Source organism: Phalacrocorax carbo, chromosome 1, assembly GCF_963921805.1.
Source record: "Phalacrocorax carbo chromosome 1, bPhaCar2.1, whole genome shotgun sequence".
Lineage (NCBI taxonomy): Eukaryota > Metazoa > Chordata > Aves > Suliformes > Phalacrocoracidae > Phalacrocorax > Phalacrocorax carbo.
In genome coordinates this window covers 160178031-160441508 of record NC_087513.1, presented here as the reverse complement: position 1 = coordinate 160441508, position 263478 = coordinate 160178031, and the positions used below count along the sequence as shown (strand labels likewise).

Below are 263478 nucleotides of genomic sequence, written 5' to 3'. Positions count from 1 at the left end.
TTAATGTTTTTGCATTTCTGGGTCCTGCACTCTGGTGAAGGCAGTTATGAAGCAGGGGCAGCAAAATGGTAAATGAAATAAACGTCTATATTTCTGATAAATGCTACTAATGAGAAATGGATTTTGCCACCAGAAGACAGATAATTTTTTTCCACATACATCGTTACCTTTTAAGAAATTAATCAGAAAATTGTACTGTAATGTGCAGTTTATGCCACAGTTAAAAGCAAGAGTGAGGCTCTGCATTGCCGTACTGTATTACGTCCAGCTGGAGAAAGGCTTTGATTTTTAAGATTTCATTCACATTTATTTCTATTTTACCTACAGAGGTTATACAAGATGTAACACCTTTCAGCATTTCCTAAGAAATTTGTGAGCATGCCCCTAAAATTCTGAATATGAGCAAGTGAGATTAGACAATACAGAGGTAAGTCAATGACTTATAAATCTTACTGTCCTGTAAAAGCACTGAGTGCTGAAAACATGTAATGGGGAGAATAAATAAGGGCTGCCCTACTCAGACAGGGGAACTACTGTGGGACTTTGTCCACTGGGTAAGCAGCTCACCAATTCTCTGTGAAACATACTGACTGAGACTCCTTCCACATAAGTAGAGGTCAGCTGGCAGCCAACATCCTCGCGCAACCGCTGGAGACCTACATACGAGGGATGGAGGCAAATGAACTTTCAGGGCATGAGCATCTGACCTGCTTTAGGCATTTACAATGGAGTAAGAAGAATCTCATCCCCAAAATGGCTCCTTCCCCACTTTGTTCATAAATAGGGGGAAACAATCCCCCAAATGTATTTTAGAGGTGGTAGAGCCTTAGGTGTGCCAGAGGACAAGGGGGCTGCACTTCACTTTTGGAAAGACTGCGCTTGAAATCCAAGTAAGGCTTCCAGGTGGATAGGTCTTGAGACATCTGAAGGTGTGACAAAGATCAGGGAAGAGAATTAAGGACCAAGAAAGTTTATCTGGGAACCCTCTGTACAAAGATGATGATTGAAAACACTGTAATGAGTAAGGTAGCAAAGAATTAGGAGAGTAGTGGGGAGGCACGCAAGCATCAGAGAGCCAAAGAGACACCCACTGCAAAAGACAAGCGTGGATGTGAAGATCCCCTGAAAAATCTGCTTAGCTATGCAAACTTCAAGGAAAAAAATTGCAGTCAATTTTGGTGGATTTCTGTCTTAGAAACCTTTATACTGAGTATTTAATATATCCTCAGGCCCAGCATCTTGAGGCAGGGTCTACAGCATCATACTGAACTGCCTGTGCTCTGCCAAAAGCAAGCAAGGTCACCGAGCAGTCCCTCTGGGGACTTCCATGGTGCACAGCTCCAGGTATGGTCCTGAAGAGTGGTGGGGTTAATATGCATGTGTGTACGCTTGTGTCTGCATGCCCACATGTGCACACACGTGGTACCTGTCAAAATGCCGCAGCTGGCCACTTGCGTACAGTTTAGATTGATTCCTACATGCTAGACCCATATGCTTTGGATTCGCAGACAGAGAGATACCAGCCATGCATCTGCCTTTGTTTTGGGGCATATTTTTAGGTAAGGACCAGATACAGAGAAATGGTCATCCATCCAGCACAAACTGCTGAGAGCAGGAGCTTTTCCTCACCTGCATTATTGCCAAAAGCTCAGCAATGGCTTGCTAGCTTGAGAGCGTCCATCCATGAGACGGAGCCTCGTAAGCTTTCTGTTCTGTCTCTACCCTTCTTAAATGCTTGTTGGTGGTAGCAAATGGTTATGCAGAACATTTCTAAGACAGTGCTCATTTCAGAGATGAAGGTAGAATAAGAAATATTAAAACCCTTCCCCAGTCCCCCACCATTCTTGGACGTGCAGTAGGCTTCGTGTCAATGCCCTCTCAGGGACTAATGCCTCTTCCAGCAAATCCTTTCCTCTGCATCAAGCTCCTTTATGAACCGTGGAGCAAATCCCTATCTCAAGTTAGCTTCTTTGGACCTTAGCTGGTCTTGCAGCTTTCCTTGCTTTCTTTCCCTCACTTTGTGATTCCCTTTGACTTCTGATATGTTCACACTAGCACTTAGTTCCTGTGGCTATCCATGAACGGGGAGCTCTTCTCAGGTTCTGGCTCCCAGCTCAATACTGGGAGGGCATAGGGATACCCTTGCCACCTCCAAGCACCCTGCTCTCCACAGAAAGAAAACAAGAACAGGTGGGTTAAATGGGAGCTACAGCCTCCCCAGATGTTGTGGGTCATGTGGTGACCAAGAATTTGAGATATGGCCTCAGCACAGACCATCTACATTGCACAACCATAGGTTTACTCAGCTGTATGTTTGTGAGAATTAAATGGCAAATAAATGAGTTGCAGTTTATGAAAGGTTTAGATAAACAATCATAGCATGTTTCATCTTCTATTTGGATCAACTAGCTCAGCAGATCATGGGATGAAATTAAACTTCTCCTGGGTCTGAGCCAGGCTTGTCTTTGCCAGATTTTGTTTAAAAGCAGCAGCTTTATTTATAAACTCCAAGCAGAATTTGTCAGTCAACATTGTTTATGCCACATTTAAACCTATTTAAATAAATCACAAAATGGAATAAGTATCTGAAGGAATAAATATGTAGGAAACATGTATTTCTGGTACTCCTGGGCAAAATATGCACTCTTGTTGAGTCATAATGGTCCCAGGCTTGGGAAATGTAGGCGCTAGTAGAGGGTGATCCATCTACTGAAACACCTACCTAAACCAAGACATACTAATCTGCCTTTTAATTTTTGTGTACTACAAAGGGAGGTAAACTGAAGAAATATGATTAATTTTATCTGTAGACTCTAATTTATCTGCTTTGATGCCATGCCTACTGGATGAACCCAAGCTTACAGTGACCTCTTTAACATAACTGAGAAATCTCCCTGGCTCATCTCCCTCTGCCAACACATCCTGTGAACAAAACTATAAAGATTTACATTAAAAATAGTTTTTGGAAGAGTTGAACTAGGGCCAACTAGACCTGCATCCTCTCTCTGATAGTGGCCCAAGTGGCTTTCTGTAAGAGCACGGAAGCATATATATATATATATACATATATATATATGTGTGTGTGTGTGATCAATTATCTCCTAGCTGCCAATCATTTCCAGGTCAAGGACTCCTTGACCAAATTTAGCATCTCTGAATGTAACAGGGCTTTTTGTGGGCTTTTTTTCTTCTTTGAATTTACCCAGTTGCTCCTTGAACTTAAGTACCTTTTAGCTTAACAGTGATGAAAGTTTCATGAACACAACGGGAAACTACCTCTTTTTGCTTGTTTCAAGTTGGACACCTAGTTTCATTTAAGCGTGCCTAGTTCTTACATTGGAAAAGATACTGAATAACAAGTCCCTACTCATCTTCATGCACTTCCTGATTTCATGGCTCTCTATCATTTGTATCTCTCTCCTCTGTGTGTGTACCAGGCAGAAGAGCATAAGACTGTTCAGTAAGCATCTGTGTCGTTGACTATCCTGGTTGAGCTTGCCTGCAGCATTTCTCATTCTGCTACATCTTTCTTTGGAGATGGGAGGACGCGGGCTGCCCGCAGTACTCAATACACAAGGGCACCAAGGATTTGTATGGCAAATATGAGTGATGTTTTCCATGTTGTTTACTGTTCCTTTCATAATATTTCCTAGAATTCAGTTTTGGATTTTCTGACCAATTCTGAGCACAAATCTGACATTTCCATAAAATTATCTGTTCTAGTGTCAAGATCTCATTTCCAAGTAGCAATAGTCAACTCAGAACTCAGCACAGTGTATGTAAAGTTAAAGGTGGGTTTTCTTCCCCCCGCACGTCTCACTTTAAATTTATCTGAGCTGAATTTCATCTGTCATTTTATTGCTGTCATCAGGGTCTTCTGCATTTCGCACTCAGCCCTTGTCTTTAGTACCCTGAATAATTTAGCAGCTATTCTCCAGCACAGATTAGTGTCCCCAGAGCTCATTCTGCAACCTGCCTAGGCAGCGGGGGAGCAGAACTTGAGGCAAGCTGACATAACATCCCAGTAGCAGATATAAAGGCTTCATTTGCCTTCCCAACCATTTTGATGAAAGTGCTGAGATGTATGCTGCCATTCTGAAGCTCTCGCCATGGAGCTGAAAAATCAGTTTTTATTAGTGTTAAAATTGCATTCCACACAGGTTGCCATTAACAGAAAGGTATTGCTTTTTGGTTGGTTCTTTTAGCAGAAAGTCATACTGAAAGGGTGTTTAATCCCCTTTCTCATTTGTATTCTCAGAGTCTTTAAAAACTTTTGAAATTATATTGCTGCTTCCCTCTTTCACACGCAGATTTTGGCAGACGGAAATTTCTGTCTTTCCAGCACATAAGCAGCTCCCATCTTTGCTTGGCCTCTCTGTTGTAAGGCTATAAACAAGGCATATTGAGTGAGCTGGTAGTGAAATTACAGAAAACTGAAAAGGTCAGAATCTTAAATCATAGATCAGATAAGACAAAGAATTTCAGATATCTCACAGCAAATAAGGTACAGAGAATGTGATGAGCACTGTGTATAACACACTATGAAAGCATATATAGAAAAATGTGAAGTGCTATAAACTTTCTTTTCTGATTTAATTTGCTCCAACTGCATTTAGCAATTGTAGGAAAAATGCATTGATAGCCACACGCAATAAGAAGGAAGGCTGAGCTACATGCAGAGATTGTCAAGAAGAGATGGGGGTGCTTTTAGTTCTGCAAAAATCTCATTAATTGTGTTTTGGTTTAGAAGCTCAAAAATCAAACTTGCCACCCTAGCAGCTGCCTGAAAGGTATAATTATAACGATTTAATGCTTATATTTCAATAGCATGCAGGAATTCAGTCTCATTTACTTCTCTGGATGTCTGCAGTAGGGAGACATCAGTGAGGAGGCACCCATTCTAGGAAGCCATTAAAAGTGGGATCAGACAAGATACAGACTGGGCTGTACCAAGGTATCTGTGGTGTTTTTTCTCCAGGAGCACACAGATGACCCAGGGTTGGTGCTCAAGGATATCAATGCCATTTTGAGGAAAATAACCCCGATTCCTCACTTGTTGGAAGCAAGACAGCCTTCATCATGAGCAAAAGCCAGTTTCATAAACCTGTCCCCCAGAAATCCCAGATTAGGAGGAGCAAAGTAGAAGCTGAAAGTTAGGTGGATGCCTTTCTCCTTGCAGTCAATTACTGGACAGTGGCAGGAAATGGAGGTGAGCAAAAGATGGCTGGAGAAAGCAGCCGTTGCAGCGGGGGTAAGGCAATTCACTGGGTGAACCCATCCCTCTTACTTTGGCCTTCTCATTGCAGAGACAGCAGCTGCCTGGTTCCCCTCTGCTCTCAGGACATCCCTGGAATCAGGCTGGTTTACAGCAGAGGAAAGCTGGAGAAGAATCAGGTTAATAGATGTTGGCAGTATTGTGGAGTGTATTTTCTTCAGATTTTCCCTGTAAGGCTCAAGGACAAGAACTTTAATGTTTCTACTTAAAATATACGACTTAACTTCTTATTTATGAGCTGCTTCTGAAACTGAAAATATCTCGTAGCCTTACTTCAATATCCCGGTGTTTGGACTAGCCTATAAATAATACAGCAGTATGAGGAGATGCATTTCCACACCAAGGATGTAAATACATAGTGAATATTGATACACACTGTCTCTTAAAGCAGGCAGGAAAAGCTGCCTGCCCACGGGTATGGGGTGACTCTGGAGTGGGGTTGGAGGGTCAAGGCAGGTCCTTCTGCCCAGTGGGAATTTTAGCTTCTGATTGCTTTAAACATCTAGTGCACTGCTTTGGCTCTTACCAAAACCCCAGGTAAGGAACCTCCAGCTGACAGGTATTTTAAGGTCTGCAACAATTTAGCTGACTTTGCTTCTCAGTGGAGAGTTCATTCAAGATTGTTAATTAGCAGTCAGCAAGACAACCTGCCTGAAAGCCCGAATACCTGCTCACCCCTTGTTGGGGAGATCTTGGTACAGTGGGTGAGAGAAGCAGCATGGAAAAAAACCAAACGCATTGTGCCTGTGCACCACCCATCAAAGGATTCCCTTGGACTTTTCTGAAGTATACCCCAAAATATCACCCAAAACTCAGAATTAGAATAAAATCTCCTGTGACAGCATCTGCCGCCATGCAGCTTCACTGATGGGAAGAAAGGCAGGGATGTTTTTCCATGTTCTTCTCTGCACAGTAAAAACTTCTTTAGACCATGTGTCATTCGCATGCACAAAATTACAATGGACCTTCCCTGCAAGCCACCCACTTTCTGGTTTGACTTTAGAGTTCATCACAGTGAAACAGTCCCAGAGGAGGGAACAGAAGGGGTCTGGACCTGGATTTGGGGAGGAAGTTCCAGTGACACAAGTCAGGGAGGAGGGAAGCCAAGAAGGGCTTGTGGGACACGGGGTCAAACGTGTAGGAGGCACGCAAAATCGGACTCTTCATGAAGAAAGCATTCACAGTAAGCAAAAGCTAACCATACTCAGTACTTTCAACCACATGGAGAAAAAAAGCCAGGCAGACAGCAGGAATTGTTGGAGGCCTGGTGGTATCAATTATTGACTTCCTAATTCCACTGGAAAAATGTTTTCAGAGAGGTCTGTAGAGCCAGCAACGCAGTCTTGAAGTGCAGTAATCAAAACACAGTAATCTCAGGGACCAGGAATGGTATTTTCTAGGCTGTAATTAGCCAGTAAGCTCTCTGCTGATTCTCTCTTCTCAGTGCCCTCCCTGTTCTAGCAAAAATTGTTAAAACCCAAAAAATCTTTGTTCAAATACTTAAACCTGTGAAGACCACCACTGTTATCAGAAATAGTGTAATTAGAGCGCATGGTCATGTAGCTTTCACCTTGCCTTTTAGATATTAGTAAGATGGCTGAATCTCTGATTAAAAAAATAAAATCCAAGGGACCAAAGCTGCTCTCTGTCGATGCAGAGAGCATCCCATGGAGCAATTACTATTTAAACTCTGTGGTAACTCTCATGCCAGGAGGCCAGAAGAAAATCTTTAGTCCCTGAGAAACTTATCAGGGACTTAGAAAAGGCAAGAGAGACACTGTCTCTTTCTCTCTGCTCATCAAAGATGTGAGATAAATCCCAAGCAGCTGTGTGCATTAACCCCATCGTTGCTGCAGCTATATGGTAGGCAGGAATAGTTGCACAACTTTCTCCCTCAGATTTGCTCTCTCTGCCCTGCCTACCTGTGAGAGCTGTAACCTTTTCTCTGGACAAGGATTTGTCAACTGTTGCTTTTAATCTGCATCATTAGTGGGAAGACCATTAACAAATTATACGCTGCAACATGTCAGTAAGTTTACATTGGAAGTCATCTGCTTGTGGGAGTTGCAGGAGTCCCATGGAGCGCTTCAGAGGACTACAAACAAGCAGAAAAACCTTCCAGCAAATCCATGTGAGAGCAAATGACAGGAAAGAACCCAATGTCTGCATCCTAACACACTGCTTTAGCTCGTCCCCATTCTTCCCCGCATTAATTTACTGTATCCGTGCCTGGCTAAAGCCCAGCCCTAATCCTCCCCTGTGTAGGTGGCTGCGTGACCTGGCCCTGGCACTGTGCAGGGTTGCTCATGTATGTCAGGTGGAACAGGACTGGGGCATCAGGGTGTATTTTTATATTATGCTTGATCTCCTCTAACGGGAGAGGTCAGGTTTGCTCTCCCCTGCCTGCATGCCCTGACCCATGACCTCCCCCACACCAGAGCCAGCGGTTGTGTGGCCACCAGGTAGATGGCAAATGCTGGAAGACCTGGAGAAGGGGCTCAAGCTGACCACCATTCCCTCTGTGTGTGCTCTAGTGCCTGATGCCAGGGAATGGGGAGGGAGGGAAGATCAGGGGTATCTCTTCCAGCAGTATCTTGCAGTGAGACTGCAGCAAGCACAAACCCTGCTAGTCTCCAAGGGTATATTTGCATTGACTGTAGCACGATGGTGCTGAGTGTCACTGAAGCCTAAGTTTGCTGAAGACAACTGGTGTATAAGGACACAGATTAAAACAGAAAATCATCCAAGAGAGGGCTAATAGCTTCTGTTCAGGCAAGCTTGAATTTTTGGTTATTCCCCTGTCTGGTTTAGCCCCAGTTAGCAACCAAGCCCCCACACAGCCACTTGCTCACTCCCCTGCTGGTGGGATGAGGGAGAGAATCGGAAGAGTAAAAGTGAGAAAACTCATGGGTTGAGACAGTTTAATAGGCAAAGCAAAAGCTGTGCACACAAGCAAACCAAACAATGAATTCATTCACTCCTTCCCGTGGGCAGGCAGGTGCTCAGCCATCTCCAGGAAAGCAGGGCTCCATCACGTGTAAGGGTTACTTGGGAAGACAAACGCCATCACTCCAAACGTCTCCCCTCCCATCTTCTTCCCCCAGCTTTATGTGCTGAGCATGATGTCATGGGGTGTGGGATATCCTGTGGCCAGTTGGGGTCAGCTGTCCCCGCTGTGTCCCCTCCCAGCTTCTTGTGCACCCCCAGCCTGCTCGCTGGTGGGGTGGGGTGAGCAGCAGAACAGGCCTTGACTGTGTGCAAGCCCTGCTCAGCAGTAATGAAAACATCCCTGTGTTGTCAGCACTGTTTCCAGCACAAATCCAAAACACAGCCCCACACTAGCTACTGTGAAGAAAATTAACTCTATCCCAGTGAAAGCCAGCACATCCCTTTTTTGAATTCAGAGTATGGAAATATATGAACTTCCAGTGTCTAGGTTTGATTAGATAAATACCTGAGCTCTGCCTTTTCCTTAGGATAGATCACTAAAATTGTATTTTCTTTTTAATTTACTCTACACATGACACTTTGTCTGCTTGCTAAACTTGCAAGATATTTTCCCAAGCTGTCAGGGTCACTACTTACCTGTTGAAACATTTACCTTGATGGTCCAGCATGGACAGCTACTCTTAGAAGCTTTCCTTTCAGACCCAGTGGGCCAGACTTTGGACTTTTTTAGCTTGAAAAGGTCAGGCCATTACAGAAACTGACAATTTTTAATTTGGTGACTTCTGTGGGGAGCTGAGTAGTACTCATTGAACAAATAAATCAGTGTGAGACTGACTGCTTTAACCAAGCTGCAGCTTTCATTTGGGGGAAGAAGTAAATTAATTCCAGTAAACAAAGAGAAATCCTGGATGCCTTTCTGACAACACTGGGATCTCAGTGAGGAGGGAAAGAAATTTATCTTATCAATTGTTTAAGTCTTCAGCAAACTCCAGAAGTTTATCTTTTCTGTTTGGGTAACACTAATGTTTTGCAGTTGTTTAGACAGAGGAGAATCTTAGCCATCAACAGCCCCTTAGCCAGGCAGCAGGCTGGTGGGACACCCACCCCTCGGGAACAGTTACAGCAGTTTGTGTAGCTCATGGCCACAATATCTCACGCAGGATGCAAATTAACCTGACTGATAGAAAGCTGCCTGGGTGTCATCATGGCCACAGCAACACAGGCTTATGAGAGAAGTCATACCAGAAGCCTGTTGCTTCTGGTAAGGTAGACAAACCCTACAGTTTGGGGGTTTTGGGTTGTTGGTTTCGTTTTTTGGGGTGTTTTGTGGTGGGGTTTTTGTTTTGGCTTATTTTTTTTTTTCTTGAGGATCTGGTAGAGCCTGTCATAATTGAATGTCTTGGGTTTTATCTCTAGTTTGTGAACACTGTACCTCTGCTGCTGAACTACACAGGCCAGGACATGCCCATGGTGCATCCTTGCTGGCATGATGCCTGCCGTGCCCATGCCACTCAGCACCCTCCTACATGGTGCCCAGGCACAGGGCGAGGCATAGCAGAGGCCAGGGACTACCCCCAAAAGCAGCTCAGCAAGGCTATTGTCTTTCACTGCTTCATGTTGTCTTTCAGCCCTGTTGCAAGCAGCAGGAGAGGTTGGCTGTGGTCACCAACATATTCTGAGGCCACCTGGGGAGGGGCATCTTGCTTTTGTAGACGGGAAGAGCAGAGGGAGGGCCAGGAGAGCTGCTGCAAACCCGGGGAAGATCCCTCCTACTGCTGCTGCTGCTGACCGACCGGGTGCCAGCTGTGCAGGTGACAGCAGCACCAGCTGTGAGCAGCTGCAGGCAGGGAAAGAGGCTCGCTGCTCAGTTTCTCTAAGCCCTCCAGACTTCTTACCAACAACAGGCTCAAGAGAAACTGCCCTGGTTATTCCTTCTCCTGCCTTTGAGGTGGATACATCCCTCTTAGGGGCAACAAGTCTTGTCCCTTGTTGATTGTCACAGACAAGTGAAACAAGGTAAAGCATCTGTAAAATGCCTTCAGTTGCAATAAGCTTCACAGGCATTCTTTAGACAGATGCTGTCACAGAATTTCTTTTACTGTTTTTTTTTTTTAATGAAATCTCATCTGTAAGGGAAATGGAAATCAGTATTTCTGTTGTACGATTTTTAATGGCTATGGTTGTGTGACTGAGATGTGTCACTGGTGTTTCTGTAGACTTTTGTACCCTAATCACAGAGGAGTAGACCTCTGTTGGAAAGGTCAATGCCAAGGCCAGGTCAAATGCAGAATATTTCCATAACTACCAGCCACTGATACAACAGGTTTTGCGGAATCACACTGAAATGCCTAAAAGTTGGCACTCAGCTCCCGGAGTGGCACTTACAACGCTGAGTTAGGGGTTGTTGGGGAGCACAGAGTGCTCTAGTGAGATCCATCACATTGATCCCTGAAACAACCAGTCTGAAATGCCAGAGAGGGCAGTGCCCAGAGCCTCCTCCCTTCCCCCCACCTCAGCGTCTTAGCCAAAATGGGGCATCTCTGCCAAACTGGGGCTTGTCATTCCCTGTGCTCTGGTACACGTGGGTCTGGATGACCTGCTCCTTTCTTCTTTGCAGACATGATGGGAGAAGGAAGAGAGATTAAAATGTATAAACATAGGTTGTAAACCCTTCTGGCCCAAGGTGGTTTGAACCTACTGGTCTTTCTTCCCAAGAGGCTGGCACAGCCATACTGATAGAGCGAGCACTGTTGGGCTGAAGGGGAAGGAGGAGGGTGAATAGCAGGTAAACAACCGCCTCCTCTCTGTTCTCAGCTGAGCTGGGGAACTGTGAAGGAGTTGATTGCCTCTCAGCTGCCTTCTTCAATGCATTTCCATGTGGAAGGGTTTTTTGGTCCTGACCTCACGTTCTTTTTGCCACAGAGATCTTACTTTTAGTCATGGTTTGCTTTCGGGTTGAAATAAATTATCCAGCACAGAGAGACATATTCTATTACACACAAGCTGCTGTTTCAAGGTTGATGTTTGGGATGTGGCTCTCGCACTTCAGCGTTGTTTCAGAGATCTCACTCCATCTCCAAGGATGTGCCTTAAGCTCTAACAAACACAAGATCCAGGCCTGTGGGTAGGTCAGTCTAACATGAGATAGACCTCAAAAATGGCAGGGAAAACATTACCGTTCTTTTCCATGGGGATCAGCTTGAACATGAAGAGGCTTGATTCCCCCTTTGCTACCAAACATTAAGATCGGAATCGTCTTTACTTATGTTTGCAAACAGTACCCTAGGTGCCGATTTACTATGTGGAGCCATCTGCTGCTGTCACCATCTCTGGGTCCCTGTTGAGACACAGAAAACACATGAGACCATAGCTCTGTAACCTGCTGCTGACTGAACCTAAGCCACCAGCTAAATAATGGTTTTGAAAGAGGACATGAATCCATTATTGGTACTGAGAAAAGTCAAGAGCTGGTCTTGGCCAGGCAGGTCCAGTGCAATGGCACAGCACCTCCTGCTTGGAAAGGTTCATCATCTAACTACTCTGCTGACAGGGTGCTTGGGAGGAGGACTGTGGGGGAGGAAAACCTTGGGATTTGGAGAAGTTCAACGGTTGGAAATAGAGAAGGTTGTGGAGGTGAGAGAAGATGGTAAAGCAAGATGTGTGTTTTGTTGGTTTTTTTTTTTAAATCTACATAGCTTACTTCAGTTTCTGTTTTGTTAAAAGTGGAAGCCACATTGGGTTTAGGACCTCCCAAACCTATACTTGGGTTAATACAGAAGGTGTTATTTAGCATAACATGGCCCTTATCAGAATTGTAGTAATAAAACAGCGCATTTAATGTTTCCTTTCAATAAAACTGGAAATGAGACCCTGTGTCCCTTTCTCCAACTGGCTAGATATATCACATCACACTGGTTTTAAGCGCTCTTCTGTAAATCAGTGTTAAAGTCATGCAATCTGCCAAGCAGGTAATGAATATCAAGAAGGGTTCAGGGAAAACTATGGCAAAATGAATTCTTTAGCTGCTGTAATTGATATGGCCTGTCTTAAGAAATAATAAACACCATGTTTTTAGGGAACGGAAGTCTGAAGACAGAAAAGCCCTTTGGAGGAGAACCATGCAGGGGACAGCAACAGAATAGCAAGTTAAAACATAGGATGTTCTGCCTTTCAGGTCATTAGATGGTCAACACGCTCAGAAGCCATATTGTTGCACATACATTACCCAAGAGCTAAAAAGGTCTTTCCTAGTGCCAGAGCCCTGCATGTGGTGGTGCCTGGCCTAGCTGTTCAGCTTGTTCAGCCCACTGCTGAAATAATTGATAGTAAGTGACTGTTGTGGCATTTTCTGCTGATGATTTTTGACAAGGTGAGAGAGAAATTGCTCTCCCTTCCCATGAATACCGCTTCTTATCTGAGCTTCAAACTCAGGGCTTAAGGCTTGGTGAACAGCTCATCTGATGAAAGAGTTTGGCCTAAGTTTACGAGGTCTGAGGTATAGAAATGGGCTATGACTGTTTTCATTTGCACAGTAGTTACCTACTCGTTGTTGCTCATAGATCTTTCTCTGCAGCCACATCCTGAATGTGCCTCACATGCATAGCTTTAGAGGCTCTCCAGCATGTTATAGTAAAATGTAATTTGGGGGGTGATTCAATTCCTGGGTCTGCAGCAACTGTTTTGTGGGAGCACGTTAAAACAGTCCTGCAAAGTTCTGCTAGATGTCTGAATTTATACTGTGCGCAGGAATTGCTACAATCATTAAACATAGGTAATGACAGGTGTAGTTTTGTAAGGGAAGGTCCCAGCTCAGCGCATTGAAGCTCTGTTGCAGCAGGACATGAGATGGTGTCACAAGAGAAGGATGGGCGGGCAGGGGCTGCACAAATAACGCCTGTGCTGTGGCTTGCCTTTTTGCCCCAGGGGAGACTGGGTTGCCCAGCTCATGTCTGCAAGGTCAGATGCTGTTCCTTCCTCCCAAGCCAGGCTGACTTTGCCTATTCAATTGTTTAGGAACTGCCCCGGACTGTGCCAGCCCCTAATCTAATCCCAGGCAGTGTCTGGGAGAAAGCCAGGTCAGACCTCTGCTGGGGAGCACGTTAACAAGGCAACCACACCTGGGTTTGGTCCTGGCCCCCTTTAGACCACTAGTGTAGATGTAGCCAGCTGACTCCTCCATTTCTCTACAGAAAATAGCTCGTAAGCTTGCCCAGTCTAAGCTGATGGAGGCTGGCAGACAGCAGGCTGGGAGACACCGGAGGTGTTTGCCCAAGACCTTGAATAGCTGGGGGAGCAGTAAGTAACTTGGGAAAAAAAGCCCCAAAAGATATGTAGGTTCATTACACTGAGCAGGTGCCTGTTCTGAAAAGGACAGCATTTGAGGGCAAAGGTTTCCACTCCTCCCTGGAGTTTCTGCAGTTACAGATTAGCAACACGTACAAAGAGCAGCAGTGGTGGAGGAGTCTAGGTCACAACCTCATAAAAGAGTTTGATAAGGAAAGATAGAGCAAAGCCGGCTTCCTTCAGCTGCCAGGCATCTCTGTGACTAGCAGGAAATTGAGTTTGACTAGAACATAGCAGGAATGCTGCATTTCAGGTGTTCAGATTCCCTTAAAGCAGGTGATAAAGCAGAAAAGCTGAAAAGTGTCTGTGGTCACAAGTCCCTCAGCATAGCTGCTCTTCTCTTGTCAGGCATACTTTCCATTTGCTCCTCTGCTCCCCAGGGAGTCACCCTGCCATCTGCACCCCGTCTGAGACCCAGGACCTCCCTGCTGAGAACCATCACCCCGTCCCCTCTCTGGAGAGACTGGAGGTGTGGCAGAGAGCCATTGGCAGGCTGTCAATTTTTAGTGTCACAGACTGTCTAAACATTGTGATCTGTGCTCCTAGCAATGAACTCGAAAATGTAACATGCTTTATCTTCCCTGCCTTTACAGGCATTATCTTCTGCTGACTAAAACAGATCTTTAAATAATGAATGCATTGTCACGCCTCGTGCATTTTTAGCTATGAAGTGTGAGACTGTGACAACACAAAACTCAGAAACGTGGCTAATAAGTTTTTGCTGTCATTTGATATCACTTGTATTGGCCATGGCTTTCCCAATCTGAACAGGGGCACATGTGCTAAATGCCGCAAGGTGTAGGAGTCAAGGGGTGTTGGGATGTCCTTCCCATTTGTCCTTTGCAGGGGAAAACATAGGGAGAGGCTCTGTGTTATGGAGGTTTGTAGCAAGCAGTGAATGGGGGTACAGAGGTGATGTGAGCTCTGCATAACCTGCATATGTCCATTTAATTGAGTGATGTAATGGCCATTTTACTCACTGGCAATTTTGTATTAAATATGCACAAGTAGCATAAGTGCTACTAATGGAGAAGCCTTTTTGGTGAAGGGTTACTGCTTTTTGAAAAAGTTCATAGAATCATAGAATGTCCTGAGCTGGGAGGGACCCACAAGGATCATCAAGTCCAACTCCTGTCCCTGCACAGGACAACCCCAAATTTACACCATGTCTCTGAGGGCATCGTCCAAGTGCTTCCTGAATAGCGTCAGGCTTGGTGCCGTGACTGCCTCTCTGGGGAGCCTGTTCCAGTGCTCCACCACCCTCTGGGTGAAAAACCTTTTCCTAATATTCAACCTAAACCTCCCCTGGCACATCTTCATGCCATTCCCTTGGGTCCTGTCATTGGTCACCAGAGAGAAGAGATCAGCTCCTGCCCCCCTCCTCCCCTTGTGAGGAAGCTGTAGACAGCGATGAGGTCTCCCCTTAGGCTCCTCTTCTCCAGGCTGAACAAACCAAGTGACTTTAGCCACTCGTACAGTTTCTCCTCTAACTTTGTGGCCCTTCTCTGGACACTCTCTGGTAGCTTTATATCCTTAATGTACTGTGGCACCCAAAACCGCACACAGCACTCGAGGTGAGGCTGCATCAGCGCAGAGCAGAGCGGGACAATCCCCTCCCTCGCCCAGCTGCAGTGCAGTGCCTGATGCACCCCAGGACATGGTTGGCCCTTTTGGCTGCCAGGGCACACTGTTGGCTCATGTTCAACTTGCCATTGACCAGAACCCCCAGGTCCCTCTCTGCAGAGCTGCTCTCCAGCCTCTTGTTCCCCAGTCTGTATGTACATCCAGGGTTGCCGTGCCCCAGGTGCAAAACCCAGCACTTGCCCTTGTTAAACTTCATACGGTTGGTGATTGCCCAGCTCTCCAATCTGTCCTGATCTTTCTGCAGGGCCTCTCTGCCCTCGAGAGTGTCAGCAGCTCCTCCCAATTTTGTGTCATCAGCAAACTTAATTAGTATTCCTTCAAGGCCTGCATCCAAGTCATTTATGAAGAGATTAAAAAGTACTGGCCCCAAGATGGATCCCTGCGGAACCCCGCTAGTGACTGGCCCCCAGCCTGATGTAGCCCCATTTACTGTGACCCTTTGAGCCCGACCCATCAGCCAATTGCTCACCCACTGCATTACATGTTTCTCCATCTGTGTGCTGGGCGTTTTGTCCAGGAGGATACTGTGAGAGACAGTATTGAAAGCATTACTTGAAATCCAAAAAGATCACATCGACTGGCTTTCCTTGGTCAGCTAGGTGGGTGACCTTGTCATAGAAGGAAATCAAATTTATTAGGCAGGACTTTCACATCTTGAACGTGTGCTGGCTAGGACCAATGACTGCCTTGTATTTCAGGTGTTTTTCAGTAACTCCCAGAATAATCTTCTCTGTAATTTTGCCAGGCACAGAAGTGAGACTGATGGGCCTATAGTTACTAGGGTCATCCCTGTTGCCCTTCTTGAAGACTGGGACAACTTCTGCCAGCTTTCAGTCAATTGGGACCTCTCTAGATTCCCAAGAGCATTGAAAAATCATTGAGAGAGCTCTTGCTATTACATCAGCCAGCTCTCTAAGTATCCTTGGATGAATCCCATCAGGCCCCATCAACTTATAGGGATCTAGCTGGAGCAGCAAGTCCTGCACAAGTTCAGGGTTTATTAGGAGTTTATCATTCCCACAGTCATGGTTCACTCGCCCAGGGCTCTGGGGTTCCCTAAGCCCACCATCGGTGTTGAAGACCAAGGCAAAGAAAGCATTAAACATCTCTGTACGTTGCATTGCACTCAGCCAAGGCTAATGTACTTAGGCTGAACTACTCCTTCAAAATGTATCTAATTGTAAGTTTTTATGCTGTGTGCAAATTGTAAAAAAAAAAAAAACAACAAAGAAAAATGCCTACAAACCTCAGTACAGCTTCGTACAAGAGAAGACAGGGACGTGCCCCTTCAGGCAAGTGGTGCAGGGATCCAATGGCAGCTGCTCAGCACCAGCAGCCAGCAGCTGGCAGGGCATTTTGTCAAAGGGAGAAGAGGTAGGTGGGTACTTAAGTCACACATATGTAAGCTGCTGACTCAGGAAGATACCTCTGGAGGTGTAGCTCTGGTAAATTGTCACTGAAATATATTTTTTGTGCTATTTTACATTAAAATAAAACCAAACCACAGTTTGGTCCCACCCAGCCAAGCTGTGCAGTAGCTCTCGGGAATGGTGCGCATCTGTCCATGGCTCCCACTCACCGTTGAGGTGAGGAGGAAAGGCTGAGCTGAAGTGATCCTGGATGAGGTTTTGGGACAAGAGGAGGACTGAGGATGCACAGCAGCCATGGTGCTGTGCGGAAACCCTCCTCACCCTGGGGCTGGCTCTAGCTGTGGTGACAGGTTTCCCACTGTACTACACCTCATGCACCAAATGGAGCATGAGAGAGGTAATGGCATCCTCTGACAGACACATGGTGACCATGGTGGGGTTTCCCCTCGACCAAGCCCCGAGCCTCTGCAACTGCCTCTGGACATCCCTCCCAGCAGGGTGACTCAGGGTCTGCAGAGCCCCAGGAGTGCCCAGGGCACCAGTCTGACCACCGCCATCAATGGGGCTCATGACCAGGAAAAGGGTGAGGAAAAGAGGAGTAAAAGACACATGTATGGCAGCTGAAGGGGCAAACAGGTGACTGCGGGTTTGCAAAGCAATCGAGCACCAGCCCAGCTTGCCCTGCTGGGGCACTCTGTGTCCTAAACCTGACGTGGGCTCACGCTGTCTGCCACGCTCGGTCCCTACACTTGTGTGCACTCACAAGGCTGTCGCCATTCCTGTACACATCCATCTGCTTCTCAGGCAGCTCGCTGCTCCCTGGCATCCACCCCATGCCCCTGCTGAGGGCCTGGGGCATGCCACCCCCTCAAAGCAGGCACGGGCAACCAGAGCACGTCTTTCAAAACTGGATCAAACTTTTCTTCTTGATGAAGAAGAAAAGGTACTTTTTCTGCCTTTCCATCTTGTGCTTGCCATTTCAGGGGGACACCCAGTTGCTCATTTCCTCCCCCAACTGCAGCTACACAGAGGTGAACTTGCATTCTCCATTTTCAGTACGACTTGTGGGGCGATTCATCTTTTTTTTCTTTTTTTGTGCAGTTTACATGTGATAATCACATTGGGAGCTCACAGTTACTGCAGACTTAAAGACACTGAGATATGAAATGCTGTCTCTGATGGCTGTAACACAGGAAATCCTTAAAAACAGGCCTACTCATTTAAAGCTGTATCTATGGCTGTAAGTTGTGATAGGTAAACTGTGGAAAATATATACTGTGGAAATGTTTATGAGCAGAGCTGTGGTTTGATCATGCTCCTGCCACTTCTTTAAATTTATATTTGGCTACTGCAAATTCTTGCTATAAATTCTGGCTACAGTAATCTACATTCTTATTAACAGCTTGGTTTAAGAAAAGAGGGAAGTGTGGGAGGTAAAGGATTAAAGAGCAGTATATGCATGCCTCAGATACCCCTTCTTAGCAAAATCTTGCTTAAATGAAAAAACAACAAGCACTTATATCCTCAGGGGGGGCTGGCTAGAAGCTGGAAAGGGAAAAATCACATGCAGCTGGTGTGTGAAGGGCTGAGACATCAGGTGAAGCTGTTTGCAGTGAGCCAGGAAGGATTTAGAAAACAGTCTATGCTTTTGATAAACAGACACGTCATCATAGGGGAAGATAATATTCCAGAAGAAAATTAGCTTAGCAGATATATTCTAAGGACAAATGCGGCCTGTTTGTGGAGGGAATGCTGTTGCCTGTGGTGAGGGGATCCAGAGGTCCCTGCTCCCCTGCCTACCCCAGCACTATGCTGCTGCTGCCAGGCCCTGCCACACTCTTAGGGTTTCACCTAGTGGTTTTTTTCCCTAGAAAAATGGAACTGTGGGCCTTCCTTCTTCCCACTCCCCATCCTGGAAGTCAGGCTTGTGCTAGCACCCCACAAATGTGCAACCAGCTGGATGCTGAGGGGACCGATCCCCAAAACATTCCCTTGTTCAAGGTGACATTTTAAGTATCATAATGTACTTTCTCTACCGTGGCTTTTTCCCCCAAGTTCCTCTAGCAGTTCTCCTGACACTGATTTTTTAAAAATTATTTCAAAAGTGACCCAACCATTAAAGTTATCAGCTTTTAATTTCAGCTCAAATGCAGGTCTCCTCAGATTTGGAGGACTACCAGGCACTCTCATCTGGGCAAATGTTATCCATTACCAAGAGAGATTTGATGGAAATAAAGTGTATAAAATTTAACCTGATGTTTTCAACGGCAAATGTCTTTTTTCACTGTAAATGCCAGAAACACAGCTATAGCTCTATCTACATTGCACATTGGGGCTGGGATCTGGCCCAGCAGAGCTCTCAGACTCTAATTGCTGTATCCAAATTAACAGACAGCCAGACCCCGCATCTCAGCTGGGAGGCAGCCACTAATGGCAAAGAGACACTAAAGCACTTAAACCTACTCTGAGCTGTGCCTAATTGTGAAAAGACTCCTCTCCTGGCCTCACTTGCGGACTTTAAATGAACATGTTTTGTTGTTGTTGTGCTGAAACAGAAGGTGAGTGTTTACACTGACAGGAGGAAGGAGGAACTTCACACCTGAACAGGGACAGCTTCTTACACCCTTTGGCTTTCTGTGGTAGCCATCCAGTGTTTGATGCCAGGCTTTCTCCATGCAATTTCTGAGACGTTAGCATAAATCACCCTTAACGTTTGACTTTGCAGTGCAATGGACTAAAAACGCCCACAGTCAGACATAGGTGAGAGGCAGTTTAAGAAGCTCTTCCTCACCTCCTCTTATTAAACAAGGGATTAGAGGCTGACAGCCTTGCAATTGCTGATTAAAATTGGGCAGCAGAATCTGTACCCAACCCCCTGCTGTTCACCTTGCCCTCTGGCTTATCAGAGGCGGCTCCCACTGAGGCAGAGGCATCCAAGCTGCTCAGGAAGCAGCACTGTCGCCTGCAGCCTGATGCACCAGGCTGAAGGAAAACCAGAACAAAAAGAACAGATGCAGAAGTAAGCCAGTGGTTACACAGGTGCTCTGCCCTCCGCTGGGGCCCAGCAGCCCCTCCTGCCAGGACCCTGTCCATTTGAATGGGGATCTGGTGCCAAACATGTCCTGGCAGCCACCCCCTCCTGGAGGAGAAGGCTGCTTTGGGCTCTTGGAATGAGCAGCGTTCTGCTTCTGTGGGACATGTGGAGGGTCTCACCCTCTCCAAAACACCCCGGGACCAAGGAGACAGGACACCTCCTGGCTGTCAGCATTTTAAAAACTGAGAGAGCCCAGCTTCCCCTGCCCTCCTCTTGGGAAAGCAGTAACTGCCTAACTGTCCATGTTATCTGTCATTTAAAGAAGGTGGCCCTGTTGCATTAGATGCTTCTGCTTAAGAATGCATAGGCAAACCGGGTCGTAAGAGGACAGAGATGCCTAAGTAGTTCCTTTTACTTGGACTGAATCACCCTCTGGATGTCTTTACAGCAGCCCAATTCTTCCTCCTCTGGAAATGGAGATGCTTAGGGCACCTCATCTTTCCCTCCAGGCCTGTGTGCAAGGTGGGCACTCCCAAAAGCCACCCAACCTTTCCACCTAAGTTTCACCATTGCTCCATATCATTGCTTTTACGGTGTCGATGGGAGGCAGCTTTTTCTTGCCAAGTATCCTTTGCTCTCAGGGACCCTGAGGATTTCAAGCTGTGTGCCAAGGGTTAGCACAGCCTGGAGGTGGTGGGTTAATCACACAGACAGCAGTGAGATTAAAGAAAAGCGGTAGCATGGGCTCAGTGATGTACCATATAGACATGTGATATATGAATATTCAGAAGTGATAACTTCGAAGCACTGTCCTTGTAGCGTAGAGGAACTGTAGCTGTGTGCCAAAACTAAAGACTTCTATTTAAATGAAAGCTTTATCTTTGGTTATTTTTCAAGTACCTTGTAAAATTACATTGTTCTTCAGTATCTGTCTTTTAATGAAAAACACCTAAAATACAAAGACCATGCACTAAGGCTGATGACTGCAGAATTATTATTTCTGTTCCAGGAAGAGGCTTTTGAAGTCGTCATCATCCTCGAGCAGCTGAGAAAGTCAGGTCTCCTCAGTGGCAGGTCCTTACTGCGATGTTCGATGGGGAGCAGCTGCCTTGTTGCTCCTACTCCATTTTCTACCAATTTGTTGTAAACCTTAGCAATCAGTTCTTACTGTGCTTTTCAGGAAGGCTCCCTGGCAAGAGAACTCATGAAGGGAGAAAAAGGCAATTTGGGCTAAAAGACTTAAAATCAGCTGCAAGCCAAGCTCCTGACATGAGTGGGAGTGGAGTGAATTCAGCACTCAAGAAAGCAACCGCCACCTCGCAGGCTCTGAAAGAACAGTTCATCTGCAAAACAGTGAGTAATAATTCTGGTTATATCACTGTCTATCCTTGGAGAAAATTAAATATAGGCTGATCCTGATATCATTGCTCCTAAGTTTGCTCTTTAATTGCTTTTCTTGCATTTATACTTAATAAAGCCCTGATGCCTTCCCCAGAATTAGCCATGGAAATCAATGAGGCCGGTCACTCCTGTTTCTCCATTAAGATGCTGCACTGGGTCCTGCTCACTGACGCTGCTACGCCCTGTTAGCACCCTGCTCCCTGTGTCTCTGTGCTTCCACTGGAGCTGGACAGAGAGAGAAAAGAGGGAAACATTGCAAAGTCCATTTATTCACAGGGCATGAGTCTACTTCTGTTGGTGCTCTCGGGTAGTGCCTCCATCTCCCGAGGTATGATTAGCAGATAGCTGTTATGCGTTATTGCCTTGCTGGCTAAATATGTTTATGAACAAATAGTTTTTGGAATGCAATGAGGTCTGCTTGCATGGAGTATGGTGTTATTGCTGGGAGGCAACCATGCACTCGCCTTTCTCCAGCACAGAGGAGGACTTGATCACCCCTCCACCTTTTTGGGGCCTTAAATTGGAGACAGGGATCTTGGAAAGAAGAGGTGATTTACCTGAATAACCACTGGATGTCATAATATCCCACAGTGGTCTGTCAGGCAGGAGGAACAAACATGATTTTAAAAGGGCATAGTGCTGCCGGAGCTTATCATGGCTCTGTTAAAGCTGAAAGGGTAAGCTGAGCTCTTTGGGTCTTAAAATAGGATGGGGCTAAGTACAGAGAAGTGTGACTAGCGGTCTGGGAAAAAAAAAAACAATCAACTTGGACGGATGGGGAGGGTGAGGAGTGTAGGGTGGCTTCTAGGCTGGGGAGTGCCTGCTGCTGGACGCCACTTTGATGCAGTAAGGAAGAAGGGTGTGTGGAATGGGGGTCCCTATCATGGTCTGACACCCACTCTTCAAGGCTGCTCCATCTCTCCTGTGTCCCTTTTGGCAGGTGGGGACTGCTGGCCAGCAATTTGTACCAAGAGGTCCCTTACACCTTGTAGCAGGTAGCAGTCCTGCCAACCACATCTGCTTGCTCGAACACCTCAAATATAAAGTAATATTTAACATTGAAAAGAGTAGGTCAAACCTGACATGTGCCAACTGGAGAGATCCAAGAGACTACAAATCACTGAAGGACAGTGACTTTCCTGGCTGGAGTACGGAAAGTATTTGCATAAGCGGGGAAACAGAGAGGCTTGTTGTTCCTGCTGGTGATGCTCACGGTGTGCACCCTGGGAGAAGGGCTGGGCAGCATGCTTTCCATATCCTATCCCTTGTGCTTTGGCAACACTGGCCTTTTCTGTATCCTCTCTTTCCCCACCCCCCCCCAATGTCTGACAGACACACAGAGTCCCAGCTGCATGTTGCATATGGGTCAGTGGTGTGTGCTTCACAGGGCAAACCTCAGCAGTTCAGGCTCTGAGAAGTGATTTCTTCCACAGCTGAAAACCAAAAAGGCCCTAAGTGAAGACAGCAAAACCAACAAGAGGCAAGAACGTTGGGAAGAGGGCGGCTGATATGGGGGCACACAATGCCTGCTGAGACCAGGGCAGCCAGGTCTGGCCCTGGCTGTGCTTGTGTTACCCATTGCAACAGCGGCACCAGTGTGCAGGGTTGTTCAGGCAGCCCCTTAGAACTACCAGTTCAGAATATGTAATTCTCTCACCCCGCTGGGCAGCAGAGCTGGGCACACACTGGTGCAAGTGCAGCTTGGCTTGTAGCAGCCCAGCACACTGCAGGCGATAAACCAGTGCAACAGGACCCGCATTTTGTTGTTGATTTTCGTCCTCCAGTGATTCTAAAGGCAAGAAGGGGCTGTGTATCACACACCATAAAACCATATCAAGAGATTGCTGCATCAAGCCTGTAACTTCTTGTCGAGCTATGACATGGCCTTTAAAAAAGGCATCCAGCCTTGATTTAAACACCTCGCATACCGGGGAATCAACCACATCTGTGCACCTCATTTTGAAGCTCAGTTAATTGAGTTTCTGTTTCTTGCCCAGAGGCTGTGCTTGTTATGCATTTTTTTTGTTGGATTAAAGAATTTTCTATAGACCTTTCAAATAGGTTGAACATCAGGGGTTTCTCAGTCTGTTCTCTCCTGTGACTGTGTTTTGAGACCTGTGTTTAATGTCCATTTGAAGTGCAGGCACCCAAAGTGGACACAGTGGCCTGGTACCAGTCCCAATGATGCTGCTTGCAGGAATGACACTGCTTTCTTGTGTATAGAAGAAATCCCCATCCCTTTCCTGGTGACCGTCTGAGCTTACTCATATCCCTTTCCACAGACAGATGGGCCAAATTCATGGCTTCTCATTGCTTTTTGATGCTGATGAGGGGAGGCTTTAGCCCTTTCCCTTCTTCACTGCTTGTCTCCACTCCTCTACCTATACTCTCTACCAGCCTGTGCAGGCTCGGCTCTCATTCAAACTCCTGGGTGAGCTCCTTCAGTTGACTCCAACAGCAGGAAACTATGCAGGTTGAGGTTTTTTCTGAGGTAGTTTTCTGCAATTACGTGAGGGAAAGTGGCTCAAAGAGGTTCTGCCACTCACAGGCACAAGACAGGTGGCAGGAGCAAAGGACTGGGAGCAGAGAGACAGCAGAGAGAGGCAGGAGAGGACATGTCACCTCTCAGTGCCTGTGCATGGGTCGAGGTGGTCCTTGTGAGGGAAGCCTGCCCCTTCCCAAGCCCTTAGATGCTGGAGATACGAGCTTGGGAGCAGCGACGCTAGGCCTTAAATGATACTATTTTTCCATTGTGATGTGGTCCTGAAGGTAGGTCTTAACTAATGATCCATGTGAAACAGCTGTGTGAGCATTTCCAGAAAAGAAAAGGAGCGGGTCTTTTTGTTAACAAGCCTTTTAAATGGGTTGTGCATCCTTGTTTTGCAAAAGCCTGGTCCCCATGGCAACTATGGGGTGAATGGTTCCATCCCCATAGCCAGATGAGAAAAAATAGTGACAGCACATCCCACTTACACAGTGTGTGTCTACAGTGACTTGCTCAGAGGTTTTTGCAAAGATGAGCCTGTCCTCTTTTATACATATGCAAAGAAGTTAATATGACTTGCTCGATGCTCATGGTGGCTCGGCAGTAGAGACAGAACAGCGTCCAGCTGACATTGTGTAAGAACTTATCTTTACCAGCTCATTTTTCCACCATAAGCTGCCGAAACCTATGGTGAGATGCTTTTAATCAGCCAGGATTTTGTACTGACCCAGGTACAATCTTGGGCAGCTGCAACGAAACCAGCTCCTTTTCTAGCTTATAAATGCTGAGAAACTTCTTGGGCATCCTCTTGCGAGAGAGGATAATACAGTGGATGCATTGTCATCGTCAGCTATTCAGAAGGCATTGCACCTGGATCCCATCTTTACAGAGCTCTCAGTGCTTTAGATAAGACGGTGATAAAAAGATGAGGATGTGGGTTTGTGTGTAAAAGCCTAGCTTTCAGGGCATTAAATCTGCCTCCTTGTGAAGAATTTCTTAAGAACTGTATGTCAGTTTATTATTCTTCGCTTCAATTCTGGATACTCGGTGACTGACTACTTCCACCTATTTGTTCCAGAATGATGGCAGCTCTATTTAGGCGATAATAGGAGCACTGCACTGTTTTATGAGGCTGTAATCCAGTTCCCAAGTGGATGAATACTCTCCAAGGCTGTGCAGTTTATCCTGACAATCCAAGGAACTGAATTACTGACCAGAAAAATATCAGTGTTCCTGCTTATGTTGTTATGCTCCAATTCTTCAGTATTTGGGCTAAATAAATGTTCAAAGTACTTGTGACATGAGAAGGAAGAGCACAGGGAGAGGATGGGAATGACAGTGAGGAGCAGACTGGCAGAAGGAGCAGGAGCTGGGGATATTTTGGTTTTTGCTTCTTAACTTTTTCAGTAATTTCTTGAGGGTATTCCCCATCTTTCAGACAAGGACGGTGCCTTAAGCTAAAATCCCCTGGCTTTGGGTTAGATACCACCTAAATAATTTCCTCAGGCCCGAAGAGCTGAGAGGTAAAGGCTATTCACAATTGGCAGATTCCAATCTGTAGCTGAACATCCCAAGGGATAAAAATGCTCCAGCTCATGCACTGTGCAAGTTCAGGGCTCCTTGCACACATTGTGGCACAGGGTGGCTTTGGTTTTTTTCTCTGCTTTGCTTTGTTATCCTGCTTGCTTTTGAAAATTAAAATTAATTTTTAAAAAATAGATAAATATTACCTCTTCCAGTATATTTAGATATTTATTCCTGTTTTGAGCATGCAGACTTGATTCTGGCTTCCTTTTTCCTTTGGGCTACTTAAATGTTCAGGCCCCCTCAGCCCTGACAACTCTTAGGTCCTGTTGGGGTTGATACAAAAAAGCATTCAATAAACGTACTGTGTTTACTGTTTAGTCATTATTTAGTAGCCTTTATCAGAATTATCAATATGAAAACCATTACTGGCTGAAACAGCTCCATGTTAAAATTCTTACCTATGTAATATACATGGAGGTATTTACCTAAATCCCAATTCTGTAAAGCAGTTAAATAAATCTCAGACAGTGGTACTAAAACCAGGTTTAAATATGAGCTGTGTTCCATATTTATACCAGCATATTTGTAGCCTCTGTTTAGACCACAGGTTTTCTTTTTGGGCAGTATTGTGCTGCTCACTCATACTTACCTGAGTGTTTGAGGCCATACCAGTGAACCCAGTAATAGTTTGTCCTAATGTATTTATTGTGACCCTTTTGGTCAACCCCCAAGTTCAGTTTCTTACCAAAAGAAGAACCATCTGATCTCCCTGTTGCCATAAGGGTAAGCGAGCCTGGCCGTGGCACTCCAGTGTTGAGCTGGAGGGAGGCTGCGTGCCCAGGCACCGGATCTGCTGTTGACTTTATCTTCTCTTGGTGGCTCATTAGTACCTTTCAGACAAGCAGTAGTCTCCCAAATGCTTGGCTAGGCATGCTTTAGAGGATTATTTTTTTTTTTAAATAAAATTAAGCAATTAGTCCAGGAGCTAATTAAACTTAGCATTTGGTTTTCTAGGATAGCACATGAATCATGAATTTGAAGATAGGATTCATATATCTCTTGCTGACAAATCTATGTAACTGACATGCAATTTTGGGGGCAGATGCAGGTGCTTATTCAAATAATAGTCACGGATAGAAGATATGTACATTGATTATCCTATGACAGCTGCAGCCAGATTTAACAAAACATTTCTCTGCATAGAACAAGGCAAACAAACTCTCTTGCTCCCAAGGGGTGCTTTGGGCACGGTACTTTCCACACACCTGAGAAGCATGTTTTCTGATAACCAGTGCTGCTGGTGATTGCAAAACATGTGTGAGGAACAAGTCCTGGTGAAGCTGTTTCAAGGGATGAAAGAAGATTTTGGCACTAGCTGAGAGCTGTCCTGGATTGGTATTCATCACTGCTCCAGTCCTTTTTCCATTGACCTTGCCACCAAGTCAGTCATTATACGCAAATATGCTGTCTCCATGGTGAGGCAAGAGGTGGCAGTGGTGGCCCTAGTCAGCCCCAGTGTCATTAGTCTGTGTCAGAAAACCCTCTACCAGACAAGTGAGGGTGACAACCATGTGGTAATATTTATAGAGATACATACTTTGTGACAAATGGCCACTGCCTCAGAAATGAAAGCTGAATAACAAGTAAACCTTCATCTTAAAATAGAAGTAAAAGGGATGATGTGGGTATGCAAGCAAATGATGAAGGTAAACCTGAAAATAAGGGGCTCCAAGGGAAAAAGAAGAGGTTCCCGGTACATGACTTTTGTGGGGAAGGGAGAGGTGGAGAAGCTGGTAGGGAGCTGGCTGTGGCTGTCACAGCAGCTGGGAATGGCAGGGTGTCCCCCTGTATGGACTGTGAGCTATGCCTGTTTGCAAGAGATACTGAGGCTGAAATACCCTTGGTCTCACCAGACTGAGCCCAAGGTCTGGGCTTTTCAGCAAGTTTTGAGGGTGATGTAGTCACCTCCAGCTTAGCTTCGCTGTATGTATAATACACTGGAACAGGTTGCCCAGAGAAGTTGTGGATGCCTCATCCCTGGAGGTGTTCAGGGTCAGGTTGTACAGGGCTTTGAGCAACCTGGTCTAGTGAAACATGCAGGACTAGATGATCTTTGAAGATCCATTCCAACCCAAACCATTCTATGATTCCCTGGTGTTGTCTGTGTGCAGATGTGTAACCTGCGGGTGTCCAGGTGCCTGGAAATGAGACTCCATGGGTGTTTCATGCCAGCTGGCTTAGAGGGAAACAAATTCCTTTGGGCATGCATGCCTCCTTCCACTGACTGGAGGCAGGACCAAGTGGATGAGCTCAGACCATGGGTCAGAGCTGCGGATCAGAGCTGTGGATGAATAAAGAGAGGGCCCTTCCTCCCTCAGCCTTCAAGGGTACCTGCCTTTCTCCTCCGGCGGATGGAGGGACTTAATGTTTTGGCCACTGATTTTCCACCCTCTGAGCTGTAGGCACACATTAGGTCCCAACCTGAGCAGATGGATTTCCGTGTGTGGTTGCAATGAACCCCATGATTTGCTGGGCTGGATTTCAGAGGGTCTTTCCAGCTTATGATCTTGCAGGAGTCTCCAGGGTGGAAGAAAAGCACAATTCTTTTAGGAAAACAGCACTGGAAGCAAGATGGGAAAATTTATCAGAGTGACCTGTATTTATGAGCCCTTTTGGGTGTCTGAATAAATTTAGATTACGAAGAACTAGGGCAAATTATTTGAAAACAGATCCAGTGAGTAGATAAGGGGCTCTCATCTTCTATATTGTTGCTGCAGTTGGTAGGTATGTCTCTGTGAATTTTGAAGGACAAAGGTAATGTTGAACAGACAGTATGAAAACAGCTGGATCAACAAGACAGAGCGAAGGCTTCATGACATGAGGAATAAGTCACATACGTCCCTCCATAGCTCTTCCTCCGTGTTCATCTCGCAACATTTGTTTAAGCCATTATGTTGCATTATCCTTGTGTAAATGGAGGATATTTTTGTATTGTATCCTTTGATGTGGGCATTGCTGGGGTGCAACTGAGACAAATTTTCAGCTGTGCCAGTTTTTAACTACACATGTAGCTTAGTGATTACTAAGTATTAGGAATGAGCATTAATGCTTGTCAGTTCGGGAGCAGGTTGTGCAGGTGGTAGAGATATCTCTCCAGCAGCTGTCATCCTGCGGGCTGCCACTCACTTTAATCTCCCCACCACCCATACTTCTTAGGCACTTGGCAGTCCCTCAATTTCGCTGCCAAAAATTATGTGCTTCAGAAGTTTCATGAAGAAATTTAATAGTTTTGTTACATTACAGGGAGGAATCTCAAATAAATTGTACTTCTGAATTTCCTTAATATTTTTTTAATACCCCATTTAGGGCATCAGTCGCAGCGTATCCCATCTCAGAGCTATGGCAAATTAAAGGGTTCTAATAAGAAATCCTTTCGGGACAAGCTCGTGTAAGGGCCATTCGGAAAAGTCCTCCAGCAAACTCAGAAAGTTTGCAGAGGTAGGGAGCAGTGATACCACAAATGTGCACCAGCAGGACTCTGGCATGAGCCACTCCTCTGAACAGCTTCTCCAGCTCTTAACCTTGTGTGTGTGTGTGTACTTGCACCTATGCTGACACACATAGTGTCTTTTTCTTCTTCCCTTTGTGATGGCTCCCTGCCTATTTTATTTATTTTTTGCTCATAACTTCTCATACTTTTTTCAAATCCTGTAAGCTCAATTTTTTTTCCTTTTTTCTTGTAACTCACCAGGCTCTTTCTTTTTAGTGCTAGAAAGGGCTCCTGTCATCCTTTGCAGTTCTCTTCTTGCTACTCTCTGATGCCCAAAGCCAAATCCTAGCAGAAACCTGCACAGTGGCCAGCCCCCTCCCTTGGCCATGCTCTGCACTCCCCCCACACAGTGGGGTCCCATCAGCACCCGGCTCACACAAGTGAATCGACCCCTTAAATGGGGTGTATTCCCCCGTGGGTGTGTCCAGGGAGGGTGGGGTGCTCCCTGAGGACTGGGGATGGGGTCAGAGCCTGGGTACCCCAACTCTCATCTACCACATATTTGAGCTGGGTCTTGTCCTTAAAGGTTTTTACACTTATTTCTATTTCTTCACAATTCCATGTGTTCTCAGAATCACAGAATGGCAGGGGTTGGAAGGGACCTCTGGAGATCATCTTGTCCAACCCCCCTGCTTGAGCAGGCACACCCAGCACAGGGGGCACAGGAACACATCCAAGCAGGTTTTGAATATTTCCAGAGAAAGAGACCCCACAGCCTCCCTGGGCAGCCTGTGCCACCACTCTGGCACCCTCACAGGAAAGGAGTTTTTTCTCATGTTTAGCTGGAACTTCCTGTGTTCCAGCTTGTGCCCATTGCCCCTTGTCCTCTCATTGGGCACCACTGAAAAGAGTCTGGTCCCATCATCCTGACACCCTCCCTTTAGATATTTATAAGCATTGATGAGATCCCCCCTCAGTCTTCTCTTCTCCAGGCTGAACAAACGCAGGTGTCTCAGCCTTTCCTCATAAGGGAGATGCTCCAGTCCCCTGATCATCTTGGTAGCTTTCTGCTGGACTTGCTCAAGCAGTTCCACGTCCTTCTTAAACCGGGGGGCCCAAAACTGGACACAGGACTCCAAATGTGGTCTCACGAGGGCAGAGTAGAGGGGGAGGATAACCTCCCTTGACCTGCTGGCCACACTCCTTTTCATGTGCCCCAGGATATTGTTGGCCTTCTTGGCCACAAGGGCACATTGCTGGCTCAGGGTCAGCTTGCTGCCCACCAGCATGCTCAATATATAGAATACCTATAGAGGAGACATGTAGGATATTCTATGTTCTTCTTTTCTGCATAACTGTAGCAAGGCACATGAATATAATCCAGGCTTCTTAAACTAGGTTACCTGAAGATAATGATGATCCAGAGGACATTGTAGAAATTCACTGAAGTGCCCTGCAGATATACTTTTAAAAATTACCATAAAATCAAAGCCTACACGTCTTTTTTGCAAAACTTTTCATATAGAAATAGCAATCAACTTACAGATGAGACACAGTGGACCAGGCCCGTCATGCCAAAGCCTGGGTGTTGAAGTCAGAAGTGTGGCCACCATTGACTCCCTGTGGAGGAAATTCTAAGGCGCAGTTCATCTGGCCCATTTTTGGGGGAAATAATTGGACCCTCCAAGCTCCCTTTTCTCCCTGCTGACTATAAAAACACACTAGACAGCTATCTCAGAGCTAGCCTATATGTTATCTGAAGTTAGCTGAGGAAGTTTTATCCAGAATGACTGCTAAGAAAAAAAGAAAATTTAAAATAAAACTAAAAAGGATGACAGAGAGACACTTTTTCTTTTTTTCCAGGGGAAAAAAAAAAACCAGTTCCTTTATAGTAAGTGGGGCAAAAATAGTCACCTTAAGAGGGTGATACAGCTCAATGTAATGTAAGATATATATTTAAAACAGGTCAGATGAGAATGTTCTTTTTATTCTAAGTATGTGAATAAGGCTAAACTGCTTGGACAGTGAGCCACACTCAATTCTGCAGTGCAGAAATGAGCCACGCAATCATCTTGAAATATCAACATCTTAGCAGCAAAATTTACATCAAAGTTTACACAAGCAAATACCCCAGACTTGAATAGTCTATCCTTGAATACACATCCAAATCCATTTCAGTATAGAACATTATCATTTCTCACTCAGGCAAATAGAGCTTGTTTCCACGGCACAAAAAAAGAAGCTAAATAGCCAGGTGCTACCGATATTAAATATAAATAAAACAGCATACTTAGAGACTGGTCTTTGAATCAGTAGTAAAACCTTATTAATTTGTATATAGCAGAAAATTCTATCTGAAGAAATATGTTTATTTAACAGAGTATGTCACCGCAAACTTTTAAAAACTGCTTCAGAAGATTTTGTGTATTGCTGCAATTACTTTTATATCAGTTGCTTTTTGTCCTGAAAAGTGATTTCTGTTCAGCCAACTGCTGTCCGTGCTGTCATGCTCTTTTTATTCTACAGACGAGAAAAGGAACAAAATATATATTCATATCCAAAGGAAGGGGCTTAACCACTACATAGCACTGTTATTTTAAAAGAGTTATATTTTTGCATTAGGCGCTGCTTCCCCCGCGCATGCATATCTGCATATGTGTGTTTATATGTCTCTATACGCACAAATGATAAGTAGCTACATCATTTACATTTTTATGGCTGAAGCCCTTAATTGAATTTTCATAATGCCAGGAGGGCCCATTCAGGATTCAGATCCTGCTGTGTAAATACTCACCAAGACATCTGCCCCAAAGAGCTTGCAACTCTAAGAGGATAAAATGTGGCAGGAGAAATAATTAGGGGGAGATAAAGTTACTCCCTCTGGTTAGATGGGAGGGTCAGTCAGCTCCAGGACCAGAACAAGGTTTTGTACTTGCCTGGCACTGATTTACTGGTGAATCAGCAGCACTGACCCAGCTTTATGCTGGGCTCATGGCCAGATTGTCCCTCCCGCTTGTGCTGGTGGGTGACAAGATGTCACCGACCTTGGCTGAGGTGCACAGTGACATCGTCCTCTCCCAGAGAAGACCCCCATGGCATAAATCAGCCCTGGTTTTCTGCATGCACACTTGCTAGGAAACATGCCCAAGACTCATGTAAGAAAAAGATTTTGCTGTTGTTGGACTTCTTTTTGAGGCAGGAGAGGGAAAGAAAATGTTTACCTGCTACGGGCTTCTTTCTCCGTCACACATAAAAGGAAGGGCAGGTACGAGGAAGACCTCAAATCCCTACGTCTGTCCCTAAGGGCACGTCACTCATAGCTGGGAACCCCCAAGGAGTGGTGAGCTCTGGCACATCCCCACGTGCTGCCTTTCCTGGCTCTGTGTGTCAGCCTTCCGCAACAGTCTCCCAAAAAGCCAGCATCTCCATGCCTAAAGGCCAGGCCCTCATCTCCAACATGCAGCCATAGCCAGGCAAGGAAGGAGGGAGGTGGCCTTGAGTGCTAGATGGAAGTGACATGAAAAGCAAGGCACAGGGACACCCCTGAACCCCCAGGCCTCTCTGGAGCCAAGGAGCCAGAGCCAGCTTGAAAGTCAGGTTCCTTCATTTGCTCAGGATGAGGAGGTTTGGTTTGCACTGGTGGCTCTTGCAGAAGTTTTCTACCTCTGCATTTGTATAATTTGTCAGCTCTGCTGGTTTTGAAACAAGCCAGAGCATGGCTGCTGATATACTCAGTTCAGCCCCACTATGAGTAGTAGAGGAGAAACATGGTGGTGTAAATGCAGCTGTCTGGCTTTGCTGCTGCTCCCATGCTGTGGTGAGAAATTGCCCAAGTGACCAGCAGAGCAAGTTAAATGGACTGCTTTCTTAAGCCTGCTTAAGTCACTTTTGAAGAGCAGTAGGAACTATACCTTCTGTCATGGCTGTGGCATGCAGTAATGAGAATAAAAGCTGCAAACTGGTGTGATTGTCCACTGTACCTCCACTGGCAGATTTGCATAAAATTCAGAAACCCCTAGCACCCTAATTTCCTTCTGCTATACAAAACCACGGTTTATTTTGGTGTTGCCACCATCCCTGTGATGCTGGCCCAAGATGTCACAAGATTTTGGGAAGGCTTTAGATAACGGATTCAAAATGTCAACATCATTTGTAGCTAATGCCTGAACCCCTGTTTCATGCTCTCAGCCTACTGCATGTGCTCTCTTGCAAGTTAAGTCATCCTTGTCTCTGTTCCTCTGGGTTTGCATATGCAAACCCATGAGCAGCCACTGAGGTTAACGTTTGGGTAGGTGGCTTTATAAAGTGGAAATCTGCCAACAGATCTGTGGGGATATTCTAGTTGGCTATTTGCATTGGATTTGTACATATACAGAAAGAAAGGTTACTGGCAGTCATAGTTTTTAAATACAGTGCTTAAATAATGATATGTTTAACTGAGGCTCAGGTTTACTCCTTGGCAACGGACACAACTGATAAACTTTCAGAAGCTTCTTCTCCACTGCTGCTGCAAGACCAAAGAGCATTTTGTATGTCCATCCTTGTGTGGTTACACTTCTAAACCAAATGTAACCAGCTGACTTGGTCTTGTGGGTCGCTCTACAAAGTGTTTGTGTGCAGTGCCTTCCTTCCCCACAGCTGTACTGGGCATGTGGACCCATATTTCCTGCTCCTGTGGGCTCTGCAGAGGTATCCCAGAGCACAGGCTGCAGAGAAAAAAAAAAGAAAGCAATATTAAAGAAGGAAAAGGAAGGGGTGTGTGTATCATGTTCTTTCAGAGAAGGTGAAAGCCCATCAAAGTTGAGATGGGTTTTCCTTCCCTCCCATTTCACTGTCCTTCATGCACTCCCATGCATGACACACATGTGGGCCTGTAGTAAATCCAGGCTACTTGCTTGGGTAGGCTTAGACTATCTGCTAGGCTCTTTAAACATCCTAAAAATATGTCTACTTAGAGGTGGGGATAAAATGAGGTGCTAATGTTGTACACCTGATGAAATTAGCCTTGTCCGCTGCTTCACTGGCACAGTCATGAAGTCCCTGAGCCACTGTCCTGCTGCTGGCACCAGCCTGGTTTCTCTTTGGATGGGTTTCGCCTGTGTTTGTGTAAAAAGGTGTCTCACTGTTTTTCCTGGCCATTGGGTGGTGACTTGGTATAGACAGGTGGAGAACAGTGTTTTGCTCTCTGACATTTTGTCGAGCCTACAACCTCCTCCTAGTCCTGCTTTCTGATAGCTAAGCCTTTTGTGGGGATGAAGCTGGTGGATCTGCCCAAGGGGTTAAAATGTTACCTCCTACACTTCCAGAGGTGGATATGTTGCCTTAAACGGACCAGTGAGAAACCCCCAGGGGAGCAAAGCCCTTGCTCTTCAGGCAAAGATCCCAAAGATCAGCCTGAAGAGGAGAGCGGAACACGAGGTGGTACACACAGTGATACTCCTAAGCCTTACCGTTTGCTTTACAAGAGCGATTGCTATTAGCTACCTTATGGAAGGAATGATTTTAGGAACTGTCATTTTTATTTTGATTATTGCTGGGAATCAGACACCAGAGAAACTCTGTTCTTGCTGAGAAAAAGTCATTCTTGTCCTCCTCCAGTACATTTTTTCCTCCTGCACATCTGCGCAGGCAGGTGCTGAGGTTAGAGGTATGGATCTGGGCCTTTGCTGAGAACCATAAAATACAAATTTTGACTTTTTGGCTCTGTGGCTTGTATGTGGATGTAACAATGCTCTAGTCTTGCAAGAACATTACAAACATAAGCAGTAAATGATCATAGTGTAATACTTATTTAAGGATTGGTGCCCTACCCATAGCAGATTGAGTACATAGGCCTGTCTTTTACTCCTTGAACATGGTTAGTTTCTTCCTCCTTAGGGCAAACATATTAGAGGTTGTTGGAAGGAATATCAAGCCTTTGCATCGTAACAGTTCTGAAAAACCTACAAGAACATTTAAAATTAAAGCTGAAAAGCAAATATAACTCTTAGAGATGTCAAATAAAAAATTAGTAGAATATGAACATGACTGAACTGTTCTCCCTGTCTGTGGTTACGTAAATCTTAAAATAGAAGGATCATGTTCTGCTGTTGGACCTGACTGCCATGTCAGCTGGTAGCAGTTTCCCGACAACATTTTGACAGTCTTTCCCTTTTTTTTTCCCTAGCTCAGAATTATAGTGCGGTGAAAGGAGAGTTGAATGGATGCTGGCAACTGCATAGCAACTGTGATTACTGTCTTTGGCTGGCTGATGTCACTCCATATGATACCAGGTTAGGGATGAACCTGCCAACAGTTATGGCCCTATAGTGATCAGCATGACAGACATGCAGAGGAGCAGCGGGAGCTGAGGGCAGGAGAAAAACGCAAGTACACAATGCAAGTACACAAGAAAAATGCAAGTGCACAGAGGACATGCAAAAAGGGTAGGTATTGCAGCATGGAGCAATATGAAACTGGGAGGCCAATATTGACTGGGAGAGGGGCATGGGAACAGGCACGACTCTTGTATAGATCTCTTTTTCTCTTTCTTGTGACTTCTATTGAAATTGTAAAAGTACTGTTTATAATAGAGTAGCTTATATGTTTGTTCTTCACGGTTTGTAGAAAAATCTGAGAAACCAAGATCTGGTTCATCCCCTTGCCAACTCAGGATGACATCTGCCCAGAACATTCCAGGTGGTGATGCTAGTACTGAAGGTGTTCCAGGCATCTTGCATTTAAAAAGAGTACATAGCCTCAGTGTAAGAACAGATGAGTGTGCTGAGTAATCTATCCAGAAAATATCAAGTAGAGCTGAAAGGGGGATAATGCAGAGCTTCATTTGACGTTGAAAGCAAAAACTGCTCCTGTGCTGCTGCAAAAACAGGCAGTTCCTTTTCTATCTCAGACACCAGACCAGAAGAACCAGACTCCATGATGTAGATGTTAAGGTAAGACTCAATTCAAGTTAATTAAATTGTTGTGTCTATATGCAGTAGAGGCTTAAAAAATAATGTATCAGCCTGGTTCTGCTCAAAATAACTTGGTGGTTGGTTGATAGAATACTGAAAACTAAAAAAACAGCTAAGATGCCATGTCCAGTATTGCCTTCTGATGATGGTTCAGCTGCCTCTGGTGTCTCAGGAGCAAGCAGTTGTTAGCAGCACTCTAAGTGTGGTGGAGGAGGTGGTGCTGCCCCTTGGAGACTAGCAAAACCAATGCAGCATGTGGGGTGGGATGCATTTTCTTTAAATTTTTTTGATGTTTGCTTCATGTAACATCTCTCCAGGTCTGCACTAGGTGAGCTTCCCTCTTCACCTAAAGAGCTCATCCACAATTTGAGGATGGGTAATGATCACAGGGGAGATCATGCTGCACTGTGCAGAATTTTTAAAACTTGCCTTGACTAATATCCAGAGGTGGATTAAAATCAAATGGGGTATTTCTGCAGGAAAATGGCTTCCTCATCTGCTTTCTGCCAGAACTTTTCCTTCATTGCCCATCTTCTACCCTATCCCAGACAAACACTCTTCTTCCTTTTCCCATCCTGCTCTTCCTATGTCAGGGATGGTTCTTATCTCCCCTCATTCCCTTGACAAGTCTGTAGCTTTCTGTTGCCTGCTGTTCCCCCCTAGCTGGCCCTGAGAGAAGCAGTGAATGGGGTCCCCGTGCCACAGAGGAGTCACAGGCCATCTGCCAGTCACTCAGGCGTGTGCTTAATGGTCTGGTGGTCACTTGAAGACCAGGCCACACATAGAGGGATTGGATAAGGAGAAGGGTTGCATGAGAGCCTTGCGGCAACATGCACTACCATTGATTAATAAACATTTCAGAGTGGAGAGCAAAAGTAATGAAACATGAAATAAGGCTGTTATAAAAATTTATTGGAGGATTCACACTGTGGTCATACTTCTGGGCTCTGACTATTACGTTGCTAATAGTTCTGTATTGCTGTTGCCTGGGGTGCCTCAGCTGGTCCTGGGACCTCTAGGTGGTGTCTGCAAGTATTGGACCCACACTTCCCTGCGAGTTTAGATTTTTTTTTCCTGTGAGACAGCCCTTATTGCCCATCATATATGTTATTACCCAAAGCTGTTCCTCACCTGGTGTGACCAAGCAGAGCTTCACTGAGTAAAGAAATGGGCAAAAATGACTTTGTATTGTCTATGGATTGTGGAGAAGGGCTTGGTGGTACTGGTGGATGAAAAACTGGACATCAGCTGGCAATATGCGCTCACAGACCAGAATGCCAGTTGTCTCCTGGGCTGCATCAAAAGCAGCGTGGCCATCAGGTCGAGGGAGGTGATTCTGCCCCTCTACTCCTCTCTGGTGAGACCCCACCTGGAGTCCTGCATCCAGCTCTGGGGTCCTCAGCACAGGAAAGACATGGGACTGTTGGAGCGGGTCCAGAGGAGGCCACAAAGATGGTCAGAGGGCTGGAACACCTCTCCCATGAGGAAAGGCTGAGAGCATTGGGGTGGTTTAGCCTGAAGAAGAAGAGTCTCCAGGGAGACCTGATTGTGGCCTTTCGATACTTAAAGGGGGCTTATAAGAAAGATACTTTTTTAGTAGGGCCTGTTGAGATAGGACAAGGGGTAATGGTTTTAAACTAAAAGAGTAGATTTAGACTAGCTATAAGGAAAATATTTTATTTTTTATGATGAGGGTGGTGAAACACTGGAACAGGTCACCCAGAGAAGTGGTAGATGCCCCGTCCCTGGAAACATTCAAGGTGAGGTTGGCCAGGGCTCTGAGCAACCTGATCTAGTTAAAGATGTTCCTGCTCACTGCAGGAGGGTTGGACTAGATGACCTCTAAAGGTCCCTTCCAACCCAAGCCATTCTATGACGCTATGATTCTACGGATCTGGCACATTTATGCATCCTTTCACTTTTCACCTCTGGACTAACGTTAATCCAGAAATCACAGTTGGTAGTATGGAAAACCCTTATAGGAGTGGTTTGTATTATGGCACCATTAATCTTCAGGTGATCACTGAAGGCACTGAACAGGGTCTTATTGTGTAAACCCCACCTTTAGCCACCTCTGGAGAGTGATCCATCCTAATCTATGCTAGAGCTGGCCCTCAGCTATGTAAAGGCAGGCATGAACATTTGGGTCTGTGTTTGATCTACTTACCTTTTATGGTCAATGCAAAGAAACAGGCACTTCTGGGTCATGATTCATCTTGTCCAAAGATAGGCATCAAGAATAATTAGGTGAATCACACTCTAAAACTACTTTTTTCTCTCCACTATAGTGGGAAATTATAAAGGGAGGACCAGGTGATTAGCTTATATGCATACACCCATCCTGTCAGTGTCTCCAGGGAGGTGAGATGATCCTCCTACAGATCTGACAGGTATGATGAATTGCCCTCTGGAGAGTCTTACCCCTTTCCATAGCTTAGGAAACAAGTCAGAGGCAGGCACCTATCTTACACTAGACGCCTAACTTCTAAGCTACTAAAATGAAATTAAATTACTCCCATCCTGAATCTGTATCTGCCAATAATAAGCAACTATTTTCTTCTGGAACTGTTGGCCGTTCTCCAAAAGAAGTATCAAGGATTCAGGAAGCAAATGCAGAGAAATTTCTAGAAGTTTCACATTTCATTTTTGAAAATGTATTTAAAGATTTTTATTTCAAATTATAAGGTTTCTCTTTTGATGATCAATTTGTAACTCCAAAACACGGAACAGATTAACCCTCCTTTGGATTTGGAAGGGTTAACCTGAGTACTCTGATGGCAGGGGGGTTGTGCCTGGCTGGTTGAGGGCAGGTTTGAACCCTTCCTACATAACTCTTTTGTGGCATCAATCTCTTCTACTTCAAGTTCTTGTTTGTCCGAAACTTGAGGAACGAGAGGATCGCCTGCTGGAAGTTGTCTCCTGTCACTACATAGAGCAGTAAGTTTCCAAAAGTATTTAATGCTGCTAAAGGTTTAGCTATAAGAGACATAAAAAGGAACATGTTCTTCAAGTGGCAGCTAACTGGTCGTACTCGAAGCTCCAGACGAATCCCTCGAAACACATGGAAGGGGAGGAAGCACACATAGAAGACCACCAAAAGGAGGACGGCAAGTCGGCGAGCCTTTTGTTTGTAGCAAGCCTGCGTGTGGGGCCCAGTAGCCAAGGTGTAAATAATTAGTACATAGCACAGAGTCACTGTCAGCAAGGGCAAGAAGAAGGCGAACATGGTCAGCAGCCAGTTATACCACCGACTAGTGTCAATGTCCTCAGCAGCAGCCAGGTCCGGGCAGATCGTCCTGTTCTGTGTATGCTTCGTAGCAATCAAGATGCCCAAGGGGCTGATGGCTGCCAGGGAAATAATCCAAACTACTAAGCTGGTCACCACTGCCCATCTCCGTTTTTGAACAAAAAAGCATTTAACTGGGTGGACAACTACAAAAAAGCGGAAGATGCTGAAGCAGCTGAGGAAGATAATGCCACTGTACATGTTGAAGTAGAAACAAAAGTGAATAAACTTGCACATGAAGTCTCCAAAAATCCAGTTATTTCCATTAGCAGAGTAGTGTATAAAGAAAGGAAGTGTGGCTACATACAATAGGTCAGTGATAGCCAGGTTTAACATAATGATGGTGCTGCTTTTCCAGGGCTTCATCTTGACCAAGTAAATAAAAATTGTCACAATGTTCCCTGGGAAGCAGACCAGGAAGATTAGGCTGTAAAGGATGGAGAGATAGGATTTCAGCTGTAAGAAATCTTCATCCTTGCAGCTTGTCAATGGGTCCCCGCAGCCTGACAAAGCAGTGAAATTGCCGGTGCGATCAGATGCCATGTTTGCAGAAATCTTAAAGCTTTAATAAAAAATCAGATTTTTAGTTTTAATTGATTTGTTGGGACAAATACATTCAGTTAAACCTTTGTCACTGGAGCAAATGTCATATGTTTGACAATGCACAGTAGAGGGTGGGAACGGAGATTTGCTAACATACCCAGCTCTGACCTAGATAACCCCACTCAAATGCTTAATTTCACCCTTCCTTCTCTTTCATGTTTAATTTTGATAATGATTAATTTTACTCTTGCTTTATTTAACCTCCTACATTGAAGAAGACAATTACTGCTTACCCGCAAACCTTCAGGAGTAGGAAGCACACATTTAGAGAGCTGGAGTGAGTTTGGGCTTAGATTTTGCAAGTGTGGATTAGTCTTAGCCTTTCAGAAACTAGAACTGTATCCATATCTTATCTCCATTAATCTGAGCTAATCAGTGTTTTGTGCTCATGAAACCAGAGATGACATTCAGGTTTTGTGAAAACCAAAAGATGTTAGATTCAGATACAAACCGCAGGACCTGATGCTCCCATAACCTGACAATCATAGCTAGTTCCCTGACTATGATGTTATTCTCTTGGAGTTATCAGAGTATAAAACTTGTATAAATGCTTAATTTTTAAAAAAATCAAGCTTCATAGTGACATAAAATGGATTTAAATGATTAAAGACTGTTTCTCAAAGCACAGAGGGAAGGTGGAAAGCATAGATCTTGAGTGAAGGCACTGATCTTGCTTCTCATTTTGTGCTAATTGGAACTAGTCAGACTTGTCTCTGAAAAGGCTTCTTGTGTGCCATGGCCAATTTTGATCTCTCCACAGTGAGTTCATGACATAACCTTTCTTGGTAGTGTTTTAACCTCAAAGAATGGGAGCCAGGGATGAAAATCATCTCCTCTAACTTCAGATATCAAAAAGTTAGATGCTTAAAGTGGAGCCAGTCATCCTAAGCCCCCCTTTATCATCAAGGGAGAGATGTAGGTTCCTCCAGGATATAACATATCTTCCTAGAACAGAGGTTTCCAAGATAAATGATTTACTGTTTTGGCATACCTATTTCTTTCCGTTGATGACAAAGGCAGCCCAAGGTGACTAGTTCAGACCTGCATGTCTAACCTTTAGATGTCTCAAGTGAAGCAAGAGACGTGCCACTGTGAGTCTTCAGGACCTTGGGTGAGCACCATCCTCCAGATCCTAACCTAGTCCATCTGAGAAAGCATTTTAAAGTGACTTCATAAAGAGCTAGGCAGGGTACTATCAAGCCCGAATTCCTCTCTCCTGGCCCAGAAACACAATCTTTAAAGTAAACATGCAGGATGAAGTCATTGCATTAAAAAAAAAAAAAAAAGGAAGAAAGAAGACAGAAGTGTAACTTACTGTAGTCCTGGAAATCCTGCATGTAGAATCAGTTTTTGATGTGACTCAGTTAACAGCATTTAACATGTTACCTGTATGGATGTTTCTGCATTATCCCAATGACTGGTAGAACATGACAAATTTTCTCTGACAAAGCCAGTCATTAAATCTGGAACACTACAGGAATTATTTGATCATAACCAGCCAGAAAGATAGGTATCACTTTGTTACTCAAGAGCACTTCAGAGAGAATTTTGAAGCATCTCCCCATAATTTAGTTAAAATGCTAATGCTTTTCAACATGAATGTTAGCTCTGGTATAGCAGCTTTGCAGTCAAAGATGCATTAAGCAAAGGCCATGAAGCTTGCTTTAAACAAATCCAGATTTATGTTCAGACAAAAGCTACGGGTATACACGTTTTGTTCCCTTTCTGTTGCACAGTGATACTGCTGTCACCCACATTTATGCCTCTCACTGGTATATTTCAAGTAAAGTTAGACAAAATTTTCTAGAATATTTTATTCATTCCCAGTTTAGTTTTCCTGCACTGCTGATCAGTTCTTCACTGCAATCTTGAACCCTCCAAATTGAAAACGGAGAAATATTTCTTACCTGAAAACTTGCGATTCTGCTTCTCCCTTTGATATTGCTTTGACCAAAAGCACTACAAATGAGATGTATTTATGTCTTCCTTACAGTGAAGCAGGTTTTAGTATGGCTCTGCAACCATATACATTCACTCCCTGGCAGACTGAGACTCCATGTGGCCGTAAATAAGGAGCCTGGTAGAAAAACTCAGTTACTGGCTCAGGTATCAGCTCTTAGACCTGAGCGGCTGTATAAGATCTTTTTTGCCCTCTGTCATTCATACTGTCTTGACTTCAGTGGGCAGATCATGCTTTGCTGGCAGCAGTTCTGTGCGCTGAGGTAGACCTGTGGTATTCAAATAGCAGCAGATCACATTTAAATATGTGTGTATGTGTGCCTGCATGTGTTTAGAAAAGAGAAAATTGAACTTGTTCTCCATTTCCTGTGAAGTGAAACCTGATTACCAAAGTGAATAAGGTGTGTTGCCATTTCAAGGTCAGGTGAAAAATGTTATGACATACTGTCTTCATTAAAAACAAATTTCTAACAAAGTACAATTTTCATCTCCTGTAAGAAATGAAAGTTTCTTTTGGCATGATGTGCTTTTCAGGAACTGTGTTGATCTTTCTGCTTATTTTTGGTGAATAAAATATCTGCAGTTAGCATTGGTTGATTATTACTGGGGTAGCTGAAGCTACAAACTTGTTTTCTTTTGAGTCTTTGCTTTTGGGTTTCATGATTCACAAGAGCTGCAATTTCCCATGCTTCTTGAACCAAAAGACTGTTCTTGAATAAAAATGTCATGATCATCCTTAGCTTGAGGAACAAGATCAAAAGATATTATTATTTAAAAAGAAAAGAAATCACAGTATCTTGAATTTTGAAACTTCAGGCTTCAATCCCTGAGCTTGCAACCTAGTCCATGCAAAGAGGCCCCAGCTGCCCAGTGTGGCTTGGTACATTTTTATAGGACCTACTTGCTGATGAGGCTTATGATCCAGCATTAACAAGCAGGCTTTCGTTTCTGCACATTATGTATGTCAGTGTAGTTACTGAGAATCACATGGATAAGAATATTTTTAGGAAGACTGTCTTGACTCTCCTTGAGGGCCTGTACCATAGGCATGAGCTGGAAGAAGGCTATCTGTTTTGCTAATCATACTGCAGGGAAAAAGTGGTAACAGGGACAATCAAAACTGAGGCAGCAGTAACATCTGACAACTAGAACATTATCTATCTGTTACCATTAGGGGAAGGGCATCATCTCTGTTCTCACCTGACCAAGCTTTTCTCTAGGTCAATGCCCAGAGCACTTTTAAAAAACGTCCTAAGTTTCTCAATAATTGTAAAATACACTGCCGTGTAGCAGCTCAGGGATCAGCAACTGTTTAAATAGCTATTACCCTGTTCCTAGACACTGCATGTGTCATTAGAAACCATTTGTATGAGGCTGTAGTGTTATAAGCACAGGGGGAGCTAATTATAGTTAGGGATCATTTAATGCATCCACGACTTAATACATTATACCCCTGAGCAATAGAAAACCTGTGCAGCAGCGGCTGGTATTTATCCTTCCTTAGCAGTGGCAGTGCCTTATCTGAAGGAGAAATGGGCTGTCCTGGCACTATGACCCAGAACTGCATGGGATTTGAGGCACTGGGGTCTCGAGCAGGCACTGGGGTCACCTTTGAGTATATGACTCTAAGCAGGAAAAGAAAATAAATCCCCCATTTTCAGATCAATTTCAAGAAAGGAGAACTAACAGAAGGTCATTCATGCAAATCTGCTTTGCATAGAGACCAAGCTGTGCTCCTTAGCTTACTCAAATCTAGTCTTATTGTCAGCTGTAGAGACCGTATGGCTCCTGCCTCCCCCCAGCCTCCCTGACCCTTCACCAGGGTTTCAGAAACTCCTCATTCCACATGGACTTTCAGAAACATTGGCTTCAGTTCCAGCCATGCAACTGGCCCAGGGGCTCATGGAGGCACTTGGGAAATTATGGATAAACTAACAATGGCCATTTGTGAATATCTGATTGAAATTGCTTGCCTGGCATTGTGTAGGATCTCTATGAATAAAAGCTGATCCTGCAGTGTGACTTTCAACTCCTGAGTTTGTGGGCCTTTTTTCTTTACCAGTAGTTTCTCCACCTCATATCAATGGACCTTTTAAGTCTGCCCGTATGCAGACCAGTCCTTACCAAAAATGTGGCCCTTTTTGTGCTTTACAGCTATCCTCACCCTGCTCCCCTCTACCAGCATTGGAGGGAAATCAAAATACCCTGTAGTTTCACAGTTGGCTTAAGTGACACTAATTGCAGGCTGCTGTCAAGAGAGTTGGCAGCACCGCCTCCCTCCTCTCATCCTAAACCTCATGTTTTCAACCATGTGTCCTGGCTGTGGAGTGGTGTTTCTCTCACCGTTACCAGCAACTAGCCACCCTCAGTTGAAGCTACTCTCCAGCATCTCTCCCCTGCTGAACACAGCACTCATCTCTTCTTTCAGCAGTCTTCCAGGCAGGCTGGATTGATTTGTCAGATGGGCTGTAATTTTCCCTAATATGATGAGTATTGATAAGAATTGCAAAGACCAGTAATCCAACAGCAAAAAGCTAGTTATTTGCACCTTTCCTGAAACAACCATTATAAAATCCTACAGAAGTCATGTGTGTATATAACGTTGCTCTTAGTCACTGTATAGAAAGGAAACTGGAATGATTTGGTGGCAGGATTATTAATTAAATCTTCTTAAAGCTTTACACTATAGGCTGGGTCAGCTATCCCAGAGTGCATGATGGAAATGGGATGGTTTTTTTCATATTGTATTTTTCCTTCTCTGAATGCAGGGTGAACAGGATGCATAGGATGGCAGATGCATTTGCACTCTTGGAGCACACAATCTGTCTAAAATACAGAAGTGGAGAACAAAGTCCAATGCTTTTGTTTTGCTTTGGTCTGTTAAATCACATGTGGCTGGTTGCAAACAATGTCTCTTTCCTCCAAATGGGCTAGCCGTTAGCTTCTGTGAGCATTGGGGCTGAAGAGGTCGTAGCAAAGCTTTTTGTGGTGTCTCAGCATCACTGCTGAACTTGACTGTAATTAGGACTCGTAGGTGTGAGGGTCCACAAGTTGCTCCTCCAGCGCAGGGCCCGTTCTCATCTCATAAAACCTGTTCTAAAATCCACAGGCATGAGTGGAAGACTCCATTCACAATCAGACATTTGGACATGACAGCACCCACTGTGGCACAGGATGGCAAGGATAGCTCTGACTAATAACTATGTAGGAAAATAGGCAGTTTGTTGGGCAAGGGCTAGGCTCCAAGCATTAGAAGTTTTCATTATACGTTTTACTTTTGATTCAGCAAACATATAATCTTTCCATGGGCTATTTCCCTTAACAGACATTCATTTGTTTGGCTGGTCTTACTCTGTGTGTGATTGAATACCTAATTACAGTCAGACCACCGTCGGGAGGTGCTCAGTTCTGTTGAGAATGATACCGTGCGTCTTCATCACATAGGGAAATCAGCTCCAGCTTTCCCTTCGTATTTCTCCCCTGAGACAGACTGGTAAGGGCAGCAGTTTTTTTAATCCTTAAATGCACAGTAACTCTAAATTAATCACAGTTAAATGCTGCCATCCAATTATGTAGGTAATAGAGACTGTTAATGAAAACTTCTGGAAAGGAATAGTTTACCTTAGGAAAATTGCAAATATAATCTGGAATATAAGCAGTGCTGCTGCCACATCAGCTGAGCAGTAGTAGTTCAATACAGTTCCAAAAATAGCCTGTATGGACATGAGGCGCTATTTTATGGCTAGTGTTAGTCCTTGAAGTGAATTGGTGCTCGTTGACTACAGGGCATAGAAGATAAAATCTACTGCAGCCCTTAGATGAGCACTGAACTTTCAGAAGGTGAGTTGCTCCATGGGGAGTGGGGAGAGGAAGGACAATGGGACAATTTGCCTGCTCAAAGCCAGTATGTGCTCAGGTATCTTGGTACAGCACAGGCAAGACCAGAAACCAGTGAATAAAAAACGCCACAGGGGCACCCAGCTACGAAGTGGCCTTAAACACAGCAGCTGCACCAGTTAAAGTTTTCCCAGCAGACACTAAAAGCCAAACTAAACTCATCAGAGATGTGACAATTGTTTGGGTAATGGGGCATTTCCTGAAAAAGACCCAGCTTAGTCAATATGAAAACAGAGAGGACCAATTTGCTGCCTTGTTATTTTGTGGGTTGTTTTTTTTTTATTTTTCAATTCCAAGACAAAGCAGCCTCTAAACCCTTGTGAGATGAGATGTACATCTTTGGCTTCCAGTAATGTGTCAGTACAGGATTCAGCAAAGGGTGCTGTTAATGGGGCCTCCAGCATACAAGCAAGTTTTCAATCATTGAAGATATATTCTGTTGTGGCGCCGTTGCTCTTGTAATTTGTTTGCAGGGTGCTATGGCACGTGAAGGAAAGTCTGCCCTTTGCCTTAGGCCACTCTAATAAAGCTTTGTCTTCAGAAAGTGACTTGTGCTGTCACAGCCCTCTACACACGAATTTAATCTACATAGCCAAAGATGAGCCTTTCTGTTAGGCAGATGCCATTCCTGCCGCTAACATTAGCCTTAGCTAACGCCTGGCTTTTGGCAGAAGGACCCTGGGTCACTTAATTTTTGAGCTGGTCTCCCTCTGGGCCCAGCTCCCACCTGCTGAAATTCCTCCCACCCTTTGGAAATGAGCCTTTCCTAGTGGGACTGGTGCCAAGAGGAGCACAAGGAGGACGGGGAAGGGAGCTCAGCTATGTAGGATACACTTCATATTTTAAAAGCATAATTTCCCTTCCAGGCTTATCTCTTTTAATTCTTTTCTCCACACAATCACCAAAGGTATAAACTGGTAAATTAGTTGTTTGCTTTACTAGTGCTTGTTTATGATAAGGTAAGGTAATTATCAGGTAGAATTTTACTATCATAAAGCAATAAGCAGAAATAATTATCAGTCAAAGTGAAATTAGGAGGGTGCTTGACCACATCAGCAAAATAGGCAGAACTAGGAACCCACAAGGCAATGCCCTGCAAATCACCACTTGAGTGTGGAGTCAAAGGTCTCATTTTTCAGAGCAACCTCCCTTGCTTTCCAGAAAAGAGCTGTGCAAACAGGAAAGGCATTCAGGCTCCTCATCCCAAACCCTTCCCCTTGCATCCCTTCTGGCAGAGAAACTTCTCCACCAGCATGGGAGCATGAAGGCAGTTCCCTCTGCTCCCCCGCTTGCCCAGGCTGCTCTGTTGGCTTCACTCCGAGACATGCAGCTTCCCTAGTTTGAAAGAGTCTTGTGCTCTTTAAATGATGCGTAAATGCTACATATTAGTATCCTCAGGCAATTAAATGGCTCTCCAACAATTCAGATTGGGTGGAAGCATGGGCTTTTGAGATAGCCTTCAAAGAGATAATTCATGCAAGGTGAGCCTGTGGAATTCATACTTTCTATTTTTTTTTTTTAATACAACCTTTTTCCTCACAAAATAGCCATTGTGTGCTTGTCTAACTCAAATATAGGAAAGAGAGATGCCCTTCTCTGCAGAGGCTTTCTCTTGCTTTGCCTTTCTATGCCACCTTTCACCAAGAGCCTCAGGGCCACTCCTGGGCTTTGGTCAGACCTTCTCCCTCTGAGCTTTGCAGGATTTGAACTAACACAGCGCTTACCCATCCTTACTTGCCACACTTGGGTCAGCTGGGGCTCTCTGCTGTGAATGTCATTCTGTCATTCTGAAGACAGAACAGTGGACTGACTGCATTGGTTTATATAGGCCAAACCGAAAAAAATGTGGAGCACTGGAAAATCAGAGTCACATAATTCAGACAGTAACATTTTGTTCCCATCTGCAGTGGAACTGGCTCCTTCTCTCTTCAAAGACAAATACCTAGTAAAGCAAGAGATGAGGACATCCATTTCACTCTCTCTACCCAAGCAGAGAGTTAGCAGAAAGCAGTTAACCTGGCTACTTTCACAAGCAAATGCTCTGTAAGCCCAGTGGTACAGAATAATGATGCAGTGTATTTTTGTCATTGCTCTCAGAGCTGGCACTGCCTATTATAAACACTCTGACAGTACCTATTAAAGTTTGCCATAGTAGGGAGATGGAAGAAATCACATCACCATGGGACAGAAGATTACATTTCTCAAGAAAAGTGAGAAAAAGGAAGACAATTAGAAGAAGCTCTGTGCACTTGAACATGACTTTTTGGTTTTTCAAAAGGGACTGTTTAATAGTTTGTGATAAACTGAAATGGTGCAATGTATTGATGGATATAAAAAATGCAATGCCCAATATGGTTAGGTTCTTTGGGGTCAGGGCAGGTATTTTAGCCATTACTTTGCATTTTGCCAACATACAAACCTCCTGCTGCATATTGGCATGATTGATAGCCTGATGGAGCCTGAGGAGGGAGTTGTTAACCAGGCTTTTGCATCAGATTTTGCACATCATATTCAAAGGAAGTGTAAACTGGTGCATTACCATTGGCTTTGGAGCCAAATTAATTCACCCCAGCAGCAAAGATGGTCCATTGGCTTTCCAGACACAGTCATTGTAAGGAGCTGAGCGCAGACATCTCCCTTCTCTGAGGGGTTATCTTGGTGTGCGCAGTGAGAAGCCTGCCTCTCCTGAAATCCTCTGTCCTGATGGAGTTTTGCCCATGGCATTGCAGGAGATGGGGTAGAAGAAAACTCCTCAGGACATGCTATCCATCAGCTGCCCAGACAGGGTCATATCCTTGGCAGTGCCAGCAGATGCTTTTCCAACCTCTTCTAAAACCTTCTCTCTACCAAACTACTCTGCTGCTCTGTACTCACAGAACATGTTGCCTCATGTCCAACATCTTCCCCATCTAGTCCTAGCCAGGGGAATTCTGCTTTCTGGATACAGGTCACTGTCATCTCTCCTTCAGTGGTGCTTCTCCTAGACTGAACAACTCTCAGTCCCACAAACTTTCGGTTTTTGGCTTTGTTTTCTTGATCCTCTGTTCTGCTCCCTCTCTAGCAGGTCCCTGTCTTTCTTGAAGTGCACTGTCAGACCAGACATGCCACCCCAGGAGACATGTTACCAAAGCAGAAGGGTTACTCACCCTCCCAGGCAGCCTGTGCTCTTATTTCTATGTCCTGCTTTGCCGTTTGCCTTTTTCACAACAGCACAACATATTTGACTAATGTTCAGCTTGTGACCTGTGTAGGCTTTCGATTCTTTACTGCAGTACTGCTGCCTAAGCAGATAGTCCAGATTTGCACAGTTTTGATTATTGTCCTACAAACATAAGTTTTGCATTTGTCCTCACTGTATTGCATCCTGATTTTTTCAGACCATTTCTCCAGTTTCTGTAAATTGCTTTGAATCTAATGCTGGCTGCCAGCATGCCGGCAGTCCCCTCACTTGTCATCTGCATGCTTAAAGGGTATACTTTCTACTCCATTGCCCAAATCACTAGTGAATGTAATAAGGGTGAGCTCACTGCATAATCTGGACTTGGATGGAGAATTTTGTCATGCTTAACATCCTAGAGCTGGGTCTTGCACTTCTCTCCTAGAGACTCCCATAAGTATTATCTGTGCCTGGAGTAGCAGCTCAGCCACAGCTCCCAGCAGCACCAGCTTTTGTGCAAAATCCTAGAAAAGAAGCAAAATATCAAGTTTTGTCTCTTGTGTCCCACTCCTAGATCATTTCAGAGACAAATCTGCTCCATCCCAAGAAAGGAGCTGGATGATGCTGGACCACCCTGATGGACGATGCAGCAGCACTCTCCATCCCACCATCACTGGCTCCACCATTCCATGTCTGGGACTGTTTTCCTAGCTGGGTAGCTAGCCTGGATGCTGCCTACTTAGTTTCTGTCAATATTTTTGACAGAGTCAAGACAGTCACACGAAGCATTTTGATTCTGTTGATTCAGCAGTCTGCAGGGGAAAAACATTCAATCAGAATTTTTTTGATTACCTGAAATCAGCATGTCTGATTTCTTCCCAAATAAACTATGTACAAAGAAGTCAGCCCTAATTCAGGGAGTGAATGGATCTCTCTTATCTCAGGCTAGGCAATTTTTCCTAATTTTCTCCATCAACAGTTGGCATACACAGGTAAACCTCAGCACTAAGATGGCAGAAGCTGGATTGAGCTGAGGTCACTGGGACAGCAAGGGTAAATTCCTGATCTCATTGCTAAGTGGCAGTAAAGTATTGTGTTACCTCTGTGTGCCAGGGTGGAGAATAATCATAGAATCATTTAAGTTGGAAAAGACTCTTAAGATCACTTAGTCCAACTGTAAACCTAACACTGCAAAGTCCACCACTAAAGCAGGCCCCTAAGTGCCACATCTGTATGTCTTTTAAATACCTCCAGGGACTGTGATTCTACCACTTCCCTGGGCAGCCTGTTCCAACCCTTGATAACCCTTTTGGTGAAGAAATTTCCCCTAATATCCAATCTAAACCTCCCCTGGCACCACTTGAGGCAGTTTCCTCTTGTCCTATCACTTGTTACTTGGGAGAAGAGACCAACACTCACCTCACTACAACCTCCTTTCAGGTAATTGTACAGAGCGATAAGGTCTCCCCTCAGCCTCCTCTTCTCCAGACTAAACAGCCCCAGCTCCCTCAACCTCTCCTCATAAGACTTGTTCTCTAGACCCTTCACCAGCTTTGTTGCCCTTCTCTGGACACGCTCAAGCACCTCAATGTCCTTATCTTGAGGGGCCCAAAACTGAACACAGTACTCGAGGTGCGGCCTCACCAGTGCCGAGTACAGGGGCACCATCACTGCCCTGCTCCTGCTGGCCACACTATTCCTGATACAAGCCAGGATGCCATTGGCCTTCTTGGCCACCTGGGCACACTGCTGGCTCATGTTCAGATGGCTGACAACCAACACCCCCAGGTCCTTTTTTGCCATGCAGCTCTCCAGCCGCTCTTCCCCAAGCCTGTAGCGTTGCATGGGGTTGTTGTGACCCAAGTGCAGGACCCAGCATTTGGCCTTGTTGAAATTTATGCAGTTGGCCTTGGCCCTTTGGTCCAGCCTGTTCAGATTCCTCTTGGTGTCACCTGCAAACTTATTGAGTGTCCACTCAATCGCCTCATCCAGTTCATTGATAAAGATATTAAACAAGACTGGCCCCAACACTGACCCCTGGGGAACACTGCTTGTGACTGGCTGCCAACAGGACTTAACTGCATTTACCACAGGTTTTGGGGCCTGGCCATCCACAGGTGAAGAATACACCCATCCAAGCCATGAGCAGCCAGTTTCTCCAGTAGAATGCTGTGGGAAACAGTGTCAAAGGCTTTACTAAAGTCCAGGAAAACAACATCCACAGCCTTTCCCTCATCCACTAAGCGGATCACCTTGCCATAGAAGGAGATCAGGTTAGCCAAGCAGGACCTGCCTCTCATAAACCCATGGTGACTGGGCCTGATCACCTGGTTGTCCTGAACGTGTGAATGTGCCGTGTGATGGCACTCAAGATGTATCGCTCCATAACCTTCCCTGGCACTGAGGTCAGGCTGACCGGTTCCCCAGATCCTCTTTCCGGTCCTTCCTGTAGGTGGTTGTAGATGGTTGTCACACTGGCAAGCCTCCAGTCATCTGGCACCTCCTTGGTTAGCCAGGACTGCTGATAAATGATGGAGAGTGGCTTGGTGAGCACTTCCACCAGCTCCCCAGTACCCTTGGGTGGATCCCATCCGGCCTGATAGACTTGTGTGTGTCTAAGTGGTGTAGCAGGTCGCTAACCATTTTCCCTTGGATTATGGGGGCTTCATTCTGTCTTCCAGCTCAGGGGGCTGGGTACCCTATGAACAACTGGTCTTGCTATTAAAGACCGAGGCAAAGAAAACATTAAGTACCTCAGCCTTTTCTTCTTCCTATGTCACTATGTTTCTCCCCATATCCAATAAAGGATGGAGATTGTCCTTAGCTCTCCTTTTGTTGCTAAAGTATTTATAGAAATATTTTAAAATTTTTTTTACAGCAGTAGCCAGGTCTAGTTATAGTTGAGCTTTGGCCCTGCTAATTTTCTCCCTGTATAACCTCACGACATCCTTGTAGTCTTCCTGAGCTGCCTGCCTCTTCTTCCAAAGATCATAAAGTCTCCTTTTTATCCTGAGTTCCAGCGAAAGCTCTCTGTTCAGCCAGGCTGGTCTTCTTCCCCACTGGCTTGTCTTTCATCACATGGGGACAGCCTGCTTCTGTGGCTTTAAGATTTCCTCCTTGAAGAATGTTCAGCCTTTCTGGACTGCTTTGGCCGTCAGGACTGGCTCCCAAGGGACTCTCCCAACCAGTCCCCTAAACAGGCCAAAGTCTGCCCTATGGACGTTTAAGGTAGCAGTTCTGCTGACCCCCCTCCTTACTTCTCCAAGAACTGAAAATGCTATCAATAAACTGGCTACCAGAGAGGGCTGTGCAAGCAATAGAAAGAAGGGTTCAGCAGTAATATAGTTTATTCTTTCTTTGCAGAACTGGTTCAGAAGCTGCTTAGTGTGGCAGTTCACCCTCTAGTATCTCTAGCTTGTCCGCCTGGGAGCAGAAAGGTTTAGGGTGGAAACTTGTGTTGATGAGATGATGCATTTCATGGACCCCAGAAAGACAGCAACAAGGAGGACTTACTGTACAGCTGAAGCCAGGTGTGTGGTTTAAGCTTTGTTAAACCAATGGAACAGCCTTCAATTTCTCCAAAGGCCTCAAAAGTGAATAGGCAAGAGGGTCCCAGAGTAAAGGTTATGTCCCTATATTTCAATACCTTTAATTCATGCAAGAAAAGGAAATTTTGTACAAAATTTAACATCAGCTGCCCCCCTGAGGCAGCTACTTGGTGAAAGAGCACAGCTGCCAAGATCCATCTGTTCCTTACCAAATCCAGCTTTTCGATTCCCTGCAAGAGATGTTTTCTACTTTTCACCTGCTGTCACAGCCTTTTGTATAACAATAACTCTTGGCAAGGACAGGTGGTAGAGGTCTTGATAACCATAGGGTAGAGAAATGTGACCTCTTGAAATAGTCTAGTAGACACCAAATGCAGTCCTGCGCCAAATTCCAGATACATCTCCTTAGCCCATGCCAGCATCCAGCAGAGCTATCATTCACACCTTACAGTACAAGTCAGATAGAGAATATATAATTTAACCTCATTTGCCATGGCTGTATTTCAGGATTAATGCTTCTTCCTTTGCTCCCAATATTGTGCTGTGAAAATCCCTTTGCAATGGATTCACATGCCTTAATGCAGTGAAAACACATGCTGTTGCCTGAAGGGCTCCTCTCTGTCTCATTAGGGCCACAAATGTAATCCTTCTCTGGGCATACCTCCTATTTAGCCTTTGATATGTCAACTGTGGAGACTACTGCCTGTAGTGCCGCATCTCATCCAGTTTCTTCAACTCACTTTGGAGAAAGCATCGTTGTCACCCACAAGACTACGTGGGACCGGCAGATGAACAGAACAGAGGGGCAATGTTTCCTTTCAAAAACCCACATCTGTTTAGGGTGGAGATGAGATAGTGCAGTGCTTTTGGTAGCAAACATTGCCATGCATGTCTTCCAAAGTACAGGTAATTCAGCCTTTAATTATCTTAGCTGTCAGAGGTGTCCCAGCTGCAGGAATGACTCTCAGACCTCCAGTTCTTTGATGGGCCTTTTTTAGTTCTTACCTCTGTCAGTATGAACAAGCTACATTTAAGAAGATCAAATCAAATCCTTGCTTAGCATTCAAAAATGGCATTTAGCTGTCATAGGTGGTGCTTCTGGGTCTTAGGCCACCTTTGTAGATCTGGGACTAAATTAGAAAATAAACTCTGAATTGTGTTGTCTTCCCTAGCATTGGGCTTGTTGGATCAGTGTGAAATCCTGCCTTGGAGAAGTAGGATGTGTGGTGAGAAAAATCTTTTCCCAGTGCCCTTGTCTGCAATGCAGGGAGCTTCCTGAGACAGTCAGGCTCACCTGGAGAAGGATCAGCACTTCTAGGGATAAGATGTGTTGATGTCTACAGCCATATTTTCCACTCCTGCAGCAAGGTTCAGAGAAACCTGTCTGCCTTTCAGCAGTGGAGAAATGTGTGAGGAGAAAACGCAAGCCATTATTTCCTGCAATAGTGGAGTGGTCAATAATAAGAGAGAGGTATAAATCCACAGTTTGATGTTTCTGGCCAGGCAGTCAGGAGGGGGTGAATTCACTGTTGCCCTGAAGTGGATAAACTCTAATTCCCTATATTTATCCTTTCTAACTGTTTTATATACTTAATTGGCTCCTATCACTGTTTGAAAGGTAACATCCATAGGGGAAAGATCAGCTGTATTTGATTTATGATTTACATGTTTATAACCGCATAGCCACTCTAGCTGTATTTGATTTAAAAGTATAAATGAGAGATTGTTCCTTTAGAGAAAGTTGAAACAATGCTCCCACCTTGCTCTCACAGATAGTATGAATGTCATTTTGTTCTTCCTTCCTACTTTGCTGCTTCTCCAGCCCAGACCTCCTTTACCAAATCACACACTATTTTTCCGCATGCTTACGCTTTTCTAGAGTGATCCTTTTAATGGAAGAGTTTTGTCTACCCTCTAGTGGGAATTTGAATTATAGCATCTGCAGAGCCCAGATATGGGAGTACGGGGAGGCTGGAGCCCCTTGGGGACTGCCTGGAATTACTGCAGGACCGATCTTCATCGTGTTTCCAGCAGACACGATGCCCCATTGCTGTCCTTCCCTTCCCTCAGTGAGATTCGGGTTTGCATTTTGGGAAAAAAAGATGAGGTCTATGTTTGCTAGGATTTTTTCCTGGTAGAGGGACAGATTTTGATTTTCAGTGGTGTTTGTCAGGTGAATATATAGCCCTGATAAGTAAGTATGGCTGTATTAATCATGTTGAATAGAAGTGAGGATGGAAATTTAGAATATGTATGAAAAATCTGCATCTTAACTCCATTTTCCCTTCTGTCAGTCAAAGAAAAGTGCAGACACCATATCTGAAGGCAGAACATGGGCCGCTGGATCTGAACTAGGGTGTTCTGGGAAGGGGCTGGCCCCAGCTCTGATGCACGTTAGTTGAAGCCATGTGCTCTCCCAGTATCATCACAGGTACATGATGAGCAGCTCCCTAGTCATAGAACTTATTTCTGACCTTCGCACCCCACAGAGAACAGCTTCCTGACCTGTGGTGTAGTGCACACATTTCAGCCTGCAAGGTTTCCCTATATGCTGCTACTATTTCATGTTAACCGGCAAATTAACAAATACTTGATACACACCTGTAAATGGGATGAATACAGCTAATTACTGGCTCTTGGCTGAGATCACACACAACGTAGCCAAATAACTTTGGTGATAAAGAGCTGGTCCCCAAAAACCTTCTCTGAAGGAATACAGAAGTGCTCCTTCCACAGATGCAGAGTATGTTGTTGGGATGAACCAGGGCCTGGTAGCACAGGCACTGCTCTAACTCAACTTTTATTACTGAAGTGGCACAACTGAGCAATCAAGACTCCCCTGAAAATCTTACCCTAAGCCTAAAATGCACTTTGTAAAAGCTCTGGGCTGGGAACTGATCTCTTCCCTGCTTGGCTGCTAATTTGCTTTGTGACCAGAGGCAAATCACTTAACTCCACTGTGCCTCAGTTTCATCACCTGTAAAATAGGGGTGATATATAAATACCTCAGAGCTGCTTACTAGCAGAAAGGTAAATGTGAGGAAACTCCTGTAGGCAGGTGCTGCTGCCCTGTCTGTTGAGATAACTTCCCGTTGATAAAAAGCATCATGAAGTGAAGGGAAAAGGGAATTTTCAAAAAGATTTATTGCTTCAAATTGTTGCACAGTGCATTTGTATGCCACTGTCTGCTAGGTCTTCTTCATTATTGCTGAGGCCACAAGCGATTGGGCCAGCCTGGCTCACTCAGTGGAAAATTGCCCCTTTGGGAACATTTGGGGTTGGAAATAAATCCACCCATAATACTTCCCTGCTTTGTGCTAAGTCACCTCCTTTTTGCCCAGCTTAACAGATCTGTAACAAGGACAGAGCAAAAGGCTTTACCTTGGATGCCCTTTGAGTAATACCCAGAGAAGGTGCTTTCTAGCCCTGTCAGCTGCAAGTCCAGGGCATCACTTTGCAGAGTGGCTGGCACCATGAAAGTCCTTGAAAGCTGGAGGAGAGATGTGACAATATCTCAGGGCACTCTTGCAGTAAAACCAAAATACCTTGTCGCAGATCCACTCACAAAATACAGATTCTGCCAGATGCACGGGAATTGTCTTGAAAGTGCCCTGGGATGCAGCCAACTAACTCATGCCGATCAGGGGCAAATGAAAACCACAAAGATTTTAGCAGAACTGTTATAATGGACAGAATTAATTTCCTAATAATTTTTCCAAAAGCTGATAGGTCTTGAGCAACAGGCTGGATGTGGTGAAGGGAGAAAAAAAGGACTGAGTAACCTGGTATCACGTTTGCTAGCTTGGGTAGCAGGGAGCATGCTGTAAATACAACTGTATTTAATGAAAACATGTGAAGGAAGCTGTTTCCAGGAACTATACCTTCTACCTTGCTTTATTAGGATTCAGTATGGCATTGTCTGTCTGTGCACAAAGTTGTATTTCTTTCTTTTTTTGCCTTCTTTCACTACTTTACAAAGTAAAAGGAAATCCATAAAGTAATTTGGAAAAACACATCTTTCCCTTTTTCTCAAAAAAATCCAGAAGCACAGAACTTTGTTTCGCTTGTAACAGCGGAGAACATCACCAGTACTGTAACTTCCAGGCCACTGCCTCTCTTTTGGTTTAGAAATCAGTGATATCAACATTTTAGGTGATACAAGAAACCAAGAAACCAAGAAGAGAATTAGAAGATAAAACACCTTTTAATTCAAATGCCTTTTAAGGTTCTAGCAATGATGAATTGAACATACTCTGCATTATACTTGCCTGCAGCAGCCCTGAAAAATCATGTTCCCTCTTTTAAGAAATTAGCACTTGAGCTTTAAATTTTACTTTAGAAAGAGACTCAGCCCAGTGTTTACCATCTTCACTTTTTCTCCTTCTTGGCCCCAAAGTCCAGCTCTGACTAAAAGCAGGAATATATTTTTTTCTCCTGCTTTAGAAGGCACCTGACTCACTCTGCTCTCCACTGCAGCAACCAGTAGGCTCAGCACCGAGTCAGCAAGACACCTTAGTCAAAAGTACTGCTCTTTTTTAGTAGCTATTCAGAAAACAGGCCACTTTCTTTAGGGTAAACTTTTTTCCCCCTCCTAGACTTGATTGTGTGGCCCTTACATTGAAGTGGCATCAGCTGGCACTGCTGAATGCCTCTACTTTCACAAAATGCAAGGGAGCTGTGAGGGAACACAGAAAGTATTTTGCTTTACATCTCCTTTTCTGCTGGCAGGGAAAGGCAAATACAGTTTGGGGCTGGTAGGAGTTGAATAGCCATGTGTTCATTTGTTTTCTGCTGCTTTAAAGTTTAGGTTCACTCAACCTGCATTTTCAGAGTACAAAATAACGACAGATGGAAGCAGTCATTCAACATTTATTCTGCTCATTTAGCCTTATCAGCAAGATGACAACATCTATCTGAGGTCTAAAGGACTCAGTGGTGAGGCTGGCACTACTCTCTGCGGTTACACTGTACAGCTAATGCAGCAGCATCCCGAAGGCGCATGCCGTAACATCAGGATAGAGTTGCAGCCTTGTCTCACACCAGTATCCAACACAGACCTTGTAAGAGTAGACTGTTCTCAAGGTATTTTAGCCTTTCTCTCTACTAGCTGTTTACCAAGCTATTCATTTTGATGCTACACGCAGTCTGCATCACACTGCCTTCTTAGGTGTTCGGTACGACACAGAACTGCTTGAAGGGTAGCTAGATGCAGCCAGATTAGGACAGATTCTGTGAAATTTTTTTATGCAGAACATTACAGTCAGCATTTTTGCTCTCTGGGAAGTTTGAGTACGAGGAGGGCCTTTTGCTTTCACTTCTTATGGGAGGGTATGATTTGGGGAGAAAAAGAAAAAAATTGCTGATTGCCTTTCCTGACAATTAAGGGTAGAAAACAGCTCTGCTGCAATCTGTGACAGTATGTGAGTCCCTGTGAAGAATGAGGTTCAATATGACTACAAAAGCAGTCGGCAATTCCAGAATTTCATCTTTAGTATCATCAGGCTTGGCATTCCCCTGAGAGACATGAACCCCGTTTACCTTGCAAAGTTATTCTCTTGGCTCCTCCGTGGTCCCAGGGAGGGCGCAGCTCGCTGGTAGGTACCTGAGTTGACATGACTGTCTCTGCAAGCAAACCTAGTGGAGACTTTTGTCAGAAGCCTGGTTACTGGAGCATAACTATGCTGTGAATTAGCCTTCAATAGTGTAGTAATTTATGTAGCTGTGTTGTCACACTGTATATACAGAGCTTGGAAAGTGTCTCCTGTTTGCTGCAATTGAAGCACTTATCCTTGTTTCAGCAGTAAACTTAACAGCCACTAAAAATAGAAGCTATCGAGATGTCACCATAAGCAAAAGGAATGAGTCACATGAGATAATGATCTCTCAGTCCTGCAGAGCACCTGAGCAGTCCTCGAATGCTTTAAAAATGCCTGCACTATGATTGAGCTTTTTTCCTTTTCCAGATCCAGCCATGATACTGGAAGACGTTACTGCCCTTCTTACGGAGGTTCTTGCCCCACCAGCAAACTATAGCTCCTAGGAGCATTCCCTAATTTACTTCAGCACTTTAAGTCAGCTAGTTTAGCCCAAACTAAATGAAGACAGGTGGTGGATAAGCAGATGAGATAGGAGGAAGGCAACCAAACATCAGCTATGTAAGGAAAGAGAGGAGTAGGCAAAAAGATAGCCCCTCTCCAAGTCACTGAAACTGTGGGACTGTCACTCTTGCTGTCAGAGATGGGAAGCCATGAACACTTCCATTTCACACTTTTTACCTTCAGCTGCTCCATTTTATATTTTATGTGTAGTCGTATTTTAAGAGCTTCTGTTCGTGTGTGATAAGCTCAGCTTGGGCTTGAGAAGGAAGAGCTTCTGAGAACAAGAATTAAAAATGCTCTGAGAGAGGAAAAAAAGATAATTTTTAATCCACTTTTTCAGATGTGTATGTATAAGTGGTAGACACATCTGCTTTCACTTATGTGGAAGAGGGAAAGAATTCATGCAGTTTGTTTGTACTTTTTGCCCATTTTGGAGAGCTGGGATGTTATGAATCTAGGTCAGAAAATATGTATTTCATGTGAATTGTCTTGTGTATTGTGCAACTTGTAGATTTGAATCAAACATATATGTGAAAACAGGTAGATTGACCAGGAATGATCACCATCTAGCGGCAACCTGTAAAATTTAGACTTTGACAACAACATAGAAAAGGACAATCAAACAGAAAACAGGTCAAAAGGCTGGCGGTACTGCTTTGAAAAGATGTATCTGATGGCTGAGCCTTTACCAAATAACATATTTAAAATAGTCACGGGCATGTTAAAACAGTATGGTGTCATCGTTTGTCCTATGTAGGTGCAGTACCCATGCAGCGCTGACTGTGTGCGGGCTGCCCACGGGGTGCAGTGCTAACCCATGGCGGGCGCCTGGGCTTTGCCAGCAGCATGCTGGCTGTCACCAGCCAGCCACCTGCCAGAGGCCTCCCAGAGCCACAGCAGCACCACTGGATAAGCTCTGGTGCCAGGGATGCTCCCAGGCACCACTTGTTTCACTAGCACCAATCTTGCTAGCAATGTATGCATAATTGCAGAGCATCACGGCCAAAAAGGACCTCCTGAGGTCAGGCAGGCTTATGTCTCTCTTGCTAAGCACCTGGCTAGCCTGCTCCTAGGGACACCCAGCAGTGGAGACTCCTCCTGTCCTTTCCAGTGCTTCATCACCCGTTCTGAGAGAAGGTCTGTCCTGATATCCACCCTTGAGGGGCTGTAAGACCATTTGGTTTTCTGTCCAGTTCCTTCCCCTTTGGTTGTTTCTCTGAGTGCTCTTGCCATGTTCCTCTCATCTATGTCTTCCCTGAAGGGCAGCATGGTGCTCCAGCTGAGAGGGTAACAAGGCAGCAAAGGGTGTAAGGGCTGCTACACAACTCTCACACATGATATTCTTATTCATACATCCCAGCATGGCCTCTGCCCTTCTTGCCACAGCAAACACTGTCAGCCCACTGAAACTGTCGGCTCCTGTCCAGCTTATGACTCAGAGCAACCACAGATCTTTCTCTGCCAAACTGCTACCTAAATATTTTTCTCTCCTTTTGTGTTTGCACAGTTCATTATTTCTACTTAAACATAGTACTTTGCACCTGTCATGCCTAATAGCACCCTGTGCGTTTTCCGACCCTAGGTGCAATTTGTCAACATAATTTTGTCCTCTCAGCTTCATGTCATCTGCAAATATAATAACCAGACTTTACGTCATCATTCAATTTGTTAATGAAAACACTAAATATCCCTAAACCCAGGACAGACTGGTCAAATGCCCACTTAGTGGCTTCCCCTACTCTGATAGTAAATCACTAATATCTCCACTCTGAGCACAGATCTGTAATCAGCATAAATAGTTTCCTCCAGACTGTTTCCTTAGCTTACACACTTCTTCTGGGGTCAAGATATATTACATCATCTTCTTTTCCTTCAAGTACAAGCCTGTTCATTTGTTGTAGTAGGAAATAAGAATGATCTGGGATTATATGTAGCTGATAGATCCATACTGGCTGGTAGTCACCTGTATTCCTCTTCTGTAGATTCATCATCTGATTGTTTGTTTCAGTATTTTTATGAGATGGATATTAATGTGACTGCTAATTCCTTGTTCCTCCATTTTTTTCCGTATATATATATCCTTAGATCGATCTATCTATCTATCTATCTATCTATCTATCTATCTATCTATCTATCTATCTATCTATCTATCTATCTATCTATCTCCTTGTGTTTGTGTATCTATATATCTATATCTATATCTCCTTGCATTCACCATGTATGCCCTCTGGTACTCCTCCCATTCTTCCCTAGGCCAGCTCTGAGATTTCACCATTCAGTTCCTTAGTACCCTATGCTGAAGTTTATTGGGTCCATCTCATTTGAAAACATCAGATTTATCTAGATGCTTTCCAAGTACGTAATTCGGCACTTTCGGCAGCCATGACAATATCTGCTGCATTTTGCTCAGGCTGTAATAAACTAAGCACTACATCAGTGACAACACTGAAATCAATGGAAGTTGTTCTCATGTCCAAACATCTTTCTGTGATTCTGTAATCAACTGCAAAGCCTGAAGTGAGAGAACTCTGTGAGTCTCAAATGTCTTTGGAAAAGTCTGGTCAGATGGTTTTAAATTCCACCTTTGAGGTGGCTTACAATCTTTTCTTTTCACTCCCTGTTCTTTGGTTGCTAAGAGAGGTATACATAAACCTGCTCCTGAGACAGCTTTTTGACAAGTGCTCTACTGCAGGGAGAGGGAGAAGCCAGCTGCAATTCTTGCTACCATATCAACACACCTGTCTTCGCGCGAGCTTACAGCACCAAAGCCATCCCAGGTTTGCTGGGATTCCTCCATAACTTTAATTCAGTTTCTGACTTGGTCAGGTAATTATTCCTCCCAGGCTGCTGGACGTATTTGCTCCACTTACACCTTGAAAGAGAGAGGATGGCCTGCTGGAAGTTACCTGCGATCACAACATAGAGTAGTGGGTTGCCGTGTGTTGAGTGCAGCCAGTGGCTGAGAGATGATATAGGCAGAGTGGATTTGCTTCTCCATGTGACAGCTGACTAGACACAACTGTAGTTCAACCTGAGCCACCCAGAAGACATGGAAGGGGAGGAAGCACATACAGAAGACCACCAAGAGGACAACAGCGAGTCTGTGAGCCTTTTGTCTGTAGCAAGCCCATGTATGGGGCCTGGTAGCCAAGGTGTAAATAGTGAGCACGTAGCACAGAGTCACCGTCAGCAAGGGCAAGAAGGTGGCCAGGCTGGCCAGCAGACAGTTATACCACCTGATTGTGCCCAGGTTTTCAGTGCTTGTAAGGTTGAGGCATAAGGATCTGGTTTGTGCCTCTTTTGAGAAGATCAAGAAGTTGACGGGGCTGATAGCTGCCAGTGAGATCACCCAAATGGCTGTGCAAGCCACCACTGTCCACTGCTTCCTCTGGATGTGGAAGAACTTCAGAAGATGGACAACCACCTTGTAGTGGAAGGTGCTGAGGCAGGTGAGGAAGAGGATGCTGCTGTATAAGTTGAAGTGGAAGCTGAAACAGATGAACATGAACATGAATTTGCCAAAGATCCAGTGCTCCCTGCTGTCATAGTAGTATATCAGGAAGGGAAGGCTGGTGAGGTAGAGCAGGTCTACATGATGGTGGTGCTGCTCTTCCAAAGCCTCATCTTGAAGCTGTAAACGCAAATTGCAATGATGTTTCCCGGGAAGCCCACCAGGAAGATGATGCTGTATGACATGGGGAGGTACAAAGTCTTCAGACTGACTTGCACATTGGTGCAGTTGGGAAAATCACCTTCAGTGTCTTGCCAGGTGGTGGGGTTGACTAAGTCATCATTTGTTGTGTTCATGTTTCTTCCTTAGTGCTTAAGGAAGAGAGAAATGCTTAGTGTTCACTGACAGATAAGACCAGGTTTTTTCTTTCAACTTCCCATCAGTGCCACTGCTTAAGTGCCATTAGTGAATAAGGAAAGGTCTTGTTGCTTTGATGAGGACTGATCCTGAGCTAGAGGCCCTTTATCGTATCTATATGGAGATACATACAATTCTATTTTAAAATATGTATTTTCAGGGAAGGGTCTGCACAGGCACAATGAAGCTGTAATAGAAAGGATTGCCAGCCCCACAGTGTGTGATGTGTGTCCCCTGGTGTATAAAGTTCACCTTCATCCCTCATCAGGAGTCAAGTGGAGGAGGACAGACTAGTTGTGTTGCACTGCTGACCAAAAGTATGGAGAGGAATGTCCAGAACCAAACTGCTCCGTAAATGGCATTTGCTTCCTTGTTAATTAAGTGGAAAACAGGGCAGATGTTGAAATGTTTTAATATACTTTTTGATGCTGGAGTTGGTTAACATTTTTCCCCCCAACCCTTGGAAAAAACTGATACAGGAATATTTCATTCTTTTAGTCCATTAACAAGATCGATGCTGCAAAGAAATAGGTTATTTTTAGACTTTTCATTAGCTACAAATTTCTATCCCTGTAAAATTTTTAAACGGTCTTTTGCTTAGACAGTAGTCATAGATAGTAGTTTTCTGAAATATCAGAATAAATTCCTCCAACTTTGCAAAGCAGCCATTTGCAAGATACAATACAGGAGCTGAGCAGGAGTCAACAGAAGTAAAGGTAGCCCAGTACATAGTCTCTACAAGAGAAAACATGGGCCCACTGAAGCACATGGCAAATAACTGCTAATGTTGCATCCAGTAAGTGCATTTGTGTGAATGCCTTTCTTTTAAAATAAATGTTTTGGTGGAAAAAAAGAAAAGAAATCTCTAGCATATTTTTTCTGGAGGAATGCAGCTTCTTACAGGATGATGCCTGTCCTCAAATTACTGTGGCCTGGATCGGTTAAAATGGATCCTACTGAATCTTCACTTCAATTCCTTGTTCCATTCTGAATTTTCTTTATGTAGCTTCTACCTTCACTCACCTGTGAGATCTTGCAGAGACAGGCTGCAGGATTTGAATTCAAATTTGTGTAGAACATTTGGTTCAAACATTTTTAAAACACTTTGAAAACTGAAGCTAGAGCTTGAGAAAATGCATGCTAAACACTGGCATTTATTTTTAAAGAGCAAACCAGCTTCAAACCTCTTCTCATGGTTGGGGATGGTGCAGGGGATGTTTTAGATAAATCCAGTGGCTCTAATTCAGTTAAGTAATGCAGCAATCCCGTTTTCCCCAAACAAATTTGAAGCCTCTGGCATGGCTAAGGGTTAACCAGGTTAATAGCAAAGGCCCCATCCTGCAGCAGCAGGTCACAGCATGCTGTCTGCTGCTGGAAGCACCTGGGCTGTACACACCATGGTGTTTACAGTGCACAGCTATCAAGCGAGCTGAAGGGCACGGCTGGGTGCTGTTCCCCGCACCACTTTGTGGTTTTGTAGGACTATAATTTTGTCAGCAGCCTTTTCCCCACCAACCAGCATGCTGCTGCAGCAAACCTACAGGGGCTGAGAGCAAATACCTAAGATCACCGAAGAGCGTGGCAGTGGCACTCAGCCACAGCAGTCCCTACTGATGGCTACACACTCTCAGGTGCTTTCGGCACCATCCCCTTTGCTATCGGTGGGGTATCTGATAGGGCTGGGTTTGGGTCGGGGAACATGGGACTCCCTCACAGGCCAGGCCACCCTCAAGCCCAGTGCTGGTTAAGGAAACCCGAGGTGGGGACAAGTTTTGCAAGAAAAGCACATGGGTGTGCAGGTCTTGGTCCTGAACTCCCCTAAGCTTACGTCCAACCTAACAGGTTACTACACGGACCAAAGAAAGGAGACAGCGAGCCTTTGCTGTCGGCCTTATTATTTTGCTGTCTGAATTACAAATAGAATTTAGACAAAACTTAAATCTAATTAAAGAACAGTTTGTACTGTGGCAGATTTTATCACACTAAGTAATTGGCCATAATAGGACTTCTGCAGCCCAAGCTGAGGGCAAATGATATATGCTGTAGACACATAATGAACTTTAAATAAATTACCCAAGAGCAGAACTCATAATAAAAGGGAACTAGATTATTGAAATAGAAACCCTCTTTAAGTCTTAACAGTGGAGTCACTGCTCTATTACATGGTATTCTTTACTGTAACCAATTGATTGGAGCCACTTTAAAAAATGTTGTGATTGCATGTCTTTAATTGCAGTCACGTATAAGGGAAACTTGTCTGCTCCTGCATTGTGATAATTTAATTAAAGCCTGCTGGAAATAAAAGCCAAATGGCTGCAGCCATGGCAAAGTAACCTAATGCCTGTAATTGGACTATATTTCACACAGATGTGTTGCTGAATAAATTAAATAAGATTTGGCTTGCAGTGTTTGACTCTTCCACTGGCTCAGATGTAAGAGATGCAAATGATATATTTAGGGACGAAGATGTGAGTCCTCCTTCCCTTACTCTTTGTAATTCAGGGAGGTATCTCCATGCAGAAACAGTATGTGTATTTAGTGTGAGTATTAGACACATCCCAGATAAGTTTAATTTGTTCCATTCTTCCATTGTCCTTTAACCCTTTGCTTATTTCTCTCTGCTTCACCCTGCCTCTATATTCACACCTTTAAATCAAAATATGCATTTTACCTGTAAACATTGGTGCTGTCTTCTCTCCTCTTCATAGCTGGTTCCTTAAATACCCTTACTCCAGAGTTTGCTTTTAAATTCCACAGGCTTGTGCAGTGAGACTGTCTGGGAAAGCTGTAACAGCCCCCCATGGGGCTACTGGGCAGGTTGCAGGAATGCTCTGCCTCTGTTTCCCGGTCTCTGCCGGAAAAAGGCAGCGTGGGCTCCATGATGCTGAGCAAAAGCTGCTCTGACCCCTCTTGCCTTCTTGTGGACTGGCTGTCATATCCCCAGTGGCAGGGCTGTGCTGGTGTCGGCTGTCCTCCTGTCTAGCTTCTACCGCCTGTGTGGGACGTGGGGACCTGCCCTGTATGGCTCGCAAAATCAGCTGGGACTGCCTGTAACCTGTCCAGTTTGGCTGAAGCGGTTTGTTACGGACACCTCCAGCCCTCGGCGAGGGAGGCAGGCCAGCGGCACCGTAGTGCCTGCCTGAAGGAATATCTGCTCCCCAGGTCCCAGAGCACAGAATAGGAGAGGTGGAAGGTGCAAGGAGAGCAGGGTTTCAAACTGTCAGGAGCTGCCCTGCAGAGGGTTTGGTGGGTGCTGGGGACTGAGATCAAACCCTTGCCTCTCAAGGAGGGCAAAGGTACCCATGCTCTCCAAACCAGGAGCTTGATGGGGCCACCTGCCCCTCCTGCAGGGTGGGACTGGGCTCTCAGGAGAGCAGGGATTGGGCAACTGGGGCACAAGCAGGGTCTTGTGGCTGGGAGGGGTATCTAAGACCATGTGCTTGTGAGGGCAACCTGGCTGGAGGATGGCTTTGCTGGAGAAGGGGATGGCATGACTGCCAGACAACTATCCTGACCATACATTACGGGTAATATGCTTTTCTGCTGGTATGACTTGTCCAAAGGTCAGAGGAATGAAGAAGCCTAAGGAAGGAAGTCAAACTATGTGCTCTTTCTGCATATGATTTGAAAAAATACCCAGTCTGCTGTGTGGTCTGAGTCATTTTACAGTTCCCAGATATCCAGGCAGTAAAGCAGAAGACAGACCAGCACTTCTTTGAATGTGATGGCCGACCCTCAAGAGGGGCTAACAGAAATCTCTCTGGAGAGGGAAGAAAGGCACAGGCACCTTCTGGGGTGCCCCACAACAGGGGTTTTACTTTCTTTGCACAGTGAACTGTGAGGATCATGGGCCCACCCAGAGGTGCCAGGGTAATTATAGAATCATAGAATTATTAAGGTTGGAAAAGACCTCTAGGATCATCAAGTCCGACCGTCAACCCAACACCACCATGCCTCCTAAACCGTGTCTATATGTTTTTTGAACACCTCCAGGCATGGTGACCCCACCACCTCTCTGGGCAGCCTGTTCCAATGCCTGACCACTCTTTCAGTCAAGAAATTTTTCATAATGTCCAATCTAAACCTCCCCTGATGCAGCTTGAGGCCATTTTCTCTTGTTCTGTCACTGGTAACTAGGGAGAAGAGACCAACCCCCACCTCACTACAACCTCCTTTCAGGTAGTTGTAGAGACCGATAAGGTCTCCCTTCAGCCTCCTCTTCTCCAGACCTGCTCTCCAGACCCTTCACCAGCTTCCTTGCCCTTCTGCAGACATGCTGCAGCAACTCCTTGTCCTTCTTGTCCTGACAGGCCCAAAATTGAACACAATATTCAAGGTGTGGCCTCACCAGTGCCGAGTACAGGGGCATAATCACACATTATGGTGTGGAAGTTAAAGATTGTATGGGGTGACCTAGCTTTCCAGCGTATGGTGCTAGCTGAGACAGTCCTACAAAGCCAGTATTTACATGTTTTGCTTGATCTTCTCTTCCCCCTTCCTTTTCAACAGGTTTTGACTCTTGTGATAACAGTGCTCCATTGACTTTCACTATGTTTCAAAGCTGTGATCCTTATACTAGTTTCAGGCTGCCTTTTTTTTTTTTCTTCCTTTCATGAAGAAAACACTTTCCAAAGCATAAGCATTCCAGATTTGATTTTGAATTAAATATTTGCAAACTTTTGTGAACAGGTAGGAAAGTTATTATCTTGAGAGGGAAATGTTTAGATGAGGCTGAAAAGAAGTTGAATGTTTTCCAACACTGAACTTAATTTCAGATCTTGTTTGAAGGTATTATTTATTTTCTCATGGTGATAAGAGATGTGAACCTGGAAACATGAGCAATTATGTAGTGCATAATATAATGGCGAATCAGGCTCAAATTATTTAGTACATATAACTTTGAAAATGATTGCATAATCGCCCTGTTTCTTTACCTGATGCTTTCAGTATTTGCCATCTTCACATGAATGACTTTCAGCTTACTGGTTGTACATACTCTGTTCTCCTTAGCTCTCTCTGGTATAAGTATGGCCTCATCAACTATGAATGTGAACATTAATTTTGAACTCCTAAATACAAACATTCAGAAATAAAATGACAGTTGTCAACATATTCCTGAGTAACAGTTGATGTGAGCCACCACTGTTTTCAGGAAGAGTTGAAACCACTTTATAATGTGTGACTAGCTACCATTAGTAGTGGTTTCATTATTCTACATCATGGAAACTGTACATTCTGCAAAGTGCAAAAACACCCTTTGCAAAGGGCATATGGGGAGCCATGGAGAGACCAGGAGCATGAAGCTGTGTGTCTCAGGAGTTCCAGTTTATCCCTACACACACGGAAGAAGCGCTTTCGCATTTTATTTATAAATTCCTGTCAATGTATAAAGAATGTCAAGTTCATTGCTAATTTTTTTTTTTTAATTCATCATTTTATGTTTTGCCTGCTCTGGTATGGTATTTTTCAGTAAGAATGGATATTGCTCTGACTTTATGACTTAAGTGATATCAAAAGTGGATCATTACTTGAATACTTCAGTGTTTGTACTTTAGGAGAAGAGTTTGAAAAATTGTAAGGCGATGGAAAAGAGCTTCAGGAATTAATGGAGTACTGAGAAATGTTATGACATGCCTTGAGAGACCTTTGAGATTTAGAGATTTGCTCTGGTTAGTTTATTCAGGAGCAGATTTAAACAGGAATGGACAATCACATCCACGGGAAGAGACTCCTGGCATCAGAGTAGTTGGAGCTATACCGGTCCAGGCTGGCAGTGCAGCACAAGTATTTCCCCTCAGTAATACAGTAGATTCTTCAACTTTTGGAATTTTTAAACCAACATTGAGTGTCTTTTGCATAAATATTGGTATAGTCGCAGAGCAGCATGAGATGATACTGTCATGCAACTTTGACGAGATAGTCATAGGTTTTAAAGGCTAGAAGGACCTCTAGAAGACCCAGTCTAAAGGGTTGTATGCCCAAGGCAATAGGATTTAGGTCAGAATTCCCAGTATCTTGTATTTGGCACTTTTGTTTAACAAGACAACGATCTTGATTTGAAGATACAGGCACAATCCTCTTATTCCTTTGATAGCTTGTTCTAAAGATGAATCACGCCCACAGCTGAAATCACAGGCTTCAATTTTGACTCTCTAGTTTGTGCTTCCAGACTTTTGCCTTCTTCATGCCTGTCTCTGCTATAAGGAGAAACCTATTTACCAATGGCTGATTTGTTTCTGTGGAAGTATTTAAACATTATAATCCAATTGCCTTTCATACTTCTTCCTGATTAGCTTGGTAGTTCAGGGCATCCTACCATAACACCTGCACTTCTCCAGCCTATTCTCTTCTTCCTAGCATCAGCTTCATCAGGTAGAACATGAGGTCCTCCAGCCTCCATCCAAGGTTTCTGCATCTCAGGCAATGTGGCTGGAGCCATGGCTCCGCCTGAATCACCAGACTTGCAGAAATCCCAGGCATCCCTGGTGTGCATGCACCAGTCAGCTCTGCCTAAGCTACCCCGTAGGATACTGCTAAGGCATGTCAAAGGTGGCCTATACTGCACACACGACTCTCCTGAGCCCTAATATGTTTCTACAGCAATCAGGGAATCCTTTCTGCTTTGGGGGGGTCTCTGTCCCTTCATCCACTGATCGCATAGGTAATCCTTCTTACCATGGTTGGAGCAACAAGTGATGATTGTGGGCACTCTCTGCCCTGCCAGGGGGAGGGAAGAAAGAAGGGAAGATCACTGTATCCCTGCCCTCTTGAAAAACCTAGAAATAGAGTAAAATCTTCTTTACTACCATGGTGGAAAGCCAGGAATGTAAATAGATGTCCTGTGCTAGGAAACCATCACCCAGGGTGAGAAAGACAGAGGGAAGAGGGATTGCCATGAACGGAGTAAAAGAATCACAAAAAAATCATTCTGCTGCTGCACCAGCAACAGTGAGGAATGAATTATTCTGCCCAGTTCTATCATATAGAGCAATGAAGTCATGCAGCAGAGCAACCTCTGTCATGCAATGTCAGCAAGGAAAGCCTCTGTAGCATAGGCCTCATCAGAGTGTCTCTTTTCAGGTCTGACTATGCTGTGCTATGTTGTCTTCAGCTTGCTTCTGAAATATGTGTCATGGTAAAATACCTTACGGTGATCCAGTTGTCAGAGACTGCTGCCTTCTGTCAGAAAACACATGGGATTCCCATGCTGTCTCTCCCAGCAAAACACAATTGTTCTTTCTCCTTGGAAAGAGTTTTTCTTAGATAATTCAGTTAGCTTGGATCTTTCCTCAAATGTAGACATTCTTTAGCATGTGTTTTTACACAAATTCCATGTGATCAATTGTGTCATCTCCCTATATACAGTTCTGAACCACTTTCATCCTGTGCAAAGAATGTTTGTCTCAAAATTGCTCTGACTTTGCCATAATGTTTTGGGTCCTTTATAACTGAAGACTTCAAAGATGTTATCTATCTTTGCCAGGTTTCATGTTGACTGGTAGGAGGTTTTCAAAGGTGTTATGGGCGTCAACAAGGGTTGGATACTAATTGCCCTTGATTACTCTAATAAATCTCTTCACTGGCTGCATGCTGCTTTCCTCCTGTGTTGCTCCCCTCTTTTTCCATCAGAGTTTTTATACTTGCATTGGAGGCATTTAAAGGCCTGGCCATTTAAATGAATTCACCGACTGCCATCAATGAGATTTAAAAACATCAACACAATATTTTCATTCACACTCACAGTTTGTCCATCCTTTGGGACAAACTTTCCTTTGACTCTGCATAAAATTCACAGGGTGCAGCTGTCCTGTGAGAGCTGGCAGCTTGGGAATTTTTGCCTCCGAAGTGCATACACCATGTGTTCTTCCGTGCATTCATTGCCCCTTCCTGCACTCAGTACATCCTTCCTGTGCTCAGCGGGAAACTCAGACTGCTAAAATGAGATGCTAATACCTCTGTTTCTGCTCTTGGTATAACATCTTTGCCCTCAGGGGAGTACTGGTGTGTCTGCAGGACCTAGGAGGGTAGATGGGCAGACGCTGGGTGGATGCATACCCTCCCTGTGCATGGCAGCTCTGCAAGTCAGATGTGTATATTCCAAAGACATACGTTTGTTCCCAACTTATTTTCCCACACATTTTGTCACTGTTTATTGGAGTGAAGCAAAAAAATACTGAAGCATGCCGAAAATACCCATGGGCCCTTGTACAACAGGATGTGTAATTGGTATATTAGTCTTTGGTATGTTTTATTTGTAGCACTTCTTTCTTTAACTTCACTGGGATTGTAGTGCTATGGTAAATTAGGCAACTACTGCAGAACATATATTTCAGTGATGGGTTAACTTATATCACACTTGGGAGCCCACAGTCTGTGTCTTAACTAGAAGTTCATGCTGCTTAGTTTTATTCTCTGCTTTCACTTCAGCTTTCAAGATTTTGACATTTTTTTTCAATCTGTCTCTGATATGGCATTGAGAAATCCCTTCGCCTCCCTTGTTTGTACTACACCCTGCTGAGGATTTATGATATCTTTCAGGGTGTGTGTTCTGCCAAATGTGGGTGTTATTAATGGACTTTCTGCAGCTCAGCTGAGTCCTCCAAAGTAATTTCTTCATTGCCCTTGCCTTCTCTAAGTTTGCAGTGTTACTTATATGCCCAGTTCGTAGTAGTTAAGGATGAACCCTGCTGCTTTTCTTTAGCTGCAGAGGTGCTCTCTAGGCAAAGCAAGACCAGCATGAATGTGGAAAGGCAAAAAGGAGAGAGTAGTGGCCAACAGAGAGTCAGGGAAGCAAAGCGTGGAGCTGCCAGTTACCAAACACTGAGCATGCACTGTGGAAGAGCAGGTGATGGACAGATATAGGTGTGATGGCCATCTCTTGTCAAATATTTCTTAGTCCTAAGCAGCGCCTGAGCCAGTGTGCTTGTGTCTGCATATTCTTCCCCTTGCATGCTCAGCTGGCCCGTGAGCCAGCTGGTGTTCGCAAAGCCCTGTGATTTTCCTTATTCCCTCTGTTGCTACCTTTTTGCTGTTAAAAACTGAAAATGTCATCCAGTCAAATTTTTTGGGAAGAAGAATTTGGAGAGCATGGTAAGAGAATACTATGAGAAGCCTTTTCTCCATGAAGACAGTCGGGTGGGAGAACAAGCTATCTGGAGAGGCTGCGCAGGTGCCATCCCTGGAGATTTTCAAGTCCCAGCTGGACACAGCCCTGAGAAACGTGGTCTGAAATTAGTGACGACCCTGGTCTTAGCAGGCAATTCCACTAGAGACATCCTGATGTCTCTTCCAACCTGTTTGATTCCAAGGTCTTCTTACAATCCTCTGAAGTCTGCAAGCTTGTAAAAGTCAAGGGTAAAATCAAAGACCCATCATTTCAAGAGCAAGAAGTATCCTACTGCTTTAGGAAAGACAAATTGTGGTATAGCAAAACTACCTAGACCTTGGCCAATGCCTTTCCACAGATAGAGTCCTGTTTACCAGCCAGGCTTGTCTGTCTGTTCCCATTACCCAGGTGTCTTAAAGGCTGCAAAACAGAAGTTATTAGCTGAAATAGCTAAATTCTCCTGTTATCTATTTTATTAGTCCTCAAGATATTGGAGCCCTTTATATTGCTTTTTCATACTTAGGATTTGGATTGTATGGCTGCGTGCATATGTGCATGCTTGGTTATCCCTGGCATTCATATGCAGAAAGCTGCCTGGATTTTAAAACCATGAATTTTTATCCTGAAATTAGTCATTTGACTTGATTTGTGGCCTGAAAAATATCCCTATTTTTAAATCTATTTTCTGATAAACACATTGTCAAGCTTCTGTTTAGCAGGAATGCTTTCTTGAAGTCTTGCATTGTCATATTTCACTGTGGAACAAGGCTAGGTGTGCACACAAGTCCTGGCGGGGAAGCGTTGAGATCTGCACTCACAGATTATGTTGTAATCTGTTTTCAATATACAAATGCTTCAGCGTTCAAATGGTGTGTTTGATTTGAGTTTGATTTCACAGCCCGGATTCTCATTCCCTATAGACTGCTCTTCAAAATGAAAAAGGATTGGGCTCTCTGGTTCCATACCCCCCCCAATTCTTGAGAGCGCCCACCTTCTTGATTCATTGGTTTTGAGTTGCTAGCAGTACTGCTGTCTTCATACATATCCTAGGTTTGGTACTAATTCCAAATTTCGTTTTTGTTCATCAACCAGTAGTCTGGGTGATCTACTAATATTTACTAAAATACTGACTCTCATTCATTTTAACTGACAATATGGACTGAAGACCTGAGGGCAGAAATGTGCAGTCTGCCTCCACCCGGGGAGGCTGGGGGGCAGCCAGTAGGACAGCCGTGCGTCAGCTCTGCGGCTGCTGGTGGTGACGGACAGTAGATGTCACTCTTGGCTAACGTATAGAGAGCAGTTTCTCCACTGAAAGGCTGGAGCCTTTATAAACTATAGGCCCTGGTAAAAAGTCTTTCATCATCTGTCTTATAAGCCCTCTTTAAGTAGTGAAGGCTGCAATAAGGTATCCTTGGAGCCTTCTCTTTCCTAGGCAAGATGTTGTACCCACACCTCATTCTGAATCCCTAGAGAAAGGTATATTGAATCTTTAATGAAAGATATATTTCCGGGGGTTTTCTGGTACAGCTTCTTTTTTTCCTTAGCTCAGTCTTTGAAATGTGTGATGGGGGCCTGCTAAGTTATGCAGAACTGCCCATTTCATAAAAAACTTGCCATTTTGATACATAAACCAGTGGAAGCTTAAGAGTAAATTTGGGTACTGAGGGGCTGAAAGAGAATTTCTTGGCCATCAGTGTTAAGTAGGAGGAACAAACAAAACTCACTCCAATATCTGTGATAGTGTAATGTCTGGTAACAAAAGGCTGCCAGCCTGGGCCATGCAGGCAAATCCTGCATTCCTCTCTGCTCAACAGCTCCCTGGCAGGTGTGCAACTACCTCATTGCCATTATCGCCCAAGCACCGAGGGCTGGAGCCTTCAGAAGGTTGCAGAGAAATTCACACCATAGCTGTGAGTGTCGCTATGCCTCACTTATGTTTGAATAACCTGTTCAGAGTCCCCTTGAGCATCTTGAGAGACCAGACCTGTGCCCAGACAGGGGTGAAAGGATTGCAAAGTTGCAACTTCTGTGAGCATCCGTGCTATGAGTTCTGTTCTTTTTTTCTTGGTAAGAACAAACCAAATTCCCTGGACAGAAACATTAGATACTCTCACAGGGGTGACAATTCTCAGTGTACCTCACAGTAAACTTCATGTTTTCAGATGCATGGAAATCACAGTAATTTCTGATTTCTGCTGGAGTTCTGGCTGGTGATCTCTTATAGAAATCAGGGTCTCTTTCAGACAGTGACCATTTTAAAGACTTTCCATATAAGATAATTTTCATACCCCCAAAAAATTCCACTGTTTTGATATATCCAGTTGTCTCTGGATCCCTAGGAGCTCAGTTTCACTGTCCAGGATAAGAAGGTTTATGAAAACAGACACCAATTGTCTTTATTATTAATGTTAATATTAATTATGTTATGTTAATAATTATTATCTGCTGAGGATATACAATTTCAAGAGCGAGACAGAATGGAGGAATTACACAACAGGGACATCATTTGGGGGAGAGAGATACTGAAGGCAGATATTTCACTAATACACATCTGCCACAGACTCCCTTCTTTCTGAATCCCTTCCCTACACCCACTCCGAAAGAGATCTCAGCCAAGCATCAAATGCTCGTTTTTAGAAGAATATTTGAAAAATCTAAGATTTATCAAATTAGCAGTGTTAATAACCCTAGTGAAGACAGTGACAGGGATGTATGTCAGTCTGGCAGTTCTTGAATATCTCCAGAGGAAGTCAATGTATGGTTTATTTCATAAAGCGAGTCGCATCCACCTCGGAGATTATGCAAGAGGATAGTAGTGTGTCAGGAGGAGATAAATAGTTGGCAGCTGTGCAAGTCTAATTAAGCCAAGGGGTTTAGGTAACATCAAGGGAAACCTCATGAATCCAGTCATTTACATTATTTGGAAATTTTATTTGGCTGAAAAGGATCATTTGGAAATAGGATGCTGTCATGGGTGAGACACAGTGAACAACAGCCTGCAGTTGTTCTCAGGTTTCTTAAAACTCAGGTTTCTTAAAACAGGGAGACAAGAGTTTTACCTTAATTTGAGACACACAATCCCTTGCTGCCCCCAGTACTATGGCCACAAGGTCTTACCATCCATCTCAGCAGGGAGGTTGCTGCTGGCCCAGGAGAGTCAAGCAGAAAGTCAGGTTAGTTCATGCCATGCTACTGCTCTCTATTACCAGTCTCAGGCATTATAGGCCACAAGCTGTCTGGTCTTCTGCATCTTTCCCCAGTGCCAGGTTATTCCTTCAGGCAAGATCTTTGCTCATTTTTTTCCAGACTCCCTTCTTCTTTCTGTGACTGCTACTTCATTTTGGAAACCCCTCTTATATGGCACCAGCTCTTCTTTCCAGCACCCTGAGCCTAATTTTCATGGTCTAAACGGTCTGTGTGCAGAAGCACAATATATGATCAGCCTCCTAACTGCAGGGTTTGTCTCATGTCTATTTATTAATTGAAAGATTCAGGCTGTGTCATGTTTGTTCAGTTCAGGTGGGATGAAAGTTTACAACCAGCACATACCAGTTGCAGCTGGCAAGCAGCAGGCTTCAGCTTGAGAGTGTCAGAAATTCACCCGCCACCGCATATACACCCAGTTTTATGCTGCCTGTTTGCATTTACAATTACAATTATTTTTTGCCTTGTTCTTGTTTTTTCATTATGCCTGCCTTGTCAAGCATAGAAACTCAGAATACCTGATTTTCAATCCAAGATTTGACGCCGGGTTTGCTGTTCTGAAGCCTTGCCACTAGGTGGTAATATCTTCGTCCTTAGAAAAACCAAAACACCCACAACCTTCCTTTGGAGGCATAGGCTCAAACATGAATTATTTCTGAAAGGTTTATATGTTTTTATGGAGGGATCAGAAAAATTATGGCTGCTCATAGTAAAGCCTTTGATTATCACCTCACTGCACAGCCACATGCCTGTCAGGCAAACAAAAGATGTGGAAGACTTATGCTGACCTCATACTTCTCGTCACTATGAGCAGAAATTTGGTAGGACAGGAAAATTGGGCTTTGTGGACGTATTTTGAATCGAATCAAATCAAATACGTGATTATAAAACATCATGCAAGGGTGTTCTTTTTTTATATTTCTTGAAACAGAACTATTATACTGGACCATAATGTCTCTATAAATACCATGCAGTAGCTATACACACATTTACCATGCTGAAGGGCAGTATTCTTCAGTCTTGTGGGCTCTCTTTTAGGATATTAATACAGAGCATAAAGCAGCTCCTCAGCAGCAAAGACTATTGCAAACAGCTCAGCCGTGCCATCTCCTGCTTACAATGTCTTTCCACTCAACAGCAGTTCATGGTGACAGGGTCTGTCCTTACCTTCAGGATGCTTCAGTGAAGCCCATCCCCAAATGAAGTGCTAAGGTAAGGGTCATGACCTGTCCTGCGAGGAGATGGTACACTGCGAGACCTCCATGGTGAAGGTAAACCTCACCCCCGAAGGAGGGTTCCTGCAGGCTGTGAAAAGGCCCTAGGATTCCCTTGCTGAAGACTCACTTTGCCCTGGATATCAGCAATGCCAGTACCAACAGCTCCATCCCAGCAGAGGTACTCTGCTCCTCACTTTGACTTCAGCACCAAATACATGGAACTGATCAAACATCACAAAAAAAAACCACCAACCCTAATAAAATGCAGTTTAGAAACTTCCTGACAAGGTAATTCCCTTGGACAGAAAAAGGCAGACAAATTGTATGTAGCAAATGGCCTCCAGGCCACTCACTGCCCTTTGGGCAGTGTTCAGGCACCGTATTGGTGTCTGTGGTGCTGTATAAACACTTGGGCTGTACTCTTGGCAATAATTACAGGGATTTTCCTTCCACTCTCACACTGTGTTTTTGTTTTTAAAAAAAGTAAAACTATAAGATCCTGAAACACACCTTAATCCTCTTTCACTTTTCACAGAGTGTACACTCAACGAGTAAATATAAAAACTAAGGTATGTTGTAATATAAAACAATAAGCTAAGTTTTTGATCATCAGGACAAGCAAAAGAAATAAAATGCTACACTATGTTACCGAAAGCCTCCCAAAAGCTGACCAGCTCCTGCTAGCTTTTACCCAACAGCTCAGGGAGAGCACAGTTGCCTGTCCTAAGGAAGAGTTCTATTTGCCAGCCTCTGCTACCCAAGCAGTATGTCTAAGGCTGGCTGGTGGCCAGCCTCTCCTGCAGCACAACTCCATGTTGTTACAAAGTCTTTGGGAAATGAAAGAATAAGGAGTGTCGTTGCTTGCTGGGGACAGCTGGCTGCTCACCTAGGGTTGGGGTGATCGCCTCTCCTCCTTGCTCCACTGGATGCTCGAGTCACTCAAGGTGCCATTGACAAGAGAGTTGTTTCTCCTGCTCCATCCTCCTTATCTTATAACAAGGAGGGGATGGCATGCCCCTGAGAAGCAGGATATTTGGGGTTAAAACCCTGGTGGCAGTACCAGAGGTTAAACTTGGTTTCCCCACTTCCCAAGTGAGTGATGTAGCTTGCTGGCCACCCAGTCAGGGCAGCAGGAACTTGTCTGCAAGGCTTATGACCATAGCTTCCCATTCCACCCCAGCCCCAACTCCAGATAAAAAAAAAAAAAAAAAAAAAACAGGAGAAAATTGGTATTGGTTTGGAGAGAAACAAACCCACCATTTTTGCCATGTTAACTGTTCTCTCAAAAAAATGTTACCCAAATCTAACAATAATAATTCCCACAATATCATTCATTGCTAGGAGCTCAGAGGGAAAACTGCCAAAACAGTAAATACGGACACTAAAATAATTTCTGGAAAGGGCGCTTTTTCCCCCTCTCTCTTTGCAACTGTTTGTGCTCCTACTGATAGGAATGCGAGAGCTTACTCTCATGTTTGCAATCAGCTTTACCTTACCTGCTGTCATCTACAAAAGCCTGCTCCATACCTTGCTGAGTGCGTGACAGCTGAAGGAGAAGTAAGCTATACAGTGAGCCTCATGTGCTGGGGCCTTAGGGTCAATGCACAGCTAGTCCATACAAAGCAGTATTTGTATTGTATTTAAAAAAAAACCCACACTTTTTTTTTAAAGGATCATCATTATGAAGTAAGACAATATACAGCAGAGTGCCAAAATGCCCTCTTTTTGGCTATTTTCTGGCCAAATTTAAGTATCTTTCCCCAGCTGCTTTGCCAAAATAGTTGTTTAGAAAAAACAATAAGGTATGTATATACAAATATATATGTATATATTTAGGTCAGAAGAGGTATTTTTTCCAGTATTCTTCCTGCTCAAAGCTCATCTAACATTCCTGCTTAAACTTCAGAAACAGGTTGCCTTTCAGCAGGGACCAAGACCGGAATGGAATAGAATAGAATAGAATAGAATAGAATAGAATAGAATAGAATAGAATAGAATAGAATAGAATAGAAATTTCAGCTGGAAAGGACCTACAATGTTCATCTAGTCCAACAGCCAGATTTTCAAGGAAAGTCAAGAAAATGTTACAAAAGTCAAAAAGATGGTGCAAATGTGCAGCTAGAATGGAATGAATATAGCTGGAACACTCTTTGGTCATTTGCTGTCTTTTAAGGAGTATATAATCTTTCAGTACTTTCAAATTTCTGATTAAATTGTTGATCAGCTCCATAGCCTTCAATGGCAACTGACGTTTGTGATGTTACAGTTTAATGTGTGATAATATTTTGTGTGAACTTTGTGTATGATGGTTGAAAATGCTCTTCGGTGGGCTGATTATACTGTGATATTTTCAAGGCAAAGGAGTTTTTTCCCAAAAGATATTCCCAGCTGTAATTAATCACTAACCTTGTTCACCAAACCCTAGCCTCCACAGAAAGCACTGGAAGTTTTTCACCAGCGTGGTTCTGCTGGAAAACTGTCCTGGTGCAGCCTAGATTTTTTTGCTTCTGTTAAAAGGAAATTCTAAAAAAGTAACTTAGAGGTGCTTTTATTACATCAATAATTTATATGTTTAGTCTGGAGTTTCACAGAGGAAAATCAAAAGATAGAGTTAGTGCTATGCTAAAGACTTCCAGAAGTGAGATAAGCACTGAAATGAGTGTTAAGACTGGGAAGAGAACTGCAAAAGAGCTACAAAACCGGAGTGGGGAAAGAAAAGCTTGTTGTATCAGATACTAGGCCTAGCATGTGATTAAATACTGTAGCACAGCAAAAGCCACACGGCTGCCAAGGGCACGCATTTGTTTCCCCCTGCAGTCACGAGCAGTGACTTGGCAGGAGCTAAAAGGCAGATCCTATGCAGTTTATAGGATATTCTGACCTTCATAGCCTGACTTGTCAGTAGGCACTGCGGAGGCATGGGTGGCTAAGGCCAGCTCGACACCAGAAATATTTGCCAGCGTCACGCTGCTATGGGGAACAGTATTTTTAAACAACATCTCTGTTCTAACCCAGCCAGATGCAAGTGCAGAGCAAAAGACTGTGGTGCTGCCGATGTCCATCTCTCTGTACAGAAAACTGGAATAATGAACACTGGTCTAATTTTGGACATCTCCAAGGATCCATCACCTTTCTGGGCAAACAGCTTCAATGCTTCACCACCTCCATGGGGAAGATTTTGTTTCCTTACGTACCGCTGCCATTTTCCTTGCTGCTGCCAGTGACTGTGCCACCCCTTGCCCTTTGCTGGGCACCTGGGAGAAAGGTTGGGTTTCCTCCCTCTCTTGCCAGCCAGACTCTGCCTCCCCTCCCTGCAGCACAGCCCAGCTGCCCCCCATCGCCCTGACCATCCCTCCCATGAGGCCTGGATCCTTTGTACAGTGGGGAAGCCCTAAGCCCTTGTTCCTTGTCCTGTGGGGAGGAGACAATGGAGACCCCGGGGAGGCCATCACCACAGGAAAGGCAGGAAGGGGCTCTTCCCTGGCCTTTAAAAAATTAGTGCTCTGACAGCCTGCTCAGGCAGCATTTTTCTGTCATTTTGTTTTCATTTACAGATTAAATACTAAAAGCTTAATTATGATGCCATTCATTATTTGTATCTCAATCTAATAAAATTCCTATTCTTCCAGCTTGACATTTATTTGCTGTTAATGCATGAGCCAGAATCATTGTAGTTTATTTGGCCCCGGAGAAGGATATTTGCCCATGAGCAAGAAGCAGACATAAGTTACCATTGTGATATTTGCAGGAGTTGTAGTTGAACTTGCTTTACAACTCTGCATCACCTAATTGCAAACAAAACCAGCACTGCTATGTGTTATTTCCATGTTCTGTGCACAGTGCTCAACTTGTGTACAATTAAATAATGAAAAAAAAGGCCATTTAGGCGTCACTTTCTACCTCTTCCTAATGGAGAGATGGAGAAAACGGAGAAATATTACACAAATCCCCATAATAGCAATAAAAGAAGTATAAAAATAAAGATGACAGTTTAATGGAGATTTGTTTGAACAGCACGTTTTTCTTTTAACCAGTTATTGTGGTGCATTACTAATGGTTTTCAATAGCCTGAAATGTAGCTGCTGAAAACATTATGAGGTTTGCAAACGTCATACATTTTGGGCCACAGGTTAGGCACGTAAACAGTCCGTCTAAACTTTCAGAGCTGCAATAAATGCATTAAACCTTGGAAAGCAGGTCATCTTGCACATATCAACCGTCATGCTTCAGTTGTCAGCCTGAATTTTTTATATACAAATTAGATGTTCCAAACAAAGAAGAACTTGCCTATTACCACAGGATAATGTTGTCACTTGATAAGACTTAATTTTATGGTCGTTATAAATAATGTTGTTGTAATCAGTCTTCACCCTTGTTTCGGCCTCCTTTCTTGGCAAAGTCTTTGGCTTACAGTAAAGGCTGTGCAAAGGAACGCACTGGAAAGTAATCACACAAGTGACCTAATACAACAGTCTCTCACCACAGAGCTGATCAGAAGACTGGGATTTCCTTAAAAAAAGCTTCTATGAATGTATAGTTTTCATAGTAAGTACTTCCAGAATAATACTATAACACTGAAATTAAAAAGTCGTGTCATACACAAGCCCAAAGCAAGGTGCCTGAAGAAACCTAACGAAAAAATATTTAAAATACATATCTACATATTTATAAAGTGGTCATAGAAGTCTCTGTTCTCTTACTCTTTCTTCTGCTTCTATTGCTTTTGTTATACACTACCAAAAGAAATTCAAGGATCTTGCCAACCTGACTGGGGCATCACAATAACTCACGCAGCACCTCTCTTGTGAGCTGCTCTCTTCTCTTAAGCCATGCTGGGCTTTCCTCGGTGGCTGTCAGAGCGCAGAGCCAGCTGTTCAGCTGTGTAACAGGAACAGCACAAAAATAGACATTCTGCTCAGCACTTCCAGCCGCATCAATCTCCATAACAGGCATTGGGATCTGTGTGTGACACCCCTCCATAAAATTGCTGCATGATGTGATGATTGGCACCCAAAATAGTGTTTGAGCCCTGGCTGCCAGGGATAAACTGCATTAGTCATTAGTCATGCAGGACAGCAGGGGTTTTGGTGTGACAAGGACAGAGCTGTTGTTGCTCTCTGCTGGTTCCTGGTGGAGAGAAGGTCAGTGGTGGAAGCTGGCTTGTTCATCCTTCCTTCTCCAACCTTCTATAGCTGTCACTACATTTTTTCACCTAAACCCTGGAGCAAGGACATTAACCTTTCCCGGCAGCCTGCAGGACAGCCTGGTTCCTAGGCACACCTCCCTCCCCACTGCCCTCTTCTCCACAGCCATACACAAGTGGAAATGCTCCCAGCCCAAGTGCTTCCATGCCTTTCCACTACCCCCCATGAAGGGGAAACCTGGCTTCCTCCAGAAGCTTTCATTTCCTACCAACAGGAGTGAGAAGGGGCAATGTATTAGGAGAAGATCACTTTACTGAGGTGTATTTGTGTCTCCTGCTGCATTGTGCTTCTTCTTTCTCCTCCCCACCATCATCTTTCCTCTGTTTCAGGCCCTACAGAAACCAGCACCCCTCCTTTGTGCTATGTTGAACATCCAACAAAGGGAATATCTGCACCCCCAGAAAGCCTAATGAAACCCCTTATATTTTTCAGGCATGGATAGACTAAACTCATTAAGAACAGCCTGTAAATGGCCCATATTTTCTCTTAGTCTCACGCTAGTGAGACATTGGCAGACCTTCATGTGTAGCCTCACAAAGTAATGGTTCAACTGATACAATTTGTCTTTTCAAATGCGACATTATTTTGCACTTGAGTCAGCCTGATTAAAGTGAGCAAGGATGTAAGTGCTACCCAAGGTCTCCACACTGCACTGACAACAACCCTGCCAGAGCTGGGGGACAACAGGAGGCAGGCAAAGCACCCTGCAAGCAGGTTAGCTGTGGCGTGCTTAGCAGTGCTCCTCTGCCCAGATGATGAAAACGGCTTCTACTTTTGCATATATTCTTATCTGTGCTATGCCAAGTTCATATGCCAGCATTTCTGAAACACACAAGAGATATAAATCCCTTAGACTAAACTATTGGTATGAAGTTGCAGGCAAACACAAAGCAACCCACATGTGTTGTAGCACGGGGCATCCTGAGCTGGGCATCCAGGTACTGAAACATGATGAGTTTCAGTGACATTCAGTGTGGCTGATAGCAAAAACCTTCTCTGCAACATGGGGAAGGAACAGCTCTGTGGTTTTTGTTCTTCTGGACCTGGCTTGCCATACAGCCCCGTAAGAGCTGTTGTCAGTAGCTTAGCTAGCTTTGCTAGTTCTTCCACTTCCTTGGTTTTTCATATATGCAATAAATGTAGAGCTCTCTTTTTTCTCCTCAAGATTTCACCATACTGATCCAGTGTAAAAAAAACTGCATAACTATACACGATACAAGGTGGCTTGCCAGTCTGCCACAGAATCACAGAATGGTAGGGGTTGGAAGGGACCTCTGGAGATCATCTTGTCCAACCCCCCTGCTTGAGCAGGCACACCCAGAGCAGGGGGCACAGGAACGCATCCAGGTGGGTTTTGAATGTCTCCAGGGAAGGAGACTCCACAACCTCCCTGGGCAGCCCGTGCCACTGCTCTGGCACCCTCACAGGAAAGATGTTTTTTCTCCTGTTTAGCTGGAACTTCCTGTGTTCCGGTCTGTGCCCATTGCCCCTTGTCCTCTCATTGGGCACCACTGAAAAGAGTCCAGTCCCATCGTCCTGACACCCACCCTTATATATCTATAGGTATTTATGAAATCCCCCCTCAGTCTTCTCTTCTCCAGGCTGAACAAACCCAAGTCTCTCAGCCTTTCCTCATAAGGGAGATGCTCCAGTCCCCTGATCATCTTGGTAGCTCTCTGCTGGACTTGCTCAAGTAGTTCCACATCCTTCTTGAACTGGGGGGCCCAAAACTGGACACAGCACTCCAAATGTGCTGAAGTCAGAGGTGGCTTCACCTCACTACAGCTGAACAATTAATCCAGGTTGCCTTCATGGGGGATGGAAAGCTGGACAATGCATTCAGTAGTGTATAGGCTGCAGTCACCTTATCCTATAGTGAGCAATTCCACTTCAAATTATAACACCACAGATGAGGCCACTTTTGGATACAATGGGAGATGAGATGCCCAGCTCAGGTGCCCCCACCACCACAGGCACTTAAACTGAGGCCAAATGAATTTGGAGGGAGGGTCACAGCTTGGTTTTAGTAGCTGACCTTGGAGTGCTCCTGCAAAGTGAATGCAGGCACATGAACAGCTTTTTTTTCCCCATTCTTTGACACCAATAATGCAAATTCATGTGGTTTGGCTGATGGTCAGCTTAAAGAACAGCTTCACCCTGTCAGGCAAATGGTGCTGAGGACAGGTGTTTCTTCAGTGGATTTTACATCAAGTAGATTAGAAAAGCTTCTGAAGTTTGCATTCTGTATTTTATACTGTAAAATCTAAGCCATAGTAAATAACGTGCAAGAATGCCGTGAGAGCTGATAAGGACAGGAAGAAGCAGGATTTCTAAACAGATAATCTGAAAAATGCATAACCACATGTGTGCACAAGACAAGCAAAACTGATACTTATTAAACATTATCACAGAGCTGAAGGATCCCAACTGAGTATTAGCCTTGCATCTCTCTGGGATTTGCACAAATATACAACAGAGACATTTGACATCTTATAGAATTAAAATGTTCATAATGGCTGGATGAACTGCAACAGAGGCATGGAAAAATGTAGATTACATCTGAAATACACTTTACAGGATTCTCGTAACATTTTAACTGATTAAAATGAATGTGTATTTATATATACACATTTAAATGTGTGTGTATATTTGTGTATATAGAAATGTACATGCAGGTGAACATGATGGAAGACTGTATCTGTACTTTATGCAAAGACACAGGCCTGTCGCCTCCGTGCACATGTTCTCGTCACTGGGCTGTAAGGTCTGTTCTTTCTGCTTTCTTTTTTGCATTTATTTCTTGACCTCAATCTGGACGTCCTCCCTCTCCTATTAGTTCTCTGACAATTTGATGAGAAAGCTGTCATATGGAAAAAAGACAAAATCTTCTCCCATTTTTTAAAAGAAAGCAGTAGTGGGATTTCAATAGCCCTTCAAGGCATCATCATGCAGGAGGGAATAGTCTGAGGCTCCCTTACAGTGTCAGGGCCCAGAGGGAAAGCAAGCCATTACTTCTTGCATCTCTTTTGGGCAAAGGCATGCCATAGGTACCAAGTGGTTTAGACAGAAACTCTTCATGTGCTCGGAAGCACAAACCTAATCATTTGGGGAACTTAAACCAAAAGAGCAAAGCAGCTGTAGACAGCAGGCATCCCCAGGGTGACACAGCAGTTCAGCAGCAGGGTGCGGGACCTTTCATGTTGGACTAAATTCTAACCAGGTCTTTACAGGTTGTGTCTGGGCCTTAGAAATTCCAATCTACAGTTGTTCCAGGACCCATTCATAAAACAGACTAATGCCCTGTAAAATTTCAGTTTAAAATGCCTTTGGAGGGTTATAGTAAACATTTTAAAATGTAACTGAAGATACATTTCCATTCTGTTTTTACTCTTACAACCCATAAAGTAGAAAGCATTTCATATTAAAAGACTCTAAACCAAATCCCTTCCTCTCATTTTAATTTTATTGATATAATCTATAAACAACTTTCTATAAAAACACTGTAAAATGCATGGCTTTCTGCTTCTTCAGTATTGAATTTTAGAGTGGTATGAATTTCTAAGTCTAAGCTTCTGGAGAGAAGGGCTTATAAGAAAATGTTGATGCTCTCTTAACTATTGTGCTCTGACCAACGCTGCAGTAACAGAGAACATCAATAAAGTACTGCAGTGCTGTATAATTGTCTTATTAATTGGAACATTATTTACAGAGAGGGCTGCCTTCACAGCATGCACCTACTTTCTGAAACGCTCGCAGCACTCAGGACACAGCAGGTAGCCAGCATAAAAGTTCAGTTAAAGAAACAGTAAAATAGCCATCCATATAAGTGCAAGTTAATGAATTGAGTCCTCCTGGCAGGAAAACTTGAATGTGAGCAAGCATTTTCAAATTTAAGAGAGGGGTGACCTTAAAAGCCTGCCAAACCTCAAAGGTAAAGCAGCATTCATGATGATGGTGGTGGGGCCCTTTAGTTTTTAGACGAAAAACAGCCCGTCCAGCTATTCTATTAAAATATGTTGTATGATATGTTATAAACTATATTTGGACAAAGATCCTTTTCGGAAACCAGAGGGTAAAAAAGAACTTTTTGAATGTGTAGGGCCCTACCTCACATTTAAATTAACTACTTAAATAGCATTCTACCTACTAAAGACTCTACATGGCAGTTGTTTATGGAGTCCCTCTTTGATGAAAGTTCTCCAGACACCATGAAAAGGAACTGCCACGCTCCCTCTATACTAAAACAGACATTAGTGCCAACTATTCAACAAAGCGTTTCATATTTTCAGTGTCGCAATAAAATCCTTTCAGCTGGCAGAAGGGAAATTATGATGTCTGTCCCTCTGCCTTTTTTAGCAAATTCAATGGGAAAAAACAAAATGTATGCAGGACCAAGGCTTACAGCTTTGAAGGACTGTTTTTCCCAAGATTAATGTTTCATTATCATATATGAAGTATAGCACAGCTACTATGTCGATACTTACATTTACAACTTCAGTGCAGAGTTCATAAATGACTGTGTAATTTCTTCAGCATGGGTACACAACACCGGTTTTTTAAAGAGTTTTAGTGCAGTCAATATTTTCACAAAATGCCTTGTAAAATCTTTTTTTACAATTTACTTCTTAGAATATCTGGTACTTGCAGACTTTTGGACAGATTGTCCATCTTGCTTAGGACTTTCCAACCTAGCTCAACGCAAAGCAGGAAGCTGATTTTTGCCATTAAAACTGAGTTGCCATAAATCAGGCTTTCATTGCAGGGTCTTTTGATGTGTCATTCATGATGCTACAACTTGCACTCAGTTTTTGGAGACTGAAGCCAGTCGCTTCCTTCGCAATTGTACTGTATAATAGCTGCCTGGATCCCAGTTCATCTGCAATGAATGTTAAAGAGTTTTATCTTAGCTATTCAGCAGAACACAGAGCATTCTACTGCCAAATTTTCTCTGTGGATCACGTCATTCCTCTTTTCCTCAGAAAATACTGAAAATCAACATTGTATTTTTAAAAAATATTTTCTCTGGTACTTTGAATAAAATAACTACTTTTGGTTTAAAAAAGCACCTCTTTGTGAAATGCACCCTATCTATGTATAGGTACCTGTCTGAGACACATCTGCTTCAGCTTTCATCACTTTATGCAAGCCAACCTCCATTTCTCTGCAGCCCACATTTGATTATGGCTGGGTCTGCCGCCATCCATCACCACCAAACCCCCTACCAGCCTACAGCAAAGAAATGTCCCATGATTCAGACAGCACCGAGATGCAGGCAGGTTACAGGCACTGCCAGCTCTCGGGTCCCTCGTGTGCATTTGAGAAAAGGTATGGTGCTCTTTGAGAGCAGTCAGCTGGAGAGCAAGGAAATCAAAATTCCTGACTTCCTTTTATTTCAAAGCCCAATTATTCCTCGCCCCCCCCCCCCCCCCCCCCCCCCCCCCCATAGAGCAGCTATATTAACTTCAGTGTTCTGTATCACATTCAGTTGAGACAGGCAATAGGCATATTACTCCTGCTGTTTCAAACACTGGTGGCATTTCCTTGGCTCTCTGCCAAGTATAAAACTATTACATATTGTTGGTAGATTTGTATAAACAGTTACCAGACTTCCTCTGAAAACCGACTGCACTTCAGTAGTGTTTGGGAATAGCGTTTTGAATTAGCTAAGATGGTAAATAGTATCTTCTTCCAATATGGTCTTCCTTCCAAAATGATACTCCATACATGGGTTCATTACATTTTCCCAAACAAATCTGCCTCAAAATGGAGTTTTAACATGTTTCCACTTAGCAAAAGGAATTCTAAAAGACTTAAGGAAAGTCAATTTAAGCTACCTCAGATAAGGTAAGCACAGAGATTTAAGTGGGCACATAAGTTAGACTAGTCTTCCCATAACATAGATTGGACCAACTTATGTTTGCTTCATGGGTTAATCAAGTTACTAGAAGCTCACATTTCAAATGCAAACAACTATGATGAAAAAAATAGTTTTTATGTTACAGTGCTGCTGTCCAGTCATAATAGAGATGACCCAGACTCAGGCAAGACCATAGCAGGCTGGATCCATATCACGGCTGCCTATTGGGCTATATTCTGGCACTGAGTCTCTTGTAGCCACTTTCTCATGCTTCTTTCCTTAATCCTTGCCAATGACAAAGACATTTTCTGGCTGCTGTAACTGTAGTCCCTCTTTTTGTTTCTGTCATAAAGTCGTGGAACAAAGTTTGACTTACAAATGTGAAATATTAATTGCTGAAATGTGTGAGTTCATACTTTTTTATTCCCTTTTATGATTTCTGGAAGCTTTACCGGTTCTAGTTTTGCTTCTAAGTCCAAATATATCAAAAGCTGTTTATGTTACCAAATGCCAGAATACACAGATGGCATCTATTTAACTGAGTAGAATTTTACTATTGGTTATGGGCATTTTATGCTATCAATCTGACATCCTCCCAAAGTATCTTTTTTTTTTTTTTTTTTAACTCTTCCTTAAGGTAAATAGGTGTTTGGCCAAATCCTTCTGGCTCTGCTTTCATGAATTAATTTCACTCTGGCTGCTACAGTATAAACAGAACACTGTTGGCCCCATGATGTTTGATTTATTATTTCATTTGAAAACCTCTTTAAATGCCTAGTAAATTTGATCTTTCTGGTAATTCCAAATACAGCATCTATATCATAGCCATATGCATGCCACATCATACATTTTCTTGATAGAAAAAAAAAGCAACCTGCAATCTCCTCAAATATAAAAGAAATTGGAAGAAATAAGAACCACACCTCTATACATATATTATTTGGCCTGCAATGCATTTATTGATACAGGATATGGATCTAAACGAACATGAAATGATTCTTCAGAAACACTGAACCTTATCCTTCAAAGAGCCTGAAAGTGTACCTACGGAAGATGGCTGAATTTGACAATGATTTCCTAAGCTTGAGCTATATTAAGAATAATAGGATTATGTTATTACAACTCTAGCTGTGATAGGGCTGGAGGAGGTTACCTAGACCCTGTGGCTACACTGCTAAATAGAAGAGAGCCAGAAGCTAATCCTCAGTGCTGAGGCCAAGTGGTAAGCACAAACGTGCTACATAGCTCTTGCCCCTGCAACTTGTCTCATCCCATATGGTGCCTATGTGGTCCAGTGGAAAATATTTCTTTTCATGTGGTTTTTTACCAGTTGAAGATGTCTGAAGTAATGTATAACCTGTGTTGCAGCATGCCAGAGTGGTGGCTTTGTGACATGAAGCCCCATATGTGTATGGCATGTCTGAGGGTGTAAAACCTGCTGGGATAGCATTGAAAGATTGTGTAGGATGGAAGGAGTCGCACCTCATGCAGTCTTGTCCATGCTGTCCTGGAGCGAACTAGTTTGCAGAAGTGAGCCCAGGCATTGGTGAGAGCCAGGAGCTCAGCAGAGAAGTCCGTCCCCTGTTGTCTTGAACTGGGGAGACAATGCAGCTTACTGTGGTGTACAGCTCTTCACAGTTCAGCCTGAGGGTCTCTATTTTGGTGTCCAAGGAGCTTAAGAAGCTCCGAAACGTTGGCCACGTTTCTACCACTGCTGTTTTTCCAGCCCAGAAGCCCAGTGTTTCAAGTGCTGGGGAATGATGAGCTGAGAGCACTAACCACCTGGGCTAGGCTAAATATACCATAACCTCTGTCAGGCAAGAAGAAGACATTGCATAACACGCAATCTCTCACTCTCAAGCACCGAGAGCTTTCCAGGTGCTTTTCCAGTGAGAGGTTGGCACTTGCAGGACAGGATCCTAAAGAAACCAGTTTGACCAAGGAGATTCTTGCATGCAGACTGGGACAAAAGAGGCACTGCTCCCTTCTCAGGATAGAGGAACAGAGGCAGAGAAAACACCAAGACTGGAGAGAAACCTTTTTACACCAACGCTGAGCAGAGCTCCTGGGATTTCATGCTCCTGTGGGAACATTATATTCTCCCCCTGCCATGTGCAGTGACTTGTGTTAGGAGAGGGAAACAAACTTCTCATGCAGGACACTCTGCAGCCAGTTCCAGACTAGTAAAGGCAATTCCCAGTGAGCAGAGTGCTTTTGGTAGCATTCCTAGATCTTGCCAATGAGTAGCACAGCACATGCCAGCAGTTGCTCAGCAAACCTAGCCAAAGCTCTATTATTGATCTCGAATGTCCCCTCCTTTTCCCAGCAAGACACTGGAAATAGCATAAGGCTATCCAGTCAGTTGGCAGTGCAGCCTACAGACACAGCAGGGAAGTGCCATGGGACTCATCACATAGCAGAGACAGATGGGCTTTTCCTGCTCTTTATCTCTCTTCCCTTTGCCTGTGCTTAACTCTACTCCCTCCTCCTCTTGCAGACTAAGCTTTAGGGATATTGCATGGCTGCACAGTTAGTAGCATTGATACCCTTGACCATGCCATCTCCTCTAGGCGCATGGTCTCAGGAATTACCACGCTATCCTTTCTAGACCTTTTCGCTTAGCAGGTCTTGGGGCGTGGTTTGCAAAGCCACCGGTCTAGTGGAATGTTCTCATACAAAGTCACACAGTTTAGGTGTGAGATGTATGTGCAGCAATAATTTTGGTCTAGATTGCCACGTTAGGTTTTTAGCATCTCCACACACTACTGAGACTACTAGAGATGTTGGCTTGGCCTTGTCCCTCAAGGTCCTCCAGCACAGAGCTGGCCGCTGAAGGCACACTCCCCCTTGGTGCTGAAGGCGAGGCTTTGGAAAGAAGACTTTAACTTAGAGGCCTAGTCAAAGTCTTCTGAGGGACGGCAAGTGTCAGGTAGGGCTGCCTGTCTCAGTGGGATGGAGCACAGGCCACATCCATGGAGATAACACTCTCATGATACCTATGTCTGGGAGAATTTCATGGGAAAGACCTTCTCCATCTCCTGATGAGAGCATCAGATCCTCAAGTTTGATGCCAAAATATCTTGGAGCTCTCATACTAATCATAACTAACGTATGCTACAGCTACAGCCTAAGACTATAGTGAACACTGTTACCTTGTTGTTTGACAGTAGTTCCCTCCTCTTTTTGTCACTGGTAATTCTTCTCTTGACCACTGCCCTGTGGCCACTACTGTTATAAGGAACTTAGAGAATCCAAATAAAGGGTTGTTGGTTTGTTTGCCTCACTGCTACCTTAAAGGCACTTCTGCGGTGCTTAGTGCCCATCACTGAAGCCTGCACTGCCTCCCCTGGGTCTCATTTACAGATAGGCTCCCAGGAGACACTTTGCATAGTTTAAAAATTAGCACTCAGTCTGAAGATGGGAAGATTGCCAGCTAGTCAAGCAGCACTAAAAATCATTGCTTTTTTATTCTGCCTGGCCCAGTACTCCACCTTCCAAAAGCAAATTATAGATTTCAATTTCCAATGTTTTCCCTATTCTAGCCTTACTGCCATATACTCACTATTGAATTTTATTCTTCTGCAGACCACTGCCCTGCTGCAATGAAGTACAGGCCTTAACTCTCCTAGTGCTCTTTCTGGTTTTATTTTTTAATTTTATTTTAATCTTTAGGAACCAAATAAACTGAGAGATGGGTAGAAGGAAATGAGGAGAAGGTAAACACAAGACTGACAGGACACTGAGGAGGAAGATTAGGAGCAGGAGAGAGTCAGATTAGCAGCCAGAGGCCAGAAGTCAGCTGCATCCGAGCCGAGGGCACAGACTGTTTACTTCACTGCTGTCCTGGGGGGTGTGAAAGAATGAGGTCATGAGGTGCATCCACTTGGCTTTTTGCTACTTTTGCTTTGCTTCCTGCACCTCTAAGTTGCTCTAATCTCTGGCAAGACCTTCTCCGTTGTCTAGTCATGGTTGCAAACAGAAAGAGGGTAAGTAGGAGCCCATTCAAACTCCTACATTACTTATTTAATCATTGTCTCCTCTAATGCAAGGCTTATTGCTATAGGCATGCTTTCCATTTTATACATCCCTCCCTTGGGCCACATATAATTCTTCATATTGTGGTTGACATTCGGGCATTTAAATTACAGCTCTCTATCTTGCTTTGCAGGCTGCAATGACTTTCTTGGCTTTAGAGTATTTGCTGTCCAGATGGTTGCTGTCAAATAAGAAACAGGTGGCATCACTGACATGCGGTTTGCCTATAAATTTCTTCAGAAAACAGAGTAAAATTTCAAAATGTTCTTAAGCTTGATGATCTGTATTATTGAAAAGCATTTCAGTCTTAGGTAGTCTCTGTGGGGCTCAGGGAAAGAGAGCTTTGAAAAAGTCTCTGTGCAACTTGAAGATGACTATCAGTCTTGCATCTTCTTTCCTAAAAGACCCAACACTGCCCTGATGGGCTTGGCTCCCAGTTGAAATAATTTCTTCTCCGTTCTGCAAATTCTTCAATCACTTCTGGAGTGAGTGCTCAGCAGTGGATGTGAATGCAGCAGCAGAGAGGACAGTGGCGAAGCGGGCGAGGGAGGGAGGCCAGGGAAGCCCCTGAAGAGGTGGTGGATCCAGCATGTTTATTTATATCTCTCTCCAGCATTCCCTCCACTAGATGGTACTCGGGCAACACATTTGTCTTCACAGGCTTTCCCAGCAATGATAATCATCATAATAAATACAGTGTCCCTGCATGGAGAAGCAGAAGAAGGTCAGGCTTTTCAGGGAGCAAGAAGCTTCTGGTGAAGACCATTAAGTTTTCAAGGTGAAATACTCAAAATTTACCAAAGAAAACAGGTGGTCTGAGCAACCTTAGCTCACTTTTGGATCTGTTATGTCAGTCTTCAGTTACATATATCAAGTTCATTTTTCCATATTTTTGTTTTTATTTGTCCTCTAAGGGCATACATAATTTAGAATATTGTTACAGAAAACAAATGGTGAGAATTATGATAAAATTAGATCCTACCACTATCTTTTTCCAAAAGTTACCATTTAACAAAAAATTAATTCATTTGCCTGTCCTTACCAAAACATACATTATTTGCTGCAGCATATGGCATCCAAAGCAAAGCAAAACTAACCCTTACAGCTTATATAGCTTAATCCAGTAGCTCACTGGTGTCACTGGCAGCCAGCAGGCCAGTAAATGATAGTGCCTGTGCAGTTCACAATATGTCTTACACTGGTGTTTTTAATACCTGGACTTTTCTACCTTTGGGACTTTTTTCAAGTGGAGGGGTGAGTGAGAATGTAGAGAGATGAATGAATCTACATATTCACAGTTGTATCAGGACTTTTACATCCTAGACTGAATGCAGTACCTTATTCCAGGGGCAATGTTAAAATCTATGGCTATATGAGTTGTAAGATCATGTGAGTGAGGTGGGTTACGTTTTGACGTTCCTGCTCTAAGGCAAACAGAACTGCAGTAAGGTTTGTACAGCTTGTCAGCCAAAAATGCTCTACAGCAATAAAGGAGCAGGACTTGTAGGCTGTGCTGGAGGCTTGGACAGCTCATCCGATGAGCACAAAGCTGTGGAAAGAAAAAAGATGACATAAACACACAGCTATTAGGGCTTGCTGGTATGTCTCTCGGACTTTTAAATCAAAGAATCACTGAATGTTTTTTGGAAGAAATATTTGCACACTGTCTGCAACAATTAGCCTCTTTTCTCTCTGTGTGACTAGAGGATTTAAAGCATCTTATAACCTCCTTCTCACATCCTCTGACTGTAAGACCTCCATGAACTCTAGAAAAACATTAGAAGAGACAAAAGGAAAGGATAATATACCTTTCATGTTATTTATTTCTTATAACTCTAGAAGCTTTTATTAGTTATTTGTGTTACAATAATATATGACATTCCTCAGGAATCTTCAGGTTGACAGTATGAATCTCTGGTCAAAGCTTATGTAAGATGCTTTGAGGGCATTTTTAATGAAGAAAAATGGGATTTTCATAGATCTTCTTCTTTTAATGTACACATTTCAGAATTCTATTAAAAAAGGTTACTTGAAGGGAGACAGTTTGAGTTAGTCCCACCAGCATTAAAGCAAGATTAATTTTTCCTTTCTTATTTTTTTTCAGAACGGGTACCATTTTCATGCATCTAAAGAGCTTTTCTGCCTGCTAACAACTCTTTACTTTCTAATGAACCTATGACTGACAGAAAGTTGAGCTTTTCTTTCCTCCCACTAATACCACCATTGTATGTGTCTTGTTAACCAGTATTGTGTATCAGTCACAAGCTGACTCCTTTGTGCCTTTGTAAAGTATCAATTTAGTCAGCATTATCTACTGGGGAGACAATGCTGCTGGTAACGTGAACACAAAATCCTGTAGCATTATAAGCCCTAAAAGCACTGGTTCAGCCAGGAACCCTGGAGCCTGGGAGGTGGTGAGGCTGCAGCCGGAGAGCCGGCTGCCCATCAGCAGCTGGCCGCTGCGGGGCCGGACGGAGCAGGCAGGCGGCCAGGACAGGACTGGGAGCTCCGGCAGCATCTTCATTCTGGCTGCTTGTTGAGTTGCTTGGCTGGAAGAAAAACTATGCCATCCGGATCTGCCAACCTGCCTGCAACTTGACTATGCTGATATTCGACCAGACTGACACATTCCCAGTGTCTATTTTCATTTTTCCTTAATCAGGCTTTTCCAACAGTAAACCGATTTCTCTGCATTCAAAAAAAAAAAAAAAACACAAAAAACCCCCAAGAAAACCAAATCACAACAAAACTAAACCTTGCAGTGTACGCAGAACATAGAGTCTGTGGCTCCTTGTATCTGCAGATGCGCGTTAGCTCCCTGTTGGTCTCTAGGTAGACTTTAAGAGGGAAGGTTAGACCAACTTAGTCTCTCCTTGCATGTTTTCCTGCCTGGCCCATGGTCAGCAGAAACACCCAACCCCCACTGCACTACAGAGGGGGAGGGCAGCAGCTCTGTGGGGGTTCTGTGTCTTTGGATGAAATTGTCCCTTTGTTAGTCCAAAATAGCTCAAATTGGGCAACTTTCCAAGCATGCAGTGAAAGACGTCTGTTTGAGACAGTGCTTAGAGAAGGCTGAGGATGGAGGACTGAAAAAGAGGTGCCTGACTGGCTGGGTTCCCACTGGAGTGATTAATGTAATGTTGCTGGGATTTTACTGCATTATTAATGAAGTGTTAGGGTGCCTGGAGCACTGGAAAAACATCTCTGGAAAATTATTACTAAAAATCTGAATTGGTGTATTGGATAACCTTTCTTTCTTTCTTTCTTTTTTTTTTTTTCCCTTGCCTGTAGAGTCCTTATCATGCCGGAGGAAGGCTATAAATAATAATGAGCAGGAGCAAGACTACGCAGGCGCTGCTCCTTCCACCTCCCCAAGGAGCGTCGGCCTGGCTGCCAGCAGGCTCTGGGTGCCAGCAGCCCACGGGACCCATGCCCAGGGGCCGTGCGGGGGCTCGGGGCTGCACCCGCCGAGCCCCTCTGGACTCCCCACCAAAGCTTTGGGGCCGGGGGGAGGCCGCCTATGGAGTTCTGCTTTGCGGAACAGTATTGGGATCTGACAGGGAATAGTCTGGGCTGGTTTAGGGCTATCATTTCCGTTGATGAAGCTTGCATCTAGTATGATCCATAAAAATATCTCTAATTTTTTTTTCCCTAAGCTGTTATCTCCTTTTTTAATTGGCTTTGTCATGCCTTTTTTTCCTTCTTCTTCTAAATCCTCAACTCTCATATATTTTAATCATCTCATCTTTTCTGATGGTAGCAACTGTGGGTTTGTTTGTGGGGGGAATTGTTGCTTCTTTGTGGTTTTTGTTTGTTTGTTTGTTTGTTTTTTCTTGAGGTTTTTTTTTTAACTGCTGTGCTTTAAACCAGCCTTGCCTGTCTAAAGCTTCCAGTTGCTAAGCGACTTTTCCCCTCCGCCCTTCCCGCAGCCCGGTTGCCATAGCGCTGCCAGCCTGGGCTATCAAGTAGCAGAGAGCAGTGATTACTCACCAAAAAAAAAAAAAAACCCAAACCCCACTAAAAACCAGGGCTGCACGAGCAAATAAACGTTTTCTTTCCTTTTTAATTCATTTTGTGAGCCAGCTGGAGGATCCTTGCGCACACTATAGCCACCGTTGCACGCCACGTTATTTTCTTGCTGAGTTTTTGTTTCAGTGTCTGCGTTAAAATAGGACGGACCGCAGTGCTGACTCATGGACACCTGTGACGTTGCTCATGGCAGCAACAGATATTTGAGGACATACTTTCTAAGAAGCTGTTTTTTATACCTGGGCGACGGGCATCGCACCCTCCGTGACTATAATTCACCTCGTGCAAGCAGGTGCTACGCAGCTCTGCAAATCTGAGCATTTTCCCTTAGAAAATGGGTGATATGGTTAAAGGTTTTCTCCTGAGATATTTTTTAGTAACAATAACATTATATGTACATAAAATGTGTGGTATGCTACCATCAAAGGCTCAAAAAACATGCACATTAAAAATCACCTTTCCTTATCAAATGCTCGCAAACAAGTTTGTACGAGAAATCATTTCCAGAGACATAGAGAGGCTTACATAATTTTTTTAAAGGTAAAACACATCCCTAGTGGCTTGGGTGAGACAAAAGTCAATGCCAACCCAAAACCATAAGAAACAAGAAGGAAAACCTGACATCTTCCTACTCTAAAATGCTAAGCTTCCTTGTCATCAGTCTACTGATTGCCAAGCTTTACCAGCTGGGTGCTATAGGGTGACATGGAGCATGGCGAGACAGACCTGGGGTCTCTAATCAGCCACACCATCCATCATACCCAGTCCAAAAAAAAGAGAAGTGTTTGACTTTTGTATAAAAATGAAAGTGTGCAGGCTTTAAAATACCTGCTGATATAGAATATGGTAGTATAAAATTACCTGTGTAAGAATATAAATCATGTGAGTTAAATTTGAGTTGATATTTGGGGGGAGAGAGGCTTTTCCTCCAGTAAATGTTAAAAGCGGTACTTGATTTGGACATAGAATAGTTTCAGCTGTTCTATGACTTCAGTTGCCATTAATCACAACAAAAGCCTCCACCTCGGGTTGTCAGTAAAATCCTCTGTTAACATCCAGGGAACTTTCTTCCCACGTTCTGCAGTCGGTGAGATATTGTGATAATAAATGCAGCAAGGAGCTAGACTCCGTGTCCTTACGTGCCCTTCCATTTATCCAATCCAGCATCTGCCTATTTGAACGACTGCATCAGATACAGGCAGCGTGCCAGCTATTAAAATGTTACACCTACCGCCATGGAGCTGAATTGTACATTTTGTTTTTCCCTTGTCCTTGAAAAGGACTTACTCCTGAAGTAAGAGGAGTGTGCTTAATGGCTCCTTGACTGAAATTCCCTATTTACCCAACTATCTGTTCCCTGATTTGGTACTTTGTATTCTCTTCTCTTCATGCTATTCTTGGGAACATTAAATATCATTGTGCAAGAAAAGTCATTTAAGAAAAAACCTTTGCCAACTGAACGGAAAACTGATTTCAAAATCCATTTTGACTCTGATGAAGCACAAAAACCAAATATCATGAGAAAAAAAAAGGATTATTTTTAACAGTTTCTTTTTTTTTTTATCGGGATGGGTTTTTTTGTTCTTAGGAGCTGACTGACATAACTTCAGCTGGGGTCTCTGTGTTGTGGTCAGAATCCAGACATCACTGAGGTTTCAAGAAATTGGCACTTTCTTACTAATAATAATAAAAAACAATGGCAAAAAAATTATTCTCAGCATTACTATCTGTCATTCTAAAGGAATTCAGGATTTGAGAATGGCTATGTTCAATAAATTAGGGATTGAAGGTCTACAGAGCAGACCTTTTTGTCCTGGAAATTTTGATTTAAGGGTATATATTGCCAGATTTATTATGTGAAGACCCTTGCCTAACCACAGAATTAGGTGAATATCTTATTCTCAGTTAGAGTGCTTTAGCTCTAGGCTTCTTTTCCTCCAGAAGAGAAATTACTGGAATAAAGGTTAAATATCCAAATCAGAAATATTATTGTCTGCGTTTCTTGATGTTTGAAATTATAATAGTACATTAACCTAGTAGGACCAAGGCATCTCTATTTGCATGGTTTTGACATCTGAATTGGGCAATAACTTCTCCATGCTGAAATTATGCAATGGTTGTTAGTCAGCCTTTCATTTCCTCAAGCATTTGTGCACAGATTACATCCGCATATTATATTTTATTATGACTCATTAAAATGCTAATCGACAAAAGTATGCTATCACACTTCCAGAAGAGATCTACATCATTAAATGGGCCTCCATTTTGATACCTTTCTCATAGCCAACACAACACATCAGCTGAAATCCACATTAACAGCTTGCTTTCTACGTCTGAACAATGTTCGCTTTATGCATTGCCAGTCTCGCTGTACCTCCAGGTCTCTACCCATTTTGTTAAGTCCGCTCCTGATTTCTTTCTGGTTTCCTAACTTTCTCCAACAATACCTTCAATCTGTTTTCAAGGTAAAATCACTGTATCGTGTTTAAGGTACTTCCATGAGAGCCACCTCCTCTGCTGTCCAATTCCTGTACTTCATTTACTTATCACAGTCCCCAAACTTTTTCCTCTGCTCACATAAACCCTTTGATTACTGCTTTCTCTATGTCACTTCCAGATCTGCTTGTTTGTTCTTGTATCTTCTTTTCCTGTCTGACTCTTTTCTCCAATCCTCTCCTATGCAGTTATTTGTGTTCTCTACAAAGCGCCCTCACCATCACCTAAGTTGTTTATCAGCAAATGTTTCCACCATCCATAAATTCTGAAAGCCAAGATATCAAATTGACCAAACAGTATGTTGCCCTTACAGCTGGCAGGCAGCACACTTATGTCCCTTAAAACTTTTAGGTGATGATAACTTTAGACCAGCAGAATTTCCATTTTGCTGAATCTCAGTTACTCTGATGCTAGAAACTGGGAAATTGTTATTTCTCACCAGATATATGCTTACCCTGTTCCCCTATTTTCTACCATTGACCATGCTTTGATTATACGCTTTATACTGATGATTTTCCCTGCCACCTAGACTATTTGTAAAAAAATTTTCTGTAAAATTACTTCCCCCTGAGAAGTTAAAGTTCCTCAATCTTAGCATCTATTTCCTGAACATTCACATTAAAATCTAGAATCTGAATTCCAATATTCAAAGATATTTTTCTTTGCTCAGCAAAAATTATTGAGAAGGAACCTCCAGTTTTAATTCAGAGTTGCTGTCTACCTCTTTCAAAGATGCCATATATACTGGCAGGAGGAGTATTTTGCCCTTCAGCTCCACCAAAGCAATGATGTCCCCTTACCCTGGACTTTATGTCAACTCTCTTCTTTGTTTCACTGGCTCACTTTCTTGCGTCCCTGGAGCCTGGGCCTACTGGAGCAGGATTTGTGGACTTCACTGTGTTTTAATTTGGACATTGAGTTATATGAACTTAGGCCATGGCTTTAGGAAGCCCCAGGTTTATCTGACCATGGACAGTGAAAGCAAAAATGGTAACAGTCATGAGAAATGAGAAAGTTGGCCCGAGTAAAAGAGGCTCTCACCCAATAACAGAGTCATAACTGGGATTAGCTGAATCTGGGACTACCATGACTTAGTTTAGATAGTTGTGACTGAAGAAGGTTGAGGCATTCTGCCTGCTTTCAAAATAAATATGTCGATCATCTGCTCTCATTGGCTCCCACTCCAGTTGGCTTACTTGAGTTTTTTAAAAGTAGCATGTCTGTTTGTTGTGCACCTGGTGTAATACTATTTTTGTGCTACTATGAGGCATTTTATCAAGTGCAGAAATCATGCTGAGTACTGCAGTATTCTGAGCTTATGTATGTGCATGTAATTCTAACACATAGCCTCAAAGAAAAACCTTTGTCAGAACTATAGATCGCTAGATATTCATTATTCATCATTGTTTGGATTTCTGTCTAAAACATTTTATTATCCTTTTAGTCTGATAGCAGTTTTCTGGACCATTGTGCAAGCTTTAGTGTTACTTAGCAGTTAATCTCACCCAAAAATGGAATAACAGGCTTCTTTGTCTACCCAACTTCACACTGTTTGCTGTTCGATCTAATCAAAGAAAAATAAATACCATTCATTTTTATCCTACTTCTGTACACTCTAAATACTAACACATTTCATATATACCAGTGGAAAGTGAAAAAAAATGCATGCAAAAGAAGTTAAATTCCAGACAGAAACAACTTGTGATAGGAAATAATAATATCCATTAAGAGTAAGTAAGAGAAACTCTAACACGTTCTCTGGATGTTTTGAAGGTCTGGCTGAGATCCATGGATGCTCAGATTTTGCTGTGATGGAGACCTTCAAAAATGAATGGATAGATAAAAAACTATCTATATTTTCCTTTTTTTTTTTTGTTTAAGCTTTGTATATATGGTATTTCTTTCTCAAGTAATAAACATGTAATGAGGTTCCGCTTAAAATGATGGTGACTTCAGGTAAGTGGTTTTCTGAGTTCATTACAGGATGAACTTTCTATTTCCCTTCTAGAAAAGTAATTATTTAGAGCCATCAATATCTGTTTCCAGCCCCCCAGTTCCTTGCCTTTCAATGGAAGATACCTAAGTAGAATATTTATTCTCTACAGAGAATAAAATATAATAGCCCATGGCTTCAGAGACAAATGTGGTTTTGTTGCTATTGCCCTGTTTTTGTCTCTTGTATCATTCTCTTTTTTTTTTCTTAGCCTAATTCCCTATTCTCTTGCAGATTTGTATTTCAGATTTTAGCCAGCGGCATAAAGTGCTTCTCAGAGAGCCTCTTGAAACTTCTCAGTCCACTCCATGAAATCAGCGTGAATGTTCTTGTCTCATGGGACTCCTAGAATAGATAAAAGCCTGCAAGGGCATCTACAAAGTGAAAAAGCACAAAAAGGAAAAATAAAGTCAAGATGACTACAACTCAGCCTGCCTTTTTACCATGGGTGAGAAAGACCATCCTCTTATCTCAGAATCAAGGCCTCAGTCCAGCTTTTACTCAAGACACTGGAATGTTTTCCCCAGACTTGAGTCAGAGCTGCATCAGTCCCCAGCACTCCTTTACAGTACTTGGTGTTGACGCAAGCGCTTGCATATAGTCAGGCCACAGCGGTATCACAAGTCACTATTTCCTTCCCAGACTAAGAAACTGCCTGGCAATATTCTGTGCTTGTACATTTCTTTAAGGCTTTTATTACTTTATCAAGGCTTTAAGAGTACAGGTTACATTTTTCAAGACTCCATATGCACCTTGCAGCCTAACTTTTGTTAAAAGTAATTTGGACTTTCAAGCCAGGTTGATGCAGAAGGAAGAAACTTACTGTGCCTTTGAGGTGTGATTTACAAATATTATCATTCCTCTCTTTCATTTCGGTCTTTTTGTGGACCTACATCACAGTCTTGCCATCTTGTACCCCTCCATCAGTGCAAGATGAACCTCAACTTCATTCAGTCTGGCCTTTTATGATCTGTCTTACTCTGTGGCATCCACTGTTTGCACAAGGAATACCAAACAGCAGCCAGCTATTGTTAATACAGGAAACAGAACTAAACTTTATCCACATTATTAAATAAAATTTATCTGCATTATTTTCACACCTGTAAGCAAGGCCTTTCATAAATAGATCATCAGCTTTTCATATCCCTGAAATTCATATCGTCCATAGGCCACGATATACAGAGGCAACCAGGCTCCTAACTCTAAGTCAGGTTTTGGTAGAAGTTAAGGCACTTCTGTACCAGCTGGGAGCCTTTCAGGATCTCATCATAGAAAATATGGAATACACAAAAGCATTCCAGAACAGTATACATTTTAATTCCAATGTTCCCCTCCCCTTGCCCTGGAAAACCCTATAATGAGCCTTGTCCATGGCTTAACAGCACCTGTGTTCACACATCACCCTGACCTGGGCATGAAAGATTCCTCATTATGTTCACTTCAGGAAGTCCTGAAGTTGTGGACGACAACAGGATTCTGGGAAAGGTGCATGTAAGTCCTCCGTCTGCAATGAATTCTGTAAGGAGCCTGGGCAGTGACTAAAGACATCTTGGAGCAATAGTTCAAAGACTTGGATAACAGAAATGCCAGGGAGGGATTTTCTGTTTTGACAGCTTTGGGAAAAATTCATGCTTTCTCATTTTAGCTGCTTAACTGAAATACTGGAATGAGGACGCAGATGCTTAATGTTTCCTCAACAGGGCAAAACAGACACCTCTAGAGGGCTGCCTCCCTCCACTTTCCCCACAGGGTCCATGGGTGACTAAGCTTTCAATGGAGGTGGATTATTTAGATGCCTTCAACTAGGTGGTGTGAACATTTCTGAGTTTGGTATATGCAGGAAGTGACTTAGATGTTGAACCAGAATTTGCAGGAGATCTAGGATGAAATTCTGCTCTCTTTCAGTAAACCAAAGTTGGGTCTTCAAACAGAGGGGAGAATGAAGCTTCCTTTACCCATTCCCTATAGTAAGTGATGGAGAAACACACTTTTGCTCCACATTGGAGCAAATTAATATCTGGTCTGGCACTGTCTAGTTCAAAACTTTTTGCTCTTTAGATCTTGTACAGCAACTACCACACTGCCCATTCAGCAGAACAGAAAAACCTGGGGAGAAAGTGCCAGTGGAGAAGGAGGTAGGGATTGTTTACGTACTTGTGTACACACTGCATACACAGTTACACATGCCACAACTGTCTCTTATTCCTGCAGGAAAAGTGGCTCACCATTTGCGCTCAGTGAGGATAGTGGTTCAGAAGCAAAAGCCAAACAGTGTTTGGTTTTTTCATTTCATGGGACATTGGATAAAGGAACTGTGTAATGTACTGTCTAATGTGCAATACTTAAATACCTTCTGTTGTCTCAAGTTATGTTTTTTGTCATCCATTCAGTGAGTCCTAAGAGTCTGAAATACCTCTGACAGGAACTTCCCTATTTCCCCACCCAGGCTCCCAGTTTGCCAGAGAGATAAATAATTTCACAATAGCAGCTGTCTCCCCTCTGCCCCCCAAATCTATTTCTGTGGTACCACAATTATAAAAATAAATACCCAGATAAGGAAGGACTGAATTCGGGTGTTTTTCACACTGTAAAACTAAGAGGGCAACATTTTAGTTTTCACCATGCCCAGGGCTTCCAGAACACTCGCAGCAGTCATGAATCTGTTCAAATCACTTTATAGCTTTTTAACCTTTGAAGACCTTGTACTAGGAATTGACAAACTACTTTCAACAGCAAATTAGCTGCATTTTCAGCTCTTTAGTGGCCTTTGTTTCAGAGATGAGTAAATACTTTTATGTTAAATGCAGGATATATGCTCATTTAGAGATATGTAAGAGAGTTTTCAAAGTAGCTGCTTTGAATGGAGTTTAAATAATGTATTTATTCTGGGATGTTTCTGAAATCATAAGAATTTTCAGTAGTGAAGTTTGGGAAACCTGGTGCTGCCTCTAGGACTGCCAGCCTGTGTACTCTAGCTTTGGTCAAACACGCTGCTGCTAGGATTTTTCTCCTGCTAGCTGCTGCTCGGGCGATGCTGAGCCAGGCCCATCCCAAGGCTGAGGTCCCATCCCAGCCTTGGCCATCCCCAGGCAGGTACCTTATGCCCAAGGCTGGGGCTGCCCTGGTGCCCCCGGCTCCCCTGCTTCTGGCTGGGGTGGTGCAATGGGCCCTGGCTGCTGAGTCTTGCCCCAACATCCCCCAGCTCAGGGAGCCCTCTCCATTCCCATCGCCCCAGATTCAGCAAGCAGCCGGCCTTCACTGTACCCTGCCAGCCCTCCCCTGCTGGAGAGGGGCATTATCTCTGCATGGTAGATGCTGAAAAAACACCTTGGTTGTCTTGGTCGTATAGAAGCAAAACCATCTTTATCTGCACTACTTGTAGAAGATTTCCTTCAACGTATTCCTTCCCACAAAGCTACTGCACGCTACATGCAGGGTCATCAGCTATCGTTGCTCCCCAATGGGCCAAAGTGATGCCAATCAGTATCACAATACAACTTACACTGAGAATTAGGTTAATTTATAGGCAATGAGATTTACTAAATTAGTAGAGAAAACTACTGAACATGGAGGGACTATTACATCCATGAGCGCCAATGATCTAATTGGACTTGGCCATTTCACCTCTGTTAAAGCATGGCCACTTCCACCTGGTTAAATGGGCACCCTAAATCAGCTGTTTTGGAGATGACACTGCTCTGATACTCCACAAATGTTCACCAGATTCTGTTGTTTAAAAGCCCAAAAGTAAAATGTCATTAAAGGGCATTGTCTTCTGGAGTAGATATGCCAAGTAGTGGGGGCACACTCACTCATGCATTAGCCCATAGATGAGAAAACATGACTGGGAAAGGAGTGACAGTGGAAAAGCAAGGGAAAAGGGTAGACACATGAATATTTTGGTTGGCAAATGTCATTTTGCATAGTATGGGGTTTTGGCACACCTAGGATTTTGTATCAAAAGTGCTTTGGATTATGATGAGCTGCACAGCTGGAATAAGTAGACGTAGAGAATACCGGTCTGTTGGTAGCAAAAGGTCTCCTTCCTGTCCTATTGCTCTCACCGTGGGTCACTGATAAGAGCTAGTATAACTGTTTTGGTTAGTAGGTTCGGGTTTCCCCCCCCCCCAGTTGCAGCCATTTGACAAAACCACAACATCGTTTCCCTCCTTCTCTGCCCCTCACACACTACAAAACAATGACAAGGGAGAAGGCAGAACAAAATAGCAGATGATTAAAATGCGAAATGGCTACAGCAGTGCAGCGGGAGCACAGAAGTTCAGAGGTACAGAAGAGCAATGCAATACTCAGGGAGAGAGAATACATTAATTATACGGACAGTTTTATTTATCCAGTCTCATGTTCTCATACAGTTTTTATTGATCACAGAACAGTTTAGCATACCAGCAGGAACACTTTTCTGCATCCCACTGGGTATTAACTAAAAACCCAGCAATATTTTACATTCATTGGGGTCAAGAGAATTTATTTGTTACATGTAGTCCCATTGCAATACCCAATTTTTAGCAGTACTAGTCACCATTAATGTTTCCACTGATGAATGCATGTAAGGGCTTAATAGCTGTAAACGGCAGATCACAAAATATCGATGGATTAGTTTAAACCTCATCTTAAGTTCAATAAACCACGTATACCAGACACACCAAGACAATTTTAATGTCTCTTCAGAAATATTGATCATTGCATTGTTGATTTTTTATGTCTTTGGTGAGACCAAAACCTCTATACATTCACTTAAAGTTTAGAAGAAAATGCCACACAGAAGCAATCTTCCACTCCATGGGATTTATTTTTGAGGTTCAGGGTGACAATATTTTTCTGGGTTCACTTTTCTCCAAATAAAACCAACAGCCAACACTTTCTTTCCACAAAAAGTGGTCCCAAGGTTGGAGTCTCAATCACGTGCATGGAACTTCACCATGTTATGCCACCATATGTATGATGAGCTACTGGACTGCTGATGGCATGGACTTGTTTCCCTATTCTCGCAGACCTGCTTGGGAGTAAAGAGATAGGTCAAGAACTTTTTACATCCTCTAGATGCTGGCTGGCCATGACTCTAGTGAAATCTCCTTCCTCATCCCCCATTAACCGCCAGTGCTGGTCTTTTCCTTCATATGTCCTGCCTTAAGTTTTCTAGCCTGCTTCTTGGGCTCCCTCTTTCTTTTCTCCCTGTCCAAAGGAGCAGACAGCTGGTTCCTAGTTACACTATAGAAAATCTTACAGGAGACATCGCTTTTTCTCTTTCCTCAAGCAGGAAAGCAGTTAATCTTTGCTTCTTGCTTAGTAGAGGTGTGCTCCTATATAAGTTTCTGGTCCTAATTTTTGGTGTGCAGTCTTGTCTCAAAATGTTGGGAATTACGCTTCTTGGTTAAGATACTTATTACCTGAGAAAAGCATCATAATTTCTAATCACTGCCCTAACATTAGTGCTTCTAAAAATAACCTTCTTGTCTCTAGTCTCGGCTGCATTCTTCCAGTGCTGATATTGAGAACCACTGAACCTGAAATATGGTTATCGCCTGTCTCATTAGGTCATTCTCATACTTGACTATTGAATGTAAGTTGTGTTGACATTAAAAAGTTAGGCAGTTTAGCATTTCTCTCTGCTTTGGTTCTCTTGGCAAACTCTGAACCTTGTGCTTCTGCTGTCATAAGAAGCAGCTTTTTTTTCGACTAGCAAACAGTGTTGGTCTATTTTAGCTATGTGGAGAAACACTGGATTTCTTTTTGTCTTTCTCACTTACGCCCAATATTTTCTGCTTGACTTCACCAGCTTATTGTAGCTCTCCTTCAAAACAGTGACAGGACATACATTGAGGTTAGGAGCCAAAATGGCCTTCAGCTTTCCTCAGAGAAAAACATGCCTAGAGTAATATAAATTTTGAACACTTTTATATAGCTAATATTATTTAACAAAAGCTGTTACGAAATGGATGTGATGACCTCTACATTTACAAATAGGTCATTTGGATTTACTGTTGTCTTGCTGTCCCTCTTTCCTGTTCACTCAGTAAATATAGAGGTACTCTTTGGTGCTATGGCCAACACTTCCACGAACTCAAGACAACTTGACAGTTCTTGGCACAGGTGCCACGAGTACCAAGCAAGCTGTCTCTTCTCCTGTCTGGGTATGGCCCCTCAAATGTGAGGTCTGCGAACTTCGGGGTGCAAGTTCTGCAATTTTTCCACTGCCCTGTGCACCAAACATACTGGCGGTCAAGGTGTAATTCTTCCCCTTAGCAGTCTGTGAACACAGATCGTTTCATCAAAACATCATACAGAGATTAAAGCAAATTTTAACAGTAAAGGCAAAGGATAGTTTAGAAGGGTTTGCCATTCCCCATACACTGTAAGGACTATACAGGTACCTAGTTTGGCAAAGCTTTGCCATCTTAAAACCCCCAGAACGTACTCTTCCATAGTCTTCTGCAGCTTTCCAGGCAGATGCTTGTTCTGCGCAAACAGCTCCCAGATCTCTGTAGCAAAATGTCCTTGTCAATTTAGATTGTTTTCTGCTTCATTTCCTAGAGTTTTTGACCTTGCTAGTCAAAAATGATTTGGTGAGCTCTTCGACAAATAGGTCCTAACCTTCTATGGACAATTGCTGTGCTCTGTATCAAATTGCAAGGACTTTGCTAAATGATTGCCTTGTCTTCTGCTTGTGTTCTCACAGAGTGTCAACAAACTGCTGCCAAACAAAAGTAATATAATCTGGCTGTGACTGTGCTAATAACCAAGCCCAGATCCGCAAGTATTTTCAGCCCTACTGAAGCCCTATTAAAAAAAAAGATGCTTAGATACTTACAAGAGTGTGGGTTCACCTTGCATACCATATATATATATATACATTACCACAGAGCTGTGTATCCCTCATGAACAGGATGGCAGAAGACAGAAAATATATATTCAAGATTATATCTCAGGAAGGCAAAAATCTGACTATAACTAGACTGACTAACTCTGCTCCTTCCTAAGCCAAATCACCAAACACAGAGTAACGTAAGAGAAACAAACCCAACCATTATTAAAGATGAAAAATTGGGCTAAGGTAGAGAGGAGAAAACACCATACCTAAGGCTATGCTGCATAAAGAGATAGCAGCAGGTAATTCCAAAATAAAGCAAAGGAGCTGCTACCATAATTCGGGTTTGGATAAGTCGGGGGAAAAGCGACCAAGGAAGGATGGATCAGCAGATGGGACTGAAGGGGAGCGGAATGGCTGGCCTGGTAGAGCCAGCTTGCCAAAGAGGAAAAGTTTTAGAGAACAAGTTGGCAAATCTGACAGGTCAAAGAAGGACCTTGACGTGGGAGAAACCAATATAGTTGTTAGTACTCTCTGGGTCTCTGCTTCCTCTTACAAAAAAAAAAAAAAGTAAATTCTTGACTAAAATTATAGCGACTGCTCAGTTCTTTCTTTCAAAGGGGTTGTTACCTCCAAGAAACGGAAATAAAACCACCCCTTTGTTTTTATGCTGTACCCCAACTGTATCGTGAGTCTTTCTCTTCCCTACCTGTACTATAAATGCAGCATTACAATTTTATTTAGGGTTGTTGGGCCCAATACACTTTGCACTTGAAAACAACATGCCACATCGTCATTTTCCTGATGCCTTCTGCAGGATTCTTTAACAATTCTTTAACACTGAGCCTGAGCCTCAAAGACCATAGTGTCATGGAGTGGAGGTCACCCTCTCTGGCAAGAATGCCCGCACCATTGTGCCCCCACAGCCTGGCCCCGGAAGCAGGTGGCACCCTCCCGCATGCCTGCGACACCCCGGGGCGGTGTAGGCGCATTTCCCTCCTCCTGATGGTTCCCGAGTGGGAGCTATGTCCCTCTTGGGCCCGGTGGGGGTGGTGGAAAGTGGTCTTGAGGAGATGGGGAGCCTCCTTCCTCAGCCAGCGCTGTCCTCCCCCTGTGAGGGAGGTGCAGGAACAGCATCTTTAAAGGACCAGGCTTCCTCCCAGTGCTCAGCTCTGCAGCCTCCATGGTGTGACGCTTGGCGGAGAGAGGGCTGTCAGCCCTATGGCGACACAGGATGGCGACTGGCATGCTCCAGTGGGAAGCCCTCCTTAGGGAAAGCCTGGTGTGGTGACACTGAGTCACAGTCTCACAGACACACGTCTTGATAGCGACAGACTATGGGAGCCAAAAAACCCAGGGGTGAAACGTGGCTGCACCCAGCATGGTTGCACTCAGCAAGTCATTTGTCTTTAGCAGGCAGAAGGATACCATCACTTGTCAACAGTCTGCTTTGAAATGTTGCCTTTTTTTCCCATGAAGTGTTTTATGTGCAGATTTTTTATTTAATTCTGACAAATACAGCCTTAGATCTTTTTTCCGAAGTGATTTATTTTGATGATGTCATGTATTGGTCTTCACTGCTTGCCCAGTGGTGGGAAAGCAGGAGTTGTCACCTCAGCTCCATACCAAGGCTCAGGTGCATTTAATTGGCCTAAATCTTTAGACATGACAGTTGAACTCTTCTGAAACAGAACAGGCATGTTCTGCGGTGATGTATTGCTTCCATGTGCAGAGGAAGTCCCTTTGTAGACCATTCTTTTTTAGGAAAACCCCTTCCACATGATTCTGGGCTTGCATACATTTAATCCTATAAAATGAATGTATTTGACTGCCTTTGAATAGATACATCTCACGCTATTCAGAAGATGGGAGTCTTGCTGTTTGTGGAATTATGAACCCCTTGGCAAGACAAGAGGTGGATGGTTACAAGTCAGGACCAACAGCAAGCTTGTGTAGGTCAGCAGCTGGTGGCAAGCAGTGTTGCTCTACAGTAACTGCCTAACTTCAAGCTTTTTTACCTTATCCTGCATGCTACGTAGCTTATTCTTTCACTGAGGGGTAAGCAACTTCAAATTACCCCATACACCCTACCACCTGCATCAGGACCACATCCTCTAATTACTTACTGTGCTAAAAAGTGTTCTTTTTTTATCAGTTTTTAATTTGCTACCTTACAATTTCATTGAACGTCTCCATAGTCTTTCATTGAGCCAGAGAACAAAGCTGTCTCAACAAAACATCTACCTTGCCTGTACCATTCCTTACTTTAAATACTATTATCATGCTCTCTTTTAAATGTCTGCTTTGCGAAATGAACAATCCCAATCATTTCAGCCTATTTGTGCATGGTTTTTCTGTACTCCTGTTACCTTCCTCTCAATACCCACAACCTCTGTTTTGTACTGTGTCTGTTGGCAGATGGTGCAATCACTTCTGCAACCTGTCTTCTTTTAATATAACAGGCATATAATATTTTTTGGTGTTTCTTCTGTGCTGTTCTCAGGCAATCTAATGCCAGGTTTTGTTTCTGAATATAGCTGTGTGCTGAAGAAAGCTTTTGCTTGAGCTTACCTAGTGGTAAGCCGGTGTTCTTCCCGAATAAGAATCCCAAATATTTCCAAGTATCCCGTCACATGTGCATTATCTAGTAACATTGACCTTAGTCTGCCATTGTGCTATTTGTTTGCCTAGCTTGGGTAAGTCCCTCTGATGTTCCTAGGGTTCTTTTCAGGACTTGATCAGCCTGGGTAGCCACCACTGCATATGGCTCAGAGCCAAGCCTGTAATTCGAGGAACTCTTTAAGATAGAAAAAGCTCCCACTAGTCCCCAGCTGCTCAGTCCGTGTTTTAGAGAGTCATACATGTTTGTGTGGTTACGCCATGAACTAGGCTAGGGAACAGACCAGGCTGAAAGCAAACCTGTGGCCTGTCCCTGTCTCCCATTTGACTGAGCATGTAGCTGTGGAAGGAGCTGTGTCCACAAAAGGGTGGCAGTAGTGCCGGGGTGGGAATGAGCTGAAGAGAGTGGAGGAGACTGGGGACCCCTTCTTTCAGCTATCTTAAACTCTTAAGCACTCTTTGACTTACTGCCTTTTTTAGGAATGACAAATTATGGTTTTGTTAGGACTAGCTTTGTGCAAAAGTATCTGTTATCAATGAACAGACCGTTGACACCTGAGCTGAACACCTCACCTGAAGCCCACTGTTGCAGGGGGTTTGCTATGTGCGCCTCTCCGTGCCCCACAATTGTCCAATCCCACCAGAAGGGCAATTTCAAGAACTTTCATCTAAATGTTTATATTAGATACTGTTGAAAAGTAGAGCTGGGTCACTGCATTAAAAATCAAATTGAATTGGTTTGGTATATATCAAACATCAGATCCACAGCAGAGGCTATTAGAAATTTCCAACAATAGGCATATGAAGAATCATTAGCCTTGAAAACCTAGAGGATGAGATCACAAACAACGAACCCAATAAACCACACAGGTTGGGTTTGGAAGAGCTGATGCAGTATACCAGCAATTTGTTTATACTCTGAGTTGTCAGTTGGATCAGTGTCAGATCTTCTGTGGGATAAAAGATTTTGCTTTTAATGCATGCTCTTTCCTGAACGGCTTCTATGCAGCCTTTATATCAAACACCTATGGTCATCTTCATGATTACAAATAGAAAATCTAAAATAGATGAAACTGCTAAAACAGAATTATTGCAGGATTATTTCAAGATGCAGATTTGGCATTGAAAGGTCTCCAGAGTAAAGTCACATTACATTATTTAAATTCAGTTCTATCCCAATCGTTTTTAAATGTTGCTAGTATATTCTTATAACCTCAACTTTAATCACATTTCCTTTTGAGAGAAGATTCCCTAATCCATATCTTTCCGAGGGAGACTTCAGAGCTTACATGATCTTCTTATTACCTTTTCTAAAACCTTGATGAAAATAATCTAATCACAGAAATAGTAATAAAGTTGGGAAGTGTGATGCAGATAGAGAACCTTACACTTTTAATGATTGTAACACTACTTCAGCTGTTATGAATCAATGTGATACCAAAAAATCACTACACTTATGAAAGCCTGGCCTGCAATAATGCCCAAAATATTTGTAGCATAAAAAGAAGATTTATTAATATAATAATGAAAATAAGAAATGCAATTAAGGTGAAGAAGAGTTGATACCAGCCTACTGTCACACCAAGCAAAAGTTAATGTGGCTACTTTTTTGGGGTGTTTTTACAGAGGCAGAAGTGGTATTTTACGCTTTGTGCCATCTACCTTTTTGTCCTAGTGCGCTCTGGACTTGTCACTACTAATAGAGAGGCAAACCCTTAATCTGAGTAAGTCCTTTCCTCCTTCTTGTGCTCACTTTCTCCTGGAACATCTTAGATTACCATTCCTTTTGTTCTCTGCATATTACATGTCAGAATTTCAAATGTAACCAATAGGCAGATCAAAAACATTTTTCCAGATTGCATCTGTATTTCATTTAAAAAAAAAAATTGGCATAATCTCAACTTTATTTTCCTTCTTAGGTCACCTTTTGGTAGCAAATGCGGCTTTGATAGTGAAGAGCTATGCTGTACTTAGGGTTTTTTCTTTTTCTTTTAATGGTGGTTTCTGCTGCTGTAAACCAAAAGGGTGATAATTAATGTCTCCTACTGTTTATGCCTGCTGCCATCTACAACGATGAGCTATTATTATTCTGTCTGCTAATACTTGGAAAAGATATCACTTGGACAAGTAATCCAAAATACAGCAAGTAAAGATCATTGTCACAAATGCCTGAAATGGAGACATTGTTACAGATGTTAGAAATGAAAGGTTTTCATTATATTGGATCACCCAGTCCATCTGGCAAGACTGTGCTTTGCTGTGCACTCCCTAATGTCTCAGACAAGTGCTAGGAAACTGTATTAAATACATTATATTCCTTGAAATACACCATGTTCACTTGAAAAACTGTAACATAGTTATGGTACTAGGTAGACGTGATCTTGAAAGGCAGTCCAGTTCAGTGGGGCTTTACAGCAATGCGCTGGTCTTCCTTCTCAGATCCAGTTACTGGCTTGGAGTCAGTCTGAGGCAGTTCTTAGGTTAGACAGGCTTCCTGTGGAGAACTACACTGCAAAACAGCCCAGAATAAAAAGCTAGGCTCATCTCTATACCAGTGGGCTGAATAAAGAGAGAATAGAAAAGGCTAGGGATTCTTTTTTTTTTCTTTTTCTCTTTTTTTAATGAGTTAGGTCTTTGTGGAAAAGAAGTCCGCACCTCTGTAAAAACACTGTCAAGCTGCAGTTCTGATCCTCTGTATGGTTTCTTCACAGGGACATGTTTGTCAGATGAACACAGTGTGTTCACTGTTACTTTCTCATGTTTTCAGGTAGAAATACAAAAGACAAGGGCCACTAGAGAGCTCGTAACATCTGGAATTCAGTCCTTTTTGCACGCACTGCCCCTGGCAGTGGCAAGGCAGAGAAGCTGCCATCAGCAGGGATTTGGAGGAAGGTATCTCTCAGCCACCTGCAGTGCTGCATACTTCACCCTGCTGACTGACATGATGCAGCACTCCTCCTTATAGTTGACCACAAGTGACATGGGATCCCCTGCGCTCTTCTTTTTTTTCAGTTCTTCTCTGATGTGGGTGTATGTCTCAGAAACCATGCCGCTCCACACAAATGACGTAGAAACCACCCCTCCTGGCAGCCCTCCTGTTGCAGGTGATACAGGACCCCCTCCACCTCTCACAAAATCTCCTTTTATCAATTCTCACTGCCTTCATGCCCCTGAGAAAATCTGTCTGCTCATTACTGACAACCTGCTGCAGTTGATACCTAGTGCTAATTAAGCCCTGGCCACTAGCAGAAAGTGTCACCAACGGGCCTTGCTGACTATGAGCCATAAGTACAAGACAACCATGTTTGAGTATTTCAAATAGAATTTAATTCTTGGCTACGAGTCCTTCCAGTCCGGTGGTCTGTGGAGTTTTAAACTTTTGTCTTGCTCCCTGTAAATAAATGTGACTGAAAAAGAACTGAATTCCCTCATAACATGTTGTCTGCCTGGACTTTAGTAAAGCCTTTGACAATCTCCCACAGTATCCTCCTAGAGAAGCTGGTGGCTCATGGCTTGGATAGGTGTAGTCTTCGCTGGGTAGAAAAATGGCTGGATGGCTGAGCCCAGAGAGCTTGTGGTAAATGGAGCTAAATCCCATTGGTGGCCAGTCATGAGTGGGGTTCCCCAAGCCTCAGGGTTCGGGCCAGTCTTGTTTAATATCTTTATCAATGATCTGGATGAAGGGATCGAGTGCACCCTCAGTAAGTTTGCAGATGACACCAAGTTGGGCAGGAGTGTTGGTCTGCTCAAGGGTAGGAAGGCTCTGCGGAGGGATCTGGGCAGGCTGGATCAAAGGGCCAAGGCCAATTGTATGAGGTTTAACAAAGCCAAGTGCCATGTCCTGCAGTTTGATCACAACAGCCCAATGCAACGCTATAGGCTTGGGGCAGAGTGGCTAGAGAGCTGCCTGGAGGAAAAGGACCTGGTGGTGTTGGCTGACAGCTGGCTGAACATGAACCAGCAGTGTGGCCAGGTGGCCAAGAAGGCCAACAGCATCCTGGCTTGTATCAGGAATAGTGTGGCCAGCAGGAGCGGGGCAGTGATGGTGCCCCTGTACTTGGCACTGGTGAGGCCACACCTCGAGTACTGTGTTCAGTTTTGGGCCCCTCAGGACAAGAAGGACATTGAGGTGCTGGAGCGTGTCCAGAGAAGGGTAACAAAGCTGGTGAAGGGTCTGGAGAGCAGGTCTTATGAGGAGAGGTTAAGAGAACTGGGGTTGTTTAGCCTGGAGAAGAGAAGGTTGAAGGGAGACCTTATCACTCTCTACAACTACCTGAAAGGAGGTTGTAGCGAGGTTGGTGTTGGTCTCTTCTCCCTAGTTACTAGTGATAGGATGAGAGGAAATGGTCTCAAGCTGCATCAGGGGAGGTTTAGATTGGACATTATGAAAAATTTCTTGACTGAAAGAGTGGTCAGTCATTGGAACAGGCTGCCCAGAGAGGTGGTGGAGTCACCATCCCTGGAGGTATTTAAAAGATATGTAGATGTGGCACTTCAGGGCATGGTTTAGGAGACATGGTAGCGCTGGGTTAATGGTTGGACTTGATGATCCTAGAGGTTTTTTCCAACCTTAATGATTGTATGATTCTATGTAAGGGAGGAAAAACCAATATTTTCTTATGGAAACTCATGAATGACAGCAGCTGAAAGTTAAATCTATTTGATCATTCCATCAGCCTTCCGAGCCAACTCCTTAACTAGATTGAAATGTTTCAGTGGGATGTTGAAATGTTGAATGTATGTGGGAGGAATCTACACTTTACAATGCTGGGGACCAGGAAACAGTGTTGTTCAGTGTACGTATAAAAAATAATGAAAGTAAGTGCTTTCTTGCAATCAGTAAGGTATTGATTAAAAAAAAATAGGATTTGAGAACATAGTTCACTGTAAGGATCATGTTCAATCCACACATCTTGGATATTTGACTTGTACCTCAATTTTAGAAGCCTGTTGAATCACCATTCCCAAGTAAGGGCCTAAGTTCTTTAAGAAGCGAAGGGATAGAGATCTTCAGAGACACCCATCTCTTTCTTTATACGGGTACCCTGGTGAATCAGTCCTCTTAAAATAAGTGTTAAAATGCTAAAATGTAGCACCTGTAGTAGGCACACTGTGTTGCAACCAGATTCACTAACCATATTGCTGATTTTTTTTCCCTCAGTGCAATTCCTTAAACTATGATTGTTGTAATCTGAAATAATAATATAGTATGCTGTTTATTGTATTTTTTTTTATGTAGTTGTTCCTACTTGCAGTCTATATTTGTTTAATGGAGAAGCTCAAAATGTAATGCACTGTTCCTGCTGATCAAAGTCACAAAAGAGCTGTTTTCTCTCTTGGCTTATTCAATGCACGCAAATATCTCTTGCTCTTCCCTTACCTCTCTGTCTCACCATTGTTTCCTTGTTTAAGATATGTTTACTGTCACTATACATTTTTAATACGGTGTCCACAGCTGCTTTTCTAAGAAACTATTGATTCTATCTCTCTGCCTGTCAGTTGGTCCATTTCAGTCTCCTCTAGCCTCAGTATCTTTTGAAGCCATGGCTCAGGTTCAGTTGAATTTGTCAGAGGGCTTGGAGGTTCAGACACTGAGTTTTCATGAGTTTTAAGGAACTAGAAGTTTTGCTAGGTAGGCAACCACATCAGCAGGTCACTGTTGGAGAGGCTCCAGCATGACTTTGATCTGTTTGGCTTGCCCATTAGCCAGCTAGCACATGTGTACGTGGTCAGGATTCACGCAGCTTGGAATAAGCCCAAGCACATGACATGAATCATATTCCCCCACAGTCACCCTTTTACTAGACTAAGCAATCCAAAGCCTTTTAGTTTCCTCTTGTAAAACAAGCTCTGCATTCCCTGGATTATCGGAATATCATTTTGAACTGTTGGAATTCCAACCCCTCTCTCTTAACCATGGGTGGGCAGAGCTGCACACGGGAGTCCAGCTGAGGTCACATTAGCACTTGGTGGTATTAGTTTTTGCTTGACTCCAGCAGGACTATCTTGGCTGATTTAAGACTTGTTCTCAAAAGCAGAGAGTGATGACATTTGTGCAGCAAGTGTGTTTGAAGAATTGCTGAGGGCAAGAGGTCCTTTTTTTACCCACAACTAACTCTCTTTTCACTCCTGAGTTGCACTACAGCAAACTACCTTCTGCTTCTGTACATCTCCTTAAAACACCTTGAGCCATACAATGACTTTGAATCTCTGGCTAGTGACAACAACTTCAGTGAGAATCTCTAGAACAATGAAGATGACTAGTCTTGGTCTAGGACAGTCAGGAGTTACTAGCTTAAGCTTTTCCTTCCTTTTATTTGCTAGGTGTTTTAAGCAGTAAGATCAATTTTATGAAAATTAAATTCTGTGACATGCTAGAAAGCATTTCAAGGTTGCATTCAGAAATTATCTTTTAAGGGAGATTAATAATTTCTTGACTTGTCCCTCATTTACTTTATAAGAATAAATCTCACAGTAGCAAATTTTGCTGCTTGGCCATCCAGTCTTCTGTACCCTGCAGGAATAATGCTATTTTTTGAACAAGCTGTTACAGATATTAATCTTACAATGTCTCTACATCTGATAAGAAAGGGAGAGATGAGTACAGGCAAGCAGCTGAACTAACTGGAAGACAGAAAAAGGGAAAGCAAAGCTCTTCTGTATGGTGTCTGTAGATATGTTTGAGCATTTAACACTGGCCATTAGAATTTAGGACTTAAGTGGGTGCTTGAATTGTCATTTCTGAAAAATAAAATGTTTTCTGGCCAAGCGAGTGGGTCTTCTTGTAAGTGTCCTTCAAAGTTGTGTCACGAGAGAGAAACTGTCTTCCACCTGTTTGAAGTTTGGCTTTTTCAGATACACTGGTGGATTTTTAGCTGAAATACTGAACATATGTTTGAAGTTTGCTCATCTTTACTTTGGTTGATAAAGAGAAAAGAGTGAAATGAAAACAGATTTTTTTTTAACAAGGAAGGATTCATTTTCCTACCTAGCAGAAAAGTATTGAGTTATGCTATTTCATATGAAAGCCAGTTCTCAGTAATGAAAGTGTTTTTCCTTTTATGTGATAAGTTGGCTGGACCATAAAATATGTATTAAAAAAAAGGAATAGGAAATATGTTGCTATAAAGAGCTACACCGTGTGCTTTTTGTTAGGATTGTTTTGTAAAACTGACTTGCTGGAAGTAATCCACAAATAGGCTTAAAAATAAGCCTCAGTATTTTATTCCAAATATCTCATCAACAACAATAAGGGGAACATTATGTATATTGACAGAGATGACTCTTCATGTCAAGTATTAACTGTAGTTTCAGAGCTGTTGCATTTTTAAGTGGGTTTGCCAAACATCTTTGGACCTCTTGGACCCACTATAATCGTGATTATTTTAATCTCTTGTCTGAAGTCTTCCCATTATTTCTCTTCATTAACGTGAAAAAGGCAATCAACCACATACATTTAGATAACCAGAACTATGAGTAGCATCTGTTTTCCAGACATCTCTGTGTTGTACGTGACCTATGGTCCTGATGTGGCTGAAATCTGAGAGTGTTGTATAATTTTGCATGCCATCTTTAGAACATTCCTCTGAGGGGCACCAGAACAGGCCCCAACCCTGGGAGCGGCGTATCTGGGTGATCTTCCTACTCTTAAGGAAGATCAGTGGAGAATCATGTCCAGCACATGTGGAGCAGTGCCCTGAGGATGGGCATGCAGTCTTTGGTGGGCAGGCATGAGCTGGCCCGCACGCTGAGCCGCACAGTAGCCATGTAGCAGTGTTAGTGCAACGATCAGCACGTCTTATAGCGAGGTTTAGTAGCCGTGATGCAGTCAACCACAGCAATGGTTGTCTCAGCACATGGGTTTGGACTTTGGTTTGCAAAAAGCATGCAGACACGTCTCTCCTCCTAGCTGCACCAGGCTGACACGTGCAGAGAAAACGGAGGCTATGTGTATGCCTGCCAGTGATGTGATGCATTGGGAGTGGATCAATAGAACTGCTGTTAGATGCTGAGCTTTCTACATCTTCAATAAATGTGGTCTGAAGTTTTCCCTCAGACTAGGTCTGCTTTGGTGTTTTGGACCCCATGTCTCTGGCACACTGACAGGTAGAAACTGTCTGAAGTTTGGTTTGGGCATTGTGTTTGGACCCTCTCGTGGGGATGGAGCACATTTGGGGAGCACGTGGTGTGGGCCTCGAGACGTAGTTTCTCTGAAAGATGTCTAGTTTGTATATACAAACCCCATTTGTTTTACGCATCAATGTGCAGTAAGTGTGAACAACTGGGGAATTTGATTCAAAACTGCTTTAAAGATCCAAGCCAAAATGTCAACGTAGACACAGCTGAATTAATTTTCTAATTTTATTTGGTCACTTGATTCAACATTTCCTTTAGATGAGCAAGATGTGTAGAATTCATGTAACTAAAACCCAGTGTCATTCCATATGCACTCTCTTGAAAGAGCATATGAAAGTATCTTGAAGTTGAAGAATGGGCTATAATGAGGTGGAAAGATCAAAATGTTTTATTTCAATGGCTTCTTCTGGAAAGAAGCATGAATTTTAACAATATGAATTTTACTTACATTGTGATGCTGCACAGATAATGGATATAAACACCAGAGAAACAAGTTAAACTGTTAGAAGTTCTGAGATGGTGGCTACCACCGCAACATGATTGTTTATACTTTTAAGTTATGTTATATTTTTGTGAAATTTTCCGTGCAGTGTATACAGGAGGTTGGACAAAGAAAGTGATTTGAATGCAAAGCCTACCCAAATCCTTTGAATGGTTAAGTGCCTCTACCTTTGGGAACTTGGGGAAAATGCAGCAGAAAACTAAAAACTGTATATTTTAACTGAAATTAAAATTTCTAATCAGGATGAAAGGAATACAAATTATATCCACCGACATTCAAACAAGAAAAAATCGGCTATAAATCAAGTTTACAGCTAATCCTTTGATCTGTGGTTCAAATCAAATCCAGGTCAGTAATGACTGAAAGCTGTTATCATCATATGACCATTCCTTAAAAGAGTTGAGGTGATGTCAGGCTGATTTCCCTGAAGACTGGTAGGTGTATCACAAAATGCTCTACCACACTTCATCATCACACCTCTCTGTGCGTTAAGATCTCAGGACTCTCCCAGTCCATCACCTTTCACAGATATGTAATTCTTTTTAAAAATCTATTTATTTGCATCCAGGTTTCACTAAAATTGAGTAATAAAGTAGTATTTTAAAGCAGTTTACCAGTGTTTAGTATCAATCAGCGAAGTTCAGAGGTAGTAGTTGGAAACACTTCTCATAAGTCTCAAAAGAAAAAAAGTGACTGTAAGGGTAACTGAAATCTTACCTCTTATGTAACTCATCCAAGGAAGACATAAAAAAAAGTATGTCACATTATAAAAAAAATAAATTCCAACTTTTTACCTCCTATTTTATTAATCAGGAATACCTTTATGATCTGATATGGGGTAAATCTTGGTTTACATCATTACACAGGAGGATAAAAGTCTCAGCATCTTTAACCCATGCTGTCTACAGATCTGCTGCCATTATTATTATATTGAAGTCACCACTCCAGATGACAGCAATCTGTTACCAGCCAAATGAATATAAAAGGGAAAGATTTTTAAAAAAAGCATCATAAATAATCTTCTGTAGCAATATTGAGAATGTTTTGAAGCAACAGTTCATTCCTTACTCAGAAAAGCTGGAGGCTGCAAAGGTCTCCTAGATTACCATAGTAACTAAAAGAATAATTTAAATCTGCCTTTTAAAGAGTTGTAAATAATGCAAGTGTAATATCAGTCACTGCTCATTGCCATTTCACATGCTCCATAAGACAATTTGAAGGAAATTGTGGTATCACAGTTGTTCTTATAACGAATTCCAGCATAATAAAATTATGTCTCTGAATCTTTCTCTGTTGTTCCTTTCTGGATCTATCTGATGAGACACAAGAACTTGTACATCAGGCTTCATTTACATGTCTCTTTCTTTGGGAAGCTGAAATGGTTGTAGACATAGACTTCTCTGTTTGTCAAAAAAACATCATTAAAAAGGATAGAGAATATTAAGACTGTCTCTATGTGCGTGTGTGCCGAGTGTTGAAGGGTCTGCTGGAAGCGTTACAGTGCTGGTACACAGCTGCAAAACGCATGTAAGGGTCTTGAGCGTTATCTGCAAGAGTGGAAATACACAGATATATGGGTGCTGCTTTCAATAGTATTAATAAGATTGTAAGAGAAAACCTTTTGGATGGGGATTTAAATACAAAGACAAAATGGTACTGATGATCTCCTACAGATCGTAAGTATATATGTCCATAAGTAAAAAGTGACATAAAATTATAATCCTGGAATAAAAATATACATCAGGCCAAGAAATTCCTGAAGAATCCCAAAGATAGCCTTTTTTGTCATCTAGAAAGTAGGCATTATAAATAATTCGGAAGATATCCAAGGTGTATATATGAATAGGAAAGATATGGCTGAGGATATATGGAAATTCTGAGCCAATTCCCAGATGCTATTTTAATTCCATATGGTGTGCAATGGTTTTATAAAATACAATGAAGCAGTGGGGTGTGTTTTGGAAGAGCAAATGAGTGCATGCTTTTAAGCGTTAGGCCTTAGTCCCTTTCATGGGTAGGTGTGGAATTTCATAGCATTCCTCCCCTTTGACTGGAATCAGATGGTTTTGGATCTCCTGGGACAACCTCCCTTTGTCATGGTAGTCACGATAGGGATAAGAAAAAAGCCTTCTGAAAGCAAGTTGAAAATCATTAGCAAATTGAGTAAATTGCTGCTTAGAAATTATTTTCTTTAGCAAACAACCTACACACATTTTCATCTCATGTAATTACTGGGATGGCCCTCTTCAGATACAGGAAAAAAACAGATCCAGTTTCCACCCTTAAGACAGCCCAGCATGTTTTGGGACCTGGATAAGTCTGTTTTCTTTCCAGAGCCTCTGTCACACACATTCATCTTCCCCCTGGAGGAGCCATGTTTTCTCAAAAACATAATTTTCTCCATGGTCTCTGGCTCTGGATTAGTATATTGCTTGTTAGCTTTGTTGCAGGGCCTAGAAATAAAGTCTTCCTTTTGCTTAGACTGCTCTTGAGACCAGGCAGCCTGATGCACTGAGAATATATACCTTTGGTGTGTGTGCCAAGGCTGTTTGGCCGTGATCCAGGCAGCCTTTATGTCTTGTCCTAAGGGGAGATGTGCTGTTGCTGCCTTTTCTCCCTGACATATGAGGCACCATCTCAGGAAACGTATACATGTATAGATGTATTTTCAAACAGTAATATCTACTACTAATCTTTACTCTATTCATTGCAGGTGCAAAAGGAGCAAATAGGGAAATCCTCTTGTACAATGAAATAAATCCATAATTTAAAAAAACCAGGAAAATAAAAAAAAAAGGATGTCGTGACAATCTATTAATATATATTCAATACAAAGAATTAAGTTCAGTGCAGATTGTTAAGGCATGAGCTTTTGCCTCTTTAAAGGTGTGGGGACCTTGTTTACATTGTGGTATTGGTATGAAGTGTACAAACCCTATGATGGCTCAGGCAGGGGAAGAGTAAAAGAAATAAGGCTGTTTAGGATTGGTGTTAGTCATATTAAAATAGACAGGACCCATATAGGTGGGCATAGCACTGAGTCTTGGAAGAAAACGTAGCTACTTCTAATCAATAACACAAATAAGAGGACTTACTTTAATGTAATTTCTGACTTGATAGCATTCTCTTAAATGAATATAATCTGTAGCCTATTAAACTTTAGTCTAGCATTATATTGAATTCGTAGCACTTATGTCGCACTTTGAAAAGGCAAAGTGCTGTGAAGTATTGATCATGCAACAAAAAGATGTTATTGAGTATTTTAAAAGACTGGTAGTTTTACTTGGGAGTAGAAAACACTGTATCGGTCTCCTAGCTCTTGTTTTTGGCAATGAGAAATTGAAGCTCAAACTGAGATTTCCACTAAGTTAATTGTTCTGTGTAATCCTCTGGTTTTCCAAATTTATTAGAAAGTTCTATAACAAATAGTTCTGCAACAACTCCCTCAATTTATACACAGTGACTTTTTTAATTATCCAGTGATTTCATATCCATTTTGCTTGATTCATTTTTTCTATGATGTCACTCTTACTTTGTATTCTAGGTCTACTGAATTGAATTTGCTTTGCAGAAAACTCAAGTGCCCCAGCAATGGTACATTTAAAGGTAGATAATGGTAGGTAAAATAACAGAATAAGAAGGGCTAAATCCTGCTGACCTTTGTTATTACCTAGGAATTCATATGGTTGCAATTTTTAGCTGCAGCTGGTTTTTGCAATCCGGTTTAAAATCCATCAAAAAAGAACAGAAATATTCTTATTTAATTTCAACCCTACTCAGCTCCCTTAAGATGTGTTGCTGTAAAATAACCATACTTTTAAAGATGAGTGTTTTATCCATAAGGTTAGGTAATATGAATTTATATGTCTATTTATATGCTATCTAACATAACTTCTTGGGGTTGGGGTTGTTCATCCTGGAGGAGAGAAGGCTGCAGGGACACCTTATTGTAGCCTTCCAGTACTTAAAGGGGGACTGTAGGAAAGGTGGGGCAACCTCTTTAGCAAGGCCTGTTGTGACAGGACAAGGGATAATGGTTTTAAACTAAAGGAGGGTAGATTTAGACTGGATATACGGAAATTTTTTTTTACAGTGAGGGTGGTGAAACAGTGGAACACGTTGCCCAGAGAGGCAGTAGATGCCCCATCCCTAGAAACATTCAAGATCAGGCTGGACGGGGCTGTGAGCAACCTGATCTAGTTGAAGACATCCCTGCTTACTGCAGCGGGGTTGGACTAGATGACCTCTAAAGGTCCCTTCCAACTCAAACCACAACTGAACTTTCACTGATGATGTACTATGTTTCCATAATGTTTCCAGGTGAAACAGGTTTCAAAGCTTAATTTTTTAAAAGGTTTTGTTTTGTTTTCCCAAATAAAGCTCTATTTAAGTTTTCAAAATAATAAGTACCCTAACCTAGGTAGGCAGAGGACTTCTGCTCTTAAGACCTTTTGGGTTATGCTGGTTAAAAAAAAAAAAAGGGCGCTCAATAAATTGTAGGATAGAAAAGCCAAAGATAAAATAATGGGGATTATACCTAACATATGTGCTTCTTCAGGTTTGTAAAACAGTCTATACAGCCATTTAAGTGTAAAACATACGTTCAACATACTTAAGACACCATTTGTCTCTACATGCTGTAAATTTGGTCCAGACTGGACAAGTCACAATTAGAAATAAGAAGCTGCCAAACCAGAGTTTTATTTCATATGTAACATCAATACAAGATGTAAAATCAAGTATAAGACTTCCCTGTGCGGTGCCAGACACGCTATTGGTTAACCTACAGATGCATTGCTTCTTCACAGTGCAGTGTTAGATTTATCCACAAGAAAGCATTTATATGAATCATACCTCAGTGGTGAGTTATGTAGATGTGAAAGTATGTATCGTTTTCCCATCTGCAGCTTCACTTTGTATTGCTCTCTCTATCGATTTGGAAATAAAAACCCTTCTGGTTTTGCCCTAATTGGTTGCCCAGCTCCAGTTCTACGTTCTGCCAGGGTCACCCAATTTGATTGTCTCATCTGCAGCTCCTGGCTGGCCTCTCTGAGCCTTTGCTCTCTGGTTGCACCAAGCGTGTGGCAATCGCCAGCTCAGACGGAACAGCTGGAACTGGGGCACTCTGTATCTCCTGGTTGTGAACCTGCTTTTGTTGCACCGCAGCCAATTATACTGTACATCTTTTTACACTTTTTTTTAAATTTATTTAAATGGAGCTTTAAGAAAATTAAATGGATTAGCTGCCTTTTTCCTGTCAGAATTTACACGACTTACTTCATTATGTTACTTTTGCACCTTTATGCTTCCAGAAATTCTCAGCTGTTTTTTCACACCATAAGTGAGGCTCAGGTAGCTAGGAGGGCACCTACGCTTGTCAATGCATTGCATGTAGAAGGAAATGAATTATTTAAACATTATCCATTTGCAGCAGTGCTGCATAGGTATATAACTCTGACATAACTTCTCTGAAGTTGTGCCAGTAGCTTTAGGGATCTGTTAAGTATTCATTGAGCATATCCCTATAAGAGTCATTTGCACATTTTAAAAATTTACTATAGTTTATAAGCCACTGGACATTTCAATGCTTTGTTCTTTATTTCAAAGGATAAATTATAAAAAATATTTGCATATTTTTCCTAGGTAATTTTAAAATCAAAGCTCCTAAGCAGCTATTATTCTTAGACATTTTAGTAGGAGAAACACTGAAAGTGTATATTAAATTGCAGAATAAGTCTCTCTTTCAGGAAAAAAAACAACCCCAAAAACAAAAAACAAACGTGTGTACTTAAATTCATCTCTATTTAGCAAACCACTTAAACATACCAAAGCTCCACTGGAACTTCAAGCCATACTTAAGTACTCTGACAAATAGCGATGAACTTAAACAACTGCTTAAAGTGCTTTGTTGAAACAGAATTCAGTGATGCAATTCACACCCTGTAAATTATTAAATAGATGTAGGTGAAACTGTAAAGTATGAGCTTTAGCAACCTTACTAACGAGCCTTAGAAAACTTCCCTGGTAGGGAACTAACAACAGTTAAAAATATGTCTGCAATCTTTTTACAGAGTTATATGGTTTGGTTACGTTTAGGTACAAAACCAATATTTAAAAAAGCATGTGTAGAAACAGATACACGATGGAGCTTTGTATAAAAACAAAAATAATATTATTTTAAAAATGCAACTTCCCTAGCAGATGAACATCTGCAGCATTAATTTCTGCCCTGATTTAGACAATGTCATGGCAGTAGGAATAACTGGTGTGACATCTGACCTCTTGATGCTATGAGTTTAGGGGGATACGGCTTTGATGTAGGCCCTGTGTTAATGCAGGTCTGATTGGATTATTGCTGTGGTCTCTACGAGCCTTAAATGCTATAGGGTAAAATGCATGATGTTCTCTTATATATGAGTTATCAAAATATTTGTATCATCTTACCTTATGAAAAATCGTTTTATGCTAAAGCTTATGAACTACTTATAAAACATCAAGATGGAAAATATGTATCATTGGTTAATTCAACTTGGGAAGGTTTGCTCGATAGCTTGTATGGAAAAATAAGTTACAAACTTCTAAGGAGAAGAGTTATTTTCTTTTCAAAGCTTCTTAATGCAGTATGCCCTGCTCCCAAATGGAATGACTCATTAGCAGACCTTCTCTTGACAAAGAATAGTTAATTGTCACTCTAAAAATTACTCTTTTTGTATTGTATTGTTTATGTATTGCTGATTACAATCTGATTAGACTACATTTGCGTAAACATGTAATGCTAGCACCAATATTCATCTAAAAGAGAAAACCTAAAAGAGCTAATTACCCAAAGCTTAGACTAATTGTCAGCATAATGGACAGAGAACATGGCTTTGAAGTAGGAAGCCTTAAGAGAAACTGCCAGTTGTTCGAAGATAGCCGGTTGGATATGTAGATAACCATGACTTCATTGGCATGTAAAGCTTTTACCGGGCAGAAAGCCACCCTGATTAAAAGAAAGAAATGAGGAAATGAGAAAATACAAAACCAATTTATATAGACTCAGGTGGGAAAAAAGAAATTAATGATAGGGATTAACAGTAACACAATAGAAAAAAGAAGTTACTTGCTGGACTACTAGTGGGCAACTGGGTTAAATGCAGTAAAAGAGCACTTTTACTAAGAATTAGAAGGAAAAGAAAGGAAGTCCTGCATCAAGTATACATGAAGTATGGTGAGTACAAGGGATTTCTGCTTGGTATTTGCAACAAAGGAATTACCTATCCATGTGAGAAAGTGGCAAAAAGAATTAATATCACCTGCCAGAGAGCAAGCAGGCTGGGATCTGTTCAAATTAAACTTCAGCCTTAACAGATTTAGGCGAGTACCTGTCTTCAGCTGCTAATAATGTACTTCCTTAGGTCATGGGTAATTCTGGAAGAGTATTGTCAAAGTTGCCTTGGTTTTTGAAAGCTTGAAAGGACCTATTGAATATTTGATGATGTCATTCATAACCATAGCAAAGAGATTGCTAATTTGGGATCTTATTAACAAAAATTAGAGTTTAAAATCTAATTAAGATCAGTCAACAAGGCATCCCAGAAGGCAGATCTTATTACAGTTCTTTTGCTGGGGGTGGTGTCTGTGCTTCTTTGCTTTCTTTGAGAAGTATGTAATTCTGAGTGCTGAAGATGACTGTGTTCACATAACTGCCATTGATTCCTTCAAAGCTTTTGAGTCAATACCATGATAACATTGATTTAAAAGAATTTCCATTATAGGAAATTAAAATTTCATGGATTAAAAAGGGACTCACTGGTTGATCTCCAGGTGTCACTGTTAATGAAAAGACATGAACAAAGAAAATTATTGTGGAGAGGGGTTTTTCCTAGAGATTTTATTTTTGCCTCACACTTTTATCAATGATCTAGACAACATAAAATATTATGGTAAGTTTGCAGATGATACTATATATTGAAGAGCAGCGGGGCTAAATCATCTGATTGAGAGTCACAATTCAACAAAAAGGCAAATTAAAAGGGCCAAATGCAATGTATTCCATGAGGGATCTGACAAGACTAGCTTCTATCTACAGGGTAAGAGACTTGAGGTCAGAAAGGAATTTTACGATCAGAGTCTTCAGAAATGCAGTGCATATGGTTTATCAAAGATTGAAGAGAATTAAACTGACTGCTAGGTGTAGCAATGAACAAAGGATAGATCTCAGTCAGGGCTGGCTTTTGAACCTGGATGTCAAAGGTACAATGCTATTCGGTGGCTGGAAGTTTGAAGTTGGCTAAAAGCAAACTTGAAATGAGAGATGGCATGCTAGCAGCAAACATAACTGTCAAAATAGGTTATTGGGGAAGGTGCTTACTAAGTGGTAAAAGTGGTGAAAACCTAACCAGAATTCTTCCCTGCACTTATAGTTTTGCCTAGTTTCAGGATGGATGTTTCTTTGGGTTGAGAAGCCTCTGAAGTCACGTGTGTACAAGTAAACTGCACAGGGCAATGGTATGGGCTCAGCATTGGCGATTTGCATGGGTCCATACTGCTTAACGTCTGCCTAACACGTGGTATAGTTAAATGACAGCGAACATGCTTTCAGACAATACTGACCATGCAAACAGACACCCCCATCTCCTCAGCGTCCCCATGCACACCAGGCAGCACAAATGTGGCCAGCTTTACTTGGCGCAGAAGAAAGTTTAGCTGTCTGCACACCACACACACGGTGTCGCTTGGCCATAGGGTCAGAGAAGAGTCATATGCAGTAGTATAGAGATGTGCCCTGCAGGCCTGCTGAAGGGTTTGAGCACTGCATTTCCCTGAGCATGTTCATTACATTTACAGCTCTTCATTAAGACAATGAATGTAAAATCTTTCATGTCTGGACTTCAGCTGGTTGGCTGTCACAGTAAGGAAAGGCTCCTCTCTCATGCACAATAGCTCAATTGTATTTTGTTGGTGGAAGGTTATCTCCCTCTGATGCACTGGAAATTAGTCTTTCCTAGAGCTGGAACATAGGTGGGAAAGCAGTTGTTTTCTGAAATCCTACAAAGAACCTTCCTTCTCAGATGCTTGTCTGCTTTGGCTTTTTCATGCAGCAAACAAAGTGCCAAAGCATTCAACAAATTTGTAAATGGGAAAGAATTTGCTTCCTAGTCGGAGATTCTACTTCCCTTTGGAGCACAGGGCATGGGTTTTCTCTTTGGATCACCTGCAGGTATGGCATCATTGCAGATTAATGAAGAAGCCATTCCTGACCGAGCCCTTGGTCAACCCTAGTTTCTCCTTTTCTTTGAGTGTAGCACGCAAAGCTCAGTCTGTTGTGGGGTAAGATGGCTTCTGCTGTGACGGCTGAAGATGAGTAACAAAGTCATTGGGCTGGCTCCCCGTGGCTGTGTCTTGAGAAAATTTAATAGCACATGGCAGATGGTGTCTGTAATCTATTGATCCACTATGGCCTTAAGTGCTGAAATAATGAAGGTCTGTGAAACTTCTTAATAAATGTATCATGAAGGTATTTGAAGTATTATTTCCAAAAAGCATCTTGAACAGATGGGGCAGATGCCCCAATCATCATATGAACAAATTTAATGTCGCATACATGAAAAAAGGCGTTGTGAAACTTGTGTAGAAGCAGCAGCTTGCAGACTTAGTTTCCTGAGACGATGGCATTGCGCAAACATTGGATGAATTGTTTATGGAAACCTGATGCTCCAGCATTAAATAATAAAATATTTGTTCAATTAAATTGCATGACTTCTTAGGCTAAGTTTCATGTTTTCTCCTTACTATAAAAAAAAAAAAGAAGGTAAGATGAATGAGTTACAGCACTGGCTATGAATCTTAATGGCCTCTTTATGTACATATAGGTGCCTACATCTAGGAAAATGTCACACTCAGCTGACTTTTTCTGTTCTTTAAAAAAATGAGATAGGGTTGAACTGACTTGACTGCCTTTGAAACAACAAATTAATCTCAACTTGTGTAGACAGGCATAACATCAGTGAAGGCATGCCAACTTTCCCTTGCCACAGCATGTGAATACATAGATACTAAAAAGGGTCTTTTGTAAAGTTTCTTTTTACTGGTAGCCTTGAAAATTAAGGGACAAAGAGAATTCATGTCTGAACTTAGCAGTTTGCCATGATCTAAAACAGGTTGTTGGATTTTCTTGGTACCTACTGTTATCCAATTAAAAGCACAGCTTCTGTTGGTATGCGTTCAAGTTATTTCACTCCGTACATCTTCCCTTGTACAAAATGCCCAAACTGATATGAGGCCTCAGAGAAAGGGGCTGCACGGCGTGCAGATCATGTAGCCACGTTTTCAGTGTCAGGTAAAAATTAAAGAAATTCCTGGAATCCCAGTGTTTGAAATTCACGTGTGGAGACACATGAGGGCACCACTGGGTGGGGGATGGCTGCTGGTGGAAAATTGATGTCTACGGGCACCTTCTGCAGGCTGGCTCGTATGGCGCTCCTGGATGCCAGGCAGGGGACTGGCTGGTGGCCTCACAGCAAGCCCCTGAGGTGCAGGTGGTGCAGCAGGGGTGTGCAGAGCGGAGGCCAGAAGAATGGGCTCTCATGCTCTGCTAGAAGATTTGACAGATCGGCTTTAAGTGTACTCAACATTTCTGAATATCATTTTATCATTCTGTAAAACATGAACGGCCGTATTCATACGTCTGTTTTCACCAGTGTGGTATCTTGAGTCTTTGTGGTATGTTCTTAGGAAAAAAGTAATAATACAAATAAGACAAAGCCCCCTGCAAATATTAAAGAGTTAATGGTATTTAACTTTGTGTTGCTCCCGCATCAATTTTCTGGGCTGCACCTTTCAAAGTAGGGTAGTATTGACCAGGCCTCATTGAACTGATTTAGAAATTATATTTTAAAGAGAAATGCAAAATTAATGATGCACGTTCAAATACCAATAAGCCACTTCAGAGTGTACACTGATAAACTATTGCTACTTAAAAAAAATACTCTCGGTTTGTGGAGAGTATCCAAAATGAACAAACTGAGGACAAGTGCTGAGTAGGCACTTAGGAGGGCATGAAATTCATACTGGGAATTGCTGGCGAAGAAAGGGTGCTGTTGGCACCGACCCCCTACGCAGTCAACATGAAGTTGTCACTGCAACGAAGACAAATCTCATTGAGGGATTTGTTAGCAAATAAGCTATATGTAAGTCACCATTAATTATTCTACTGTCTTCATTACCGTAGAGGCTCGGCTGGTCCGCAGTGCCCTATCGTGGACATTACAGTCAAATGACTAGAGGAGAGCAACGAGAACGATAAAAGTTTGGGAAAACGTGACAATCTGAATCAAAAGAAGTTTGACGGGAAAATATAACTCATGATAGCTTTAGACGTACATGTAAATAGGATAACATCATATGTCCTCCACAATAAGAAGAGGATGGTGGGATCTGGGAACACAAAATTTAATTGGGCTACTTTGCAGAAAGAGGGGCTTGCGCAAAACCAGTTAACGGGCACAATAAGTTGCCTGGAAAAATTAGGAACTTCACCTGAGGTTTTTAAAAGCAGGATAAAAAAACTTGTTGGATTTGGCCTGAAATATATTTAATCCTGCTTCACTGTGAGTAGATACCTAACAGAAGGCCTCGGGAGGTCCTGTGTTTTATAATATCAGCTGTTTACTAAAGACTTACTGATGGAACATCCTGTGGAGGCTTTTTGCATATTTAACAATGTCTTTTTCAGTTCTACCTTCTCTCATTTAACAAAGATTAAAAAACAATGTGCCAGGAAAATTTTTATGATTTCACTTATTTTCCTTCACAGAACTGTCATTCACCAAGTCCAAAATCATACAAATGGAGGGAAGGAATTGGTAGAGGTGTTGTTGCTGCTGCTCCTGGTTGCCTGGGGACTACTGTCTTCAGCAGTGGGTTAAGCTGGAGCAGCAGCAGCAGATTTTTCTTTCTTATTATTTTTTCCCCTTTTCAAAGCCATTCTCCTACTAACTGGGGGAGGGTGCTTATTGTACCTGGTGGCATCCTCAGCTAGGCTCTGGCTGGGCTTTCTATTTATTCCATTTATTATATTTCCTTTTCAAAGTAGAGCAATATTAACATACTTTTTCTCATTGGTTATATTCAAACACCTTTATCCACGGGGTCGCCTTGAACAGACTGGTAAGAACTGGTTTCCTAATAGCTTTAAAATATTAATTCATCACCCTGCTCATTACTTAAAAAAAAAAAAAGGATTTTCTTTTTGTCTCTTTTTCAGCCTCTGAATGGCAAGAGAGGCAGCTAAGCTGAAAGGCTCACTTTCTTTCTCAAAATGTGACCCATTTGGCGGTGGCAGGAGCAGCAATCTGAAAGTTCAGTTACTGGTTCTTGCAGAACACCTTAGGGACAGACTAAAAGAATTTAGTTGAAAGTAAAGTGCAGATACTTTTTGATACCCCCCCCCCCACCCCGCCCCGGGATGCTGCAACAATTTAGATACACTTAGAGTGGGGTAGCTGTGGCCTCACCCCTGGCCGTGCCTGACCACCTCCTTGTTGCCTGACTTTCTGGAGAGCCTGCTCAGGGATCCAAAACGCCTGGAAACGAATTGTGGGGTTTGTCCGACGAGGCTCCGGCCTTTGCAGCCCACAGGGGAGCAGGGGTTAGTTAGCGAGGGGACAGCAGCATGGGGGGGGGGGACGACACACAGCCGGAGTCAGCTGAACCCCACATTTGGCTTCAGCCGGCAGAGCACAAACAGAGTTTGACGGGCTGCAGGCAAACCGGGAACCATCGCAGCTCCCCTCTCTCTGGCTGGGGAGATCCTGTGGTTTTTAGGGAAAGGTGCCAAGGCTTGCTCCAGGGAGAGCGGCTCGGAGGAGGACGAGGTGGGGCCAAGGGGCGCCCCAGGCCTGCGCTGGCTGCGGCGGGCGAGGAGACAGCTCTTTTTTTCCCCCCCGGGAATGTCACTTAAGGGAAGCAGAAAGCGTTCACGAACTCGGGTCAAAATCGGGGAAGAATGAGCCCTGGGAGCCAAGCCACGCGCTAGTTTCCTCCGGAAAATCGCCGGCACTAACGGTGACGCTCCGTGGCTCCAGCAATAAAGAGGAAGCGGGACAACTCGCCTCACACCCAGTGTTTTGGCCCCCTCTCCGCTGCCGTCCCCGTTGTTTTGCGGGGGAAACGCTCGGGTTTGTCCCCGGGGCGGGCCGGGCTCCCGGCAAAACCCCGCGGGGTCGGCCCGTACCCCCGCCGGCTCCCGGGCCCCGGCGCCGGTCTCTGCCGCCGCGGGACGGCGCGGTCTGAGGCGGGCGGGCGGACGGGCGAGCGGGCCCGGCCCGGCCCGGCCCCGGGGCGGTGCGGCGCGGCGCTCGGCCCCGGCAGGGAGGGGCCGGACCGCCCCTACGCGAGCAGCCGCCGCCGTCGCGGTCGCGGCGGGAGAGGTGACAGGCTGCTGCGCGGAGCCGCCTCCGCCTCCGCCCGAGTGGGAGAAGCGGGCGTCGTGTGTCCCGTCTCCCCCCGCCCCGCTCTCCCGCGCCCCGCTCTGAGGTAAGGCAGCCTCCCCGCCCCGCGGCTGCGGGGCCGGGGCACGGCGGGTGCCGCCGCGTCTCCCTCTTCGTCCCCCCGCCGCGGGGCCGGGCCGCGCGGGGACGTTGCGGGGACGCGGCGGCGGGAATTTCGTTTCTGCGCCACCCCGGGGAGGGGTCGCGGCGGTGCCGGCGGCCCCGGCGGAGCCTGGCGGTGGCGGCGGCCCGCGGCGCCTCCCTGCGCGGGGAGCGGCCGCCGGGGCCCGCCCGGCCGAGCCGCTGCCCGTCCCGCCGCACCTGGGCGGGCGGCGGTCGCCCCCGAGCCCTCCTCGGCCTCTGCTGCTGCTTCTGCTGCTGCTACCCCCCCGCCGAGGGCCCCGGAAGGCGCCCCCAGCCCGGCACTTGTTGGGGTGCCCCCCTGCCCCCGCCTCTCGGTTCCCCTTCGCTTTTCCGGGGGAGCCGGCGGGCGCTGCTGCCCGCCCCTTGCGTCGGGTCCGGCCGTGATTTACGGTTGTGTTCGCCCAGCGCTCGGCAGGGCGTGCTGGCGGGGAGCAGCGGGAGTCCTAAGTTTTTGTTACTTCTGGAAGGGAGAGGGAAAGGGCTCCCTGGGGCCGTGGCCGCCCTGGCGGCTTCCTCCAAATCGGCAACCCCCCACCCGCCCCCCATGTCCCCCGCGCCCCCCGCTGCCGCAGGGCTCGCCGTGGTCAGCAGGGAATAACGCTGGGCAGGTGTTGGGAGGGGGGGTTGCCACCCGTGAAGGTGAGTGTAACAGGAGAGAAAAACCGCCATAAATTAAACTGTTTTTCTGACTACTAGTTTTGTGCAGAAACTCAATACGTTCATTCCTTGTATGCACATGCATGCGTATTTATCCGTGTATACACGGACTATACGCACATATTTCTGGGGCTGGAACGTTGCCTGTAGGCTTCTGTTTCCAGATGTTTTGTTTTCCGTTTCTTTTAGACATTTGCATTTGTGCTGGGGGGGGCGGAACAGGGATCAGCAATGTTGCTGAATATGTATTTGAACAGTAGCATGGAACAACTTGTATGCCTTTAATTCAGCCGCAGAGGATATCCATGTGGGATTAATATACTTAAGCGATCGTGTCACACTGACGTATCTTGTTCAGACTTGTAGATTTTTAAAGCAGTGTGGACTTGTAGGTAGTAGCGGAAGTGTAATTAATTTTAACATGTGACTTGGCCTAGAGCTTCTGATTTTAACGTCGTATTTGTACCTTGGTAAATATGCATAGATGTAGCCATCTGTCCTCTCTTTTCCCTTCGTGTGTGCACATACCACACCGTATAAATGAAAAAAGTACCTGTAGTAGGCGTTAGGGCCAAATACATATTCAAGCTCTTCTGGGAAATGCTCTAAACTTACTGTTAAGGACTAGTGGAAAGCTTCTTTAGTGCTTTTGAGTATGATTTTTAAAAAAGTTGCTTCAGCATCAGCGATGCCAATTTGTAACTCCTATTTGGCACTAATGCCATTTGCATACACCCAGTACAGCTGCTGTTGCTGTAATTCTTCCCGCTGTGGACAAGGCCCTTTCGTGTAGTGTCAACTTTTTCCGCTTTTAGAGGGTGGGTTTCTCTCTCCTGGGATGACGTGGTGGGGGGTGCCAGCTGGTGTCGCTCACTGGAGATTTTGGCAACAAAACTTCTGACACAGGCTGGAGCTCCGAGTTTGGGCACGTCACTCTTTGGCACTCACTGTAGTTGCTGGCCTATGCTATGGTGCATCTAAGTGCGTGTGACATTTGGAATATCAATGGGCTACACTGGTGATTTGCACTAGTGGAAGGGTCTGTCTGCCCGTCCAAGGTAACTTGCAGGATGGGGGCTACACGGTCATGTTTTCCTATAGCCAAAGAGATGGGCTGTTTTGTTGTGGTCTCCCTGCTGTTACCACAGGAGTGGTACTCCTGCATTGTGCAGATAGATGGGTGGATGACATGCCACGTGTCACCTCAACAGACTTTCCCTCTGAAACTTCTCTCCTTTTAACATCTATGGCCCTCTCTCTGAAGAAATGGCCTGTTTTTAGACATGAGCAGACCTGCCAAAATCTCAAATCTTTGGCGTTGGTATGTTTGGGATTGTGAGTCTGAAATCTTCATTTGAGCATCATTTTCTTAAATTTGGCTTTTATAGAATAACAGTTGTCATAAGAAGATTAAAAATAAAGTCTACTTGCTGCTAACACTTGGTGGGTGAAATTTTCATCTCTTCTACTACAGCTGCTCTGTAGTTTCTCTGCTGGCTGCAGAGTCTCTAGAATTGTAGCGTGCAGTACTAGACTACTTTTTCTACTAAGCTAGGCATCCTTAAACTGCGGTATACCTACCGTAGCAAAAGTGGTATATGAACCCTGCCACCAGTGGCACGTGACTGCCATTTTGGCAACCTTCTTACTCTTGTTTTTTCTTGGGTTAAAAGCTTGGCTACGAGACATTGGAAAAGTTTTGTTAAAAAAATATGGCAGGAAGAAGAAAAAGCGTATTAAATTGGTATTCCCATTGCTGCTTGATGGTGTTAGATGTTTTTGCATCCTCTGGGTAGCTCTTGGAATCCCAGCAACACTGCATGATTATTTTACTCCTTACGCTACCGAGTAAAATTATACAGCCTAATTTATTTAGGCTTGGCATGTTCTCATTGAAACTCATGCCATGCTATGTGAATGAACAGTCTGTTTGTTTATATTGCCTTTTTCCCCCACACTTTTAATAGGCCCTCATAGGTCTTATTGTGGTTCTACTGGAAGGTTTCAGAATTTGGTCCAACCTGCCAATAAAAACAGAAATAAAGAACCATGAACCATATTAAACCTGTTATCGAAGAAGGTATTTTCATATTGTCAGTTACCAGGGTAGAAATCTCACTTCAGATGGCTCCAGCCAGTCCTACAATCACATTTACTGCTCTTCTATAATTTTTTTTCTGGTGGTTTATTGTTAGCAGTCAGGGGCTGACGTACTCAGGACAGATGTGAGCATGCTACCTTCATCTTTGCAGAATTACAGAGTAACCTAATTGGCTTCCAGATCTCACTGTATCTTCTTTTTTCATGTCCCTCTATCATAATTCAGACTCTTTCTGTCTACTTATTACTCCTTTCCAGATGTCTTTTACCAATCGAATCTTTTTCCCAGATGAATTATTATGCATTTTCTCAGAGGCATCCAAGAAATAAAATGCCCAATTGAAATATCTTTTTTTTTTCTCTCCCCCATTACCTTTCTTCAGTACTCTCCCACGTTCATTTGCAACTTTACGTAAGTAGAGCTAGTTAGAAAGTGTTCATTAAAATGTCATTGAAGTGAAAGTCAGGAAGAGTGTTGATCAGAAATGCTTTTCAGTTTCAAGTCACTCATTTCTGGTGAATAAACCTTTAAAAACAAAAACAACCTCTTTTCTACTGCTGATATTTCCCCTGTGCTTTTTGCTGTCTTGATCATTGTGGTTGGAATATTTGTGATAACTGGGTTTGACAAAATCAATTCACTTATGGCTTCAGAGAAATGCAATATCGAAACACTCAACTAAATTTGGAATAAAAATGTAGTCAGTATGGCTCAATCAACTACAGGTGTGAAGGAAGAGTAGGCTTCTTCAAAGAGCTTAAAGTATTGAATAACTCAGCAGTTTATCCTGACTCGCAGCTGCATGCCAACATTTTTGGCTCACGTTGGGTGACTGATGACAATGATGATTGTCAGGGACTGTTCCTTTGTGGAGCCCAAGGTAGCCCTTTTGCTCCCCAGGGCTGGGGCCACAAAGCTGTAAGGTTGTGGGTAGGTGTTTGAGCACTGTGAAGACGCAGGCTGGAAGGTGGGTGGATGATGGTACGCAGCTGTATTAGTGGGGAAAGACATAGCACGTTCTGGAGTAATTAAATTTCCTAGACTGGATGGCTTCGTGAGCTTCCTGCAGCATACTGGAGGTGCAGGTCACTCTTTGCCTAGATAGAGCTGAGACAGCAACACTGTCATTGAGTAAGGTTTCAATATGAAAGTATAATGTCAGTGTAAAGTCCAGAAATACTTCTGACCTATGACCAGTTGGGATCACGTACCTTAAAGCAACAAACCCAGGGTCTGTCTGTGGCTGCAAACTCTTGCCAGTGTATTCCTCTGCTCACTGCCAAATTCCAGGTTTAGGCTTAACTTCAGCTACTCCTCGTTTTGATGGTGCTGCAGCTGTTTGTGCTGAAGGATAAATAGGTCTGTCGTGTGTCCACATTGAGAGAATTTGAGACTTTCTGACTGGTTCACCTGGTGGTTTGATGCTGATGTTAGAAAGCAGTATGGGGGAATGGAGCTTTGTAGGTGTCTACGGGGAAGGATCGCGTGATGGGGGAGCAACCTCCCACTACCGCTAGATTGTACTGCTGCTTGTTTCCCCGTTCCTCCTAGTTTATCCAAGAAGAACCCAGACTGTTTCATCATATTTCTGTGGGCCCTTGTGAGGTGTCCCCACCCTCCTGGTGAGAGACAAATATTGCGTGCCTGATGGTCTCAAAAAGAAGGTCTGGGAGGTTGAGTGGGCTCAGAGGAGCCCACACCTCCTCAGACAAGAGATAATTTGAGGTATAGGAAGGTCCATGTCCTCTCCTCAGTTTGGTGTCCCTGGTCTGTAGCATTAGGCTCATTTAAATGAGTCAATAGTTGGCTTCGTTACTGACCTTTTTCAGGAATGGGAGATTTGGCACTAGCCAGTGGTTACCTGGGACAGTACGTCCATGGTGAGTTTCTTCAGCAATAGTAGGACTATTACATTTTCAAGGAGGAAGGCAACTTCTGAGTATTTCATTACAGATTTAAGACTGGAAGGAGTATGGGTTGAATTCACAGGTCTCAGAAGAAAAAACTGGTTTAAGGTACAGGGGTGTCTAAATGTGCTAGACTTGAGATGTTAAGCTGGCTGTTGGTGGGTAGGGGTGAAGTGCATTTTTGTTACCTGAGAGGGCTTTCCAAGTGCCCACAAGGTTTTCACGAAGTAGAGCATTTCCTTGCAGCGCAGCATGGGCATCGCAGGCCCTAAGCACTGAAAGCCTTAGCACAGGCTTTGAAGTGTTAATTATTTCAGCCTTTATTTGCTGTTCTCAAATCAGGAAATTCTGTCCTATATGTGTATATGGTGAGTTATCAAAACATCAAGGTGATTTTGGGGTTTGCTACTGGAGCAGTAGTTGTTAGGAGCTGACTCTATCTTTGATCATTGCTAGTGGTACCAGTTATTGGGTCCCTCAGGCCCTTGCCCTGCTGGCTGTTTGTAGGTTGGAGAAGATTTTGGAGTTTCTTGGTCTTTGCTCTACTGAGGTTTTCTCAAATTCCCAGGAAACTGGATGTTCTTTCACTTGCTTGAGTGAGGTGATGCCCTTTCTGTAACAGCAGTAGTGTTGTGATATCCTTAATGTTCAGCTTCTCTGTCAAGGATCAGGTCAAAAATACGACCAACTCTGCAACTTGAACCAGAGGTGAGCTGTGACGGTGCAAAGGGAGGAAACTGGCTTTTGATACAAAATGTGAAAAGATTAATTTTGGGGACTTCAGCATGTTCAACCTTGTCAACGTATCTGTTGAAATTCCCAAGATTTATCATTTGGGGACATTTTGCTACCTTCTGTTACAAGATATTAGTGCTAGCCTTCCTAAAGCCATGCATTTATTATAGTCTTTAAGTGAATAAACGTTAGCTTTAGCTTTTTGGATTAATGAAATTTAATAAAAATGCCTTACAGAGGCACCTTAGATTTCATATTTGAAGAACAGGTGAACAAAGTGCTTCCTGCCATCTGCTTCTCCTTGAGTCTTTGATTCTGTATTGTGACGGCGGGAAAAAAAAAGACATGGGATTTAGATCTCATCTAGACAGCTTTGGGTGATGCAATGCATATCAGGTATTTCACTCTTGGGATTGTGTATTGCCTGTTGGCAGTTAGAGCTAGGTCTTGTGTTACTCAATTAATTCACTTAATTTCATAATGCTTTATGCTCTTTGCTTCCTGTTTGTGGTAGTGTGTTTCTCCTGCTACTTAAAGCTTTTAGAAGGTATCTGATTTCTCTGGTTCTTTTCCTAATTCCTTGAACGGCCTGTTCCAGTTTATACTATGGCATATGAAGTGGGCTATGCTACTCAGATCGCTGGGTGCCATGGGAGACGCATGGACACCCTGTGATTCTGGAAGTGCAAGCTATTGAATCCTGGGAATGGTTAGACCTGGATATGCATCCTGTGGGAGCAGTGGTGAGTGTGGATAGAAAAGTGAGGGTGTAATAGCCGTAATGGTAAGATTAAGGCACGTTCCAGCAGAAGGAGATATTGTCAGTGGCTTCAGTCAGTCATTTTCTTGAAATAACCTGTCCTCGTTGTTGTGAATTAGAGGAAGGGGGAAGAAAAATCAATATGCTTTCTGAGCTATAAAGAGGCCTCTTGACTAATAGTGTGGCAATAACTGGAGGCCAGAGCCGGGTGGAGCTCAATACTCCTCCCTCTTGAAGCAGCAGAGCAGTCTGGTCATCTGAATTGTGGCAATGGCCTTAGGGCTGACATGAGGATTATTACAGCATTGTTCTCACTTTCTAGGAAGCTTAGCTCGTTCTTCTTTACAAATTTCAAAGATGATTGAAGCACTTTTTCTTACGTGGTACCAGCAGTGCCAAACCTGCTAGAGCTGGTCCCCACTGCTGCTGCTGAGTCTCTGGTGGTGTCTGCTGCTGGAAACAAACTGGAAAGGGGAAAATGTCAGTTTGTGTACAATTGTGCAGAAGGCTTGCAGGGTTGAGACAATGAGTTTTCTAAACAGGAGGAATGACTGAAACTGCTGTAGTTCAACTTTGCTTACTTCAGCAGGATTTTGTCAGTGGGTTCATAGTTATTTGTTGCTTCCTGCATAATAGACTGAAAAAAGGAGCAGAATGAATGGGATATCCTTAAAGGTTTGGGTTGGTTTTTTTGTGTGGGTTTTTTTTTTTTTTGAGCTGCCAATATGCCTGATACTACGTTGTCTCAAAAAGGAATCTATGAAGATGGCCATAATTGGAAGTGTCTCTATCAAATTTGGGGTTTTGAAGGACCTATAAAGAACTCTTCTAGAAAGTAAGCCCTGGTAACTTAATTTTCTGTTGCTAGGTGGCTTGGTTATAGATATCTTTGTAAAATATAAGTGCATTCAATATGCAAAATATCTGAGAGCACCAAAATAGTAAGGTCTAAAATTCTGTGGACCTTTCTGCGCAGGATCCAGAGCTTTTTAACCTACCCTTTCTGTCAGCAGTTCAAAGAATCAAAAGAAGCAAATGCAAAACATCTGAGTGATATTCCCTTGTATATGCTGCCAACAGTAAATGGAAGATATAGAAGTCTCTAGTTCATCCATTGGGAACGGAGCACACGGTCACTGCTTTTGTCAAAGGCAGTATTTCCAGCTCAGATGACGTCCTGTTGCCGTGTCTAGATCCACTGAAGAGCTACTGTTATGAATAGAGGTGAAGGTTGAGGGAGCTGGTCTTCTTTAATTGGATGGAAAGGAGGCTAAGTGACAATCCAGTAGCTGTTTACAGCTGTGTACAATTACTGGAGGATGGTTAGGAAGATAATAGGGCCCAACTCTACTTAGTAGTGCCAGATGGCAGCAAGGGGTAGTGACAAAAAATTGTTGCTTTGGAGATTCAGACTGGATGTTGGGAAAATCTTGTTACTAGGAGAGTAGTGCAGCACTGCAGCAGGTCATCCAGAGAAGCTATTATCTGTCCTCAGAGCTTTTCAGGACTCATCAAGGCAAAGCCACAGCTGACTTGATCTACTGTTGATGATAGTCTTGTTTTGAGTCAGAGGCTGGACTATGTAACCTCCAGAGGTTTCTTCCTACCAAAGTTTCTAGGAGCCTGTATTGGATTCCCAAAAAATGAAGAATTTTTTAGGCAACTTTGAACTGAGCTGACCAGCTACTGTGGGATGCTTGGTAGTAAACTGAATTTCATGTCCTCAGTACAGCTTTGTAGTTCATGCGGTAATGCTGCAGTGTCCAATACTGAGATCAGTATCATTGGCCTAAGTATTTATGACCCAAGGACCTGCAGGTTATTTTTGTCAACAGGTTTCTTTTGGTGTCACCCAGCCCAGAGGGAAGGGGCAGAACTCTTTGATGGTTAATACTGCCCAAACAGGCAAACCCCTCCTCGTGGGCCCGCCAAAGATGGGTTCAGAGGATAAGGTGGCATTGTGATCGCCAAGAGGGCAGGTAGGCTGCAGTGAAGTTGGCTGTACGATATTCAGTTCATAAGACTATATACCCACACTAAAAGATCTGTGTAATCTGTACCTTGCCTTTTCCTTTGCAGTCCCTTTTGCCTAGTACTACCTTTAAGTAAGCCAAAGGTAGCAGACAGGATGCCTTCTAATTTTATCTTGGCTCTCCTAGTACTACTCTTAGTGCTCATATTTTATTGTTATTAGAGTTGGTGCAAGGGGGAATAGCCAAATGAATGGCTTTGTCTGTTTTATAACACTTTTTTTTTTTTTTTTTGTGAGAGAGGGAAGGAGAGGAGAGTCAGGGAAAAATACAGAAGAGGTGAAGTACACCGTGTTAGAAAGCTGGATGCTATCCACTTACAGATTTTTCTCTGTAAATAAACTCTCCTTTATGTCTTTGGACCTCTGGTGAACAAAGTCCTGTGTGCATTTTGATTTTTGAGGCATTCTTTCTGTAATGTACCTCATTTTTGAGGTGGTGGGATTAAATCTTGACATGCCCTGCTTGAAACCTGCTGTCGTCAGAAACGAGGCTTCTGGGTGCTATTTTATCCCACACCTAGTGCTTCTGCTAGAGGGCCTTGTTTCATGCTCTTCACTACTCTTACTTTTTTTGCTTATTTTTCCTGAGTGCAAACAATTCTTGTTTCTTCCTGTGTATGCAACTTCTTATTTTTTGGTTTCTGTTGCATGACAGTGGGAAAAATTGAAGGTTCATGATCGTGTATATAATATTATGTGGCAGAGAAATTAGGCAAAGATCCACACGTAATGTTTAAAAACGTTTTACAAATAAAGGTATTCCTGGCACTTCACGGTAATCAGAGAACAGGCTGAAACAAAACTATGTATTTTGAGGTGAAAATGGAAATTTGGTGCAAAACTCGTGACTGTTAGAATGCATGTAACACTGCTGTTTAAAGAAAAGCACTTGCCTATGTGAACACAAACTCATAGACTTCACAAAACAGAGCTGCCTGCTAACCAAAAGACTAGTTGCTTGCCAACAGTTCACTTGGCATAGCTTTCTCCTACCTGTCATCCATGCTTCACAGAAAAAAATAAAACCCTGTACTTACATACTCCAGGCCTTCCCTCCTTGCCAAAGTAATGCTCTTACATGTGCAGGTTATTAATTGCGATAAAAGGGTGAGAGATTCAATCCTACTCTTACTGATTTTAAAAAACAAAAATTATCCAATTGGCTCTCATTTTCTGTGAAGCCTCCTGGAGCCGATTTTCTCTGTTTACAGTGAAGATTGCTTGCGGATTTTTTGCTGCATGCCCCTGAGCATGTACCCTACAGGCTCAGGTTGTTAAGTGGCAGCTTGTAAGGAAACCGGAGCTAGAATCACCTGTTAAATAGCAATGGGATGTTTTACACCTGTACTGCGGTACTGTGCAAAACCAATAGGATAATTTTAATGGTTTAGAAAGAGCGAGCTGAATTGTTTTTGTGCTAATTGAAGATGGGAAAAATAAAAATGTAGCTTAGTTTCACTGGCATCTTTTTTTCCTTTGGGTTTATAATGGAGTAATAAAATAGAACTTTTGGGTTTAAAGGATAATTAGAGAGTCCTCATTACAGCACCGGTCAGAAGATTTATTATTTGCAGCCGTTGCTTGAATTATATGCAGGATCTGGGATACATTAGAGGCTGATAACTGAAGCTTCATAGAACATGAGAAGAATACTTGGTTTACCTGCAGAAAATGTAATCTTCCCTTATGTAGTTATATGAAGTAGTATTTTTGGTAATTTAGGAACTTTTTGGTGGACAAGTCTTGTTCCTGTGTCTTCCCAGTAGGCTCGCTATTATGGGAGGGCAGCAAGTTCTCAGGATAAGGGGCCGAAGTTTAGTATACGCATCCTCCACCTATGCTCCCTGAAACACAAGAGGGTTTCCCTATGCCCATGTGACTTTGTGGATGAGGTTAGTAAGTTCTCTGACATCGTGATTTATCAAACGGTTTCCTCCTGTTGTGGGTTTGAATAGGAGCTACTCCAAATCTGAGCCAGAACAATAGCTATGGGGGAAATTAGTCATGGAGAGATCTGAGGAGGAAGGAGTGTGTTTTTATCAGCAGTGGAGGAACTTCCCAACACACAGGGGTCTTGCTAAAGATAATTTAGGCGTTAGTGAGTAGTGGCAGTTTACACCTTTGCATTGTTTCCAGCTGGGTGTTAAAGACTAAAGGGTGCAATGCTTGCTTTCTTTTAATTTGAGACATTTGGAAAGTATTCTTTATAAGCACGCGTGTTCAAAATATATTTTTATGAAGGCTTAAGCATTTGGTGTTTCTTTCAGCTGGAGCAAGAGGCTTGGGAGACTTCTATCAGATAATTCCCTGGCTGTGGTGGATGTTGTACAAAATAAGAGGGATATGAAGTCAGTTAACAAAGAGAATGATATATTTTGAATTTATGATATATGTTGCTGGCTTAAATAGTGCTTGTGCTTTTACCCTGTGATTCCTTGTGATTCATAAAACTTCTATTCTGAGTAGGGTTCAGCAGTTGAAGATGAAGGATTTCTGTTTTTGCATGTAACACTTTTACATTCTGCTAGAAGAGTTGGGGAGATCTATTCTGATATGTATTGAGGAAATGGTTTACATTTTTTGACGGGTACAGGTACCTAAATATATGGCATCTAAAATGACACTAGACCATTTTATATCTGGGACATCTGTGTGGTGTTGGCAGAAACAAGCTACGGCATACCAGTAACCCAGTCTTTCCAGCAGTGGCCGCTGGGCATGTCTAGGGCACCTAAGAAGGCACTAGATGTTTGGGTTTGGATGACTAAAATTTAAATGTTAATGTTTTAATACTTCTGTAATTTTGGTATTTTAGATCAGCAAACTGCAAACAGCTTTTTTTCAGCTGTAATGAAGAAAAATAGAATCTCTTCCCTGGAAAAACTTTTGCATAAGCCTGTGTTCTAAGAATAAGGCGATATAGGTGGTCTGCTTATTTATTTTACCTAGCTTATTATTTTGCCAGTTCGTATTACCTAGCTTATATAGACAAAGTCAGCAAGATATTGGTTGTTTTGCCAACCTTCCGTTCCTGCAAAAATTCCCCCCTCCAAAACCAAAAAGAAAATCTGGAGTAGGATCCCAGTCCAACTCCTCTTAGGTTAACTTGGTGTCAATCAGTTGTTCAGAAGAAGAAAGCGTGAGTGAGTGCAAGGATTGATGTTCAGTCAGGGGAAAAAAAACCCTGGAACATGTTCAGCATAGCTTAGAGAACAAGCTTATGTAGCTTATAGCAACATAGCTGGAACGTGTTTGTGGCAAGCTGAGTAGTTACGCCAAAGCTATAACTGTACCTTGTCAAAATATAGGGGTTCTTTAGCGATATGTGAATGTCTTTATTGATTTTAAATACATGCACTGGACTGCACCTCTGATTTTCAAATGTAACTTCAGTGTCTAAACATTTCTGTTCCTAATAAAGCTTCTTCTATAATAAGATTTCACCTTTTATTTGTTTAACGAAGGACATGATAGAAGAAGCCTAAGGGTGACCATCTCAGGTAGCCAATAAAGAAACACAGATGCTTTTAGGATATGATAGAATCTCTTAGAATAGCTACTTTGGGATAGGATGAATCACAGCCCACAAATGCCTATTTCTCTTCAGTGACTATGAAGAGAGAGGGGGAGTAGAGTGACTCAGTGAGATGTGGTTGTTTATATTTGGTCAAATACATTTCAAGCTAAGTGCATAAGGCTACAATCCAGAGGCAGCTCAGCTCTCCATGGCACTGAGGATGTCTCTCAATCGTTCAGCTACAAAGCCTGGTTGGAGTGTGCTGCAGCTCTCCTCGGGTTGGTGCCTTCATCACCCTTCCCAACTGGAACCACCCTGTGAAGGAACGGTGCATGTGTACTCAGTTTTCATCCTGATGAGGAATTGGTGTTATCCCAAAATAAAGTCAGGATGCAGAGTGAACCCATGTGTTTGGATTGCACAGTTTAGACATGGCTTAAATTTGTTGTGCAACCAGCGGAAGGAGAGGAGGGATTTGGAAGGCCTCCAGAAGCCACCTTAATTTTGGTAAGATTGAATCCTAACATGTAACTTGAATATACGCTTGCTTCTGTGGTGTGTTTTTACTTCCTGTTTCTCTCAGCATATATGATGAAAATAGGATAGTCTGTTTTCATGGCTGTGCACAATCAGTCTCCACTTCTCCTAGGTTAAGGAGGTGTTGGGATGTCTGGCTGCTAGGAAGTTAAAACAATTGAAATCCTGGACTTAAAGTTCTTCTGACAAACGTATTTTAAAAAACCAAAATTAGACCTAGCAGTGTCCTTTCAGAACAGCATACCTGCTTCCAGTTAGTAACTTGAATTTTGGCATTACTCTTTATTTTTGTAACTTATAATAATTTCTACCATCACTTCACCCTGAGAGAGAGGTATTTTGCAAAAGCTGGCATCACTGGTATTATGCATGAATAGGTCTAGGTGCCTTGTTTTAACATCTTGGCAGCTGCCTTGACTCTTCTTGTGCTGTCATTCAGACCATAGCTACCAAGGTTGAATTTTGCTGGTAGTAACAGTTGTGGGAAGTTACTAAGGGAAGCGTCTATTACTGACACAAGAAATAGTTTTGAAGTTGTTCTTGCCATTGCTGATCTTACCAAAATGTCACTGTTGCCATAGGTCATCTATGCAGGGCTCAAAACCATCTTTCTGCTGCACTGAATGTCACATAAGTTGTTTGGTGTCTTCAGTGTTAGCATTATATATATATTCCTGTTGTCTTGCAAACCTCCCTTTAAACTGAGAGGTTTTGTTGTTTCTGGGATTAGACGTAATCGTTATGATTGAAGAGTAAAGATGGAAAAACAGCTGTGGGGGTTCTGCAGGTTCCAGTTTTCCTCCTCTTTATTGCTTCCAAAATAGTCCACTTTTCTCCAGAAGTTATACCTACACCCTTCAGAAAATTGTGTGTATTAGTCACCTTTAGCAACATTTTTCCCTTGATTCATTAATTATAGGAGTATGTCAAGCAGGCCATAAGGCGTTTTCTGCATTGGGAATTTACCTGTATTTGTTATTCTTTGTTGTGTTTGACATCTGAATTTCTCTGCTTCTCTAAGATGATGTCATTTTGCAATTAAATATATAATATGGTTGTATAAATTGGCCTGAAAATTGAAATCCTGGCCTTTTTCTTTGTAACTGGTGTGAAAAATGAATGGGTGCATGGGCACATCTCAATTTGAGATCAGTCAGTTTGGAGCTCCTTACTCTTCAATGTACAGAGGTATTTTTAAAAATATCTTTTTTTTTTCAGTTCAGGAACTCATGCCTTATTTGCTGCACACTACTCAAGCACCATTTTTGAGAAAGATCATACATTTTCTCTTGAACTTTTTGATGGGGCGTAGCTGAAGGGTTCCCAAGTGTGATGTGATTTATTTTCAGCACGCCCTGTTGAGTTGAGTGGCTTCTGATCCTTTGGCAAGGGAGGAACTAAAACCCACATGAGGAGCTGGGTGGGCGCATGGCTGCTAGTTTTGCATTCATGAGTTGAGAGTCCTAGGAATGATATCTGGAGAGGACCTCAACCCTGTTTGAGTTCAGGTGCAGCTCTGCAGTGGTTGAAGACTGGAGGACGCGCTGTGAAGCGGTGGCACTGAAATAGGGTTGTGGAGGCAGTGCTGAACCCTCGCCTTCCAGAGGCTTGTGTTAGTGACTTGTCTTGGGTTTGTAGATTTGGGGTTTTTGGGTTTGTTTTTTTTTTTTTGTTTGGTGGTGGGGTTTTTTTTTGAGGTAACTTGCAAGTTTCCTCCCTCTTTAGAAGCAAACTAATGGACCACAAAAGCACATGTTGCCATATGAATGTGCATGTGGTCAAGAGGGAGGGCAGCTGGCTCTCCTGTTGGCTGGTGGTGCCTGTGCTGCTTACTCCCCCTGGCTGCTTGTCCAGCTTGGGCACCATCTTTCTCCTTGTTGTAACCTTGTGCTTGACCGGACCCAGGATTTCCAGACTCTGGCTCTTGCGTTTCATCCTCCCTTTCCCTCTCATCTCTCTCTCTCCCTCTTCTGCCCAGCTTTGTGTCACGTTTTGGTCCACCTGACCTTTCTCACACCCTGTCTGCAGTGTGCTCGCAAGGGCCTGTCTCCTGCACGTCCGTGGGGAACCAGCCGAATGGTCATGAAAGCAACAGGCGAGGTTGTCTTCCTGCTGTCAGCTCCAATGTCTGGTCTCTGGCAGATGGGAGCAGCAGTTACAGGGGAAATCCTGCTAATCTCCTGTAACTTGAGCCCATTACATGCTCAGTCACACTGTGGGGCTGGTGCCTTTCCAGCCACGTACGGACGAGGACGAATGGCTGGAGGCGGCGGTGGACGCCTACTGCAGAACACTTCCTGAGGCTTGCGCTGCAGCAATTGGGGAAAAAAAATTGAAAAGATGGTGTATATCAGCTCAATTCTAGCAGGTTTTAAAGCTTTGTCAAGCAGGCAAATATTTTCATGAGTATAGCAAAAAAAAAAATGTAGCCTTTGTTTAACAAAAAAAAACCAAACACCACACAATCAGAAAAGCAAAGCATCAGCACTCTGCCAAATTTAAAGACTGCCCCAACACGGGCAGGGGAGCCAGAGTTCCCTGGTGAGTGAGTTACAAGGGTGGCAGAGCAACATGTTTTTGTCTAGGCTATCTGAGAAATGGGCAAACTGTGTTTTGGCAGACAAGTAAATAAATCCTGTAGCAGATGTCCAGCATGGAAAATTTTTAACACAGGCAGCTCGAGTTTGGCAAAGTCAAAAGAATGTGGAAAATACCAACAAGATGCAGCAGGCTATCTTAATAACGGATGGAGTTAGCACCCCTGTCCCTGGGGTCTCCTGAGACCCACCAGAATCAACTATTTGGGGGGTTTGTTTTTTGGGGGGTTGTTTTGTTTTATATAGGGCAGAGCAGAGTGGAGGGGGTGGTTGAGCAAAGAGCGAGGGCTGGCTGGCAAGAGCCTCCTTGGCAGGAGTGCATTTCGGCCGTACCGGGGAGGGGAGGGATTTCACAAATTGGGTGGGAGATGGTAGAGCCTGAAGGACAGATTTTGCTTGCAGGGTAGAGGAATAATGGATTTTTGGGAAGCTGCGTTTATAATATGCAAAACAGTCCATAGGAAACAATGGGGCCTTGGGACAGAGCTGCCAGTGAATGAGAGCTTTGTTTTCCTCTTGTCTATTCATATTTCTAAACTTTTAGTGGCATTTCAAACACATTTTACACATTTTTTATGTAATGGCTTGAACTGCATAAACTGCTGTCTGAAGTAGTGTTGCACTGCAATCTTTATCCCTTTCTGGATAAAGATTGACTTTCAGCTTAAGCTCCTTTTTGTATTTTTCTTAATTGCAACTCTTGTTCAATAATCCTTGGCTGCTTTGTTGTCTTGTTTTAAAACTTCAGCAAAATTTGTGGGAAAACTGATTGACAGCAGACCTTGTGTACCAAGCGTATTGAGCTGCCCACAGTTTGACTTGAAAATGGCAACTGGTATCATAGTCCTTATGCCAGAACCTTGATAGAAATGAACATCGGTTGTAAGCTAATCACACAAACCGCAGTTTAGATGCTGCTGATGTGATCTGTCTGCCAAGGATATTAAAATACCATCGTATGATTGATGGATATTTACCATGATGTAACATAGATTAAGTTTTCATGGAGAAGCATCCCATACCTGCAGTCCTTAAAAACTGGTCTCAAATATTCGGGAAGATGTTATGCCTCTATTGCTGTTAAATGCAAACACTGCACAGTAAGATTATGCAGTATTAAAATGAGAATACTACTGCCTGAATCGGAGCGTGTTTCGGCTGTGTGTTAAAATAAAGGATAGGTCGTTTGTTTTCTGGTGCACAGCTCACCTTTACCGCCAAAACAGCATCATTACAGTTCTGCAGTTTCAGAGGCGTTGTTTGTGCAAGCATTTTACGATTAGCAAAAGCTTCGAAAACCCTTGTGCAAGAAATGGTGTGGCTGCTGTTGCAGTGGAGGGGAAGGGAGTTGTTTGCTTTTGCTGCGTATGTTATTTGATGGAGGTATCGCTTTACCTTGCCAGTAAAACTCCTTCCCTGTGCGAGGGAAATTCCTGGCTCATCGGTATGGATGCATTGTTTTTACACATTAGAAGTGCTGTGTTGCTGTGTCAATCATCCCGTTAGGATCAGTTTAAGAGCAGTAGGGCTGACGAAGCTGGATGTGATTGGCTGCCATATGCTGGGAGGGCTCTGGGAGAAGGAAGGGCTGCAGTGTTTCAGCAACAGAGTTTAGGCTCTGTCTTTGCTTCATCATCTGACGAAAAATCCCCAGATAAGGCACAAGGCTTTCTGAGCACCAAACAAACAAACAAAATAAAATAAAATAAATTAAAAAAATGTACAGGCTGCTCATCGTTGCATGTGAAAATTACTTACCATGATGCGATGGGAAAGATACTGCTGTTTGTTTATATCGGATGTTCCTGTTCACGTTGGGAATGTGCCGAATAGACAGGGCTAAACAAGGTAGGAGGATCATTGTCTTTTATTGAACGTTTAAAGAGTTTGCTGCAGTATGCTGCATACTGTATGTGTTGCTTGGGAGAGTCGGGGAAGCAACGTTTCTCTGGTGAATATATTCTGTTTGGGTGCAATAGGTGGATTTTATGGTAACTTGTTTTCAAAGGGAATTGATTTCCAATGTAACTAGCTCTCTTCAGAAATAGAACATGAGTATACGCATATGAAAATAACGCAAGTAAAAAAAGAAATAGGTCAGTGTGTTTCAGAAGTGCTGTTACCCTAATTGGATTTTTAGCTGGGTTGTCATCTGGTAGTGCTTCCTAGCTTTAAGAAAGAGAAGGACTCAACCTGGAAATCTGTGAAGTTTATAGCAGATATGTTTGAAGGTTTAGGCAAATTAGACTGGCTGATCTAAATAATTCCCTATCAGAGGCTTTAACTAAAACCAAGACTGCCTGTCTTAGACTCGTAGGAGCCATGCAACGAGATTACAATATTTTACCCTGTTACAAAAGTGTGGGTGTTTTCGACTCCGCTGTGATTCCTTCTGCTCTTGAAGGAAAGCTGGGAGAGTTTTTTGTATTGTAGTTTAGCTGAGCGCTTTTCCCCTGCCCTTTCCAGGTCTTTGTCTCGGCAGCAAAACAGAACCTGTACATGAAAACAAGGTTAACAATACGTGCTGCAATTATCTGATCTTTATACATTTTTAATGAGAGAACACACAGCTAGCAGAATAATTTAATGAGCAGGCTGGCTTTTAGAGCAATGATTTCACTGTGCTGAGGCACATCAACTTTCTTTCTGAGGAGGAGCCTCAGGAAGGAATGGAGAAGATTTATGTTAAATGCTCTGGAGAGAAGGAAAAGGGTTATTTAAGAGAAGTCTGTAGAATTCTGGAAGAATACAGGTTTTATTAATTTGATTGGAAGCAAACTTTACTGTCATATTTTGGGAGGGGTCTGAGGACATTGCCTCATCCTGTTGACGTGGTGAAACCTCTTCAACTTTTAGACTGCCACATACATTGTCGGTGCTCAGTACCTTTCAGGATCCCACCCAATTAGCAACCTGAATTAACATGTTGTCTTCAGTTGCATTATAGCAGCATCGTTTATGTACACAGTATATAATATAGTTTTTTTAATTTTTTGTGTTTTTTTTAAGACTAACAGTGAAACAGCAAGAAAACATTATCAACTTATTTCTCCTGCAATAGCCATGAACATTTTATATAAATACTTGTATTCAAATAGGAAGTTGGTAGAAAAATTAAGTGTGTGAGCTGAGGAAGACTAAAGATCAATTTCTTAATGAAGAAATTAGGTAAAGAAGTATTTTACTGACTAAAAAAAAGCTTTCAGTGGTGTAATTTGGGGGAAAGTTTCAAGATTTATTTTTTTTTTTTAATCCTAGGAACAAGTTACACTAGTTTTAAAAAGATTGCATTAAATAGGCCCCTTCTAGAGCAACTGTCCGTCCCCCGCCCCCCTTTTCCAAAGAGAAGTACAGGACATGGGCTCAAAGCTGCCGATGTCACCTCCCGGCTCCTCACATCTGACTCTGCTCAGAGGGCATTGATTCAACTTCCCTGTTCTCTGGCTAAACACTTGCTGAAGACCTGCAGCTAGGTTGTTGACCCATCTTCACTTCATGAAGTGGTTATTTTAAAATGCTACGCCGTTCTAAGTAAAATCAGCCTCGTATCTTCTGAGAATTTCAAACTGTGCTGACAAGTGAAACACATGTCACGGTATAGAGCATTATTATTAAATATCCATGGGGTATGGATATGTATGCTTAACCATCACTACTGATTTTTAAATGTGTGTGCAGAGTGTGGTAAGCATGTGAGGCAAAGATTGATAATGAGAAGCAAGTCAAATAATCTTTTTCAAACTATAAAGTACAAGCTGCATTTTACATTTTTGCAAATAAAACCATTTTCATGCACAACTTTCAGAGAAAACTTTTCAGTCTCGTGTTTTGAGACTATCTCTTACTTATAGATAATTTAAGTGGCTGGTTTTTGTACCTTGGATCTTGCAAGGTGTAAAATTATCCTCCTTATGCCTGACTGCCAAAGTGCGAATTTGCATTCATAAGTCAATCAAATTGTCTGTCAATAGTTTGTATCAAACTACCAAGTGCCAAAAGGATTTAAAAAAAAATTATGCTCAAAGGGTGTATATATACTACTACTATATGGATAGATAAGTGGGCTTTCATCTTGGAGGGTAGAGGTTGTAGCATATACTCTGTATTTACATTTTTTAATGTAAATAGTAATAAAAGTATTTTGGAGCAGAATCTGGTACCTCTTAATTTAGTAGAATCTCTTCTGCTTAATTGCTATGTGGATTTCATCAGAGCTATTAGTGCGTTAACGTCTTACTGTGTGCAGTCTGTCTGTTTTCAAGGAATAATTACTCTGTTCAGAATTAGTTTCTTCATTTTCCTGAGGTAGAATTTTCTAATGAGTTACAGCTCCTGAAGTATAGTGTTTGACTGTAGAGAGTTTATAAAGTCAGATCAAGTTCTTAATTTGTAAACATATGTTTTATGAATGTACGTTTTATAGAAATCTAAGATAATCGTGTGCTACAATTTTTTTTTCTGAGTAAATAAAATAGCTCTTAATGTTACATGGGATTTCAGGCACTCAAGTCTGGTAACTCATCTCTGCTGTGAATGAATGTTCTCTGTTCACAAGTATATCGGAATAATCTGTACTGTGTTTATTTGAAAAAGCACTGTAAAATGTTCAATTTTTATAGTATTGAGAGATGAGGAAAAGACTTATGTTCAAATGAAATTCCTCATTAATAATTTCATATATGGTTTTAATTTCCTAAATAATTAGTTAGAATTTGCTAATTGCTAAGATTTAAATTTCACGTAATAGCTATTAGTGATACCTTGTTTCCTAATGTTACTAGAAATACCTAGCTTTGAGGATTTTTTTTTTCTCTTTCAGGGAATAAACTTCTTTTAAATCCAATGTTCCCCATTCCCCCCCCTTTTTGGTGGATATGGCTGTTACAAAATTGTAACAAAAGAGAATAAAATCACTTGTAGAATTTGTTAGCATATATATTTTTTTAAAAACCATTTTCCAGCCCTTGATTGTGAAGCTAATTTTGATATGTTTTATATGATGAGTTATGGTTAACTAGTGTGAACCAGTGCTATGTAACTGGTCTGTAAACAGGCTGAAATTATAGCCTGAGGAAAATAAAACTAATTTCAAAGGGTGTCAGTGCTGAAAACTAGTTCAAATAATAGTAGTATTAACTGCTTGGCTAATTAAACTAATCTTCTTATATGTTATTAGGAAATGCAGTGACAGTTGTTGGTTATTGATATACGGAGTCCAAAGTCTTCTTTTAAAAAACAAACTTTTTGGATCTGTTTGGCGTAGAGGGTGAGTGAGGAGAAAGAAATCATCCAGCCCCTTTCTAGAATCTGCCAAATTCTTTTTCTCTCCAATTTTTTTTATTATTCTTTTTTAATAAGACCACTAAACACCGAGCTCTCCCTCTGACAGTGCTGGCAATGTGAAGTTCTTAGTTCAGTATTTTGGGCACACTAAAAAAGGAAAACTTTGGGGCTGTGAAAATTGAAGAGCATATCCAACAGGAGATTAAATGCAAAATCCTTATAACCAACACAAATACTAATTATGTAGGGGACTGTGTGCTACTGATGATTACTAAAGCTGTTGAGAACAGCCACTGTGCAGTTCGCTGCTTCTGCAGACCTGTAGGATTCCTGGAGCCGTTAAGTCTGGCAAAGAACCTTGTGGGCTTGTGATACCTTAAATGTTGCAAGTTAGAAGAGCTCAGCTGTAAATAAAAGGGATAAACACACGTATTCACATTCTTGTGCTTTTTTTGTTGTTTTTTTTGTGTGTTATCCTTCCCCCTGCCCCTTTTTAAACCTAGGTGTATGTCCACAAATACATACACACATATGTAATATACACACACTCATAAAAATATGGTTTTTCATTGTTGTGATTTTTGTAATACAAAACCAATAGCTAATAAAGACAGTAGGAGGGATTTAGTCGTACAGTTGTTGCATAAAGAAATGGATCAAGAAATAGGAAAACATGGCTTATATCAGAGGCTATAAATTTTTTTCTTGTTTAGATCAATAATTTTTTACCAGTTTGAGTGGATGATAAAGAGTATTCCAGGAAGGCCTGCGCGTCGCACATTCTGAACTCGTAAATAGAGACAAGGTCGATCTGGAGGTTCATGTGCTGTAAAATCTTACCTCCTGCAGAGAGTACAGCGCCTCTGACAACAGGCAGAATTAGACAATACAGGTAAGAGAAAATACAGAAATGTTTTCTGTCTGTAGTTTTATGGAAGGGAGCTAGGACTCAATTTGAATTTTTCTTTTTGTGAATTCTGAAGGCAACCTTCAGTATATGTTTTGTGTGCAATCACTTTTAAGAGATAGGCCTAGCATATAATTTTTTTCATTTTTTTTTTAACCCTCGAATGTTCTCTCCTATCCAGGCTAAATACTTTTTCCTTACCCCTGGTTTTCTAAGGATTCTTGGTTGGGTTCCCCCTCGCCTGCCAAATGCACTGTTATATATGCTTCAGGTATACCAAATGCAGCACCCCTGCCCCCCAATTTCCTGAATCTGTCATGATTTTTGGCACTTTGCAGGTATTATGGGCAGTGCACTGAACTTAAATAGCAATGTGGCAAGATTTCTCTTTACTTTCACCTGCTCAGAAGGGTAATTTTCAGTGTTGGGTTTATGCCTTAATGCTCTCCTCCGGCAGGCCTCTGTGGGAGACTCCTGACATCGAGGTGGGGGAAGTGGCTGCCTTGTTCAGGATATCAAAGCTTAGTTTTAGCCCATTTTCATCTTTTTTGGGAAGCCCTTCCCCCTGCTCAGATGCTCTGCGGTGCTGTTAACAACAGCTATGTGCATATTTCAGCCCTACAGCTGCACTGCTTTGTCAGCAAACAGCTCTGGCCGTGCCTCTGGTGGGACAGGCAGGCCCGTCGATGGCAGGAGCACACCTCTGCACCCTGTTAATCATTCAGGACTTCAGCACTGCCCCGCTTTTGTTTATTTAAAAGGCTGCGATAACACATACGGGATTTCCCTGATGGCTGTGTTTGCCTGTGGCACAGCATCCCCAGCTACGGCCTCCGACTGCTGCGAGGAGACCAACGCTGGCTTTCCCACCCTCATCTCCTCGCCCCGCAGCCCAAAAGCGGTGGGGCCTGGGGCACCTTCTCCAGCTGGTGAGAGGCTTTTGCGGAGGAGGACGCCGGTGCGTGGGCTGCTTGTGCTAGGGATTGCAGTGCTGCAGTCCTTATTGGCATGCTGGACATGTGCCGGCAGCACGGCGCGCCGCTGTCCTGGAGCTCTAGTGCTTGTGTTTAAAAACTTTTCTCTTTGTGATTTTTTTTTTTTTTTTTTTACAGTTCCCTTGTATAGTTTAATCCCCTACTGCTAATCCTGGGACATGCTTTGGGGCTGGGTTGCTTTATTGCCATAATTTTAAGGGGGTGGAGGGAAGCGCAAAAAAAACCCCAAACCAAACCCTAAGATTTTCTTTGCCACAGCAGGGAAGGCATGAAAGGCTTTGAAAGTGGCTGCACTGATGTGTTTGTAAAGCCAGAGCTGCTTTTTTTTTAAAGAAAGATCTCATTTAATGCTCATGACTTTCTGCAGTGAGGCCACTTTCAAAGGTTTTGGCATCCACAGTAGCAGCTCTTTGAAGTGGAAACACCAACAGGGGACAAGCCGGAGGCTTAATCATTGGTGTAAAAGGTCCTACTTGGTAAGAAGTCTCAACATCCCTCTCAAGGGGTGAAGCTGGAAAGCAATACCTCAAACTAAATCCATCTCCTGCACCTGGTCCTCACCTATGAAGCTGGAAGTCGTTGGGCACTTCCATAGGATGTGAGGGATCCAGTCCCCCTCCTTGCTCTCTCTGGTTTTCCACTCTCTTTCTATCCCCCCTTCTGTCCCCAGACTGTTGAGTAGCAGGACACAACCACTGAAGGGCAAGGGAGTGAGGCATGAGAACAAACACGTGTTTCTGCGAGGTTTTTTTTGCCTTCCCAAGTTGGTAAGTCATCCCTCTGGAGTGCAGAGCAGGTGGCAGAGGCGCCTGTGTGATCTGCCAGTCCTTGTGCGTATGTGTGTGTCCAGTTAGGTCGGTGACTTTGTGGTGGCCCCAGGAGATAAAGCTGTGCCTTCACGTTCTGAATTGTCCTTTGGAGGTGCCTGTTTCTCCTTTGGCATGAGGATGACGAAGGAGATTGTGCTTTTTTGGTTGCCAGTGGTGCATTTGAGTGCCTGAAGATAGGTGGAACAAGTCCGCCATCTCCAAAATCTGTTTGAAATAGGAGATGGAAGTGTTGAGTTTCTCATGGGAGGGCTTGAGGATCAGTGTGTCCCTATGGATCTGTAGCCAGCCCTGGCTGCACGACTAAGCTGCTTGTAAGGAGCTGATGTCCCGCAGTGGAGAGGGCAAAAGGGTAAGCCGAGGACAGGAGTATGTGCCTTGACTGGCACATGACTCTGCCTGTTAGTTGCCAGGGGTGAGAGGCTTTCTGAGGAGGACTTTCCTTCTCAGTCATTGAATTTAGTAGCTATTGATGATTCTGATGACTATTTAAATAATCTGATTTTCAGGTTGAAAAGTTATTTTAAACTTGTATCATATTTTTGACCTTCAGTATATCAGCTGCCGTTTAACTTCACACTCTAGCTGTTTGCCATACGCAAAGATAACTGCCTGTTGTATGGCTGGTAATTCATTGAGTGTCCCCTGCCTCCTAGTCAAAATTTAGTGTTCCTCGTTATCAGTCTGTATGAGTGTCATATTCTTTCTGTTGTCAAAAGCCTTGCCGTTGCCCCTCTGTATGTGTAAGCCTTTCTGTAGCACTGATGGTGTTGCTGTTCTCCCTCTCTTTTCTAGCTCTGCTGTAATCTCTTTGAAATGGGGGGGGATCCTGACTTGATTTATCACTCAATAGTTACATGTTCCATGACTATTTGTAGTAGCATAATTCCTTCCTGTTCTCTTTTGATATTGCCAAATGTTCTGCTTGCTTTGTGCTCTATCAACTGCTGAGTATTTTGCTGAAGATTTCATTGAATTGCCTGTAATGTCCACAGGATCTTTCCTCTGTAGTAGTGTCTTGTTTGAACCTAGTATTTTTTGTGTAATATTTATTACTTCTTGGTTTTTCCTCTCATCTGCATTATTTTGGCTATCTTTATGTTAAACTCCTATGTCATTTTATCAGCCAGTGTACTCATTATCATGAGATACTTTTGTAAGTCTTCACAGTTGGCTTCAGGTATGACTTTGCAGAATTTTTATGTTAACCGCAAACTATCTTTTATGGTTATGTTGCAAAGCAGAGGAAGATACCTCTGTTGGTAAACTTCATTATGAAAATTACAGCAGATTATTAGAAGTAAAAGCATGATATTTAACCATATGAGTTTGTTGGGTTTGGGTGCTTTTGTAGAATTTGTTGAACCTGACCTTCTGCTCTGACTTCAGTCTTAACGCCATCTGCAAATGCTTAACACTTTGAGGTAGCCTTTAAAATTATATTTCTTTTACCATCCATAAGACTCATGTCATCATGAGAACTAGGTCCCACAGAAATCACCAGCTGACAAAGGTGAGATGTTGCTTTTATTTTGCTTAATTTTGAGCTTTTAGGATTTGTATTTTATAGCTCTTCTCTACAGTTGTCAGAATTGTACTCTTTAATAAAACCTGACAGTTCCTTGTAAACATACTAATAGGTGATAAGGCTTTATGAAATGCACTTGATGTTTTCAGGCTTCCAGTGAAATGGGTGAGGGGTGCTGCAGTAGGATTGTGTAGTGGGTCCTTTAACTTGAGGATTTGTGTTATGGGAATCAATATAGCTGTGGGTTTGTTTTTGTTTGGTTGTGGGGTTTTTTTTTGTTTCGTTTTAGTTTTTTTTCTTTTTTTCCTTAGAAATGAAATTAAAGCAGGCTTAGTAGTAATGGTCTGCTTTGGTAAAGATAACCACCTGTATTTCAGCCTCTTGGCCTCCAGACTCTAAAATGTTAGCAAAATTCACTTAGTGGAAAGGTAAATGTGATGGTGTTCATCTTTGGAGTGGTTTACTGCAAGGTAAAAATGATTGCCCTGAAATATGACTTCAGAAACAGCAGTTGAGTGCCTACTTTTCTGATTTAAAAATACTAAACTCTTAAACTATGTGCATGTATTGACTCCAGTGCTGCAGTTAAGAAATTTAGATTGTGTTGGCCTTCTGCATCAGCAGGATTATTCTTTAAAGTTTTCCTGGCGGACCTTGCTCATCAGGTGAGTGTTTGGCTATAATGAAGCCAGAAAAAACCTGGAACCTTAAATTGTAGATTTCCATCCAACTTTACAGAACCATAATAATTAAATAAAAAAAGCGCCAAACCCACAACCAAAACACCCATAAAAAACCCACAAAACCAAAAAACCTCTTAATAAGTACATTGAGTGAACTTTGTAAGAAATCCTAAAAGCATAAAATTAGAATACCACTGCATCTCCTTAGTCTCTCCTTTTCTGTCTTTTCAGAGTATAATAGTGGGGTTTTTGGTAGTGGACAGGCAGTTCTGTTCAGTTGCTGTAAAATGGTACCATGGTTATTACTATTTCAGATGATGGGCAGAGGGGTAAACGTGGAGAAAGGCCTTTCAAGTAGGTTTTCAAGATTTCTCGAGTCTATGCATTGTAATAAAGTGGATATCTCTGTGAAAGCCAAATACTGGCAATGTATGCTTGCAGCCCATAAAATTGCAGAGGATTGCTGGAGGGCATAATTTTGACTGAGAGAAAGTTGGTTAATTTGTCTGGGTTTTTCTTCTGGTCTGGTTTGATTTGGTGTCTCACCTGCTTTGTCCTGCAAATGTTTTATGAAATGGAAAGAAGTCCTATCAAGTGTGAGGGGCCAGTGTGTGTACATAGGCTGGAGGTTAGAAGATATAAAATTTCTATTTACAAGCTAAGCAAATACTGCATTACAATGAGGCACATTCAACACGGAAATCTGTTAAGTCATTTTACAAAGTTGTTTTTTGGACTAGAAATGTGTGTAAGCATAACAGCAGCAGTGCACTTTTTAGATTTATAAATGGACAGTTTTTTACCTCTGAATATTATTGTTTATGTTATTTGACCAAATAAAAAAAAATTGTGCTGTTTATTGGCTTTGTAATACAGATAATTTGATAATATCTTTCAAAAATAGTGCTGTCTATCAAGGTGGGATTTATGCAGGGTTAAAGAAAGTTTTTGAATTACAATTTAACATAGAATTTGTGCAAGGCAATATGAATCATACTGTGCAAAACAAAATGTGGCTTTAAATACCCATTTGGGACTAAGCTTGAAGTACAACAAATGAATTAAACCTTTGGAAAGGACAAAACTGTTGAGACTTATTTTAAGCAGTCCAAATTTTCTGCTGCAATGTGAGCAGAAAACTCTTGCTTGCCAAAAGCCAGTTGCTCGTCCTTGCGTCACAAGCGTATCCATTGCTTTGGGAGCATTGGTGAACACTGGGCTGTGCTTAGCAGTGCTGCCATCCCCAGCAGGAGGGAGAAATCTCTGTGGTTACAGGTAAGTAGAGACAGTAGGAAAAGGTCTGGAAAGTGCTCTGTCAAAACATTTCTGGAAAATGTATTCAGTTTTCACTGAAAAAAGTATTGTAATTCTTTGTGTCAAAGGATGAAAGGACTCTTTTTCAACTTTCCTATTGAAACGCAATTTACGATGCATTCCTGAATAACTGTGTGCTTATCCATTAGAATATTTAAGTTACAATAAAATGATTCAGCCCTATGAAAATAAAGTGTTAAGGAGGAATTGAAAAATACTTCTACTTCTCCCCCCAGTAATTTTACCTTTCAGTCTGAGGCTGCACTGAGATGCTGAAATTTCCTTCAGGAAAGTTTTCAACAAGACCTAGTAAGAGTAGGAAAGACTTTCCCTATTGTTCTTTTCCTACATTAAATAGCTGAGCTAAAATAGAGAGGGATCATCTCTAATTTTTGATTTAAGGCAGGGAAATGCCTGGGTCTAGGGCCTAGGAGTACTGGACTAATGCTGCCTCACCAGTCAGTATTGCTGCCTGAATGCATTCCCTTTCCAACTTTTGAGCTAACAGAAATGAAAAGGACAGCTCTGTACATCACAGTTGCTTTTACACAGCACTGGCAGGGTGCTTTTTTTTCTTTCCTTCCAGAAATCTTAATGTAGTTTATGTCCCCTTTTGCTGTTGCAGACAACTGAACTATGCACATGGCAGAAAAATGAGTATGAACTCATCCGATGTCCTTACTGTAGACTAATAAACTTTCCCAGTTTGTTCCTGTGTATCCTCTTTGTCTGTTAAGTACTTTGTCTCCTGTTACACTTTTTTAAAATAAGTATTTTCTGAAATGAAACTGGGTTGAAAAGTAACTTTCTTCAAATGGCAACCAGTGGTGAGCTTTTTGGACTGAGGGAGATGTGTTACACAAATTGAAACAACAGATCAATATTACCCATTTTTATTGGGTCAGTGCTTCTTAATTTGCGCTCAAGCAAAAAGGAAGGTCAGTAGCAGTACTGCACACCAAACCCCAAATTCATAATCCTAGACGTCAGCAAAAAAAAGTGTTTTCTCTGGTAGGCAGTATTTGCCAACAGTTACTGTGCGCTCCTTCCAGTTTGTAACTCCATTATTTGCTTCAGTATTAAATAGCAGTTTTCAAGATTTCCGGGAAAACAGTTGTTCACTAGAACTTGCAAGTACTCTGAGAAAGCTCTTCTTTGTTTCTCTGCCACCAGTTGCAAGAACAATTTTGGAGAAAAAGCATTCTCTTTTGGAAGTCATGATACATATTTGACAACAGAATGGTGGTTCACTAAATGCAAATTTATTTTATTCCAGGGAGAATAAATTTCCATTATGTATTGTCAAACACAACACAGCTAGCTTCTGAAGTTTTAAATGGGGGTGGGTTTTTTGGGGGGTTTGGATGGTTTGTTGTGTTTTTTGGTTGTGCGTTTTCATTTTTTTGGGTGGACAAATAAATGCCAAGAATTTTGAAAATAAAGTCTTTTACTGTCATCTTCACATTGAGCTTGATTAGATATTTTCTTTATTTACCTTGGAGGACCAAAGGTAATCAGGCAAGAAGCAATCATTCTGTTCAAAACACAAAAATGCAACCTGCCTTCAGAAGAGACCAATAACATGTTGAATTCTATTTACTTTTTTTTCCTCTAGGGCTGTGCCAAAAAAACACCATTACTGGTTTCTCCTTGGCTGGGTAAAAAACTGGCTGGATGGCCAACCCCAGAGAGCTTGTGGTAAATGGAGCTAAATCCCATTGGTGGCCAGTCATGAGTGGGGTTCCCCAAGCCTCAGGGTTCGGGCCAGTCTTGTTTAATATCTTTATCAATGATCTGGATGAAGGGATCGAGTGCACCCTCAGTAAGTTTGCAGATGACACCAAGTTGGGCAGGAGTGTTGGTCTGCTCAAGGGTAGGAAGGCTCTGCGGAGGGATCTGGGCAGGCTGGATCAAAGGGCCAAGGCCAATTGTATGAGGTTTAACAAAGCCAAGTGCCATGTCCTGCAGTTTGATCACAACAGCCCAATGCAACGCTATAGGCTTGGGGCAGAGTGGCTAGAGAGCTGCCTGGAGGAAAAGGACCTGGTGGTGTTGGCTGACAGCTGGCTGAACATGAACCAGCAGTGTGGCCAGGTGGCCAAGAAGGCCAACAGCATCCTGGCTTGTATCAGGAATAGTGTGGCCAGCAGGAGCGGGGCAGTGATGGTGCCCCTGTACATCAAATACTGTGTTCAGTTTTGGGCCCCTCAGGACACGAAGGACATTGAGGTGCTAGAGTATGTTCAGAGAAGGGCAACGAAGCTGGTGAAGGGTCTGGAGAGCAGGTCTTATGAGGAGAGGTTGAGAGAACTGGGGTTGTTTAGCCTGGAGAAGAGGAGGTTGAGGGGAGACCTTATCACTCTCTACAACTACCTGAAAGGAGGTTGTAGCAAGGTTGGTGTTGGTCTCTTCTCCCTAGTTACTAGTGATAGGATGAGAGGAAATGGTCTCAAGCTGCATCAGGGGAGGTTTAGATTGGATATTAGAAAAAATTTCTTGACTGAAAGAGTGGTCAGTCATTGGAACAGGCTGCCCAGAGAGGTGGTGGAGTCACCATCCCTGGAGGTATTTAAAAGATATGTAGATGTGGCACTTCAGGGCATGGTTTAGGAGACATGGTAGCGCTGGGTTAATGGTTGGACTTGATGATCCTAGAGGTCTTTTCCAACCTTAATGATTCTATGACTGGGAAGGGTCTTTGAGAAATGGCTTTTGGTGGAAGATTTCAGCTTCTGTTACATAAAACATTGCCGTGTGAATGTTAGCATAAAAACATTGAAAAATAAAATAAAACTGCTCTTCTATAGGTGACTTTAAAGTTAGGTTGCTGTTCTGTCTTTTTAGTTGCTGTAAGGTATAAAGTATTCTGACATAGACACTTCATCTAGCTTTGCAGTATGTCCCGTGAGATATGTAAGAAGTAAAGCACTTGTGTATGTTCTGCTTCATGAGGATTTCTTTAGTTTTGGAAGAAAATAAAATTGTTGTTGCGTGTTACATGCACGCTACTAATGGGGAGAGAAAGGGGAGTTGAATCCTTGTGATAAAATGGATGCTGTTGAAGGTTTGCTTGGGCAACCCTCTAAGAAGTAAAGACACTATTGAGGTTTTTTTCTGTTCCCTATTAGTAGCACTTTCTCATTGCAATGAGTTGCTGCTTCCAAAATGTGTTTGAGATGGTTGTGAAATGCAGTGGGTCTGGGAGAACGCAATGGGAGTGCCTTGCTTGGGCGCTTTTGGACACGCTCTCAGGTCTTCCTCCTTCTCTCTTGGATTGCTAATAAAATATTGCTTCTGGGAATGATCCTAGGTGATGCAGCTTGGGGTGTAGAAGGGATCTTGGTGCTTCTTCGTGTTCTGGTAGGTTTTAAAAGTACTTTTCTTCAAGCTCCACTTTCACTGGAAGGAAAAGGCACACTTTCTCTTCTAGTTCAACCCATTCAGGGGTAATAAAAAGACAGTGACAATGCAGATTTACTTAAGGGGTTTTGTAATCAGTTGTCTTACTCCCCAGCTCCATTTGCTGGTCTCAGATTTTTGTAAATCTCCGAAGTCCTGAAGTGTTTCCTTCCAGATCCACGCTCCTCTCCTGAGAGTCCGAGCTTTTGTCAACAATTGTGAAACCAGTCAGGTTCCCTCTCGGTATCCTACTTTCCACACATATGGTGATGAAAGACACTTCTGACAGAGCAGTGTTCAAAAAGCAAGTGGGCAAATCCATGAAGAAAAATCCAAGGAGACCTATTAAATACAGAGATGTCAGTCACAGGTTGCTGGAGGCTGGGAGAAGATTCACAGAAATTATCATGCTCTACCTGCCCTGGTTTTGCACTCTTCTGTAGACATCTAGTATTGACTACAGCTGAAGACTGGATATTGGGTGAGACGGACTTTTAGGCTGACCTGCTAAAGTCAGCCTTGTGTACTTTGGTATCCGGTTCCCGGATAAAATGCAAATGGAGAAAACAGCACAGAAATGCAGGTATTTTATCTCAGAGCAGCAACACTGCTTGGATTTTGTGCAGGGAATCTGTTCAGCAGAAAGGGTTTAGAGCTTCAGAGGCAGTCGGAGTTAATAGCATTAGGTAGCGCTCTTGCTGTCCTCGCCTCGGGAGCTTTGTTTGGATGTGCCTTGCAACTTCCCTGAGCTGGGTAATTTGTAGAAGTATATTATTAATAGCACTATTGGCAGTCTTAAACATTTTCAGCTTGCAAGTTCAATGTATCTTACTTTACCCGGAATCCTTGGTTTATTCAAACTTATCCTTGTCTTTCAGTGCAAAGGGATGCTGTTTGTCACTTAAACAAATACCTTGGTAAGAGTTCTGTCTTCCGGGCTTAGTGTGAAACTGGAGTATAGAAAATAGAAAATTGACAACAGCCTGAGCTCATTTAAATTGTGCTCCTGTGTAACAGCGTGTTGTTGGTCCTTTGGCAGGTGAGAACAGTAATTTGATCATTCCCTCCATGCCAGTCTATAAAAATTTCACAGTATCTAAGCACACTTTTCTATAAATATTTTTGCAGTCCTAAAAAAAAGTAAATACAATGCGTGTCTGCAGCTGGGTGTGAGTGGAGCTCCTAATGCACTGGGGTACCCTTCCCTGGGGAACTGGGTTTGATTAATAGCTATTACATAGTTCACTCTGCCAAAAGCAAAACATTTGTGTCCGCAAGAGGCCAAGTGATAATGTCATTGCTGTTGGGGATGATTAGCTCTGCTCACAGAGGCACAGAAACTGAAATTGCTTTCGTCCTCTAGTCAAGGTGGGAACAGAATTTTGTGTATGAAATTCATACACCTAGAGGACAAAATCAGGTTTCTTTGGACTTAGAAACAAGGAAGTGTTTAAGTTACGGACTGTGAGAGAAGGGACATACAAAGAGAAGGTTCAGTGGAGTGGGATGAAAATCATCATTAAAAAGTTTGCTAGAAGAAGAAAAACTTTTTCTGCAATTGCATTTTGACTGAAGCATAATGAGCATTAGTTCTATTAGCATGACTTTGAAGCACTTCGATGTTAGAAAATACTCTTGTGGGCTCTGGTCATCTACAGACTTAAAGTCCGGCAGAAATATTTCATGGTCTATTAGCAAGGTAGTGCAGTGGATCGCTGGAAAGGTCCTGGGCTGTGCCTGTTGTTTCACAGTTGGCAGTATACCTTCCTCATCACCTGCTTCCCTGGGGACAAAGGATATTAGTGTTGTTATATTGTAAAGCCAGCTTCAAAGTCAACCGGCAGGTTTTAATAACAAGCTCATTGCCATACTGTAAATAGCGTGGGACATACTAAAGTGCACATTGGTGATCTTTGCAAGGAGAATATGGCTCATTTAGCAAAACTGATAATTGGAGGTCATGCTTAGTTTAAATAAAACAGAACAGTGTTTTCTAACCTGTCCCTGGACTTCTATTGGTTTAACTAAAATAGTTAGAATTGACTCCGGGTAACATGTTCATCTTATTTACAGTTGACAAGTGTTCATCTCTGGTTGTATAACAGGCAAAGGGAGATGTTGCAATAGTTATCTCCAAGTCAGGCAAATAAAAGAAATAATGGTTCTTTTGTAAGTCAGGACACTTTTGACTTCAGCGGGGTTCAGGTCAAATTAGTACAGTAACCGGGATTAGAATGTTGGTATTTTTGGCTCCTGGCCACTTGGTTAAACTGGCAGGCTGCTTCTCTGAAAGGGCAGTTCTGGCTTCTTCCTCATTTGAGCAATACTGGTTTGCTTGATGCAAAATGGAAGTTGCCTAACATCTTAACAAAGTGGAAAAAACCTCGAAATGATTAAAGAAATGTCCACAAGTTCCATCTGAAATTTGTGGAAGAAAATGCATTCATCACTTTCTGCTGTAACTGATTTTTTCTTGAAAATGTTATGGTGGCAAAAAAGTTTTCCATTTGTATTTGCCATCAAAGAGCAGGTGATGTTTCATGGAAGTCTGTCTTGTTTTCTCTTCTTTCTTCAATATAGGGAATATTATTTTGTGACTTCACAACAGTTTGGAAAAGAGCCAGATTCCTGATTCTGGTTTTAATGCTGTGATTTTACTGAACCATGCAAAGATGGCACTAAAGTCTACTGTACATTGTCCAGTCTTACTAGATACACCAATATTAGGCTACATAACAAAAATATGAATGTTATAAATTGGTTCAAGAGAAGAATACAAAACTGACATAGTAGCCACTGATGAATGACACCTCTGTGCTATCACATGACTTTCTGGTCCTGTTTCCTAATCTGGTGGGCTGATGACATGAGAAAAGCCTATCTACTACACAAAAATCTCTAGCACGTTCTCCCTTTAAGAATGTAACTTACTCAAATGTGATTAACAAGCATGCCAATTGTCATATTATTTGTCTGTAAAATTACTTGGTTTTTTTTTTTTTTCATTCATATTAGCACCTTTTGACATAAGATCCTCTCTGTGTTGGTTAGCAGAAGATTTTGCACTGTGAGGCTTAAATTAGCATGCGATGACTGAGAGTCAGCCTTGCTTTCCAGGGACAGGGAGCATGTCCTGTGGGATACAGCATCTTAATTACAGGAGCCTGCAACAAAGAGCCAGACCACTGCAGGTGGGGTGCAGGGGAGGGAGCAGGGTTGCAGCCCATGCCGTCATGCCCCGTCATGCCTGCTCTGAGTTTTACTCCATCAGATGTGGGCCATGAGCAGGTGTGCACGCCTCAGTTGAGTTGGCCAGCACGTGTGACGCAGGATGCTTTATGTTGCTGTGTTGGCTCTATCCTGCCCTTGGGAAGGCAGATCATAATGGATCTGGCTTTAGCCTAGGATTAAGCTGCAGCCTTGCTTTCCTTGGCAGGGAGTCTGAGGGTAGGCAAGAGAAAACAGCGCGGAGGAGTCAAGGGAATGGCAGGTAGCTGGAACTGCAAGTGATGCTAGAGTGTGCTCGTGGGGTCATGGCAGTCCTTTTGGTGCGCAGCTTCTCTTTGGTTTGGAGGCCTTGAATCGTATTTAAAGCACAAACAATGGGGGGGGAAAAATTACATTTAAAATAATGTTACAGCGAGGCTTCGTTGAAAAAACTGAAGCAAAGCCACACCATCTTTTGGACTAAAGCACCTGCCAGTGTCTCCTAAATGTTGTGGCTGTGCCCCGAGTGCTTTGAAAATGGGGTTCACTGTGCAGCTTCAAAGAATGGGTATGACTTAGCAGGATTTGGATGCCTTTTCCTGGCCTTAAGGGTGAGGGTTCAGTAGTTGTCAGTCTTCAAATACCTGTATTTCCATTGTGAATGTTCGAGATGCTTACCTTGGTCTGGCTATAGAAGGATCCCTCTATTAAATTTATACAGGGAATCCTTCCAGTAGGTTGTGACTATAAGCATAGGGAACTGCAAAGCAAGTTTCCTTAGCAAATGTGGTCAGCTGCTGAAGGAGTGGCAGCTTTTTGAAGGAACACAATGCTTGTCAGTAGTCTGAAGATGCATCTGTAGAGTGGGGCACATTGGTTAATTCTTGTGTTTGGATGTCATGGGATATCCTGGGACATCTGGGACTGGTTGTGTTTTGTCCACCATTGCCTGTCCCAGGTAAAATCACTGACTTGAAACTATTAAGTCCAGGCTGAAGGCAGTGGCTAAACTGAGGGTATTATTTCTTACAGATTAGTTTATCTCCTGGACAAATAGGAATGTCATGAGAATCTGAGTTAAGGTGCTTAAGATGTTGCTGATTTGTGAACTTGTGTTGTGGCACGTGAAACCAGTGATGCTTACAGTTAACCAAGTCTAAGCGTAGAGAGCCTGTTTTCTGCTGCTTGCAACTTCCAGCCAGAGCTTAAAATTTTAACCTACAGTTCTTTGTGCCTGGAGTCTACTGGAGGATCATTGCTTTGTTTCTTTGTTAAAAGATTACTGAGGTAAATTTAAGACTATGGATGTGATTTTCTGAAAGTAAGCAACACAAATTCATGTTTACATGTAAGTGTATAAAAGTTATAGCAGCAACCTGCTTTGGGTCAAGGACTTAAAATTGGGCAGTGCCATTTTCCTGGGGTTAGAGATGTAACTTTGGTCCTCTTGCAAGCGTTCCCATGTTTGGCTAAGCTAATAGTCTGTCTCTGAAAAGTTGTAGTATATGCATGCTGGGCTTGAAAATGAAACTCTCAAGACATTCTCTTGGCATTAGAGTATCCAGCAGGTCAATTTTGGTGACTCTACGTAGGTCCTTAAGGTGAGTTTTACCCCAGCTAAGTTCAGGTGTTTAACTGAATTTGGGCAGCAATCTGCTTTGTCAGCAAGTTTCTGCCCTGCTGGTGACCTGAAGGAGGAACACCCTGCTTTCCCAGCCGAGCGAATCTTTGGGGTGGTTTGGTTTTTTTTTTTTTTTTTGGGGGGGGTGGGGGTGGGGGTGGTTTTTTTTGTTTGTTGTTTTTTTTTTTTAATCCTGTATTTTTAAAACAGACCATTGTAAATGATCAAACTTGTATAGCTAAGTATATTTAGCATATATCTTCTGGCTTGCTGGGAAAGAGGAGATTGTATACTTCAAACTGTGCAATGTCTCTTAGGTACAGCTGAGGGTTTTTCAACTTTTTAATTCTTGAGTTTCTGGTGTATATATAGAAGAAATACATGGATCGTGTTGATAAACTTTGACAGGAGGAGCAACAAATTGAGCCCTAGTCTTGACATCTCTTACTGAAGATTTTAATGGGAGTGCTTAATTCTCCACGAGTAAAGTGAAAAACTGTTTTAATGCCTTCTGAGTTGGCTTAGTGGTTCCGCTAGAGATCTGTGTTGGGACCATGTAGAGGACTCTGCTCCTTTACTGGAAGACATCACCTGCAGAGTTGACTTTTTGAAGATGAGGTCTTTGCTCATTACCACATGTTATCTGCTGAAGGGTGAACATTAAACAGATAGTATATAATCCATTGCCACATAATCTGTCTGATAAGTAAAACTGCTGTACCAGAGCAGCCCATATTTTGTATATAGGAAGAGCTCCTATTTTCCAGCTGAGAGATCTGGTTTGTAATAGGGCAGGGCTTTGTGCTTGCTTGCAATTTCTAAAGAAGTTGGCTGCTTAGTGATCCTTGGAATGAGAACCATTTCTGGGGGCTCCTAGTACGTGTGTGCTTTGCCTTGCTTAATAATTAAAAGTATTTTTAAATTATTTTTGCTTTCTTAGAGAAGGAGAGATGATTTTGTGGTTTAGAACAGAAAGAAGAGCTGGAGCCTAACGCAGGCTTTTTCCCGCTTTCTCAGGAGAATGATTGGCAAAAGCATCCTACTCCTCCATGCCTTGTTAGCTTTCTGCAAAAGAGAAGTGATGCTTATCTGAAAAGAGGGATCTAAAGTGAAATAGTTTTTATAAATACATGTCCGTGAATTTATTTCAGTTAGCATACGAAAAACTGTATTTGTAGATGTGTATTCTGGATCAATTCCATTGATCCAAGTGTGTGAGAAACCGAACATAAACAGCAATAGTTGTAAAAAAAAAAAAAAAAAAAAACAAACCCCAAACAAAATCACTTCTTTTATACTTATTATGCTGAGCGCTTTCTTTGGCTTCAGTAAGAACACTTTGCATTTCAGTTGTCAATGTGTAAGTTTTGGTTGTTCGTTTAGCTACAGTGGGGAGTGTAGGTTTGAGTTGGAATTATTAATGACAGTAACAACAAAACAACTAAACAAAACCCCCAATCAAACGAAAAAGCAAACCTTCTGCCTCGATAAGACACCCTGTTGGTGCTGAGGGCTCTAGGCTGGTGAGATCCTCTTGGTTTTGGCAGGATAGTTAACTTTGGCTTATATGTTGATACATAAATAGAAGTTAAAATAGTGGAAAGAAGAGCAGAGTTCACATTTGCTGGAGGCCCTGGTGTTCTCCCTGCAACACATAAGGTCAGGGTGGGCTGTGATGTTAGTAATGGCCTGTGCCCTAGGGGGCATTTTACTGAGGATTATTATTATTATTATTATTATTATTATTATTATTATTGTATTTTCTTCTGTAAATCCCATGTTTCTTTTCCCTGATTCCGTCTGTTTACCCAAACCACCGGATTTTCCTCTGTGACCATAGTCACTTCTGCTGTTCTTCTAAAATTCCTTCTTGCCCTTCTCTCCCACAGTGTTCACACGTTCCCTCCATCTTTCTTCCACACCTCATTTCCCATGAAGCCTCTCCCTTCCTTCCTCTTCCACAACCAGCTGTTTCACTTTCCTACTTTCCACTCCCATTTTTTCCTTGTCTTGAGCTTGTTCCTCGTATCTTGAACTCTACTTTCCTTGATTCCTCCCATATCTTTTTTTTTTCCCCAGTTTGTCTCTCCTCTCCCTTTTCCTTGTATTGCTTCCCTCTCTCGTTCAGGTTCCCAGGTGGCATCTCTTCCTTCACCCTCCTGGTGCAGATGGTGGGCAGAGGAGGTACGGCACCTGCCTAGGATATGGTCATGAACACTTAGGCCATGTAAGTGGTAGGGATGAAGGACTTCAAATTCTTCTTTCTCCACCATATTTGCACCTGCCTCCTGCTGAAGGCATGGCGTCCTTCAGAAAGGGCTCGGATCTGTCTCCTAAGCCTGCATCAGTAGAAACTGCTGAAGCACTCAGTGCCTCTTGAGAAATCAGATAGTGTTGTTATTTTTGACAAGACGTGGATTTTCGAGATGAACTTTTTATGCTTCCCTTTCTTTAGAAAATGTTCACGTAGTAAGTTAGGGAATAGGATGATGCTGTATTTCACTCCTTTTCTACCGTGTACCCCCCAAACACTTTTTGGTATTAATTCTTGCTGCAGTCTCACAAACCCTGTGTGTGATTCTGTTGTGCACATTTTATTTTTTTTTAAACCATGGCTACTCTCATTTATATAACGTGTGCTGTTTGCTTTGCTGCCATGTGCAATGTCTGGTTTTCTTCAGCCTTAACACCTACTACTTGAGAAACTACTTTGTCAATTTTAGTAGTCTGCAGCCCAGCAGAGTATTACTACTTGTGACTTCCATCAGTGTGCGGTATAACATCTACCCTTTTCCCAAAATTTCCATCTGTTTCTTACATCTATTTCTGAAAAGCATTACTGACATTTCTGAATTGGAATGGGTGGCTCTAGGGAGAATATTTCCTCTTTTACATTTAGCCAGCTAAATCACCAGCCCAGCAAGCTATCAGCTCAACAAGCTCTTGTGGAGAGACTCTCCTTGTCTTTCCCCCTCTCTTCCTTTTCATCAGTCATGAGTATTTTCTCACCTCTTTGTACATTTTCAGCTTAACCTCACTCTTCATTGATGCTGTGGGACAACATCAATGGAATATTTAATTGCAGGAATATTTAATTAGTGTATGGTACTACACTACAATTGTGTAGAATTATTTTAAAAGGTACTAATTCTATTGCAACTCATTATTCTTGATGACCAGGTAAAGCTACCGAAGTATCATCCAGACCCATCTTATTGCATGTTGACTTGAAACTGAATTTTTGAGCAATTAGCATTGGATCACCTTTATTCATGCTAGCAGTAGCAAATTTTGGTATAGGTATCAGTCACATAGTAAAACCCTTTCTGGTAGCATTACTAAGTAATAGAAAAGCCTTTTTATGTGAAGACCTGGAAGTCAGAACTAGGATCTGTTCCTGAAACTGTGTGTGAGTAATTCTTACTCGCATTACTAACAATACTGACTTCAATTAAATCAGATGACTCCAAGCTCAGAATGGTAATTATTCTGGCATGGGAAAGCTGACAGTGTTTTTGGAGCTATTTTTACTGATGCATTTTAAAACCTCACTTATTCCAGTCCTTCACTCTTTCTTTATTCTTGCACAAAAATAATCCATCAACTGTTTTTGGCTGGTACCTGCAAAGGGAAAGTTGTGTTCCTTTGAAGCTGAATAGAAGGAAACAACATGTCGGTAGTCTCACCATCTGTGTATAAAGTAATTTATTTTTAAATGTAATGTCTAACCCTTTGATTTTTCAGATCTATCTGTAAAATATCCTAGGTATTTTATAGTCCCCAAATAGTTTGTTATGTATTTAAGTCTTAGATTTTGATGCCAAACCATGTATTTGTAAAGGTACATGAAAGCTAATTTAATCAAAGGAAAATTTAGATAAAGACTGCTTCATGTTAGAAAGAACTCATTAGAGGATGATGACTTAATGGTGAGCTCTTTCATGAAGCCTTTATGAAAACAGCCTTTAGCTTAACTGGGAAACTATTTGCTGTATATTGAAGATTTTTTTTCCCCCCTGTAATTTTGGAATGACAATTTTTTTTTTTTCCCCTTGAGAAACAGAGGGAGAAAAAAAAACCTGAACAGAATACTACCGTCCTCATTTCTAAGGAAGAACAAATAACAAGTAACAGCTTATAATGTAGTAACACGTTCTAAAGGGCCAAATGATAAATTAATGGAAACGGGTTCTTGTATATTGTTTTGGAGACTAAGCACATTAGATTGAATTGTTTCACAACCAGCACGCCTAATTATTGTGTCTGCCACATTCATCTATTTAAATCATTCCCAACTTCTGGATCGCTGCCTAGAATATTACTGCAATAAGTGTTTCAACTGGTTATTCCCTTGTCATGCGTAACTTCATGAAGGAAGCTGATTTTCTTTGGAAAAAAGAAATAAAAGCGAGCATTGGCAGTATGTTTATAATAGCTGATAAAAAGGGATGATAGGTTTCATAATACTGATCGGAATGGGTTGCACACGAACTGATACTGTATTTGTTTTGTCAGGTCAGTGACTTAAAAAGTGCCTTTGTCAAGTCACTTTTATGAGCGAGGACTGCTACGCCTGTGTTCTCGAAATCCCATCTTTGCCAGCCAGACATTGCCTTCACCTTACACCTGGTGGAAGATACCTCAGCTGTCTCCATTTGCCAATTAGTTGATGGGAAACTGAAAACAGAAAAAGAGGGAGAAGAATTATTATTATTCCTGGGACATGATCAAATGACTGCATTGCTTTTCTTGTGTAATCAATACCAGCGAGCAACTGTCAGAGAACTACTATCAAGGAGTGCCATTGCGTTGAAGGACCTTGGCTTAACACTGGTGCATCCGTGATACAATCAACAAGCCCACGTGTTTTACAGACAGAAATGCAACTGAGCATGGTTTTTCCCAGCCAAAAGTCTACAACTGGGACTTAATGATTGATGAGTGACTGCTTGCTGATAAACTTTCTCTGTTTATTCTGCTTTGTGTGTGTTGGACATCGTTAATTGTCTGCCACTTTTTTTTTAAAAAACTTTCTTTTCAATTGGAATTGAAATTATTTTTTTTTCTAGTTCTCTTTTGTTGTGTTGTTCTTTTTCTCTCCCTTCCCTTTGTCATTAGTTTTTGAAACATCTTTGGTGTAATTCACTTGACAGTGATTTACAAATTCGAAATCAGCTTTTCATCATGGCTTTGAATGTTGCTCCTGTAAGAGATACAAAATGGCTAACGTTAGAAGTGTGCAGGCAATTTCAGAGGGGAACTTGTTCACGCTCTGATGAAGAATGCAAATTTGCACACCCTCCTAAAAGTTGCCAGGTTGAGAATGGAAGAGTTATCGCCTGCTTTGATTCCTTAAAGGTAAGGAAAAAGAATTGCATGTGTAGTGAAAATGCTACTACATTGTACAGAAAGTAAAATGTGAAATGATGAGTTACAGCTAAACCAGGTTAATCAGAAAGTGATTTGTTCTTGGTAAGATGTATATTAACGTAAACGTTATTTGTCATAACTTTTATTTATTGAAGCTTTGAAAAGATTTCTTTCTAAGGATTTTCTTCTGCAGTGTCAATATGTTGTTTACAAAAGTTGTATATGATTGTGGGATACAGGATTGCATACAGCTGGTGGGACAATTGTATTCTCCCGAGTACATTTTATGAATTATCATTGTTTTCATGGCAGATGAAAATACATGGTGGCACAGTGCTAGGCCATTACCAGAGTCCTAACAAAACAAATTATATAGAAAGAGTGCAGATTGTTTTATTTAAATCAGCAGAAGTAAGAAAAGTCTATCCATTACTTCGATTTTAACACAATGGATTGTTCAACCTTGGTAATGGGGACTCTCAGATAAATTAATTACATTGATCATTACATGTATGGGTAACACAGATAGAAGCATAAGTTTAGAACAGAATGAAGAGATTCTCTCCTTTGGAGGATATTTAGCAATTATGATGTTAGGCTAGCAACAACTTCTGACTTCGTAATGACATAAGGCACACTTCAGAGAACTATTTTAAAAGTTCTGTGAAAATACTTTGTGTACTGCATAAAAGAAGCTTAATGACCCTGTGGGATTTGGGGAGTACACAGTGTTTTCTGTGATGATACATCTGTGTTCTCATGTCAGAAGAAGGAAAAAGCTTATTTCATATAAATAACTAAAGGGCAAAATTGAGCATTTCAGATTTTATTTTTAAAGTTTTAGTTGTGGCTTTGTCTTTTGGGCATGGGATGATGTCCTGGCTTGCTTTTTAAATTTAGGTCTGTAGATCAAAATTTTGGTTACTCACCAAGAACTCTCTTACTGTGAAAACATCAGTGTGAATGAGAAGAAAATTCAGTGTTATTTGAAAATGTTTATTTTCATTATAACTTCTATTTTTTTGTGCCATGCAAGATATTGTGCTGGTCGTCTTTCTTCTGGGTTTTCTCATTTCTTCTCTTCTTTTGAAGAGTTAGAAGAAAATAATTCAGGAGAAAGATTTATGAGGGTGTTATGTTCTATATATCCTGCAAGCCAGAACAGCACCTTTGGAATCATGGCAGTATGTCATCGTGTGCTATTAATGACCTTAATCCATGGATTACCACACAATAAACTGTAACAGCTTCTTTGTAGATGTTCTTATATATTGGTTGCCTGCCAATGGGATAATTTTTTTTAAACAGGCAGGTTAGTGTCTGCAGCAAATGGGCAACAATCCACTTTCATGAAAAATAAGCAAGTCAGTAGAAGTTTTTTAAAATACAATTTTTAGCTATTGTAAATATTGCAGGCTGTGGCTGGGAGGCTGGAGATGGGCAGTGGGGCCCGGTCACCCCTGGGCTGGCAGGGCAAGTGGGTTTGCAGTGCAGGAGGTGCTGCTGCTGCTGCTGCTGCATCATCCTGGCTGAAGTGGCGACGTGCCTGTCCTTGCTGCCTGAGGACAGCATCACTCTCCCTGGCGGTGTAGGGTGCTTGCAGTGGAGGTGCCAGCTGTGTGAGCTGCAGACTTCTGTGCAGGGATGGTTATTGCTTGCAGATCGAAACTGGAGTCACAGCCTAAGCTAATAATACCATGAAGAGAAATCCTGAGGGATCGCTGCGGATAACTTACTGACAACCAGCATCATTGCTCAGTGGAGAGAAGTCCAAAACGATGTAAAAAATGCAGTCAAAGCAAGCAGACGTGTTTTGTCCTAGTTTGGGAAGGCATCTGCTCTGAGGGGCCAGCTTGCTCCAGCCCAGCTCTGGTGGCTGAAGCAGGGCTGCTCCGTCCTGCTGCCCATCACCACCCTCTTCACAGCTGGATGGAAGGAGCATGCACCTGGGCCTCCCGTCTTACATTTTCTAGTTGAGTCTGTTGGGTTAGATTGCTGGTAAAGATGGGATTATACCAAGAAGCCAGACCGTGGCCTGAAGCAGCAGAGGTGGAGGTACAGGTTTCTTCCCACCAACCCTGCTGCAGGCAGAGGGAGATGCAGTAACGAGGTGACAGTGTCTTCAGTTGCAGCCCCTCGCTGCTGAGCATGAGTTAGAGCGGTGCATTTCGGTGTGCTCCCTGACCCCACAGTGCATAGAAGCTGCTAGGGATCATTGCAAATGCATGGCTCTTGCCTGTATCAACTGGTATCCTCACAGCCATTATCTCCGTTATTCAGAAGAGTGCTTGTAAATGGCCATATGTATGGCAAGAATGTGCCTGGTTAGCTCAGTTTGCTTATACTGCTGGTGGAGGGACTTATGTCATTAGTCACATAAATCTATTTGATGCATAGCTTTTGGAAATACTGGTGTTAATCATACAGTTTCAGAATAAGGCTTTGGCTCTCAACAAGCAGGATAACTTTTCATGTAAATAAACAAACAGAACAGTCTAGAATTATAGATAAAATCAGACTTTAATTAAAAAAACCCAAGACCTGTTTTCCTTGCTGAACACTGAACCACACTTTAATGCAGGCAATTATTTAGAGTTTATTTACATAATACTTAAAGCTTTGGAGACTTAGCATTTTAACTGTCTTGGTTTGGTGTACCTGCTGTAAAAATAAACTGTAGTGAGTACATTGAGTCTCTTTGCATAAACATCTTCCTACCCAGAGAAGACAGATTTTTTTTTGTCTCATATTGAGGTATATGTTACATTTAGGTGGTGCCTGATAGTTACAGTTGCTCCCTAAGAAGTCAGACAAACACAAGGTACAGTACTCTGAGACAGGCTCTCCTTTACACGCTTATCAATCAAAAGACACCCTGTTTTGGGAAGGGACATGCGCTCTCCTGCATGCTGCCTTCTTTCCAGATTTCCAGGGTAGACGAGGGAGCATAGTATCAGTATCTGCCAGCTGGATCAGACTGCCAAATCACCAGTATGGGGCTATGGGAGACAGTCCAGCAAAGGGCCACAAAGGTGATGGAGGGGCCTGGGGCATCTTTCCTGTGAGGAGAGGCTGAGAGAGCTGGGACTGCTCAGCCTGGAGAAGAGGAGGCTCAGGGGGATCTCCTCAACAAATATAAATACCTGAAGGGAGGGTGCAGAGAGGGGGGAGCCAGGTTCTTCACAGTGGTGCCCAGTAACAAGATGAGAGGCAATGGACACAAACTGGAACGCAGGAGATTCCCTCTGAACACCAGGAAACGCTTTGGCACTGTGAGGGTGACCAAGCACTGGCACAGGTTGCCCGGGGAGGTTGTGGATTCTCCATCCTTGCAGTTATTAAAAAGCCATCTGGACGTGGCCCTTGGCAACTTGCTCTAGGTGACCCTGCTTGAGCAGGGGATTGGACCAGATGACGTTCAGAGGACCCTTCCAGCTTCAACCATCTTGTGATTGTGTGACCAGAAGCATCTTCATGCTGACTTGCCCCTAGCCTCAGGGTGGTTCTAGACTAGCAGTGGCTGATATTGGGACTGAAGGAAATAATCCCAGCCAGGAGCTCTTGGCTTCACACAGTGCCAAGTCCTCCTTTGTGCTCCCACCACTATTTTTGTTATTGTGTGCTGCACCAGGTTGGAAAATTGATTGTGGTTAAAACTAAGTTGTTATAGTTGCCGCTGGCAGGAGGGAGAGGGGCTGTGTGGCACCAGCAAAGCACACTGGGTCACTTCTGCCAGTGATAGTGCTGTGGCCTTAGGCCAGGGTTCTGGAGTAACATGATTGCATCAGAATCCAAGTTTTCCTGTATTTAAGAAGTATATTTGTAAGTCTGTTGGTTCCAAGTAAAAAGTCAACAGAATTTAACAGACCCTGTTTACTTTTGACTTAAAAGGCATTTTTGGCTCTGAATACCTGCCCTTGCAATATTTGACTTTAAACCCAGCAAAAATTGCAACAGCAACCCGTTGGACTGATTACTGTTTTGAGGATCCAAAATGGTCACTGCTGAAGATCGTCTGGGCTCTGAATATCCTTCATCTGTGAGATGCTCCAGGCTAGACAGAAATAGCTAAAGACTAATGAGCCTGGTTCAGATTCAGGCCAGAAACTTGCTGATTTCAAGCCAGGTTCTGCCTCATGGGCTTCTGAGATGTGGCTCAGCATTTGTTTCTCACTCTTTGGTGAAGGACAGAGCCTGGTCTGTTCTGAACAGGGCATTTTTCGGGTGTGGGTGTATCATTTCTGTGCACCCAGTGGATGACGGATGCAGCAGTCGGCCAGATGCGTGACTATTAACCAGACATACCATTGCCTTCAGCGATGGGGATCCTTCTGCCCCCCGTGGCTCGGCCAGCTGTTGTGGCCACATGGGCACACCCAAAACCGTACTGGGCAAGGGGCCTCGGTGAGCTTAACATGAGGATGAAAGTGTCTCTGAGCTAATCTGGTTGACCGTGCCTGAGATGAATGAAGGGGTACTGTCATGGTGAGGCCCAGAGCCCTGTTGGTGGAGGATGCTGAGGAAGCACTGCCAGAGCCAGAGCCTCATCTGCTTCCTTAAACCCTCGGGAAGCCTTTTTGGAGCTCTTACAGGCTCCCCTTTGGATGCTGCAGTGTTTGTGCAGTGTTTGCGCAGTGGGACGGGTGTGTGAGGAGGCCTGTCTAACTGGGAAGTTTGAATTTCAGGAACTGCTCTGTGTTTATATTTTTATACTTCTTGCTGGGTTCAAGTAGCGTAATTTAAGAGTGAAGAACCTGGATATGTAGCACTTAATATATCACATTTAGATCCCTCCAAGTTGGACACTATAAGCAAACCTCTTTTCAGGGTTTTCTTGTCCTGTCTAGTAGTAAAGAACAAAATCCTTTCAAAGGAATACTAATATATAATGTCATGTCTGGGGACAAGAACACACGACACACTGCTGTATTTGAGGTGGAATTAAAAAAATCCAACATTAAAATGAATGGTGACACCTAGGAGGGGGAGAGGCGAAGAGCTTGGCAGATAAGAAAATATCATGATGTGCATTTTGCTCGAGTTGACTCTCATGTTTGCAGGCAAGTCTGGGTTTTAAATTTTGGTGTTATTTTTCAGCTCAGATTTATATCCTTTCTGCAGGTCAGCTACTAGAAGGATATGTTGTCTAAGCTAATACAGATAACAGGAGGTATCTTGAAGATACTGTCATTGCAAGTTTTATGGTGGTAATAAGAAAATGAAAGCTTCTTTAGGGCTACAGATGGCTTTTTCTGGTGTTTTGGGTTTTTTTTTATCTATTTACTAGTGTCTAAACACTTCGAACTCTTCTATTTATTGAGCCAGCAGACTAGCGTGAACTGTTCATTTGCATTTTCATGAAAGCCTTTTAAGAATATGCCTATCTGGTCTCATTTGGCACCACAGAATATGAGGTAATTGAAAGCTGTATACAGAGACCTGTTTACCAAGTTAAAAGGGTTCCAGGGAGGAAAAAAAAAAAAAAAGAAAATTGAAGAACATCCACTTTGTTGAAATATCTGGAACTAAAAAGAATCTGCTTAAGATGGCCTCAGTTTTATTTAGAAGAAGGAAAAAAAAAGTCTTTGTAAAGTGGGCAGGCTGTTCGTAAGAGAGTGAGCTCAGAGTTGGGATGTAATAGGTAGTCATTTGCCTTCCTGTGATTCTTTTGTGGGTCTCTCAATGTTTTACAAATTTCGGGGGTTCAGGATCATCTCACGCTTTGAAGTAGGTGATGCCTGCTCTCACTTGGCAGGTGCGGCAGTCTGGGCACACTGTAGATGAGCACCATACACAGAGGGGATTGGCTAGTTTTGTCTCTACTAGAAAGCATTTAAATGGGTGTTTACAGCGTCCTTACTGGCTGAATGTCTGACTGTCACCCAGTTATGTGGTGTGACACTGTTCAAAGACAAGGTGAGTTCAAGGGCTGTGTCTACAGCTGGTGGGAAGGAATGACTGAAATGGGCAAAGTCATTTCTCCTGGGTGACAGAGTGGCTTATTCCTTCTGGGCCCATGACTTTTGCCTGCTTTGCTGCACAGTGACCCAATTTCAGGAGGATGGGGTGGGGGGGTGGGGTGCAGGCTGTCCTTTTCAGTAGTTGTGGGCTCTGGGGACGTGGAAGTTGCAGGCTGAAACCTTCCCAGTGGGGGATGCAGAATTCAGATCTCACTTTTCCTGCAGAGCAACAAATTCGGTTGCATCCTTTCTTTTTCACCCACCTCTGATTTTTTTTTTTTTTAATGGAAAAAGTCCAATAAACTACAGGTAGTCTAAGAACAGCACCTGGCAGAAGCTTTTGTGTGTCTGAGTTGCTGCAAAGTGTAGGTATGAAGAGAAAGTGTCAATCAAGGCCAGTTTTAGATGACTGAGAATTAACTCTGTAGGCTCCCTCTGTATTCAGAAGAGCAGAGGCCACCCTGGGTGAGACCAAAGCCCCATTTAGCCCAGTGACCCAGTAATGGCCAGTAGTGAATATTTAGGAGATGGTATGCAAACAAGCAGTGGCTTCCTGGAGTGCTCTCCCAGTTCCTAGTGGTGTGTTGCTCAGGGACATTGACATCCAGGCACAATGTGGTTGTACTTAATAGCTCTCAATGAGCATCTTTCCCCTGGATTTGTCCCACTGCTTTTTGAACCGTGTACACCTTCAGCACCCACAGCATGCCATGGCGAGGACTTCCACAACTTGGTTTCCACGCTGTGTATAATAAACTTCTGTTGTTCGTTTCAAACCTCCTCATCTTATGGATACCCCCAGTTCTTGTATTGGAAAAGCAGAAGAGAATCTCCTGTGAATTTTCCTAAGGATGAACCTGGGTGGGTTTTTTTCACTGACTTCTCTCAGGAAGGGGCACGTTTCTCCCCAGTAAGTTCAAAGGAGCGAAGACTCATTGTTTTAAATCTGCTCTGTGAAAATACTGTTCCCAGGACAGGTATGATTCCTGAAGGCTCTGCTTTTTTGGGATATGGGAATTCTTTGGCTCAGAATAAAGTGCAAGGCATCGGATGCTGCATTACACTATGCCATCCATTTCACGAGACTGATTTCACCTTATACCCAATGTGCGCAACTGTGAGCTGCTGCTAAAAAGAGATGGTTACACCCAGTCTTGTGTCCTATCACAGAGAGCTCCCCTTTATCTCTGTTGAAATGATCATGCAGCCATACAACTTGTTTGAGTTGATCCAAAGGAAAGTGAAGAGCTGCATTAAATGTAAGATGAAACTATGAATTCAGGCAGGAACTTCCAGCATAAATAGAGATACAGTGGTGTTTAAGATAGGGGAATCTCTTTCTGAAGACCCTCCCTTATATCTGAGTTTAGGGACTCTTAGTATTCCCTGCATTGTCAGTCACCTGTTCTTGTTTGTTTTCTGCAAAAGCCTCTATTTTTATTTTCAAGTTGTCTCCTGTAGTCTTCCCAGCACGCACAAGTTCCTTTAACACTTCCTTTTTCCTGTTTGCCTCCCCCCTGTCCACATAGCTATCTCCATGCCAGCTCTTCTGGCTTAACTAAAGGTAGGGTTAAGAACCAATTAGCTGAACTTCTGGGCGGACACCCTTAAAAATCCATGCACTTACCTTAAAATAGTTAGGAGAGACTCAAATGACACTGAAGTAAGCCTATAACTGTTGTGTTACATAGTGTTTAGCTTTTTTGAAATAAAAAGAAAAAGCTGTGGACATTTGCTCACTGCAGAGTGGGCTGTGCCATTCGCTAGAATTTATTCTTCTTTTGAGGGGTACATTTCTCATCTGTTTCAGAGCAAAGTCCGGAGCCGTAGCCCGTGGTGTTTAGCCCATAGGAGTGTGCAGGGGCAGGAGCCCCCGGCGGGCTGCCAGGGCTGAGCCGAGGGCTGGCCCTGCAGCAGAGGGGCACTAACCATCAAGTCAACCCGGAGGAGCAGGTTGTAACCTGCTGCTACTGTCTCTGCCCTCAGACTGAAACTTTGAAAGCAGAGAAGTTGAACCAGTTGAAGTTCATTATGTAGGATGTTAGAAAAGCCAGGTGTCTCCTTCAGGCCCTCTTTTGTTTCCTTGTTTGTCTTTCTCAGCAGCAGCACTGATGGCATGAAGCTGTCCTGACGGTCACTAGTGTCCCCTGTCACCACCTGACCTGTCAGATTTTAAACCTGTGTACCTTATTTTAACTTGATATAGGTTACATTCTCAAAAGAGAGCCCAGCTGGACACATGATCACTCAGCTACCCAGACCCTCCTTCCCTCTGAAGGCATGGGAAGCCCCTCTTCCCAGTCACATGGTTCAGTGGCAAAGCCTCTCAGTGATCAGAGTAGATGCCTTTCATGAGCAGGAGACTGTTGCAACAGCTTGTGCCTCCTTTGGCCCGTTACAGCCTCCCGATGTGAGTGAGTGGGTGTTTACTGGCAGTTTTCACTGTCATTTTTGTTATGGTAGAACTTGCTGAGCAGGTCGTCTGGCCCTTGGCCTGGGGAGGAGGATGAGCACAAGTTGCAGAAATGGTTGAAAGAAAAAACAGTTAAAGAACAGTAACTGAAGGATGTAATAAAATATATCATCTTGTTCACTGAATTGTGTTGTCCTGAGGGGCTAAGAGAGTATTTAGTAGTTCCTGGGCAGTGGTCTTGCTGGGTTAAGTTAACTCCTGGAGCTTGCTGCTTCTATGAGTCCCAGTGGAGATTCACGAAGAGCATTCCCAGGTGGTCTGCCATACTCCTTCATCTCAGATGCAGCTGCCACTTGGTTATCAGTCTAAGTCTGATTACGCAAAGAAGAGCAGCTAGACAGACTAGTTAGAGCTGCAGTAAACCTTGTGTGAAAGGGCACGGTGTTTAGCAGAAGTTCTTCAGATTTTTGGGCACTTGGGGGTGCTTCAAATACCCACTGATTCACTGTGTAATCTTTGTTGCTTCACCAACCTATGCTCCCCTAAGCTTTATAATAATGATTCTGCGGGTGTAGTGAAGGCAAAATTCAATCAGAGTCTCTGACTCATCCCATCACTAGGATTTTGAACACAAGAGCAATTGCTTGCTGCCCACTCCTCCCCCACGCTCCCTATTAACTCAGGTCACGGTTCACACAGGCTTACTTTCTCCAGGTCTCCCCACCTACTCCTTTATTTTTCTGGCAGGTGGTTTCTCTTTTATTCCAGGCTCTTTTTTTTAGCCCTTGGCCCTGCATATGTACCTTTCTCTCAGCTCAGGCATCAGCTGTTCTTCCCAAGCTGTTATACTTCGAGTGCATCATCAATACAAAAGGCAGGGTTGTGTTCAGATGCAGGAACCTTCCTGATGTAAAAGCCTGGCAGAGCCAAGACCCATGTTCCTATTAGTGCAGGTCATCCCCAGCACTGGAAAGATATTTTAAATCTAAAAAAACAAACACAAGAATTGGGGGGGTTTATTTGCAAGTCTGTTTGACAGCCATACCCCTCTCCCAACTCATATCTCCTCATATGAAGACTAGCACTTTGTTTTTGAGGAGGTGGATTGTATTAGAAACCATTGCAATAAAATTAAAGCTGTTGTGGTTTTAGAGATGTTGGAACATGTTGTTGGAAGCCTGCTGTGAGGTACCTGTCCCACAACTGAAATTCAAGGGGAAATCATAAGCATCTGTTTTCTTCCACGTTGATGTGTTTCTAGTGGCTGTAGGCATGCCATGCCACCCAGGATTAGATTCGTGCAAGGACTTGACTGCAACAAAATTAATAATGGCAAAAAGAAACTATCTTCTCATCTGCTTTGACCGTGAGCCGTACGGCAAGGTGTTGTGAACAATGCCCCAGAAATGAGATAGTTCCAACACTTGGAAAGACACATCACTGAGGAGTAAAAAGAAAGAAGTAGACAATCAGTAGAAGACAGTGTGGAAATGCACCACAGCTGCTATATGTCTCATACAACACCCTAGTGTGCACTTCATGGCTCAAGGGGCCAAACGGAGCTGTCCTGCTCCCTGTGGGCAGCTGTATCCCTGCAGGCTCACGCACTGCTCCACAGTTGGGTGCTGTATGGTGCCATGCTCCTGACTGGAAGATGGCCTGGTGCAGTCAAGGCAGTGTAGATGTACCCTTTTTCATGAAGCATTGAGAGTTCTCAGCCCTTGCTTCCTCCTGGGTTTGTTTGGCCTGAACAAGAGGGGATCTGTGGTGTGTCCTGGCAGCTGTATGGATGGCCTGGGCTAGCGACCCACGAGGTATGCTGCTGCCACCTCACCTGCATGTCCCATAGGCCAGACAGCTTTTAATCTTTGTAAAAACCTAATTTATTTACTTTCATTAGAAATCCAGTTTGGGCCTTGAGCGCTCAGCAGTGAAGCTATACCTCTGACTGAACAGGTTTGTGTACCATCTTGCGTGTTGTCAGGAGAGGAGCTTACTGAGTGCCAGTCTTGTGGCACCTGTGAAGATACACGGTGGCTGTAAGAACAGCTCATCTGTGATTCAGAAGCTAACTGAGCCGCTGGGACCTCTCTGTTGGTTCAGTGAGCCAAAAAATAAAATCCAGCATGTCAGACACTAGACCAAGCCCCACTGGCTGTTGTCAAACAGTCCTCTAGCCCTCATCCCCCGCCAAGTAGAAAACTCTATAGAAGTCAACTTTTTAAACTAGATGTAGCATGTGAAAGTCAAGAGACATATAATGCGCTTTTTTTTTTTCCTAAAACAACTTTATAGATTAGGCCATCACTTTAAAATTAATATGTTTTTAGTTGCTGTAGATAGCAACTGAGTCTTTGGGCTTCATTCAGATGCCCAAACAGAGGCATTTGATACTGTTTGAGATGCCCTAGAGTGGTCTTGATGGTTTTCCAGTGACACGTCAGAGGAGTGTGTCTCATCTGCTGGCACCATGCAGAGGTCCAGGATGTCCCAGGGTGCTCCAAATGGTCCTGCTGACTTCTCTATGGCAACAGAGTGAAGCCCTTCTCAGGAGGCAGCATCAGCTCTTGTACTAACTGGAGACTCTGACGTCGACTGCTTTAAGTACAAAGGTGGACAATGCGTTTGCCACAGTGATGACTTGGCTGAGAGGAAAGCTGGGGTGTAGGCCAAACCCAGAAGAAACTGTCTTCTGTAGCAGAAGAATTCCTTTGTGAAGACCAAGAAGGGGATGAACATTTTCAGTGAATGCTTTATAGTTTACCATTAGTAATGTTAACAGCTAATGTAAACTCATTAATTTGACCTGTGTAACTGGGCTCGTCTTTTGCTATCTATGGCAAGAAAGAAAATCTAGGCACAGGCATGTTATGACAGTGAATTCAGTCTATTTAAAAACAAAAAGATGGGCCACCTTTTGCAAATTTAAATTGAATAGCAACCATAACTACCTCTTCATGAAGATTTTAAAGCTAGAAATTAACCAGAATATGGTCTATGCATTTGAAAAACCATGGAAGTTACAACAAAGAAATCCCATTCCCCTGAACTACAATTCTCGATTACTTCATTTGCAGATGCAACCATATGTCGAGTGCCATCAAATAGGCATGTAGTGGATTTCTGATACAAAATGGGAAAAAAATATTTGCATCTCAAAGAGTGTCTTAATCGTGATTTTCCTAAGGTAGTGGATAATAATGAATGAAAGTGCAGGCTACTCCCCAAACGCATTTTGCCTTATAGTACTGGTCATACAATATATGTCAGTGTTATTAGAAATGGAGTCATGGGGTTTGCATGTGCAGAGATGGAGGTGTGTGGATATAGTTATGGAGATACTGTGATCATCTATAAATTACGGTGTTGGTATGAAGGTGATTTTGTGCTTCATGCTGAACACATTGATGCTGTTGAAGTTCCAGCCTGTGACAGTCCTCACTATAAATCAATACAAATATTAATTTGCTGCAAAACTCTCATTACTTCAATGAGAGCAGTGTTAGCTGATTAGTATGCATGAACTGGTTTGTGTTCGAAGTGCTGGAAAAGTCTGTGGTCCTCTTTCTTTGATTGAACCTTCTGGCTATAATTGTTTTTAGCCTGTATTCTTGAGGAAATGAGGCTTATGCAGTCAGGCTGCCTTTCTTTCCCTCCTCCCCCACTAACTTGTGACCCCACTGGCCACTTGCAGCCAAGTTTGACAAAGACATCATAGTCTCAAGGATAAATAAGTTCCTCTAAGTTTTGGAAAAACAGGCAGCCAAATAGTAGGGTGGGGAAAGAGTGAGAGACCTTTAAGCCCCCCCAAATGAAAGAAGGGCTTCTCAGAGAGCACAGGCAAGAGAAGTTCCTTAAAACTCCGTTAACCACAAGGGAGCTGGGTTCTGGGATTTGCAATCAGACATGTAAAGCCCCTACCTTCATTTGTTCTGGTGCTTGCAGCACTACGCGTTTAATGATATGATATGAGCGGTCCTTGTGCTGAGCAGAGCTGTTGCAAAGGACTGCTTGCAGTCATTCACTCTTACTTTTAGTCTCCACTTGCTTGTTTAGTTTTCATGACACTTCCCTTTTTCAACCTTTTAAAATAGCAGATTTATCTTACAGAGTTGTTGGTACTTCCCTTTACTTTTTTTTCTTCAGGGAGAAGGAAATTTCCATTAGGAATGCAGGTTTAGGTCTTAATTTAGGTTAGTGTGCAAGGCAGTGAAAGGATCCTGGATGACAGGCAGGGAAGGTGACACCCCTCACTGAAGCTGCTGTTGTGTAGAAAACACCACAGGAATTTTATAGGTAGTAAGAGCAAGAGAAGCTGTAACACTCTAGAGTATGTGGTTAGAGCTCATCTGGAAAGGGGGAGTTTGCAGTCACCATCTCTGGTGCTAGGTTTCTTAAGGCATTTTTTCTTTAGACAACCACTTGATGGAAAAAAATGAAAACTGCCCTGAAAGCAGAGGTGACTACGTTTTATGTAAGAACCATATGCTGTTTTGTCCTGAGCTCTTAGTATCTCATTTTGTTTCCAGGGCACCATGAGAGATACACGCTCTTACTGTGTCCTGGTGCAGGAGTAAGTTGGTCTTTGGCATTACTTAAGGCTGGCCTAAGAGGTGTTTGCTCTTTCTTTCTGCCCGTAAACTTGACATTTTTGCAGTGTAGTTAAGTCCTCCACTGTTCCATGCACTGATGATCTTTTAAACAAGCACTGCTATAAACACCCGCCCCTGATTTAGCCAGCTTTCCTTAAAGCACCAACTGTTCTATAAGCAGGTTTTCCATTATCAGATATTTCAGCATGCCAGCTGTTACAATATATGTAATGTGTTTAATGAGCAAGGGAGTTTATTATTAGGTAATTGAATAATGCTGTTCTTTCTAATTAGTTATTTGCCTTTCAGTCCTGCATACTGCAAAAAGATCCGCTGCGATCTATGTCAATTGTGTCTTGGTGTGCTTTGATTTGCTATAAAGCAGCTGTGCATCTCAGTGATGCATGTGAGAATCGGGGGTGTGAAAGTAGCCAGCAAGTTTTTTATGTGAAATGAGAAATGTTACCACTGGCTAATTAAGTAGCAAGTGAAAGTCAGTCAATTCATAACATACTTGTGTACGTGGCCAAACTCTATTTAGTGGATTTACTTATTGATATAGATGTGGAAATATCAAATGGAATAGTAGTGCAATAGGTTAATAAAAGTGTAGCTTCTTCAGATGCCATAAAGAAATGATGGCAAACTGGGTTTTGGTTCAGTTTGACAGAAGTTAATTAAAGGATATACCTAACAGGTTTTGTCGATCCCAGCATGCTTGTGATCTTAGACTGCTTTATCGCTTGAAATGAGATGTGAGTAGAGCAGCCCAAAGGAAGAGAAGGTGACACTGGTGAGGTAGCGGTAGTAGATCCTGGTGCCCTGCATCACTGCGGATGCCAGGAGGAGACCACAGAGGGGACAACACAGTTTGGAAAACGCTGAGCTGGTTTTTCAGTGGCAGTTTTAGAATAAAGCAAGCACGTAGAAAGGGGAAAGCTGCAGGCAGAACTATGTGCTGCTGTTGCACATAATGTGAAGCAACCTCTCTCTATAAACTCGCCATTTTCTGGTATGATGATAAAAACCAGCAGTTACAGAGAGCATGGGAATGCCAGTGTTGCTACGAGGGTGTTTTGATGTTATTGCATGTTCTCTGGCTTGGCTGTTTGATTCAGACTGGCTTGAAGAACAGAGTTATCATAGGGAATAACAATTTGCTGTGCAACTATAGACAAAGAAATATGAAAAAAGACCTTAAGTGATCTGAAGGGAGGGCCGAAACTTTCTGATACGGCATCTGCAGGTTCGTTATGAAAATTGATCAGTTTGATATTTGTTTGACTTTGCATTTGTTATGTGCATACTGTGTGCAGTTAAGACTCCAGTTCAAATAGATAACCATAATTTATCAATAAATACAGTAACCTGAACATGCTTTTTCTTTCCCAAAGAACATGGAGGGGATGTGCTTACATTTTATTTAATTACAATTTCCTAAATGTGGAATTTTTTTGCTTTCTTTATAAGGTTGCATTTTTTCTGACGATGCAGCGCAGACCTCTTAAAAATCTGTAAAATTTACAGTATTTGCCACTCTTTTCTTAGTTATAGATCTGCTATGGCTTTGGCTTTCTCTTATACCAGTGGTAAAATTAGTGAGTGGTAAATCAGAAGATACCAATCTTTATATGTACATTTAAGCACACCTCAGCTTGCAAAATATTTGTATCTGCTTGTTCTGAGCTGAAATAGTAAGTCTTCAGTCTGCAAGTCATAGTCACCACTCACGTCATAGCAGACCTTTACTGGATAACAAATAGATAACCTTGGATATTGGAAGATGTTTATTTAAAGGGTGGCTTTTGACACGATGTGCTGTGTTATTTGAAGCAAATTGTTTAACATCTCTGTCCCTTTGTTTTCCCCTTTGAGAAAGCGATGTAACTCTGTTAGGGTTTTTTTAATTTGTCTTTTCTTTTTCTTTTAGAAGTAGGAGAAATTAATGAGCTGCTCAAGGTTAGTAAGGAGAGACAATATTTTATATTAGACCTGTTAACATAGCCAGGAAAAAAACAGTCAGACTTTTGTGCCTCACAAGCCCTTCTTTGGGTCATATTTATAGATAATTGTAGAGTGTCTTGGACATACAGAGCATGCCTGTCAATACTCACTCATAAAAAAAAAAAGGCATTTTAAAATATCTGGAAAAGGCTGCATCTGTAATGCAACTTATTATTCACCTAGAAGTCCATGAATGAATAGATCACATATATATATAGTTAGACGCGGAATTATTAGAGTATGCTGTGCACTAGAGTTGGTGGACCCAGAATGCGTTGGATGTAGAGTCACTCCCGCTGTGCAGTGGCAGTTTGCCTGTAGGTTTCTGACACCCAAAAAGCGGGTAGATTAGGGTGAAGTGGTAGAATTAAGAAAAATTAAGAGCATAGTAGATTGCTTCTGCAGCTCAGAGAGGAGATTAATACCCAAAATTACAGAGGGACCTTTGTCTACCTCTAGCAGCTTGGTGGTTGAAGTGTAAGTTGGAATCAAATGCTCAGGGGAAAAACAGGTCATTAATTTAGGTCCCCTGAATGTAGTGCCTAAAGTTGGGCCTCTCCCATTTGAGCTGTTGGCCCAGGTGTTTAAATTTGGGCTCCCCAAAGTGGAGGCAGGTTGCATGAGAAGCCCCTTGAGTGAGGGGCATCTCCTTGCTGCCTCGCAGCCGCACCCACAGCCCGGCGCTACGCCAAAGGCTTTGCAGAGAGTGCGTTACAAGTGCAGATTTGCACTGGAAGAGGCTAATGTCTGCTCCCGCAGTGAGTGAAACTTCAGTTCCAGCTTTTTTAAAAATAAGGCATGCCAGAGAGCCTCAAAACCTATCCAGCACACAGTATTTTTGTTTTCACGCTAGGATATCTGCAGAAGCTTGGTGTAATCTCCTCTGTTAACTTCTGAAGTGGGAAGGCATGCTCTTCTGTTGAGGTTTTCTGTAGTCATCAAAACTGACCCTTGAAAGGTATATGGTAACATCTCAAACACACTCTTAATTTTTACCTGTAGTACAGCTCTTTGCTGTGAAATTGGAGGCTCAAAAATCCAGTGAGGTTGATTGTTTCTTTATATTTTAATAGATATCATATCTATCTATCTATCTATCTATCTATCTATCTATCTATCTATCTATCTATCTATCTATCTCTCCTTTGCCTTTCCTGCTGCTCAGCAAAAGATTTCTCTTAAGCATCCCGCTGCAGTGTTTTACGCTCAGTGCTTTGCTGAGGCAGGAGGAACCTGAGCCCACTCGAGTGCTTTGCTTATTAGTGCTCTATTGAGCAAGGTCTTCTGAAACCCCCATACCATGCTGGTACATTAGCAGATATCTATTTTATTAATGACAGGTTAAAAAGGTAACTTTGAGGGAGTTGTGGAAGTCAGAGATTTCCATGCTGCTTTTCATCACGAGCAGCCACATAACATCCTCACTAAAGTTATTTACTAATGTCTGTACTAAACGTGGGTGGGGTTTTTTGGAAGGATTTTTTTTCTGCTTTCATCAGAAGACTTTCCTATAGCATTCTTCTCATTTCCAGCATGGATTATTCACTGCCAGTCTACCACTGTTCAGCTGAATGCCACTGTTATTCTGCACCTGAAGCAACCGCATTCCCCTTTCCTGCCGACCCTCCCTGCCACCCCAACGTCTCCTGCAACATTCCCTGGAAACAGGTGTATCCCTCCTCATCCTTTGTTTTACTCAGTCAAAAAACCCCACCATGCTCAATTTCTCTGCTTGTAAGACAGGCCTTCCTTCCCTTGAGTCACTTTGGCAGCCTTTGCCCATGCCTGGTCCAGGCTGAATCAGTCTTATTTGGATGGTGACCAGAAGCATTGCAAGTAGAGACCACAAGAGAAGAAGCCTTGCCGCAGCAGCCTGCTTCCTTTCCTAGGCAATCTTTGTTTGATACATCCTTGGGGTTATGTTTGCCTTTTCCACAGTTTGTCACACCAGTGTTTCCACCATCAGACAGTGGTTGATCAAAGCATCCACATCCATGATGTTCTCTTCTGCCACGGCCAGGTCCATCCGCAGGTTATAGCCAAACACCTTCCTTTCTGTGTCTGCACTGATGTGTGGGGTTCATGTCGCTGGCTGGAAATACTTTGTTCTTTCATACTGGTTCTCGTTCTCTGGATTTCAAGGCCATCATCTTCTGTCATACCCTGATTCTTCTCTCTTCCCATTGCCAAATGAGCTTGAGTCATCGGCACATTTTCATTAGCTTATCTGGAGCTTCTGAAAAACACAGATCTGGTGTCCCGGAGATATGAAGCTTAACAGTGCAATCAAAGCGGTTGGTTTCTGCATCTGTGGCTTTATAGCCCCTCCGGCCTATGTCCTCATGGATGACTTCTCCTGGGACTGATCCCATGTCCAGCTAAGCCAATCGTAAACCTCCAGTTGATTTCATGGGGCACTTCGCTGTCCCCACATTTTCAGTACCTTTCTAAGTGCAGCCTGTTTTGCCTGTTTCCAGTATGGTGCCTTAATGGTTGTTCCCCTACAATTAAGTGTAGGAATTAAGTGGAACAGGCTTTCCCTCTGAGGTACATACTTTTTGAAGCTGTATTTATAAATGCATTAATTTAAATACTTTGGGAGCTCTCAGCTGTGATAACACGGCAGGAATCCCTACCTGTAGGTTTCCGTGAGGACCCTTTCACAAGAGAAATGCCATTGACACTCATAGTCAAGGGTTCTTAAAAAATTATCTGGCCAGTGATGGGAGTCAATATGTGCTTACACTGTTTCTGTGAATAGCAAGTGAAATTCTGGGTTTTTTTTCTTGCTCCTGAGCGCTTCTTTTCAAAAAAAAAAAAAAAAAAAGGAAATCTGTGAGATTTATCTTCCCCTCGGTTCTCTTTTTATTTTGAAATGAATGTTTCATGCTTTTGCAACGGGTATGTGTGTTGGACTCTTTGTTTTCTCTTGCTTTTTTTCCCTCTTCTGTCAAAATTCCATCTCTGTTTTCCATCAAGGATATGTGAAAAATATTTTCAATATATATCATTAAATGGTTTCCTTGTTCTTATACTACTCCCTAGGCATCTGCTGCTGACTGCTTTTGGAAACAGGATACTAGGCTGGATGGACCTTGGTCTAACACAGTACAGCTGTTTTTATTTTCTTAAACGCTGAATCATTTGTCAGAAAAAGTGATTTTTATTTATTTACTTGTATGCAGCTGCAGTGGCTCTTGAGAAGTGGAGTCTGCGGTTTGCTCTTGAGAATATGAAGACAAATTCAGAGGTGTACAACAGCTCATCTAAGTAATTACAGAAGTGTTCCTAATTGTAACCTTCTGCCGAGAGCAGAGGCGGTAAGCGTGTGTTGCAATGAAGTGCGCAACTTGCAGAAGAGTCTGGATGTTTGAGAAGGAGAAGAGAGGGAGACCCCAACAGCATCGAAAGAGGGGAGCTACGCCAGCTTGCACTCTGGAGGGGAAAAACGGGGTGCCAGAAGGGAATAAAATCTGCCTGAGACTTGGTAGCGGTTGTTGCCACTGCTCGGGAAAGGGAATAGGAGAGAACTGTGGGAGGATCCAAATCCCACAATACCTTATCAAAACTGTAGATGATGATTTTATTAAATAGTCAGTTTAGCAAAACTTTAAGGGCCCACAACTACAACCTTTCATATCTTCTTCTTGAAACTTCTATATTTTAACATTAATTTTGATCATTAAATATTTTTTCATTTTAATGTGTAGAATAAGAGTTAGTGTTCTTTTTTTTATATATAAGAAGCAGATGTAGACATCTGAGCTCTATTACCTTATAATGTTCATTTGTTTGTATTCCTAATTCATACACCATTGAAGTCAGTAACAGGTTTGTGGTGTGCTGGCAATCATAGAAATACTGTTATTAATGACACTAGACTAATGAAGATGGTCTTACAGTGATAGCCTCAGAATAAGGTCTTTTAAGATTCCTGGGCATTAATTTTACCTGTTTATGTGGCTATATGTAAAGGTGAAAGTTTTCTTGGGATTAGGATTTGTGTTCACAGAATTTCCAGCCAATTCCAACATTTGGACATCAAAGTTAGATTTTTTTACTTTACTTTTACTGTACTTTTACCCATTTAATCATCAGAACTGTTTTTGTAATTAAGTGCACTATCGTCTGATTTAATTATTTTCCCTGAGGTTAGTGGTTTTCACTTCCTGTTTTTAAAATTGTATTGTTTTGTGCATTCACCTTCTACCTGTATGTTCTGTTAGTATTTTTAAAAGGAGCTAGAAATTTTGAAAATCTTCACCTGTATTTTTATGTTATAAATTGTAGGAGCATTTACTGGACTTTGTTGACTTGTTGCTCAGGAGTTAGTTAAAGTTGGCTGAATATCTGTCCTGAATACTTCCCGCCTTCAGTACTTGGAATAGCAGTTTTCACCTCTCTGGTGATGATGAACTAGCCAACAGGCAATATATTTTTATCTGACTCCACTGTCCTTGAAGCACTTTCATTTTAAGGAATGCCAACATGTATTTGTATTTTAGGTTTGAACAAAGAAAAATTTAAACTTCTGGTATATGAATTTATTTTTTCTAACTATAGGGCAGCTAAAGAGACATAGGAATATTAGTGGTAACTCCTAATCTATTCATGAACATGACCAAAAGAAAAGACTGGATGCAGTTTGTTTTGTATATGTTACCTTTCCAAATGGAAGATGATGTTTATCTGAAGATGATTGGATAGGTGCTTATGTATAGCTAATTATTTAAACACACAAGCTCAGGCTGGCCCACACCGTGTTTTGTGGGTTCTGCTAGTGCTAAGGTGGGAGGGGTTGGGTTGGATAGGGCTCTTTGCTGTCTTTTCTGGATGGGCATTGGTTTGTAGACAGCACCAGCAATCCCACACCTCCCAGAGCAGCTACTCAGAGCCATCCTGGGTAATCCCCTTGTCCGTGTGGGAAGGGGCAACGGGAACTGGAGGCAGTGAATATTGCTGTGGTGTACAGAGTGGTGTCCAACAGCTGAGGGACTCCACCGGCCTCTGTAGGCAGCTCGCTGCTTGGGTCCATGAGCCACAGTGCCTGCTTGGCCACGCACGGGGCACAGAGAAATGGAGCAAAATGACTCTCTCATTTCCAGACTGGCGAATGCTCAATTACCTGTGCTCCCCTGCAGCGTTAGGGGGTTTGTGGGGTTTTTTAGAGTGTTGGAGAGCAGTGGTAGCCATCACGCTTCCATCATAGCAAGTTGTCATCGACCTCTTAGCTGCAGTCAGAGAGATCTGAAAAATACTTAACTGTACATCTAGGGTCTAGTGTGTGTGTGAATTTCTTTTTAATAGCAAGCATAAAAGATAGATTTAAAGCATTAGAATCATGTTTTAGAGGTCTTCATAAGTTATCAGCTCTTTGTGTGTCTGCAAGAATTACATGATAAATTGGCAGACAGCTGTTTGATGATGTATAAATTGTTGTCTGGTACTCAAATAGCTTAACATTTTCCAACTGTGATCAGATGTATCTGAAATTGTTCAGCTGTACTCTGAGAGAACTTCAGTTCCTCATTAACTTTAGTGCTCCATGAGTAGTTAAAAACTCTCTGTAAGGCTTTGTATTTCCAAAGAGCTATATTTAATTACCTAGCGATTGGCCTTTATGTTGGGGTTTTTGTTAAATGCTGAGAAAAGTTCTTTGTATCAGACTTGCTGGTGGGTTTGCATTGTTTCCCTGTAGTGTCCAAACTGGTAATTCCACTTGTTAAACTGGGTTGGCTTTTGCAATCTCCTTTGTTGTGGGATTCTCCTTTGCTTCCCCCAGTACATTCCAGAAATTGTTTGCTTGCAGACAGCTCTATTTATAAGCTTGTTTTATTTCTGTTTGATGTTTGAAAAGGTTTTTCATAGCTCTTACCTTTTTTTTTAGTTTTGCTAATCAAATGTTCCTTAACTAGTTAAAACTGAACACTTTATTTCGTAAATACAACAGCCAAGGTAATTCTTCAGGTGTGCATCCCCGTTCTTTGCTGTCTATTTTATTACTCTCAGGATTATAGCATGGGAAAACTAACAAATCACAGTCTACAGTATGGTGGGCAGCTGTACATATGATGAACCTTCTATTGAGGCCTTGATACCTTTAAAATTCGCTGCATTTCTTCTTCTCAAAGCAGAGTTGACATTTAAAGCTAATTTGGCATTCTCTATTCACTGAAACTTTGAGAATGGGACTACCATTGCTGGGAAGAACTTGGATAAATAGTTGCTGATGAAACACTGGGCTTTCAGTGTGGGTTGGTAAAGTAAAATAAATAAAAAGCCCTGTGACATCTACTGGAGGAGACAATTTTCTTTAAAAATGTTAGCAGCACTGCTGTAGTCTTAATGTCAGTTTAAAATTCATTAAAAGACGTTTTCCTCATTGGCAGTTTCTTCCTTTCTACTGAAGTTACTGGCCAAGGAAGACTGAGATTATTTACTATATTCCACATTCTGCTGTAGGAAGGCAAGGTAATTCTAATCAGTCTGCTTTTAAGGTACCTAAAAATCTATGAAAACAAATGGAACTAAATTATTATAAAGCTAATAATTATGTGCTTGGGTGCATTCATGTTTAACTCATCTCCAAAGCAATCTCTGTGTCAGAGGCCATATCTTTAGAGGTATAGGGGCATCCTTATAAAAATCTTACTTCTTGTGTGTGGTTGGTCTGCCTATACATATAATCCACATATCCTGTAGCATGTGAGTTGCCTACCGATGAGGAGAGATGAGTGCAGTCATTCCAACCTTCTGCATCTTTTACCTGTGAGCTTGTGATCTATTTGGCAGCGCCTAGGGTCAGAGCTTTCCCCCTGTATGAAGATGCTCCATCTGGCTTATAGGTCTTCAAGAGGTTCCCTAATAAGTTTTAGGATCCCATACTGTGTTTGTTAGTACCCTGATACTTACCCCTACAGAGCAGCTTATGTGCCCCCAAGACTGGCCTAAAGATGTGAAAACATCTTTGAAAGTAGATCTTTTTGCTTACATTGTTTTATTTATTTACTAAGTAGTATAGCATAGGGATTTAATAGCCTGAAGAGTGATAATTTATAGGCTGCCTTGTGAATAAGTGGTAGGTGGTAAATGACAGCTTGTACCAGAAGCTGTGTCTTTTGGGCATCATTTTACATTACACTCGACAAAGAAAACCTAACTCCAGTCTTTGTCTTGCTAATGTGGCAAAATAGCTGCATATACCAACCTTTGTGTGGTCACTGTTGGTTGAGAGAGTCCTCTGCTGTGCTGGAAGCTCATGATGAATATTGCTAGGTGCTACAGGCTGGTTAAAATGTTTTTAATATGTTAGTGTTAAATTTGTAGAATCGTCTAAACTTCCTTCTGCCCTCTCTCCATCCAAACACTGAATCCCCAGTGATTAAACAAAGGAGTTGGTTAAACCCTGTCTAGATGCTGGTTAGTGATCTCATATTTTGACTATTTCTCCTGATGAATGGTACTCATCCATCACAATTTTTCTTCACTGAAAAGCAGCAGGATGGGAAAAAACACTGATTTGGCCATTTAAATACTTCTTTTCCAGACTGTCTGCAATTAGAAAGGCTTTTTGAAAAATCTGAATCAAGATTGTTTCAATTATGATTAACATTTCATACCATACTACATTTTAACCTGAATGTCCTTCAGATTGAATTTGACGTGCCACAGCAATTGTAATCACTTTATGATGTGAATATCAGACAAATAAAAATAGAAAATAGGAACAAATTCTTCATGGTTCCTAGCTGTGAAAGAGCCACCCTTGTGAAAAGGATGAGATCATTATGCAATTTTTTTCCATAGAACTTTGTTGTGGTTCGTAGAGTCTTGTTCTTCAGCCTTGTGACATTTATAAAGAACATTTAAACCAAAGTCCTGCAATGTAGCTATGATGAATGGTTCTCCCAGGAATAATGAAAATGCAGTTCAGCTGCCCTGCCAGGCCAGGTGGTGAGCCAGATACCTTCTCAAAGGCTGTGTGCAGTTTTGAGGACTTGGTGGTTGTGGTCTTCTCCTCCTTCCCGCACCACAAAGTTCTCAGTGCGTCCGTTCTCTCCATTCCTGCTTGGGAGCAGGTCTCTCCACCACAGGTGGTGTAATCTTCACCTAGAGCTTCTCACATGGTTATTGTTGCCACTTTGGCGTAAAAAGAAGTGACGGAAGCCTCGGCTGTGTCCTTGGCTCTGACCACATCCTGCCCCTTCCTCCTTGGCACCCAAACAAAGGGAAGCATTTGACAAAAAGATGTTTGATGGGAATGTCTTGTGACTGCTGCTCAGATAAGGTGCAAGCAGTGAAAACACTTTACCCACAAAGGAAAGTCATAAATTATGTGGTCCTTTGGTTCCTGTTGGAGAACAGTATTTCAGACCCTGTGTTAGTTTCTCCTGAGAAACAAATGAGAGTGGTGCCAAACCTGTGAAGGCTTCCAGGAGATAGACACTGAAAGCAGTCAGTTTGTCGCTGTTGCAGGGGAACCTGCTTGTTGCCTGTAGAAACTTTAAGGGGAAGAAAGAACAAGTCACAAAGGTGGTTCCTTCATCCAAGTGGGGTTACACATTTTATAGTAGATCTTGTAATAGCCTGTCAGTACATGATGAACTTCTTTTACCTGCTGGGAGTTAGGGTGGGAAGGTATCATCTTCAAAATGCTGAAGGAAACAAATCGGAGAAGTCCTTGTTCCAGTCAAGTCGTCGTTACTTATTTTCTTTCTGCATAGATCATTAGGGCTTTGCTGTGACACTGAAAGACTTGCTACACTAGTACGTGAATTTGCCTTGAAATGACGTTTATATGCTTACAGGCATTATATTCTTCAAAATGCTGTTTGGTAACTCTTCATACTGTCTGTGGGGTGCATCAGCTGGGGCGTGTAATGACTATTTGCATTAATGTATTTCTGGACAAATGGTCCAGCAGATTTCATTTTTAATATGTTACTGAACATTTTGTTTACTGTCATTGTGTTTAAATACTTTTATTTTTCCATAAGTGCTTGGAGTTCCTGCAATCATTAGCCTTTGGTTGGGTATGTTGATGAGGCACGTATGAGTGTTTTATTACCAACAGTGTGCCATCATCATCACCTGGATTTAATCTTGCCCACCACTTTCCAAATAATATCCTCCTTTTCTGTGGTTTGTAAGTCTCTCAAAATGCAATTATCTGGGCTGAAACATATGAGTGACTGACTCAGAGTGTTTATTTAAAGTTTTGGTGAAACACTTCAACCATTTTTGAGAAACAGCTGAGACGTAAATACCTTGTTTTTCCTTCTTAAGTGTTTCTTAAAACTGGTTCAATAATAAACTTCATTTCTCACTGTTTACAGCTCAACCTCAAGATCTAGAAGCAGAAGGGTTGCTCTGGTATCAGTAATTTGCCTTATGCAATTTTTGTGAAATTTCACCCAAATTTGGTCGTTTTGTAAGTGTGAAAACTCACCACCTCTGCATGCCTCGCAGAGGCTGTGCATGGTCTGGCATGCAGATCAGACAGGCTCCGTGTGCACCGAGCTGGACTGAGGACCGAGCACAGCTCCCTCTGCATTTGCTCCAGCTGGTGTCAGGTGCTGATGCTGGGGGTGGGGAAGAGGCGATGCCAAAAGTGAGGAAAGGCAGAGGAAGACGTGGCACTTCACATTAGACGTGGCACTTCAGGGCATGGTTTAGGAGGCATGGTAGTGTTGGATTGACAGTTGGACTTGATGATCCTAGAGGTCTTTTCCAACCTTAATGATTCTATGATTCTAAGAGGAGAGCTGGGACAAGGTGGGAGTTCACCCAGGTAAACTGTGTGGGAGCCAAGAGCTGAGGAAAATGTTTTGGAGATGTGCTGTCCAGGTAACGTTAGTGTGCACTTTCTTCCAGCCTTGTATTGCCCTCTGCCTCAGTGGGTGCATGTCACAGCTTTCTGGAGAAGGCGTGGCATCTGGAGGGGGTCAGGTCTCCATCCAAAGGGTGCTGGTGCAGCAGGCAAGGTGAGCAGTGGCAGAGTTGGCAGGAGGTGGTCTCCTCGTCAGGCTTTCACTGCTTCTCTGGAGACCAGCATGCAAGTCCCTGAAACTGGCATCTTCACCACCAGCCTGTAGGTGGTTGGACTCCTGAAACCCAAGACCAGTAGGAGTCTAGTGGAGTACCTGCATGTGCCACGTAGATGCAATGCCAAAGTGGAAGGAGGGCAGAGATCTGCAGCCAAAAACTGCAGGCACTTCTCAGCTCTTTAATCATATTTGGTCTCAGTTTATTTGGTGTAGAGTGGGAGTAATGCTGTCTAGTCTCACAAGAAGACCAACAGATACATCAATAATTTTAATGGAGCCATTCCTAACATGGTCCTAATAAGGCCAGCCCTATGGATAGGCCCAAAAGGAGATGAGTATCTTGCATTCAGGCCAGGAGACAGATGAATGTGCATTAGAGTACTACTACCTACTGACTGTCAGGGTTAAAAGAAATACCATTTGACTGCCTATTTGCTGTCTGGGAAAGAAGGCTGTGTAAAATAGTAGATGCGGTCATATAATTGAGGTTGGTATCACTGCATCTCCTTGCAACACTGATGGAGACAGGTACCATGGACTTTGGAATACCCTGGCAATGTCATTGCAGTATAATAAATGGTAGGGAGTCCAGTGTGTGTGTTCCCCTGAAAGTCATGGATTTATGCCTTGGAAAACCTAAAGGCAGTATGTTAATTTGAGATTAACCTAGAATTTTATTTAATCTGTGCTGAATTTGTCTTAAGGAAGAGAATAATTATCTGCTCCTTCAGCACAGTATTGAGAAGGTACAAGCACTCTCAAGACCACAATCACATATTCTAGTACTTAGATGAATATAGCATTCAAGGCAGGCAGTAAGATATCCTAATGTGTCTTATCTTTTCTCATAACTGTGATTTAGCAGCCTAATTCTGTAAGCTTCTATTTGAGATAAATGTAACTGCATTATACTTCTTGCTATTTTTGCTACATCTTCTGGGAAATTCCTAATACCAGGTGGAGGGGGACAGATAGTCTTTTAGCAAAAAGAGAAGGGGTGTTTTGGGTTACTGAGATGCCAGGGCTTCATCCTTTCCTCTTGCCTGAATTTCTGCACCTCTTGCCACCCTCCCCCCCCCCCCCCCCCTTTTTTTTTTTTTTAAGCTGATTTAGGTTGTTGATTCTCTGGGTATTTCTCATTGATAACTCTCAGGTCCTGCTGCTTCAGGGCAGGGGTCTCACTGCCCCTCCTGCTAGAGGTGCTGGTTTCCCCATTCCCTGAAGAGGGAAATCCAACGTGTGTCAAACTCCAAGAAAAGATAGGAACTGAAATGTATCACTGATGTTAAGAAACCAATTCCCAGAAGGAGAGGAGTGTGGACTGGGTATAGAAAAGGCTAGGAAAACTGCCTCCCTACCTTTTGCTTTTCAGATCAGGCACACTTGGTTGCTCTCTGTAGGTGGTCCCGTACTGATACAGTGCCTTTTCATCTCAATAATTTGTTTGCCGCTTCTCATGTGGTTATAGATAGTATGGGGGATTTTACATATGAGCCTTTGGAAATTCAAATATATTTCCATTTTTAGGAGTTCTTTTTCTTTATTTTGTGCTTTTTAAATGCAGTTCCAACCAAATACATGGAGTTTCTAAAACACCAAGAAGTTTCTGTGTGTTTTCATCAACTTTCCAGTGAGTTGAGAGCTGGTGTCAGACCAGTCCTTGCTGGCTCATCCCAGGAGCAAAGCCAATGATTTATTAATAACGCAGCTGCGGTTCCAGTGCCGCCGCTGAGGGTGGGTAAACACTCCTCCTCTGCAGAGGGACAAGACAGTGTACTTTTCACCTCTGCAATTATGTAAGGTGTCCTCAGCAATTTGTGTATTTAACTCGGCCCTTACTTCTTCCTTTTGTTTGCAAAGTGATTGGCCAAAAAAGAGTGAAATCCCTAACAGGGAAGAGGCCCGGCAAGCCCCAGCTGGACTGGGAGCCCTGGCACGTTGTTTGGTGCACACATGGGTGTGGGGCGTCCCCACAAGGAGCGGCAGAGGGACTCACCAATGGCAGATCAAGTCATCCCCGTAGCAGTTCATGGCTGCTGGGCATCCAGCTCAGGAGCTGGGGGCTGTGGCATGCTAATGGCCAAGGTGGTCACTTGCTTCTCGTATGTTAGATCTGCCCTTCTGTGTAGCACAGCAGTGGGGTCCCTTGGTACGTATTCAGTGTCCTGGACAAAGGGACAGGGTGTAACCTCAGCAAGTCTGCTGATGATACAAAACTGGGAGGAGTGGCTGATACACCAGGAGGCTGTGCTGCCATTCAGTGAGACCTGGACAGGCTGGAGAGCTGGGCCAAGGGGAACCTGATGAAATTCAACAAAAGCAAGTGTAAGGTCCTGCCCCTGGGGAGGAACAACCCCATGCACCAGTACATGTTGGGGGCTGACCTGCTGGAAAGCAGCTCTGCTGAGAAGGACCTGGGAGTGCTGGTGGGCAGCAAGGTGACCCTGAGCCAGCATTGTGCCCTTGTGGCCAGGGTGGCCCACAGTATCCTGGGGTGCACGAGAAGGAGTGTGGCCAGCAGGTTTAGAGGGGTTATGCTCCCCTTCTATTCCACCCTAGTGAGGCCGCATCTGGAGTACTGTGTTCAGTTCTGGGCTCTCCAGTGCAAGAAAGACTGGGAACTACTGGAAAGAGTCCAGCAGAGAGCTACCATGATGACCAGGGGACTGGAACATGTCTCTCATAAGATAAGGCTGAGAGCCCTGAGTTTGTTTAGAGTTCGATAGTTTGTTAGTTTAGTTTGTTTAGAAGAGAAGACTGAGGGGGGATCTTCTCAGTGCATGTAAATATCTAAAGGGTGGGTGTCAGGATGATGGGACTGGAGTCTTTTCAGTGGTGCCCAGTGACAGGACAAGGGGCAATGGGCACAAGTTGGAACACAGGAAGTTTCATCTGAATATGAGGGAAAACTTTCCTTTGAGGATACCAGAGCAGTGGAAGAGGCTGCCCAGGGAGGTTGTGGAGTCTCCTTCCCTGGAGACATTCAAAACCCACCTGGATACATTCCTGTGCCCCTGCTCAAGCAGGAGGGTTGGACAAGATTGATTGCCAGAGGTTCCTTCCAACCCCTACCATTCTGTGATTCTGTAAGGGACTTGTTACGTTTTGTTGATGACCTTTTCCAAGGTGGGACTCTTCCAAATAATGGGCCTTTTCCAAATCTGATTCACTCCAACTCTCAAATGAAGAATCTTCTCAAGGCTCCCTTGGGCAGGTGAATCACTGTAGAAGGCTAACACGGTTGGTTTTATAACACTGTCCTCCCATTTCCTTCTGATCCAGCCAGCCAGGCTCCTCACTGCCATATAACTGTTTTTATGGCTTTTTCTGAGGCACTTTAAGATTCCTGCTGCGTTGTTGAGGGAACCAGTGTCAGTGTACCAGCCCATTGCCTGGTCCTTGCTGGGTTGCTCACCGTTTGGGCTCGCGGGTATCCCAGCAGTAAAGACCTGTCTTTACAACTCTGTCTTTTCTAACCTGGTTACAGTGGAGGATGTGTGGTATGGACATTGGAGGGTGTAGTCAGTATGCTGAGACATCGTGGCTTTCCTTCACAGGACACTGGGAGAGAACTAAGGTGTCTCAGGGCTTGACTGTCAGTTCTGCAGTTATCTTTGCCTACCTTTTCACTGCAAAGTGGGGTTTCCAAACCAAGGGAGTTTAATCTCAGTCCTGTTTGTATGAGCAATGTTGCATTAAAGTCAGCATACATCTGCTTGAAGGCTTTTATGGGAATTGTAAAGGAGGTGAGGAAGGAGGTACGTCCTGTCGCCATGCCATGCCCATCTTCTTGCTTGGTCTTCTGCTGTTGTTCTGCTACACCTCTGTTGCATTTTCTCTTGCCAGCTGACCTGCAGTCAAACAACTTACCTTCCTTTACTGGCATCATTACTTCTGGAATGGCTATTTTTGTCTGCTCTTGAGATATTGAGAAAAGTTGAAGAAAATTGCCTCTTTCCAAGCTCTTATCTTCTCCTTTTACAGTTCAGACAAGTTAAACTTAATGGTGGAGTATGTTGTTTACCAGAAAAGAATTGTGTTACCTTGACTTACCGTGTGGCCTCACCTGCAATTTACACAGCTCTCTTCTGTCTTCTGCGAAAACACTTGATCCTTGTGATGAGTGGGTGTGTTAAAGCTGCCCAGCCATCAGTTAACTGTGTGTAATGCTGTATGGTGACTCCATAAAGGTTTTAGACATTTTTTCTGTAATGCAGGTATCTGTGAATATGTTGACTTCTCTGAACAGGCAGAGTTGGAGGACTTAAATCACCGCTCTGCTACTGCAACCCGTCTTGAGTCACATGGCAGGCTGCATCCAGTCCTTCCACAGGAGGAGCTGTAGGTTTGTTAGAGCCCTGCACAAGGCGACTTTGCATCCTGTGAAGAGTCTCCCCACCCATAGAAATCAGACATTTGAGGAATTTTAACTAATCAAGGTCACACTTCTCTGTTTCCTTTACGTTCATTCCATAGGGGTCTTCCCCTATACTACGTGTTGGCTGCCTCTCATTCCATGAAAGTTGCCTGTGTGAATTAGAGTGAAGATTTATTTCAGGGGTTGTCCACAGTTGCTTGTGATGTACTGATTGACGCTGGTAGCCAAACATGACGCTAAGATAAAAATAACTGGCTTAGATTTTGAGTGCCAGTGAGGGGGGAAAATGGGAAAAGAAAAAGAAAAGGAGCTACATAATTGGGGAAGAAATAACCTTTATTTCCCTATTATTCTCAAATTATTTTCAAGGCACTAAAGACAAATAAAATACATTTATACTAGTTTAAACTGTTGTTTCTTTGTCTGAATTTTTTTTGTCTTATTTGTTAGAGTAATCTTGAGGATGTGTGTCAAATGACTTAAAATTTCATAAGTGTCTCTTTTTTGTGTCTGCAATATCTGCTTGAGTTCTTTCTCTTCTGAGCAATTTAATATTGAGTATACACTTCCCTTGATATTGCAAGGCAAATTATTAAACCATTCTCTATAGCCATCCTTCTCAACATTTGTTTGAAAGAGGATCTTGAGAGACTCAGCGCTCTTGTGCGTTGCAAATGCGCTCTTCAGTAGAACATTTTGTCTTTTTCCATTTAAATAAATATCGCCTATTAAGTCTTTAGTGTTAAGACTCTTACATCATTTAGCCATTACATCTTTTTGTAAGACTTCCATTTTTCTTCAGTATTTTTCTATTTTTTCTGTTGGTTACAGGCAGTTCTCATTCTCTAACTTTATGAATAAAATGATCATTTTTATCTCACCAGCTTTTAGTTTCTTACAAATAATTGAAATCATTAGAAGAGCAGCTAATGGGTTTTCTTAGCTTGTTGGAAACTGAATCAAGCTGAAGTCACCTGAAAATTTTTTGCTTTCTTTTCCTCTTCTACTTTAAAGTAAGAAAGTGAATTCGCCTTCTACTTTTTCTTGAAACGGAAGTGTGTAGGTGCGTATAAATATGTATGCACACTCACTAACTTCGGTGGGCGGACTTGCAAGGTGGCTTTAGAAATACAGAATTAATTTCTCAGCGAAGTTTCTAAGTTGTTTTTGTTGGTGGTTTTTGTATGGTTTGGGTTTTTTTTCCAGGAAAACAGATCCAAGAGCTGAAATGTGTTCAAGTGTAATATGAGAGATGCTTGTGGTTTTTTTGAAATACATTTTTTTCCTTTAGGTCTTTGTGCTGGCAAGGTATATGGCAACAAGGGAAGTTTGAGGCATTTCAGCTCTCCATCAAAAGCTTAATATTTCTTTTACTAGTACGGTTTTGTAATTTTGAAATTATTTTTCTTTTTCTCAAATAGTTCAAGTATGTCTCATTTTCAAGATAAGGGATCTTACTCTGATCTCCATTTCTTTCTACAAAATTAGATATGGTTCTGCTTAGGCTAAAGGAATCATGTTTTCATAAACGTGCATTTTTGCAAGTCAACGTACTCTACGTGTGAAATTATGCAAAATTCAGAAAACGTTTGAAGCTTTTTTGTGTACCTTAAGGAAGAAATAAAATGCTAAGTTACACTTTAAAAAAAAAAAAATCTGACTAGTCATTCTTAAGGCTTAACTAAATCCCTTAAGTCCTTGCACATATGCTTAACTCTACGGGTGCGTGTAGTCCTACAGATTGTGTAAGATGGCACATATTCACAGCAAGTGCAAAGGGAATACTTTAATGGGGGTGTGGTATCTGGTTTTTTACTTTCTGAGAGAAGTTAAGCAGCAGCTAGACCTGCACAGGAAAACTGAATTCCTGCATTGTGATGCTAGATGGAAAATACTTTTTAACTCAGTCCAAACTGAAGTCTAGTGGTTTTCCTTGAGTGTTGAAAGTGCTGTTGGTGATTGAGCTCTCACATACTAAAATATATAGGGAAATGCATAAATGTGAGCCCTGTAGAACAAGAGGAATCACCTCTCTCTGCATATGAATACACAGTCAGTGTTTTCTTCAGCTTTTTTTTTTCTCCTCTTTTTGGTATTTCTGTGTTTGAAAAATGACATTTGAACTGGATGTTTTGGGGTGGTAGAGTTAATGTGGCTGTCTATGGACAGGAGCAGAAGCTTAAGTATCTCAAAATACCCTGCCCTCCTATTGACTGGGTCTATTTTTAGCCCCAGGGAGCGTGGGCTTATTGGAGTTGAGAAGTTCCTGATTTATGCAATGGTAAAATTGTTAAATTGATTGGGTGAGTCCACACACGTTCTCAGCCAGAATTTGCTGGGGAGCTGCTGAGGAGGAATCCCAAAGGAGAAGAAACAGTTTCTGGTCTTGTCAGAAACTCTTCCAGAGGAGTATTTATGGCTTAGGTACCTCTACAGCTGCGGACACTGCTGCCCTGTGGTTATTCTTGCTGGGTGCTGCCACCGCCCCAGACAGTGGCCTGTGCTAGCTCTTGTTCTGCCAAGGCTTGAACAGTATGTAATATCTTCAGGTATCTAGTATCAGTATCAAGCAGGTGATGTCCAGCTAACCAGCATGCCCACAGTTGCAAGTGCAGTAGTTTATTAAAATGTGATCTGATCTTTACAAGCATGCGCAAGTGTGCTGAAGCTGCGTGATACAGAAAATTGCAATTCTTTTTCTCCAGTTGAAAGGGTGGTTGGGCATCAGGTGATTATTACTTTAAAAAACAATTTGTGCGTGCGTGTCTTTTCTAACTCCAGCAAATGTTTGGATCTCAGTGTGCCTACCCGGAAACTAGAAAATGGTTTTGCTCTTGTGGAACCAGTTGCTCAGATGCCTTCTGAAACCGTTCATGACTTGGAAGTCATATACTTTTTTTTTTTTAATAAGACTGCATATTTAACCCTGAGAGATCATACAGTTTCATCTGCATTTGTTAGGTTTAGCTTGCATTCTTAAGGAAACAGGTTTTGCATAATTGCACTATCTGTATTTTTGCCAGCATCATCCTCGCACCCTAATAACTTTTGAATGCCATGGCCAATTTCAAGCAAAGTTGCTAGAAGCAGACATCTCAAAGACCTATCGCAAAATTCTTACTGGTTATGCAAAAATCAGTGTCTGGGTAGAAGAGAGAGACCCAAATTACTACCCCGTTACAGACGAGGCTAGAGCATGCACTGAGCTGCTCCTGAGCGTGGTCTACCAGCCACATGCACATTTTGGCTGGCCCTTCAGGACACGCACGGCTTGAGCAAGTTATATTTATTGTGCGAGCTGTTTCCTGGTCTATAGTTAGGAGAGGTGGGAGGGTGTTCTGGGGCAGAAGGAAGAAGGGAGGTGGGGTACAGGAGGAAGGTGGGGGTTTAGGGAGAACAGAGTTGGGTGGGGGGAGCTGGAAGCACCCTGGGAAGTGAGGTTAGGAACAAGGGACAGGCATCTGCAAGGAAGCAGGCCTCCCTGTTTCCACTCCTCAGCAAATAACCCGTCTTTTAAAGGTGATGGGGTGTCCCATGTCAGATGTTAGGTTATGCTGTGAGGTGGAGGAGGCATGCTCTGTTATTTCCCACTAACAGTATCAATAAATTGCCTCAATTAACTTTGGATTTGTATGCTCAGCTTCAAGCTGGACTCTCCCCATTTCAGCTATTTAAGGAAAATACTAATAATTGGATTGTTTTGGTGATGGATAACACTGCTGCTTTGATAGGATGGCAGGTAACCATGGCTGCTGCCTTCGCAAAGTATGAGGTGAAGCATAGAGGGAGTCTTAATTAGGCTGGTGTGGTTTAAAAAAACTAACATGTATCCCTCAGGATTCAAACCTGAGACAGGCACACTAACAGAAGACAACATGATGACATTGCGTGGTGATGCTCCTCCTATAAGAGCATCCTTCGAGGACAAGGAGGTTGTCCAAAGGTGCAGCCCAGCTCCTCACAGCTGTGCATGGTGGGGAAGACACAAGGCAACTGTTATAAGCTGAAACTAGCCAGGTTCAAACTGAATATAAGGAAAATCATCTTCATCACGAGGAGAATCAAGCAGTAGATCAGATTGCTCAGAGAGGTTGTGCAGGGTCCACCCATGGAGGTTTCCAAGGCCCAGCTGGAGCAACCTGCTCTGACCCCAGGGCTGACCCTGCTCTGAGCAGGTTGGGCTGGGGACCTCTCGATAGCCCTTCCAACCTGAATTAGCCTCTTCTTTTGCCAAAAAAACCACATTGTGCTGCATAAAAGTGTCTTACAGCAGTTTTGGATTGACTGGATAGATTGGGTCTGTTATATTTACTAGTGGGACTTTTATGATAAGCATGCTAAGAATATTTATTGACCCCTGTCTTAAAAGCAGAATGCAGTACCTGAGCGAAATGGTTGTGGATGCATTAGTTGATTCTCGGCTTAAGAGATAAAAGAAACATTGTTTTGCCTTTTTTTTTAAATTCAAACATCTTATTTTTATGAAAGATAAAGGTAATTTTAGTAAGTAAAAACTAACTCATTATTAAGCATAAGCAATTCTCAGCCTGGGCCTGGATGAATTATTATTATTGTTACTATTAGAGCAATAGTAAAATACTGAAGAAAGCTGGGGATTTATAAAATATTAAAGACAGAATGGTGACCATACAACTTGTAGACAGTAAATGGGTTCTTAGTATTTTAAAATGCAAAATTACGGGGTGTTACTTCTGCACTTGCCTCATTTTGCTTATTTGAAGATTATAATTATTGGCACATACCTAGCTTTTTAATATACTCCAGCCTGTGGGCTGTCTTGTGCCATTGATTTTAGGCAAACTGCCTGTTGGTAGGTAATAGGGAGATCTACTGATTTAAAAAAACAAAAGTCAACGGTGTGACAGGTAGCAGCTCCCAAGACCATTGCCTGTGCAGAAGTGGAGCCTCTCGTTGCTGTGCTTGGGTGATGGGCACTGGTCCTTTGCGTTCCCAACTCCTTGGTGCACCCTTTCCCTCTCCCACTTTTTTACACCCCCGATGTGAGCCACAGCACGTTCCCAGTCAGGATAAGGAGTAGTTTTTCTGCTAAAACTTCCCATTGCCTGCCTGAAATGTGGCCCTATGTGTTAGGCTAGGCTAGTTGTAGAGAACAAAGGCAGAGAAATGAAAGGTCAGAGGTAGGTACCATCTTTGCAGGATGAGGGGAGTACCAGAGCGCTGGGAATTTAATCTGATTCTGGTTGTCATTACTACCCATTGCAGATAAGGAGACAGCTCAGTGAAAGTGATTTTTTCTGGGTGAACTTGCATGGGAAGTGCACAACGGCTTACGATGTGCTTGTTGATAACCTTTGCTTCACGGGTGACAGGAGTTCCTAGGGACCAAGTTTCAAACCAGTCTGTGCCCTCAGTTTCAGGGCTCTGACTCATATGGGGGAGCAGGTTAAAAGTTGCATGAAGCAGTCATTTTTCCCTGCTGCCTGCCTCATCCTGCTGACAGAGTTTGTACTGCTGTGTGCCAGGGGGACTGAATGTCTGTGGAGCAGCTCCTGAACTGCTGTGATTTTAAGAGCTGTGATGAACCTAACCTTGCTCCAGAGGCTTCATACTGATGCATCCTAAAGTTAAAGCGCTCAGTTTTGTCTCTGTATTTGTTATGAGGTGGCCTGCTAGCATAGTAGCTTTTTGCAGGAATCCAGAGTGGACTCTTACTGTAGATGTTAACCCAACCAATATGTTGAATACCCCTGCATGCTGTGTACAGTTGCCTGTTCTGCTGTTTGGTTGATACGTGCTGTCATCTCAGCTGGACTTCATATTTGACTTTTTAATGAAAAAATCCAGGGTCCCATTTGACTGAGATGACACTACAAGATTGAATTTCTGTTCTTGCAGGAATCGGCAGTTAGGAATCAGCCCAGTTCCTCTCTGAAACTAATCTTATCAGGAGTTCACAGGGACGTGGAGCATTTGTTAAAAAAGGAAAGAAAAGTTGCTTATAGGTGTTTTCACGCAACCATTGTAGGTCCAAAAAGTGAAAGCTGGTCTCAGAATTTTTTTAATTTTGGTAGCTAAGGCTGGATTAATCTGCTTGCTATTCTCAGCGCTCATTCCACTGCGGTTTGTTTTGGGTCATTTACTTTCAACAAGGCTTGATCTGTTTACAGCGCTTTCTATAGTAGCGTGACGGGGCCGCGCAGCTCTTTTATAATATGTTCATCTCTAACTGGGAGCTCAAAAAACTAGTAAATGAGGCACAGACATGAATAAGTTTAGAAAGGACAGTACATTTTTGTATGGTTGGATTATTTTGAAAAGTTTTCTGGAATAACCAATCTTTTGTGCATTGTGGGTTACTTTGCAGAACTTGAGGTGATGGTATATAGTAGCAATGTGCTTTCAGACGTAAGAGTGGAGGGCTGGGTGAAGGCACTCTTCAGACATAAGGTACTTCAAAAGCCACTGTGGTTGAGGGTTGCTCTCAATCATTATTTGAGGAGCACTTTTTTTTCCATAGGTAGATATTTCCATCAGGCAGAGTAGTTAGATTTGATTTTGCTATTTTAATTTTCAGATTTGCTGTATGAGCCATTCATATACAAAATAGATTAAGGTTAAACAGATCTCAGATAAAAATGTCTTGATCAGTTGGCCTCATCAACCAACACAAAAACGTATGCTCATTCCCTGTGCTGAGCATGCTCCGATTTAACATTGTGAAGGCGATGACCTTGTTCCTTCCGAATAGAAGAGCCAGCCTTCTTCTGTGACCATCAAATCGTGACTATTTCTGGTTCTGCTCATACCAGCAGACAAAGTAACGTTCCTTTCGTGTACTTCAGTAAACCAGACAGCATTAGCGATTCACACAACAGAAGTCAGAAGGAAGGCATGATGTCCTGAAAACGGCTGCATCTATAGTAGCAGGTTAAAACAGCACCAAGACCTGTTTGTTTTCTTAAATTTTTAGCTTTCTTGAACTCTCCTGGCCTCTGCCGTTTAGCGTGCTCCTGATCAGTAGCCAGGCACCGTTCAGGAAATGGCTGTTCGCAATAGTTTAATGGCATGGAAATAGCTGTTGCATTCCTTTTGGCCTCGGTGCAGGAGAACCTTCCTGGACATGTTTAGCTCACTCCTCTGTAGGTAGTTATTACGTCCTTATAGCAGATTAGAGGCAGAATCAGGAGTCTTTCAGTGTCTGAGTAAGAAGTATAACATTAACACTGTTGTTCTGGGACATTCGAAGCGTACTGAAGGTTTTGTAGCAGAGTGTGTGTGTGCATATACGTACACAGAGCCAGTGTATGTGTGTACTGCGTGACGTTCTTGCATAGGGAACTTAACACATTCTTGGCTATAGGAGGATATTCCTGCTTGGCTATGGATTGTAAAGCCCTTACACCAGTGAATGGAAAGTTTAAAAAGCACTTTTTAAACACATCTCAGTTTGAGGCTTATATTCTACAAGTTGAGCGTGTCAAATGCAGTTTGACTCATGTTCTAAGTCCTCTGGACACAGCTCCTAAAACTTTGTGACTGTTTGTGAGCCATGTCATCAAGGAGCTTCTCATCTCAGCAGGTTCTGCCCTGCAGCTGCACAACCTGCTGGTGCATCCCTTTCTGGGGGAAAACGTATCAGCATGTCTTATCCTGCTCTACCTACGTTTTGGTCAGCACGCACTGCTTGTAGAGGTGTGCTCCATGTCCATCTCCTCTGGCACAAGCCACCTCAGAGGTGACTGCCCACCCATATTTTTATTGTCTCTTACTGTCTCATAACTCTCTAAAATTTCCTGGTTTCAGGTTGATGGAGAACTCTCCTTTTGCTGTGTATCTTATCTTCAGATTTAGCTCTGTACACTGCTTCTGAATTTAGGCTGCGAAAGTACCAGCTTGACTTCTGTTCTTTTATACTTGAATGGAAATAGTTCAAAGTTGTGCTGATGTAATAAGAACGGGAAGCCAGAAGGCAGTGAACTGGAATAAGGGTAAACCTATGAGAGAACACAAGCAGAGAGTGGCCACTTCAGATCCTTACTGCCGTGAACACACAATTATTTTTTAATATAATGTGCTTAAAAGCTGCACTTCTCTTAAAGAAGGTTTAAATTTGTTATTCGTAATGCAGCGTAATTTATGAAAACATTTATGTTATGGTAACACCAGGTACTCTAGCCAAGATACCAGGAGAGGCATTCAGGCAGTCTGGATAATACTCAGAGTATTAATTGTATAACAGTGATCTGTACTTAACAATGAAAATGCCATCACCTGTTTTCAAAGTCTTTCTCGTTTTTCATGGCTCATAACCTTAACGATCAGTCAGAGGTAGTGGGCTGAGGCAGAGCTCAAGGCCATCAGCTCCTCCCAGCCTGCTGCATAGTTCCCAGGAAACACCCTGTATTTCATTAGCTCTTGCTTAGTTTATGGTGTAATATTTTGCTCGAAGGCATTAAACTATCATCAAAAGCAGTAGACCAATTAGTGTGACTTCTTTTTCCAGGGTCGTTGTACAAGGGAGAACTGCAAGTACCTTCATCCACCAACACATTTAAAAACTCAACTGGAAATCAATGGCAGAAACAACTTAATCCAACAAAAGACTGCAGCAGCAATGCTTGCCCAGCAAATGCAGTTTATGTTTCCAGGGACACCACTACAGCCAGTGGTAAGTATATTTCTCTGGTGTTATTGGTAAGTGAAGTTGAAGTAGAAAGCTATACTGGCTTGCAAAAGTTCTCTAAATTAATGTCAATAAAATAGTCCCCACATGTTGACTTAAGGAATTGCCAAGATAGTAGAGAGATGTTCATTTATATTTGCATTTGCAGATACAATGGAGTGTTGCTGTAGATTTGATATATTTTTTTATCCCTGACTCATTTGCTATTTTTTTTTCTTTCTCTCTTTTTTTCCTCCCCCTTCATTCAGTTCATGTCAGGTTTAGTCTAAATTTGCAAGATTTTTACCTATAATCCTTCTGGAGGTGAAAATTTGTGTAATAATGATAATGATAGTAGTAGTAGTAATAATAAATAATAATGATAATAATAAAAATAATATGTTATTTGAGTAGGAATGCAGAGTTGCCCTCTCAGGAGTCTATGGGTTTGAGTGGCTTTAAATAGCATTTAAACCCAGTACCAGGTTAATGTCATTCTGGGTAGCATTTTCTTACTCTCTTGAAACCTGAAGTGTCCCAGAATAAGACAGAGAACTGCTGGAGCATGCACTTTACAAACTCAGCATTTTATCTTAAGGTAGTGCATATGGTGCCTGGGACACTTCAAATCCAGAAGGTAACGTAAGACTAGAGTCTTCCAGGCTTGACCAGCGTCTTTGGATATACATATGACCAATTGCTCTGGGCTGCTTTTGCAGTTGAGCTCCTCATGGCACCAGACTTCCAGGGCATGATTAGGCATGTAATCCAAGTTAAACTTTTCACACATGGCTGATAATGATATTTTCTCAATATGAATGCCTGGTGTAAGGGACTGGTGTGGGATTTCTTTCTTCAACTTGAGGCATCTGGAGTGTTGGCATCAACTTCTACACTGGGTTTCCAAGGTCCGTTTATAGTTTATCAAAAGACATAGGCACTTCTAATTACTATTTGCTTGGCTTGTGTCAGACATCTGCATTCGGACTAGGTGATTTGGCTTTTTAAGTGCCTTTGTCTTTCCATGGGCTATCACGGGAGCCAAGCGTAAGCATCTCAGAGGAAGACATCTGTATTTGGTCACAGGAAGCTCACCCCAGATGCCTTTTTCGAATGTGTTTTACACTTGAAACGTCTGCTGTAAGGTGGGAGGCATGAACAAAAACTGGGTGTCAGGAGTCCCTGAATTTCTGGTACACATTCATCAAAATATATCTTGGTGTATTGGTATAATGCGTTTTGATATTTCCTGGTTTTTTACTGCTTGAGTTTTCACCAGAAAGAGTTTTGATAAAGTAATAGATTCCACCTCTTAGTATTATGAGAAAAAATTGAAGTGACAAAATGATACTTTTTCCTACTCACCCATTTCATCATTTGAACTTTACAATTTCATTGACGTAATGCCTTCTGTACTGATTGCTGTGATAAAAGTGCGGGGTTTTATTTCTCTGTCTTGCATAAATTGCCAGATTAAGATGACTCAGCCTTGACCAAATGGATAAAAAGTGAAAGAAAATTCCATAGAAGTCATTTGACATGTGGATTTAGTCTTAAAATTATATCTGATACAAAGCTGTTATTTATATTTTACATAACACATATTGTGCTCAACATAGTTGAACTGTTGTTTCCTATGAATGTTCGTTATTATGCTCTAAAGAATTTAGCTCGCACTTGACATATAAACTGGGCTGTTTGATGTCAAGCAGTTTTGATCTCTGATAAAACCAGAACATTATTCACTTTTAACTCTCTAGGGCAGGTAGATGCCATTTCTGTACAGCTGGGTATCCTGCCTAACCTGCTGCTCAAAGCATCTTCTTGGCACTCACTCACATTCATTTATAATTTAGTAATTGGTTCCAAAGACAAAAAAAAAAACCCGAAACAAAACAGAACAGAAAAAACCTTGTAGCTCCTTTGCTTTCTCTTGCATATTTTCTACATACTGTGCATGGCTGGCTTCCCTTCTGCAACAGAGGCCATGCAGGCCAGCTTGATGAGAAAGACACTGCTCCTTCATTAAGTGTTTTTAAGTCTTTCCTTAGTGTGAGATGTGTCCTGTTTTTCTTCTTTGTTTTCCTCATTTATGATTATAGCTTCACTCTCTGGGGTAAACGTCAGCTCTGCGAAGCTGAAGTATTTCCCAGGTCTGCCCATGGTCTGACCATGGTGATGTTCTGCCTCCACCCCCCATGGAGCTGGTGGTAACAAACCCCCCATTCTGCCTTGGCAAGGCTGCGTTCTAGCATCACACAAGTGCTCTTTCTTCTGGTCATGACTTCACTGACTCGGTGTAGGAAGGCATGAAACAGATTTTTAGACCCATATCATTCCTTCCAATCAAATTTTTTTCCTAAGATGAACTCTAGCTAAGCCTGAATAATCCCTTTCTAAATATTGTGTCCAGCTGAGATTATAATATTTATTCTGCTTGCCACTGGTGACAGCTGAGCACACAAACATTTGCAAAGGTGAGGTTTTTCGATGTGTGAGCCATAGTAACATATAATTGCAGGAGGTGCCAAAATACAGCATGCAAACAGATGGAAGTTACATGCCAAAGAGATCATTATATATACTCTTATTAGAAATATGGCTTTAATATGGTTAATAACGCTTCACCTATGAAATCTGATACTTTGAAAAATAGCCTGTTTTCCCAAGGAAAAGAGGTATTGAGAAAAAGCAATAAAGTCTATGTTATTTCTACTTTTAGATGTGTAAATAAGCCTGCAATGTAAGCTGGACCTCCATAGAGATTCAGGTTCAAAGTACGACTTCCTTTGCATCAGCAGCCTCTTTTCCAATAATAGAGCTACAAAGGCAGTTCTTCATATGCCACTGGAATGTGTTACGTGATTAAAAGAAGAGAGTATGCCGTGTGTTTTGCCAGCTGTTTGAAATTTTTTCATTAAGAAAATGAATCAGTGCCAGAAAGAACACACAAAAGACAACTAGTAAGCTCTTGATTAAGGGGTTGTTTTCTTTCATCTTGGTCTGTGTTTTCCTTTTGCAGCCCACATTTCCAGTGGGTCCCACAATAGGAACGAACACCGCTATTAGCTTTGCTCCTTACCTAACGCCAGTAACACCGGGAGTTGGCTTAGTCCCAACTGAGATCCTACCCACGCCGCCTGTCATTGTTCCTGGAAGTCCACCGGTTTCAGTCCCCGGTTCAACTGCTACCCAGAAACTCCTCAGGACTGATAAACTGGAGGTACTGTAGACACCGCCGTGGCTAGAAATACAATCCTCTGTTAGGCTGTGTGAAAGACCCTGGAGGGAAAAACTCTATTGTTTTAGAAATTTTGCTTAAATTCAGTTGCTACAAATAAAGACCATGTAACCAGGTAGGATTTCTACGCTTGCAACCAGTGGTAATTATACACTGTTATTTTTAAGGTAGTGCATTTGCTCAAATTTAATACACAGACATCAACATGAATTTTCATCCTTCATGAAGTTCATCTCCTCCAAAATACCCCAAGTATACATGCCTGTAAAGGTATGCCTTGATGAAATATCTTAACAAGCACATTTTTATTGCATTATTAATTCTGTCCCAGTTTTATGCATTGATATTAGGGGAACTTCATAGCGTTATGGATCAATATTAGGGGAATGGTGTAGCCCTTCAGCCTTGAGCTACAAATGGAGATGTTGAATGATACCAGCCCTGGAGCAGGCTGAAGGGGCAAGCCCCAGCTACGTGCAGAGCCTCCCTGGTGTCGACGGATCTTTGCGTGGCTGGGCTCAGTGGATCTGTGATCCAAGTACACGAGAAGGCCGAATGGCTCTTGCGGAAATAAATGTCCTTTCCCAAAAGCTTAAGAGCTAGTGTCTAGAGCACATTTCTTCCTAGGAAAATCAGCGAGTTCATTCTGCCCATTTTGAAAATTACTTTTAAGGAGGCCTTCCATTTTGTTTGTAGACTCCATAGAAAATACAGTGTACCTGATGCATATCTTCCCTGGGTCTCGGCAAGAGGGACTCCTTCCCTACCAGTGGAGCTGCAAGACTGTAAAGTGTGGTCATAAAGGGACTGAATATTTTGTGATTCTCAGCTAGTTTTGCAGGGGCAGTTACTTCAGTAAGTATCCTTCCCAGGTGTTTTCTAGACAGGAAAAAGGAAAGGCATTTGGGAGCGCTTCTGTTGCGTGTCAAGTTCATTTAGCCGCCGTACCACGGAGCTACCTGAGGAGCCAAGCACATAAGGGTAGAATAGATACATTTCCTCTCCCAGAAGAAGATCAAGGGTTTATTGAATTGAATTAGTCGAAAAACTTGAATTAACCAGGGAAGGGGGCAGGTCTGTCTTTTGGGGGCACGGGGCTGTGTGGGCCCTTTCGCACTGCGCCGAGCTCTTCCTCTGCAACGCGTGTTGTTTTGCACGTAGGTGTGCAGGGAGTTCCAGCGGGGAAACTGTGCCCGTGGAGAGACTGATTGCCGCTTTGCGCATCCGGCAGACAGCACAATGATTGACACAAACGACAACACCGTAACCGTGTGTATGGATTACATAAAAGGTCGTTGCATGAGGGAGAAATGCAAGTATTTTCACCCTCCTGCACATTTGCAGGCCAAAATCAAAGCGGCGCAACACCAAGCCAACCAGGCTGCGGTGGCAGCCCAGGCAGCTGCGGCAGCTGCGACTGTGATGGTAAGTGCTGGCATATACGGCTGCCTTTTTTTGACAGAAGCTCTTTGATGCCTATTTTGCTTCAATTTAATGCTGTTTGCTTATACTTTCTTTTCTTTTTTGCCTCTTTTTTCTTTTTTTTTTAATAAGAATTTATAAAATTACTACTATTGCTTGATGGGAGGAAGCACTTTTTTTCTTTATGCCCTTATTTTAATGCTGTATTTCTATCTAAGACAGTGAAGCAAATGACACTCTATACCACTTCTGTTCTTTGCCTTGATTATACATTAAATTTGCCCCCAGTATTTCTGAGCGGAAATAAAACTGATTAGCTTCAATGCCCCCTGGAAAATAGGGGCACATACACTGTTTTAGCTCTCTGATGACAGATACACATGTGGAAATTTGGAAGAAAAGGAAGAAAAGCAAAGAGAGAGCTTTTGCCCCAGAGATCAGTAGTAGAAAAGAAACCTGTATTAGGATTCAACTTGCCCCGCCTTAGATGTCAGACAGTTAGATAACTGAGCCTAGCCTAGCCACCTTGGTCTCACTTTACAGGTAGTGGATAAAAACCAGCACATTCATCTGATCTACCACTAATGCCTGTCTGAGGATGAGAAACAACTGCCCTCTGTACGTACATGTCTGTCCCCACTGAATGAAAAGTGTTGACTATATCTTTTTGAACTTTGGTTAGATGAATCTTACACCTAGAAGCTTCTCTTGCCTCTCCCACTGTCACAAGCAAGTTACCTGAATCTCTCCATGATACAATTTTTCTATTAGAAAAACAGGGTTTAAAAGTAGTAAACTAAAAGGGGAGTCATTAAGAAAAAGCATAGTAACTGTAGTCAGAAGAAAAGGGGGTGAGGGCTTTCTATTTTCAGATGTTTTAAGCTCTTACTGAAAACTGTTCAGACAAGTCAGTCCATCCATTTACCAGTATTGGATATCTCTTATTATTGCTACCAAGAAAGTTGATAAATTTCAACAGAGCAGTATTGATAAAGTTAAACAAATTAAGCATGCAGGATCTGACTTGGGAGACAAAATTGCTGGCAGCAAATCAAAGAATCGTTGTCCTCATTGCTGGCAGTGGACGAATAATTAAGCAGATGTGGTTTGTGGACTTGTGGGCAGTGCATACAATAGTTATAGACAATACAGTTATTCTCTGGGTAAAAAGCCTACCAGAAACACAATACAGTACAGTATATAACTACCCCAAGCTATTGTATTTAGCAAATTAGCAAAGACCAGACTTTCTGAGGGACAAAGGTTAAGTTATGCAAGAAAGTAAAACTCTAAACAGAAGAACATTTCTTAAGTTTTAATATTCTTTCTCATATAGTATCCCTAGTCTCTGTTTCAAACTGGGTGTTTTTTAGTTAAACTTCCCCGTGCTTGCAGAAATTGAATACCATCTGGAAATTAAAGCAAAGGAGATTGGATTTTTTTTGTTCTAATTAGCTTCTACTGTGCAATATTTATTGTCCATTTAGAGAATGTAATATTTCTAGGCAATATAGTAAAGAAGAAGGGAGAGAGATGAGGGGATTCATTTTTCTTTGCTTCAGTAATGGTTGGATATATATCCTGTGATTTTTAAATAAGCCGTAATTGGAATTGCATTAGCCTCAAAACAAGATGAAGCATCTTTGGAAACACAGAACTGAAACTTTAGCATTCTAATGTCATGGGAGAAGGCGCCAGGGACCTGTAATTCAAGGTAACTTTTTGCAGAAAAATATGTACAAAATATTTTAATGGCATCTTTAGACTACCAAACAGAAAAGATTCCTTACAATCCAACTAGTTTTTGTTTAATATAAATTTTAAACAATCAGAGTGAATGAAAATTCACTGGAATGGCAATAGCAAAAAGGTGGTAGAAAAGACACATGCCTGCAAGATGACCCAAGAACGACCAAGAATACTCAGTTGGATCTAGAGAGCAAAAGTAAGGCAGAAGTACAAATGCTTACCTGTAGGGTTCACTTGCAGGTTGCTCCCAGGTTGAAATTGTGTCCAAGAAGTTTTCCTTCCTGGCTGGGGAGCTGGCTACATTGCTGTGGTCCAGAGGGTGCTCATAGGGGTGAGCATTGTAGATAGGGTTAGAGCGCTGTAGGCAAAGCTTGTAAGGCCTTGGAAGGTCAATGAGTTCTGCAGCCTGGGACCTTGCAGAAAACACCCTATCTGCATTTCTCTAAATTGAAGTTTAGGAATTTTTATTCAAGTATCTTAGGTGACCCCATCATTTGAAGTAAAAAAGGAGAAAGGCACAGTGAAAGAGGCTGTAGACCATGTACAGGAGGCAGTGTCATCTGTCATTGTATTCAGGGAACTCCAAATATTCATGTCGTGCATCAGAGAGCATAAAAAGTCACTGAAGAATGTACAGCCTAAATTAAAATGTGAATTCATAGTTGGTGTTGGAAAGGACCTCTGGAAATCATCTAGTCCAACCCCGCTGCTCAAGCAGGGCAAGCTAGAGCAGATTGCCCAGGACACGCCTAGTTGGCTTTTGAAAGTTTCTGAAGATAGAGACTCCACAACTTTTCTTGACAACATGCTAAGGTTAAGTAATGCTTACAGTAAAAACAAAACCAGAAGCTTACATTTAAATGGAATTTCTTCTATTTAAATTTGTTCCCACTGCATCTTGTCCTGTCACAGGGCACCGCTGGAAAGAGTCTGGTTCCATCTTTACTCCCCTATCAGGTATTTATATACACTGACGAGATCCCCGTGCATCTTCTCTTCTCCGGGCTGATCAGTCCCAGCTCTCTCAGCCTTTCCTCATATGAGATGTGCTCCAGCTCCTTAATCATCTTTGGGGCCCTTTATGGAAGTGTTTTCTAGCATGTCCATGTCTTTCTTGTACTGGGGTGCCCAGACCTGGACATAGTGCTCCATGTAAGGCCTCACCAGTGCTGAGTAGAGAGAAAGGATCACCTTGACCTGCTGGTGATGCTCTTCCTTATGCAGCCTAGGATGCTGTTGGCTGCCTTTGCTGTGAGGGCACATTGCTGGCTCATGTTCAAGTTGGTGTCCACCAGGACCTTGAGGGCCTCTTCTGCCAAGCTGCTTTCCAGCCGATTGACCCCCCCCCCAGCATGTAGTGGTGCCTGGGATTGCTCCTCCCCAGGAACATGGCTTGGTATTTCCATTTGTTGAACTTCATGATGTTCCTCTGTGCTCGTTTCTCCAGCCTTTCCACCTTTCCAAGTGCCTCTGAGTGGCAGCACATGTGTCTTGTGTATCAGCCACTCCTCCAAGTTTTACACCACTAGTGACTGGCCTCCAGGAGTACTTTGTGTTGCTGATCAGAACCCTCTGAGCCTGGAAGTTGAGCCAATTTTCAGTCCACCTCACTGTTTCCCATTTAGCCCATACTAAATAAGTTTGTCTATGAGGATGAAATGGGAGACAGTGTTGAAAACTTTTCTGAAGCCAAGAGAAACAACATCTATTGCTCTGCCCTCACCCACCAAGTCAGTCCCATCATAGAAGGCTGTCAGGTTGGTTAGCACAATTTCCCCTTCAAAAATCTATGCTGACTACTCTGCATCACCTTCTTGGATTTCTTGTGTTCGGACATGGTTTGCAGGAGGATTTGCTCAATCGCTTTCCCAGGGACTGAGGTGAGGTTGACCAACCTGTCATTCATCAGACCTTCCTTCCTGCTCATTTTGATGACAGGAGCGTCATATACTTCCTTACAGTCTGTGGGAACTTCCCCCAGTCGCAGTGACCTTTCGAAAATAATTAAGAGTGGCCTTGCAGTGACATTGGCCAGCTCCCTCAGCACCCATTGGTGCATCCTCTCAGCTCCTATGGGTTTGTGTACATGTGATTTGTTTAAATGTTCCCTAGCCCGATCCTCCTCCTTGGGTAAATCTTCCTCGCTTCAGACTTTCCCACTGGTCTCCCACTGGCCTGAAGGCCAGTGTTACCAGTAAAGACTGAGGTGGATAAGTCGTTCGGTACCTCAGCCTCTTCCGTATCCTGTGTCATCAGATCACCTGCCCCATTCAGCAGCAGGCCCCCATTTTCCCTAGTCTTCCTTTTGTTGCTGATATACTTGGAGAAGCCCTTCTTGTTGTCCTTCACACCCCTAGCCAGACTCAGCTCCAGGTGGTCCTTGGCTTTCCTAACCCATCCCTGCATGCTCAGGCATGTCCCTATTCTTCCTGGGGCACCTGTCCCTACTTCCACCTCTTGTGTGCTTCCCTTCTTGCATTTGAGTTTCATCAGGAGCTCCTTGCACATCCATGCAGTCCTCCCTATGTGGATCTCGGTCGTATTCCAGGAGATGTTATAGCGTACCAGTGTGACATACAGCAGACAAATACTATGCCTCAGTATGTTTGATCATTTTTATCATTATCTTTATTTCCTTTCTGTAGCATCCTCCTCTACAGTCTATACCTATTGAATTTTTTGGTTGTTAGTTATGTAGGAGATAAAATGTTGAGCAGGACATTACCTGATGGAACAGAAAGAGGCAAAGCAGGGTTTACTATCAGGACAAAATGAAATAAAAGGTGAAGGTGGGAGAGAAAAATGGATAGTTGGTCTGAAAGCCTGAAAAGAGGGGGAGAGTATGTGGAAAAAAGGTTGATGAGTAGGTATAGAAACAGATCAAGTTACAGCCTTCGGGCTGGGAAAACTGTGAGACTGAACTTGCTGTAGAAGATGAGGGGAAGGCCAGGAAAAAGCTTCAAAACAGGGAGATGACATTAAGAGGAGCATAGAGAAGAAGTGGAGAAAGGCAATCATAAACACAGAGATAATAAGTTAATGAGTGAAATCAGATAAGATCTGCATTTGAATAATAAAGGTAATTAACTAAAATGCTTTACTCTTAATGATGTTGATTCAAATTTGTGGACTTCGTCATCACATAATGCGGAATTCAGTCGTAATGCTTCACCTCCATGTAGACTTCCATCCATGGTGGACGCAGAGTGGATCTGAGGCTGTGCCCCATGCAGATGTAGTGATGTCCCCCATGGGGATGCCCATGGTGGGTACCACATGTCGGCTGCACAGCGCCCTGCTTAGATGCAAGAAGGCTCTTCAGATCCTCACTTTGCACCAGGTGTTTCTTGTTATGTCTGAGTCTTGGACCCAGACAGATGAGCAGATCCTGTAGATCAGGATATGTAATCCAGAAATGTGCCGAAGGATAGATGGGGAGGGTGTTGGAAAGCCTCATGCAACGTAGGTGCAACAAAGCCAGGAACAAGGAATCGGCAAAGCGAGGGCTATCCTGCAAAATACCCTGTTGGCACTAGCTAATCATGTGACCGTAAGCTGTTTGTAGGCATCTGGGGCCTCGTCCTCTTTTAGTTTTTTTCACTTTTGTTCCCTATTTCCACATACTGATGTCAAGATAGGCATAATCTGCATATCCTAAAAAGAGCTAAGTGTCAGCCTGTGTTTAAAAAACAAAAGTAAAAATTCTGATTTTTAAGCAAATCTTCCTTTCCTTTCTGAAGGTTTATGAGAATTATTTCCACTATAAGATTTGAAAGTAATATTTTATATTAGAAGATTTTTTACAGAATGCCATCATATCAGCCATAAGTTTGATCTTACTATGGAAGTATACCTAAATGTATATGCCTGTGTAGTATACCTCAATATTTTCTTTTTAAAAAAAATTAATAATGCTGGACTAGTATCATAACTCGTATGTTAATGTTCGCTTATGAACTGAGAGCAGTATTTTTGCTCCCTGCTCCTAAAGCTAGTACTGAAGGTTGTAGCAAAATTTAGAAAATATGTTTTAAATTCTGAAAGACTTTTTTCCCCTCTCAATATAATGTGGTAAGTTACAAGGAAAAAAAACCTACAGAAATGACCCAGCTGTAGGGGAAAAAAAAAAAGGAATTAATGATAAGTTAGTGTAAATAGACATATTACTTATTCTGCTTTGTATTGGAAAAGGAGAACCTCTCTCATTTTGAACCCTAAATCTATTGAATGACACACTTCTCTGAATTAAAAGACCCTCACCTTGCAAGCACTGATATTAATAGCATTTGTAATGCATTACAACTTTCACTAGTGCTTTGTATTTGAAAATGTAGCCTTCCAAATTGATTTTTCCGCTTTAAAATGTGACTTAACTAACTTATCAGGAATTCTTATAGGCGTATCCTTACAACTTTCTGCATCTCTGTGAAGTGTTTATACGATGCTTAATAGTGTCTGCAAGCTGCTGTTTTACTCAACTTTCCTGAATTTCAAACATCTATATTTTACTCTCTTATATGCTTTTAACTAAGGTATAGTAGATGCATTTTTGCTTCGGTACTAATTCGAAATGTAATATTCATTTCTTTAGAAGACATTTTTGTTGTTGTGCATGCCTAGTGTTTTGTATGTTGTATATTGCATTCAGAATATTTTTTTCCTTCTCACCTATCCACAAATGCAATGCCGTTCCCATGATGCACCTCTGCTTGCTGTTTACCTGTATGTTAATTCGCTTGAATCCCATTGGCCCACTGCCATCATGTGCTCGCTGCCTGTTATTAAAAGACTCAGTCGACTGCCAAAGCAATGAAGCGACCTCTCGAAGCAACTGTAGACCTGGTACTTTGACCTTTCACCTTTTGCTTTGCATGTAGCTTTTTTTTTTTTTTTTTTTTTTTCAGAGAAGCAACTAATGAAATTTGTATCGCTTTACTTTTGAACATCAACCGGAAATGATTTCACATACTCGTTAATTTACCGGAAACTCTATTTATCCATCTCATTCTCATATGTAATAAACGCAGACGATTTAGTTTGGTTCCTAACATGGTTTCATTTTTTTAAATATCCTCTCATGAAAAGTCAAATTGAGATAAAACTGCTTCTGTAATTGAAAACGTGTAACGTAATCCATTAATCTGTATAATAATAGGAAATTATATTTAAAATAAAAAAAGAAAATACTTGGCAATGAAACACAAGTGGTTTTTTCTCCCTATAATATTTGAAAACCTATTTAAAGGCAATGCCATTTTTGTTGCTTTAAACGCCTTTCTTTTCAGTAGTTGTGCTGCTACAGTTTTAGGTTAATAGTACCATGCTTTTGCTATCAATAACAAAATTTCACTCATTTTACATTGCTGTGCTTTGAGTTAATATGCATGGCGAGGCATCTTTAGCTGCTTTAAAAGATAATAAGTTTTTGTATTTATGTATATGTTACAGACAATGTCTTTAAAACTATGTCATTTTAACTAACTTTCTTATTTGCAGGCCTTTCCTCCTGGTGTTCTTCACCCTTTACCAAAGAGACAAGCACTTGAAAAAAGCAATGGTGCCAGTGCCGTTTTCAATCCCAGTGTCTTGCACTATCAACAGGCTCTTGCCAATGCTCAGTTGCAGCAACATGCAGCATTTATCCCAACAGGTACGTTGCACCCACATTGAACCAATTTTGTGTTCCTTAGGTAACATCCGTGTCAGGCAGTTGCACTTAACAGAAGGTTTTATTACGCTCCCTGCCCTACCTGAGGTGAAGTCTGCACAGATATTTACAGGTTATTTTAATTCCTCCTGTCAAGTACGAGAATTGAAGCAGGGATTTCAACATGCCGTCAGGCTGCTTTTCACATTCATAACCTCATTCATCATTGCCCAGAGTTTGCCCCTTTTTTCCTACCTTAAATTGGCTGTATTTTGACTTTTATCTGCCAGCACTCTCCTAGGAGACGTGAGGGCAAAGTTCCGCTAACAAAAATGCTGGGAAAAGCATCTCACTTCAGAGACGCCACGGGAAACGTGCCGTGGCCGAGGCGCATCGTCCTGCTCCCTCGGGTGCTGTTTTGCAGCTGTGGGGGTTACCCCAGCCGCGCACAAGCGAGTGAGAAGGGGAGCCCCAGCCATAACCTTCCAGTCGATAGCTGCGTGGAAGCACTGGCAAAACGCATCGCTCCCTGTCGCTGCACTAAAGGGCTTTGAGGCATCGGACGCCTTTTCGTGGTTTTCATTTTGGAACACCACCGGAACTTTTCCTAGCATTTGCGGCTAATAGCTGGGGTTACAATTCTCCATAGGGGTGATCTGAAGACGAGTGAACGTAATTTGCATTTCAGTGCTCAGGACCCTGTAAAAATCAGAGCATTCAGAGATGGCTTGAACTGCACCGTGGCTGGTAGCAGGGCTTCTCTTTAACACTGCAAAAGACAGAATGTGCTAGGTACTTGTGTAAACAGTAACAACATAACCCTCTAAATTATGTCAGTCACCCCCACTCCAAACTTCCCAAAAGTAGATATCCTGCCTAATGAATTCTGTGGTTTCATTTGTAATTAACAAGTTACATATTTTTGTATCAGAACGTTACTGAGTGTGAACTTCCAGAATTGCTTAAAACTATGTGTTTGCAAATGTGCTTGACATTTCAGGGATGTTATTTTAGTTTATAGAAATAATGTCAGTTAAACAAGGAACGAAACACAGCACACAACGATTTCCCGATCTATTAGCATTCCCATATGTTTTTAAAGATAAAAACAAACACAGATGGCTTTGACTTCATGGAATTTTGCTATAAGGCCTGAGTAACAACCTTGGAGCCTGCCCCTGTATTTATAATAGTAAGTTATAGCGTGCCGTATTTTTAGCACATTGGTGCACCAGAATATCTCTGGCAGAAAACACACTGACATTTATGGGAGTGTTTGGAAAAAAAAATAAATAAATAGTGAGACTGCCTTTTTGGACATGAACGGAAGACTGCCCTGTGCTTACAAACGTACAGAAATTTCCATAAACTTATTTTACATTGTAACCCTGAGAATTTGCAGTATGATATGCATTATTCCTTCTCTTAAGCACTCCCCTTCAGGGCTTATCACTATTACTTACAATTCCCAAGGATTTTAAATTAAGTATGGAAAATACAGTAGTTTAAGCCTTTTTCAGTGAAATAGCATTTGGATATTTTCCAGACTTTCGGAGTGCTCATGCTTCCTTAACTAGCTCATTCTTTGTGGTTTTATTGTCCATCCCTCTTTCCAACCAACGGTTGTGATTATAGTTTTATCTTACAAATTTCTGATGGTAGGAAGGGTGGATCTTGGAACCAAACGTTAAGGGCCAGGTTGTTGGCAAGCCCCAAAACAAGTGCCTGAAAAAAGAAGAAACAGAGGGATAACGGAGCAGATGGAGCCCAGGCCCTGAGTGAAAACCTTTCTCACGGTGCTGAACCTCCTGCGCTTTGAGCACACCATCAGCACCTAGAAAGGGTGTTAGAGAGAGGAGTGGGCTATGGGAGGAGGTTAGGAAAGGGGAACCCCCTCTATATGAGTGGGTGTCAGGAGCTTTTCATTAAAGATGCTATGTCTGATATTCCCACATTTCCTGGGAAGGTTGGATTTGGTGGGTGTAAGGACTGTCATGCCAACCACGTCTAAGGAGCAATGCATGACGTTATGTGTTGGATTTTAAATGATTTTGTGATGTTTTCTGAACTGGTATTATTTTCAAATGTGTTCCTTGTGTGTGTGTGTGTGTGTGTGTGTGTTAAGTTCAATTTTAAGAAAAGTTTTGCTGCTGGAATATATATATAAAACTTCATTGTTTTATATAACTTCTCTGCTTTCTTAACCACTCGCTCCCGTAATAAAAAGTGTGGGGCTTGACTTAGCATGGCTTACCTCCAAATTTCTGCACTTCGTTTGTTTCACATCAGTTTGATTGCTTTGTCACCTTCTCCTTATTGTTTGGTGAATGATCTTAAAAACAAGAGATCTTTTCTCTCTTCCCATTGCTGTTTGTTAGTGTTTCTGTAGCCTCTAGAGGAGGAACTTTGTGTATTCTCCGGGGACTGTTCTTGAGTAAGGTCATTCATAGTTACACTGCTACTGCGATGGTCCGATAAGGGGCTGCTGTAGAAATTAAGCAGGAATACAAGAAGCATATTTGACTTTGTATCAAATATGTGTGTACCTGGGACTAGTCTCCTTACCTGCTCACCTTCACCAGCTTGCTATATGCACTGTACTGAAAATAGGCTATTCTTTTTTTTTTCATTTGGTCTTCCCAGAAAGGTTAAAGGTGGACTAGGCACCAAACCTAAACTCCTTGGCAGGTGAGCAGCCCTTCCAGAGCATCTTTGAGCTGCGCTGGGAGCCTCTTGCTGGAACATTACGCACTTTGAGGTGTTTAGCTTGGGGAATTGTCACAGGAGCGTTTTCTCTGGTCAGAAGCGCCTCTCAACCTCAGATGTGGTGTTAAAAACAAGTACATTAGGTTTGGCAAAGCACCAGAAGAACAATGTCAAATACTTCCATTTGAACTCTGCTGCACATCAGAAAGGTGGTGAATATTGATCTACACAACATTGAGCAGTCTGATTTATGCAGTGAGTTCAAAAATTCCCAAATAATGTCATATTTAACTAAGGATGTGTGATATTTAACCGAAGATGTTTCTATAAACAGAAACCTGTTGCTGCAAAAGTACTAGGTGAAAGGATAAAAGCACTAAGCAAAAAAGTATATGAAGCATCTTGTGTGTAAACAGAGACATGCCAAAAGTCACACAGTGTGCTGAGGTAGGGGTTCAAGCAAGAACGTAATCACCTTTTTTGTATTAAAGCAAAACTATGAATGACCTTGCAGTTTCATTTAACTAACTTACTTCTCTGTGGTTATGCTTGAATCTCACTTTGAATGTTAACTCTAAATGGCTAACCTGTTTCTTCCCTTTATCCACTTTTTTCACCTATCATTGCATGACACGCAGGGTCAGTTTTGTGCATGACACCCGCTACCAGTATTGGTAGGTTCCAAATTTCTTTATTGATCTCTTTTTATACTGTTTATGATATATATTCACTTGTATCAGAAAACCTAGGCAAGATTTAGACAACGACTAGAATTAAAGGTTCGCTTGTCCTTCTGGTTGACTTTGCAGCGTGTTTAGATTTGTAGATGAAAGCCGCAGTTTAGATGTCATATCACCTGCTATAACAACTACACTGCAAAAGCATAATACCATGAATTCCAGTCTGCTTTTCAGTTTTCAAAGTTTTATTTATCTTTATATTTTATATTGTCTAGTACTATAAATCATAAAATACTGGAAAAAAACCAGCAAATTTCATCAGTGTTTTAAAGTTTCATAGTGGTGTGCCTATTTCTCCTTTTTGCTGTGTGTTAGAAAGTTTTATCAGCGTTTCCCAGAAATGCCTGCTTTGATCCACAGAGGTTCTGTTGAAACCTGTGATCTGATTCTCGCTCCTCCTTTAAATGTATTTGCAGCTTGGAATTAACATTTTGGGCATGCAAAATGGAAGTCCGGTGCAACAGCCCCTAAGACAGAAAAGTCATCTTTCTTCTGATGTAAAGGCCTATCCCAGTGATGTTTTTTTTTGTCGGACTACTCAGATAAGCAGTCAAAATATCAAACCTTTAAAACATCAAGTTAATAATTCTCTCATGAAGATGCTGATTAAAATTCATTCTTAAAATGAGCAAAAGCAGCAACTTTCACAAAATCGACCTTGCTTTTTTAGATCAAACAAAGTAGTATTTAAATCAGGAACATTATTATCATCCTTCTCCTGATTTTTTCCTCAAAGGAGATGGTAATTTAACTCTGATAAAGCCTAACAGTTTTGCAGTGCTAGTAGAAAAAAAAAAAGCATAAATTGGATTATAGAGGAAGACAGCGAGTATCTGGCTCACTTCAGAATGAAGATACATGAAAATAATTCGGTTTTTAATCATTTTTAAAAATTAAGATAAACATTCTTCAGTTGTCTTCCCAGAACAAAGCACTGTAATTTTTATTTTAGTAGAATTTTATTTTGGAGTGCTTTATATTGATACTGGGGGAAAACAAATTGCCCACGCAGCAATTCTCAGGTAACAGACTATTTTGGTAGAGACCTCGTTTGCACAAGTAATCCTGTTCTTAGAGATAACGCCCGCATTTTCAATGGTCCTTGCTCTTTTTTCTGGGAATCGCCGATTGTGTTGACAACCTTCCTTTAATTGTACTTGTAATAAGCTATTTTCCCTTTTTTTATTTCTCCGCCACGCTTTCTCGCTTTGCACTGTGATTGCATGCCATCTGCTGGTTTAACCCATGACGATGGCTTGCCGCTCTTGATATTCACCATGCCAAAAATACCACTTCTCTTACCATAATGCTGCACCCTCCTGTTCATTGCTTCCATGGTTCCCCTCCTGAAAGTACCCATGATGCACAACGCTACGGCCGCCACTGTCTCTGCAGCAACAACTCCTGCAACAAGTGTTCCCTTCGCCGCAACAGCCACAGCAAATCAGGTTTGCTCCTTTTAAAGCTTTCTTTCACAAGATCCCGAACTCTAAATGAGTGCTGAGATTTTTATTTTAATTTTTTTTTAACAAAAAAAATTCTCCCGGAGAATTTTTTTTTTCCTGTGTTTACCCCATCAAATTTTACTTTTATTTTTAAGTCGTTTATAGCAAGTGTTTGTGGGACAGGTTGCACTTATTTAGAGTTAACATTTGTTGCAAATAATGATGTAGCTGTGTTTTGTGTTGCGATGTTTGTACCTAATTACTGTGTAATTAACCCAGCTGGAGTTAGAATCACCGTAGTACTGGACTACTTACAAAAGTCTGTTATTAACTCCTAAGTTCAAAAGGAAGATCATCACAGGTTTCAAACGGTTCAGGTGCGTTAATGTAGGCTTCCATGCGGTGTGTGGAAGTGAGTGATTTGTAAGCATGGAAGCGGTCTAAAATCACAAGCGGGACGAGGTAGCTGAAACAAAATAGAAACAAAACTGGATATTTTCTATAAATGCTAGTGATCAAAACAGCACTCGAGATATTTATGACTATGCCTGCTTTATGTTTCAAAGTGTATCCTTAACCTGGGGATTATATTTTCCTGAGGAAGGACATTGTTACCAAGAACCCCTAGGGTTATTATTGGTAGAGGCAGGCTGGGAAAGATGATACTTGCTCCTTTTCTTCTGCTGCTTGTTATGTTAATGGCAGTTTTCATTTCAGTAGGGTTTCCCCCTCCTCCTGTAGGACCTGATTCCCAGGCAAGACATACCTGTCACAGCTCTGAGCGTGTAGTTTTGACTCCTCCGTAGTATCCCCTGGAGATTCCCACCCCGATGCACCTAGCATCTGCCAGGAGCGGGGTTTGCAGAGCGCTTGGGTCACTCTGGCTTTTCTGTTGCTTTGGGACCATGCTCAGGCCCTTCCACCTGAGAGCTGTTTTCCCTCAGGTTTTGAGAGGCCAAACTGAGGAGGAAGCAAGCAGATTTGCTCACCAAGCAAAAGCAAAGGGCTGTGTTCCCATCACCTTTCCGTGTCTTGCTCCTGGCCAGACCGACAAGCTGTTGCAGACCTAGTAGAAACGCTCGCCCATTGATTCATTCCCTTCCACCTGCCAGGGAATTACAAAAAACAGTGAAAATGTTTTGCTTAATAATGTTATACCAGCAGATTTATTTTTTTTTTTACTGCCAGTCCCAAAACTATTTAAGTATCCCATGGAAAAATAGAAGTTGCCGCAAGAGTTTATTTATAATAGCTTAGGAAAAATATACTACCTCTGAAATACACCCTGCTTTGTTAAAGAAACACAAACCAGTCCGTTTTCTCTGGTTTTCTTCTTTTTTTTTTTAAAAGGCTCCTTTGCCAGCATTGTCGTGTTTGTGCTTCTAGCATTTTCATCAAAAGAAGGTTGTCATTTTGTGCGTTCTTTTCTGAGAGCTAGCTTGTTTTAATGAAAAAATGCTTGGGACGAGGAGGAAAGTGCAGCAGGCAAATGGTGCATTTCACTGTCCTTCCCAGAACAGCACCTGCAGCAGAAAATTGGTGGTATCCAGTGTAGTTTTGTGACCTCAAAGTGGTGACAGAGGGACTTGAAGATGCCAAGGGTCTATGAGAAAACGGGGCGGTTTGGGGAGGGGGCCATCTGGGGACCCTCTCCAGCATGGGAATGCGGCCAGGGCAGCTCCACCACCCACACTCCTGAGCCCCAGAGGGGGGCCGACTGTGGCTGAAGGAGAATAAATCCACGTACACCTACAAAAGAACCAGTAAGCAGGGGTGGGGTTTTTTTTTTTAGCTAATGAGAATACTTCCACACGAGTAACTAGTGCTGCTGGGGAGACATAGGTGTGCCTTACTGCATTTTCCAATCTATCGGGATGGCAGGCAGAGTCCCTCCTTTCCCAGTGCAGAATTTGTTTGCATTGGAGGATTAGAGCATTTTAAATTTAACAGGAGTTGTAAAAAGTGTCTGTCTGTATTTATTTAGTTGTATATATTTGTGCGTGTGTATACATATAACTCCATGCTGAAATTAAAGGATGGTTTAACATGGGGACGGGTTTCCACTTGTTTAACTTCAGCCATTTGGAAGTTCGGCATCCAGTTCATCTGCTTTTCTAGAAGTCCGTGTTAGGGCAAGGTAAATTGCCCTGAAGGGTCCTGCCTCTTTCTCTTGCCTGTGGAAGGAGCGTAGGTGCATAACCACAGCTCTGCAGCACTGCACGTGGAGGAGATGAGTCCCTCCCCAGCAGCTTTTCGTGTTGGTTTCTGTAGCATGTGCCATCGCTGTCTTTTTCTTCTCACTCCTGCCGTTGTTTTAGTCATTGCAAATCTGTAAAAGCTACTGTAAAAAAAAATAGTGTGTTTGAAGGTAGGAAAGTAGTAGTTGTTACTTCTTTATAAGCGGCAAATCTCCAAGTTTGCTGTTTATTGACAACCTCCTAAGAGCTGGAGACAAAGCTACAACACTGGGAAAGGCCCCATAGTAACTCTGTGGTCCTAACTCTCAGTATTTCTTTAGCCCAAGAAGCACAGGTAATTAACTTGGATTAAGACTTTGTTCATAGTCATAACATCCTTTGTTTGTGTCCTCTTGTATGGATTTAAACTCTCCTCTGTATTTCAGAAAAGGACTTTTTTGTTGCCATCTAGATGAAATTTCCTTTCCTGGTCTGTGCCACACTGCTTTACATATCTGTGGGATACCGTTAACTCTTTCCAGTGTCTCTGCCACACTGTTTTAATCAACCTGCAGCCTTCAGCCCATCCCATTTCAGCTCCCACGGCTTCTCCTCACAATGCCAGGCATGAAAAGAAAGTTGTAGCAGGGCTTAATCATTTAGCTCAATATTGTTTGGCTTAGTATTCTGGCCTGGGGAAAGATTGCCGGACTTCCTTGGGTTGAGTGTGGTGATCCCGGTGTCCTTGAAGCACCAGTGGAAGGAAAAGTCAACATCCGAAAAGTTAGAGAGTCTCAGCTGACAGCTAAAAAAAACTAAACAACTCCATTGGGTCCAGTAAATTATTTAGTATGTGCTGTCAGCTTGTATTTTGAAAAAAAAGATGAACTTATGTCTCATGTCTTCTCTGTGCCCTTTCTTTCTGAAAATAACGTACAAAACGTGCCTTCGTTGACAACACACGCAGCCGGTCACGCTTGGCTAGCAACTCTACGCGTTGTGTGTTCAGTGTATGGCACGAGGCACGTGAGAAGGTTGGGTAGGGTTAACCGCTGTACCATAGTACATCCGTGCAGGGTGACACCAGTTAAGAATATATAGAAAATTGGAAGTCTCTTGCTTTTCCTGACTTAACGGAAGCTAGGTTTTAAAACCAAAATAATTTTCTTGCGGTGTACTTCAGGGGGGAGGAGAATCACTTTGGCTCAGTGCAATGAAAACAGGATGGAGTAAAAGTGCTGTGGCAAAAACCCTGTTTTACAAATCCTGATTAAAGACTGACTCAGTTGATAAAAGAGCTGGTCGTGTTGCCGTTCACTGAGTGTAGACATCTTGTGAGGGGGTGTCCCCGCTTACTCTAGCTGCCAGGCTGTGATGAGAGGGGATGGAGGGGAGATTTCAGCTTGGAATTTTCAGTGAAAGGCAGGTGGACTTCCAAAGGTACATGAGGAGTCCGGGAGCATGACCAGTCAGAGGCGAGAGAGGTCCTTCCCCTTTTCCCCTTCCCTGCTTCGCAACTGCTCCAGCTGTTCCCACCAGAGTTGGGCTGGGAGCTGCAGTTGCTTAACCTTACCTCAGGGTTAGATCCTTAATGAATCTACGTTCAGTTGTTGTTTGGGGATGACGACAACATTTTTTGGAGGATGAAACCAGCGAAGTTCCAGAAAGCATGAAATGATGGTGAGCAGCAGCATTAGGGCATGTATACTGAGGGTTTGGTCCTGGCTCCCTCTAGTGCATGTGTGTGGGCAGAGGTATGTAAAACATCTTACTGAAAATATTAATACAGTAATTGTGTGTAAATATATACTTCCGAGATCTTTAACACAGCTTTTAATTATTACTCCAGTAGCTAGTGGACTAGCAGTACTCAAGCAAGCAAGGAAACTGTTACCTGCTCAGTTTCACTCACAGGTAGACATAGGATTTCACACAGGATGATCTATCCTGACATTATTTGAGAGAGGTGTTATCCTGAATTCTGGGACTTAATTTCTATTTTGAATAATGCCAACAGCTGTTTTGGGGGGACTTTAAATTTCTAGGTAGAAAGCCTTATGATTGCTTCATTTACATATATGCATTGGTGAGTCCTACAAGGATTAAAAGGTTAGGACTCAGCCTGAAATTGAGACACCCAAGAGTTGCTGTCTGCGTATGGGTGTCTACATGCAAGCTAGAAGTTTAAGTGCCCATTGCAGACTGTGAAGGTTATCAGCAGAGTCAGACAAAGTCTGGAGAATAGTCCGGCTCACCCTTCAAGAGTCACCCAGGGTGTGGTTCAGTTGCCTAAACATGTGTCTACTGGCGTTTAAGGTTGTCCTAAGATAATCTTGGATGTCTAGGTTATCCAAGACATTTTGATAAGCTTGACAGATGCAATTCAGGACCTGCAGACAAATCTGCATGCTTGTGAACTGGCAGCTGGACAACGGGCAGGACACCTTGGCCCAAATGGTACTAAAACCCTGGCGAGCAAATGACCTGAGCCTGCAGTGGGTGTTCACATGAAGTGATCTCCAAGCTCAGCTGGCGCACTGGCTAGGTTGTATCACCCCATTGACTGTGACAGGAGATAAGACACCAGCATTTCTGTGTCTTAATCGGTGTTTCTCAGGCTCAGTGGGTGCTTCCTTAGGTCTTGATTATTACAGGACAATTACCAAATTCCAAAGTATTCTGAAGAAGGTAGCCTTGCTCACAGCACTTCAGTGGCTTTATTTTTCTGTAGCAATGAAAACGGGCCAAAGACTGACAGTATAAAAATAGCATTACAGAGAGTGCTGCTGGAAGGTATTACTTAGTGACAACATTGTTCTTCTGGTTTTATGACCTTTAACCAAGAAGAAAAAATTAAGAGGCAGATCCAGTAGAAAAATGAAATACTCATAGGCCATGCTGGAAAGAAATATAAGATCAACAGGCTGGCTTGTGCTAAAGCTTGTGATTATCAAGCACAGCTGTTTTAAATTATGCATCAGCATTCACACTAAATTAGGTGGCAATTATGCAGATATTAATTAGGAAATCATTCAGTAGCCTTCAGTTGTGTCAAAATTTGTAAAAATACAATTAAGTGAAAATAAAAATAGTTATGTTACATTGGAGTGCCACAAACAAAAGAACAACTAAAATATTTGGCCCAGAATTCAAAAAAGTAGTTAAGATAGCATAAAATACAAACATGCCAAATGTTTGTGGGGATTTGAGACACGGTGCGTGGCAGCTCCCTGGGGCGGGAGGGGAGCCGGGGCATGCAGTAACAGAGCACCTCTCCTTGCCAGAGTGCCCGGCAAAGGCGGCTGCCGCCCCCAGAGGAGGCAGGTTCCCCTTAGACCGAAATGTGACGTGGCACCTATTCAAGCTATTTTCTTCTTCTGCATAAAGCAGAAGCGTCAGCTGCTCCCTGGTGTCCCCAAAAAAGGCTTCCTCTCCAGTCTACCCATCTAACCCCAGGAAGCCTTCTGGCAGGGCAGACGGCTCTCATCAGCGCTGCTGAGGGGTGAAAAGGCTGCTTCTGTCTCACATTCCCTTTCCTCCTTGTGGAAACCTGCTGAACTTGTAAAGGGGGGAGAAGAGTAGCAATATACTGAGAAAATTTACTGAAAAATCTGGAAGGTAGCAGGAAACGGCCTTTTTTGTTGGTTGAAAGCAAGCTTTTTGGTAGGAAGGTGGGAAGGGAAAACAAATGTTATTTTCATCTTTAGTGCCAGTATACAACAGCATTACAAGTAAGAGCCCATGCAAAATTCTTAGTGATTTGAAAAGCTTTAACTGCAGTTTCTACGGGAGTGAGGGAACAGGTAGGAAAGCACTTCTGCTGTGAATAATAAGTATTTAAACAGTTTTTGTCCATTTTTTTTAGCAAAAGTTTTGGTCTAGAAATTCCGTAGAGTCCCACGTTAAATACTACTGTAGAAAATTCTGTTCTAACAGCAGAAAATGTGATTGGAGTGAAAAATTCCAACAGAGGAGCTAGAAGAATAAGTTCCTTTCTCAGACACATTATCAGAGGAAATGCTTTGAGGCAGCAGGTCCCTCAGAAGAGTGTGGGGCATGTAGCGAGCCCATTAGTGGTGGTGCCTTTCTGCACCACGCAGGGGTACTGGCTAACCCTGGCATCTGGGATGCAGAACCGGACACCTCGCCTTGTACCTGCACCAGGCTGGAAAAATGAACCTAAACAATCCTTGATCATGAAAAGTCATTTGTCTAAAGAAGGTGTTTGAACGGCAAGAGCTTGTCACGGTAGGAAAGGCAAATGTAAACCTCTTGCTGCCTCTTTCATGCTGAACACCCAAGAATCACAAGCCTCCATTCAATCAAGTTACCTAGTCTGAAGACACTGAGTTACATGTAAGTAGCTGTAACTTTCAGACTCGGGAAGGGAGAGTTTCCAATCTTAAAGCCCACAACAAATCTCAAGCAGCATCAAGAAAAGACCCTTTGAATTGCCTTGAAACAACTGACGTTATAAAATCTGTGGCAAAACTTTGTGTCTTAAACTGTAAGGCAGCAAAGAAGCAAACCCAAAATACTACTCTCAAAAATTCAAAGGAACTCTGTTTTAAGTCTCCTGCAAACTTTAACCAAGGGTTTGGTTTACTTTTAATAACATTTTTTCATCTCTTAAGATAGGGTGTTTTTTCTGTGTAGATGATGAAGACTTCTGGCAGACTTGCACACAGATCACATGCTCATATACAACAAGCCAGTGGGAAGAAACAGAAAACCTCTGGTTTATTGGTGGTTTGATTTTTTTTTTAATTCCCCCCCTCAGACACACCCTCCCCTGCAGAGGACCAAAACCTGACTTGCTTTGGTAGCCTGCTAGATGGCAGTATCACATAACATGAGCAGTAAGCGGGGGCACACACTCCTCTCTTTTATAGAACAAAAATCAAGACATACTTCCCTTTCCTGTTACAGGCTGTTTTAGCTTTCATATCATTGCAGTTTAAAAAAAATGTGTTTATGTTTGATGTGATAACTTCCTTTTCTGCTCTTGCTTTCAATTATTCAACAAATGATACTTTGACAAGTTGAGTAAAAGTCTTGCAGGGCATATATTTATTATTTAAACATAGGAAAATTTTTCTGAGGTCAAGTCATTTTGTAGGCATTTGGGGAAAAACAAGTTTGTTTCGTTGTGCTTAGCATGTACACACAGCTCATGTGAGTCCGTTTTTTTTCCATCATAAAATTTTAACAACACAGTGCAGTGCAGAGCTCCAGATGTAGTTGTCTGGGATTCTGTTCTTTGAAATAATTGCATCTGGGCATCTCTAGCGGCTCCAACTATTTTCCCATGAATTAAACAAATATCATATTTTTATCTCAGCATATGATTTATTGCCCACCAGAAATGCCAGTCTTTGGCTATGAGTGTTCAGGAGGCTGAACATGTAACCGCAGTGGAAACATCTATTTATTTCTTTGTTTGTTGTACCTGTCATGACTTTCAGCTTGAGGCAGAGATTTGTTAACTTTGACTGACTTCGTTTTTTAGCGCAATATTATCTGCAGTGACACACAATAGTACGTATGTCTGTTTATGTGAGAGTATTCTGGCAAGAAGAAAATTAAGAGGAGGTAAACAGTCAAAAGCCAGGAACATTAAGATTTCCCCAGAGAAGTTGTAAGTATAGTGAGTTTTCTAAAACTGACACAAGTGCTATATGTGTGGTGTCTGATGAGTAACCTTGATGAACATAAATTGGGTACCTTTCTGTGTTTGAGTTAAATTCTGGATGTTGCAGTGGACCGTCCCTTGCTTGGAAGGGAGTCTGAACTGGAGCGCCAGGTTTTGGGATCGGAGGGGTTTCAGGGAGGTGGTTACTGCTGGGGGAACCTGCAGAAGTACTAGCTGTGCTCTGCGTGCAGTGGCAGTGTTCGCCTAAAAAGGATGCCACGTGTGTAATGGCAGCCTCGTCTTGCATGATTGGGGCATGCATGATGTGTAAGAGGAAAATACAAAGCAGGTTTTGTTAAAATAAGAAGTGCTAGGTGAGGACACCTGAGAAAATGCAGGTTGGGAGAAGTAGCACCCTTACAAGAGGAATACGAGCACTTTTCACAGGTAATGCACAACTTGTGCTTGGCTTTTCACTCCTTTGTGCTCCCAGTTCTTCTGCGTAAGCCTATTCCAGCAGTTTATAAAATTCATAAAGAGAAGGAAAATTACCTGAAATTAGGAAGTGAAAAACGCAGATGACTGCAGTAGCTCAGACCTGCTGAAAGGTAAAATTGAGTGGCTATTCAAAACAGTCACTGCACGGGTGCTCCTAAAACACTACAGCAGTGGTTTTCTCGTTTCTATGTAGTCCATCTGCTGCCTGTGCGATCAGTTAAAAATAGATTTTGGTAGAATATATTAGAGTATGTTATGATCAATTTTTAGTACTGCATTATTTATTACTTTAAAGAAGAATAAATAAAGCCAGATTGCTTTAATTTCTAAAACAACTAGCCCTGTTTCTTCAGAGTGAGTAAATACCTATTAAGTTGAACTTAAATATTATACATCATTACTTGAGTAAATACCTGTTGAAGCTCATAAGCATGCTAAGGAGTTGGCAGCACAAGTGGCTTTGGACTCTCTTTCAGGACCTCGTGAATATTAAATGAAAAGAATGATGCTGCTGAACCCTTCAGGCCTTCGGGATCCCATAATTGCCTTGATCTTTTCTTTAGATCATCGTGAAGAGCTGGATTCAGACAAGGTCTTCGTCAGCTGTATGACACCCTGATGGCCAACAGCTTGTGCCTGATGGAATGAAAATGTGCTAGCAGATGTGTCTACTTCCACAGGGACATCCCACCCGCAGCCCTTTCCAAATGCATATTATCAACCTATGGGACAGGCAGAAGTGGGCACACTCAGATTTAGGGAAGAGAAGAGAGGTGGGAGCAGGGCACCAGAATTACCATGTCAGGGGATGGGCTGTGAGAAAGCCAAGCAAATAGGACCTCCATCCCTCAGGAAACAAACGCCTGATGCCCCCTATATTAGTAACTGTGTGGGCAGGTAACCAAGGAGATCATTTTGACCTAGACATCTCACTCTTCATATAAATCAGAGGTCACCTTACTGATGAGCAAAGTAGACAAATGTGTTGGGGATGCATTGGATTAATGGAGAAGCAATAAGATAAGAATCCTTCTTCACTCCTGAATTGAGGAGAGGTCCACAGTTAGTGAGAAAACAAAGCACATATACATTAAATCATAATATGCTGGAAATGAGAATGAGATTTCTGGCCATCAGGAGTAGCAATGGGAAGAAGCCAGTGATGCAAGGTGGAGCTCAGCGTGTTTGTGAAAAGTGATGAAGTGATTGGCAGTGATAGCAGGGGTAACAAAATGCTTTCAGCAGGTCCCTCCAACCCTATTAGTAGTTCCTTTAGGTTTTATTTGGGTTTTTTTCTTTTCAGTGTTTGCAGGTGAGCCTGTAGAAGGATGCTAGTTTGACACTGAATTTTGACCATGAATTTTGAAAGTGAAAAGGGACAGATGAGTGAGGCAGGCCTGAGGTTAGATGATGGGTGCACGAATGTGCAAATGTATACGGTAGAGACAAGGAAGAGAAGCTCTTGTGGCAGTGACAAGACCTGCAATGTAGTATAGACAGTAGGTCAGGAAGGGACTTGGAGCAGGGCATTACATCTAGTGCCAGGCCAGGAAAGGGGACAGGACAACAGCTAAGGTGGGAGAGATGAGACGTGTGTACCCCAGCACCTTTCTACCCTGAGCGTTGGGAGCAGGCAGGCTGCTTTTAATGCAAGCGAGAGCTGGAGCCAGCTCAGGTGCAAGGCAGTGGTGGACAGAGGCAAATGCCATCCCTTGGGGGAATGTCAGTGGGAGTCCTAGGGCAGGGAATTGGAAAGCTCAGTTCTGTGGAGGTGCTGCTGCTGAAGCCATGGAGAAATAGGAGGTGAATAGTCCATCTGTAAGGCTATGTAAAAATTAAGTACGACCAAGCATAACTGATACGATAGTTATTACTCTCAGTAAATGTCTGAATATTTACTCATCCTTTTCCACTTTCCATCAAAAAAAAAAAAAGACTGATTTGTTTTGAAGAAAAAGAACAAGGCACATGCCACAAAAGAGCATTCTAAGAGAAAATGAAAAATAGAGAGATGGAGGCATTTCCCAAAGGCAGGGAGAAATATAAATAGTATTGGGTTTCGTGTCAAAGGGAAAAAATACTTGGTGTTAGTTTTATTTTTAGAAGGCAGGAGAAGCCTGATATGAGTCGGCTGTCTGAAAATATCTGTCGTTTTTAATATATACCCTAGATAAATCTGACCAGTCTGCTACTTGTGTGAAAAACATTAAAAATAGAAAATGTCACTGTGGTAGGATTCATCTGCCCTGACGCAGGTGTGTAGAAGTTAAATACCTCAGTGTGAACTGTTTGCCACAGACTCTTATATTTGGTGGAGGGGAAAAAAGCATCATGAGTTGATAATCTGTCTCATGCTAAAATAAGTTGCCTGAGGTAGGCTAGGAAGATGTAAAATAGGGTGACCAGCTGGGGCACACATGTCCAAATGATCTGAAATGAAACTTGTCTACAAGAAACTCTTATTACTACATTGCTCTTAAAATGAAAAGCTGAGCAGTCTGAAATGTTTGTTATGCATGAATTTATTTTTGGAGGGATAAGTGCTTCATAATGTGGAGGTCAAATATGATCTTAATACTCCCCCCCTCCCCCCCCCCCATATTAACGCTGAGAGCACAAATTGTAATATGGAGAAATAATTTCAAAACTTCTGAAAGAAACTTCTCAGAGGTAGATACAAAGTCACGTTTTCCAGCTGATCCACTGTGACAGGCCTTTAGTTGAACAAGAGTTCATGTACCCTGAATTCATGCGGAATGGTAAATTTTCTGTACGCATCATTGTATAATAAATCCGCACCTGGAAACACAATTCAAGACAAAGGATATAAAGAAGCTTCATGAGTTTAGCCTCAAAACAGAAACTCAAGCCAAATGGTATTCTTGAAATTCCTGGTACCCCGTCGTGATTCTAGGTAATTTAGTTAATTCTGTGAACGGTATCAAGTAAAGCAGTGCACATAGTAACTTGGGTGTCAGAAAAGAATTCACACCTTAATTTAAATTTAATTTTACTTTTTCAGTCTTGGGACAATAACGAGTCAGAGCCACCTTTGCTGGGTCTCAGGAAATCCCAAGCTGGTGTCGATTTGTCTGCTGTGTACCATAGGTTGGTAGTTTGGTGAGAAGCTGAAACCATTTGCAGTAACATCTCTCTTGGTTGCCATTCCCATGGACCACAGTGCAGAACTCTTATCACCCTTAGGAGCAACCCTGGCTGAATTCAGCGATGTTTGGTGTTGCACCAGGGGCTTAATGACCACTGTGGTCATTCAGAGGTCCTGAAGGTAAGGGTCTAAAAGAGCCATGCTCTCATAGAAAAGGAAGTCTTGGCATTTGGGAGCTGAAAATGCCACCTCTGAAGAGCTGGAGAATTTGGAAGAGCAAATCCTGCTTGGTAGTTAGAAAGTAATTTGCAGAAATTTAGGTTCGCTGTATGTATTTGCAGTTTCAGTGAGGTCTAGTAACTAGCATTGGCACAATTTTAGTGATTCTAGTCTAAAGGATAGCCAGCTTTCTGGCACTTTAAACAGGTAACAGGCAAGAAGGCAATGGAGAGGGTACCCTATGCCTGTGATAGCCTCAAAGAATGCCCTTTGCTGTTATTAAATATTCTCTGCATTAATACCCCAGACTGTAAGTGCCAGGCCATTCCGATTCTGCTAGAAATAGTGTTCTTATTAGGTCTCTTACTGCAGCAGCAGAAGATATGTTTTCTGGCACATCTGTATCCATACCTGTGGATCTTATTCATATAGAACATGAGGAAATGCTTTCCCATGTTTGACCTGTAGACCTTTGTACATGGGACAATGCACGCTCATTGTGTATTCTTATTTTTCAGTTTTTCATGCTTATATATACCACGGTAGAATTATCAATACATTATCTCAAGTTGCTGTGAAGTATAACGATATAATAGTATCACTGCAAGTATGATGAGTCATACATTTATACATTTGAGATGTAATTCAGTAGCAAACAGGAAGGTTGTTGGGCCTATTTGCAAGTAGTGAGGGAGTGCAGACTCTGTAATAGGTGTTTGCAGGGATGTCCCTTGGTCGGTCGGTGTGTTCTGTACAGCTTCTCCTTTTTCAGCATGCAAGCAGTGGAGCAATTAGCAGTGATGCAGACTTAGATAGCGTCTCTCTTCCATCACAGTTTATTACTTTGTTTGTAGATGAAACAGAAGAGGTTCAGTGTGTTTTCCATGTAAAGTAGTTCAGCATTTTATGTTTCTCTGTCAGACACAGTGAAAAAACCAGTTGCAGAAGGTGATACATGTGTATGTAGCTATGGCAGGGTTGTGATATCTTTTGAGAAATAGGGTGTGAACAGATAATTAAAGACTATGGGATATATATTACTCTTTGTGGCTCAGATTTTAAAAAAACAAAACAAAACAAAAAACTAGCTCCTCAGTTCTGCATCTCCGCATTGGAGAAGCTTGTTCTGAAGGAGAGACTTGAGGGGTTTTTTTCCTAGGAGGACTCCTACGTGTACTAGAAATAGCCAGGGTGCAACATGCCCTAGTTTCATGCCCTGCACGAGCGGCGGCACAGCGAGGACGATGTGGTGGGAGCAAGCCAGCTCTGTAGCCACTGGCAGTGGGAAGAAGCCCGCAGTGGGGAGAGCTCCAGCTGCTCCTGCACCCGCAGCCGCGTAAACAGGACGTGCTTGTGCACAAAAGGAAAGTGTTTACATTGTCTTTGCTGTTTCCTGAGTTTCGAGAGGAGGGGAGAAATGGCAGGAATAGGGACGGGGCGGTGGAAGTCCTTACCTGGGCTCTGCCACTTGCCAGAGCGTAGTAGAGATGGGGTCCCTGCTCTTCGACGCTGCCCAGGACCCCTCCGTCCTGCCTGGCAGGCAGCAGGGTGAGCTGCACTTGGGTTAATCAAAGTGCCAGGGATAGTCCTACGCTTTTCCCGAGATACAGCCTGAGATGAGGCCTTCTGCCTCCTCTGTCACCCCTTCTGGAGGAATTAGGAGCATCAGTCCTGTGGGGCTGTTTGACCTTTTAGGATGTCTTGTCATAAGGGGCAGTGAGCTGTCTCCCTGTACAGGGAGAAAAAAAGCTGTAGGAAAATGCAAGTTTATCCCCTCAAAAGTTGGCAGACGATGCAGGCAGCTGCAGTGACTGAAATTCTGGGTATTTTTACACTGAGTAGATTTCAGGTAATGTCCCATTAAATCAGAACTTAGGATCCTTTAAATACACTCAGACCTTAGGGTCCTTTAAATACACTTGCGTGATTATGGCTAACCCAGTATAGCTAAAGCTGCTTTATTAATTACATTGACATGTTGGGTTGTAACATGCTAAAAATATCAGTGCTGATAATCTTGGTCACTTCTTATTTTCAGCACAGCTAGTTCTTGGTACATACTGTCAAATCACCATGCTGTAGATGGACGAGGGCTGTCACAGGCAGGGCTTCATTATTCCAGCAAAGGTATTTCTTTGTTATTTCAATAGGAAACAGAAGATAGGCGATAAGCTAACAAACTCACAATGGGTGGAAGTTCATTAAAAATATAAGTCCTTGTTGTATGTATGATGTATTTAGATGTTAAGCCCTTTGGAGCAGCAGGTGTTTGTACAATGTCACTACAATGGGGCCTCGCGTGTCACCAGATTTTCAGTGCTGATGGTAATCAGAGATGACTCTCTGGCATGCCAGCAAGTTAGGTGGGGTCAGGGAGCTGGTAGTTTTGTACAGAGCGCAAATAGCGATGCAGACGGTCCCTGGCCTCCCAGAGCAACGGGGGCTGTCGCTCCTGCTGTGTCAGTCAGATGGCAAGCTCAAGCAGAAGGGAAAAGCTGTAGGAACTGGGGTTCAGAGGTTTTGTGTACCCTGCCTCTCTCCAGAACCAGGCTCTTCCCCTTCTCCTCCGGGAGAAAGGAGGGCAACTCTCAGGTGTGACAGGATTTACGTCGCTGCTGCAAATGCTTCATCTCATTGGCAATATTTTTGTTGGCTGAGGTCTCTAGGCAATAGTTAGGAGTCCTGGTGGCATGCCATGCCGTGCTGTACCTAGAACAAAGCAATCCTCTCTGGTTTCAGAGCAGCCTTCATGCAGTGGCTACAGGTGTGTTAAAAGGTGACCAGGCAGGGGACTCGAACAAGCGCCCTCTGTGCAGAGGCAAGCGTGTTTCTTTTTAGCAGTCTGTATGTCAGAGGTAGTATGTTGCTGAAAGTTATTTTCAAAACCTCTTTTTTTTTTTCCTTTTGAAATAAATATTGCATTAAGCAGCGGTCTAGCTTCGTAATACACAAGTAGGTCAAAGTGCTGTCATGGCTGTCTTGCATACCACCTACAAATACAGCTTAAAAATATGTCAAGTGCCAAATTAAACAGGAAGAGCAGCCGATGCGGTCTGATTCCTTGACCTGTGCTTAAGTCCAGAGCACAGATTAGCAATGACGTGACAAAACATCACACCCCTGGCTTTTGACATCACTTTCACTGACAGATGTGTCAGGCAGGTGGTGGAAATCTGAACTGTTTTCCAATACTGTGAGCAGGTTGAGTCTCTTGCTGGGCACATTGTGCATTTAACCTTTGCAGTATTGGAAGCGTGAGAATTTTGGGCTGTAAAATGGTTGCTTCACCCTCAGTTTGAGACATTGTGGAGGTAAAGCAGCAAGGTTAGTGACTAGCTAGGCGCACAGAGGTACTGTTACGATCATCCCCCTGGATCTCCTGACATAAGGAAGCATGAAAAACCTCTCAAGTTTGCCGACCTGCTGCCAATTTTTATAGGAAATAAGCAGCTGTTGAAAGTGCATTGAAAAAACACTTTAGTTTGTTGAAAACACCCAGCCCAGTACATTTTTTTGCTTGTTAGTGTCAAGGGGCCCTGCCTCCACTGTTTCCCCTGGTCGTTCCTGACTTTGTGGGAGCAGGGTGGGAGCTGGAGAACCGCAGCAGGCACCGATGCACTTGTGAGCCTCCTCAGGAGACCAGGGCTGCTCCCCGCTCCACTGACAGCCGGGCTGAGGGTATGCACCCTACCTATGGCCAGGCCTTTCCTTTGTAGCATCAGTGCATTGGCGCGGTCTCCAGTATTTTGACACATAAAATACCCCCTCTGCGTGTCCTCACACATGTGAGGACCTGTGCATGGGAAGACGACCAGGTTTGTGAAGCGCAAACGCCTCCCAGGCAGCATGAGGATACGGGATGCTGTCCCGTACGAGCTGCGCCCGAGCTTAGTTAGTCCAGTGCCGGCCATCTGGGCAAACTGCTCTCCCCGCATCACCTAAAAGCGCAATCACGCTTTCCTTTCTCTTAACAGATAATCCTGAAATAGCTGGCAGGAGCGGAACAGAGTGTCACGAAGCCTCCCTGCGGACGGCCAAGCACGGCTACTGTACATACTACCCTGTCTCCTCCTCTCTAGAGTTGCCACAAACTGCATGCTAAGTCAAGAATTTGTTCTTATGGACAAATCACAAACTCGAAAAAGCTAGTGCTGCTATGTCATATATGAATATTAAATATGGTATGCTTACTATACTCCAACCTAAAATAGTTAACTACCTGATACCAGCTGTGATGTTTCAAGACATAAAGGGTAACATTTAGTTTTAAAGATTTTCTAAGCATAGTTTACTTCTTGCAAATATTGTCTTTTCTCCATAACTATACCTAATGGAAATGGTCCAGTTAAGTTAGCCTCGTGAGATTCAGTGTTTATGAATCTTTCGAGCTCAGCAATAATTAAGTTTGATCGGCTAAAAACTTATCCCAGTTGCAGGTTTTTCTTCTGTTTGCTAAAACAAAATCTTGGTCTTGCTCCCCTAGCGAGTTGATTCCAAGACGGAGGAAGTGAAACGCAGCCCAGCGTCCTTCACCTCACCCTGCCAATCTGAATATTTTTAGCCAGAAGTCCAAAGTAAAGCACAAATTCTTTAGATGCACATGGTTGGTGTTTGACTTGTATGGAGAAGTTGCATTTGAACCATAGCAGAATAGCAGAAGAAAATTTAAAAATTTTGCACAGTATGACCTTCGTACCCCTTTCAACCCCCAAAAGAACAAAGTCTTGAGAATATTATTTTACAAGTATATTTATAATGTTTTTAAAAGAGACTTTGCAGAAGTGCCTAAATTTTGTCACATCAGACTTGATGAAAGTCAGCCTGATGCCAACAGTCAAATCTCACCGGAAGCGAATAATCCTTCAAACTCATAGTCAGGTTACCAAAAAGATCCGAGCTGTTAAGAAGTAACTTCTAGAAGTGTAAAATCAAAGAAACAAGCAAACAAACAAAAGACCAAACTAACAAAAGAAAAGGCGAAAAAGAAGGCTGTAGATGAAGACATTTGTATGATACTCTAATTTAATTAAACTTCAGTTGAGTCACTGAAACTTCATAGGTGACTTTAATCTAGACTAGTAACTGAACACTAAGAATGTAGAACGAGATTCAGTTTAATAAATCGTTACTGTATTTGCATTTTTTTAATTGGATTCTACGATTGTAACCAGATTAGAGTGGAGAAAAAAATAGTTCTTTTAATTGTTTTTCTTTAAAAACATATTTTATGTCACAAAAGTATGAAGATATCTTTAATACAATTATATACATATTATATATACATACATACATATATATGGATGAAGCAGATTTTAATGTTGTTTACTTTTTTAAATACTTTGTTGATTTACAAGGTAATTATATATGTATAATTAAAATTTCGTTTGTTTGATTTGAGATTTGTTTCAAGCACTATTGTACCAAATATTTCATATTTCACATTTTATATGTTGCACATGTATCACATAAATGACATAGTTTTTAAATTATTGTTTAAAAAGCAAGACAGCTGTTATAAGTGGATATTATGTATAATTGTTCGCAGCATAAGTTTTCTATGTGGACATTATTAGTGATTGCAGTATTTTAACTTAACCTCTTCAGATTGATTGTAAACTATTTTAAACTTTGGCAGCACTGCCTGTTCTGAACGACTGAAGGCACTAACCATATAATTATTTGTCTAGGAAATTATTTTCCAGGCTAAATCTTGTTTGTCCGATGTCTAATTACTATCTATTTATATATAAAGCTGGAGATTTGATCATCCGAAAGAAGAAAATAATCACGATTCAATTGTAAAATTAACATAGTGCTTGTAACGTTGCGTTAGTTTTAATTTGTGGAAAAATAACGTATCTTAACTTGTTACTTTAGCAGTTAAGGTATCACCATTATATACTATTAAAACACTAATATTTGTAGACTTTCTCAGTCATTATAACTAGGTAGTTGACACTGCAACTTGCCTATATCTGTCAAAGTTGTTTTTATTTTTTTATAATAGTTAATTTAGGCATTTGGGTAGCTTATTGTATAATACTAAATGGTAAATTATCCATGTTGTTTAAATATTTTATGTAGATAACTCTTCAAGACATTGTTTTGTGTGAACTTTTTATGTTTCAAAATAACTGTTATTCTATGTTTTTTACAATTAATCCAAAACGACTATTTTTTGCCCATGGATGACGAAGCTTCAGATACATCAGGTCTTTCTTTCATCCAGATAAACTGACAGACAAAAAGAGAAAAATGTATTTTTAATAAGAGATCCACTTTCCGACTTTATGACTTTGTAATATTCCTGAAAACTGTACAAGTACAAACCTATGCCAACAGTAAGGAGGCAATTACAGAGATGTGCAAATACGTGTACAACAGATTCTGCATTTTATTTATTTATAAAGTAATTTTATAGACTATTTCAAAATTTGGGAAGATCTAAAACTATTTTTCTGTATAAATATTATTTGCCAAAACTTTGTTTATATTTTAAAAAAAAAAGTCTAATGAAAATGATTAAATTTTAAATGCTTTGTTTAATTAAAAAAAAAACAACAAATAAAACCCCCTAAAAGAACCATGAGATGGGCCAACACGGAGACAGCGAATACTGTAGCTGGGACACGGTTTCAAGTTACTTGAGATGTCTCAGTGTTTATTTTCTTCAAAGGATACAGCACCTCACTAAAATACCTTTTTGTTTGCCTCTCTCATCCAATATAATTGACGACGCATACGATGAATATTTCGGTAACAGTTAAAAGAAACCCCTCCATTCACTCTTTTTCAGCATATAACTACTAGTGGTCTGTTAAATAGCCATTCTATTTCTGTTGTGACGTTAAATTCATTCACCCAATGTACAACCACTGAAATAAAAAGAAGCATTTTAAAATGAGAGCAGAGTTGGGGCGATCCTTTCTTGTGGTGCAGCGCTGGGAGGAGGGGGCTGGGGTAACAAAAACAGTCAAAAGAAAGTGGAGGAGTCTTTAAAAAGGATATCTTTCTATTCTATTCTATTCTATTCTATTCTATTCTATTCTATTCTATTCTATTCTATTCTATTCTATTCTATTCTATTCTATTCTATTCTATTCTATTCTATTCTATTCTATTCTATTCTATTCTCTCCCCCCCCCCCCCAATTGCATGTTCAAGTACCAAATCCTTAAATGCAGTCCCCTGGTTCAGGACACAGGCAGATGCTCTATGAGGAAGCACATGCTCTTCTCCTGGAGTACAGCGTGCCAAGGATGCTGCACTGTACGGCTTTAGCCCCAACAGTCCCTTTCGTGCCCTTGCTGCCCGCCTGTGCTGCTGGGGTGCAGGTGGGCAGTGGTTATCTCAGCAGTGTGGCTTGCAGATGCCTAACCTTTGGCGTTTTTTTTCACCAGCACATGCTCTGCATCCTCTTTTCTTGCCTACATCTTGGAGGGTATTACACCAACAAATAATGCCCGTTATCTACTGGTTCCCCTGGGGAGAGCAGCATCGCAGAGGAGCTGCATGCCCAAGGGCAGAGATTGCATGGCAAGCTAGTGACAGAGGAGGGATTAAAACCTCTGGCTTGCAGCTGCGTGGTTTCTTCACACAATCTTCTCTGATCTGTTTTTTTAATGCTTTAAAGAAAGGAAGTACAAAATCTGCAGAAACAAGAAGCGTTTGTGTCATGAAGTTGTATACATTGCATCAGAACGGGGCTGGTTTGAAAGGAGCCCAAGGTCACAAGTGATTTGGAAAACCACCAGGTCAACTGGTCAGTTTGGATGTATCAGAAACGTACCAAGCCAGAAGCCTGCTGAGAACGAGCGTGTGGGATGGAGAGGAGATATGGGGATGACTTGCAGGCACAGAGAAGGACTGCAGCGTTAGAGGGCTGCAAGAGCGTTGCAGGGCAGAAGCAGCAAATGATTCAAAATCAACTCGATTCAGGAGCAGAAACCCTCTCTGTTCACACTTTCTTATGCTAAACCCCATCCAGGACAGTTGTCAGCTGCCAAGAAGGCCCAGGACACGTCGATTTTCGTGTCTAAAAGCTGCTTTGTTTCTTGTCAGTTTTGGCAGTTCTTTGGCAGTGGAGAAGCGCTCGTGGGAGCCGTGAACTTTTGGGAGCTGCACCAAATGAGCAGTCTTGGTACACCCCTGTGTGCGGAGCGTACCCCCTTCAAATAATGTCAGTGTTTCCGAAATGAAGTAAGATACCCCTACAGAACCTTTGGCATTCCCCCCGCCACGCACGTCCTCATGGACAGACGGTGGCCACAGCTTTGGTGCCAAAGGCGGCTCCCCTACAGGGAGCAGTCCCTCGCCCCAGGCCGAGCACTGCAGCAGCATCGCATTGCTCAGCATCAGCCTTCTCTAGAGCACACCAGCCAGGTCTGCGCTCACGGTGTTTGGCTGCACATCTCCTCTGTCCCCACATCGTGTAGCCATGACGATAAGGCATAATTATTATTTTCAGTACATTTTGCGCGGTTTTCAGTTCAAAAGTCTGAAGTAATCCGTGGGCTGGGGTTTTTTTTGCAGCCCACTGGAATTAATAGCATGAAACAAAAGGGGATGTGACGTTTGAGGGGTCAGAGCCTACTGGGATAACTTTGTATGTTTATATACAGCAAAGGAAGCCAAAACTGGTTCAGCCATGTCTGCGCTGCATTTTGGGAGTGTCTGTTGAGCAAGTTACCAGAACAGCAGATGGGTTTTGTTTCAGGAAGAGTTGTTTCACTCCAGAAGAGAGCATGGGAAAAACCCAACGTTTCTGTACCGTGGGTGATGATGGAAAAGGGACTTGTGGGCAAGGCTGCTTGCCAGTGTCGGCATTGAGTCTTCTGCTAGCGGCGTTCAGTGCATGAATTCATGGGACCCAAAAAAGTGCCTTGCCTGGAATTGCTGAAAATCTTCCTTGGCATCTGATCACATGCATGCCATGCTTTTTATGCCTGCAATCATTTCTCTAGCCAAGCCTTTTGTTGAGTAACCTGGCTTTTTAATGTCATATAATTGGCAGTTCTGGAGGCTGCTTTCTGCAAGATGATTTTTATTGCTAGAGTGGGGTGGGGGTGCAAGAGCAATACCATCTCTCCTGTTGCACTAAAGCAGTTACTATTGCTGGTATGTAATGTATTCGAGCAAATAGCGATAGGTAGAGAATATACAGTTAGGTTATCTGCGAATGAATAAATTACAGAAATGTCTTTTAAATTCTTATTCTTCTAATTCTGTAATTATAGAAACCATAGAAATTGTAGAAAATAAATTACATGTTTCATTACATGAAAATACCTTCTGCTGTAGGAGCGGAAAAAAAACACTAAGAAATGTGCAAGGGAGATCGTGATGTGAGCTGCTTATGCGATGTTGTGTCTCAGTTGCATTATTTCCACCAAAGCTTCTTAGAGAGTGAGGAAAATACACTTTATGATTTAGGAAAATCACTACAGGAGAGACGCCCTGCTCCTCTCATCTTCAAAGAGCTGGATTTGGATACTACTTTTAAGGAAAACAAGTTCTGGTGAGTGTCCTCCCTAGCCTAATTGTCACAAAACATCCAGGGTGTAGCCTGCGTGGTGGGTGGTTCCTCAGAGGGTCACTGGACCAAATAGATGCCGGGATGCGGTGGTGATGAGGGTGACCATGATGATGTAAGGTTCACCTTGTAGGAACAGCCCCCAGGGATGGTTACGCGGGTGCATACTAAACCTGGGCTGTGTTTACATTTGCCATGAACGCCTCTCCTTTTCATGGAGGGGCAGAGGGAGGAAATGCTTTTATTTCCTTGTTCTGTGTAGTCACCATGCCGAATGCCAGCGGAGCACATTCAGAGACGCTGCAGTTGGGTAGCTGACAGCACAGCTCGGGACCGTGAGCAAGCAAGTTTTTCACACTTGGAAAGCTGTTAGGGTGGGATCCAGCTTTCTCTCCGTAGCTGTTAAGTACCATTTCAGGCACTGCAGGGTACCCACTTGGCCTAAAGCTGCTGCAATGCAGGAGCACAGGTCTGGCTGGGTATCTTAAGTCTGCCAGCCCCATGCAGGTGTCTCAGATAATCTACAATACCTCAGATGAGTTCAGACAATGAATCCCACCTGTTTTCACAAGGGACGGTCAATCCTAACAATGGTTTTGATGGATTTTAAAACACCATCATGCATGAAGAAATCACAAAATCATGAGCTTGGCTTAAATGGTCTGACTGTTAAAAACCCTGTTCCTCTCTGTAGGTATTTGGAGTACATTCAGCTTGCATATTTAAGCTTTTTCTCTCCTACTGTGATGCCTAGAAACATTTCTCATGTCACCTAGCATGGCCGTGTGCTCATGGAGGTAAAGTTAAAGAGCAGCTCATAAAATTCTTGAGAAAGTCATGAAAATTGACAACACAAATTTTACAGATTTGGTGAGTTCAGGATGTTCTTATCTCTTACCACGTTATAGGGAGGAATGAAGAAATATGGTAACCCTTTGGCAGGTAATATAATTTCTTCAGGTTTAATCTTCACATGGGCTTTATTCAATTATTATTATGCCAGTGAAGGTGTGATGTTATCAGTTATCGGTATAACTTAGTCTGAATGCAACTGCAATGTCGTGGACTGTCCCTTATGCAAATATATCATTCCGTTGAAATGTTTCATGTGAAGTGATTGTACCCTACTCTATCCAATGTCGTTATATTGCTTTAATTTCTTTGTAAGGCTTGATAACAAGCTGTCCTTGGACAGGCATTAGGTAGAGCCTACACGTTCATTTTCAGGTTTAAGATAAATGGTAAACGGCAGAAGTCCTGTTCTGGGTCCTTCCTCAAGCCGAATGTGCTCAAAAGAAAAGCTACGTAAGCAAGTACAAGTAAACCAGGACTCACGTGGGAAAAAAGTGGTCAGTCTTGAGATTTCAGTAGGCTAACTACAGGATGTGATAGAAAGCATTTCCCCTTTCTGACCTTAAAAGTGATTACTTTGTGCCCATTCTAGAGGAAAAACACATGAGGTTGAACTCTTCTAACAGAATCAGTGCCCTCCTCCATGAGCATGAAGTTTCCAAGCCCAGTCGCTGGAGAAGTCCCTGGGCTGACAGCACTGCCCATTCCTCAGCTGTCATCCCGGTGTCCATGGTAAGAGCTTATGGGTGGCAGTAGAAGCACATTGGCAACTCCTCCTGTGGCCCATGCACTTTTCCTTTTATTTCCTTTTAACTGGATGATGGGAGAGGCTGAACTTCCTCAGGTCCAATTTTATTTGGAGTTGCAGGTATGTATGGGGGTTTTTGTTTGGTGTTTTTCTCCCCAACTTACTTGTTAGAGTGATCACACATCCTTTGTAGCTGTTAAGGGCCAGGCTACTTAAATTTCAAGTTTGCTTCAGCTGTGCTTGTTTGTCTTCTAGATCAGTTCCTCTTACGCTTCACAGAACTAACTCTGCACCAAGTTATTTCAAATGTTCTGCTTTATGAGGTACAACCTGAAAATAATTACAACATATAGATCCTCCTAGAAGCTATGCTAAGGCACATGGAGGACAAGGGAGGTGATTGGAGACAGATGACGTGGCTTCACAAAGGGCAAGTCTTGCCTGACCAACCTAGTGGCCTTCTATGATGGAGTGACTACATCAGTGGACAAGGGAAGAGCTATGGATGTCATCTATCCAGACTTCTGTAAGGCCTTTAACATGGTCCCCCACAGCATCCTTCTCTCTAAATTGGAGAGATATGGATTTGATGGGTGGACTGTTCAGTGGATAAGGAACTGGCTGGATGGTCACATCCAGAGGGTAGTGGTCAACAGCTCAATGTCCAGATGGAGACTGGTGATGAGTGGTGTCCCTCAGGGGTCTGTACTGGGACCGGTACTGTTTACTATCTTCATCAGTGACATAGACAGTGGGATCAAATACACCCTCAGCAAGTTTGCAGATGACACCAAGCTGAGCAGAGCAGTTGACATGCCTGAGGGACAGGATGCCATCCAGAGGGACCTGGACAAGCTTGAGAAGTGGGCCCATGTGAAATTCATGAGGCTCAACAAGGCCGAGTGCAAGGTCCTGCACCTGGGTCATGGCAACCCCCTATATCAATACAGGCTGGGGGATGAAGGGATTGAGAGCAGCCCTGCAGACATCAGCCAGCAATGTGTGCTTGAAGCCCAGAAAGCCAACTTTATCCTGGGCTGCATCAAAAGCAGCGTGGCCAGCAGGTCAAGGGAGGTGATTCTGCCCTCTACTCTGCTCTGGTAAGACCCCACCTGGAGTCCTGCATCCAGCTCTGGGGTCCTCAGCACAGGAAAGACAGGGACCTGTTGGAGTGGGTCCAGAAGAGGGCCACAAAAATGGTCAGAGGGCTGGAATACCTCTTCCCTGGAGAAAGGCTGAGAGAGTTGGGGTGGTTTAGCCTGGAGAAGAGAAGGCTGCAGGGAGACCTGATTGCAGCCTTTCAGTACTTAAAGGGGGCTTATAAGAAAGATGGGGACAGGCTTTTTAGTAGGGCCTGTTGTTATAGGACAAGGGGTAATGGTTTTAAACTAAAAGAGGGTAGGTTTAGACTACCCATAAGGAAGAAATTTTTTACAATGAGGGTGGTGAAACAGTGGAACAGGTTGCCCAGAGAGGCAGTAGATGCCCCATCCCTGGAAATATTCAAGGTCAGGCTAGACGGGGCTCTGAGCAACCTGATCTAGTTGAAGACGTCCCTGCTCACTGCAGGAGGGTTGGACTAGATGACCTTTAAAGGGCCTTTCCAACCCAAACCATTCTATGATTCTATACAGAGAGCCTATAAGGCTAATGAAACCAAATTACATCAAATAGCCAACTCTGCGCTTCCTTACTTGCAGCCCCTCTATTTGCCAGATGTAGCACAGTATTTATATGGACTGTCAAAACAGTGGCAATAGTTTTCTTCTGAGCATCCTTTTCTGTTTGCAGGCAGAAGTATGGTTTTACTACACAAAAGTCAGGCCTTTTGCATTCAGCCCCAGGCTTCCTGTATAAGCAAATGGAGAGAGTGCGCCGAGGCTTTGCTAGAGGGCAAAAACATTCAACTGGGCAGGATTTCCTCTTCTGGAACCTTCCTAGCCCAGCTGCCTACAGAGATGCCTAGGATGACCCCCTCCTCCGTCGAGCTGGGGCACACAGCAAGGTGCTGTGCATCCCCATTCCTGCCCCCAGGGAGCCAGATCCTTCTTGCTCTGGCTTTCACCTGAGCTTCTCTTCTGAGCATATGTGTACCACGAGAACCCCATACCACCTGCCAGCTTCAGTGCCTTTATTTTGGTCTGAGGGTGGTTGGTTTTTTTAAAGCATCTTGTTCCTCTTTCCTTCCTTCCATTCTAGAAATGATGTAGGCTGTTTTACCATCATGTGGTTGAGGAGCATGTTTCAGTCCTTGCACCATTGCAGCGCTTTAACGGGTCATTTAGGCCCATTAGTTGCAATGAATTGATTTCTTTTGCCAGCACAGATTGAGCATGCTGCCTGAAAGGGAGGAGATGATTTGTAAGTGACCTGTTCAGCAGTAATCAAATACCTTTCCCCACCGCTACACAGGCACATTAGTATGAATCCTTTACTGCTTAGAGAAACTTGAGGGGGAAAATGTCTTCTTGCTACTTATGAGAAGTATTTGTCAATCCTGTTTTAATCTGTGTGCAGAAGGTTTTATCTTCACCTACTTGATTCTGCTGGCCTTTCTTAGGATACCCTTAGATCTAAATTAAGACCCACACTGCTCTTGACCACACAGAGAAGTTCTTTGCAAGCCTGCGTGACAGTCACTTCCAGTGGGACTGACCAGATGGTCTTCATTTTCATAACTAAAGTGGGAAACCACAACAGCCTGAGTATTTAAAGCATTGTTTAATTATGGATTTGCTTTGTGTGGAAGGTAGAGTGGTCTAAACCTTCCTAGAGAGGATCTGACACTCATGCAGGCAGTGCCTCGCCTGCTCTGTCCAACGTTTTAAGGTCAGGGAGAAGATGGAGAGGGCAGGCTGCAGTCCAGGCAGACTGCAAACCAACCCCCCTTCAGCAGCAGAAGCAGCTCTCTGCTTACAATTAGTTGTCGAGAGAAATTTTCCAGTCTTTCCCAGTGAATGCTGTCTGCAGGAAAGGTTTTGATGAGGGCTCGTGGGCATGGTGGAAAACCAATGGAAAGCAGAACGTGTAAAGCAGTGAGAGGAGATCATACAGCGAGGAGCCAGTAGGGATTCCTTTTCAACTGGAAACCAAGTGCGGTATAATTATTCTCTTATTTGCCCCTCACCTCCACCTACATCAGATGTTCACTCTAAAAGATATTTCACCACCTCTTGGTGGAAAGGACTTTTGTTTTGGACCTGGCGTTTGGGAATTTCATGCCCTTTCTTGTTTGTTTCCTCTTCCTTTGCTTTAATTTTAGCCATAATGCAGACGAACCTCTGTGATACAAGACCAGCCTTCAGGCTTTGGTGACTGCAGCAGATACATTCTCCTTCAGGAGTAATTATCAGAGGAACTGCTTTCAAATCCAAGTTTCCTGTGCAATATAATTATTCTTATTTAAATAAAGGACTCCGGCAGTGTTACTCAGCAGCACCTCTCTATACAAAGTGAGGGTTATTTCCTCTTGACACAGCTTTCTTTCTGCTCTTCTTGAAAAATGCCTCCATTAGAATCAAACGTTAGTCCGTCAAAGTGCCTAAAATCAATGATCATTTTATATTCAATTGAATCCTTACTTTTTAAAAAATATCAGTATGAAACTGCTCTATTTTACTTCCCTTTATTGTTACTATTATTACTTCATGAGTACTGCAGAGAGAAACAGCTGCCTTTCCTTTATTTTTTAGCTTCTTTCTAAGACGTAGCTGGATGTGGCTTCATGCTCCAGGGGTCTGTACACTTGAGCCAATTTGCAATAAAACTGGTAAAGAAAATGGTCCTGATAAGACGATTCATTTGTAGAACTTGGATTTAGTTTGCTCAGCGATAGAAACATGTCCCAACGTGAATTTTGTCTAGAAATGTGTGCTGCACTGTCATGGTGTCAGGAGCTCCCGTTAACAGGGCTAATGGCCATTGAGCCAGCTGGACGTTGTGGAGGGGCTCCTCAGCAGCGAGACCTACAGCAGCTGGGCTTCACTAGGATTAGAAACTTATTACTGGAGCTGGGTGCACAGCCAAAAGAAGTAAACTTGGGCTGGGTTACTTGAGCAGGGTATTTGGGTAAGCTAGTGTGTGGATTTATGGAGACTGCCCTTGTGCTTGTGCTCTGCAGGAGCTGTGGGTAGCTGCTCTGCCATGAAAAGCTCCCTGGATGTTGGAAGTGGAAGCAAGTATCTCATCTTTTTAAGCATGATTTTTTTTTCAGGATCCTAAGGTGTCTGTCTGTGGCAATCAGCACACGGATAACCAGGTTGGCTGTGAACAAGCCATAGAAGGTCTCCTCAGGTCCCTGAGTAAGAGAGAGCAGCTTTGTCCACCAGCCAGATTACTAGATTTACCCTAGGAACACCCTAAAGGCACCTGGCAGAGCCAGAGGCAGCAGGAGGGCCCAGAGGAGAGGACTCAGAGGCACAGCCTATGGGATGTGTCTTCATCTGGCACATCCCCGAGGCAGAATCCTAATGCCCTCACCATCTATCCTGTTCCTGCACATGCAAAATAATATCACTGTTCAAAATAAAACCCAAAGTCCCCTGGCCTTTGGCATCAGCAGTAGCAGGACCCCTCTGAGAAGCTAGTAAGTAAGAAGAAGGAAAGTCTGCAGTAAGTCCTTTTGGTTTCTCCCTGTTGGGATTTCTTCTGCCAAATCTCTGGTGTATGGCAGCGCTGGCTGCCCTGGAGCCATCCCCTTCTGCCACGTTTCCTTCTTGCAAAACATGGGGGAATCCGAGCACATGACAAGACAGAAATGTAGAAATGTCTATTTTTACTACACTTGGAAAACACCTTTGTGGGGACCCGTGGGAGCAGGTGGGGTTTACAGGGCCCATTCAGCCAACTGGGTTATGAGGGAGTCTCCTCAGCTGCAGCCCATTAAGGAGCCTGAGGTGATTTTTAAATCAATAAAATTAAGAAGGCCAGGGGCCTGGGAGATTGATTAACTCCCATGGGGCACCTAGAGATCTTGGAGGTAGCTGAGGTGAGACACAGCTTGTCAGCAACATGCCTGCCTGTTTCTGACCTGAACCTCCCTTGGCTATTGATGGCATCTGCCCCACTACTGTCACTGGCAGCCAAAGTGCTGCCAAAGCTCCTGCCCCTTCAGAAGAGAGACCTGGCTGGATTTGTGTGCCTTAGGCCCTCAACTCTGCAACCATCCCGCTAACTTAATGCTAGTAAAACAGGCTCACATCTTCAGCTGTTCACCCACCTCCAACCAAGCCTCCCAGCAAAAGCTTCACAGCCATTCCCCATGTCCCTCCACACGCTTTCCCTGTGTGGGCATGAGACAGCGGGCTTCGCTTGCTGCATCTTTCCCATATTAGGAAAAGCCCAAGACCCTTTTAGAGCATTTTGTACCTGCTTTGGGGTGAACTTTGCATTTGTTTTGATGAAATGAAAATAACTGGAGGTTTATGATGATAGCAGCCTGCAGCTACGCTTGCTGGCACAGCAAGGGAGGAATTGCTCCGTGCTCCACTGCTAGGAGCATCCCTGGCACCTCACAGACCACTGCCTTTTTCCTCTGGGTAGAGCTCAGATTGGCACCTTTTCCCAGTCCTCAGCTCCCAAGGTTTGGGTTCATCATTGCCTCTTTTATATCAAGGGAAATATAAAATAATTTAAAAATCCCAGTCCTCAGGCATTTACATTTCTAACAACTTAGCTTGCCCACTTTTGTCCCTGTGTGCCCCTCTACCCACTCACTGCAGATGGGCATGATTAACAGATAGAGCTGGTGGGGACCTACCACTCAATTTGTTTTGCCCTCACACGAGTGAAGCATCTGTATGGGTGCAAGGGGAGTGCTGCAGCACTGCAGGAGCAGCACCTTGCCCCTTCAGTTTTAGCCTCTGGAGGACACGAACATTGTTGCTGTCGTTCCTCTCTTCTCCACCTACTTCCATGTCACTCCAGTAGCAAGTGAGGGGCTAGAAGGAACAAAGTTCTTGCCCAGCCAGAAGTTCCCCAGGAGAAGGATTTGCCCCTTGCTTAGTAATGGAAAGTTCTGCCACTGCCTCTTTTGGCTTACAAAACATTTTTTCAGCATGGCAGTGAGGAGACAGCTTCTCTCTTCATCAGCTTCCTCATCTGCAAGAGGAAAATGGCAACACCCTGGTGGGGGTTTTGCTGGGGAGAAGTACAGAACTGCTGAAGGCTCCCTTCTCCGTTCTGCTGCTTCATGTGATGCTCCTTAAATCAAGGAGCAACACCTAAGCATGGAGCCAGGACTAGACCAAAAGCATTATTTATTTTGTCCCTGGCAGGTTGAAAGCTCTGGTATTTATACAGTGGTTCCACAAATCCCAAAGGTCATCTCCTTGGGTCACATAAACCAACGCAGCTTTAAGATATTGGAGTTTATGCCAATTTATGGCAGCTGAGACTCTGGCTGAAGGTTTTGAAGGCCATGGAAAATACTGCAGCTAAGACTCTTTAATTTCCTTTATGTCTTGTTAAATAGATGTCTCTTTCTCTAATCAAATGACTCTGTGTAACAATATATCAGAGACAATCTGTTTCTTAGGCAGTAGCTAAAATACCAAAATAAAGGAAATAAAAAAGTGCAAAGAGAGTTGTAAATAGTCTAACCAAAACATGCTGCTTTGTCTTTTCTTTGTAAATATATTTTGTGTGTGTGTGTGTGTTAACTTTATTATCATAGTTTTTATCTGGACAGCTATCTAGTTTAGAACATGAGAAAATATTATTTCCTGCTTAAACAGGCAAGAATTAACCACTCTAAAAAAACTTGATAATGATCAGGTTTAAATAAAACTCAGTGGGGTTTAAGCCTGTTTACCTACACACACTCACAGAGCGAGAGAATACACTTACATGTATACACACACAGATACATAGATCATATATGCAAATTGATTATCACTTTTTAAAATATAACACTGATTTTTTTCCTAGCATGCTTTTAATAATTTCAAAACTTTGCTTGTAAGTATTTTATGAAAAGCTAGTCCTTAACAAGATATGTGGTTGCTGATTTGTATGGTTAAGAGAGCATTTCAGGGCTACAGTGACCAGTAACTTTTTCTGCTCATATCTCCCTCTGAGTAAAGAAAAATATAGAGTTATCTGATAGAAACGTATTTTCTCTAAAATAGGCATGGGCCATGCCAGCACAGTGGTTTTACATATAACCACAGCTAACGTACATATGCACACACCTCACCTTTGAACAAGATGGAGCTCCAGAACCCACTAAGTATAGCCCTGGGGGAGCAGGGGGAGACATGTTTATTCCCTCTGGCCACACACACACAGGCTAGGCTGCATTGCCACAGTCCCCACATGAGCAGTTAGCCCTAATAAGAACTGCAGCCATACCCACACCACAGTGGAGACATACATGTACAGCACTGTTCTGGATGTATCACCATCAGACATGTAGCACATTTGTTTATGGTTGAACAGGAGCTACTACTGGCTTGGTTTCTCTTCATCCCACATTAAACTGCAACTATTTCATCTTGTAAGGAATTATTTTGGAGACGTAAATGGTTATTTTCTGGTTGCTGTTCCAAACAACTTCTAAATTACTTCAGGGACGCAAATTCCCTGCTGTATCCCATTAGAGACTGCAGCCAAAAAGCTATCTAGGGTAACATCTTTCAAACACCTGAATGACTTAGGGGCTCCTGAACCATCTTCACAGGTGATTTAGGCACTGAAGGCCAAGAGCCACGAGGTGGTACTACAAGAGACCCCTCCACACCAGGGCTGCATGGAAAGAAACATCCCTTACCCTGTGCTCTCTCATCTCAAATTTGCATTGATTTACTTCCAGCTCTCATCCAATAAGCAGATCTCATTTGCTACATGCGTGACAATGTGTCTTCTGAGCCACCACTTTCCACAATTCCTCCCTGGATACTTACACGCTCTCTAGGTTATCTGCTGCCTGCAACTACTGAGAACAGCCATTTAACTTAAAGGAATGACTGACATAAAGCAACAGATCAACTGAGCAGCCTCCAGCAGACACTGCTTGCAGACTTGCCTCTGCCTTCAGGTGTCCTTGCCTCCCAAGGGAGTGAGGAGCGCTGACGGGTGCCTGGACCAGTAGGAAGCCCAACTGAAGAGCACCATGTCTGTGTGGCACCTAACCTCTGCAAACCTGCTCACTCCCTTAGCACAGCACAAGCACCACTGCACAGCTCTGAGCCTCAAAACTGCAGATTTGGAGCAAGTGCAGGGGCCTGAATACCATGGTCCCAGGCCTTCACACTCTGGGTGGGTCTCCCACAGGGTGCCAACAGGTCTCTGCGGCCCCTGTGTATTTACACGGGAGTCTTGCATCTTTATCCAAGGACAGCAGTAAACACAATTCCGGACTTTTTCAGGATCTTCTGTCCTTTGCGTGGATGCTAATCAAGATTTTGATTTATAAGCAATTGGTAGCTTTGATGCAAGAGTGCATTTGATGACACAGCAATGCAAATTTTGGGAAGCAAAAGTAAATATAAAAAAAAGTTATATGGTGACACGTACTATTCATTAGGCTTTTTTTATTAAACAATTATATTTCACTAACAGCTGCCTGGATCAGATGTGGCTGTTGAGGTGTATTATGCCCCACCCCATGAAAAAGCTGAGCCATCACAATTTTTACCTTAATGATGATTTTTTTTTTTTCCAGTGGGAGCATGATCAATGGTGCAGCCATATCTAAACAGACAGCAAGTTTTTACAGATACGAGCTTCTCGGGGGGAAAAAACCAAACCAACCACCACCTAGAGAATTAGATGGAGCAGTGCAAATTATGCCACTAATTACTACTTCAAGTTTACTGAGTATTTATGTGCTATCCATGCTAGCTGGCACAGGTGTCTCTACTCTGCATTGCAGTCATTTTGTGGTCACAGAGCAGATACCTCTAAGCTGTATCTGATACATGCTGCTGCTGAACTTGCTAAAATCTAGTTTCTTATGCAATAACAGTAAAGATAATAAATACTTATTGGATTAGGAACAATCCAGCAACCAGTCACTTATTGGTACATTACATCTGTTGGTGCAGATGATGATTATTAGATCTGAGGATGATACAAAGCTGAGAAGGACCTGCAAGTACACTGGAGGACGAAATTAGAATTCAAAATTGTCTTGGCAAGTTGGGAAAAAAAAAGTATGAAAACTATGATGTAGCAGTGAAGACAAGTGAATGGTACTGCACTTAGATAAGAATAATCAGCGTCACAAAATCAGGATGAGATGCAACTAGCTGAGCAAAAGTTCTTCATGAAGGAGCTGGGTGGGACAGGCTAATTACAGATCACAAGCTTAACATGAATTAACTCCACCATGGTTTTGTTGTAAAAAGAAGTTCCATGTTATACCAGCAGGTACAAACAGAAGCCTACCCTGCCAAGAAGGTGAGTCCTACCTACTCAGTTCTGGGAAGGCCTCAGCTGAGGCACTGTGTCCAGTCTGGGATGCTCTGCTTCAGGAAAAGGATGCTCTAGCCAGAAAGACTCCAGGGAAGATGCAAATTCATTCAGAGGTCCAGACAGTGTTGCCTGTGGCACTTCTATCCTGGAGAAGACCAAGGGGAAAATCTGCTTCTATTAAAGTTCCTAAAACTCTGCTGAAAAGGGAACACGCAGCTTCATGACCTGAGGGAACTGGACAGGGTGCAACAGGGTTAAACTACACAAAGTGAGATTCAAGTTGAACCTCAGAGTAACACAGTGCAGACAACTGTGCACAGCAACGCATAGGAACAGGTTGCTTAGGGCTGTCGTGGCACCTCCATCACATGAGGTATTTAGGATCTTTAGGAAGCAGCTGTGCAGATGTCCATCAGGACTGACCCTGATGCACTCAAACTGCCTCACAGGAGAGCATGACCCATGTGATCTCTTGAAATCCACTCATCAGCCTATTTTTTCTGCGGTTCTAAAGAAATTCCAGTATGTTTCTATTGTAGCTGCTCATGGAAGTCATCTTGACATTTTTGAGTAACCGGCTTTAGTGCTGTCCCTCTGTAGGGATGGAAATAGCCCCCTTCATGGGTGATTTCAGAAACTGAAAGCTATTCCAACCAGTGAATATTTATAGGGCTGGGATATCAGGATGTGATACAGCCAAAGAATCTGCAAATGCTGAACTTCTAATCAAAGTGTTGGAGTGGTTTTTGTACCAAGAGGGAGAAAATACCAATCACATAAATGGAATCAGAATTAAAAAACAGAACAGTGCTGATTTCCTTCCTACAACTCCTCAAAGTGCAGCAATAGCCCCACAGGCAGTGATTGAAAAAGGAGGAGCAATGGTGTGGTGGAGCCTAAAGGCTCTGTGCTAACTGGATGAGAGACTACTGAGGGATGATATGGTGAGTAGCTAGCAGGGAAAATAGGAATTCAGTCATCTAGCTTCCCTGTCAGAGCTAACATACCATAAAAGCATGGCCTTGGGGAAGAGAAGTTGTGTGTTGAGAAGCCAAGAAGCAGCCTCATGAGGAAGAGAAGTTTGCAGCAAGTGTAGAACCAAGAATTATGACACCATGAAAATAAAATGACCCTTGCTGCACTGCTGCATCAAACTCCTTCCTTAAGTAAATATAGAATGTTATGTATTGTCTTTCCCCCATTGCTGGGAAACTGGAAAATAGATCCAGGTGCGAGAAGGACATTGACTCGGAAGATGAGACGAAAACCAGAAATAAGAGAAACTAGCAGACACTGACCACCTTGAGAAGACCGTCACTGAGCAGTTCTGGCAGATTCATCAGTCATCTAATATGGCCACTACATTCATCCCAAACCCATGAGGAAATCTTGTTGGAATCTGTCCCAGAAAAGCTATCCTGATAAAGTTCAGCTCTGTGCAGTGGGACCAGATCTACATGAAAGCTCCTGAATAATTCTGGAAAATCTAATTTTATGGATTTATTTGGTGTGTTGAGTTGCTCCCAAATAATTTTGCAGTAATCTACCTGCAACTGTATCAGCCCTCACTGAAGTCCCAAGAGGAAATGCAAAGAGAGGCTGGAGCTAATTCTTTGTATTATTTTCCTCAAGCAAACGAGCTGTGGCTCTTCTTTAAAGTAGCATATGCATACCTCGCGCTTGTAGGATATGCCTCTCGCTGTAACACTGCTCTGAAAGTTTACTCAAAAGCAGTAGTCACAGGGTTGCAATCAAGTACAGCACTGAAGACCTAAAGAAGAGTATGAGCGCTGCATAAACCTCACAAACTCCTTTTTGGTTTTCCCTTGCATGAATCTTTTCTCCAGGCCCAGAATGATTACTGAGCTATTTTTACTCCATCTATGGTCACTGTTGCCAAAACTTCTGAAATTTATGATACTGGGTCTTCTTAAAGCACCAGCTACTGGAATCAAGAATGTGAGTCTCTGGCTTCTGTTAAAAAAAAGCTTAAATGGTTAATATATGAGGAAGCAGTGAAAAGAAGCAACAATATCTAAAGATTAAAAGGCAAACCCAACAGCCGGTGCTGGGATGCAAACCCTCATGATTTTCAGGCCTTTAATGTTTATCTTTGAAAGCCAGCAGTTAGCAATTCTTATGTTGATAAAGATCATCTATAAAACTCACAATTCTGAAGCATTTATTCAAAACTTCCTGCTCCACTAATTAGAGGTCAGGCTCAACAAGCTCCCAGAAGTGGCAACTCCAGAAGACCTTCAGGCAGAAAGAGACAAGTTACTTTATAGGTGAGACCTGCCTCCCCACTCCCGTGTCCCCAAACTATCTCCTATCTACATCTGCACACTCACTGAGGGAGGGACTGTGGGCCCACGTCTGAGCTGGGCACATGTGTCCATCTGTTTGTGGATGGAGACAGGGTCAGCATCTGCTGGCAAAATTGGCTGCCAAGTCTCTTTTGGGGGAATCGCGCATGCCCCAGACAGTGACAAGCGCCCTTAGAACCTCCCTCTCTGTAGTCTGCCCTTAAAATCTGCCTCTTTTCAGGGACTTTTCAGGGGTCTTACACGGTTTCTTTGGATAATCTGTAGAGCAACCAGCTTCGCTGCCTAGAACAATGATGTAAATCCAAACACTGAGAACAAATGCATCTACTTGGACAGACACCAAAATGACCAACTCAGTTTTAGGACTAAACTTAAGTAAGTTATTAAGTGATCACACATGAGACAAAGATTAAATGCTGCCCCTTTCAGGAAAATACATATATAAGAAATAAATATGAGAAAAGTGTATTGGAAAGCTTATTTTAATTTACAGTGTAACTCACAGCAATTAAGGCTTCTTACAATTTAATTGTTTTTAATATTTTGCTCAAATAACCATGCAAAAAGAAAATATTGTCACCCTAATATTAAATTTTTCTTGACGCCTACGAAATCTAATGCTTGTAAAATACAAGTCCCTGATGGTTATACTCTGGTTATTAAAAATGAAGAGTTAAACTTATTTCCTTTCAAGTCTGACTCAGGAAAAAAAAAAATGGTTATGTGACTTGTGACAGATATCGCAAGACTTTTGTACCTTAATAAAAACAGACTATCATTATCTTCACTTTCTCTTAAGTCTTGTGATTGAATTGATTTATTTTTGAACATGATAAGGAGAAAGAAAGAGTCAAATGGAATAATAAATTAGCTAGCTTTAGTTTATTTTACTGTGGTTTTTTATATCCTGAAACTGACTTCCCCTGTTTTGAACCTACCTCTGAACGACAGCTATTTAACTTAACTTTATTGGCAGACGAGTATTTCTTACAAAACTCTGACATGCAATGGAAGCTTTTCATTAAAATTAATAACACCACCAAGGTTTCCTGCTTGCTTTTATGGGAAGCAAAGAAAACTTTGTTGTGAAATGCCATAATACATCAGCAGAAGTCCACCAAAACTCCTCTAAGAACAATATAAATCAGGTCACAAGCTAAATCGTAATATTTTCACTTAGATTTCTTGGTGCTTTGGGGAATGGCTTGATCAAGTTTTCACTCTTAAAAAGAGGGGCCAGGAGCAATTGCTCTTTTTAAATTTAACCACCATCTTCAATTAAACACGACGACCTTATTACGTGACAGGGATGGCTAAACTACTGCATAAAGCAGTTAAAAAAAACATCACCCCTACCCCTCCACAAGTGATCCCCTTCCTTTGAATGCTTAATCTGCAATGCCAGGAAAGAACATTAATGAGACGATAACAACAGAAAGCTGTCCCTATTTGCAGAGCTACCAAACTGGCCATCCTCTGAAATAAACCCATGGGACCAAAGCCTTAGCGTTCCTTTCTGGTTAGAAAATTAAATTATGACTAAGAGAACACTTTGGTATGCCTACTCCTATTGTCTCCATCAATTTCAAACTGTAAAAAAAAAAAAAAAAACCAACAAAAAAACCTCAAACCCTGGGGACTGAAGCACACAATTGAAAGTGGCAGGTATGGCGAGTTAACGAGTATCTAATGGTGGAGCCACAGTAATTGTGTTCACACTTGTTGCAAGGTTAAACGTGTTAATTGAATCTTGTTCTGCTGGAATGTTATCTAGTTTGTTTTCCTTCACAACACAAAACAGTCTCTTGCGAAGCAATAGGTGGGGGTTTAAACTGTTTCAAACCGAGGTTGGCATTAACTCTGTTCCTCTTTCATGGCTGAGTCCCTGGCAGCTAGCGATTATAAAACAATTTGCACCTCTAGTCTGGATTCGCTTTCTACAAATTCAGTGAGCTGAAATGGCCCAGTACAGGTGTAGGAGGGAGAAAGGTGGTGTGTGGGTCTGGGTGCAGTGAGGGAAGCTAACACAGCAAGTAGGCAGGGTCTGCTTCCACCCCTATGGAGTTGCAGAAAGTGCAAGAGACTGTTTCTGATTTTAGCTCCCTGGCTCTAAGTGTGCTTAAATGAAGGCTATAAGCAATTTAAACGGAGAAGAAAACAGCTGCCCACGCAACATTTCCAATCAGCTGGTTTAAGGTCTCTCCGCTCAACATGCTTGACCGCTGGGAACCCAAGGGCTGAAGTGAATTTTGCCAAGGATTTCCTAGCACTTACCTCAGCTTTGTGAATTGTCTTCCCAAAACCAGGTACCAGAACTAAAGCAAGGCAATGCTGATCACTGTCACACTCGCTATGCTTGGTGGATCAGCTGAGCTTCAGCCCCCGAACACCCTGGTTTACCAGCCTAGGGTGCTAAGCCCAGGGTGGCACACAGGCAACTCCCTGCCCTTAGACAACTGTTAACCCCAACCAATGCTGACACTGATGACTGCAATTCATCACTGCAAATTTTGACTCTGATCTTACAATGAGGTCTATGGAGAGCTGCTACCTCACCTTTGCACAAAGCACCCCTGACTTCAGTAAGACTTAACAGATACAAAAGTCATCTCACTCAGAGCTCACACTGGGCCTCACCACTGCAAAACAAAAGCACACCTACTACACCTTCAAAAACAAACACTTAGATTTCCTTAAGACCAAAAGAAAAAAAAAAAAAACAAAAAAACCAGCAAACACAAACTGGCCTGCAAGCAGTGGAGATAATGAAATGTAGCTTCCGTAACACACCCTTCCAGTGCAGTAAATTAAATCCCACCCCTCACCCTCCAACAGGCTGGAGGCAGCACTTGCTGTCATGGGTCAAGCTCCGGAGCTGCTACCCAGCTGTTGCCAAACAGGATGGAGGAGGTAAAACCTCCTTTCCCTTTACAAGTGCACTTAGATGGTTCCTGCACTCCTCTAGAAAGCTGCTGTTTTCATGAACAAAGATGTCAAACACCTACAATTTTGCAGTCAGTAAAGAAAAAAAAAAACAAACAAGGGACAATATTACTGCTGGGATGAAGGGGAAATTAACAGTGTGATCACCTGAAAGTGCTAAGGATAGGGTAAGAAAAGTCAGCCACCTTTCACTCCAGTTAGTTGCATCTGAATTTGCTAACAACTTGATAGACAGTTCTAAGAAGATAATTGATTTAGCAAGAAATATTGAAGACTAAACATAATCTCAGTCCTTATCACTGGCTGCATTTCCTAAAATACTGTAATGACACATGG

The 263478-nt window shown here is 42.7% G+C and overlaps 3 protein-coding genes across 13 annotated transcripts; 1 reads left to right on the top strand and 2 right to left on the bottom strand.

Annotated features, from left to right (window-relative positions):
• Positions 1 to 38325: 38325 nt before the first annotated feature.
• On the bottom strand, positions 38326 to 39300 carry LOC104053008 (2-oxoglutarate receptor 1). Its single transcript, XM_009514382.1, has one exon. The coding sequence runs from the start codon at positions 39298 to 39300 to the stop codon at positions 38326 to 38328; it is 975 nt and encodes a 324-aa protein (XP_009512677.1).
• A 21473-nt stretch (positions 39301 to 60773) lies between these two features.
• Positions 60774 to 61826, bottom strand: LOC104045989 (2-oxoglutarate receptor 1-like). Its single transcript, XM_009506055.1, is given in 3 exon segments — positions 60774 to 60957; positions 60959 to 61610; positions 61613 to 61826. Coding segments are annotated over 3 exon segments (1050 nt in total).
• Positions 61827 to 130462: 68636 nt separating this feature from the next.
• MBNL2 (muscleblind like splicing regulator 2) lies at positions 130463 to 244230 on the top strand. Of its 11 annotated transcripts, none has more exons than XM_064440674.1 (10): positions 147169 to 147421; positions 169853 to 170695; positions 208586 to 208750; positions 211767 to 211967; positions 213147 to 213410; positions 219945 to 219998; positions 220653 to 220806; positions 224148 to 224183; positions 225603 to 225697; positions 241301 to 244230. In XM_064440674.1, exons 2-10 carry the CDS (start codon positions 170522 to 170524, stop codon positions 241313 to 241315), a joined length of 1158 nt encoding a protein of 385 aa, XP_064296744.1. In that variant the 5' UTR covers positions 147169 to 147421; positions 169853 to 170521; the 3' UTR covers positions 241316 to 244230. The 11 variants fall into 11 exon arrangements, with proteins under 11 accessions (XP_064296735.1, XP_064296743.1, XP_064296738.1 ...); XM_064440667.1 differs by lacking the exons at positions 224148 to 224183; positions 225603 to 225697 and adding exons at positions 151570 to 151748; positions 153429 to 153525 and having other exon boundaries at positions 147170 to 147421; XM_064440666.1 differs by lacking the exons at positions 224148 to 224183; positions 225603 to 225697 and adding an exon at positions 151570 to 151748 and having other exon boundaries at positions 147170 to 147421.
• Positions 244231 to 263478: the final 19248 nt, after the last annotated feature.

Excerpts from the sequence above, each read along its gene's own strand:
- LOC104053008 (XM_009514382.1), bottom strand. The coding sequence starts at position 39,300 with ATGGCATCTGATCGCACCGGCAATTTCACTGCTTTGTCAGGCTGCGGG.
- MBNL2 (XM_064440674.1), top strand. The coding sequence starts at position 170,522 with ATGGCTTTGAATGTTGCTCCTGTAAGAGATACAAAATGGCTAACGTTA. Across the intron at positions 170,696-208,585 it reads CCTGCTTTGATTCCTTAAAG|GGTCGTTGTACAAGGGAGAA; the intron begins GTAAGGAAAAAG and ends TTCTTTTTCCAG. Across the intron at positions 220,807-224,147 it reads TGCAGCATTTATCCCAACAG|GGTCAGTTTTGTGCATGACA; the intron begins GTACGTTGCACC and ends CATGACACGCAG.